Consider the following 205,773-nt stretch of genomic DNA (forward strand, 5'->3'; position numbering starts at 1 on the left):
TGGGGTTCTCAGGTCCTCAGATAGAGGCCTTCTCATGATCAGATTAAAAAGGGATTCTGCCTTCTAAGTATTAGCTCCAAAACAATGGAGTAGCTTACCACTCTGTATTTGCTCCCTTGACTCTTGGTATCTTTTAAAAAGCAGCTCAAAACTCATCTGTTCAAACAGGCATTTAAGTGTTTGTAATTTTGTACTACTATGTTTATGTTTGGCTTCTGTCCGACCCCTTTGCCTTTGGCATGGGCAGATTTGTATTTGTTTACCTATGAAAAGCACCTTAAATAAACTTTAAGTACTTATAATTTTGTTTCGTCGTAGTGCATTTTATTGAACTGTTTTGCTTTATTTCTATTTTCCTATAGATTGTGTTTAAACTTTTGCGATAAAGAAACTTTAAATGAACATTTACACATTGAACTACTGTCTGTAAGGCTGTGCTACATGCAGCATTTATTTGGTTCCTTTGCAAACATTAATCATTACTTTTCCATCTGCTTTCTGTGGCTCTGCTGCCCTCTTGTGCACAATATACTTAATACTGAATAAAATGAGTAAGTGTTGAAGCAGCTCAGTGTTTAATTTTTTTATTTTATTTGAGCCTTCAGTTGATTCAAAATGCTGCAGCAAGAGTACTGCCAGGGAGTAGAAAGAGAGACCATATTTCTCCCATACTGGCTTCTCTTCATTGACTCCTTACCCACAAGGTCTTAAATAATCAGGCCTCGCCTTATCTTAATGACCTCATAGTACTATATCACCTCAATAGAGCACTTCACTGTCAGACTGCTCATTTGCTTGTGGTTCCTAGAGTATTTAAAAGATGAATGGGAGGCAGAGCCCTCAGCTTTCAGGCCCCTTGTCTGTGGAACCAGCTCAAGAGACAGACACCATCTCTGCTTTTAAGATATAGCTTCAAATTTTCCTTTTTGATAAAGCATATATTTAGGATTGGATCAGTTCAGCCTGAATCCACCCTTAGTTACGCTGTAATAGGTGCAGACTGCTGGGTGCTTCCCATGATGCACTGTTTTGTTTTTGCTTGCTATGTGTTTATTCACAACTTCGCATTTAATAATTACTTATTAATAATCTCTGGCTCTCTTCCATAGCATGGCCCTCCTCCCTGACCCTGGTTCCGCTGGAGGTTTCTTCCTGTTAAAGGGGAGTTTTTCCTTGCCACTCTTGTCTGGTGCTTGCTCATAGGAGGTCTTTTGATTGTTAGGATTACAACAATCTCACAATATAAATATAATACAATACATTTACAATATAAAGTCCCTTGAGGCAACTGTTCTTGTGATTTGGTGCTATATAAATAAACTGAACTGAGACTCTTTATTTTTGCAGAAATTAAAGAAAAAAAGTAAAACACCACGAGCCGAGGTCTCAGTTTGATAGCTCATCGCACTGTTTTATTCAATTACTGACATCTCAGGAGAAGAGGAGAGCCTTGCAACTCTGCTGTTGGTAAACCACTGGTGTTTTTTTTTTTTTTTCATAGCGTTGATGCAACACTGAAAAAGCGCTATTTCCAAACAAACACAGGTCCCTCATTAGTGATATGTAAGAGGCAGAGAGAATCTCACCTGGACAGTTTTGCATGAAACATACAAATGAAACAGGTTCAACCTTTTTCTTTTGTCTTTTTGTAGTTTCACATATAATAATAAATATCCATACCTATAAACACTCCAAAAAATTAAGTCACAGGTACTGGAAAAAGCTCCACTTTTAAATCACAATGATAAATGTACAAAACAATAGACATCTCATATAAATGTTAATGGTTTTCGTTAAGAGATTTAAATCTCATTTCAGAGGAAATCAGCGGATAAAAACTAAACTTGGAGATTCAGTATTACCTGAGGTTTATGGGTTCCCCTTAAAAGGCCAGGAGAGGGGAATGGCTTTTATGTTACCGAGGAGATATTACAACAGGTCAAAGTGTACCTTTCAGGACACCTGTCGGGTTAAGGACAAGGAGTTTTCCCTGACAACGCGGCCGGGATATTAAAAGATTATGAGCACTTCATGTAGAAAATAAATGTACCTACACTCCATCGTTCTCCGTTTAGGCCACAATAGTCGTTTAAAACAGCTGATTAAAGTAATCAAAATCCTTAATTAATCTTTGCTGGTCCACTTTGAGAAGTTGCGAAGCTCCCGTTTTACTTAATATTAACTTTTATAATGCTGGAAGCCACCACAACGCCGAGCCGACCGCAGCCAGTTGTCACGGCACACTCTGACCATGTGACCAGGTAGTCAAAGAGGTCACGTCTGCACTTGATGCAATGAAACAACAAAAAGAAAATACCTGGGCAAATGTACACAGATTAGAAGGAGAGGAATAAGTGTGAGAGGCAAAAAATATGTCAGAATAAAACGCGAAAAACAAACAAAAGCAAAATATTCTGAAAAACTGTACATGTAAACATCACACTTTCACTGAGTCCAAAACCAGAGGGGAAAAATACAAAGCTTCACACAGGTTTACAGTACAACCTCCTGCACAGAGCTACAGTCACTTATCCGTGCAGAAGAGGCAACAATTGAAATAATATAAATAACAATAGAAGTAATACAGACCACCACCAAATGATAAGTTAAAACAGGCAAGGGCTAAACCACTTTGATTTTTTTTTTTAAACAGCGCTGTACCCACAGAAAAAAGAAAAGGTTTAAAACATCTTTTATCACTCTTTGTACAGCTATACAGTACATTTATCAGACCACTTTAGCAATCCACAAGCTACCAGGGCATTTTAATCAACACCAATAGATTACATTGTCCAGTCAATACAAAGAGAAAATCCATTGGGCATTATCAAAAGAAACCAAAACGGAACAAAACAAAAACAACAACATGACAACTAATGGTTGTCGTTGATCACAGTAACTCTAGCACAGCTAAAATGTTGCTCAGCGTAGACTTGAGACAAAATATCGATCTGCAAGCAAATGTTTGGTTGTGAAGATGGGACGAGGTTCAACAAGGTGTCACATGTGGAGGATCTGCTATGGCTACAGTAACAAACAAGCAGGTTGGAGGAGACGAGGAAGACGTGTGTGAGGACTCACGTCCCGTGTACATCTATGATTATGTCTGTGTGAGGCCAGAGGGGTGTTTCATAAAGTGAGATGACCAGTTAAACCAAGGCTGTTTCAGCAACATCACGAATTCACTCACCTTTAGGAGGCTTAAACCATAAATTCCATATAAAAGATGGCTCTCATATGATTAATTGGTTTGTGAAGCCTCAGTTTAAGCATTTTGACTGAGACATGTTGGGATTTTTGGAGCTAGAAGTGATCGTATGTGGATAAGAAGGCAGATTGCTGAGATATCAGCAAGCCTGGGACAAAAACTGCATCCAAATAAGTCCAAGCATAGACACTTTTCATCTAGTTAATAAAACACTAGAATTTAACGTGCCAATCACAAACTTTCTGGATATTTGCACTGCGCAGCAAAAAATAAAATGTCTCAGATTTTCCCATGAAAAATTCTACAAAAGGCACGAACAGCAAAAACATGGCGATAACACAAATTAGCCAGGGTGAGGCCTAGCAGACTCTGATTACATCCCCTAACTTTGAGCTTTACAGCCTCGAGTGGTCTCTAGAGGAACTGCAGTTTTTGGCACTTCTGCTATTTTTGCCACTTGGTTAAAATGTTTCCAGTTCTGCCCATTCTAGCCAATCATGACCATCTACTCTGTAAAAAGCAGGTTTATTAGGATGACTGGCACACCTGTAAGCTGTAGCCAAGTTTCAGTGCTGTATAACAAATTTCATTGCTATGGCCAGCTGTAGGTCTAACTAATTAAGTCTGAAAGCAATTTGGCTCCTTGGTTACATGTCAAGGAAATCATAACTAAAGTATATAAAAGTTGAAAAGATTTCAGACTAACTCGTACATTTCTCTGCTAATTTCAGGCCGCTGAGTGCGATTAGCTTTGATGTTTTTTCAGTCATTTTTTAAAGTGTTTGCTAATACCTTGGCCAAAAGACAGAACAGCTCTTGAACTGCGACTTCATTGTTCAGCCCCAGAGGCCACTGCTAACCTTTTTTTTTTTTAACTTTGCTTTTTTTAATTTTTCTTTTAAATCTCTTTATTATATCTTTCACGGTTATTCAGCCACGAACGTTACAGCTACTTTTCTGTTTTCTTATCTATGAACTAATCAAACTAAAGTTTGAAGTCAGACTTTACCAAAGCTAAGACAGCACAGTGGTTAGCACAGTATGACACTTCAAACAGGCTCCAGCCCCTTGGGGACCTTAACTGAATAAGTGAAAGAAATCTGATTGGTCATTATCAGCTTTAGGGATGGTCTCCAACAAGGCTTATTCAGGCCTTTCATAACAAGCATTGCTTCTTTCCTCTATTATGAAACACCGCTCAGATGGACCAAACACACTGATGAGTTTAAACTCCGATAAAGGAGCTGTCTGCTGTTTTGTTTTTTGTTTTTTTGTTTCTTGATGAAAACTACCTCTGATTGTGACTTATGTCAGATTATCCTTTGTTATAATCATTTGTCAGAACTGCAGCTAATTATTCAAATGAGGTAAAAACACACTCAAATCATTGTGTTACCTTAATCCTGAGCTATAAAGTGCTTCCAAACTTGCAATAGATAATAGAATTTAAATGTGAATGTAAATGTGAATGCAGCCCAATCATGACATGGTAATAAAACACAGGTCCCGACTCACTAGCCAGGCCTGCAGGTGGTGAGAAAGAGGTGAAGGACCCTGAAGAGACTGATTAATGATACATGTGATAGGATTTGTGATACATACAGAAATATAGCTCTCTAAACTTTGACAAATCAGTAAGGTGCGAGCTGCTTTCGGCTGCTCGAAGAGTCTTTGTCTGGAATGTTTCAGCCTACTGAATTAAATCGTCACAGATTGATGCTGTTTACAAACTGCGTCACTCCACTTATACACAAACAGGAAATCAACACACTGTCAACATCGACAGAAAGGATTAAAAGAACACACACATACAGAACTGTCTTTGTGCTGAGTGACTCACCATTAAAAGTTGTGAGGCTGTGCTCTTGATCGGCTTTGAGTACTCGTTTGTGTCCTCAGTCCACACACATGCACAAACATAAACACACACACACCATAGCAGAGAGCTGGGAGAGTAAACTGTGATGTGATTACATCTTTTTCAAAGATTGTCTCTTGCTTCTTTTCAAACTGTGTGTTTTCAGACGTGTTTTTAATGAGACTGTGATGCAGGGTCAGAGGGGACGATTCAGACGGACGCGCGCCCAGACGAAGGAGTTTCTTTTTGTCTGAACATCCCGCCCGCTCGCGCGCTCACACGGCCTCCGCCGCAGTCTCTAATGGATGCATGTGAGCTCTATGTACCTTTTCTAAACGTAAGAATAGTCACTAAACACTTCCTCCACGAAACAACCCGCCCTCCCCTGAAAAAGACGTGCAACATAAAGTCCCGTTTTTTTCTGCCAGGTCCCTTTTTTGTCACTGACTGATCCAAGTACACGAAAGTGCCTCAGTTATGAGGTTAGCGATAAAGATCAGTAATCACAACAAACAACAACATTGAAATTGGCTACAATGCTGCATGGGATATCATTACTTTTTACAACTTGACAGTTACAGCAAGAGGGGAGGGTAGTTAACCCTCTTAAAATGCCTCATTAAGTCATTTCAGCAACCATTACCGATTATCTTCAATATTGCACCTTTTTCCACTTTTCTGGTTATAAAACCAAGAGTCTAAACAATAAATTCATCTCCTTTCTCTCCCTGACAGGAGTCTGTGACCTCAATTTGCATACCCAGGCTTCCGAAAAAGCCTCCTTCCCTTTGAGTAATGAGAAACTGCCCGTGATAGAAATATTCATAGTAGGATAAGTGAAAACGAAAAGGTGCGCTGGGTAATGACTCTTTGTCTCGTAGTCTGGAAATCATTCCGACCGAGTAGAACAGAGGTATAATATTGACCACGCGTTGATGGATCTGCTTGTTTTGGTCAAACTTTACAGGTGAAAACTGTCAAACACTCTCACTGCTGATATTTTCGTGCTCTACTTTGTAATTTTTTAATCTTATTATTTTTTTGGAGTATATATATATATATTTATATATATATATGAAAGTCAGCATATCCGACAGTAGCTGTTGAGGTTAACAGGTCAAATGGCAGGTCGCCACATCTTTTAGCAGCAATTCATCTGTGGACTTTCAGTTATCCGGTTATCATTTAGAAACGACTTGATTCACATGACCCAATCAAATCATGCCACTGTACAGCATATTTTACACACAAATAGAAAGAAATAATGATGCTAATTCACTGCTAGGAAACTATTCATTTGTCCAAACGTCTGCACAAATGAGCTGACTTGGCGTTAGGGTGGTTAAGCTGATTCAACACCTCAGTCTGTGCACCAATTTTTCCTATTTTCCTTTTTTTTTTTTCACATAGATCATCGCTTCCTGAGACAAATGGAGGTTGAGGTGCTAAGATGAATTGAATGGGATGAATGGCTACAGATAACAGGGCACTATAAGGTCAAAGTGAACCAAATGCATAAATAAACATCTTTCAGCCTGTGATATGTTCTGGCCCGCCCAAAGACATAAACATGTGGGGATAAGTATCATACCTACAGGGCCCACTGTGCGCTGCAGTATCACTCGTGTACAACTGTGTCTTTGTATGTGAGAGTCTGCCCCGAGACGGACAGGCCGAGGAGGGGGCAGGGAGCTGGCACGGTGTGGCTCGGACTCAGTTCTGCTGCAGGATCAGGTTTTCCAGCTCGTCTGCTGAGCGGAGCAGGAAGGCCGCGGACTCCCGGTACCCCGCAATGAGCTGCCTCACCGCTGTCACCTCTGGAGGGCTGAGCTGAGCGGAAGCGCCGCCTCCGCCACCTCCCTGACCGTGACTGTTGGAGCTGGAGGAGGAGGAGTTTGGGCCGACAGATTTCATACTCAGATCTGTGGGACCTGCGGAGGCAAACAGAATATTTTAAGGAAGTCAGACGATACAGGAAATACATTTAAGTGGCTCTATGTTCATTTCTAGCCTCATCTTTGTATTTTTAGATCGTACTAAAGTGGCTTTGGATGGTTCACAGTCCAAAGAAATCTGTAATCCCTCAACTGTTCATGACAGACAGCTGCCCCTCCCTGAGCCTGGTTCTGCTGGAGGTTTCTTCTTGTTAAAATAAAGTTCTTCCTTCCCACTGTCACCAGTGCGAGGGTGGTCATCTGACTGTGGGGTTTTCTCTGTATTACTGCGGGGTCTTTACCTTAATATAAATCACTGAAAAAAATCAGTCTATTCTATTATATAAGCAAAAATGATGCTTTAAATGGGCTAACCACGGACACTGGTGAAGTGGCAGTTAAAGTGTAAAGACGTCGAAGTAAAGTACAGTGAGAGGTGGGGGCGTCAAGAAGCCTGTGATGATTTGGACACGTAAAGAAGCCGTCCTCCCCCAGATATAATTGTTTAGTCAGAGGGCTGGTTGAAAGTCACATGTAAGCAAGAAGAAGAAATCTCAATTAAGGAGATAAGAAGAAATTGATGAATGAAATGATGAAGGTGTGGCCTGAGAACTGCTGACAGTGACTCCTCAAATGGGAAATACTGCAGATTACAGCCTGCGTCATTTGGTGTAAATGTAAGTTTTGTGTTATGCTGACACATTATGCCCCAATATATACCTGTAGATCTAAGGCAGGGGTGTCAAAGATAAGGCTCAGGGGCCAGAATTGAACAGCCAAAGTCTCCAATATGGCCCACAGGATGACTTTGGAAATGTGAAGAAGAGCATGGATTTTGGACTTTTACATGTATTTTCATAAATTTTACAGCTTTTCCTACTGATGAAAACCTCCAGCGTCATTTATACTACATCAAAGTAATGAAGTAATACATGAACATTTAAATGACCGAGAAGTTTCATATTTTTCACTATCTACAATAGAAATTTCTATTTTGTGGCTCCACACAATTTAATAAGAAAAAGAAAAAACTGAGGGTAAAAAAAACAAGAAAAAACTTTGTTTCATTATCAGATCCGATCGGGCAGTTATTACTTACAATTTAGTCCCAAAAGTCAAGCTGCTAGATTTCATATTTACTATAAAAGTATTTCTCTATCATGTAGAAAAACTCAGACATGCTGTTGAAGTACTTTTTTCTTATTTGTCGATAACTGAGGGATTCAATGTATAGTTAAAGTTTCTTATACCGACAAAAACAGGAGCTTCAATGGTCCGGCCCACTTAAGGTTGAAGTGGGTTATATGTGGCCCACAATGTAAAATTAGTTTGACATCGTTGGTCTAAGGGAGGAAGAAGTGACCTTTAGAGTATCAGGGTGGAATCACTTCATTGTATTTAACAGAGAAGTTAAAGAGAAAATTGTGGGAGTATGTTATGTATCAATGCACATCAATGCACAGATTATTATTATAATCTGTGCATTATTAGCTTTTTTAAATGTATCTGAATCCATGAACGTTAACCAGTGACTGAAAGAGGAAGTCTTCATATGGATATCCTCAGGCTAACTGGAAGCTCCTGGTGAAAGGCATCATCACCAGAATAACTCACCAGGTCTCAGATTATCTATATGCTAATCTTACCAAGTCACACTGGTTTATTTCAGGCAGGGTGGTGACCATTAAAAGAAGTCACAAAGCAGGCTTCTGAGCTGCAGCTTATTTCACAAAGATACAGATGTACAAATGTTAGGTAGTTTTGGTAAATCTTAGCAAATGTGTAGAAGTCTTTTTGCCATTGATTACCACTGATTCCATTAATGACAGATAGCCATACAAAAATTCAGCCTCATTACCATGCACAAAGTCTACAAAATGTGGAATATGTGTTTTCAGTGTGAATGGACCAGCCATGGAGTATATATAAAAGGTTTTTTTATTTGTTTTTGGCTCTACCTATGTTTGTTTGTTTGTTTGTAACCTGGTGAGAGAAACCAAAGTCGATGAACTCTTATATGGCAACATTTGATTGTAAGAAGGCCACACCCAAAACACATCTATTGTCTATTTTACTATAAAGTAAACCCCAGTTTACAAAATGAAGATCAAGTTTCAGATCAAGGGGTCATAAATAAAGTGAGAAGTAGGGTAATTTTTCCCCAAAGGCCTCTTTAAAATGTGGCTTCCATTTCCTAACCAGAGGTGATGCCCCCTGCTGGCCATAACAAAGAATACATGTATTTTTACACTAGCTTTTATATCTGTTGTTTATTAAATACAGTCTCTTAAATACTGTGGGTTTCCTTTTGACCCTTTCTTTTACAAGCTATCAAGGCAGATGATACAATCTAATGAAAGCGACTCACCGTTGGTTTGCGCAACATCAGAGTTTTGCTGGGTGCTGCCAACCGTCCCATATCCCCGCAGGTTATAGTTGAGGCCTCCGTTGGTGTAGAGCTGGTCTTGGGCAAAAGCTGCACTGGAAATGGAAAATCCCGAAGGAGCCACGGGGGCTGGGTCCCTCAAGATGGGTTTGTCAATAGAGGCTGGCTCATCCTACAAGAAATTTAATATTTTCAGTTTAGGCAGAACATTGGATTTTGTGTTGTGCAGTCTGCTGTTAATGACGCATGGTCAGCCGAGCACATTCCCAAATCCCTGCTGGGCAGATTCACAAACACCAACTGCCAAGACATTTACCGTCGCTTGGTAGACATCGAGCCGCATCCTCTTGGCAGCATTTCGGGTTTCGCTCTCGCAGGCGGCAGCGAGGATGTTCTCGGCCATGGCAGAGGTGAGGTGGGGAGGTGTTGGTCGTATCTGGCAGTGAGGCGAGTGAGAGGTTTTCATTATGAATGTGAATAGTTATGAGCTGAGCAGAAAACACTTAATCTGGGGGCACTTTGTACCTCAAAACCGCCTTTTTTCATGCGGCGACAGGATTTGAGGTAGGTGCGGATGCGCTTGCGGGAGCGCTCCTGGAATTCTGGGAACTGGCGGCTACAGGACTCAATAATGGCCTGGATCTTCTCCTTGGGCTGTTTGGAGATGGGCACCATGCGGTCCAGATTCTCATCCACGAACAGACGCACAAACATCTGACAGAGAGAGAGAGAGAGAGAAGGGGGAGGGGAGAGAAGGGATGTAGAGCAGAAAAAATCGTGGGGGTGCAGGGTAGAGAGAGAGAGGGGTGTGAGAGTCAAACAAAAGAGGGAAAGAAAGGCAGGGGAGGAGGTTGGGGGGGGGGGGAGCAGTAGAGGTAGAGTGGAAGAAGAGAGGATAAAGAGGGAGGGGGAGGTGATGACAACAGGAGGGATGGAAATTGAGTCACTGCTCAAATCCAGGGCAATATTTCTGGTTGTGTTGGCATATTTGGAAGTCTACTTTTGCTATTCTACTGGTTTCTTTTCAAACCAGAAATGCACAGAAAATGGATTTCACAGAGTAAATAGGATAGTTTGGAACAAGCTTGTATATGCAAATTCTTCCCATCTAGAAAACTTGTAAATATCATGCCCTACACCCACCTCCACCGCACCAGTAGAAACTGTGGTGTAATGAGCTCCAAACCCTGCAGAGACCCCTCTGTGTCACATAAAACTACATTTCAAAATATCAATTGTCAGTCTGTTTCTTCTTTGATACCTTTATCAACCCTTCTTACTACCACCACATTATTATTTTCTTAACAAGCTACTTTTAGCTGCTCCCTTATTCACAAGGCATTACCACAGCAGGTAGCTCCACGTATTTGAGTTTTTAGGGATTTTTGTCTCCTCCCGAGATCAAACCAGGGGTCTTTTGCTTGTTAAGAGAATGTGAAAAACTACTACACCACGAAGCCACTTAATAAGAGTACTAATACAAATGTTTTGGGTCATGATTGTCATGATTCATCCTTTGTTATTTGTTTGTTTTCACAATAAAAAGAGCAAATGCAGAAGATATATTATAAATAAATTTATATTGCTGAAAACAAGGTTATTATTGGTAACTAAATCCTCTAAACTCTATCTCTGTCACAAATGAGATAACAATCTCAAGTGAAAGCTTTCAGCGTGTAGTAGAAGATAATCTACCCCCCCCCCCCCCCCCCCCCCCAAGTCCCGCACAAAGCCACCGTGTCCATAACACCACCAATCAGAAGACACACATCAGATCATGTGACATTTAAACAGGTCAAATTATCATTATGTTGTTTGTACATACCTGATATGACGAGTACAGTCAAATTATTTATTTCATATCTATTTTTTTAAGTACATCATTTCATATTTATCTTTATTTATTCTGAGAACAGTTTATGGTATAGTTATTGTGTAAGGTCTCCTGTTATTGTTAAGCAATAAGGTGTTCTGTTTTACTGCTGGTCAGTTTGTTCCAAGTGCATCTTTACTGATTTTTGTCCTCTGTCTTGTCCAAAGAGGCAGACTTTGAGGTTTAAAAAGTGCACATGGACGTAATGAATTTTTGTTGCAAAAGACAAATTTGCTACTAACCAGTGAAGTGACTTAAGTTCCATATCTGAAAAATTCATTTAATTACTAAAATTCTTGTAATTTAAATTGAAGAGAAGGTACCGAACCTGAATGTGGAAAATAAAATAAAAAATTATTCTTCTGATGTTCTTAAATCTCTGTCTGACAAATACCGCCCATATCGCAAAAACAAAAATTAAGAAAATGATTAAAACAAAACATTATTTACCTCACTTCAAACTACACTAAGCTGAAAGCAAAAAATATTAAACTGAATAAAAATAAAACCTACTGAAAAAATACAAAAACTAGACCCCGTTGAGCTGGAAACACATCATTAAACCATAGGCTGTCATCTTGTGAGACTGATTCAATATGTAGCAAAGCAATAAAGAATAGCATGTGCGCGGAGTAATAATACATATGATTTAACATCTGTGCTGACAGGCTGATGAACAGCTCTGCGCTGTATTTTCCATCCACATTAATTTAGGTCTGCTGCAAATATTACTTACATTGAAGGCTTTAAGTCTCTCAGGGTCCAGCCCCTCAGCGTCATTAATCTTGTCGCTGTCATCATGGTCATCATGATCGTCGTCATCGTCGTCAATTATCTGTGCTCGACCAGAGGTCAGGTCCTCTGCGCTCATGCTCAGCTCAGTTTTCACAGAGTCATAGCTTCCTGAGCTGTACGGAGGGGACTAAACACAGAGAAACACACAAAGAAATCCATTGTTGTGGATTACACAGACACACGGGAGTTTATCGTGATCAGTGCAGATCTTGTTTCTGCTGTTACCTTGTTGGTGTACTCGGTTTTTATGGGGTACTTCCTGTTGGGGTCTGCAGGGTAGGAGTTTGGTGGCGAGCTCCCCGCTGGCAGCAGTCTGTCGCTCAGATTCACCGGCTGCTGATCCTCCAAGGAGGATGAAGATGAAGTGGTGCTGAAGTCCAGGGGAGCGCTCACCCCGTTCTCTGCTACCTCCCCGTACGATGCCCCACCATCTGGGACGTTCCCACCCACGGCTAGCACCTCCGGGGAGGTCAGAGCCGGCAGCCCGTTGGCGCTGCCGCTCTCTGAGGAGTCGTCATCTGGCAGAGGGGAGGGAAAGAGACACAGACGCAGATACGAAGATGAGCTGTGCAGATGTTTTCATAATTTAGCATTAATGTGGGGCTGTTTACTGGAATAGATTTTAGAGTGGGAGTTGGAGTAGGAGAGGGGACTTCCTGCCTCGTGCTCTGCATAATGAAATTGTGAAGGAAGTGTGCAATGGGGTCAACTGTCACCACAAATGAAAGTTAGAGTAAAAATAGGGAATCTTAAGAGTTTTGCAGGGGAAAAAACAGAAAGAGATGAGGACGAGGGGAGAGGGCGAGCATTCTTTTCCTGCTGTGTGTGCAGCTTTTAAAGCCAGTTACTGCTAAGATCTCTGCACGTGTCACACCTAGGTTTGGCGAAACACAGAATCAATCCCTTTCAGTGACTTGCCCCAATTTTTTCTCTCTCCTAATCTGTGAAGGTTAACATCGGCCTTTGTCCTACTTCTCTAAGCTCTGAGGGAGAGGGGTGACGAGTGGATTGGGGCTGTGGTGGTGTCCCACCCTCTGTAAGACTGGATTTATGTGGATTAGTCCACTAAGAACAAGGCAAGCTGTTTCCTGCATAACACCAATCTGTAGCCTTCCAGATGTAAATAAAGATAAAAGGGAAAAAAAAAAATCACAGCGCGGAGTATGATGCTGAGATAAGAGAGGACTGTGCTGCGGCGGTTTGCAGCCACTTACCATCTTCTTCTTTAATGGTGGCTGCCGGGTTGCTGACCCTCTCTCCATTCGGTGGGCTCGACTCAGGCACTGGGGGCTGCTCAGCTGCGACCCATGTGGGCTCAGCGTTGTTCATGTCCTCGCTGCTCACCGAACTGTCATCCTGAAGGGAGGCGGCATGAAAGAAAGCGTGAAGAAGTGAACAGGAGGGAAGAGGGCGTGGAGTGGTCCCTCACAGTTCTGACAACTTTGATTACAGTTTTTGCTGCTAAGGGACAGGTTGACACCGACCGAGTTTATCACAAACCGATATGTGCTTCGCCCTGTGTTAGTCCTTCCTTCAGTTTCTATAAGAAGCTAATGTGAGGCTTTATATTGATGTTGGGGATTTTTTTCACAGATAATATCCTTGTTTTTGCAAAATGATGGCCATTTAAATTGCTTAAAGCTTCAAGCGCTGAAAATGACTGACTGGAGTAATTTATGACCCCATTATATTTTATACAGGAATACCTTTTAATGGCTTTATTTGTGTTTATCATACCTATACCATTTCCTTTATCCAGTACAGAGATTCAAAAATTATTCCAACGTCATTAGCAGAGATGGGCAGTAACGCGTTACTTGTAACGCATTACTGTAATCTGATTACTTTTTTCAATTAACTAGTAAAGTAAGGGATTACTATTGCAAAAACGGTAATTAGATTGCCGTTACTTTCCCGTAGGAACGCTGCGTTACTGCGTTACTAAAACCGTGATTTTTTGCGAGAATGTCTCATGACAATGACGTATGCGAGTGCGACGTTAGTGACAACAGCTATGTGCAGATCAACAATGGATCATATATCGAGTGCGGGAGAGAGTATGAGCGTGCAGCGTTTAAAGCGTGGAAGTACTGACCTTACTTTGAGTTTGATTCCATAAAAAGTGACAAAAACATTAGTGTCCGTTGTGCGTGGGAAGAAAACTTCTTTTTACAGCGAAAAAAAAAACCCTAAACAAGCACCGAGTGCGCAACGACGTAATGGGAAATTCACGGAGAAACTCGCGGATTCTTCAACTGACCGCGGCACACCTGCACCAGGGTAAACCTCCGCCTACCCCACTCCTGCTTTACAGGTGAAAATAGAGCCAAAGGACCGCTAGTCTTTGATTTTATTTATTTTCTGCTGTGTTTTACTTGCATTTATTTGAAAGAGTGAGTGTAAACACAAAAAATATTTTCTTTTATGTGCTGGAATGTGCAGAAAATAGGTTTAAATGTTAAACTAATTTATTCAAGTCAGAGAATGTTGCATATAATTTTATTTTTGCTTGATGCATAAAGTTAAAAGATTAAAACTGATAAAACAAGTTAAAAAAAAAAGAGACTTTTCCATTTGATTACATTTTGTATGATGGATTATGCAGAAAAAGTAGAATTGGGCTGAAAGAGCTATCGCTTTTTCACCTCTTCAGGTTGTAAATCGTGTTTTAAAAAAGTAACTAAGTAATTAATTACTTTTGAAAATAAGTAATCAGTAAAGTAACGGGATTACTTTTTTGGGGAAGTAATCAGTAATTAGTTACTGATTACTTTTTTCAAGTAACTTGACCAACACTGGTCATTAGTCATAGTTTGTAAACATGCTTGTGGAAAAGGGAACTGAATGCGGAAAATTATACAAGCAAATTATATCTAGTATGTTAAGAGCTTTTATTTAATATTATAAAAGCTGTACTTATAGTGTCTCCATAGTGCAGAGGTTAACACATTCAGTTGGGAATAAAAAAGTCTCGGGCTCATTTCCAGCTGGAGGAAAAAAAATTCCCATTAGGGTGGCGTTAGGAATTATTTTTTGTGAAATCTAACAGCTAAAAGTAGCTATCCTCTGAAAAAAAGATGCTTATAGTGTGAGTCTATCACAGTACAATTTAACGGGATAAATGGGTGTTATCACGTTACATCATACTGTTTTTGTCATTTGTTACTTCCGTGTTTCTGTTCCAAACTAAATCTAAACAAACATCTTATTATATTTAAAATATTTTTTGCAGAAAAATTCGAAATATTTTTTTGCAGAAATATATCAACACTGCTTAGGAAGTCTTATTATCAAATAATTACCAACATTTTACTAATTCCAATAACATTAGAGTCTATAATGTTAAAATAAAACATATGTACAACATGTATAAATGACCCCACACAACCTTTTATTATTACCTGCTGCACCAATTCCTGTAAACATTCCTGTAGGAAGCATTTTTATGATTACAAATACCAGAATTGCACATATAAATACATAAATTTGTTGGCTTGAAGGTTAAATTCTTTCAGCGAGGTCTCGCTGAGCCCAGAATGTTCAGAGGAAACATCACAGCCACCAACTTCCAGTTCATATGTTTTTGGTGGATATTTTTTGGCTAAAAAGTGATGACATCAAAGAGCAGAATAAAGCAGGAGACTCTCTCTTTTAACTAATATGTTTCTTGGAGCACTGCTATTTTTAACTGTGTTATGCAGAAATCCTGAAGAAGCTTGTTCTAGCGTAAGACAAACATGAGTAAGCCACGAGGGTGAGGATTAAGCGAAGGAGCGCTAAATAATCTCTCAAACTATTCACAGACTGTCCTGAATTTTGGCTTCAAACTAAATGCATGAATCCTATTTACATTTCATACCAAAGCTGAGCTTCAAAGTGCAACCCAGGCCGATTTAAGTCATGTTCGCATAAATGACCTGCATGCACGCTGTCATGTGTCTCACTCCGAGGGAGCACAACTACCAATGTGTGTCGTGAAAGAGCAGAAATGCATCTCGTCATCTCATTCCCCCCCACACGAGTACACAAATAGGCCTAAACTCCTGGGAATACGCAGCCTTCCCTCTGTTAGGGGGTTCGTGGAGGACCAAAATGCTCAGTGACAGCTCTATTAGGCACCAAGTGAGCCGTGGAGCATCAAAGAGAGAGAGGGGAGGGTTCCTAATTACATGTTTCTAAGTAGCTGAATGTGTAGCATCATTAATGTCTGTGCTTAGAAATAGATACATAATTTAAAGAGAGGCAAGGTTAACTTTTAAAACAGGCTCACTTCATGCGTTGTAGGTTAGATGCATCACTCTTTGAAGATAGTAAAGCTTACAGTACAGATGAAAGCTTGCAGATATGTTTGTCTTAAGATGGACAGAAATCTGCAGAGATCTGCAAAAAAATAATAAATTTGTCTTTGGTGCAAATATCTCAACCTCAACCCAAAATATCTTCTATTTTACCAACTTAACAGTTAAGAAACACACCTAGAATACTATTTAATGGCAGACCATTGACTTTCTGTTTATATTTGGAGGCCTGTGACAAACCAAAATGGCCTCTTTAAGAGCACAACAGTGAGATAAAAAGGGTGGAAAACAAATCAAAGACTTGGTTTTGCCGCATGTTCTTTCACTCATTACGTCTGCCATTTGTTTCTTTACCAGACAGAAAGTGAGAGATGAATGTTAGCAGCCAACAAAGTTCTGCAAAACAACATGCAGGCAGCTGAGAAGTGAAGCTCCAACAGACTAAACACACAGTCGTGAATTTACTTGTGATCTGCTGCATTATGAAACAGCTGCTGCTCTGAGCTCCAAAACCAGTGCTGCACAGATATGGAACAAATTACTACAACGCTGAAATAAACCTCTGTGATGGTTAATAATTAAATTATTGGCCTGCTCACACTCTTGTCTGCGCACAGATGCGACCAACAGTCTGAGCGTTTGTTAATTTGTACTCACCTGCGAATCACAGTCTGGGTCATTGTTCCGGATAATCCTAATTATGCGTGAGTGAGGTCTACATTATCAGCATCAAGTGCCGCTCCCTGCACTTTAGTGGCAGCAGTTCCCGAGTGTTTCTGTCACAGCTACACATGGGAGTGGTCTCTCACATGACGTCACCACAGATTTACTAATCCTCATTTCACACTGGGCTGCTCCCCCCTCTGATTGTTTCATATTACGTCCTATTTTCCCCGTACAGAGCATGTCTCCCTGCAGCCTCTAAAGAAAATAACGAGATGACTCGTGCAGTCGGTGCAATTATACCTGGGGTGGAAAAGCTTTTATCTCTGCCCACACCTCACAAAGATCCACTCAGAGAGAGAGGCACTTACCCTTTCAGTGGCAGTCATGCACTGCAGTTTCATTTGTTTCAGGTAGGTGGCAGTCAGAGGCATGTTGTAATCGATGAGGTCCGGGACCAGCGAGGTCGGTCTGTCGTTCTCTGGTGAAGGAAAGCATAACAAACATACAGTTTATTGTGTAATTACAGTACAAGCATGAATTAAGGTAACCTAGTCATTATTATAATTGTGTTGCTGCTGTAATTATAATATTGAGGTGCTTTAATATTTATACTATTTAATATTTATACACTAATTATTAGTTATTCCACTACATTTACTTACTTGCTACTTTGAAATATAATATATGTGATCACATTATAAAATATTCATTAATGAGTTACTACTGAGCCTATGTTAATACATCACTCTTGGGGTACTTGAAGTATATTGACTTTGCTATTTTAGTTCCCCACTCCTTTAACTAGCTTTCTTCTGATTGGTTGCCCCTCGCAGCAGTTTGTTTGGACACTGTGTGGGTGGAGCTTCTGCATTCACAGGCAGACCTGTTGTTGTGTTTCATTTCACTCAGAGGTTTAATTTCAGAGCTGGAAATGACGTTACTTCTAGTTGAGAGCATTCCAGTAGCAAATTTGAAAAAGCAAATGCTGCTTAGCAAGGTACAGCCATTCATTCATCACTAGCAAAACAGCACAATGTTTTTTTGTGCTTAAAAACACAGATGAAGTACGTTCATGGATAGAGCATTATCAGTGCTCTGTGTATGGCTTATTTAGCGAGTCACAAACACACATCAGTGGCTGTACAGATGACTTCTTTTAGAGTTTTACCGCCGTTTATGTAAATTGCTGCCATCTTACATTTTTAAGTTCAGGTTGGTGGGACTGCTCTGACTTTCTGAGTTGGAAGTCTGACTTAAGGGGTGTTTCAGTTCAAAGCTACAACTGGGAAGTCAGAAATTTGCACCGTGTGTCGCTGAGATGACCATATTAGGGATCTTCTCTCTTAATGACATCATAGAGAGCCAAGAGTAGAAAAAACTGAGTAACAGAGTGTTTAGAGGAGTCTGGAACGTTAGCTTCTGGCTCACAGAGATTACTTGTGCATATAGCATACTTAAGATTTAAAATTTCGGCCATATTTAATATGAACACCTACCATTCTAACAGTATCAGAGAAAAGTGCGATAGATCCATGTTTTTACACTGGGTCAGCTCAGATTCTGTGATTTTATATCTCTGTCTGTGATGCTCTAGAGTGGACGTCAAAGCAGAAAAACCTCACGGTGTAATGCAGTCAGCTGTAACGCTACCACATTATCAAAAACTACAACAGAAATAAGATCAGCACATAAACAACTGCAGTTTGCAGCACTAGCAATTAGTGTCTGTCTCTTGAAAGAGTATTTACTTAGCTAAACAACTATAAAACATGGGAAAGAAAAAGAAAACACAACAAAAGTGCACGGTTTCCAAAGAAACAACTCACCTGCTGGAATTTGGAATATTTTCAAACAGAAAAACTACTGTCTTTCTGTACACGAGTTAGTTTTAACATCATTTGTCATACTTAGTGAGTGACAGCTTTCTGGGATTAATATCCATTTTCATTACAATTATGCTATTCTGGCTAGAAACAGCCTCGGGTCTTGTTCAATTTCTTTTAATATAATTTGTCACCTTTCACTCTGACCCCTTCTTAATGTCTTTTCATTTTATACTTTGTCTAACACAGTGAACCCCCCTCTTTTATCTGTCTATCATCTCTTTTTCTTATAGTTTTGAAGAACTAGCACAAAGACTGGACTGGCTTTTCTCCCTTTGCTGAATCCCTCTGTGGAGAAGTTCTAAAAGCTCTCCGTTAATCGTGCAGACAAATGCTTTGTGTACAGCAGAGTTGCTTCAATACCCTGCAAAAGAAATCCAAGTCTCTGCTGTAGTTAACACCAGAAACCAAACAATGTGTCTGGCAAGCTGCCTGCAGTCTCCACACCGACCACTAGAGGAACTCTGTGATCATTTTAGAGGCTGTGTACGGTCCCAGAGAGCCGGCCCTCTTGAGTCTTTGTTACATCATGTCAGTGATGGATACACACATATGTTTTATTAATGAGGGTTTGATTCAAAACTCTTCAAAGTACAAATCCCTCAGATCATATCAGCTCATATTTAGTGTCTGACAGGACAATGTAGCATAATTTCTGTCATCCAGATGCCAACCCCCTCTATCTTATCTCTGTCCTATGTGATAAAACACAGTATATCTAAGAATATCATGATCACGTGATAGTAATTAGCTCTTTTCCATGTCAGCGTGTCAAAGCATCTCAGCATTAACAACTCTTAAAGGTTGATCTCAAAAATAGTGCATCAGTTAATGATGTCTCTGGGTTAGTGTGTGCCTTTACCTTTGAACTCAGCAGTGCTGGGGTTAATGTGCATCCTCTTCTGACACTCTCCACAGCTCATTAGGAACCGAGTCACCGCCTCTCTGGGCAGGAAGGCGTAGGTCTCTGCAATCTGTGCCGGGGTAGCAAGCGGAGGACACCGGGTTAGCAGATTTGGCTCAGGCTGTGGCTGAACTCAAACTGTGTGCAGGTGTTTTTTTTTTTTTGGTTTGTTTTTTAAATTCCTCCATGCATGTGTGAAAGCATGGGGTCAGTGATTATGTGTTATCTCGACATGGCATGAGGAGGAATCCTCCCTCTAGGCGATCGCTGGTGCTTTTGGATGGCCTAATTCCAGCTGCAGCCCCCCTCCGTACTCCTGCTTTGATACCGTAAAACACAAGTGGTGCTCATCTTTTCTGATTCCCTTTCTCTTCTTGTTCTCTGGGGAGCAGCTAACTCATATCTACACCTCTCCTCTCATGTTCAGCCTTCCTTCCCTGTTTGTCCCCACTGCCATGCCACCCTCCCCTCCTCACCCCCTCTGGCGTTTCCCTGTAAAATGCGACCTTCACGTGACCATGGAGAGGCAGTGGGGGTGCCCACCACCCCTCACGGCCCCTAGAGGCAGCTGAGAGGGAAAGGCCACCCAGAGGAGCGTGCACGTCCCAGAAGGCCACAGTGACAGTTCCATATTATGCCCGGCCCCAGTGATGCTGCCTGCTCAAAAGGGTACACTCTATGAGACATGACAGGACCTCTCTATGGGGCAAGAGGAACTGGCTTTATGACTTTTTTTTTATTCCTGGGGGGGATGGCAGAAGAGGAGGGGTACCAGCGTCCTGCTAACCCCCCCATCCACCCACCCAGCCACAAATGCTGCCGCTGCACCTCTATGGCTGCAGACAAAGCCCCTCATTTTGTCAGGACAGCTTACACGGCCCGAGACCACACCTCAGTCTGCAGCAGAAACTAACAGAAGCTCTTTGTTCTAAAAGGATGAATAATGTGGTAGAAAAAAACATTTGTGGTTTGATCCCCGCATCGACTTTGTTTACTTAAAGCTATATATATATATATATATATATATATATATTATGATTCCCAGACTCACAAAATTTGGCCTTCTTTGATTCTCCTGCCTTTAGCCATGTGGATGATCAGAGTCTGGGACCCCCTACAAAGACCTCACTTGTTGCCTCTTCTTTTCAAATCCACTAATCACATTGGGATTATTTTAAGCTCTCTGCAACTGTGGGCCACATTTCACACAAAGGAAAAGAGAGGTTGTCAACACGCTTTTTATAGTCTCCCAAAAAGATATGTTTTTAGTTATGCAATATTTCCAAGAGCTTCCACAGGCAAATATTCAGGTGAGAAACAGACAGATGATTCTTCACTTTGGATAAAAATTACAGCTGCTAGAGCTAGCCTAATGCACAATACTTCTGCATTAGGCACGGATTTATTTTTTCCTTTGAAGAAACTTTATTATGAATTGTGCATTTTCATACTTTTCACGCACAAATGAGTTCACATTACCCAGTACAGCTACATGAAGTGCTCTACATCTTCCCAAGTAGTTTAATCACAGTGGTGGAAAAGTTACACTTGCAGGCCTCACAGTTTTTCACCAGTGGAGGGAGATTATATCTAGATTTTAGATCTTTATTTGTATTGTTTTCTCACAACGAGTTTCAAATGTTAAAAAAACGCTGTGGCTAGGACACCAATCACAGTCAGATATTGCAAACTAAATGCAGGCAGGCTTGAGTGAAAATTTGTGCGTTTCCATTCAGAAATCATGGCTGTACAGTGGATTACTAGTACGTCGATGCATGCAGTACATCAGTCCCAGTAAATGTGTCAATCGTCAAACAAGTGTGCTGCACAATGATGCAGAAACAGGAGTATCTGAAGCTACAAATGCTTGTACAAAATTTCATGAATTAAAGTGACGTTGGATGGGAAGATGTTCAGGTATATATCATATAAGCTTCTTTATGTTTTATATGTTCATAAACAACAACATGAAAGGGTCGTTTTAACATGTCCACCCACGGAAACACAGACAATTTGTTAAGGTAATTATCTCTGACAGCGTTGTGAATAAATTCATGTAAAATGTGCAGTGTCGTCATCTCGCGATGGGTCGAAACCCTCAGAAAACTGAGCTGCTTAATGTGTGTTTAATTCTGCAGAAGAACTCTTTTTTTAAGTGAACAGATTCCTTTTAAACCCTAATCCTGATCGAACAATAAATAAAAACTGAAGTATATTAGAGAACCAGCTGCAATGAGACTCTGCTGTTTGTGTATTTGGTGCAAGGCTCGTTGACGTGGGATCTTTCAGCTCCAGGACATGTTGGAAGATGTAATCTATTACTCCTGTTACAGCTAGTGAAAGGAATGTTGCATGTCTCAGCATAATTTTTCCCCAGAGGATGAATTTTGTTGATGTTGGTGGTCAAAATTTGAATAATCCAAAACTCACTGACCAAATATTTAAAATAAAAACTAAACACACTTAAATTGGTCTCAGCTGCACTTTGTCTTTATAGCTTTTAAAATACTTCTAAAGATAAGCACGGTGAATCTGATAAACATATTTCTGTTAACAAAATTTTTGGGAGCTTGCAAACTTCAACATGTGAACAACCTCTCATTTTTCTGAGCTGAATATGCTCACTCTCCTGTTTCCCACCACAGGCAGCAGCACTACTGCTCGTCGTAAGGAAACGGAGGAGACAAGAGGAAATAAAATATGATGTTAATACTGCCGAGTTTATATTGACTTCATATAATATTTGGCTGCTGTTACTGTCAGCCCACACACTATCAGCAAGGAGCAGCATGATTACTTACACCTTGCAGGCACCTGGTTGTGTTTACTCACCGCTTTGTAGGTCTTCTTTTGGCCTGCATGTTTGGGTGCTCTGCCGGGATCGGCGCCCATCTCCACATGCATGGCGTAGATTATGTCAAAGAAGTCTTCAACCACGGCTACGCGCTTCAGGGAGGAGTTCTCCTGGGTTGAATTTCCATCAGAACACTAAAACACAGAGAGACAGGAGTTTATTATGTAGTCAAGCTTCAGGACTTCTTATTTTACATTTTACTGTCTTCACGGCACACAAGGAACTTAAATGAACGACAGAATGATTTGAGCATCGTCCAAGGGACAACTAGGGCTGCACTGCACCCTTGTGTTTAACGTCACAGAAAACGGTGTTTCAAGTCTTCAAAATCCACTTGACAGTTTAATAGCGGGACATGCCTGAGCCCTCGTGGATTTAGGAAGAATGCTGAAAGTCTGTGAGTATGGATATCAGCATTTGGCCCACCTACATCCTCAGATGAACCATCCACACTGTTGAAAACAGAGCACATGATGAGAATTGCTAGCCAAAGCATGTTTACCCCAAGAAATTTACATTTATGAACTGCAGCGCCATACAGCCCCATTCCTTCTGGAGAGTCTTCTACAAAGCTGTAAGTGTGCAGAGGTGTGGCTATGAACGGGGATACTTGGTTGGCTCTACACCGCCTGAAATTTGATAGGCCGACCTAGAGCCCACCATAAATTTGTGTTCTTGCATAAAAGCAACCAATTATGGATATTGTTGGAGAAAAGGCGGGTCTGACGCCTATACAGTAGATCCATAAAGTTTAAAGTTCAGTACATTCTCTACTTTCTAAGTCCTCGCAAAGCTGAACTTAGAACAAAGGAGGTGCGAGACACTGATTTTAAGTCACTGCCATCACCATCGCTACGGGGTTAAATCCTGTGCTTTAATTTAGCCAAGATATCGTTAACGAGGCAGCCACGTCTCCTAATAAACGGTTATGGAGGCAGGAGGTCTGCCCACAATTAAAACCATCAGAACAATTAAAATGTTTTTGAAGTGTCGTCGGGCTTTGGAAAAGAATATTCATAGGAATTTAATTTAATGAGCATGGGTGGGAAGCTTTGAGCAAAGGTGAAAAGTGGGATTAAAAGGATTTTTCCTTCTTGTCGTAGTTTGAATAAATAATAAATTAGGTAAATTGGCTATAAAATTGTGTGCATACATGGGTTTTTATGTTTTAATGCAATACATAGGCTGTTTGTAAAAAGATGGGCTTATGATATATGTGCAATAGCACTTAACCGATTTTCTTTTCAGATTTTACTTATTTTCCCACATAACTGTAAGTAAAGAAAAATCATTCAAATTTACAAATATTCCATTTTGTAAAACACGTTGGTTTGCTATTTATTTCAGATTTCTGATGGGCCCACTCTGACTTGCTTTCTGTCCCCAGTTTAAAAATTAAAAAAAAAACCCTGTCCAGCTCACCTCCTGCAGTCTTTAAATGTCTCCGTTAGGTGGAGAAGTTTGGGCCCCGGCTGGGTCTGCAACCATCACCTCATCTCTGCTATGTTTAAAAATAACACTGTACAAGACCAACAGTCCCTCCTACCACCACCTCTGGCAGCCATCCTGCCTCCCGTACTGCTGACCCTGTCGCCATAGAAACTGCCACTGATTTCTCTCGGGCAGGTGTGCTGGGCAAAGGGTCATGTGACACACCATAGAAGTAGGATCGCCAGGACAACGGCCTCCATCCGCAGCACCACATGGGGCTTTCCTCTCCTTCCCCCCCACCCACCCACCCCTTCCTCCTTATCTTCCCCTCTAAACAACACCTTCATACAGAACACTCAATACTTTGCATTTTCACCAGATTTTGTCGTTACAGCCGAGCACCTGCTGATATTTTTGAACGCAAAGTCCTCCAGCGAGCGTAAAATGGAACAAATGGATCTGGACGTTTAATTAGTTTTTTTTTTCTCCACCTCTTCCAGGCAAATACGAGACGGGCTCTCTGACATTTCCTGGAGATTGGGTTCTAGCTGGGGAGTGATCTTTTCGTGTTTGAGTGAGAGGAGGGTCCCGAGTTCAAAAAGTTGTCCCCCTGGCATCGAGGAATCACACTCCCCCGCACACCCCACCTCCTCCTCTCTCTCTCCTGTGACATTTCTGCACACTTCCTGATCTGACATTTCCTTTTTTTTTCTTCTTTTTTTTTGTTTTCCCCCAACTGCGTCCTCTCTCCTGCTTGCATCTCTTCATCCCATACCTCCGTCCCATCTCCCCTCCTCCTCATCCTCTCTCTCCTTGCTCCTGCTCTCCCAAGTGCGAGGTAATGATCGTTGCCATGGCAACTAAAACCAGCTCACAGAGCGGGTTTGTTTTAATCCGGCCCTCCTCTCCCTCTCTTTCTCTCTCCCTCCACTCTCCCCTGTCAGCATGGGCTAAATGTAATGATAATAAATGAAATAATAGCGATCCTCCGCCTCATCATCACAGCTGTAATCTATCGCACTTGGAGGTATCATCATCTTTCCCCTGGTGACATCACCACCACCACCGCCACCGCCACCACTGAAGCTGCTGCTGCTGCTGCTGTTTGGGACAATGGTGTCGGCCCATTCACGCTGGATTTGGATAATCTCACACAACTGTGGGGTGTGCAGTGCACCCACACCACTGCTGCATCCTGCACTGAATTCTGCTACTGCAAAATATCCACAGCACTCACCGGATATTCTGCTGGGAGCGTTTTCTCTGACCTGAAAGAATCACACGCAGAAAATATTGCAGATCATCACAGTCAGACCTGCTGCATGAGCCTGAACCATAACCAGCATTCGTTTGTTTGTTTGTTTGTTTTTTGCATCTATTATTTTCTCTCTTTCTGATCTGTTTGTTAAACTTTGCGCTCTAAAATAAATATGGAGACATTATTATTTGTTGTGTTTATTTTAAATTATATGTTGAGCTAGTTTTATTTGTTTCTTCACTTTTATTGAAATATTCTACTTTTTACTTTCCAAGCTTTTGTTGTTGTTATTGAAAGTGTGTCTATTTTAAAGCGGCTGTAATGTCGCAATTTACTTAATATTCCCATACATTAAGTCTATCTGTCTATGTATAAAAATAGATAAGTAAGAAACTGTACCCGGGGGTCTGTGCTGTCAGCCTCATCATGAAAAACTAGGCGACTGTATGTCAAAAATACATCGTCTGCAAAGTGAAACACATTCTTTCTAATGGCCACCAGGGGGCGACTCATGTAGTAAAAAATAAATAAATGACTCCTCACTTGATCTATGATCTCGGCTGTTGCTTAGTTTGAGTTTATTAATTCTTTCCCGTGTTTAAGTTTCTGTGAATGTTCATCTTGTAAAAAGTGGTGTCCATTAGAGTCCAAATGGGAAATAAAGCGGCTGTGCTAGATGGCAGGACTACGTCAGCCCTCGTCATCACCTTTGATTTCAAAGAACCAAAACGGTGACAGCCAAAACGCCAAAATTTAGGCAGAAGGAGGAAAAAGAGATTACTTGATAAAAAATCTGCTGGCTGAGACCTGCAGGGATATCCACTGTGATGAGCTGTTGCGAATAATAGAGCTGCTGAAAGTAACTTTAACTACTAAATGTTAAAAGGTAAAAAATAGATTAATGAATAAATGAAATCAACATAAAAACTGCAGTTCCTGTAGTGGCCACTTGAGGCTGGTTTCAACCTTCAAACAGACCCATGGTAAAACGAAATAAACCAGTTTACAGCCTGGTATCAAAGCGTCTACACAGCTCTATTACTGAGTTTATAACAAATAAAGTAAGGTAACTGTTTTTATATCTCCTGCATTTGACTTGCCTTAAACATAAAGTTTGCTTAGTGAGTGCTGCGGACAGTTTTATCAGCCTGCTCAGCGTCACCTCTACTAACCTAAATCCCTGAACTGGACTTGTTTACCATCTTTGTGGTGTTGATGCCTTTATATGTCAAATAATCTGGCCTCCTCTATGATTTATTTTCCCCAAAGCCATTCCAAGAAGTCTGTGCTCCAGTTTGGTGAGTTAAGCTGGATTTTTTTTCTTTTTTATGCTGTTTAGTGTTTATTAGCAGGCATCTGCGTCTCTGTTTTGCATCCCTACAGTTTATAGCTGTTTAATTACTAACCAAGCTGATAACGGCACACTCCACCTTCTTCCCCAAATGTGTCTCATTCGAGTTTTAAAAAAACAACATAACGTTGGCCGAAGTACTAAAACTGAGGCTTCAAAGCTGGGCTTCAGAAACCAGAGGATCCCACAGTGGCTGTAGCTCTCTTTTATATACAGTTTTTGGTGAGAGCACTGAGCTAAAAGTGCATTTCCTGCTTCATGAAGGCCCCTTCTCGGGGCTTCCCTGCGTCAATGAGTTGGGTTTTTCTTAGTCAACAGAGAGTTAAACATTCACCTCTAACCACAGCCTGCTCTGAGTGTGTGTTTAAGCGCAGTATATATGTCTACCGGGCAGAGCTGAAGCATCTCTGAGGAGAACAGCTGTTGAGCAGAGCTGTAGATATTTGGTCTCTTCAGCAACATGCCGCTCTAAAGCGCAAAGGAGACATGTCAGCATCCCTAATCGGCAACAACACAGCAAAACTCTCACCCTCCTTCTTCGCCTTTCCTCCTTCCCTCCATCTTTGTAATCCCATAGGACTTTGCTCTCCCCAGTCACTGTACAACCAGCCCCCATCCCCTGCGCCTCCTCCTGTCCCGCACCAAACCGCTCTGTTGCTAGGAGACTGGAGGGGTTGAGTCGACTGCCCCCACCCCCGCTGGCAGTCGCGCGCACACATACACACGCGCGCACACACACGCACACACACCAACTGTAGCCGAGAGTCGCCGAGGGGAGAGAGGAGCAGTCCTGCACACAGGCAGGTCAGGAGGAGGAGGAGGAGGAAGAGAGGAGGAGGTGGGGGGAGGTTCAGGGGAAGCAGCTGGGTCACAAAGACAGGCCGCCAAAGATAGAAGAGATGTATCACACAAGAAATTAGCTCCATGGCCGACCAGATAAACACGAGTGGGACAGGCCGAAATCTGAAAATCAGAAATCTAATTAAAGTGAACCTGCAGGTTTCCAGCTCTGTGCAGCTTTGCATGATTCACAGTTTAAAATAAGCCTTATTCTCAGTCCGGGTCCTGGTGTCGCTGGGTTTAACCACTGCCTGAGACAATAGACTGTATATAAAAGACAGATGTAGCTGCTGTGACGATCTCCACTGTTTTCTCTTCTCTTATGTTATCACTTTGGCAACCACCATGTTGTTTTTCTGAGCTAAAAGTGACCTTGCTTGGATAAAATGGTGGGGTGCTAATTTAACAGACTAATAAAATACAAAAAGAGATTTTGAGGATTGTATACACTGCACACTAAGTCATACTATTAGATTTATAATTTGATTAAAATGCTTCAAAAGGCGCCAAAGGTACAAAAAAAGGTTCAGAGGTCCTATTTGGTGATTAAACTTAGCTAAAACCTGTTAAAACAGCCAAACAGCCCCTATTTTTAAGGTTTACGACTCTCCAGCTGCCTGACTTTTTTCTTAAAAATAGGGATAACTATCCACAAAGTCCAAAATATTTTTCACCAGGCTGTAAACATGGTTTTAACATTGAAGTCTATGCATATTGACTCACTGTTGGAATTAAGCCTCAAGTGGCCACCAGAAGAATTGCAGCTTTTGCCTCCACTCCTTTTAAGTCATCTTTCTTCTAATTGGCTGCCCCTCTCAAGCAGAATATTACAGTGTAAACAGCAGGTGTGTTAAACCTGAGTGTTATAAGCTTTTAGGCTCACGGGATGGTTGCACATACGCTGACCTCCTTATTTAAAACTCATTATTTAAAAAAGAAATCCACTTTAGCGACAGGCAAAAAAGGGAACTGCATAATAGGTCCCATTTAAAGTGAAATGCAACTTCTATTTTGCAGGATTGTTGCACAATTAGTAGCGTAAATTGATGGTGCAGGGATATGTGCTCAGGTGCTTTTATGTGTGTGTCTGTTTACATATGTGTGTACACCCAGAACACAGGGAGATGGCTGTGTCAACAGTATTCATGACTCAGATGATCTCAAGGCAGATGTGACAACAGGTCATCTTTTAAAGTCCCATCTCCCCTCTGTAAATCTATCAGCTGGCTAATGGGTACATAAATGGGCCAATCCTTGTTCCTCCTGCGCCTGTATGTGTGTCATGGGGACAACACCGCAAGACAAAGGTTTGTCATGGAAAAAAACTGGGATAAAAGAAACTCTTACCTCAACACTGTCCCCATTTTTATAATATAAAACGCCCCCCCCTCCCCTTCTATTTCTTTTCTTTTCACTATCATCCTATCCTGTCTGCTTCATTTCATAAAGGCCCGTCATTAAATCCACATTAGGTGCACCGAGCTCAACCCCTCTGTCCGACGTCTCCGTGTGTGTGGGTGGGTGTGTGTCTCGGTGTGTGCTCGTCCCTCTCGGCTGCTCCCATGATGAACATTATTTGATAGAGTGTGTGACATCCCCAATATCCCACCGAGCCGGAGACACAGACGGTCCCTCTGGCCCACAGCAGACTGGCACTGTTGACGTTTCAGTCACTGACTTAAAATGGTATGTAAATGACTCGTACATACATCATCACATCCCAGAGTCCATTTCACCGTTTTCAGGCTATTATCATGCTGTCCCAGTTCGTTAAACGTTGGCCTTGCAAAGGTATTAAAAATGACAGCAACGGTGTGGTAGGGAGATTATTGCCGTCTTTAAGGCTGTGTGTGTGCGCGGAGCACAACTCAGACTATCTCCCACACAGGGGGGAGGCCCCTGGGCCAGTTAAAAATGGTGTTAATTTCTCCTCCTATGGGAAAGCAAAGAACGGTCTCTCCATGGCAACAGAGAGGGTGCTGAAGGGAGGAAACACAGAGCATGCGATCAGCGACCCCCTCTTTGTACGAGCACACACGCTCGCGCACAGTATGGATTTCGTCACTCGTTTACAGTAAGTCACGGTAACGCAGCAAAGTCTGAGATGACCACATGAACAAATGCTGACATAAATAAATTCTTTATGGATCTTTAATTGACTCCAGTTTAACAAAGAAGACCCCAATGAGACACATCTCCAGCTTTGAGGGCAGTTTTTTTTGTTCAGCCCCTCTTAGGAGCAACACATGGGCTCGGAAGTTCAAATGCTCAGCAGCTAAAAGAAGAATCACCTTAGCTCCTGTTGTGTTATTTTATGCATGCAGACGATCTGCGTTTCCTTGGCTATAATGGTACTAAATGGGAATCGAAACACTCAGCAGCAACGTCTCTTCCCAGAAATTATGACCCAGTGTGAAAGCCCTTTGACTATCTTGTACAACAGTTGACTTAAGCGGGTTTACAGCTGATGCATTCGTCATTTCTGGTTCACATTATGACACCATAACTATATTCTTCCTTTTTTTTCCTTGTTATCTTTTCTAAACGTTCAAGTAATTTCCCTCTCCGTCATCTGATTGATATATCATAGAAATGCCTCCAGCCTGGTGCACAACAATCAAAATGTCACTAAAGTGCACCATGCCAGCAGTTGTGACGTCTCGTTTGGCGCTCCAACAGGAAAGAACAGTGACGTGAAATGCTCGGAGGGTCGTCAGCTATTGCAGCTAATGCCTAGGCCTTCCTGGAGTGATAAAATCTGTCCCAGGATCTCTCTCCTGCTTCCACCTTCTACCAACCATCTTTGGTCTTTGTGTTTTGTTAGTTTATTCGCAATAAATCATTTTTTATTTACAAAAATCTCCTGTTCGGACTTCTTCCGAACTGCACCCACAAACAATAGGATGTTTGCAGCCAGCTAATGGGTGCAGGTCTAGCAAGGAGCAACCATGACATCTCGATCAATTCAATACACAGGGTGTCCTTGGACGTTTGTGTTCCGATTTAGTCATTTTTCAACATGCAGAGATGCATTTTACCCCAAACTTGGATCTTTTACTCAATGTAACCAAGTAGTTTCCAGTCTCTAAACATAACCTGTGAGTCAAAGTTAAAGTTAAAGGCTGTGAAAAACAGAACAACAATCACCAAGTGAAAAAAGGAAAAAGTGCAAAACAGAAAGGACCCAATAGGACAAGAAGCCCAGTCTCCTAATGACTTATGAGACTGCTCCCACCCTCCTATTGCAGACTGTGTGTCTCTGCTGCCAATATTTCCGTGGACACCTTGTTTTTAATAATAAGACCCAGGGTGACATGTGACAAAAATGCATTATATTACACCCAGGGATGAGAACATGTTGCACTTCCTGTCACAAGCAGGAGCCTGTTATCAGTGCGCAGTGATACGATTGGTGGGGATAGTTTAGTACAAAGAAAGTAGTCCCAAAATGAAACTGCCCACCTCACAAAGGTTTGTTGATATTTTTTTTTATTGTTTTTTTGATTTTTCTTAGTCACCAGGTTGTGATTTCTGAAAAGAGACATTGCTGTTAGGTTTTTTTTTTATGTATATATTCAAACTGTTTGAACACCACAGAGCCATTTCCTTTCATTATATTCAAGACAAGGCAGACATCTATACTGTTCGATATCTCCAATACTGGGTAGATGACTCTAAAATATTCTAGATGGATAAATAACAAAACAGGCCAGAGGACAAATAATGATATTTGATTTGGGGGTAAACAGCCACTTTAAAACCTTTAAAATAAATAAATAAATAAAAGGAACAGGTCAATCACTATTAGAGGTGCTCGGGTAATTTCTCTGCAGCTCTGATGAAGAATGAGACGTGAACAACTGCGTTGATTCTTGTTTGGGCTGCTGAGCCTTTTGCCATTTGAACCCACGAGCGTGAGCCCATGTGTTGCTCCTAATAGGCGCTGCCAGAGAAGGATGAAACAAAAAAGGCTGGACAAAAGCGCTGGAGACTCGCTAGGCAAAAAATAGCATTAATGCAAATGCTGCTGAATAATAGGGCCAGTATTCTTTTGACTCTGTGGCCCATCCACAAAAGACGGACTCTCAGGGGAAACGCGGACTAATTAATCAGATAATAATGATGATGTTCCTCATCCCATCTGACGTGGGCGAGGAGCAAACATTTAGTGCCCATTTTCCGAGACATGGATAAGGACTAACAATGTGGGGACGTCCCGAGACAAACCCTTATTTTAGGACATAAAGCTTCATTCAGTTCTTCAGTCTGAAAACCTCTTTCTGTGGCAATCATGTCTTCCTTTGATCGTGTGCTGTCACTTTGTGGCTGTAACTAATGTTTATTGTCATTGTCAGCTATTGATTGATGTGGGATTTTGTCAATAAAATGTCAGAAGATCTTGAAAGGGGCTGGAGGTTGTGTCCCTTTAAATTCTTTCTTTTATCAGCGCAAAGCCCAACATGAGTGGAATAAGAACAAAAGCAGGAAATTCTCACATTTAAGAAGCCCAAAGCAGAAAAACAAAGACAAGTATTCAATTCTTTAAAAGAAAAGGTGAAAAGGCTGATTGACAGACAATAATCTGTAGCTATATTGATCAGAAGTCAACTGCTTTGGACAAAAAAAAAAGAAAGAAAGAACAATCCTGACTATGATGACGTTTCACTGTTTGCTTGTTTAGATGCTGATTTCTGCTGATAGGCTCTTAGTTTTTACATCGTTTGTTTCTCTTTTGTCTAATAAACGGTTAAATGGGCTTAAATGAACACTTACACGAGCTTATTTTGTCTGGTTCACAGTCTGTGCCAGCATGTCCTGTGCGCACAGTTCGAGCCCCTTTCATGTGAAGTACTTCTGTGTGTCTCTGTGTGAGAGTATGTCCACCAAAGCCGTGAGACATGAACAGAGATATTTACAGCTTTCAGTAGGCATGGCAACAAAAAGCAACAGCTCGCAGTTTTTCAAAAATTTTCTTCAGTACAATGCTCATGTCAGCTGAAAGGAAATGCACAGGGCGATTAAGCCCCGTTTCTTCACTCGGGAAGAGGCTTGTGCTCATTTTGTGTAAAATTCTGTGGTGCATCTCTGTGTCTGTTTCTGGTCCTATCCCCCTCCTCCTCTGTAGCGTCCTCTAATCAGGACATAATGAGAGCTAAACGAGGTTGCATCTCCACACTGAGGGCTGCTGGATTCTCCGAGCAGTTGCAGGGCTCTGAGATGTGCAGAAAGAGGGCGAGACAACAGGAGCAGGAGGACAGAAAATAATTCTGTGTCCCGGCTTGAAAAGAGGCATCAGCGCTGAGTCTGTGCTACTGTGCCCTGTCTTTCTGTCCTGCCACACACTGAAGCCGCCTTGTATGCTTCGCTGACACACAGAAGAGACCTTCTCTGTCTGCACATCAGCCACCAACCATCCCTACCCCCACCCAGCCTCCCGTCATTTAGCCCCATGCCTGCTCCCACACAGAAACTTGGCACACCCTGGGAGCAGCTGCAGAGGGGCTTCCAGTGCTCGCGCTCCAGAGATACGTCCCCGGCCCTGCAGCCCTGCGAGCAGGCACTGACCATTGTGTGTGCGTGTTTGTACATGTGTGTGCGTGTTCCTTTTCCAGTGGCACCGGACAGCCTATTTATAAAGCCCACGAAGACCAGCTGAATCAAAAATCGGGCTTTCTATAGCAGTCACATGCACATGAATTGGTTGATTTGTGGCTTCTGACTCATCATCAGAAGCAGCTTTTGTTGGCTGATGTTTTGTTTGTTGTTTAAATTTCCCAAGTGCAGCTGAGTCAGGGGGAGGTTTCCCCCTGCCTTCTGATATTAGCTACAAAAGTGTGCACACTCCTCTCCAGTAAACATTAAGGTACCCTGTTTTTAAAAAGAACCACACTTTTAAGGCCTTGTTCAGGTTTTATTTCAGCTCATCTGATTTTCACATGGATTTTTTTTTAAAGCTGATCAGGTTATATTAATCAATATATTAAATTGGTATCAACTAGAAATGGCCAAGAAAAAAAACAGACAAAAGCTCATCAACATCACATTTCAGGCACCATCTGCACCTGCAGAGTCAGATCACACCTGCCCTCCTGCTCAGGGGGGAAACACAATATTGAGCCGAGATTAGAGGAGTTTTGTAGTCTAAATCGTCCATTCACACAGGTAAAACACCTGTAGAGGGATCAGTGCTATTCAGCTAAAAGTCAAAGGACTCTGTCTCTGACTGGAGCCAGAATCTTCTCCGGTTTGTTTGCAGGAAATGTGTTTCTGCTCTTTGAGGTCCGGAGAGACTCTGTCCCAGCAGGCCGGGTGGGGGAGATTATTCCTGAAGGCGCTTATTTAAAATGGTGGTTGTCTCCGTGCTGGCACAGCAGGCCCAAACACCATACATAGACATGGGCGCGCGCGCGTGAGCACAGCCAGCGTGTTTGTTTTCCGCGTGCAGGAAAAGCTTCTGGGGCACTGGCTGACAGTTCATCATGCACATGTTTATCTGGCCAGTCCGACAAATAGGCCTAATAAAACTTAACCCTTGAAGCACCTGCAGCTTCACTGACCTGACTTCCATTTTACAAGCGAAACATCGCCACACATCATCCAGGAGAACGGAGAAGTGAAGTCTGAGTACTAACTGTGGGCGTATGTCGCTATCAGCCCAGAGCAGACCCTTTTGTTTCCGCCACAGCCCCTCACGTGGTCACCAATTACGCACCGCTTATACTCTCCGCTAAAATGTGGAAATTACCTGCAGTGAGTTTCTCTTGAAGATAATCTTAGACGAGCTTACAGAGCTTAACGTCGGATCTTAGACTACAGAATAAAATGCGGCAGAGGCGGGCTGTCCTGGGCTGCACAGGTGTTGCCAGAGCAACGAATGCCTGTTAGCCGATCCGCATCCTGCCCAGGACAATGAAAAGTGGGGACTAAACACTCGGGCTGTTTGCCACGCCGTGCCATTTCATTACAATGCCCCCTCTTTCAGTACTTTAGAAGCCTATCTTTGCCCTCCCGAAGAAAGAAAAATCAGCCAGGTCGACGCACGGACACAGCGCGTGCTTCTTGGTTTAGATGGGACAGTGAGTGCGTGTGTCCTTTGATGAATCGCTGACAATGAAACCTGCTGAGCTTCTCGGCATGAAAAACGCTGAACGTGATCATCTTAAGTTTGGATTTAAAAAAAAAAGAAGAAGAAGCTTCTGCAGCTTCTCAGCTGGTAACACCAGAGCAACCTGACACAGACCCACCAACATGCCGCTGCATCCACGTGCGCGCGCACAGCATCACCATACCGGGCTACACGAGACCCGAACTGCAAGGTTCACGAAAAATGCTGTCAGTAAGTAAATTATCTCGTGCTTTGCACCCGGCAGCGCTGACAGGACTTAAACCTCGCTGGTGAGATGCTTTTGCTTGATAGCCTCGACTCCCTGTTTTTTTTTTTTTTTTTTTTTTTTGCAAATGCGATTGCCAGGAGGCACCGGCGTTGCTATGGCAGCAAGGGATGACAGTAGGGCTGTTCTGGTTGGGATGTGGACAAAGTGAAGCTTCATCGGCAGGGATGAGGGCGAGACGGGACGACAAAACATTTCAAGTTGGCGTTTTATCCGTGTGACAGGTGCATGTGTGCATCCTGATATAACGATAACTTATAGGCGGCGACGGGACACCTCATGCTCATGTACACGCACGTTCCCTCTCTGTGCCACACACACATATGCACAAGCATGCACACACACACACACACACACACACACACACACACACTTTACCGTTGACTTGACCGGGACGTATAAAACGGGCTTCCCTGGAGCTCCTTTCTTGTTGTGCTCTCCCAAAACGTTGGTCCCGACCTGAAATCCTTTAGACTTCACCCAGAATTTGAATTTGGCGTTGATGTGGCTGTTGTCGACATAAACGCCATCCGACTCGTCGTTCTGCAACAGTGTCTGCATGATTTTGTTGTATTTTCGCCGGGTGACGGTCTTTGTTTTACCGGAGTCTCCATAAGTCCGGAGACACCAGTCCTGAAATTCACTGAACATCTCCGCCTCCAAAACGACCGGACTCCGGCTCCTTTTGGGTGCCTCCACGCACGCCTTTTTCGTTGCCATTGCTCCCCCTCTCCCTCTCTCTCTCTGTCTGAAACCGTTCAAACAGCCCAGGCTAATAAAGAACAGACTTGAACGGATGGATGTCTTTCTCCTCTGATCCCCGCTGTCCCGCGTCCAGGAGGCTCGGTTCAGGTTTGGGGACGCTGCCTCTCTGTGGCTTCTCAGTCAAACTGACCCGGACAGCAGCACACCTGTTTGCAGAGGAGCAGTGCTGTCCCGAACCGCAGCGGTGAAAAATGTCACTTCCTCACATCATCCGCTGAGGAGCAGAAAGGGGGGCTGTCCTATGCTGAGCGGGTATCTCCCACCTGTGCGTAAAACGCTCCACACAAGGGTAGGCTATGAAAAAAAAGCCCACAGTCCTCGCTAAACAACAAAGAACACAGACAAAAGCGTGGAAACAAACGTCTCTCTCAGTTCCTATCGACCTACTTTCTAACAGACAACACTATTTTCGGATGCGGGTTGCTCAACCCCTCAAAAAAAGCGCAAAGATGCTCAGAGTGTACCCCTGTATGGCCATGCATCCGATCAACATGCGCCACCTGGGACTGTTTCTGCTCCTAACACCTGTTTGAATGGGATTAGCTTTTGCATTGTGGGCTTTTTCTACCACGTAAAGGGAAAAAAACAACACACACTCAAATCTGCATTACACTGGTAATTTGCTGCAAAGCCTGCGGTTTACAAGTAGCTTTATGTTGCCCAGGCGCAGAGAAAATGTCCGATTTGGAGACACGGAGGGTGGAAGAGGGTGGAGGTAGAAATCATTCTTTAAAAAAACACCGATGAAGGATTTTAAATAGGAAATACTTTACGCAGAGTGAGATTCCAATAATGTATAAAGTGCTTTTTTTTCGTTCTTTTTTTTTTAATGGGCGTTAAATCTGAATAAAATATCAATGTATGTCTTGGAAGTCAGCTTAAGAAGATTATTTATATTCACGATAACATCTTCAAAAACAATAAAAAGAAAGAAAAATGTGTTCCGAACAAAGAATAATGAGATTATTTGTGACTTTTATGTTTAGGGACAGTGTTTGAACAACCCAGCTTACGCGTGTCTACAGATGTTAGAGGAAAAACAGGCTCATTTAGGATCAGTGGTTTCCTCCTCGGTGCAGTTTTCTACCCTGTGTCGTGCTCTCTTTGTGTGTGTGTGTGTGCGCGCGCGCGCGCGCTTGTGTGTGACTCCTCCTGGCCTGTGCATTACAGGCCCATGCTGGCGGTGGTGACTGCTGCTGTTGCCATGACAGCAGCGCAGCAGTGTCTCCGGCCGTGCGGAGGGTGAGTGGGATGCCCCGTCCTCATCTTTCCATCCTGACTCAGACAACGGTGTGCTGCATGGACCGAGAAGCCACACCACGACTGAATGACGAGAAGCTCAGATTGTCAGATACAGGGAAAGAAAGAAAAACGAGCTCACTCACATGTTGTGTGTGTGTGTGGGGGGGGGGGGTGAATGCATGCGTGTTGAATGACCGAGGCTTTCGCCAGCTTTCATTTCGTTTCATCATGTGGTCTCGTGCTGTGTCTTCTATCAGGACTGGCCTGCATTCAGGATACGCTCTGGGAGCTGCCCATCCATCCCTCAGGGGAGACGCCACGTCTCAACACAGGCTTTTATTTTGAAAGGCTGAGTTTAGGACAGAAACATTCAGTTTGTTATTACTTAAAACTTGCACTCAGGGAGTAAATTAGTGTTCTCCGGGAGTGGAGGTACTTTCGGGGTTCTTCTGTGCAACTTTCTGAGAAATTCTGCAACACTTCTTCAGCACAGTTTTTTATGTATGTATATATATATATATATATATATATATATATATATATATATATATATATATATATATATATATATATATATATATATATATATATAGCACAGGTTCATAGCAACAGTGGATTGATTGTGCTTTATGTTGCAAAGGAAAGACTCATCAACATTAAAACATTAAAGGGTGTTGTGAGAGTGGACAAAGGAGTGAAGCCACTCTGTCCCCATCACAAGAGTGCGTTTTGAGAAACTCCAGCAAAAAGTGTAATTTTTACTTCATCCTAATCAGAACTGAGAGAGTAAAATCTTTATAAAGGATCTTATCAGCAGGCTGTGATGTTATTAAACCTGCTCGAAACAGACACAAAAGAAAAGAAGCATAGCAGAGGTATGCTTTTTTCAGTTACCAAGTCTTCGCTTCAATGAACACCTGGTATTGTACAGGTGAGTTTAATGTGGAAAACTATCTTACATCCCATTTTTATGCTGTTTCATGAGACTGCAGCAGTCACTTTAATCTGCCACAATCTGATTTTTTTTTTTTTTAATTAATCATTCTGTCTATAAAATAGTCATATTTTATAGAATAGTGAGACTTCTAGATTTTCACCGTTTAGGTGAACATCTTCAAATATATTTATTCTGGTGAATCAGAGGTCACAAAGGAAGTATTTTTTCCTATTATGTGAGACAAACAAGCACAGGTATTTTTTTATTTATCTGCTTAAAAATTACTAAAACAATTACTGAGTTATCAGATTATCTGCATTTATTTTCTTTTGATTCATTTAAACTTAATGTTTTTGCACCACTTTGAATATGGTAATGTTCTATATTTCACCCGAGGTGTTGAGATAAAACACTTTCAAAATGTTTCCCTTCATTTAATGTCAACAAGCAAAGACAAATTCTCACACTCTGCTGTCATCACAAAGAAAACTTTTATTTCTGTCTCACATGTCTGGCTTTAGGTAATGTCTGTAAAACTGACAATAATTCAAATCTCTGGCTTTTATGAAAAGAACAAACTAGAAGACAAACCGTCCTTAACTGCAAAATAGAGTGAAAGACAAAAAATTCTCCCCACTTTCCTTTCATCACACTTTACAAAACCATCAGTGGCACAATTTGTCCCTGCAGGCCATGTGTTTGTCTCTGTTTATGCTATCAAATGTGATGCTTTAGTGCATTAGTACATACATTAGTAAGAATCTGGGTCATCTTGATCCCAGTAATATAACTGGTTCCAACCCTTCATATTATCATGCATTAGACTAACCTGGGTCGAAAGGGGCTCAGGCAACAAGGCTGGTTCACCTGTGGATAAAAAACAGGGACATGTGGTTGCTTTGCCTGTGTGTTATTCTCTGCTTTATCTCTGAATGTTGTCTTATGTGTCATTCACAGGTTTTAGTTCCACACCTGCACATATTTGCAGAACTTTACCATAATTTTTTATTGTTTTGAGGTTAAACTCGAGCTTCTATTGTAGAAACAGCTGACCGGTTGTTAACCCATAAATCACATCGGTGTTGTGCTAAGCCACACAGGGCATGTTATTACCCTGTGATTTTACCATATTGGATTTTTCTTATCTGAAGGATGTTTTGAGCCCTGGAGAGCTGAAATCATCTAGTATGTAACATACTTTAAAGATTCTTGGAAACTGAAAGGGTGAAAGAGCAAACAGTGACACGTTCCTGTGATAAACACGTAGCTTTATCTCACAGGAAGTCCAAATGAGTGCTTCAGCTGTTTATATTTTGAGCTCTTTTGGTAAAACTGTTGGTAGATCTGTACTCATATGTAACATAATGAATGCACAGCTTGTAATTTTACAGCGTGACAAAAAGGACTGCAGAATTCGCACATATTAAAGGATTCAGGACTCAGATTGCCCTCGTAGCTTCCTGTGAGCCAAGAACATCTCTCAGCGCCACCATCCGTGCGCGTCAGCTGTTGGACCTCTGGGCAGGGTCACGCCTCCTCACTCCTAATGAGGCAAAACTGCTGTAATTATGCTCACAATCTCCCACTGAGCGCTTTCTGTTCACCATGAGGTGGACTGCTGCTGTCCTGGGGGGCCACAGCAAGGGCTGTCTCGCGCTGAGATACCTCACGTTCAAAAATAAAACCCAAGTTTTCGACACACAGGCAGGATGACAGCATTTTCACACCCTGGCTTGAACCTCAATAACTGCTGCTTCAACTCGACTCTTTTATCGACCTCACTGTCCACACGCAGCGCTGTCTCTATTAAATTAGTCTTTCCTGCTAATGCCCCTCGCGATGTTGTCAGCGTGCTATCCGCTGGTGGAGGCAGTATTCACAATCAGAGACATTATAATAGAAAGAAATGGCACTCAAAGGACCATGAATTGAAATCTATGTGAGAGGTATGTAACTGCTATAGCGGTGGTGGAATTCAAGTCCAAACATTTGGTGGCAGCAACACCAAATAAAATTCCCTCTTCTTTTAACAACAGTCCATAGACATCTGGGAACTGAGGAGAACAGCTGCTGGACATTTGGGAGAGGAATGTAGTCCCATTATTGTCTGATAGATAATTCCAGCCTCTCAACAGTCCTGGGTCTTCTTTGTCATGTTTTTGGTTTCCAAATGTTGGTAAGAGGACTAACTGCAGGCAGGCCAGTTCAGCAGCAGTCTTCTAATATGAAGCCATGCTGTAGTAACAGCAGCAGTATGTAGTTTAGCGTTGTTCTGCTCAAACATGGGACACCTTCCCTGAAAAAGACATTGTCTGGATGGGAGCATATGTTGCTCTGAAACCTGTTTATACGTTTTGGCACCTTGTCTGTGAAGGTTCTCAGTCATCCAGGTCATCGTAGTCAAAGGAGCTTGCAAAGAAAAGCGTCTGGACTTCTTTAAGTTACTTGAAGACGTTTCACCTCTCATCCGAGAAGCTTCTTCAGTTCTAAGGTCAAATGGTGGGGAGTCCCAGATTTAGTGAGTCCCAGAAAAGCAAGGTTTTGGCACCTTGCTTTTCTGGTGCAAGTCCAGATGTGCAAGCTAAAGATGTTTTTGGGCACTAATGCACCTCCATAGCATCAAAGATGCAGGCTTTTGAACTGAGTGCTGATAACAATCTGAATGGTTGCTGTCCTCTTTATTTGGATGCAGCATCCATGTTTTCCAAAAGAATGTCAGATTTTGAGTCATCGAACCCCAGAACAGTTTTCCACTTTGCTTTGGCCCAGAGTACTGCGGCATTTCTGGATCATATTCACATATGGATTTTTCTTTGCATCACAGAGCTTTAATCTGCATTTGTGGATGAATCATGTTCACAGACACTTTCTGGACGTGTTCCTGAGCCCATGCAGTGATTAAATTACGGTTTATCATGCAGGGCCACCTTAGGGCCCGAAGATCACAGGCATCCAGTACTAAATTTCACATTTGTCCCTCACACACAGAGATTTCTCCAGATTGTCTGAATCTTTTGATCATATCATGAACTGTAGGTGATGAAATATTCAGTCTTTGCATTCCAAAATTGTTCCACACTTTGCAGGTGCATTTTATTCCAGATTGGTGAACCTCTGCCCAACTTTACTTCTGAGAAAGTGTGCTTGTTTTTGTGTTGCAAATTAACCTGTTTAGTTGCAAAATGCTTCTCCCGCGGTTTCTCTTTAGTACCACTTACTTTTCCAGCCTTTTCTTGCCTCCTATCTTAACTTTCTTAAAAGATTTTGCTGGCATGAAATTCATAATGAGCTAACATTTTTCATTAAATAGTAAAATGTCTTGATTTAAACATTTGGCATGTCTTTTATCCTCTGTTGTGAATAAAATATAGGTTTATGAAATTTGAAATCCATTGCATCCATGTTTTTTACACACCTTTTTTTGATGGGGTCCTCTAATTTTCAAGGGGAAAAGCTTTTTAAAACCTTATTTTGGAGCAAGGTCAGCAAACTATCTAAAGCAGTTTTTATCTGATGTGACTGGTGATTCCGTAAATCCAGCTTTTATGTATCCAGCTGTGTGACCAAGATGGCTGTAAGTGGTAAGAACTCATCCTAGAAGACGATTGTCAGAATTTATTGGAGGGTCATTGTTCTAGTCATTTGTTTTTCATAAGAAAACATAACACTACAGATCCAGTCTATGTTGTAATCTTATCATGTCATGAACAGAGCTGCATGGCACTAGTCTGTGAGCACAGGTCCCACTAAAGTACGTCAGGCCCTTATTCCACCTTCATGGAGTCTGTTCCTGACAGTTTGACTAGAAACATGCACAAGTAGCCTGCTGGAGGTCATTTAGTATGCTCCTCCTCTTCCTTCTCACACAAAGGAGCAGATCCCGGTCCCGCTGCTGGGTTCATGACCTTTCCAGCTCTCCTCGTGTAATGGCCCCTCTCGTGATATCTCCTCCATACTCTCGAGACTGTGCTGGAAGACACAGCAAGACACATGTGGATGTGCCATCATGGAGGAGCTGGGATACCTGAAATAAGGACACTAGCAAAAAGTAAAACTAAAGGCAAATTGCTCAAGCGGGATAAGGAGAGAGCAGTTGTCCTTAGCCACCACCTTGTTGCCTCTCCAGTGCACCTGGTGTCACTTTCATTTGCACTAAAACACGTGAAGCTGATTCTGCTTCCTCAGATAGATAAAACCTAAAGTTTTACTGACTTTGTGTTATACTGTGAGAATTGAGTGTTCCCTTAATTTGTCTGTGCAGAAGAAGATTTTAAATAAAAAGGTTAAAAAAGTCTTAGTTAAGCTATTTCTGGTATGTCAGTCTTAAAAGAGCAGATATGCTTCAGGTGTAAGCACTTTTAGACTTTCAACAAACAGATCCTTATTTTAATAAAAGTGTGTTTACTGTATCCAGGGATTTCTTATCTTTTCTGTTGTTTTCATAAAACAAAATGCTTCATCTGGGTTTTTCTTGAGTAAAAACGGGGTATGTGACTGTTGAGGTGTTACAGCTTCTTCATATGTGCCACTAGATGTTCTTAAAAAAAGAAGGGAGCCCACTCAGGCAGCCCGGATTTTCACGCTACACCACTCATATAAATATTCAAGTTGAGAACACGAAAACTCTAATTCACTACAACATGTAAGCAGAGGTATCGCAAGCACTGATGGTATCTCTGAATGCTACATTCAAGGTTTTCTCCTCGGGGGTATTTGCACTGCTAACAAGATTTCTTGTGTAGTTGTAGCGTAAACAAACAAAATCTGTCTTGGATGAACCTGAGCAGAGCTTAAGGGAGGACATACAGGGGGCGGCCTCACAGTAAACAGAGACGGGGAGACAGACAGCGGCACAGAGCTGAGAGTGTGAGACTGAATAAGAGGATGAGAGGCAGGCGCACTGAGGGGGAGTGATGGTGAATCAGCCTCAGTTAGGATGACAAGTTTACCCTGCTCCGCCGGTGTTGATCTGCGAGCGTGATTAAGTCTGAGTGACAATTTGATGGCTAGTGCCTCCTGATGGAGGAGCTGAAAACTGCACCTTCTTTGTGTCGCCCATTCTGAAGCGGACCTGTCCTACATAAGATGTAAACATTAAAGAAAAAAATGCGCGCAAATGATCAACTGCTTCCTTTGTGTGTCTTGATCATCATATATTGTTTTTGTTTTGTATTGAATCACTCTTATGTTTTATGTTCCCTTTCAGAATAAATGGTTAGCGTTTCCACTCATACACAATAAACTGAAGGAAATAATTAATGTTATTTTGTTTTCGTCATTTTCAGTGGTTTAAGTACTGCAAATAGCTTAGTCAGTTTTACCAGGACTAGTTTATACTAGTTTATACTATACACCTACTTATTAGGCAAACCTTGCTAGTACTGGGTTGGACCCCTTGACCCTTCAGAGCTCGCTTTAGTTTTCATGGCGCAGATTCAACATTCTTCTAAGATTTTGATCATATTGACATGATTGCTTCACACAGTTGCTGGAGATTTGTCAGCTGCACATCCATGATGTGAATCTCCCGCTCCACCACATCCCAAAGGTGCTCTGTTGGACTCAGATCCGATGACTGTGAAGGCCATTTGAGTACAGTGGACTCATTTTCATGTCCGGGAAACCAGTTTGAGATGAACTGAGCTTTGTGATATGGTGTTATTCATCTGAATGTCGCAAAGTCATCAGTTTTTTCAGTCTTCTGTTGTCCAGTTTTGATGAGCTCCTGTGAATTGTAGCCTCACTTTCCTGTTTTCAGCTGATGGCACTCGGTGCAGTCTTCTGCTGCTGTAGGCTGTTTGCACACTCACAGAAACTCATCTGGTTGTTATGAGTTTTTAACCACACCTTGCAGACAGGTTAGTCTAATACAAAGCAAGATTGGTGGTTAACTAAAACTAAACTTCTTCTAACAATAAAAGCTAAAGTGATTAGAAACCCCACCCTAGAAAATAAAAAACTAAACCAGAAAGAAAACTTAACTGTAAAACAAAATAGAAAGAAATTTGATGAAAAATAGAAAATAACTCTGATTCAAAGTGCATTAAAAACTAAGAATACGCCAGCACGAGAAGAACAGTGAGATAAACGCACACGAGGAATCACAACGATGAAGCTGTAATAATAAAACCAATAAAATAGGCTAAAAATATCTATTGTAATGAGGTGGAACAATTAAACTGCACTTTTTACATTAGCAGCAAGTGAGAATGTCCCGAATTGTTGTGTGGATGATCAAATCAAATTGAATATTTCCTAAATTGTTTGAGATCCACGATACAACACATACCATGAACTTTACAATTATAGGACTCTAACTGCACAAATGTGATAATCAAATGTTTGGATCATTTATTCCTCTGGATTTAAACATTTGCACTATAATTGTTTTGTAATTGTATGTTATTGTAAAAATATTTTCTGTTAAATGTATTATGAATATCATGCATGGATATATTTTTAAAGCTCCACCAAAGATTTTTTAGTCTGAGCAAAAAGAAAATCACTGTCTTTCTTAATTAAAGTTTCCTTTACTCTAACATAAGATTGATTTCTGATAATCCAGCCAAAGCCTGGCACAAACTGAGCTTGTAAAACAGGACAACGATCCTAAGCACGGCAGCACATCTACAGCAGAATGTCTCATAAAGAAAATAATCAAGTCTCGCAGTGATCAAGTCAAAGTCTAGACCTCAACCTGACTGTTATTGCTGTGGTGGGACCTGAAGAGAACTGTACATAAACAAACGCCTACAAACCCCAATGAACTGAAGCAACATTGTAAAGAAGAGTGGGCCAAAACTCTGCCAAAATTATGTGAGAGAGCGATAAAAATCATACTGAAAACAATGACTTCAGATTTATTACTGCTGAAAATGGTTCCATAAGCTTTTGGATCGTGGTCTGTACACTTCTTCTAAAGTAAGTAGGCCCACTTACATGATGTACTTGGGGATTTATACTTCTGCATTAAACACCGTAGGGGAATCCTTACTTATAATTTCATAGTTTTTAAAATATAAAGTGAATTTGCTGGGACGTCCACTTCTGGGAAGATTGGCAACTGTCTTGAGTGTTTTCCACTTGTGAATAATTTCTCCCTTTAGAAAGATGAACTTCAAATTGTTTGGAAGTGACCTTATAACCCTTCCCAGACTGATGGACAGCAGCAGCTGCTTTAAGATGCTGTTGATGTCTTTACTCCACAGCGCTGTGTTAACACACACCTGAATGCTCCAGACCCGACTACCAGACTTTACTTTTATAGAGGTGCTCATGCTGGCTGATGATTAGTTAATCAATCATTAGCAGCGCCTGGCTGCTACTTACCTGCTTAATTCCTATGGTAGCAGTAAGAGTGTATGAAGATTTTCACACACTGCTTCTGAGTTATAATTTTTGTTAAATAACTAATGATATAATTTATTATACCCTTAAATGTAAAACCTTAGAAATGGAAAATGGTGCACTTTCTCTTTAGACGACTCAATATGACTCGGCATGTGTACTTTTACTGTAAAATAATTTTAATGTTAGCAAACATGGTTAAATCATCAATGTTGTTTCATAGTTCATCATTTTTTCCACATACCACGGAGATCAGGTCAGGCCCTCTTTACAAAGTAAGAAATATTATCACAATCAAGAAGGGAATTGCTCACATATTTTTAATGCATTTAATTGACACCTTATTTGATTACGCAATGCTTGTGACCACACAGCCACGTAATATCCTCTCCACATGTCATGGTTCAGTGAGAAACAGGACACAGATGGATTAATCAATGCAATGACAAAACGAAGTTAAACTAAACACAAGATTCAAGAAACAAATGATAAAATATAATAAAATAAAACACAAAGTAACTAAACAGGGAAACATCTAACGACTTGACATGGGAGGGTGAAAGGGAACAAAATCTCACAGATAACTAACTCAAATAAACACCAGGGAGTACAAAACCATAGAGAATAATGAATAAAGGAAAACTCAAAATAAGCCGATCATGACACCACATACACAGATCGTACCAGTCGCTTCCTAAATAAACAGCAAGTTTTTTACTTTACCTATTTTAACTTCAGTCTCATTGTGTGCTGCATGCTGAATGTAATTGTTTGAAATGTCACAGCCATCAGCGCTCTACCCCCCTGCAGTGTTAGCATCATAAACCTGTGGTGCAAACTGTTTATGGAGTAGATTTAAAAGTAAAAAGTAGGGTTGAAACTCTACTGTCATTTTTATTCTTCTCACCACAACTGAGGTAAAAGGGTAATATTAAAAAATCCCTGTGCTAGAAAGATGTCCTGGGCAAGACTGGTGATTTTGGCGTGTACCTGGTGTGGTCTTCTGCTGCTGTAGCGCATCTTTTTCAGTGTTGTGCAGAGATGCTCTTATGCATACCTTGTGTCTAATGAATGGTTATTTGAGTTACTGTTGCCTTAGTATGAGCCTGAAGCAGTCTGGCAATTCTCCTCTGCCTTTTTCAGACATGCTCATGGGCTTTTTCCAGTGAGTGGCAGTATTTACTGAAATACTCAGACCAGCCTGTGCATCACTAACAACCATCCCATGTTTAAAGTCACATAAATTACCTTTCTTTCCCATCCTGATGCTTGGTTTAAATATCAGAATGTTATCTTGACATGCATAAATAGACTGAGCTGCTTCCATGTGATTAGCTGATTGGATATTTCTGATGCTTTCTATTGGTTGTGTTTTTCAAAAAAAAAGAAAAGGAAAAAGGAAAAAAAAAAGCCTAGACTAAAAGAATGATCAAATGGAAATATTTTCTGGGTGTATTTATTTGAGGGATGGGGGAATCCAGGAAACCCACCTGCATGACAAAAATCACATAACCAAACAAAAAAACCTAATCCAAATTTCTCACAATATTTTACATTGAGATGGATTCCTGGGACAAGTAGTGCTACTATAAAAAGTATTATTCAAACCAAAAAATTAGGGATCTCAAAAGGGATTTTATTGAAAGCGGATAAGACTAAGATTTATTTATTCCTTCAGTCATTATACTTTTCGAGTGTTTTGTCTCTAATTCCTCTCATACGCTGCTGAGATGGGATGAGATTAAGCTGTGTAAAGGAGAGAGGGAGCCGGCTGTCTGCATGTACTCGCTATTATATCAATTCCCTCTTTGTCTGCTCAGTGTGCCGCCACATGGAGCAGAAGCCAGAAGTAGCATTACCAGCCTGGCGTGGTGACGGTCACACTGACAGTCCTTATGGGACCATGAGGCGGTGAGGCAGGGAGCAGTGGGTCGGGGGCCCGGGGTGGCGACAGGCCATCGGGACAACGCAGCCGCGAGGTAGCCAGGAGACGGCAGAACGGGCACCATGGAAACACAGGCGGCCCCGGCAAATCATGGCAACTGGTAACTAAGTAACAGGAAACGATGGGCCATGCAGGGTGGATGATTGTGGCTAATCATGAGGGGAGGAGGGAGGGACAATGACGGGCCCTGGCTCTCTGCAGACCTCTCTGCTCTGAAGTGCGAGCTCGCTCCCTCCCCACGTGCGCCGGGTTGACACGGAATTAGAGAGCTGGAGGGGAGCGGGGTGGGGGGTGTCCACACTTTCCTCACTGTCATTTTCTGTGCAAATCCATGAGGGGGTGTGGATGAGCACACTGCACGAGGAGAGGAGAAATGAGGCGAGCAGCAGCCATTAAACTTCCTTTTCTCTCTCTCTCTGTGTGTGTGTGTGTGTGTGTGTGTGGGTGGCGGTGTTCGTGTTTAAACAGCTATAATCAATAACAGGCTAACAGAGAATTGAAAACTTGTTCTGCGCCAAAACTTATTGTCTTTTCCAGATAGACCCATACGTTTTTGGACAATTACAGTGGACTTTTAATGTTTCTTTGTAATTTTGTCAGTAGATCAGTCAGGATTGGACTGAATGCAGGCTGTTATCATTAAACGAGTGTAAACAAAGCCACTGCATAAATAATGTTTAGGAAGAACATCCATTTTTACACACAGGCCACCACATTACAACATGCTACCACCCATCTACCAGCTAAAGAGCCAGATATTTCATCACGGGGTGGTTGTGACCAAAAACAGACTTTAAGAAGAGTTTGTTCTGGAGTTATTAATCTTTTTTTGTTTCTACTGCCCCCAAGTGGCCCCACCCAAAAAATTCTCACTGCAGGTTTAAATGTGGCAGTTAATAGGAAGTAAAAGTTAACTGTGTATTTATGACTTGCTCCCTTTTACACAACAGTCTTTAAGCTACGTACCCGCTGTCCCTCCCTTTCAGGCGACTTCCCTGTCTGCTGCGAGGGGCCCCAGAGGAAGCCTGTTATCACCTCACAAAGCCACATTGTGTGCATGACCTAACCACTGCTCATAAACTAAAGCTTTATCTGTGACACAACATCTGCTTACTAAATTGACAGGCACGGACAAAGTGGCTTCAAAGTCTGCAAGTCGAGCCATAAACAAGCACAGGGTGTCAAAAAGCCAACAGTCATCACAGCAAAGCCCCCAAAGCGTGATCTGAACAGTCAAAAACCTCGATTTTCATGTGGCCGAGGCACTCAACCACTGCCCTCTAACATGTGTGGGATCCATCAGCACCACCTGGATTTGGTTCCTTGATCACGCTGATACCTCTCAGCTGTAATAGGCTCAGTGTGGAGAGGCACAAACACTCCCTGTTGCCCAGACACTCCACAGCTCTTATTCAGCCCTCTTGATTGGCTGTGACATGCTTACGGCGGCCCCCTGTAGCTCCACTGACATCCACTTTACAACGGCTGTGTGGCAGATCTGATTGCACCTGTCAGGCTCTGTCCTTTTAAGCCTTATTCCCTAAATGCTCCCGCTGACCTTTGTCTCTGTTTTCTTCCCCTTTTCAGATTTTTCCTCCTCGTTCTCAGACCACTTGTTACTCCCTCTTCTCTGCCCACATTCTTCTGAGAGATCTTTTGAGCATCCCCCCTGAAACATGTTGATATTAAGTGATTATTATTGTAATGACTGTTGATTGCATGTAATAGTTCATGCGCTCTGTCGGTATTGTTATTTTATTCACGAAACAGCAGGAGTCCATTTCTGCGGAGCAAATCGTCACAGTATGGTGTCTGAAGTTCCTTCACCTACTGTGTTTTTCACATTGAAATTCAACTATTTAACTACAGATGCTAACAAACTGAAGTTTAAAAAAAACTATATAAATTAGCTTAAAGTCAACCAATAAGCTTGCTTGTTTTTTTCTGCATATGATTACGATGGTGGCTGTTCATGGACAAAATCTGAAATCATGTAGATGGCATAGTAGAGTCATGTGAAAAAGAAAGTGTACCGTTTTTTAATTCTGGGTTTCTTCATATCAGGACAAAATAAAAAAAAATATCTGGTCATCTGGAAGTCTTCAAATTGTTTAACCTACATTAGATACATTACACCATGCCGTTATTTTTCTAACAATAACTAAGGCACAAAAAAAAATGCTTGAGCTAATTGTTTTCTGTATGACTTTATCAGTCTCCCACTTTGTTACAGCTGTTTCAGTTCACTGAGGTTTGCAGGTATTGATCTTAAGGTCCCACCACTGCATTTCAGTCGGGTTAGGGTTTGGACTTTGACACCTTGACTCTTTTCCTTTTCAGCCATTGTGTTACAGATTTACCACCGAGCCCAGTTTGAGCCAAGCTTCAGGTGTCAGGCAGACAACCTTATATCTGACTCTACAATACTTCGGTCCACAGAGGTGTTCACGGGCAACTCAGTGCCTGCAAGGTGCCCAAAACAAGCCCGAATCACTGTGCTTCACAGTTTGTGCGAGGTGTTTGTACTCATATGATTTGTTGTTGCTTTGTGTTGTTTTACCAAATATGGTGCTGTATATTAATGGTCAAATTTCCACTTTTTTTTTCTTTTTGTTTTGTTTTGTAAAACCGGATCATTTAACAAGTGATAATTTTTTTTTTACTTCTAACTTTGCATGATGTCAGCGAGATCCCTAATATGCTCATCTCAGAGGGTTAGAGCAATGCTGGCTTAAGGGAGGAGCTAAAACTTTATGAATTTCCTTCTGGGATCATTAAAGTTATTCTTATTGATTTTAGTCTTAGCTCGTTTTGGCATTAACTCCAAGTAGGGCCTGCCCTTCCTCACATGTAGCATGCAGCAACACATAATCTACTTCAGATGTTTTTTCACTACATTAAATAGTCTGCTAGGGTACAGCCTGGGTTAAACAGAGAGCAGACCAGACAAGACACCCATTCGCTTGCTCTGAATTCTCCAAATAATGACCTGCACTCTTCTCATATGGGACAAATCTTACATTACAGATTTTGTATTAGTCAGGTTAAAGACCCTTTAATGCACTGGTAATGTCTGAAACTCATAGCTACAGTGAATAGGCTTTAGTAAGGTGCTGGGCTGCCATATGCCATAACAGCTCCAGTAATCTTTGGCACTGATTGGGCAGAAATGTTTTACTGTAGGATAAACCAAGAGATAAATTCACTTTGACCCACAGCTATTACTGACTGAATTTAGAATCTTTTTTTCAGGGTTCAAAGGCTTCAAATCATTCAGTCCAGCAGTTTAACTAGTTTGTCACAGATTTGAACATTACTATGACAGGATTATGGACATAATGATGTTTGTAAATGTAAAAGGTGTTTTAAAGCAATAAAATAAATATAAGATAATTATTTAACACCCTAAAATAATCTATATACATGATTAATGACATTAATATGATATGATGTTCCGTATATGTGTGAATATGGGTACAATGTATAGACTGAAGATAAACATTGGCTGTGTTTTCCAGTCAAAATTAAATGTGAATTTTAGAAATGTTAGAAATTGAAGTGTTTTAAAGTTTTGCTTCATACAGCAGCACTAAAATAAAAAACAACTAAACTTTGTGATTGCATTTACATGTCATATTAAAATGTTATTTTTTAGAGAAAACATTTTCTTAAATGCAAAAATATATGAACAATCTCAAGTACAGTCAAAGTTCAGTGTAAATTAAAATAAGATGTATATGCAATCTAATCAAAGGCGGTACAGTTGGTGTGTGTTCATGTTTTTGTGCATGTGTGTGTGTCTGCATGTGTAAGTGTACACATGAATGAGTGAGGTTGTGTCTATAAGCCTTTAAGGGAGTATGTGATGGCTGCAATGAAGAAAAGCGAACAGATCAGGATTCTGAAGTTTGCTCTTTTCATTTGGACAAAAAATAGAATAAGTCAGGGAACATGTCTCTGACCTCTGAGCATTTTCATGGGGTAAAAGATACTTTTCAAAAATTAAAGCCTATACTGAAAGCAATAACCAATCCCTCTCTTCTTCCGTTCCTACACCACTTCTTTTTTCCACATGTGCTGTTTTGCTTTTTTACAATTACTCTTGTCACGAAACAGTTGCAGCAGGGACATTTTTTCCTTTTGAGGGCCAAAATAAATTAGCTGGAACAGTGTGAAGAAACAGAAATGCTGGAATGTTATTCAGGTAAGAGCTGCTGTTAGCATGCTTCTGTTAGATCAGATTAGCAAATCTATCGCCTCTGATCATGCATCCCATGAAATATTCGAGTAGTTTTTGCTGGGTTTGTGGTACTTTTTGCTCCTTTTGTGGGAACGGTTATAATCAACACTCTTGAATTCCTTTGTTTTGACCCAGCAAACAGTGACTATACAAAGAAATCTCCAAATGAGCTCATCTTTAACTCACATTTTATCATTCTTCTCATTTAACATTAACCACATAAAGAAAAGTGAAAATGCCGTGATTTCCTTCTCTCCACTGCGACAACCCCCGACTTTGGGAGGATGGGCTAGCCGTGAGGTTGTAAGACAAACAAAGCCTACCCTGACCCCGTGACCCCACTGTGGGATACAGCTCACCACAGATGGTGCAACAAAGACCTTCATAAAAAGCCCTTCAGGGGTAATTTCTTGTTTTCACTTACTAAAACAATATTTCGCATTTTAAGAGCGTTTTACATAGATTTTATAGTAGAGAGCCATGGCACTCAAAGAATCATGAATTTAAATCTGTGGGAGAAATATGTAACTGCAAAGGTGGTGCTGGGAGTATTTTAAGGTGGAAAAAATGTGCTTTTTAGCAGACCTTTTTATGCCTTCTTTAAATCAAATTTGACAGGTGATCCTAGACATGGACTTTTTATGTCCCTGTGACCAATGAAATAAAAATTAATATAGAAAAAAGTCTCAAAATAACAACACGAGTAAGTATTAAGTTGCCTCTCAAGTGGCAAGACATGCTACTAGGAGCATTTTGTTGCTCCACGGAAAACACGGCATGGGCACACTGCCTTAGCTTTATGCCTTTTACTTGATTTATATTTATTGCAACAAAAAATCAGACACAGAAATTAACCTCTGGACAAAACTTCCACCTTAAACAACCTCCAAAAACTCAATCAGTTACAGTCTAAAAGTCTAAAAAGGCAATACCGAATAAACTATGATCATGGTAGCACCAGATCAACTTTTCATTGACTGAGCTATAATGGACATTTTAGAAAAACAATGCATCATGGTAATGATGTGAACGTCCTACTCTACCAGACACCAAGTGGTGTCACCTGACCATTTCACTGACAGCCTTTTTTCAGTCTTTAAGTAGTAAAAATTCTCATTAAATGCAGTTTTTAATCCTAATCCCTATTTTGTTTATTACCTTCTGTCACAATGTGGCTCATAAGGCTATAACAAAAGGGCAAGACAAATTGTTTTTCCTGTATTTTATCAATAATCAGTTAATACAAAAGCAAAAACAACTTACAGTTATGTGAAAAAGAAAAAGGGTTTTAAGGTTTTTTTCCCCCTGTTTTATCAGGATAAGGTAAAAAAAAAAAAAATCAGCTGGTCCTTAGCAAGTTCTAAAATGATTGGTCTCTCACATTGCTGTGGAGGAAGCCTGGCAGCATTGCTTCAGTTTATTGAGGTTTGCTGACATTTGTTTATGCACTGCTCTCTTGAGGTCCCACCATAGCATTTATGGACTTTGACTGGGGCATTGCAACACTTTGGTTCTTTTGTTTTTCAGCCATTCTGTTGTAGATTTACTCATCTGCCTGGGATGACCTGAAAACCCAAAGCGCTTTATACAACTTGCCTCATTCACCCATTCATACAAGCACTTTTTTTCTATTCACACGTGTAAGTGCTTTCTATCTAACATTCACACATACTCATACTCTGGTGGATGTATCAGAGAGCAACTTGGGGCTAGTATCTTGACAAAAGATATTTCACATGCAGCCTGGAGCAGCCGGGGATCAAACCACCAACCTTCCAGTTAGTAGATGACCTGCTCAGCCACCCCATATAGATACCCTCACATTTAAGTCTAGAATACTTAGATGTTCGAGAAGTCTTGTGGTTTGCTCAGATGCAATGTTGCTAATCTAAGACATGTTGCCATGTTCCCTTTCAGGTGAGGTGGCTTTTTCCTGGCAACCCTTGCAAACAAAGCCGCACTTGTTCTGAGTTTTTCTGATTTTACTGTCATGAATTTTAACATTTAACATGGTCACTGAGGCCTGTAGACTTTTCTCAGTTTCTCTGAGCATTGCGGTCTAACCTCGGGGTGGAGTTGTTGGGTCATCCACTCCTGGTAAGACTGGAAACTGTGGACTTGCAGTTGTTTGGAAATTACTTATACCTTCTCAGATTCATGAGCAGCAACATTTTCTTGTCTTTCATCCTTGTCAAGGTGTTAAGACTCACCTGACTGCTTCAGACCAGCAAACTGACAAAACGTCTTCTTCCTGTTGATCAGTTTATCAAGTGCAACATTGTCTGGCTGATGCTTACCGTCATTTGGTATAAGTACGGATGTACTTAGTTTTTCACACTCCTTTTGCACTTTGCCTCCATGTTTTTGTTAAATGAATAATGCCTCCTTGTAATATGTCATGTGTCATAAAACCTTTGTTTGAGGTTTTATTTACCTAATTTTAGAACCTGCTGAGTTCCAGATAATATTTTATTGTGTCCGGAGAGTGTGCTTTCTAGTTCACATTGTTGTAAATACATGACCAAAAACAAAACAAAAATAAAACTAATGGTGCAAGGAAACAACATGAAGGAACAAGAAACTAAGAGGTCATGTGACACAGCAGCAAAAGAGGAAGTGATGCCAACCGATTTCCCCGGTGGCGCCAATAATTCCTGTTTAACTCACCATGGACCACATGAAGCACACGCACTGGGGTAACTCTGAGATATTTCCTCCTGAGCATTGTTTTAAAATTGTTTGAAATCTATAAGAATCCAACAGGAACATAGTTAAATGAAGATTATTTCCTCAGATTCTCCATCTTTGTTTGGAAGTTGATTTAAATGTGTTAGTTTAGGTTAGACAGCTTGTTCATAAGAGGGATCTAAAACGCCTTAACCACACATCACAGAGTGGGTTAATACACTGTGGATGTGTATTTCTTTGTCATTTAATCACTGTTTATAAAACAAAGACAATATATTTGTTGACAATATATTTTGTGTAAGAAATAAAGAATGCCAATTGACCTATTTGATATCATTTAAATGCACGATGGTGCATCATGTAGTTAACATACTAGCAGATAATGAGACATTTGCACTATTACTTAGCATGAACACACTCATTAATCACCACAATATTGTATCCAAACAGTGCATAATAGTGTGAGTCTATTAAAATTGGGACTTTCATTTCAATTTTACAAAGTGCATTTGTAATATTTAAAGTTTTAAACTGTGAATATAAGAATAATATAAGAATATAAGAATAATGTAAGAATAAAAGAACTCTTTCACTCATTATTGTGTCATATTGATGCCTTTTATAGTACAATATTCAGTAACAGTGCATCAGTTTTTCATTTAAGCTCTGTTACAAAGCAGGGAAACAGGGTTGTTACATCAACTAGTTTGATTGTACTCATGTCCTTTTTTGCTAATTGCTGGGAGTAAAGTGTATTAACATTTTCTGCTTCACCAATATGCAAACTATCCTGGTGATAACAGCAGAATACAGTGGTTGCATGTGTTTATCCTGGATTTAGAACCCTTGCTTTGTTAGGTGGACATATTTTCTTCATGCTGTGCTTTAAATGTCAATTACATTTCATCTTAACATAGTGTTACAACATGTTGAATCTATATGTTTCCATGGTTTGTGTGCCCCAGTGGTGGGACATGGGATAAAAAAAAAAACAGAAAAGCTCCAACCAGGCTCTCTAAAGTCTCTTATAGTCATTTTAAAATGACAAGGATCACCCTGAGCAGTCTATATTTCTTTGCTCTACTCATGATGGGTCCTTTTGCTAACCTGTCTATAAATGCAGAAAAACACATATTGTTATTTTGGAAAGTCTGTTAGCTTTTAGTCTAGTTGTGGCAGACTACACTGTGGTATTACACAAGTATTACAAGTACCAGGACATTTGGGCTGTGAGAAGTAAAGAACTGTGCAACTTGATTTAAAAAACAAATAAAAAAGAGGGAGAGAAACTAATATGTAACAGAACAAAAGCCCAAATGTGAGCTTAATGCAGCAGAGGTCAGTGTTTCATTTTCTTATCTGAGGTCACAGATGACAAATGACAGACACTGCTTTTGTATCATTTTAATTTTTTTACTTGTTTATTTTCTGTAAAGATTTTGCCCATAATAATTATAAATAATGATGACTAAAAGATCTCAACATGTACATCAAGCATTGCTTTTGTTTTTAATTAATTATTTTTTACTTTTTGATGCTTTTGCCACTTTTGTCACTTTTGCCAGTAAGGACACAAGAGAGATTCTTGTTAGTATCAACCGTTATGTTTGACTGAACAAAATATGACTAAATATCAATATGTATCATTTAATACTGCCATCTGTAGCTTTAGCTGGCTATATTTGAATTTATTTTGCATTTGGCATGCTTAGCTTTAGAGTTTAGCATTTGCAGCTATGATGGGAATAAACTTGGATTAACAATTATCTGGAGCGCTAATGTTAGCTTCTGACACAATTAATCCCCAAATATGTTAACTAGTATTCTTTTATTTGAAGTTGGATAAAATTACAGGCAGGCTTTAGGACCACCTTCAGGCACAAAGGCTTTTTTTTTATACAAAAAAAATAGCACAAAGGCTTTTAATTGTAATCCCACAGTCTTCCCCTTTCTCAGATCCTAGGAGCTGCAGTCACCCTTGCTAGCCGCTCAGCCTGTGCCTGTTAGCCAGCCAGTTGGAGTCAGCTGTTACTGTTGACTGGTCAGCTAGTACTATCAGAGGGTTACTCACTGAAAGCTGGGCAGTCAGATGGTGCTGTTAGGACTGTATGCCTCTGCTCTACAGAAGGTTTATAAGATGTGCGAAACAGTTCAGCCACATTATTTATTTATTTTTACCAGGGAAATCATGAAATGACACACTGAATCTGATTCATGTGAAACACTTTATTTTTTAAAGGAATACAGAAAAACTTTTCCTCTTCAGACATCCTTTAATCAGCTATGAAACTTGCTGGTCTAGTTTATAGTCCCAAATTATTGAGACATGCAGATTTAATTAATTAATTTTATTTATCATGAAACTGCAACTTGTGTGATGTCATGGTCTGTGAATGTTGTTGTTTTTAGTCCTCATTTTTTCACGTTTGAGATTTTCTATAGTTTTTTTTTTTATTGCAGCTACAGTTAGCTCTTGATATTTTGGAATCCTAATTTCTGTGTAGCATCATTGCCTTTGGTAGAATTTGCATGTGTGCTTGTCATTCTGACTGTAGACAGGATAGTTTTAAAAGAATTCTAGTGAATTTTGAACAAACTGTAGAGTGGGGTCATGTTAGCAATCCATTAAAACGTCCACCAGTGTCTTCATGGTCAACTGGTTGAAATTTGAAAAAAGCCTTATTACTTAGAAACTATGATTATTACAAGTGCGGTGTGCATTGTCAACAAATAGTAGGTACCAAAAAATATTTAAACTATAGTTTTTATACTTGACCTCTGACCTCTTCTTCAAGGTCAATAGATTCATCTGAAGGCTAAAGTGGTAATAATGCTATAAAGGCCAATTAAAAACTATATTAATTAGAAATATCCTGTCTCAGAGTGATGCTGAAAAACTAGTTAATGTATTTATTACTTCTAGGCTGGACTTCTGTAATTCATTATTATTAGGATGTCCTAAAAACTCCCTGAAAAGCCTTCAGTTAATTCAAAATGCGGCAGCAAGAGTACTGACAGGGACTAGAAACAGAGAGCATATTTCTCCTGTATTGGCTTCCCTTCATTGGCTTCCTGTTAAATCCAGAATTGAATTCAAAATCCTGCTCCTCACATACAAGGTCTTATTTAATCAGGCCCCATCTTATCTTAATAGCAGTACCATATCACCCCATTAGAGCAATTTGCTCTCGCACTGCAGGCTTACTTGTTGTTCCTAGAGTATTTAAAAGTAGAATGGGAGGCAGAGCCTTCAGTTTTCAGGCCCTTCTTCTGTGGAACCAGCTTCCCATTTGGATTCAGGAGACAGACACTATCTCTACTTTTAAGATTAGGCTTAAAACTTTCCTTTTTGCTAAAGCATATAGTTAGGGCTGGACCAGGTGACCCTGAATCCTCCCTTAGTTATGCTGCAATAGACGTAGGCTGCCGGGGGATTCCCATGATGAGTTGAGTATTTCCTTTTCAGTCACCTTTCTCACTCATTATGTGTTAACAGACCTCTGCATTGAATCACATTTGTTATTAATCTCTGGCTCTCTTCCACAGCAAGTCTTTTATCCTGTCTTCCTTCTCTCACCCCAACCGGTCGCGGCACATGGCCACCCCACCCTAAGCCTGGTTCTGGAGGTTTCTTCCTGTTAAAAGGGAGTTTTTCCTTCCCAATGTTGCCAAAGTGCCTGCTCAAAGGGGGTCATATGATTGTTGGGTTTTTCTATGTATGTATTATTGTAGGGTATACCTTACAATATAAAGCGCCTTGAGGCAACTGTTGTTGTAATTTGGCGCTATATAAATAAAATTGAATTGAATTGAATATTTCTTTTTTTTTTAAATTTAGGATCAACAACTTTTTCTAATTAATATTTTCCAGTAAACATTTAAGCACATTTTACTAAATAATGGAATGAATGCTACACATGGACTATGTCCACATTTAAAAAAAATAATGGAAAATAGTTGTACTTAAAATTATGTCAAGTATAATAAAATGGGTTTCAACAGAGCAAAGAACCAAAGCTTTTACTGCACTATAAACTTTTTAATATACATTTAAAAAGAAAACACTGTAATAAACACTTCCATTAATAGTAGATAGAGATGTTCCAGGCCAGTAATTTCTTAGTCGACTAAACGAGGAAAAAAAATTAGACTTACCGACTAGTCTAAAACTATGAAACACTCAGATATCAAGTTTTACTTAAGAACCATATTGATGTCAAAAACTGATCATGTTGCCTATAATACCTCGCTAACATTGTTAATGTTGCATGTTATAATCCAAACAGACAATAAAGAAGGAAAACAATTAAAATAAACCAATGTTATATATGATATGAAAATATGCTACTAGAAAAAATGTTCACATATTATTAAATATGACAAATTAGAAAAACTAAACTAAAACTACAACTGAAGAGAGGCACATTGTGCCATGCATTACAAATGCTGCACACTGTTTGAACCACTTCAATAAAAGTTCAGTTAAAAAAATTACGCATCATCCAGCCTTTCCTTCCGTTTATCTGATGTTGGGTCACAGGGGCTGCAGTCTAAGCAGGGAAGTCCAGACTTCCCTCTCAGCACATTCCTTCCAGCATATTCTGGGATACATCAAGGTGTACCCAGGCCAGTTGAGAGATAGCATCTTTCCATCTTGTCTTGGTCTATCCTGGGTCCTCCTCCCAGTAGGATGTGCCCGGCCGGAACACCATCCCCAGCCACATCAGCTGGCTCCTTTCGATGTGGAAGAGCAGCGGCTCAACTCTGAGCCCCTTCCAAATGACTCAACTTTTCACCCTATGGGAAAGCCCATCCACCCCTCAGAGAAAGTTAATTTTCGCCACTTGTATCCACGATCTTTAAAAGAACTAATTATAATAGTGTTAACATTATATATAAATTAACAGATTTATGGTGTTTCTCAACATAGATGGTCGATCTGGTGGCGGTTGGCTGCATAGGATTTAGGACACAACAACTTAGCGGCATTGGATATCAATTAAAATGTAAAACAATCAGATTAAGCGAACTCTGGTACCGTCTATAGTGACAATTAGTTGTCTAGTTGTATGGTCATGCACATTCAAGTAAATATTGCCTAGAGTGGGCTCCCTTAGCAGAAGACTGCCCTCTCTGAGTGCTTCTTGTAATTTATATTCTATTCCCTCTGTTTCAGTTGACTCCTATCTTCCTAGTGTCCCCTTGTATTTTTTTTCACATTGTCTAGTGGTGATCTCTGTGTTAGGTGTTTCTGTTGTGTTCATTTCTTGTTTGACTTTGATAGTCCTTTACGGCCCCTGTCTCGACGGTTTCCACCTGTTTATTGTTACCCAGGTGTTTCCACTCCTCTCATTAGACCTCAACGTGTTTGAATTATAAGCAGTTTTACGTGCTGTTGTTCCCTGATTGTTTATGATATGTTGTAGTTAGTTGCATTTTTAATTTCTGGACTGTCTAATCAGCCTGAATAAAGGTTTGTTAATTTTGTTGTCTTGCCTGTGTCTGCATTTGGGTCCCTTTTGCCTGGAATTTCATAACATTTGACATTTATCGATGGTGGCTCAAAACTTCTGCACAGTACTGTAAGTACTGTCTGTCTTGACTTCCAGCCTCACTGGCTAAGACCAGAGTTTGCAGTCTTTGTTTGGGCTGCCATGTCAGACCCAGAATAGGGACTACATCACTAGTTCAGTTACAACCAGTGTTGGTCAAGTTACTTGAAAAAAGTAATCAGTAACTAATTACTGATTACTTCCCCAAAAAAGTAATCCCGTTACTTTACTGATTACTTATTTTCAAAAGTAATTAATTACTTAGTTACTTAGTTACTTTTTAAAAACACAATTTACAACCTGAATAGGTGATAAAGCGACAGATCTTTCAGCCCAATTCTACTTTTTCTGCATAATCCATCATACAAAATGTAATCAAATGGAAAAGTCTCTTTTTAAAACTTGTTTTATTAGTTTTAATCTTTTAACTTTATGCATCAAGCAAAAATTAAATTATATGCAACATTCTCTGACTGGAAGAAATTTGTTTAATATTTAAACCTATTTTCTGCACATTCCAGCACATAAAATATATATTTTTTGTGTTTACACTCAGTCTTTCAAATAGATGCAAGTAAAACACAGCAGAAAATAAATAAAGTCAAAGACTAGCGGTCCTTTTGCTCTATTTTCACCTGTAAAGCAGGAGTAGGGTAGGCGGAGGTTTATCCTGGTGCAGGTGTGCCGCAGCGGTCAGTGGAAGAATCCGCGAGTTTCTCTGTGAATTTCCCATTACGTCATAGCGCACTCGGTGCTTGCTTGGAAGTTTAGGGGTTTTTTTTCGCTGTAAAAAGAAGTTTTCTTCCCACGCACAATGCTAATGGACGCTAATGTTTTTGTCACTTTTTATGGAATCAAACTTAAAGTAAGGTCAGTACTTCCACGCTTTAAACGCTGCAGGCTCATACTCTCTCCTGCACTCGATATATGATCCATTGTTGATCTGCACACAGCTGTTGTCACAAACGTTGCACGTCATTGTCATGAGACATTCTCGCAAAAAATCACGGTTTTAGTAACGCAGTAACGCAGCGTTCCTACGGGAAAGTAACGGTAATCTAATTACCGTTTTTGCAATAGTAATCCCTTACTTTACTCGTTACTTGAAAAAAGTAATCTGATTACAAGTAACGGGTTACTGCCCATCTCTGGTTACAACCATGTAGAAAATGGCCCAATCTCTGGATACTATGGAAGTATGGATTTAAAGAGTGTTGGAAAGATCAAAAACTAAACTGAGCTATTCCCTAAACTTTTTTGTGTGGTGTTTGCACACATGAAGGGTTTGGGAACCACTGATGTAGAGTAGAGAGCATGCACAATAGTCATACTGTGAAAATAAGTATATTTATTTTTCATTAATGATGCTTTTTAGCTCTGTCCCATTAACACAAATATGACTTGATGGGGATGAAACAAAACGGCCACTACCATTTTTGTTTTTGGCGTATATACATCAAACTGGTAATTAGGACTAGCAGAGATGGTGTAATGACTTCACATCTGCCACCGGGAAGAAACAAAATGGCCACACATGTTGTTAGTGGAAGGCATTTTAAGTCTTCTATAGCTGTCAAACACAGATACGCCTGGTGATGTTAGACTGCTTTGTACAGGTAGATACTTGCAGATCACGTACCGCGTGTCTTATGGCTGATTGTCACATTCTCACTGTGGAGGTGAGGTGAGCCAAGCAGAGCCATATTTAATGTTCCTTCCTTTGTGAGTGCAGAAATGAAGCGCCTGTGCCATTATGGTGGGTTTATTAGTATGTCGGGCGGTTAAAATGCGCCTTCGGCTTTCCCCCCCTGAGTTGTTCAGGTTAAAAATATATATTTGGTACTTGATTTAAAAAAAAATGGCTTAACCACATCTCGCAGCGCTTATGCTCTTCCACCTGCTGGGCCGCCATTACGCCGTCATTCAACACGGTGAAAAGAGACAGGATAGGCAAACCGCGATTAAACATCCGCCATTGCTTTATGTTTAACAGTCATATTAGATTCGAACCAACTCGCTGTCGAGCTAGCTCTACCGGCCATGTAGAAGAAAGCACCTTTATCCCAAATTTAGTGTTATGTTTCAGATATTTTTTTAAACCTCTGTTACAGTTGTTAGTTATTTATTTTTAAAGAGAACACGTCGTCAAATAGGTACATGTAACAGTTCACAACATTTCCACTGTCACTGCAGTTATAAATAAACATAATGAAAACTTAATCGTTGATGTTTGCTAGCATACTCATTTTGTCGGTCACATCGGCTTTTTCGGACAGCTCGTTGGATTTTGACCTTGAGGACGGTTATTCCTAAATTGACCTAGAGTTGTATGAAAATTGTTCTACTTTTAAGTAGGTAGGGTTCAGTGATGTTGGCCTGAATGCCGGCTACAGTATGTTTGGTTACACTGGCCATCGGGTATAGCTAGCGAGCCTTAATTTGACGAAGCAACAAAGGAGATCGAAGATCCGAGACCAGCATTCTTGTTTTTTTTTTTAATCGTACTTTATTTTCCTGTGGGGAAGGCTAGGTCTAAGTTTTATTTTTATTTAAGTTTAACTTTAGGTGGGGATAGTTATTTTAGCGCACAGGGCGGTTTTCGCTACGTAGTGCTATGGCGTCCAATTTCGAACAATTATAATCCTCCGCGCTTTGCTCGGCCTGTGCTAGGCGCTAGTGTTGACGTTAAAGTCGAAAAAGACTATCCAGACCCGTTGATAGGGTCTAGCCGGGACTGCCTCCCTGTGGCTGGCCAATGGACGACCAACAGGGCAGGTCTACATATGGAGAATATGCTGAAGAAAGCGCTGTGAGTCTGTGCTTACTGGGAACGGTGGAGGTAAGTTACCCGTAATTTGTTTTATTTATACAAAAACACGCCGTTTCTGTTCTTTTCGGACCTTACCGAACAAAGAGGTTAGGGCTCTTAGTGTCTTTATTGTCTCGGTTTTTGGAAATCCAGCACTCTGGCTCCTCATAACACAAAGACCGGCTTGAACCATCCCAAGGAAACACCAGCTTGGAGGTTTTTGACTTCCTATCAGAGCTCAAATTTCCTCCGATTAGATTTTCTTAATTCCGGTTAATGTAGTCACACTCGGTTGTAATTGCATTTTCCTTACACCTGTGTGTGATTGTAACTTATTTCCTAACCATTTGCTACAATATAACAAAACAATGAGCCAGGCTTTAGGTGCAGTACGATGCATGCTTAGCCAAAATGTTAGAAAACAAATCCAGACTACTGAACCGAAAGCCGGTCAGCCTGTTAGTCACAACACGACTATATTTGCTTTCCGAGTGCATAAAGCGAAAGTAAGAGGATTGCACGTTAAAGCTCAAGTTTCTCAGACTGAAAGTTTTCTGCATTGGGTCGTTCGCGGGAAAAAAAAATGGACAACAACGCGAGACTTCTATACATTGAAGAAAAGGAGGGGTGGGGGGAGCATCAGCAGCAACATGGCTCAAATGTCCAGCAGCGCTCAGCTTGTACATCGTTTACCGTTTGAATGTATACACGACAAGATGAAAACAATTAAATGTAAATGTGAGGAAAGCCTCAGATTCTATCTTCCACAGACAGACAGACAGACAATAGGAAGATTAGTCAGCTAATCAAGTAGCTTGGTCTCACTCACTGCCCCCTCCTTCCCTGTCTGTCATCAAGGGTTCAACACCAGCTATGGCACTAACATGACATGATGAAAGTTTTCTTTTTTAAGAAGAACAAACCTGAGATCACTGCACAGACCATATGTTAGTAGTATATAAATAATTTAGCTGAAAAGGATACATGATGTACAAATACAAACAAAAACAGTGTTACAAATAATATATTACAAAGTATATACTACAAAGAATCAATGATAAAGAAAATAGGCTGTTGTTCTCTCTGTAGTGCTTTGTTGCATTTTTTTTTTATAAATGCATTAAAAAGCAGTGAATTAAAACAACAAAGGTGTTACTAGGTTCTGCACTTGTTTAGATATTAAATTTAGATATTAAACAAAGGGTGTGTATAACTTTCCAGGAATTTTTATTATGGTACGATAGTTTCAGGTAAAACTAAGCTGCGGCTTGTGAGTTAAGATCAGCGATGGATTTAAAGGGGCAAGCAGTAATTTCTTACGGTTATTAATTTGAAAAAGGGATTCTGTACTTATAAATATACATAGTGTGTAAATATATCTTCCAACATGCAGTCAAAACTTAATTAATCTGTTAGAAAGGCATGGTGTTTTACATATGTGGCTAGAGACTGGCCACATATTTAGTATATCAAAGGCAAAGAGAAGTCGTAGCTGTTCCTATGTCATGGAGGGTTATTAACATTTTTGTTGCACCATCAGACTCAAGGTAATGGAAAGATCATACCTGTTTTTCATTGGAGATGGGATCTCCTTAGAAAGTCTCATTGTCTTCCTCCTCACCTTAAACCTCACCTTCTTAACTGAAGTCACTGCTCAACACACAAAAACATGCTCATTTATTATCGATATTGTCACAGCTGCTTTTTATCAGGTAATCAGAATGTGTCCATACCGTCTTTGGATAGCTGACAAATCCTGCTAAAAAAACAAACAGATGGTTATAAGCTAACATTATGGTAGTTAATGTTTCATTACATGCTCATATCGCATGAAGTTTATTTTTTAATTAGTGTTAGAGTCCCGTAATGTTAGATCCACTTCAAGCATAGTTTAACTAACACTGACTAACAGCAGCTAATGACAGCAAAAAAGCAGCGTTTACCATCATTTCAGCAAATCGTCAACATCTCATGTCAGTATCACTGTCATTGGTCACTAGTGAGCTTCTGACTCACTGACCTGTGTCAGATTCCTTTCACCAAGTTTTATAGCCTCCTATTGAGTAAATAAGAGTGGAGACCTTTCACCCAATATTGTCCATACTTTAGTAGAAACAAGATGGGCATAGATACAGTCTAAAATCATTTAAAAAAAAATCTCTTGTCCTACAACAGCCACTGTAGCTAGGATTATGCACTTTAATTTGGAAGGGTAAGAAAAGAGAAATGTTGACTGCATTTTGCAATCTATTGACATCTAGCGGAGTGCTTTCGCTCCAGTGTTCCGACATCAGGCTTCCAATTTAACTAGAACCTAGCATGATCTTGGGCTCATGATGTCACCAATGCAGTCCATTATTCAACAAAGAAACTACTTATGCACCAGACAATGAAGTGTCATAGTAAAACAATATGGCATTAAAACTACTTAATGTCTGAATCGCTTTTATTTTTTAAGATTCACTGTGTAATTAAGTACAATTACCTGGTAGAGCATGCACGTATATTAAGTAAATATTAAATACTGTGTACAACTTTACGCTTTATAAATGTGTATGCAGTGTTATGTTATGAAATTATGAAATAAAAATGTAAACTGATTTACATAACTGAAAAACCAAAGTCTTCATAATCTGTTAGCATCTACCTTTGTTTTGGTTTTGCGTGAACAACATCATGGCGGCGGGCGACATCCCAGAATGCATTGCGATTTCCGATTTCCAGTAGTAGATTGAAGGATAATCACAAGATCATCGTCCTGTGTGCTCAAGTTGTAAAACCACTATCTTGGGCTCAACACATATGCGTTGTTCATTAATTTTAGTTGAGGTTAGGTTTCGTTCATAACACGTCTGTTCTCATGATGTGTTAAGTGGCTCTAGTTTTTGTTTTTCCCAAAAGTCTTAAGCCCATTAGCGTCAGCGGTCCGTCACAGTGGGAGTAGGTTATCACTTTTTAGCAATGATTGAAAGCCACCGTGGCACCGTCACCCTCTCACCCTTGTGTGTAGATAACGTTGTTGCACGCTGGCCCCGTGTTGTGTGTTGATTATATTGTAGGTAAGAAAACGAGTCAGTTGTATAAAATGTTACTGTGCATACCTACTGCTGTCAAAGCATGCGCAGTCTGTTTTACATGAATATTAAATATTGTGCGCCGTGTCTCTTGTTATGACCGGGTCATTCAGACTTTCGCCTTGTTGAAAGTGGAGGGTCGGACTTTGAGGGGAAAGTGAGCTCATTCAAACACGAAGCCGACATGTTCAGCTGCAGTCAGATTAAATGAAATGACTGCATCTTCGGATAGGCTTAAGATTGACTTAACAGTGTGCTCCAACAGACACGTCTCTACAATCGAGACGTCCTACTGACAAAAACATGGCGAGAAGCAAAGCATTCACGAAACATTTGTGCGGCTTCTGTCGCTGCGGCTACCCCCACTAACGGCTAATTTAGCTAGCGGCTAAGTTATCCGGTAGCCCTAAAGAGGTGTAGGAAAAAGTAACTTCTACTTTTTTTTAACGACTGCTCTTTAGAGGTAATAAAACTGCTTGAAACAACCAAAGATCAAGTAAACAAACAAAAATGGCAACAAGTATCTGAGCAGAGAAGAAACAACTGTAGAAAGTTTTCTGCAGTCACATGATCATCTTTTTAAAATGTATTGTAATCCAAAAGATCCTGTTACAGCTCCCCGGAATTGAGGCAAACAGCCTCTAACAAAATAGCTTAAGTAGGATAAAGTGCAGTCTGACAACACATATATTTTAAAAATTGAAGGTAAAATAAACACAAAGTGAAAGAATACATTTAAATAATTATAAAGTAATATAGTTATGATATAATGAAGCAAAATATCTCATAAAGCAATGGAAATTTAAAATAAATATTGTACTTTTAGAATCAACAGTAAAGTCAGAAGATTAAAAAGACACATCTGTATCACATTGTGCCTATTAATATGTTGTTGTTGTTTTTAAGAAATCTTATTCTCTGGAAGGAATACTTCTGCTAAACTCTCCTGAGATTCTTTGAGTTCCATGTCTCTGTCTTATTACGTCTCTGGTTTTACTTATGGTATATGGTAAATGTGTATATAGAAAGAATATAAGTATTATAGCCATGAAATACTATAACAGTTTTAGTTTAGGCGCGCTAATCTTTGTGTGTTAATATTCTCTCTGGCTTTATCCAAATGTATTTTGTGGTTTTTGTTTTGTTTTTCTAGAGAGCTGCAAGATGGAGAGCACAGTGGTCAGGACCTCAGACTCCTCAACTGATAAATATTTTTTTTTGAAATGGATCAACGGTCTCCTGAAGACAAACTTCAAAAATGTGGAGGAGATGGGTTCAGGTGATTCATCAGTATGAATAGTCCAATGCATTTCTATGCATTTGGCTTAACCCACTTTAATAACATTCAACACGATATCACAGCAAAATGTAATAGTAATAATTCACCGTGTCCATTCCACACTTTTCCTTTCCAAAAAACGTGAAATAGACGTGCATGCAGAAGTTCCATTACTGCATGCAGAAATTGCGTTACCAGCAGGTGGAGAGAAAAGCCTCGAAGTCGGAAATGAGCAAAAAATGTGTTAAGTACATTCCAATCACTGGAAACAAATAAGCTCGGCAGCTTATATGTATTTATGTGTAAGTGTGTTAATAATGGACTGGCATGACTCTTACACATTTTGCCGCGGTACTGGGTTGTAACATTAATCTTAGACTTTAGATTAAGTCTAAGTGCAAATGAGAGACTGAACAGCTCTGTAACCCCGCCAACCCAAGCTTTTACTGGCCTTAAAGTGTCTCTTAAGTTAAACTGCTTATGTCATATTTTGAAGCAACTCCAGAGAACACAGTGTACATGTATTGGTTACTGAGATGCTGATGATAAAGTGTTGTTCATTAAATAAAAATAGCCTGTTTCTGCTAGAATAACTGGTGTGGACCATGTAGTTTTTTAAAAAAAACAACAATGATTCTCCCTCTGTTAACATAACTTGTCTATGTGTGTGATCTGATAGGTGCGTGCCACTGTCAGATGATGGACTGTGTTTTTCCTGGATCTATTGACATGAGCAAGGTGAAGTTTGATGCACAAAGTGAGGACGACTGTAAGCACAATTTCAGACTACTCCATGAGGCCTTCAGCACAAATGGTATCACAAAGGTAGGTATGCATTAGTTCTCTACTAGAATAGCATTAAAGTGTCTTAGCTCATGCATTTGTTTTAATACATTTTGTTATTAATTTCTCATTGTCATTACCTATTAATGTCTTTACACTGTGTCTACAAATCAGCGAGTCATCACTACTTTCTTACCTAAATTTCTTTGCACTCTGCTCACAAATTTAAAATTTATATATGCAGAAATATTGAAGGTCTAGCTTTCCAAAAATGTCAAGATACACATTTACTAAATGCTTAGCATGTTATATCTGTAACATAAAATATTTTTTAAAACTGTTAATTTATTCATGCTTGTGCCACAAACATCAATAGTTTTAATAATAATAATAATTACTAGCTATGAAAGAAATGTGCAATTCCTTGTAAGTATAACAGTGGATATATATCTTTTGAAGAAAACTTTATTCAGTAATGAGTTTTACAATATAGTGTTTATAAATGTTATTTTGTCTTCTTTGTCCTGATACAGAAAATTCCAGTTGAGAAGCTCATAAAAGGGGATTTTAACAGCAACATTAAGTTCCTCAAGTGGTTCAAGAGCTTCTACGCAGAAAATGTGAAAAGTAATGATTATGACGCTGTGAAAGCTCGTGACAGCTGTGATATCAGCCCTATTTTGGTGTCTCCTAAGTCAGGTAATTGTCATGCAAGATTTTCTTTCACTTTGGTAAAGGAATAAGTCTCTGTAATGTGTTTTGAGGACCACAGTTATAGGACATCTGCTGTGATGTTTTTGTTTTCTCTGTTTTACCAGAGAGATCTAAAGAGTCTGACACGGAGGAAAACAGCAAAACGACTAAAAGGTTTCCTTACAGCGAGAAGTGGAAAGATGTTTTTGCTTGGGCTGAGCGCAGTTCTCGCGGAGACAACTATACCTACTGTTCCTCCTGTGGTACTGACCTTAGCACTATTAACAAAGGCTTTTTTGAACTTAAGCGCCATGTGGAAACAACCAAACACAGGAAAAGGGCTGCGAAGAAAAGATGTGGTGCAAGAACACAGGTCACTGAGTTGCTGCCTTGCAGTGATGAAGCTGTCCAGTTTATTTACAATCACTGTTACACTGGATCTGCTAAAGGTCAGCAGGGATATAGACATTTTGTGCGCTGTAAGCTGGGATCACAGTACCCCAAAGATATCATATCTGCCTGCGAAAACACTCCTTACTGTTTATACATTTATGGAGGGGTACCTGTAGGAAAAGATGAAGCAGTCTCTGTGTTGCTTGTTGGGTTTTTTGATGTTGAAGCCTCTAGTCGCTGCATCAGATTTCTGGATGCTCTTCAGGCAGGGGACGGTGCAGGAGATCAGTCTGCAGCAGCAGCAGTTGTGGATAGCTTGAAGAAATTTGGGCTATCCACAGATAATCTCGCTGCCGTTTATCTAACTGGCAATGGTTCAGCCACAGAGGAAATCTGTTCTAAACTCAGGGAACTCAACGCAAACATCGTAACCTTAGGAGGCCTGTACACCATCGCTGATGCTGCTTGTCGTGCTGCCATCAAGGAGCTCTCCAATCAGGCTCAAGAACTGATGGTAGACCTCCATGAACACTACTCCGCCTGCTCTACAAAGAATGAAAACCTCAAAGATCTTTTTGACTCAGATGTCAGCAATGACAGCGCATCGCTTCACACCAACACCAGCTGCTTTAGAGTTTGTCTGTTGGTCACAAAAATATTGGAAATGTGGACCGATCTCACACTGTACTTTAGTTCTTGCAATGAAGATGAGAAGACTAAGTCCATCTGTTCTCAGCTTAAGGATCCCAAAGTTAAGGCAATGTTTATGTTCCTGCAGCAGGCCTTAGAGCCTCTGCACAGTTTTCAAAGGAAAACACAGGAAGCTTCTGGTACTAATATTGAGCTTATTCTAGAAGAAGCCAATAGTCTGATTTCCATTTACACCTCCTACTTCCTCAGTCCACAGGCTGCTGATCGTTTCCTCATTGAACGTGATGTCCAAATTCTTAAGAACAAGAACTTCCACCTGCCAAGCTCTGAACTCTGTCTGGGTAAAAAAACTGTGGAAGACTTTCTGAAAACATCTGAAGCTGCTGAGGCACTGCCACTATTACAGGAGGATGTATTATCATTTTATATTGCACTCACTGGTTGTATCGCAGAGGAGCTGCCTTTAAATGACTCAGTGCTGAAGGGCATCGCTCAGCTGCTGAACTCACAGAGCAGGCTGAAAGTGACAGAGGAAACAGTCGGGGAGCTGGGTACCAAGCTGGGAATCTGCAACTTCCCTGAGGAAGTCAAACAGCTCACGAATGAATTCCTTGAGTATCAGAAGGCTCAGGAGGGAGAGGCCGAGGATGGAGGGAAGGACAGCGCAGCTGTGGTTTCACTGGAAAACATACTGAATGACACCAAGCCAGCCTCAATCTTCAGGAAGCTTCTTTTGATCCTTTTGTCTTTCCCATGTCCTCCGCTGGATGCGCAGCAGGTTTTTACTCAGGTATGTGAATGTTTAGTCAGTTAAGTTTGTTCATATAGACATTTACACACAACAAATGTTAACGAAGTTCTGCACAACAAGTAAACATTAATCAGTTGAAAAAGTATATGTGATTAAGAAAAAATGGTGGATTGCTTCCTGTGGGTTTAGGGTAAGAGTTGGTGTCTCAAGGGATGATTTTGAATATCTCAAGATCCTGTTTACAGTGATGTGAAAGCGACTGAATGGCACACTGGTGCTGCACCCACTTTACCTGTGCACCGCTGCAGTAATGCGGGTGTTGTACCTGTTGTTGTGGTGAAGGTAGAGCTGGCCTGTGATTATAAGCTCTGGGTTGTGACAGCATAAAGTAGCAAATAGAAATGGCTGAAATGAGTTTCACCTCAAACTATTTATAGGTACATTTAAAAACAGCAAACACTGACCAGAGATCAGAGTAAAAAATATCACATATAGCTGGACTCTCTGGAATTAGTGGGTGAGGGATTGATAATGGTATTACTGGTGTTAAATCAAACATGGGGTGTATGGCAGTTGTTAGAGATGATATTTAATCAAGTTTGATCTTTTTGTTAGAGCTTCCTTTAACATATCAAAGGAAATCTTAATTTCCTATCAGCTCTGCTACAAATCCTTCCAGTAGCCCGAGTGACAGGATATTTACTCAAGTAGAGTAGGAAAGTAAACAGATGAACAGAAGGCAACTGAGGGAGATACCTGTCCAAAGACAGGGCAAGATTAGTGTTCTGATACGCAATAAAAATGTCCAGCCGTAGCAGAAATAATCATGCGGGATCTACATGCAGGCAAAGAGGTTTGACAGGTTCTCTGGTTGCAGAAGTTTCAATTTTGAAAGGCACATGGTGAGAAGAGTTTAGAGAATAAATTTGAATATCACAGAGATGCAAATGAAACGATAAAACGTCAGTCCAATGTGTGGCCACATTCATGAGTGGGGCCTTTGACTAAAAAAAAAACCAGTTGAAATGGTAAAATCCCCAAGAATTAAAACAGTATCAAATCAAACTAGATTCAAAGGTTTGATTCAGAAGAGTAGAATCACTGCTCCTTTGAAACAAAAGGACTCAGCCATGCATCTGATTAGGAGGAAGCCTCCATTTGGAGGTTTCCAGACAAACTGGGAGGAGATCCCAGGGTAGAGCCAGAATTCTGAGGAGAGATTATAGCTTGTGTGGCTCAGGAATGCTTCTGGATAGCCCAGAAGGAACTGAAAAACATAGCGGTGGAAAAGATAAATTGATAAATTGAAGAGAAATAAATGAGTGCTGTAAGCATTAATCTTGTTAAAATGACATTAACGCCATAACTGCAATAACACAGCAAATCTCTGTTAACGAGTTACTGCGGATCGCCTCGTGGGTGGGGCTGGGCGGCATCAACGTGTTAGCGCGATGCGTTGACAGCTGATAACATCATTTTAACTAGATTAACGCTGACAGCATTAAAATAAATAAAAGTTAAGAATTAGGAGGGAAATATCTGGGTTAAAAGGGCCTATAAACAAAACCTTGATTATGCCAGCATAACAATGTCTCACTGGAATAATAAAGGTGCAAAATTTACTCGTTTCCTTTTCATTTTTTCCACTTGGTGCTGTCTTTATGTTGTTTTTAAGGCCTTGGAGAATGATCATGTTTGTGGAGTCTCTGACAGTGAAGCCTTAACAGAAAGTGAGTTGGATGTTACGTCTGACACTTTCTCTGACAGCAGCAAGAACTATCAAGTTCGCACACGAGGTAAGAGGAGCGTGTTAAATTTCCACCTAATTTGAGTTTTAAATGATAACCTCATAAACAAATAACCTTTCATGCATGAGATGATCATAATCATTTGCTTAATTTGTGGAGTTTAGCAGGAATGAAAGAGGTCTTAAAATACATCAAAACATACAGTGTGGAAAGTATGGAGAGTGCCTGCAGTGGATACTTTTTCCCCCACACTTGGTTTCACTTCAGTTCTTCGTACGTTTAACTTCCCTGTTCTCTCTGGTAGACTGGTGGACATACAAAGAACAAACAAGAGTAACCCACAAACCGGTTTTACAACATATTTCTGATATGGTCTCCAGGGAGCTGGGTGGAGATGTATTATAAGGAAAAAACAAATGAGCATTCCCCCTTATTTTGAATTCTTCTGATCTGGTATCAAAGCAGACTGGACCTTTCTAGCATTTACAAATACAGCTGGTGTCCAGACACGGTGCCTCACTAATAGTTGAAACAATCAAACAACATCAACAACACTAAAGTTTTGATGTAATTTTTTTCCCTCTGCAGCTTTGAGATGATCTGATTTAAATGTAAAAGAAGTTGAGTGGGGGTGATTGCATATTTAACTCTGCGCATTCATGTTCTAGGTCAGAATGGCCTTCCTTTGAAAGTGAAACCATGTGAAGTCCGCCTTACAAAAATAGGTAAAGGGAAAAAAACTTTACAGTTCTATCTGCCTGATGTACAACATTTTAAAATATCATGTTGTTTATTTTGTAGATTGAAAGATCATGCAGTGCACTAAAAAAAATCAATAATATAATACTGTTTCCAAAGAGCCAGGTGATGGATATGAAAATAAACTTGGAGTGAATGGTGCCTTATGGAAAGAGGTAAAAGATTTTTTTCTCTCTCTGTTAATCCTCTGCTTTCTGATCTACTGCTCTAAAACATTTTAGACTTATGGGCAGATGATGTGGCTATTCAGCCTTTGAATGGTAAATTATGTGAAGTTTAAAATGTGACGTAATAGCTAAACGTTTTATTTTTGCATTTCTCTCTTAAGTCCCTGTCATGTACTAACACCCTGTTGCCCTTCATAGTTTCCAAAATGAGGAAGATGAAGTGGAGTTTGCCTATATGAGGGCGTGTATGTGCGTGTGTTTTGGTTAACATTTGCATGTGCATGTTTTTTGTGTGTAATGAGTATGCTGTCTCTCAGGGGACCATTAGGGGAAATTTTGGCTGGGAGAGCAGCTTGCGCCAGAAGCCAAAGACCCGTACAGTGTTTCAGGCTGGTGATAACACCTGGTCCAAACCCGTAGGTCTTGATAAGGACAGCAAAAATGAACTGGGGTCCCAAGATGATGTGGTAGGTGTACTCGAGTATACTACCAAAATACCACTGGGCCATAAAATGCTAGAATTTAAAAATGAACAAAAACAAACTTTGAGCTTCCTGATTTTAAAATTTCAAAAGTAATAAAACATCAGACATTAGTTGACAAAAATATCTACTTGAGTAAGAGCGAAATTATCTGAATATTGATAATATTGAATAAAAAATGTTCCCGCTTGAACAAAGGAGTTGATCGTCTTCTAATCTGAAATGTGAGCGTCTTCCTTGTTAATGTGCTGAAGGAATGATACAAATCTGCTTCAAACTGCATCCTTAAGTTAATTTTGCTTGTTCGATTTCTGCTGGTGTCTTGTAGATGCTTAATTACCTTAGAGATCTGTGCGTTAGATACATGCGGTGTTACTATTGACAGAGCAGGGGAAGCTGAGCCGGTGGCAGTATGACTAGCACACTTGTCTCCCATTGATCCGCTGTAAAAGTTTACCTACGCTCTGCATGTCAGAACTTGCAAAAAATGCTGCTTTCCACTTTCAGCTTTCTGAGAATGGGCCTTTGACAAAAGGAAATGGGACATGACCACGAAAATGACAGAAACAACAAATTCATGGTAGCTTCCATCCAGAGACAATAGCCAAAAGATGGCAATAAACTACAGGATGAATGTAAACAGAGAGTATGAGATCCTTTATGGGAAAACCACTCCCGAGATTCTAGAAAATGGATCCCTTTTCTTATTAGTGCCAGCTAACTAGATGTCTTTTTTTTTTTTTTTAGATTTAACCTGTTATGGACCTCCTTACCTTGCTTATACTGATACACGCCCATGATTGGTCTCATTTTCCTGACTTTGTTCAAATTGCTTAATTCAAAGACATAGATAGGAATTCAGTATGCATGTTATTGTTAGGGGATTTTGGCCAGAAAAGTTGTTAGGCCTGGCTGCTTCAACTGTTCTGGTGCATAGTGGGGGCAGAAGTACAGGTGTGTAAATGCAGCTTTTATTACTTCTGTGCGGACACGGCTGATTGTGAGATTACGGTGGGGCACTTGGAAATTCATTTTCCACCTTCAGCATGAAGATATAATTTTCTTCTTTTTTCAGCTGCTCCTTTTAGGAGACACCACAGATCATCTGCTTCCATCTCACTTTATCCCTAGCTTCGTCTGTCATCTTGCTCTTTTCCTCCTGCCTGGCAGCTCCAGCTTCAACATCCTTTGTCCAACATATCCACTATCCCTCCTCTGCATGTGTCCAAACCATTTCAGCTGCCCTCACTAACATGATCTCTCCACTAAACATGCTTTTAGCCTCTTCTGCTTCTTTTTCTTTGCCCAACAGTTGCATATTTTCCACATATTTTCAGTTAAATGTAAAAATGTATCATTTTATAACATTTTTGATAAGTTTGATTTTTTTCACTCATATTTCATACATTTGATGCAATTCTTTGAAATCCTAAATTACCAAGGTTTTTAAAAGTCTTACTTTTACTTTGGTAAAGTAAAGGTCACATAGACTGAGAGATTTAGCAACGTCAGAGCAGAAGAGGAAGACAAAGAAACGTTTGAAAGCACAGAAGTCCATTATGACTAACTTCAGCACAAAGGAACACCAGCAGTTCCTGATAACTGACAGTGAAACTAGATGTCAGTCAGTAGCAGCTAATTTTGGAGAGGACTCTTAATTTGAAAAAAGAAAAAAAATCTGTGATTTGGAGTACTAAAAACAAAAACACAGCACTAACAAAGTTGAGGGAGAGAAATTGTTGAGAGGAAAAACTGATTAGAATCTAGTCCCACATCTAACTTCATTTCATTCAGTTTCATCATTCGCTTTGTTCACCTGAGGTCAGATTAGAGAAAAGGTTAAAGGGGGAATGAGGTTGTCCAGTTATTAAACCTTCCATAATATTGAAATTCAAATTACAGTAAAAGACTCTCAATTTAATTAATCATATTAGAGTATATTATGACGCATGAAACAAAACGAATGAATGAATCTTAACACTTGCTCCGTACCTTCATTTTAACACATTGTACCACAAATACAATTCTAGTATGATTACAGTCACAACCTTTGTTTTTCTTTTAAAGAAAGACGCTGTTCATCCTCTAAAAATATACATTACCTTTTACTTCTTTGACTTCTTTTTTTACCTAAATGTGGTTGACTTCCAGTCGGAAGACTCTTCAACGCCCAATAAACACACACCAACCAGAGCACGACGTAAACCGGCCTACCAGGTAATGTTACTGCTGCTTTATTTCAAAGAAACATAAAAAACCCAACAACAGATGCATACAGAGGCATTGACAGTTGAATCATATAAAGTGTCTGTTTATAAGAAAATGTGAATAATCTGCTTTTGTTTTTGTATTTTTGCTGCAGGATGGTAAAGGGTTTCTTACAGGAGCGCTGGTGTGGGGTAAGGTTAAGGGGTTTAACTGGTGGCCTGGGATGGTGGTGCCATGGAAAACCAAGTGTGCTCCTGTGGGTATGCGGAGGGTGGAGTGGTTTGGAGACGGGATGTTCTCAGAGGTTAGAATTACAATGCACAACTGTAAGCTGAGCATTATTTGCTCATGATGCAGAAACAATTATCAGATTTTGTTTACATCTGATTTTTTCTTTCTGTTGCAGGTATACACCGAGGGTCTTACGCCATTTGCTGCCTTCACTAGGTGCTTCTGCAAAAACTCCTTTGCCAGTTTGCCCATATACAAGAAAGCAATCTACCAAATCCTTGAGGTAGTCTTAAATGTTTTATACTACTTTATGTTTTGTGTTGTCTTTCATTTTCCATTTATCTTCATATTATATTCATATTAGTTTGTCTAAGGAGCTTGGAAAGAAAAGCATCTGGACTTCTTTAAGTTGCTTGAAGACGTTTCACCTCTCATCCGAGAAGCTTCTTCAGTTCTAGGGTCAAATGGTGGAGAGTCCCAGATTGACGCCCTGTGGGAGTGTCCACCCAAGAGGGACAATGGACCCCCTAATGATCCTCTACCTTATCACACGAGCCAAGGTGTGAAGACAGGTGTAGGTCACAATCAGCCAAGCTATCGGGTGAGCTCATTGTGAAACCTTGCCCCACCCTATGATGTGATTTCCTGAGGTCAACTGGCCCAGGATATGAGTGGGAATTAAGGCGTCTGGGAAGGAATCTCAAAACTGGATTATAGATGGCAGACACTTGGTGTCACAAGCCAACGCCTCTGTTCAAAGACCCTTTTCTTTCCAAGCTCCTTAGACTACGATGACCTGGATGACTGAGAACCTTCAGACATATTAGTTTGTGTTGCTAAACCAAACTAATGTAGTTCTAATGGGGAATAACTTATGGTAAAAAGTTTAAAACCTCAAGAAATAGTTCACAAATCTTAATTTCATTGTCCATCTGAGGCTGATATAACATTTCAGGTTTAGTTCATCAGATGCTCATGAGCTCCATGAAAGAGCAACCTGGCAACCTCCTGTTGCCATGGGTTCAACATTATTTATTCCCTAACCATTTGGTGAGTGATTGCTGGTGGTCACCTTTTGAAAGTGGAAGAGGGTGCTGCACCAAAAACAACTGTGTTTGCTTTGATCACTAGAAGATGGCCATAGTCACCTGTAGTTGCATGGAAGACACCAACTTCTCTTTAAGCACTCGTTAATTAACCACTAAGCTTGGAAAGGTGAAAGTTGTGCCTCCTGAAACCAACACGTTTCAAAAGACGCAGCTTTTACTTTGAAATCGAAATGTCACTATTTCTGGCTTGTCTTGTACTTGTCACAGTTCTGCTTCCACTTAGGGAGTAGTTGGAGTGTGTTTGCAGACAAGTCGAAATCTTCCACACATAATTATGAATCACTGCATCAACCTGCTAATGACCAAACCAATCAAAGTTGGTGTTTGGTGCAGCACTTTGTACTGACAACAGCATGCACCCCTTTGAAGCCGCTTGCCAACAGCTCATGGAGTGCAGATTTTTACGAAGTGACCACTGGGTCGCCAAACTGGTGTGACTGGACTCTTAGGAAAAGACTACATTGAGTCAAGTATAGGTATAAATGGTTATCTATTGAAGTTACTCTTTCAGTAGGTCTGTTAAAACCATGGCTTGATTTCAAAACATTTGCTAAAAGGAACAAACTGACTGAGCAACCTTTTATTACAAAAACACTAAAGGCTTGTGTTTGTTGGACTCAGATATGTGTCCTTGTAGATGTCGGTAAAAACAGTTGTGCTGTGTAATCAATCTTGGTACAAAGTGAGGAATTATCGCTGCTGTGAGCTCATGTTAAGTGTTTGAATCATTCGATGGTGCACTTTCAGATGATGTCTGTTTTCACTCTACTTACTGTATATTCAGGTCAGTGAATGTTATGAGGTTAAAAGCAGGAGGGCCTATTACAATGGAAATTAAATAACAGAGTGACCGTTTCATGTATCGTAGCATCAAGCTGCTGAACCTTGTTTAATGTACTTGTACCATACTCCAGATTTTGATGACATGTATAATCTGCAGTTGGCAGGTGAGAGGTGTGGAAAGTCTTTTCCTGAGGCTCAAGGCAACGAAGAAAAAGAGCTGAAGCTGATGTTGGACTGGGCTTTTGAAGGATTTCTGCCAACAGGACCTGATGGATTTATACCTGTTGGTATGTCTGTTTATTTTTAATTCTTTCTTACTTTCTTTATAAAGCACCATATTTTATTTTCCTTCTTCCCTCTTCTTGGTGCCAAAGATGCTTCTTAAAAACATCCAAGTTATTTAATGTTCTTTGTTTTCTGCCTCTTAAAGACTCTTCTCCACACGGTCAATCCTCTGACTCGACTCTGTCTGACGTCCCGCCTCCGGCGAAAAGAAAATATGTTTTAAAAAATAAGGGAAATGTCCCCGCCATCATCTATAACAAAGGTGAATGTTATTTTTTTATTTTGTACTACGAAACTACTAAATGAAGCAACTGATTTTATGTTGCCATCATTATTTTTATTTCATGTGAATATTTCATTACAGAATCAATAATAGAAGGCGTCAAAGAAAAGGGAAAAACAATTGAAGGTAAGTTCTTTAGCTGCTATGGAAGACACTTGATTTCAAACCACTGATATAAACACAACTTTCTTCTCTCTTTTTTCTTTAGATTTTTGTTTGTCTTGTGGATCAACTGATATTGACGTCCAGCACCCATTATTTAAAGGTGGCCTTTGTCTAAGATGCAAGGTAATGTAATAACACAAAGATTCTGTTTCTCCCACAGCCTGCTGTGTCAAAATTTAGCCATTATCTGAAGGATGTCCTCTATTAAAATCTGAAAACAACCTTATTTTTACAGGCAAACTTCACAGAAACATTGTATCGCTACGATGACGACGGCTACCAGTCGTACTGCACTGTATGCTGTGCAGGCTTAGAGGTCATTCTGTGTGGCAATCCCAGCTGCTGCAGGTAAAAACTCCACAGGTTTTCTTTTTCACATGCAAACATATTGATATTTATGGTTTCTCAATGTGACTTTCGCTTAGGTAAAAACATTTCAATAAGCAAAACAAAGTTCAGCAGTTAATATCAGACTGTTACAGAAATATCTGAGAGAACCTCTTGATGATGGATTCATGAACTTGCTCATGACAAACTGACTTTTTTTGGCCTGTTCCATGAGACAAATTTGAGATGACTGGATCAGGCTACAGTTTCCATAATCTTTTGAAACATGCAAGTAGTTTAAAGTCTTCCTCCTGGCATCATTAAACCACTAAAACTTCACATTTGCTCATCAAAATTATGTTGTTCTTGTTGTTTGATCCTGCTACAGAGACACTGCCGATGTGTTTTGTGGTCTCAGAATACACAAAAGGCATTGTTCCTGTAGGGCAGGGGAGACGAAAAAGAATTTCACAGAGGCCGAAGCACACTGGATAACCCCTTGTTGCTTCTTCTTAATCAGAAAACTATAATCAGAAGAGAGGTATTTGGACATTGGGAAGCTTTTATAATATTGGCAGTAAAGTCACTAAGTTCACCTCACCTGTAACACTGGCTTCACTAATGTTTCCTGTGGTCCACTCGGTGTACATCTGTTTACCTACTACAAACATTGCACACATTGTATTGTGCTGTCATCGCAAAAAGAGAGCTGAGCCAAAAGGCAAAGCTTTTGATGTGAATCCATGTCTATTAAAACCTTCATCTATGGTCACAAGATCCAAATGACTGAAAGAGTATATGGTGGCAATGGTCAGCATCAGGGTGAGCAGCTCAGTTATTTGATGGGAGCTTGGAGCAGAACTGCTCCTCTTGCTGGTCAAATGGATCCAGCTGAGGTGATTTGGGCATCTGGTTAGACTGGGTGGGTATATATCTATCTATATAGATAGATAGATAGATAGATAGATAAATGTTTTTTTACCAGGTACCTCATAACATGGTTCAAGTGTCTTAATCATAAAGCCGCTTTTCTCCACTGTAAGAAAAGGCACCACAAGTACACGGTAATGGCATTTGTGATATCCACCACTGATTTGTTTTCTCATATGGAGTGCATTTGGTAAAGGCTTGGAAAATATCAATGTCTGCTGGTGTGTAGGGCCACTTTTTTCTTTCCACTTGACTGACTGAGCGTTTGTGGAAGGCACGGTTTTTGGCTTTCCTCATATTCCAAAGCGTGCTTCGTTTTAAGGTGATAAAACAAATTACTTGTATATCCTCTCTTTGCTATTACTGTCACCCGGCATAATTTGCAGATGATATTTTTCTGCTCAACATCCGACTGCTTAAACCCAAACAAGGTGCATATGACCGACGTCGACCGACCTGTAAGCTCCATGCTTGCAGCCGCTGCCATGCTTTCGACCAAAACAGGCGCAGCTTGATGACATCATCAACACGCGCTATCGCAGTAAGATGGTATAGTCAAAATCTCTACCGTTGGCCAAATCCATATTGTTTCTACTGTATACTGTTTATACCGCCCACCCCTACTGGAGAAGTAATGTATCTCCATAATTGGACATTTGGCCTGGGAATCCTCCTTATTTCAGTCATTTATATTTTAATTGACCACATGATACTTTACCCAGTTATTCAGCTAAAACTCCATCATGAATAGTTCACTTTAGGTCCTGCTTTCAGTTTCCGTTTATTATATCCATTTATGAGAGACAGATATCACTAGATTATTTAATAATGGGAAAGAAATAAAAGTATCAATTTTAAGGCTTAACTTCTGTGGTTATAAGAAGGAGTTTGATGTCATTCGTTAGTCATTTTATCATATTGTCTGTGGCATAAAGAATGCCAAGTCGCTAAATCTAGGAGTATCATCATGTCAGTTTGTTTTATTTTTCTTTTGTGATGCACGATAACATCAGGATGGATTAGAAAAGTAATGTTTTTGTATGACAAACTAGTTTTCATGGAAACTGAGGATATTGGACATGTCTTTGGTGGCACTTGTCTGTTGAATATGCATGCCTATGCAGACTTTAAATAAAAACGGGGTGCTTTAAAAACAACTTACAACAGCTGGTCTGTTGTGTCCACTGCCTTTTAATATGGTGGATGTATATACTATTGAGTAAACCCTGTGAGTCCACCAAGAAGATGTACGTCAAAGTGTCATTCACCAACCTCTCCCTTTATCTCATGTCCTACCCCCTCACCTCTCTTAAGGTCTTTGTATCAGTTCACAAACCCCTGAGTTTCATTTTATGTTTCGTCAGCCTCTAAAAACTTCTTCAGTCTCTCTTCTGTCTTCATCACTTGGATGAGTGGCAAAAAGTTTCTCACACTGAAAACGCTACATCCAGTAACCAGAATCAACTTTCTGAGATTGATGTTCTTATTTTTATTGTCTCCCAGATGTTACTGTAAGGACTGTCTGAACATCCTGGTGGGCCCAGAAACCTTTGATAAGCTGAAAGATGTCGATCCGTGGAGCTGCTACATATGCAAGCCATCACAGTGTGAAGGAAACCTCAAACTCAGGGCAGACTGGAGTGTGAAGGTCCAAGACTTCTTTGCCAACAACAGCGCAATGGAGTTTGTACGTGCCGCTCTTATCTTTAATTAGAAATGCAGTTTTTGTTTTCATAAGCAAACGGTCTGATCTTATCCCAACATACAGAGATCTTTTTCTTCATTTGAGAGTCAGGTGATGTTAAATTAGTCAATGTAGCGTTTTTTTTATATATATATATTAAATATATATTAATATTTTTTTTTAATTTTTAATATTTTTAATGTATATTTTTATATTAACTGTAATTATAGCATGGTAACATGTGCTTTAATTAGAGCTAATTTAACATTTAACAGCACTGAGATTTTGTTCCAGATTAGAGGATGACTCATTTGAATGAAAATGACCTTGTGGTGTGTGTGTGCCTTCATGATATGATGATATTTGAGGGGAGTGGGGGTTGTTTTTTTTTATTATTATTATTATTATTTTTAATTTTAACATCCCGTCACATTCAACGAAATGCAAATTGTTAAAGTGTATTTCGGTTAAACTCAGGTTAAAACCTTTTAATCCTGACTTATGTGACTGATTATGAACCAGGCATTGCAGGCTGACGAGTGACTGCAGGTTTGTTTTTTTTAAGCTGGTAGTTAAAGGTCAGATGTGTCGACGCCTTTGAGGATTTTGCTGAAGGTTAAAATTAATGTTACGCATGACCCAGAAGTCCTAATCATCTTCACCTGTGGAGTTTCTTACTTCTGAGTACTTGGACATTACTGTATGCATGAAGTGGGGCTGGAAGAGGGGCAATTATTTGATGTTAGACAGTTGCCTTTGGCTGTGTGTAGGCATAGTTTATCAAATATTATCAAATATTTAATGAAATTATTTATTAAAAGCATCTTAGTTTTATTAATAATGGACCTGCTTTCACCTTTAATTACTGGAATGAGCAGTCTGTTCTTTGAGGGTTTTTAATCATCAGCTCCAGATCCTCAGTGTCAGATAATATTCAGATTTTGTTTTTCTCTGAGGGTGAGAAATTAGTTTTTCTTTAGCTCTGCCAATCAAAGAAGATTTAAGTTAAATCTGTGTGTTTATGCCATTTCGTTTTTTCTAAATGTTACTCGAATTCATTTTTTAACCACAGGAGCCTCACAGAGTTTACCCTTCAATTTCTGCTGATCAGCGCAGGCCAATGAAGGTGCTCTCGCTTTTTGATGGCATTGCAACAGGTGAGTTTATGACATTGTGTGGAAAACTCAGCCAATACCCATTACACTCTGTCTGTGCATACTAATGAAGAGCCTTGGAAGGTTCAGTTGGCATCTGTATTAATGTAATAGGCGATGGTTTATTTAACATGAATTAAAAATATAGTAGGTTGTCCACCAATCAGGTCAGTGGTTTGACCTGAATGAGCCAATAATGGTGCTGTCTGGGAGGTGAAAGACTCCTTAGTAGTCAGTTCGTCAAAGTCAACGCAAAGGTGAAAATAATTAGCTAACGGTAGTCATCCACCATTCTGTTGGTCGTTAATATTTGTTAGTTTCAGAGTCATTGTTTTCAGGTTCTGGGCTGAGGCATTGATCTTTTGGATAGCCTCGATTACCGTACATAAATGTGACCGATACCTGTATCCAGAGTGATCTTAGATAATCCAACTGAACAAAATGAGCAGCTCCTCAGCTATCCTCCTTTTTGGCTTAAAAACCAGCTGAAAATCTGTCAGGTAGCAGAGGAAAATGTTAAGTCCTCCAATTAGACATTCCCACAAGTATATGAATCATCTGAATACTGTAAGACTAGAAAAGTGTTGAACTGGCAAAATGTGTGCATTTCTAATTGTTCCCTTGGTTTCATTTACTTTAACATAATTTCAGGATATCTGGTGCTCAAAGACCTGGGCCTTAAGATCGAGCGGTACATTGCCTCAGAGATTTGTGACGATTCAATTGCTGTAGGGATGGTCAAGCACGAGGGAAAGATTGAATACGTCAATGACGTTCGCACCATTACAAGGAAACATGTGAGTACAAGCAAGACACACGTGAATGCTCAAAATGTATTTTAACTCCTTCCTGTTTTTTAAGTTCTGTGTATATGATGGCTTAATTTATCTCAGTGAGTTTGTCTCTTTGTGTGTGTTAAAGCTGGCCGAATGGGGTCCTTTCGATCTTCTGATTGGAGGCAGTCCATGTAACGACCTGTCCATGGTGAACCCTCTTCGAAAAGGATTATTTGGTATGCAACTTCTAAACTTCTATAAATAAATAAAGACTCACTAGAGGTTTATTTGTCATCTTTTTAAATAAAATTGTTTCCCTGTTGATCCTGCAGAGGGTACTGGAAGACTCTTTTTCGAGTTCTACCGCATACTGACCTTGTTGAGGCCGAAAGAGGACGACAACCGTCCGTTTTTCTGGTTGTTTGAAAACGTGGTTTTCATGAGTGCCAATGACAAATCGGATATCTGCAGATTCCTGGAGGTGATGTTTCTTTAAGTAAAGGTTGCTACCAGCCTGGTGGAGGGTCAGACTGCATTAAGTTTTAATGCTTAATGTATGCTTTCTGCCTTCTTTTGCAGTGTAATCCAATTCTTATCGATGCAATAAAAGTCAGTCCTGCTCACAGAGCACGCTACTTTTGGGGAAACCTGCCTGGCATGAACAGGTATGTACCAATACAGGCTAAAATATTTGTGTTGGCTCACTGCAGATCATAGCAAGGATTTTAATGTGCAACTAGAACCTCAACAGAACCACAATAATCAAATAATTTGTATGTCTTTTTAATTTATTTATTTTTCTTCGGTTTTGATTGTTTGGTTTTGAGTGGTACTAAAAAGTCCCGAAGCTATCTGGCCTCAAGTTTACACTCTTGTCTGGGATTTCTTATAGACCTCTCACTACATCTCTAGACGACAAGGTGACTCTGCAGGATTGTTTGGAATCCGGACGCCAGGCAAAGGTCAACATCATTTATTTTTTATTTTATTTTTTTATTGGTCATGTTTAGTTTGGATTTAGATAGTCAACAATTTAAAATATTAGTTTTTGTGTAATCGTGAGACTATTATTTTGTGTTCAACACTGTTAATTTGACATTTCTCCCTGCAGTTTGACAAAGTCCGTACTATCACAACAAAGTCTAACTCAATAAGGCAGGGGAAGATGGGACCGCTGCCCGTCGACATGAATGGCAAGGAAGACTACCTGTGGTGCACTGAAATGGAACAGTAAGCATAATAAATTATTTACCGATTTGTTCCCAGTGTGACATTATCGATGTCAGTGTATAATGACTTAATTCTTGTGTGTTTAATGTGTGTCATCTGATAGTATCTGACTGAGTACATGCCTGAATGGTTCCTAAAAGCAAAACAATATAAACCACCACAAAACGTTGATGTGCTGCACTAGTTTACACAGCTCTTCCCATTCAGCCTCACATGGGTGTAGCTGCTGCTGCTAGTACACGCTAGTTACATATAATGTTTATTAAGCTACATGCACTGCAGTTGAGTCGCATGTACACATCGCTTTACAGCTGACAGCTGGTCACTTGCAGACGACTGTAGTTGTGAAATAAAGGCCGCCAACGGGAAGTGAAATGAGCGCTGACTAAGTTTTCAGGGTTTGGGGTTTTGGTTTTTTGTAATGAAGTTTTGTTTTTTTTTTACTGATACTTTCTATGGTCAGGTCACCACATCACTGTAAATCACTTCTAGTTTGTACCTAACTTTAGACCAGATATGATATGCCAATTCTAATATACTCATATTAAAATCCTAAAGCATTAAACATGAAACTTGGGCTTAGTAGTTGGTCCTGAGACAAAACAGGTGAGCAATGATGTAAACTTCAAAGTAGGCAGCTTCTTTGATTCTGACCCTGAGCTGCAAAGTTGTCAAATTATGCTTTTTTAAAAGTCTGTGTTTCTTTAGTCCGTTCAAAGATAAATTAATTCTGGGAGTTTGTTGATGTGACATCAGCGATTGTAAGACCAGGGAGAATTTGATTGGATGAGAGAAACCTGGAAATTACAGCCCTGTTTCACTCTGCACCTTTTTACTGTTAACAGGAAGTGTGCACAGGTCGGCCCACATTAACTGGAAATGGATTCAGCTGTGTTTGCATAGGCCAACCTGTCATCGTGTGTGCAGTTGTTTGCATATGACGAGAATCAAACTAGGGTATCTTGTTATTGTGCAGAATGCGCAGGGAGTGTTTTCTTCTCTGTTAGTCTGTATTTGCTTTTACAGTCTCTAACAGCAGTGTGATAAAAACCAAATAAGAAAAAATTTGCACCAATCTGAGGATTTTTAACATTAAGGCTTTTCATTAACAGCGTTATGACATTTAAGAAAATACAGGCCAATGCCTTAACTTTTGAGTCATGCACACACACACACACATATATATGTGTGTGTGTGTATATATATATATATATATACATACACACACACACACACACACACACACACATATATATATATATATATATATATATATATATATATATATATATATATATATATATATATATATATATATATATATATATATATATATATATATATATATATATATGTGTGTGTGTGTGTGTAAAATATAACATCTTCCATGTGGTTTCCCTTTTTTAGGATTTTTGGTTTCCCCAAACACTACACTGACGTGAACAACATGGGCCGGATGCAAAGGCAGAAAGTCCTGGGTCGCTCCTGGAGTGTGCCTGTGATTCGTCACCTGTTTGCCCCCCTGAAGGATTATTTTGAATGTGAATAGCAACTGTGAAGCAAATCCTCGCATCAGAGCTGGAGCGGTAAACCTGATGCCTTATCCTGCCCCGCCTTGCTAGTTAGTTTAAACTCTCTGGTCTCTCTTTAGAGGACCGAATGTAGCTTTGACTTTTAGAAATAGTTTGTTCATGAATTCATTTCTTTTTTGTTTTATCCTGTCAGTCATCAGTGATCCTCCACCACCAGCAGGCACAGACACTTTTTGGTTTCTTTTAAGGTTGCTGTAATCAAACAATTATGTTGCTCAGAACACAGGCCTGCATCATGAAGTGAGCTGAAGTAGTTTGCGAGCCATCTTTGGGCTTTTATGGATCAGTGGAGTCTCCTTGCTTACCTTAATCATGAATGGAAAGATCATAGCCGCTTATCAAATCCACATATTGATTTTAATTAGGTTTTTAATTAAATATGACTGCAATGTTTTTGTCTGACAGGCTACAGTCAGGGTTTTTGGGTTGTTTTACTCTGTATGATGTGAAAAGATGCACGGGAAGTGTTCCTGTTATGGTTCAGTGTCAGCGATTTCAAACTGATAACATGCACGGTTAGTGGTAACTTCATGTCCACAGTGAAGTATACAAGAGCCAATTATATTTCCCTCTGGACCCACAGCAGAGCCAAAACACACTAAATCCTGCACAATATCATTCTATAGTTTTCTATATTATAGAATAAACTCTTCATTAACACTAATGGTGCTATGTAAGTGCTGAATCATGTTTTTAAGACTTCAAAGGCATCTTTTGCTTCAGCTTTTCTTCCTCTGGCCTTACCTGGCCTAAAATCAGTCACTATAGGATTATAGTGCCTGTTTTGCTTATAAAATGAGACACAAATATGTAGACCCTGAGCCCGGTCCAAGGTCCCAGAGAGCCGCTGAACTCCCTTCGTGGTGCAGGCCTCCTCACTACCTCAGCAATGGTTTCAAATCTGCAGCTACAGGTGAACACAAACCATTATTGCTTTGTTTCTACGTGATCCGTATTTTATCATGTTTTTATTGTTTAATCCTGCCAGGCAGGGATTTTAAGTCTGACCTAATTCTTACTGTGATGAATTTTATTGCGTTTTACTTACATTTTTTAATCTTTAAACACTTTTTTACTCAGTCTGAAGAATCCCACCATGGTGCTTCTAATAGTGGTGATTTTTACCCCACAAGTGGGCATTTGTGCTACAATTCTGTCTTTTTTAAGGAGTTTTACTTACACAAGATCAAAAATATTTTGAATCTACTTACTGACGACAAGTTGAGTATTTTAATAAGCCACACGAGTCAGACTTTGTCAGAACATGCAGTGTCTACTAAAGTGGGAAATACGGCTGAACGACTGTAACTATGGTTTAATTGCTGTAAAACAAAAAGGGTAGGTATATTTATAACATGAAAAAGGCATACAATGTAGAATACAAATTTTCAGTTTTCCCCCTCTAAATGGTTATTTTTTTATTTCCAGTGGTTTCTTTTCTGGCCAGTAAAAAAGTTAATTTCCTGTGTTTTAAAGAATAGTTTAATAGGTTCTGAAACTAACTAAAGCCCTTAACATCATTTGAAGGAACAACCTTTGACTTTATGTTCAAAATCTGTATTTTGTTAAAGGGATATCCACTGGAGTTGAAGTGGGGCTGGACTGGACTTTAATGTAATACCACATTGTACCACAGCATGGTAAACTGGGTCAGTGTAACCCTTATTTAACAACGTAGGCCATTCAAAGTTCGCTAATATTTACAGTCCTGGCCTGGTAATGTTTCTGGATGTGTACTTTGTACACATCCAGAAACATTTCAACACACCCACTGATAAATGCTGCCCCCTCATGGTGAAAGTTTCAATTCACAGAGGGGAAGTTCTAAAAGTACTTTGAGGCATCTGGCTGCCAAACATTGTTAACAAATTGCATAATTATTAATTTTTAATTTGAAAAATAAAATAAAAACTGTTAATTCATCTGCCGCGTTCATGTGTAAGACTGTAAAATAAGACTGTCATTGTAGAAAAAAATGGGGTACAGTAGTGCAACTTTTCATGTAACTTTTAACTGTTTCATAGTTAGATTCAATATTATGTGGCAATTTTTTAAATTTCATAGTGTTTATGTATGTATTTTGTAGTCCAGCATCCATATTTTCTGATTTTTATCAAGCAGTAAACATGAAACTGCACCAGGACATAAGTTTTACAAGTTTAATCAAAACTGCAGCCTCAAACAAGGACCTGAAACGTCTGCTAATCTGCTGATCTAATTACATGGCCTAACAGCTGCAGCTATTTGCTAGATAAAAATTACATGTTAATCTTTTTTAATTCTATTGTTCAGGTTATGTGTCAAGCAAAAAAAAAAAAAAAGAAATCACCAGTGATTGTTTCAGTTTCTCAAATGTGCTTTTCTATCCCTGAGGTCACAATAAATTCATAATAATTAACAATCAAATAATGACAGTTTAGAATTATTTTTTTATTTTCTTTTAGTTATGTTTTTTTTAAAGCCCATTCTCAGTTTCAAGGTCCTAAAATTGCTCTTTTTTTCCCCTTTTTTTTAACCAAATATAAGCTGAATAGCTTTTGTGGGAAAATTACTGGTCTGTGGTATTGATGCTCTGTAACATTTTTCTGTAATTCAAAAGCTACAGTTCATTGTTTTAAAAGTGTAATCAGTAGAATGATTAATTGTTACTTCCAGCACTAATTTTTTTGGGATTATGATGATGTTGCTGACTGAGGACGAGGGGGGGACAACACACTCGTCATGTCGTGCTGCAGAAAATCGTACTGTAATCATGTTTTTCAGTTCTCCAAACTGCTTGTTGATTAATCAGGTAAATGATGGAGAGACTAATAATAGAAATGCACTGTTTCAAAGCGACATCAGGTAACATCAGTGCTGATGCTTCACACAAACCACTGATGCAGATCTGAACATTTGGTGCTGTTTTTAAAATACTGTTCAGGTGTAAGGTTTAAGTTTGTAATGTTATGTTAGTTTTACTGAAGATTTAGGTAATGGTGGTACCCTTCATCCTGAGTCACTGTGTTTGATCACATAATTATTTCGTACTGTCAACGTATTCACACAACAGAGAGGCTGAAAGTTAGATGTTGATTTTTACCTCATTTCTTTTGGGATTTCTAATGGTGCTACTGCAACGGTGCTAACTTTGCATGTTTGTTACACTCTCTTTTTTTTTTTTCCCTCATCTTATGCTGACATTAGTTGAACGTGAACTGTGTAGGTTTTTGTTTTGCAGTGTGCTCGGATGTTCAAGTGTCTTTGTTTTAATCAAATGAGAAAGATGTAGAAAAATATTAGCATGATAGTTAATCATCTTTGTGAAGGGGGAAAAAACGTTGGGGCATAATGAAAAAGTGTTCATGGGATTTTACTCAGGCATTACAAAAAAAAGGTGCTGTTAAAGGAAAAAGTTTGTCTTTTATTTTCATTTATGTCTGAACTAATTTAGCCAAAAATGCCTTTCCTTGAGCCAAAATCTGTATTACTGATAACAAAATAAAGACCAACAAAACCAGGATATCCTGCTCCAGTCTTTGTTTTTTCTTCACACAGTGAAGTAAAGGAAAGCTGCAAAAGGGAATTCATAACATTTACAACGGGCTCTTTAATAACAACAGATGCTGTTAATGTAGGTCTGAAACAAATTAGTCCTCAAGATGGACTTCCAAAGCCACGTCTTGAAAACTTTGCCTCACACATTTTTGTGTTGTTTCATGCCCAATTAAACAACAACACCACCCAATTAAAATATAACTTTAATACCAAAAGATGAATTATTCCATTCATATTTTTTCTCAAATAGTCAGAATAATCCATGATAATCTGAAATGCTTGCAGTACACCAACTAATGCAAACTGAATTGCAGCAATCTTTAAATCCATCTTCATTTATCCAATTAAGCATTGCTGAACAGGTCATGAGACGAGAGGTGGGGTACACACTAGAAAGGTCACCAATCAATCACAGAGACAACCAGTCATGGTCACATTAGAGTCACCAGTTAACCCAATAAGCAGGTTCTTGGACTATGAGGGAGAACCTGCACAGGCAGATCAGCTGGTTCATTCAAACCCAAAACCACCCAACCAATCCACTTTTATTATTTTTGTGTTTTTAAAAATAGGAGCAAACTAGAAAATTGTCAAGTTGTGCTGTAAGAGTATTTTATCCACAGCTGCTGCAGTTACGTGTGCACCCAATCTTGTTTTGTTTTGTTTTGTTAAAGTAATTAAAGATGTTTGCTGTACAATCATTCAACTCTGGGAAAAGGACAGTTCAAATAAATCATTAAAAGCTCCAAATGAAACTTAACAACAACTGCATATGAAATTTGGCTCCTCTCAGACCATCATTCTGACACCTCAGACCACAGATTTCTAGTTACTTCCATTAAATGAAAGTTTAGCTTCTCCAAACAAAACACCAACAGACACAGATGTCATTTACTCCATCTGTTCTAGTGGTGACGGTGTAGGACATGTAGATCTGTTTTGTATGACAAGCTGTACATATGTTTATGTTGGACTGCTGTGGGGACATGACTGTTGCTCTGCAGTTGTAACAACAGCAGGCTGTTTGCAATGCAACCTTTCATACTTTTTATTATGAACACTGAGTTTTATCTACACAGTGCTGTAAAGAGTCAGAGGTCACTCCGGGGATGATGATGCAGTTTCCCAGGGTTTTAACATCCGCTCCATTCTAGAGGGAGTGGGATACTGGTTGCTCGGCTCTATGTCCACTTTTGTCACTCCGGGAACCTCCTTTCCCTCCTGAACCAGTCGCATCACCTCTGCAAAGGAGAGCTGCTTTGTCTCTGTGGGTTCAGAAGTTTCTGCTGTGAGTTCAGAGTCTGAATGTGACGACGCCGTCTGGTCTAGCTGCTCAACAGGGCAGCCGCTCACACAGGAAGAAGAGCTCCACTGTTTGTAGCCGGTTCGGTCGATGGGCTCGACAAACCTGTGAGGGGACAACGGGAAAAGAGGAATAGAGATTTGTGTTTGATATTTTGTTTCTTTGGAAGGGTGGCATAAAAAAAAAAAGTTTGGGCATGAAGGTAAATATCACAAAATGCTTTAACGCATTCACTGCTGATTATTGAACTTAACAAGGTACAATGGAAAAGCAGAGCCTTGTATTCACTCGATTACCATCTTTAACCTTGTAAGTGTATCGTAACTTCTAATAATCCTGACCTCAGAACTGCTTTGAATATTATTATTTATCTTAACCATGGAAATAATTCTGGTATCATTGTTGTCTCAGGTCTTTTGGTGATGCCGAGCTGGACAACGCATTTTTTCATTCCTTTTTAAAGAATGGCCCAGATTATTTGGTTTGACCACTTCTACAGTTTTAGCTCTCTCTGATAGGTTTATCTCGTCTTCCAGCCTAATGATGGCCTCTCTCACTTGGAAACTGACATCTCTTTGGGACTCTTATTTAAAAATGCAGCTATAAAAATACTAATTAAACACGTTGAATCAATATCAGATATTTTGTTCGCTTCATTTGTCATGAAATACGACAACAGGCCTCATCAGGGCGACAGACTGCTTCTTAGTCAGTTGTCCAATTACAAATTGAGCCTTGGAAAATGGGGACTTTGCATAATTCAATAACAGCTAAAACTACAAAAAACAAACAAATCTTGAATTAAAGCTGAAAGTCTGAGTCACATCTTGACTGACTGACTTGAAATCCAATGTGAGGCGTACAGAGATAAAGGTAAAGTGCTGTATGTGCTGGTTCAGCTGGTTTATTCTGCCATTGATGTAAAATCCTAACAGTAACCATGCAGAAGCTGGGATGGAGCGCAAAACACTTTTCATTCTGTAATGTAGTAAACCAGAAAACAACATTTTTAACGTGAATCTCAAACGCTTTTACTTTCTCGTTTTAATCAATCTAATCAGTGCACACTGGGGTGTAGATAAACACATAAATGATTAACCGGGTGATCCAGGTGTTTCCTACCTGTTGTAGAAGAACAGTTTCAGGTCCAGCAGGTCGGTTTCGGTTCTGTTTACGGACTTCAGACCGTCCACAAACCGCTGATCCGCCTCAAAGTCAAACGAGTCAAACCGTGTAAAAACGAGCTCCATATTCACTCAGCATAACCGACTCTTCATCCTCAGCTGATCTAAAGTAACACTAAACACCTGCAGCTGCAGACCTGTCCGCCTCCGGTAACAACAAGCGTCCGCAAAGAGAGAACACATCCCGGCCAAAACAACAGGGCTATGAGCTGCAGCGCCCCTGCAGGTGAGGCTCAGTACTGCACCACAAAGTCAAAATGAGGGCGAAGGAAAGCTGGGAGAGGCGTTCCCATCATTTATTCAGGTACAAATGGTAGCAGTTGCACAGTGCACATACAGAAGTGCTGTGAGATTAAAGCATTTTAACTCAACATGCAAATTTTTACCACTTTATTTGCCGTTAGGTTGTTAAATTAGGAATATGTGAACCAAATAGGAAGAAAAAAAAACCTTAATGCATATCTTTCACATTTAATCTAGGTAACTAAGAATAATCTGTAGTATAATATATGTAGACTATGATAAAAATGTAAAATGTACGTAAAATGTAAATGCAGAGATTGGACGTTGGGCTGGCTGTGGCTCAAAGGTAAAGCAAGTCATCTACTACTTACTCTGCATGCCAAAAGTAACCTTGGGCAAGACACTTACCCTCAAATTGCTCCAGATGCATTCACTGGAGTCAGAATGTTAGCTAGAAAGCACTAAAAACTGCTGCAGGAACATAATGTGTAGTGAAGCAATGTGAATTCCCAGAGGAAAAAGGCAAATAATCAAATTAGGTAAAACAAATTGACAGGATATGAAGAATTTCTGAGACAAATCGATTGGAGTTTAGCAGGGTTGTTTTTTTGCACAGCAGGAAATGCATTTTAAAAACTCAAATGCAGTTATTCTACCATTTGTTTTTTGCATTCTTTAAATCTTTCATGTGTGTTTTTGAGTATTTTGTGTCTGGTGGATTACGTGTGAACTCTTTTGGGACGTAGCCGACACTGCTGTGTATGTACTGTGGGTAACAGAGGATGAACACATGTTGTTAGCAGAAATGTGACCCCCGTGTGATTGCGCACCTCCTCCTCTGCCCTGTCCTTGACCACCACCATCATTGGCCGGCTGCCAGCTGAAGGAGGAAGTGCTGCAGCTGATCTGCTCCAGGAAAGCCAGACCTGCTGCTGCTAACACACATTTTTATTTTTAAGTTATCTTTGATGAGCTCAGTTCAGTTTTTTTTAATGTGTCAATTAAAGAGAGAGGAACCGAGGTTGGGTCATGGTCCTGACAGGCGAGGAAATCTTATTATCATCTTAGTGGTTTTCTTTTTTGAGCATGTGACGTAACAACCAGCAGCCCTGCCCTGAAGGAGCCGGTTACTGCAGAGGCAACCAGTTTCTGAAGCTCAAATGAAACCAGGGTGAAATCAACACACACACAAGATCACAATCAACTTGTTAGTTGTTTATTGAATATAACATAAAGTTATTATCTACAAAATACAGTAAAGATATTACAAAATTAATTATAAGCAAGTGAATTAAGGGTTAAGCCCATCTGTGAAAGAAGATGAGTGACTTTAATTGCACCAAAAGCTCTATGAGTTTTCTCAAAGCTCTCCTAAACATCCCACGAAAAGCTGAATTTACATTTTCGAGCCTACAGACTACATTTGTCTGTGGTGTCAGTGTGAAAGCTGCCGTTTCCCATCATGTTCAGCTGCAGGTGGAGTCTGCAGCTGCTCTGACCGGAGGCGAGTACCTGTGCCTTTGGAGTTTGGTCGGGTTTGATGTTTGTTTCTGCGTGGAGCGAGACGGACGGGCGAAGCAGAAGGTGAGCGTGTTACTGGAGCTACACTCGTAGCTCCTCTCCTGGTCAAACAGAGAGAAGAAACGTATTGACTTGGACCTGCCGGCCTTATGTTCTGTCATTAATATGTTGTTATGATGGGGCGGAGGATGCTAATATCAAGCATGGTCTGTGTTTTGTATAATGAGATGAATGTATGAGCAACTGGTGGGAGCCCTGTCTGTATTTATATAATATAATTTGTATAATTTCCACTCACCTCTGCTGTGACGGTGCTCAGGCCATTTTTGACACCCTGGTTCAGGCTGCTTCCCTTCTCCTCCTTCTGGACTTTGGTGGCCTCCTCTCTCTGCTTCATGAACCTCTGGTTAACGATCCTGGTCACGCTGTCGTTCCTGTTGAGCGGGGCGGCGGGAGGCCTCGTTGGAACGCGTTCCAGGTTCCTCGTGTTACTTTTAGCTTTCTGCCCTGACCCCGGCACTGGTTTGTCTGCCCGCCCGCTCACCCTACGCAGGAACTCTGTCACCAAGCCGTACCGGTTGGCTCCGGTGGACTTGGCGGGCAGCTTGGCGTTGCTCAGGGAGCCGTGGCTCTGCCCAGCACCTGCTCGGGAGCTGGTTTGTCGAGTCCACACGAGGCCGGACTGATTTTGATGTGCCAGGTTCCACAGAGATCGATCTCTAGAGGTAGATGCAGAGGAGGGGGAGCTCATATTGGAGGGAGAGGGGAGAGACTGTCTTCGGTACAGTTTAGGTGAGGAGGTGGAGTGTCTGGACCTCTCCCCTCGGCCTGTTATGCCCTCCAGTGAGGCAGAGATGTGGTGAGAGCGGACAGAGACCAGAGGGGAGTTCAGGGCCCGAGAAGGACTGCTTCTCGTGGTGCTCAACCCTTGAGTCGCATCTGTCTGCTGACCAACACTCACCATCTGTGGTTTCATATGGGTCTGAGTACCGGAGCAGGACACATCCACCCATCCCCGGCCTGCTAATTTTTCTCTCTTTTCCTGTGGGCTGTCTTGACGCTTCTGCCTCCAGCCGGCTGTCATTTCCTTCATGTCATCGCTCAGATTGGCAGATGAGCCCAGACAGAGCTGTGAGAAGGAGGTTGGCGGCGTGCACCAGGGAGAGGGCGTGTCCACGGATCCTCTGTCTGGGCTTTGCTTCAGCTGAGCCAGTTGGACTCTGCGGGCCGACGGGGGGCTGTAGTAGATGCGGACGGTAGACTTCTCTGGAGCAGTATGGCTTCTGTCCAAGGACATCTGCTCAAAGTCAAGATCAGGGAAGCTAAGCGGCATGATTAGATGGTCCCACGTCTTAACCGGGTCCTCTCGGTCAAGCTGGGCAGCCTCTTGGCTCAGATAGCACCAGTTCTTCCTCTGAGAGCTGCACGGAGGAAACTGCCGTCTGAGTCTTTTTCCTGTCGAGCTGCAGGTTCAGATTTTTTTGTAAAAAAAACACAAAGACACCAGGCGATGTATGAGTTACAACTTCAGTGAACTTATGAAAAACATATGACAGTTTGTGGAACAACACAGACCTGTCAGCTTCATGGTGTCGACCACATTGAAAAACACCACCAACACGACGCTGAGCCAAGAGAGAAAGAAAATGTCACCAAACATTATGTCAGATACTTCAGATTTAAACTTTCTCCACGCCGAAATCTGTCAATAACTATGTTGTGGACTGCACAACAATGTCGTTGTGCCCCACATTTAGTGTCAACATGAGCTTGATATTTGTTGTTTTTAATGGGCAGTTTACCAGGTAATATTTAAATGTAAATATATAATATAATAAAATGTGCTCAAAGTGCACAATTTATGCATCTCAGCAATTTGTCATCAGAAACTAAAACCCAAGAAAAAAATGCACAAACTTGTTGTAAGAAATTTTATGTAGGGACTATTTCTCTTTAGTGTGTTCATCCGCCACTGCGTCACTGTACAGAACAAACAGAGCATCTGACACGATGATTAAAAGAGACAGAAATGTAAAATGGTGAAAGTTGCAGTGGTCCTGATCCTTCTACAAAATAGCCAATCACCACTGGGAGACAAAAGAACCAATCATGTTGTTTCACAGATGCTTGCACAGTTGAGGTTTACACAGTTTTAACCTTGTGCTGTCAGTCAGATACACTTAATTACCCCAGTCTACTGTTCTATTGATGCTTGCATGGCTAACCGGATGTAAGGTGAACTTACCTTCACTTTTGTGGTTGGTGTTGATCATGTGGCCACTCTCATTATTAAAGCTATATTGTCGTCTAATTGCATGTGGTGTAAGAGTGAAACTTGCAAGAAAAAAAAAGCTTTTTAAACCTTATTTTAGGGGGAAAAAAAACAGCAAAACATTTAGTATTTTTGTGCTGATTCGTCACTTTTTAACATTCCACTGATGATTGTAATTAATGTACAGCTTTCTCCACATTTATTTAGATAACATCTAAAAACCACTGCTCACAACAAGGGTCCTGGATATTTATGAAAACCAGGCCATGATTTCTGCAAAGAAGTGTTGATGCTTTGTTTTGCTGCGATGTGAGCGTCAGTGCTCCAAAACTGGGCAGCTGACACAAAAAAATCTAAGCTGTCTCTTTTGGGTGAACTGTCGCTTTAAAGCCCGTTGTCTGCAAAATCAATAATGTTTCCGTCGCTTCCCCTTATTTGCTCTTGATAATTTAACACTAACAATTACGTTAGGGTTTAATAATTAATATCACGCATCTATAGTTGTTTGGTATTCTGGCACGTCTGTGTTATTAACTAACCAAACCTTCAGAAACATTTGAATTTGCTGTTCGTTATCAGGACAAAGCATCGTAAACTCATAACAGAGATAACCCCAGAGACATATAGGCTCCAATAAGTCTTCAATAAAGCCTAATAAAGCTGCTGGAGAGCCTGTAGAGTCTTTATTTTTTTCATCACTTCAAACTAAATGTTAAGTAAAAGGGTTAAGAGTAAAATAGGGATTACAGTCCAGTCAGTGGGTTAAGAAGGAAAAAAAGCTGTTGAAATAATAAATCTGATCCTAAATCATGCTGTGCATTGAAACTGCTTTTCTTTATTGAATAACAAAGGAGATGGAAATGATCATTCAGGAGAACTTGAAGGACTGCAGAGAATCATTTGAGCGTTTTCGTGCTGCATGTTTGAAAATGCCTGTCCTGTTTGGCTGCAGCCCCCTTCAAGAGATTAGCCTAAATACTCTGGCATGAGTGTTTTCATGATGCCCGCTGAACCGACTGTCAGGCGGACACAAGGCCAGGGAGACAGATCATCGGCAGGACTTCCCGTTGTATCACGCAACCTCACACACAGCCTCACGCACAGTGGGGCACACATGCCTGAGGCGTAAACACCATCCTTACCTCAGCTGGCTTGCCCGGCGTGGCCTTGGCCTTACTGTCACATTCAATCCGCTCATCCTGAAGCTCTGCAGCGAGGTCTTGCAACAATCCTTTCAGCACTGACATTGCTTTCTCTCTATCCTGAATAAAAAAGCCCAAATATATTTGAATATTCGACAGCTTTGCATGTTTTTTTAAGTGTCATAATGAGCATAAGCAGAGTTTATTTATGCCATCTTTCACTGTACCTGTTTTCCTTCCATGTCAGGTCCTTTGACTTGACACCACTGATGGAGGATCCAAAGAATCTGCAATGAAAGCTGCGTTCTTGGATCCCTGCACTTCTCACCGAGGCCCCATTGAACAGAAGGTGCTTTCCTCGTGTGTTTTTCTGTCTTCTTCGGCTCTCCACACTCCTGCTTACTCTCTGACTCCACGTCAGGATTTCCACAGAGGAAAGGGAAACTGTAGGAGTCCCAGACCTTCTTAACTGAGTTTAACTGTGTATCTTTGGCTGTTAGAAGCATCTCCACCCGCCCGATGAAAGCCAACAGCATCGCCTCTAAAAGCTCCAAAGCCTCATTCAGAGAAATCTTCTGTGCCTTTCCGTTACAGTCTATTGGCGAGGCGAACGTGCGCGAGGGAGACGAGCTGTGGCCATTTTTGGGTGATGTAATCAGGAGCTGTATGGCTGAACTCAAAATGCAGGCATGGTCTCTGAGAGCAAGCAGAGCTTCGTAGTCCTTCAAAGTCATCTCTTGGAGTTTTTTGTTGTCATCACTCTCTTGACTGTCTGAAGGATCCCACTCGCCTCCCACAGGACCTTCTCGAGTAATCATCCTTTCAGTCTCCTCATCGCCTTTTCTTTTCTCGGACCCTTCCTCCTGACCCAGCTCGTACATCACGGGTCCCATTTTTATGCTTTTCTCCTTTCCATCGGTGTCCTTCATCGCAACACTCGCTGTCATATTTCCCTCTGAAACATCCCGCTTCTCTTCATCCTGCTCTTCCCCTCCTCCTCCTCCTCCACCTCCAATTTTCTCCCTGAGGTCGCTCATTTCTGCTCGCAGACCACGGTTCTCCACCTCCAGTTCAACGATGCGCCGGCTCAGAAGTGTGGCCTCCTCTTCCACCAGTTTAAGATGAACTTTGACCTCTGCCTCCCTGGCGTGGGCGTAGCCTTGCTTGCCTTCAGGTGATTGGGCGGCGTCCACGTCACCGTAGGCTGAGCGGTATTTGGCCAGCTCCTCGCGCATCACCTCACTCTCTGATACCAATTTGGTGAGCTTCTTGCACATGAGAGCTAATTCCTCTTTGGCAAAGTGGAGTTGGCACTTGAGATCGGCGCTGTCATCCTTTTGGCAAATCAAACAGCAGTGACGACAGTCATGATGACATGAAATAACTCACGGATGCAGCCATGTTTAGAAACAAATATACAAACCTCAATCTGCTGAGAGAGCCTCTTCTCTGCCCTGCTGGCCGTCGATCTGATGCTTTTCTTCTTCAAAGAGCTCTAAGGAATAAAAATAAGAGTTTGATCACACACACAAGGCAAACAGTGAACGTTTACTAGGTTAAGATTTTCTGGAGCGAACTTCTTTGTATTTATCCCAAAAAGTCGATTCTGTTCATCTGGACGTAGCTTTTTAGTGGGAGAAATGTTTCGTCCCTCATCCAAGTGACTTCTTCAGTCTGCAAAACTAAATGTCCTCACCTTGATGATTAAGAATGCATCGAGACGTCTTTGTGTTTATGTTTGTTACTTTCTTTTGGTTTTTGGTTTTAACCACAACTGTGTGAAATTAAATAAAGATATTAAAGAAAAAAACTTTTTCTACATTACATTTTTATTCTAAATCTGTGATATAAATGATGAACATTTCCAGCTCCATATTTTTGTCCTTTGACTCAAAGAGTAGCTTTGCCTGATTTATAATTCATCTAACTGTATTAAATAAGAACTTAAACTACAGACTAAGACCATAAACTCATCAAGAAAGTTATCCAAAGAATCTTTTTTAATTTTTTTTTAGATATTTCTATACAAAATTTTTTTTTTTTATTAAAACCAGGGGAGTCACCTCCTGCTGGACATGAGAAAGAACGCAGGCCAACTTTCCTCTCATTGACTGACTTGAACAGCAGGTCAGTGGGGGTTGCAATAACTTCATTCAGTAACTTGAAGTAACAGTGTAACGGTGTTTCGCATGTCTTTCACATGATTTTTGGCCCCCTCTTCTTTACAAAGTCGCTTCAGTTCCTTGAGGTTTGCGGGGATTGACTTTTGCACAGCTCCGTTAACGTTCAACAGCATTTCAGTCATGTTGAGGTCTGGACTCTGACTCGGCCATTGTAACCTTGATTCTTTTCTTCTTCAGTCAGTGTGTTGTAGATGTGCTTCTGTGTTTTAGCTGTCGGACAGGTGGCCTCATGTTTGAGGAGTTCGTGGTCGACGCTGCACAGATCTAATGACTGCAGAACAAGTTCACGTCATCGCTCCTCACCACTGTGCTGACAGCTGGTACGAGGTGTTTGTGCTGATCTGCTGTGTTTGGCTGTGAATTATGACCAAACATCTCCAAACTGGTCTCATTTGTCCAAAGCACATTGTTCCAGAAGTCTAAGCCATGCTGCTGTGTCATTTTTACAAAGAAGGTGATTTTTCCCAGCAACTCTCGGTACTTGTTCAGCCTTTTTCTGATTTTACTGTTACAAACTTGAACATTTGACATACCAACTGAGGCCTGTAGAGTCTGTAGCTTCTAGGTTTTTTGTAGTTTCATGAGCGTTGCTCAGTCTGACCTTGGATGTCCCAATAAATTCCCTCCAACTGCACGGCAAATTGGCAGAAATTTGCCTACAATACTTTGGCATTTTGTTAACATACCTGAATGGTCCAGAACAGCAAACTATCAAAACCTCTGCTTTTATAGCGTGCTGATCATCAATCAATCACTTACATTTGATTAATAGCACCTGGCTGCTACTGTCCCTCTTAATTCCTATAGAACCAGTAAGGCTGTACTTAGTTTCTTGCTCTTTACATCACTGAAAACAAGGAAAAGACAAATCTGAAGTTTAATTTAAAAATATAAAGGCAGGTAAAGGAATAGTTCAACATTTGTTTCTGATGATTACATAAGAAAATTAATAACACACTAAAATTTGTTCAGTGAGAGGGTATAGCATGTTTAAAGATTTTAAATTTACATGATGTTTGTGTAACATCAGTTTATGAGTTGGACACCACGACTTCCTGGAGCCTTGCTAACCACAACAAGTTCATTCTTCTGTTATTTTCTGTGTAAATTAAACAAATTAGTTATAAAATGCTAATTAATAAGCTTTAAAAATGCTTGTAGAAGGATTTACAAACCTCTGCAGGCATGAAAGTCCTGCTGATCTTCTCGGCAAGAAAGCAATTAAGCACATTTCCCAAAATGTTTAGCTAATCCTTTAAGTAAATATTCATCATGCTCTTGCACTACTTCTCAGAGATGCCTAAAAGGCGCAAAATGTGACATTTTCTCTCCTCCGAGAGGAGTCAGTTTGTAGGTCTGAGTATGACAGGAATGTAAGCTTCTGTCAGGCAGCACTGTCTTCCTCTTAAACACTCGACAGGATTTCACTGTGTTAATAATAGTCAGGCTAGAAGGAGCAAACACAGAGAGGGAGTTACACTTTTTGAATTCAAGGCCGGTGGGCATGGAGGCTCAATAGATTTGGGTTACTGTGACCGGAAATTTGTCGTTCCTAATAAGTAAAGATGGAATTAAATGGTAATATTTCTTTAACTGTAAAATTATTGTCTTTGTTTCAGCTTTTGTCCTCTTACTACAAGTCTATGCTCAGCTTGTGCAGCTACACATTTACGTTTAACTCAAACAGCCTCAAAAACATCGAGCAGCAGCGGCAGCAGAGTGAATTTCTGGCATACTCACCCTCCTTCACAATATATCCATGCTGTGTTTTTTTGCTGGTTAGATTAGGTAATCTAAGTGGATTTCCCTGTTGGGATCAAAGGGACTAGCAGCTGTCTCAGATGAGTGGAGCAGACTGAGCTCGTGCCAAAGCACCGAATCCTGGATTAAACCGCACACGTGTCACTGGAGTGCACACTGGTGCTCAAAGGAGGCAGAAGAAAAGGTGGATGGGGTGTGGAGGCTGAAGTTTGATCAAAGCATGCTGAGTGATGGCTGTAGGTCAGTATGCCTGTGCACCAACCAACACCCTCCTTTCTAGATGCCCTAATACACACTCATCCAGATTTATCCAAGCTTAATAAGAGCAGTAAGAAAAAGAAAGTGAGTCTATTTTTGTAATCTCTCTACTTTTTTTTCCTGCCCTGTCAGCCGACGATGTCAGCTGTGCCTGGAGTTCAGCATACCAGGCTGCTTCGCCCATCCCCAGCACCAGGCAGCTGCCGGCCGAGCCCTCCGCTCATATAAGTGATCTGCACCGGGATCGTGTGTCACCTGACATCAGGGTGACAGAGGGATGAGGGGGACAGCTGTCTGGATGGGTGCAGCTGTGCAGGGTAATGGAAAGGAGGATGCCTGACCCAAGCGATGAAAGTTTATGTTTCTCTCAAGGTTGACCTAAATACACACATCCCTTAAAGACGCGCATTGAGGCGTATAAAGAACCCCCTTTTGAGATTATCAGCAGCTCTTGAGAGATTTTAAAGAAGTTTTTTTTTTTTAATTCAATTCGATTAGATTAGTCATGTCTGATTGACAGATCTGGGCACTCGTTTCAATCTCATTTTCAGCTCCAGGTCATAATAATTTAGTTAACAGTCAAGTCTGTCCCAAGGTCAGTAATGAGACCATAAACAAGAGCTGTTTGTTACTATGTACTAAGGCTTAAAATTCCCTCCACACCATCCATGAATTAAGGATCCAGTGTGAAAGTTCAAAGCTTTTAAAGAGGATCTAGTTTTCTTTTCTTTTTTCTGTCATACATGCTGTTACAGTGTAACAGTATGAAACCAAGCATTTGGTTTCAAGAGGTCTCTTTTTATTTTTAGCTCTGTATGATGTCACTCAGAATGGATATCCTTAATATGGTCTCATTCTCCCAGCCCCACAAAACAACTTTCTTCTGATTGGCTGCCCCTCAAAAACAGAAGGTTAGCCAATCAGAAGAAAGTTGTTTTATAAGGGGAGGAGCAGATAGCGTGCCTTCTATCATCAAATTCTGCACCGTGAACCTCAAACATCCGGTTGCAGTTGCAGCAGTCTAAGATGATTTCCTTCTCCCATCCACCTCCTCTACGGCTTCCTGGGGGACACCAAGGTGTTCCCAACCCAGCCGAGAGATGTAATGTCTGCAGCCTGATCCTTCGTCTACTCTGAGGCCTTCTTTCAGTACCACCTCACCAATGAGCCCTGGTTGGAGGTCCAAACCACCTCAACTGGCTCCTTTTGGTGCAGATCTACTCTGAGGCCTGAATGGCTGAGCTCCTCCCTCTAGATTGATACATTTATTTGTCCACGTAGGGAAACTGGATTGTAGCGGAAATCACGTGACATTTTCATGCACACAGACACTTTCACTGCACCTTAGGATGTTTTTGTCAGTCAAAAGGGGCATCCAATGTGTTGCCAATATTTAGAAATGTAATGCATTCAGGAATAAAACCCTTTAGAGCTATTTTCTGTGAACAGAGAAGGGCAATATCACCCTGCAGATATCAATAGTTTAAAAGAGGAGGTAAGTGGAAGGCTCTCGACATGTACAATAAGGCAGACTCAGCATTTCAGTTCCCAGCAGTTTACTGGTTGTTGTTACAGCCTTTCTACCAGAGTTTTTATCTCTTGGAAATATTTTTAAACCAACAAATTGTGTAAAGGAGTCTCTCTCTCTCTCCCCCCCCCCCCCCCCCCCAACCCTGAGGGAAGCTCGTGGTCTGCTCATTTTCTCTGAAAGTAAAGTTCCTACTCTGACCCGCAGTGTTCTGCTGCCAAGAAAATCAACAATCCAAAAAACCCAAACAAGACAGAAGGGAAAATTCTGCTTCCAGCAGTTTTTCTGCTGTCAAATGCTGTCAAACACAGACGAAAAGTCAATAAATAAATAAAAATTCGGCTTCAGTCTTTGGTTTTCCTAGAAGAGTATGTAATAAGTATGTCTTCTAACCCTCTAGAGAGTTGGTAGACAAAGTGCAGGGGGTCTGTAAGCGCTGTAATGCTACGTGGCTCTTCACCAGATGTCATTTCATGACCATGTAAGAGTGACTGGTCTAAAACCTCTGGGGCCTGAAGGTTTAGGGGACCAGGAACACTTATGAATGCTTTCCAAATATTTGGCATCATATGACTGTTAAAAGAAGATCTCAAAAGGTGAGTAAAAAGTGGTGCTAGCTGTTTCGAACACTTACACAGACATTGTCCAGGTCAGGACTTTTCCAAGGTGACAGTCTCTAAAAAAACTGCAGGACCTTTGTCTTTTGAGGTCTCCTTCAAACATTCTTTATTACATTTATTTATTTTTTACCAAAGGGTCTTTGATGTAAAATGCTCACCTCTCTGGTTTTATTCAGCTCAGTCTGTAAGACCTGCTTGGCCACTTCCAGTTCCTGAGTCTTTTCACGCAGCACCTCGTTTTCCCACTCCAAGTGGGAGTTCTTCTTCTGCACCGCCTCTAGCTCGTTGTACAGGCGGAGTGACACGCTCTTTGCAACCTGCAGGTGAAGCACAAAGTAGGTTAAGACAGTAAAAGTGCTGCGAATGAAGTTTTTTTTTTTGATTGTCTGTTTATTTGTTTTCTCGTGAGTGTTATTTTCTGAGTGAGTGAGTCTTTAGAGCAGTTGTTTTGGTTAAAGCCGAGAAACTTTTACAAGAAAATTCTTGTGACGGGAACTGAGCCATGAGTCGATGGAGGGGGCGAAGGAGGGTGAGGCTGTAAGGAATCCAATAGTGCGCACACACACACATTGGCCTGGTTGACAGAAACAGAATCTGGTTGCCTCAGTTCAACGACGGTGATTCTGCTTACGATCACTCTGCTTTTATCGTTCAGTCCTCACGCAGAACAGCCGACCACACGCAGTAATTATGCTACAGAAATATAAACAGGATGCATGATGAAAACTTTTCAGTCTAATGACATTCTTGTGGTGCAGATGAACAGCAGGGAGTACTTTACAGCCATGACTCAGAGTTAAAGCCTGTATGAACAAGACGATCAGCGTTTAGTGCGCCGCGATGAAAGTAGGTTTGTGGTTCTGCAGTAAAAGTTCACTTTGATGTTTTAGGTGAGTCGGTTTTCAGAGAAGGAGCTTAATTACGCTCTGTTGGTAGTGAGAGTTTGTGCAAAAAGACCACCCGACTTTCTGACCTTGATGTCGTGCTCCAGGCTCCGGACCAGCTCCCCGTCCACCTGTCCGGTCTGAGCCACTCGGATGCTGCGGCGCTCGGCCTTGCGGAGGCGGTACTGCAGGATGCGACACGTCTTGTTGGCCTGCTCCAGCTGCAGCCGCAGCTCCTGCAGCTGGTAAATCTCCTCCTCCTGGAACATGTCGCGCATTTCCAGCATCTCACAGCGCAGCTCCTCCACCTCGTCCTGGGACAGACGACACAGAAATAATTAAACCATGAGTCAAGGCATTTTCTCCTTTCTTTCTTCCCCTTTTCCCTTCTTATTTCATCCAGTCCTTTCCTTCTTCCTTGGCCCCTTCCTCCAAATTCTTCTCTTCCCTCCATCCTTCCTAACTCCCTTTGTTCCTTGTCTTTTGATTCTTCTTTCTTTCCTTACCCTTTTTTCTTTCCTTGTCCTTTTTGTGGTGCCCTTTTTCTTCCTTCCTGCCCTTCTTCCTTCTATCATTCCTTCCCTCCTTTCTTCCTTTGTTGATTTTTCCTTTCTTATCTATTCCATCCTTCCCTCTTCCATCACTTGTTCCTTCCTTCCCTCCTTTCCACTCTTTTCTTCCTTCCTTTCTTACTTTTTCCTTCCTCCCTCTTCTCTTGCTTAATCTTTCTCCCTTGAGTATTCCTTTCTTCCTTAACTCTTCCCTCATCCCGTCCCTCCTACAGTACACCATGCTGAGATAAGCCAAGTTTTAGTTGTTTGGAAATCACCTCGTTAGTGGAAAAATACTATTTTATGTCTGCCAAACTGTTTCATCTTTAGCACAGATTTTTCATAGAATCGGCTAAATAATTTGGGACAAATGATGTGCTTGAGTGACAGGCTGCTAGTAACAAAGTGCCTAAATATACAGTTTAAAACAGGTTCTTTGCTATGTGGTCTGTAGACACAATACCGTTTCATCTCTTGAGTTAGGCGTGTTTTTCTTGCTAGATTGATTCATAGGTTTGTGTTCTGTGGGTTAACATACAAAAATTAATTAATTAATTTTAAAAAAATCCTCTGAAAATGCTCAGGTACAAGAACTGGACTACAATTGAGAGAGAAAAGCAGCCAATGTCCAAAGAAAAACGTTACATGAATGTCTGGCTACTTAGAGGCAAAATATAAATAAATGAGGCTCCAGACTTTTGCACAACACTGTAAATATCAGAAAGTTATATTTTCCCATTTTTCCCGTTAACTTAAACAACTAAGTGAAACATGGATTCACTCTTTACTCAGCTGGGATGCTACTCTGCTACATGTGCTGCAAGCAATGCTTCGAGTGTTATAAACAATAAGATCTTATCTACTGGACAAACTACGGGTTGATGCCATGTATAAATTACTTAAAAAATATTTTTGTACACATATTCATTAAAAAAAACATATTGGCTAATATTAGCCTAACTAACTGATTTATGACTTAAGCTCTAACTGTTATATTTTCCAGTTTGATGCCTAAATGGCCATTTTGTGCTTTGTACAAACCCTTCAAAGTGTCTGATTACTTTAATGACCACAGTTTGAATCTGCACTTACAAGGTGAAGTTATGTCACAGAAGTGAGCATCTAGGGCAGAAAGAGGGATTTGGGGCTATTTTTTGTACATGTTGTTTCCAGCATATTCTAAGTCATGAAACGTTTTCTCAGAAAGCTTGACTCACACTCAGAAAGTCTGAATATCTGGACATCAGCAGCTTCGATTATGACCTTTCTTTATCAAGGTACAACTCTGAATAAGTGGATCATCCCTTTAAAGGTGAAAGTGGAAAAGCCATTGGGCTTGTAGATGGACTTGCTCAGCAGTACTCCACTAACAAAACTCTGCAACCACCAATTTATAATCAAACCCCAGTTTCCAGACATATTCCTGCAAACTGGTGATCTGCTGCATCAAGTTACAGAGTAATTTCCTCAGTTGGACCAATAAAATGCCCTTGCAGTCAGGAGTTACTCATCTAATCACCAGCTCAGTCAGCAGTTACTCAGCTACTGTAAAAATCTGAGTAACTGTGGGTTTGTTCCATAATTTATTTAGGTCAGTAGTGACTTTTGACTCTTGTATTAGAGCCACTTGCCCTGCGCTCACTAAAGAAGACTGGCCTGATCTAAACATTTGCAGAAAATCGGCTCTGGTGTTGAGCTGAGGGTCCTCCCACAGAAACTCACAGGCTCTCATAAACAAGCAAAACCTATATGCACGGAGTTTATACAGAAAGGTAGATGCTACATTTCGTGAAAACCAAATTGAATTCGCTAATTGCATTAAGCTAATTTAATTAATCAAATTAGATCAAACTTACTTTCAAATACTCGTTCTCTGATCTCAGATCTTCCAATTCCCTGACGAGGTCTTCGGTTGTTTCCCCCATCATAAGATTCATAAACGCCCCCGAGGAGTTGAACAAACTAAAGCCCCCTGCGGCAGCCTCCGCCTGGAGAGCGCAGATATCTCTCGCAGCTTTTGCGCACGGTTTGCCGTCGCCTGCGCCCTCGCTATCCGGGGTCACGTAAGCTTTGCCGTCTATCCAGCTTAAGTCAGAGTCGTGCTTGTTACCGTCCGACGGGCAGTCAGAGATTTCCGAGCTGCTGTCCGAGGAGGACAGTTTCCCCGACAGGCAGCCGGAGTCTTTGCTCAAATCCTCTGAAGTGTTGCTGGCGTCGGAGAGTTTCCTCTGTGCGCCGGGGCTCCTCTGGCACTCGGAGGTGACACCTGATGACACTTTCCCTGCTCTCTTTCCCTGCGGTCCCGCAGTTTTTACCTCCTTCACAGGGTCGCACTGACCCGTGAATTGTGCCTCCTTTGAAGAGGAGCCATCATTGGAGGATGGATCCTTCTTCTCCTGGTGCGCCCTGGCTTGTTTCTGGCTGCGGAGTGCAGTCTTCAGGCTTTTATCGCCGTCTTTGTTCGTCATTTTCTCTTTAGCTTTTAAACAGAAAATCTAAGATGATCATTACAGTTTTAAACTAGTGTTAAAATATCAAAATTCACAGCTCACAGACTCTGAAGACCCGACTAGCTGCTCTGCATCCTCAGCACTGAAACTTTGCCAAAGCGCACTCACAGAAGAAGTCACAGTGTCACGTTACCGCAGCTTAGAACGGACTTCCGGTCGTTTTCTCTGCTTTTTTCTTTTTTTCTCTATTTATCTTGGTCAGAGTACATATTATGTTTATTCTACACACACGCTCCCAGAACATTCAACTGTGGCTACAAACCAGCATGAATTTGAAAACAAATCCGATATTAAAAATATTGTGTAGGCCTAGGATTATAAATGATTAAGTTTATTTTGTAAATTTCCATACAAAAGATACAATTTTAAGTGTTTGTTACCTCGTGTTTTCATATTTCTATCATACTGTCATCATCCCATACGCCTGATGTAGAGAGGCAGTTTGGAGGCTCTTATTTTGACGGTTTTCCGGTCTCGCTTTGATTCTTAAGCTGTTTTCTTGCCCTTGGCTTCCACTTTCTCCTTCTGGAAATCTGACAAGCAATTAACCCAACTAACCGACTACTACTATGAATGAATGATCTTAATTCCCAGTTACATTTTTTATCCGCCTCTACCATACATTTGCATGTTTTAGCTCATAATAATCTTTTTTATATACACCAGGTCTTTTTGCAGCTCCTCACTGATGCTCTATTCGCATCAATTCAGTTCAGCTCATCTGCTTTTCAGCCAGCTTTCTTCTGATTGGCTGCACCTTGCATGCCATACACAGGGTTAAAACAGTAGGTGGTGCTGCTGTAATAAAAAAAAGAAAGAAAAGAAAAAGAAAACAGAGCAAGGAGTAGAAAAAAAATGCCTGAAATAGAGCATTTAGCTCAGAAGAAGCCTGAGTTTTGTGGCTCACAAGGATTGCTTGTACCTCATTATTTTAAACCTTGCTTAGCATTTCATCTTCCATTGTATATATTACAGAAAATAAGTTCAAACATAACAGGTCTCCCCTTTAAAAGGATGTTTGCACAATTCTCCTCTGTGTAGTGTTGCTCTAATTTAATACGTATTTAGTTTTAAACTGAAATTTATTTTTGAAATATTGGCCAGTGTCTGCAAAAAAAAAATAAAAAAAAATAGCAGAATAAATAAAGCAAGAGGAATGTTTGTGTAAAGCTGCCACCTTGTGGATAATGGAGCTGTGTTTGAAAGGACCACAGGCAGGTCTTTGTGGTTTGTAACGGACATGAGATGTTTCCTCTTCCAGCTAACAACAACCTAAATCTTCATCGGGCAGCTATTATACTATTAACCAGCTGTTATAATAACCAAACAGTCCGGTTCCTCCCCCATCATCCTTCCACACCTCTGTCACACTTTTGCTCTCTGGATACAGGAGTGGATGAGTGGAGATGCATAGGGTGGTGATGTCCATGAAGACACCCATCACAGAACAAAGCAAAGAACAGGCACAAAAAAAGAAATGGCTCTTAAGATAATGTTGATAATGCTTCCATCGAGTCAAGTGTCAAAACCACCTGCTTTTCAGCTGACTACATAAGCGGCTCCTTTTCTGCCACATTTTTCAGTGATAGCATTAATGGGTTATGAATCATTTACTAGTGCTTTATGAACCATTATAAGAACATCTGGGTTGTCAGGAAGAGCTGAGCTTACCTTCTAAGGAGCTTGTGAAGAAAGCAACCTGACTTCTTTAAATTACTTTTAGATGTTTCACTTCTTATCCAAGCATTCAAGAGGCTTCTTGGTGCACTGCAATCCATTTACAACAATTTTTATAATAATGACTTAACATGGAGAACCCTCTTGGATGAGAGGTGAAATTTCCTCAAGAATTCAGTCCAAGCTCCTTAGACTACAATGAACTGGATGGCTGAGAAGCTACACAGACATACTGATCTTACCTTCTGCACAAACGCTACAGTGCATCTGCACCACAATGCATTTACAACAATTTATTGTAATAATGACTTAACATTTATGTGCACTTAAAGGCTTATTAAAGAGAATGAACTCTTTGCCATTTATTGATGGGCTTCCGTACTGCCTCACTGCATTTTATCAACGTGAATCAATTAAATATCTTAGTGGGTGCTTTATAAGAAATTCAGTGGCATGTGGAAATGTAGGCTTTATATCACAGGGCTGACACAATGAAACCATATTCCTTAATGATTTGGTTGAATTAATATAGATTTATAGTCTAATTATTGGATAAAATGTAATATTTCAGCAGTTGAAAAAATGAAAACTAGCACTTAGTTTGTAGCACAAAATAACACTGATTTTCCTTTTTCCTGCTAAAAAAAATTCAGGCAAGGAAGCTTAAAAGAAAATTAAAAGAAAACCTAAAAGAAAATTCCACAATGTTAAAAACAAATAAAAACAAAAGAAACCTCTAAAAATTTTAAACAACCCATTGATATTTCATCTTTCGATATATTTTTTTACCTGCACTTCAATGTTACACTATAATAAACCACCCATCCATCATTCCAACCACACAAAATGTACATGAACTAAGATTGCCTCAGGATGTTACCACAAACTCATCAATCCATTATTTATCTCCATGTCAGGGGTGAATTTGCACCTGTATTAAAAGCTAAAGATCGTATAAAATGTACAAATTAAGGTACAGTTTAATAATGCAGCCTAATAATTTGCATGCATATAAACAACTGCAGATTTATTTAAATATTTAGTAAGTCTTGGTCATTTTAAACTCGCGATTACAAACCCTTTAGCTTCTATGTGCGCCTGTGTTACTGGTATAAATAAAATAAAATAAAATAATAAACTTATAATAATCACTTAACACATATTAATATTAATATTTAAAGAGTCTGGTCCATCCAGCCTGAGCCCAGCGTTGCCTTTTTTTAATGTCACATTATTGGTTATGTGCAAAAATAGCCTTTGGACCCCACGTCTGCTCTTTGCCCTTTATTTTCTGGACCTCTGCATCCTGCGCTCTGATTGGCTGACGAACCTGCCAATCGTGGTGTCCTTGCTGCCCACTTCCGCCTACTTCCAGAGGCACCACAGTCCTCGGTTGTTTATTTTACCGGAGCATTAATTTTACCTGAACTCACAGGTATATGTGACTGAGCTGTGTTTAAATATCCGTGTCAGTGTCGGTTGTGGTTTGTTGTTGACTGTGTTGATGTTGTTACATCATTTTTTGCCCAGCGGACATTTACACCATCTGCAGCAGCGATGCTAAGGGCTCGTTAGCTAGTCTTAAAGCTAACTAATGGGTTTTTTTAGAGGAGCACGGCGACTGACAGCCAGAGAGGAAGCTGTTTTTGTTTTGATTACATTACTCATGCGGTGAGTGATGTGTGACTGTCCCGCTTGGTGTTGACGCTGCCGGTGTCGTTGTAGGTGGTGGGTGCTGCTGTCTGTGATGCTCGGAGGGAGGCTGGGCTCCAGGGACAGGCCAAAGGTGGAAACATGACTTCTGAGTAACCTGCAGCTACTTTGTCTGCTCAGTATGAACAGCGAGGAGGAGTTTTTCGACGCTGAGACAGGTGAGACATGTCGACGAAGGCCCAAATTAGTTAATTATATATAGTTATTTCTTGTGCCTGTATACTTACTTTGTTTCCTCCTCCTACTCCCGCTCTTGCTCATCATCCCCAGGGTTGGAGTCAGATGATTCCTGTGAGGTCAGCTTTAAAGATGCCACACAGGAGAATGGAGTGTGGGAGCGCAGGTGAGGGGCCGTGCACACGCGGGGAGTAATTACGGAAAAACATAATCACTTCATTGACGCAGAGCTATTCTGAGTGATCACCTCGATCCTCTGAAAGGTTAAAGCAGGAGTGATGGAGAGATTGATAAAGGAGTCTCCCTGATGCTATGATGTTTGCAGATGATATTGTGATCTGTAGTGAGGGTGGGAGCAGGTGGAAAAGAACCTGGAGAGGTGGAGGTATGCTTTAGAGAAAAGAGTAGTGAAATTTAGTGAGGCTGCAAGGAGCAAACAGGGTGAAGGTGCACAAGTACCTGGGGTCAACCATTTAAAGCAATGGGCAGTGCATAAGAGAGGTGAAAAGGAGTTTGTAGGTAGTTAGGAGAGGAGACAAGTGTTGGGGTGATTTATGACAGAAGGATAGCAGCAAGAGTGAAAGGGTTGGTGTGTGAGAGGAGGGTGCTAGAGATAGAGTAAGATGGAGACAGATGATCTATCATGAGTTCTGAACTTAGAGATGTGTGGTGAAGAGTGTCCCGTGCTCCTGCATCACTGTGGGATGTCATGCTTTGTGGTAGAGAGGAAGGCTCTGCAGAGGGTGGTGAAAGCTCCACAGAGCATTGTTGGCAGCAGCCCCCAGACCACCGTCACCACAAACATCTACACTAGCAGGAAAAGGGCCTCTCTGTCTTGAAAGACCCTACTTACCCAGGAAACAGACTGTTTGTCCCACTCCCCTCAGGCTGGATGTTGCGGAGCATCAATTGCAGAACCACCAGACTGAGGAACAGCTTCTTCTTCAGGCTGCAAGACGGTTGAACTCTGGTGGTGCTCTGTAGTCTCTGCTGCTCCCAGCCAGAGGAAACAGACATGTGAAGCCACTTGTCTTTCCACTGCACACAATTTGATTATTTTTAGAAAATGGTCTTATTTGTACTGACACTGTATATACTTTTTCTTTTCCCTTTTTCCTGTATTGCTCTTTTGTGTTCTCTTGGCTTTTACACGGAACCTAGGTGCACAATTTTGTTTCACCTCATGTGAATACATGTGTTAGAATGACATTGAACACCTTGGAATCCTTGAATATATACACATTTAGTAATTTTCAAAAGGAAAAAAGAGAAAACCAAGATTCCAAGGTTTGCGTGTATTCACAGACTATAATGAGGTGAACTATAACGTGCATCCACCTCCTTATCAGACACTTTTTACACAGTCAAACAAATGTTATTGCTGCCTGTGGTTCAGATACTGTGCTCTTTCACAGTAGGCAAAGTCTCTCGCTGAATGGATGCTTGGTTTCCTCTTGCCTCTTTAAATTGCTTGCCACCATGTTAGCATTAGTTGTTCTCTATTAATGACACACTCGAGCTGAAGGCTGTTAACATCCTGAGTCCAGCTGAAGCCACGACATCGGTGGTTTAAATTGCCTGTTTTCCTTTTCTTTAGGTGGTAAAAGTGATCAGTTTCACTTCTTCCCAAATTCTCTTCCCCTCACTATTAGTTAGGGCTGTTGATATGTACTAATATAGTAAATTTAAATGTCATTCACTATTTTTTTTTTTTTGTGTATTTACAATATTAATGTTTGGGTGCACGATTTGGGAGCTACTTTGTATTAAAACACTCATTAAATCAGAAAACGAGGGGATATACCCATATATCACCTGACAGTTGTGTATTACATATTCCATGTAATGCATGTTAGTACCAATGTCCACTAATGTTATATTAACATAAAAAGCGTTGTACTGACAACTAATTTTACTAATAGATATTCAAACTGGAGAAAAGAATTTGGAGGACAGTTATAACCTCAGACGATAAAAGAAATTATGTGTGTATTTAAGAGTAATTTAAAACTGTGAATTACATTCTTCAAAAAATTAAGCATATTTTAAATTAACTGAAATTTGTGGCATTTTGCATCATGCAGAAGATTGGGCATCCTCTGTATCAGCTGACTGAGTGTGAATAATGTTGCCAGAGGTTCTTTATTTGAGTGTGACAGATTAGATTAAAATAGTTTAGAGAAGATCACATCAACCCCAGTGGCTGCAATTGGTTTTGTCTGCTCTACCAACTCTGCCATCGCTGTCCTCTGCCAGAAGGTCTATGGACACCTCTGCAGTAGATGTTCCAGAGGTGGATGGTCATGTGGAGTTAGCATGCTCCCATCTTATATTAAAGCTTCCTCCCAAAGACCTGAATGTTAGGTTTTGGTAATTAGTGATTAGAAATTATCTGTTGGTATGATTGTCTTTCTGACAATCTCTCTTCCACAGCATGTCTTTATCCTGTCTTCCTTCTCTCACCCCAACCGGTCGCAGCAGATGGCCCCGCCCCTCTCTGAGCCTGGTTCTGCTGGAGTTTTCTTCCTGTCAAAAGGGAGTTTTTCCTTCCCACTGTCGCCAAAGTGCTTGCTCATAGGGGAGTCACATGATTGTTGGGTTTTTCTCTGTATCTATTATTATAGGATATACTGTACAATATAAATCAGAATCAGAATAGAATTAATCCCGAAGGAAATTATAGGTTACAGCAGGCAGCACGCTAATGGCGCATGCGCACTTACAAAGGAACCCTCTGACTAATCTTTACACAGACATCACATTGGAAGACATGTCAGAGAGGTAGGCTGATAGGAAAAAACAATGAAAATACATAACACGAGGTGAGAGGAGGAGAAAAAAACTCCACTCAGACTGAGCTCCTAATGGGAGAACAGTTTGAGAGCAGAAAAAAAAACCCACCCCCAGCCCCAAAAGCACATGACTGTCAATACACCATAGAAACATATGACAAGCAACAGGGATGGGTAAAAGGTGAGAGACAGCCCGTGTAGACAGCGCATCTGGGCCTGCAGCATATGCGCTGGTCCCACTTTGATCCACCGTCTGCATCGGGAGGGAATAAGCGTTGAAGGCGTTTGGAAGGGGAGGGGGGATGAGTGTATACCTGCATGTGTATATGTATGTGTGTGTCCAGAGTTCAGCTGAGACAGTGTCCTTCGCCCTGCCAGGCTAAGTAAAGTCTTCCAGCCAACCCAGGTGGCCTTGCGTAGGATAGGAAGAAACAGTCTGTGCACAGTCAATTATCAGGGTGTTTTTGTTCAGATCCAGCCTTGAGACCACAGCTGGCGCCGAAGTGGTAGCCGCATGAAATGATGGTGGTTTTTACTTTAGTGCGAACAACTCATGTGAATTTCAAAGCTGTTCTAGCAGTCCGACACTGGTCTCTCAATCTCCTGTTGGAGAGCCGTGAGCTTCTCCACGATGTTATCCATCTTGCGCTCCATGATGTTATCAGTCTTGCGCTCAAAGAGCAGATTCTGAGAACTCAGACCGCCATGAGCTTCTCCAAGATGTTATCCAATTTTTGCTCAGCGGTCTTATTCTGAGTATTCACGGCAGCCTCAGACTTCTCCAAGATCTTATCCGTGCTGCATTCAATGAGCCCATTTTGAGAACTCACGACTCGTCCAATCGTTTCAATCACAGCGGGCAGCCTTGTGGGGTTTTGAACAGCCAATTCCGCTTTCTTTAATCTTCGATAAGCTAGGGCCAAGCCAGCTCCGATCAGCAAGAACCCTGTTATCATGGTTCCGAACAGGTAGATGTCTTCGATGTCTTCGATCGACAGTCTCGCCAGGCACACGATCCTCCACTTATGCCACCCGTCCATCGTGTATCCGGCAGGGAAAGTACCTCCAGGACACTCAGGCTCACCTGAGCCCAGGCTTCTCGTTGAGAAGAGGGTGTCAGTTGTGTTCAGGGACCAGTTGATCAAATCCATAATTCCTCTTTTAGGTTTTAGAGAACAGACTGTGAGAGAGTGTTCCAGGGAAAGAGTAAGAAAATAGATGAGACTAGCCAAGGACACAAGACGCTAAGCAGGGAAGATAAGGGAAGGGAGAGGAGAAAAGTGCGACCGCCTTCGCCAAGAGCCAAAGTTAAGTAAAGCGCCTTGAGGTGACTGTTGTTGTGATTTGGCGCTATATAAATAAAATTGAATTGAAATTGAACTGAGCTGTCCGCCCTGCATATATTTTGGAATAAGAGGTAATGTCAGCATGCTAGCACAACTTTTTATCAAAGGTCTAAGCAAAAGAGTTTCTCCAGTCCCCTCCTCTGTGAACTGCTGTAAATAGCCTGATATATAAAACAAGTATTTGACCAGTTCCTTTGCAGGGAGAGAACATCAAAAACATATTTGTCAGGCTGTGAGTCTGACTGGCACCTGAGCAATTGCTGTAATGGTAAACATGTTGGCTCAAGACACAGAGTTGTTTTTGTCGCCTGTGTGTGTGTGTGATACTATATGCTGGGTCATTTATTTTTCTGTCAGTCCCTTTGAAGGAACGTTCATGGTAGTGAGCAGAGAGCATTGCAACCACATTTTTAAACTGTCATCTTACAAACGCTTCCTCTGCAGAGCATTTGGAGTTGCTGCTGGTGCAGCGATGAAAAGCAGGTTGCAAGTTGCCTCTATTAATACCTGCACGCTTTAAGAAACAACAGTCAAACTCATTACATCAGAATATTTGCACTCCTCAGTCTTTATCTACTGTGTTCACACTCTGGCAATAAAAGACACGTCGATGCTGACAACATTTATAGCCTTATTTTGTCCAAACAGAAAATTGTTTAGGAATCAATAAGAGAGCTAATGAGAAATATGAGCTCTAAGCAGAATTGATAATGGCCTTGATATCTATTAAAACAGTTTTTGTTGCTTAATATCGTTTTTCTTATTCGATCCAGGAAAAAGCTGCCAGCTGAAATGATCTCCAGAAATAACTTCAGTGTTTGGAATATTCTGAAGAAATGCATCGGCATGGTGAGTCCTACCAAACTCATGTCTGTCTCCAGTAATATTTCTGGGTGCTGATTTTGAATCTATGATTTTCATTTCTGTGGTCACTGTGACATGAAATACTTATACACAAAGTTGCGTCATATTATAGCTTCATTAATGGTCTGTCCAGAGTGTCAGTACCTGTAGTTATAATTACTAATGACTACAGAAAGAAAAGAAAAAGTACTCGACCAACGGCTTTACTGCACTAACAAGTGGAAATATGTCCCATCACCATTGTGAACTTAAGCTGTGTGCATGCATCGGTGCAGCAACACAATGTGCTCATATAAATCCTGGTTCAGCTGTCTTTAGGGACAGGGGTGAGATATCTGATTTAGCCTAAAGGTTTCTACTAGTTTCTAGCTGTGTCCCTATTATGTCATCTCTGGTTTTCACAATCTCCAAATGAAACTGTGAGAAAAGAAAGCTACAGTCTAAAAATTGTACATAGCTGCTTCTGAGATTTTCTACAAACTTGGAGTTCAATTCAATTTTATTTATATAGCGCCAAATCACAACAACAGTCGCCTCAAGGTGCTTTATATTGTACAGTAGATTCTGCAATAACAAATACAGAGAAAAACCCAACAATCATATGACCCCCTATGAGCAAGCACTTTGGCAACAGTGGGAAGGAAAAACTCCCTTTTAACAGGAAGAAACCTCCAGAACCAGGCTCAGGGAGGGGCCGGGCCATCTGCTGCGACCGGTTGGGGTGAGAGAAGGAAGACAGGATAAAGACATGCTGTGGAAGAGAGACAGAGATTAATAACAAGTATGGTTCAATGCAGAGAGGTCTGTTAACACGCAATGAGTGAGAAAGGTGACTGAAAAGGAAATACTCAACTCATCATGGGAATCCCCCGGCAGCCTACGTCTATTGCAGCATAACTAAGGGAGGATTCAGGGTCACCTGGTCCAGCCCTAACTATATGCTTTTGCAAAAAGGAAAGTTTTAAGCCTAATCTTAAAAGTAGAGATAGTGTCTGTCTCCTGAATCCAAACTGGAAGCTGGTTCCACGGAAGAAGGGCCTGAAAACTGAAGGCTCTGCCTCCCATTCTACTTTTAAATACTCTAGGAACAACAAGTAGGCCTGCAGTGCGAGAGCAAATTGCTCTAATGGGGTGATATGGTACTGCTATTAGATAAGATGGGGCCTGATTAAATAAGACCTTCTATGTGAGGAGCAGGATTTTGAATTCAATTCTGGATTTAACAGGGAGCCAATGAAGGGAAGCCAATACAGGACAAATATGCTCTCTCTTTCTAGTCCCTGTCAGTACTCTTGCTGCCGCATTTTGAATTAACTGAAGGCTTTTCAGGGAGTTTTTAGGACATCCTGATAATAATGAATTACAGTAGTCCAGCCTAGAAGTAATAAGTGCATGAACTAGCTTTTCAGGAAGGACATATCCTGGTCAAAAATGACTCCAAGGTTCCTCACAGTGTTACTGGAGGCCAAGGTAATGCAATCCAGAGAAAGAATCTGGTTAGATACCATATTTCTAAGATTTTCAGGGCCGAAAACAATAACCTCAGTTTTATCTAAATTAAGAAGCAGAAAGTTAGCGGTCTTTATGTCTTTAAGACATTCCTGCAGTTTAACTAATTGGTGTGTGTTATCTGGTTTCATGGATAGATAAGAGTTGGGTCTCATCTCCATAGCAGTGAAAAGTATCTATGTCTTCTGGTGATATTGCCTAAGGGAAGCATGTATAATGTAAACAGAATTGGTCCTAGCACTGAACCCTGTGGAACTCCATAATTAACCTCAGCGTGTGAAGAAGACTCCATTTACATGAACAAATTGGAGTCTATTAGATAGATATGATACAAACCACTCTAATAGGATATTATGGTTGACAGTATCGAACGCTACACTGAGGTCTAGCAGGACAAGCACAGAGATGAGTCCACTGTCAGAGGCCATAAGAAGATCATTTGTAACCTTCACTAAAGCTGTTTCTGTGCTGTGATGAGCTCTGAAACTTGACTGAAACTCTTCAAATAAGCCAGTCCTCTGCAAATGATCTGTTAGCTGTTTGACAACTACCCTTTCAAGAATTTTTGATATGAAAGCAAGGTTAGAAATTGGCCTATTATTAGCTAAGACAGCTGGGTCTAGAGATGGCTTTTTAAGTAAAGGTTTAACTACTGCCAGCTTGAGGGCCTGCGGTACATAGCTGATTATTAGAGATAGGTTGGTCAGATTTAAGATTGGAGTGATTATATTTTCCTGTTCTGCTTATTTCCACTTTCACATTTTTATTCTTGGACTCTAGTAGAGCTGCTTTGAACAGTTAGGTTAGAAATAATCCATATTTGTCTTATCCCATCCCTCTAATCCATCGGTCTTCTGATTGGCTGCTCCTTGTAACCATGTGGGCAGAGCTTCTGTGGTCACACTCGAGCTGCGATGACCATATTAGGGAAATTTCCATATTTGCTGACAGCAAGGTGAAAGCATAACAGGTCAACTTTGAATAACTGAGTGCTTTTGCTTACTTAATCTCTCTGTTACAAAATCAGTCTTGACTGAACTCGTCTTTACATTTGCTTCTGGAAGTCATTTCAAAATAACCAAAATAATTAAATGAACATCTGAACTGTAAATGTGAATGTTGTGCTATTGTTACTCCTGCTTTTTAAAACCGGTGAATGTTTGTTGTAAGTTAAGTAATGTGTTGCATAAGTTGTTTGAAGTGAGGTAATTTCTGTCAGCCTTTGAGTTATTTTTCTGAATGAGAGTGATTGATTGTTTTTGTTGTGCTGCCACAGGAGCTGTCCAAAATAGCAATGCCGGTCGTGTTTAACGAGCCGCTCAGCTTTCTCCAGAGAATCTCAGAGTACATGGAGCACACTCACCTCATCCACAAAGCCTGCAGTTTATCAGACTCCATAGACCGCATGCAGGTAGAGGCAACACACACACGTGATGTTGTGATGTTTTAAAAATACTGTCAGTGTATTTAAATTTCTCCCAGAAATACATTTCCTCTGAACATTGCTAAGGAAAATAATGAACTGTTTAAAGCTCTTTTTCTTTTCTTTTTTTTAAGTGCATGAACCAAAAATAAACCCAAAATAAACACTAGAAAAGCAGGAATGAGGGATTGTTTTCTTATTTTTGCTTGAAAAATGACTTTTAACTTGCTGTCAGTGGCTGCAGCCCGGCTCTGATTCACGTTACATCTCTGTGACAGGTTGTTGCTGCATTTGCTGTTTCGGCTGTAGCATCTCAATGGGAGAGGACTGGAAAGCCTTTCAATCCTTTACTGGGGGAGACCTATGAACTCACAAGGTATTGGAGAGGACGGGTTGAAGCTTCATTATGCCTTTATGATGATACTTCAGGTCATCCAGTTATTTCAAATCATCTTTTTTAAGGGAGGACGAAGGCTACAGATTGATCTCGGAGCAGGTGAGCCACCACCCTCCCATCAGTGCCTTCCACGCCGAGTCGCTGAAGAAAGAATTTGAGTTTCATGGCTCTATCTACCCAAAGCTCAAGTTCTGGGGCAAAAGTGTGGAGGCTGAACCTAAAGGCACCATGACGCTGGAGTTACTAAAGTGAGATTTCCCTGCAGTTATTGATCTAGTGTTCTGCACACCCACTTTTCTGCTGGTGCTAGGCTTTTAGCTGCATTATTAAACTTTCATAACATGTTGAACTTTGGATGACCTCATGTTCATTCATGTTGAAGAAGCCGCAAGCAGCAGCTGGTTAGATTAGCGTAGTCATGGGAAAGGGTTAAACGACTAATCTGGGTCTGCTCAAAGCTCTCAAAATTCCTCATGACTTGGTCCTAATTAACTCTTTAAAACTATAAATAAAACCTCAAATGATCCGGATTTAACTTATGGACTGAACAAGCAAGAAATTATGTTAACTAGAGCGTTTTAGATGTGCTGATACATGGAATTTATCTACACACAGTATTATCACATTGAACATGAGTGCTGTAAACTGACTCTGTTGACGTTTGACACACTGAGCAATTTTCCTCTAACTTCAGTCCAATAAAAAATTAAAGCATCCAGTTAATTATTGGATGTTTGTGATGTTGAAGATGCTTTCTCTGTGAGGTTTTCAGATCATAGTTTCTTTATATTTTGCGTTTTACACCTTTTCCTACTGACAAAGACATTCCTTGTGGTTATTTGTACTACAACAGCATAATTAAGTAATAGATAAACCATTAAATGACAGAAAAGTTCCTGTCCTTAAAATGAACTAATATAGAAATTTCCCACTTTTTTTTAGAGTGGGTCCACGGGGAATTAATAAAAACTAGAATTGCAGGACAGTCTGGGTAATGACAGGCCAGAACTTTTCATGTAATTATTCTTTAATTTATTGCATCGGGATTTCTTTTTTCATGTACAGAAACTGAGACATATTGTTAAACTTGCGTTTTCTTTTTTTATGTTGACTTATCTCAGGGATAAAATATGTAGTTGAACTTTTGTACACTGACGAAAAGGGGATTTACAAAGAAGGTGGCGATCATATGAAACTGAGGTTTCAGTTTGTTAAGATTCATTTGGCATCTAATGGGTTAACAAAATCTTCAGAGTTATTGTTATGGATGAGCAGTAAGCGTTAGAGCAGGGCGATATGACCAAAGATATTTATCACGATATACATTTGAAAATTTGCGATAACGATATAACTGACGATATAATTGACACTAGACAAAATACTTTACAACTCCTCAACTTTATTAGTGCAAAAAAAATCAATGTATTTTCACTTAAACAAGCAGCTTTTTTAAGTGCATTAAAGTTATATAAAAAATTAACAGTGCAAATGCAAATTCCTTGCTGACAGTTTAACCAAAAGGCATTACCAGTGGAAATTGGCCGACATATCCTCAGCATAACCATGTATAATATCCACAAAACTTAGAAAGAGGTTATACACACACAATACTGTAATATTATGTTGAAGCACAGTACGTATCACTCCGCGAGGCTCCTGCCTACGACAGCCGTAATGCTCTGACAATCCATCAAGCGGTGCGACTTCGTAGCTTAGCAAAGTCGTACTAAAACATTTGACAGATTTTCGAGCGCCGTGTACCACATAAGATCGTTTCCAGGTCAGTAAACACAACCAGAATTCATAGATAAGGCACACGGGATTATAAGGGGCACTGTCGATTTTCAGAAAAATCAAAGGATTGATTTTAAGTGTGCCGTATTTTCCAAAAAACACGGTAATAACAACGGCCCGCTAGCATGCTCTAGCAAAAATAGTGCTTTGTTGTATATCTGACGGACCAAAGCTAAACCAGTTCCACACCACTGAAGTTGCAGCATTTTTACAAACCAATTCTGGTTCATCCGTTTCATTCAACGATCCACTTTCGCTCTTCTCATTCTGCGTCGCTGCCATGTGCGTATGTAAACAAAGGCACTGCGCATGCGCGTTTTACCCATATTCTATCGCGATATTTCATTTTCTTATCGTTGCCCAACATTACACCGGTATTACCGTGAACGGTATGATATAGCCCATCCCTACTAAGTGTATTTAATTACGTACAGTTGTATTTTGAGACTTTTAAATTATATTTAGATGTGAAATGATGAACCATTGATATAAAAATCTGTCTTCCTTAAGCTTGTATTCAGCAGAGTTATTAGCTCAATGAAATGTAATAAGCTGAGTGTTTGACAGATAAAATGAGGGCTTTATTAATATATTCCCTGCTGAAAAATAAGCATTATTGGTTATTTTCCACTTCTTTTGGGTTGTTGAGTAAAACGCTAACTTCACAAATTGTGTGAAAATCTTCTCACATGTATATATCATTTTAGAAAAAAACCCACAGCATGCTTAACTCTGGAACTTGTATTTTGTATTTCATGTATTTAATATAGCACAGCGGGGGAAAGCCACGGGCTGATTTACATCTTTTTTTTCCTCACTGCTTTGTTATATTAAATACATTATATATGTAATTGTGAGTGCTGAAGTTTTTATTATTATTTAGAAAATGTCGAACTGGTCCTTTAAGATGTTGTGATTTTGTGACAGACATAAAGAAGCTTACACGTGGACGAATCCAATGTGCTGTGTGCATAACATCATCCTGGGAAAACTCTGGATTGAACAGTATGGAACTGTAGAGATAGTCAACCACAGGTAATGGAAACTTGTATTGAAAACTTACAGCTTTTTGAATCACTGATATTTATTAAACAATAATTTTGCCTTTAATTTTTCAGGACGGGTGATAAGTGTGTCCTAAACTTCAAACCCTGTGGGATGTTTGGAAAGGAACTGCACAAAGTAGAAGGTCATATCCAAGATAAAAGGTAAGAACCTAAGCACGTCATCACTGTCTGTGAATTTTAGTCGTGTTGGTTTTCTCTAAATGGAGTTTGTTGTTGTTGAAACAGTAAGAAGAAGCGGCGAGTTATGTATGGGAAATGGACAGAGTGCATGTACAGCGTGGACCCCAAGGTTTACGAAGCGTACAAGAAGTCGGAGAAGAAGAGCGGGGGCGAGTCAAAGAAGCTGAGACAGGTGAAGATCGTTTCTGCTTTTACTGAAAGCTGAGATGAAATCCCTCTGAGTTTGCTCTCACGTTTCTCTTTAACATGTTTGATGTGTGACTTTTTCTCACAACTCTGAAATTCTTCTCTTAAACTGCATCTTTTCCTTTCACAATAACATGCGGTGGCTTTAGTAGAAGGTAAGGTGAAAGTGTATTGATATCTGTAGTGTGCTGCTGCTGTTGTCTAGTTATGTTGAGAGTGTAGTGTTGATTAGATCATTGCCAGCACTAATCCATGATGTCTTGCAATGACATGCATCGTTGCTTGAGAGACGTGTTGAATTTGTGGCGACCGTAGTTCTGTTAATCACCCGTTTGCACATGAACTGTTTGTAATGTAAACCCAAACTCGTTAGACGGAGTTGTTTAACTAGCTGTGTGTCTGTTTCTGTGTGTGTAGGAGCGTAGCTGTGAAGCAGAGGAGGCAGATGAGATGCCAGAAGTTCAAGAGACTGTGACTGTGATACCAGGAAGTGCCTTACTGTGGAGGATAACATCTCGGCCCGCTCACTCAGCACAGGTCGGTGATGAGGTTTGACATTTCCTGCAGAAATATTGTTCAGTTATCACTGGAAAGTATTTGACTGTATAAAATCAGGCACATATAATATAAAAAATCCCTGCTTCACACCCTCATAATGAGCTTGCTTTAGTATATTTAATGAGGCCATGCAAAATTATACGATCACATGGTGCTTTCTTTGAAATTTACTGCTCATCTTTTTGCACAAAGAGTGCCTAAAGTTTAACTTTACTAAGCTTTAAAGGGAAGCACTTAATTGATCTCATGATCATTTGCAACAGAGCTTAAATCTGCTTTTCAGTCCTGAAGATTTCATGCCTCTTTTGAGGGTTTAAAAATCCTGGAAAAAATGAGATGACTTGAGTCTTTTTCACCATCGAACCGACCGGAGGGCCCATTTTACAAGCACTCTTTAAATGGCCATAACTTTCTTACTGTTTGTGCTAGAGACAAAAATTCAAATGGTTTTGAAAAGAAGAGAAGACGAGCTTTATGGGGGTATTTGGTGTATCACAGTAGCAAAAAGCATTCAGGAAAAGTACTGCTGTCTGAACAGACAGAAAAATCAGTTCTGCTTATATATGCCCTACGATGTGCGCTTCACATTACCATGATTCCTCAACCATTTTTGCTCTAGAGAGAAAATGGTCGAGGTGGTTGTAAGTGGTAGTAGATGTAAATGGGTGCGAGGAAACGGGGAGCCTGTCACAGTAAATGGACTGGTTCAGATAAACAGCCTTTCCACTCAGTTGAGCACTCAAAGCTACATGTCTCATTCACCCACTTAAATTGATTCTACCCTTTTATCTAAGCCTAATTGCTTTTTAAAATTCACACACCTAGCCCAAGGACACTTCAGCATGTGAGAGGTGTCTGGGATCAATCCACCACTCCACCTCCTACACTGGTGACCTGTAGGGAAGCACATGTCAGGTTACTGTGCAAGTTACAATGTTGGGTTTCATAAGAGTTTGCCGTTATGATGTACCTGTGACGTCGAGGTTATGCTGAAGGTGTTGTACAGATGCACGGCTCATCCTGAGGGTCTTGGGTGTCAGGTGGGAGACATCGGTGATGTCTTTCCTATGGATTGACCACACAATCTGCTCTCACATATGTATAACTGTGGAAGATGTGTGACATGCTAGCTTTACCTCATGGAGTTTACACCAAATGTTATTTCACATTTTAGTTTCCATTTTTGTATAACTTTTGACACACATTGTGGCAATAGGACCACATAACATTCTGCTAGGTGCCATTATTAATAATAATAATAATAATAATAATAATAATATATACATTTTAGGACAAAAAATCGGCCCAATTACTAAAAGACTTTTTTTTAACTTCATTTTTCTTGAAATTTTGAAAATAGTTACCGCCCCTAGCTGGTATTTTATTCATGTAGATAATATAAAAGATGGACATCTGGAAAAGTGAGGTGATGTTGTTCAGTTGTCATTGGACCAGTTCATGTAAAGTATTGGATAAAAAAATATTTTAGGTATCTGTGAATGGCTCAGAGCTGCAGTTGAGGTTAAGAATAAAAATGTGCTCTTGAAGCAGAGTATTACTTTTACTTTTATTGTTAAATAATCGGATACAGCACTGTTTGAACAAAGCCCTTTCTCCCTTTTTATAGATGTATAACTTCACCAGCTTTGCCATAACACTAAACGAGCTGGAGCCCGGCATGGAGAGACTACTGTCGCCCACAGACTGCCGGCTGAGGCCTGACATCAGAGCGATGGAGAACGGAGACATGGGTAACGTCAACCTCACCTGAAAAGAGAACAGCTGAAACTGTACATGTGTACTTTTTGGTGACCAGGACACTATGAGCCTCTAAAACTGTGGAACAGGGGCCCGTCAGGAGCACCGGGATAATTCCTGGTGCCCTGAGGGTCATTTTGGTCTACATTGAGCTTAACAGGTGATAAAATGACAAGCAGGAATGAGTTAGCAAATTCTGAGAATCGTATTCACCTCACCCAAGTCACCCTCACCCAGTGTTTGTTATGACTGCCATGTCCTGTGTGACTTTATCCTGGTTACCCCTTAGCCATAACATACCTTAAAATTTGTTGGTCCTAAACATATGTTTTTGTGATCTGAGATGAGCGTAATGGATAAGTCTGGTAACCTCCATCAACACCACGGGTGAATTTATACATGTATTTCTAGTAAAAAATAGTGTTGAGCAGTAAACTTTTCATGATGTGTCAGACACCTCATCCATCCTTTTGAAGGAGGGACACTGAAGCATCCCCAACCCAACAGAGAGAGCCGGACTCTCCATCATGTCCTGGGTCTGCTGCAGGACCTCCTCCCAGTTGGACATGCCTGAAACACCTTAACAAGGAGGCATCCTAATCAGATGGCCAAACCACATCAACTGACTCCTTTAGATGTGGAGCAGCTTCACTCTGAGCTCTTGGCCCAATTTCTAAGGGAGAGCCCAGACATTCTACAGAGGAAGTTCTTTTCTAGTGCTTTTATCCACCATCTCATTATTTTGGTCACTTTGTGGCAATAAATGAACATGGATCAACTAGAAAATTCTACAGTTTTGCTTTCATGATCAGCTCTGCCATGAGACTCTGAAACAGAATGGAGTTTGTTTCAGGTTCACAGCTCCTCTGTGGAAACAGTAGAGCTTATTTTTCAACAAATAAGTGGCATGACATCTAACCAAAAAGCAGAAGAGGCAACCTGTTAAGGACTGACTTCTTTCTCCAAGTAGTTACTGTATTTGTTCTCTAAAAGAGCTTTTTTTTATTTAGGGTTTATTTCTTCTTTATGGTGACTTCAAAAATATGTTTTATCCTAAAGATGCCTGACAAAAGAATGGGTCAATATAAAGGCCCATTTACACAAAAGTAAACTAATAATAATATGATGGTATACTATAAAACTGCTAGAATCTTTGGTCATACCACCCAGGCCTAATATGTTAAAAAGACCATCTAGGGAAAGATTACAAAGTTATCAGCCTCCTAGTTTATACAAACACAGTGGCCAAAGGTGAAGTCGAGTTATCGTTTCAGTCTGACCTTCTCTAAAAGTTTCTTTTGTATTTGTGTGTTTATAGATTTGGCGAGTTCTGAGAAAGAGCGTTTAGAGGAGAAACAGAGAGCTGCACGCAGGGAACGATCCAAGGACGAGGAGGAGTGGTCAACCAGGTGAGAGGTTCTGAGGATTTAAAGAGATTTGGGGAGGTTTTTTTATAGACCGATTTTATGATTTCATACACTTGTAGGATGACAATCTCATGTTTGAGTACTCAATATGTCAGTATTATCAGACCAAATCAGATTTACTTTACCTCTAGCATGAAACACAGTGAGCAGAGGTTCAACATGAAGAGAGAGGCCGCTTGTATAATCACTCTGTTATTTTATAATGTCCAAACTCAGAATGTTTAAATTCGTCTACCTCCCAAAATTTCATTTTCTACAAGCAATGCTTGAGTGGTGCATTTTACAGATGGAAATAACTAGCTAGACGTTTTAACATAGACGTTAGTTTGAATTGGAACCCATTTGAACCATAGAGCTTTTATTTATTGGAGTCAGGACTTTATAATGCAGGAATTAATAAAGTGGGTGACATCCATTTACCAGATTGAAGCACATAGCTAACATTTGCAGTATCTTCAGTTTATTGTTCCAGTTAATGCTGGGATTGCATATAAAGTTCAATAAAATTATAAATCACTACAAAATAAACTTTTAAATACTGAAAAATTCTGTCAATCTGACAGATAGATTGACAAATCTAATTAAAATAAGCTAGCAGTTTGCAGATGACTCAGTGAATGACTGTCCTGGCCAAACAGTTAATCACTCCAGAAATGCGCCTCCCTTCTCTTTACTTAAGTTTGAAATATTTGCCCAAAATGCTCAGGAGTGAATTTAGCCAACATCATGGTGATTTGGGAAAATATTGGGTATTTCTTCAAAGAAACTGGGGCTTTTTGAAATGGAGCCAGTTGGAACAAGCAGAACTACCACAAAGATGATCATATGATTTCTTTCAGAGTGCATATTGTGCACTATGTAAAAGGAAAAGTATTATCTCTCCATATTTTAGCAGTTGATTGTGTTTGTATTGTTTGCTCCACAGCTTGTTTTTCTTTGTGTCTTAACATTTATTTCAGATTCACATTTGGTGTAGGAAACACCAAAGTCTGTTTATGCTGTAATTAGTTTTAGACCTGCAATGATCTGCTTTGTTGACATTTACTGGTTAAATAAAGACTGAAGAAAAATAAAACAATAATAAGCAAATGAAGATGACTTTAAAGGGGAGATTGACAAAAATTTGCATTCAAATTCTAATTTGTAATGTGTGGAAACTTCCTTTAATGTGTCCCCAACACACTAATTGCTCATGCTGTGCAGCATTTTTCATAACCATGTTATTAAAAACAGATATGGCTTGTTGTCTGCCTCCTCAGGTGGTTCCAGATGGGAACAAACCCTCACACAGGAGCCGAGGACTGGCTGTACACAGGTGGATACTTTGACAGGAACTTCACTGACTGTCCCAACATTTATTGACACAGGAGGTGTTTGGTGTTTAAAACAAAAAACAAACAAAAAAAATCTTCTCTTTGATAGGTTTCATTTTGTTTCTCTGTGAGTCGTGACAGCCAGACGCTCGCTGGTGCTGTGTCTTTGTTAGGATCGATGAAAGCTGATTTCAAACAGGTTATCAGATCATCTCCAGCTGACTGTGACATTTGTCTGCAGGAGATGTGTAACACTAATGAGAACTGTAGAGTTTACTTACTGTAAACATCAAACATCTTCTTTACATGCCCTAAACATGTATGTTACTCACCATTCACTCATCCAAGGGTTTAAAAGCAGCCACCAATATGATCTGTGCCGTGGTGAGCTACCTGGTGGAGGATGCAAAGGAAATATTTTCAGTTTTAGTTCGGGTACTCAGGTACCATAATCTCACCTGTAGATGTTCCACGCTCTTCTGTCAAGCTGCATTCAAATATCAGGGGTTATTTAATCGCATCTGCTACTTTTATATAACCTATTTGGAAATTAGATGTCTGTTTTAGTTAGCACTTAACATCAAAGAAAATGTCACAAAGTGTTTCTGTGAATAGAGACTTATAGTAGAAATGAAAGCTGCTTATAACCACGTTTACTGCCTCAGTAAACAGATATGTTGGTACATTATATTGTTCTCCGCTGTAACATAGGTAATGTGTATAATAACCAGTGCATGCATGCTCACCAACATCATAATTTCCACAAGTTAAAGCCATACAAAAACCTTTTTCTGCACTGAGAATAAAAGCCTCTATATAAACCTTTAAGGCAAAGGGATGCAGAAACGAGACGTTTTAAAAAGTCTGACACTGGCCGCCTCCCTGGCTCCTTCACCGCTCACACACTGTGAAAATGTTCACAATGCACAGTAAATATCTGTGGGTGAACGGACAGAGTGTCAGACCCCGTTTACACTTGGTTTTAAAATGTGTCAGGTCCAAATACACCGCATTAAATACGAGTATATAAGCCAGTGATATGGCTTATGGCCCATCTCTGTGTGGTCTGGGAGGCACTGTGAACAATAGAGTTGGAGCTAGCTACTGTGACACCACCCACTGGTTTCTGGACTTTTTCTGGGTGCACATTAAAGCCTCAACATTAGCGTGTTGCTCTGCTGGTCGTTATGACTCTTTATCCCTTGAAACCCTACTAGGAATAACCCTTGTCACTCTTTTGTGATCGAAGTGGTTTCTGTCATATTTCAGGCCTGTATATCTCACTAACTTCTGGGTGTGCATTAGAAGTTAATGAGGGTTTTCTCTGCCTTTGCTGCTACCCTACTTTTATCTGATAATTCTATCAAAATGTTCCAAAATAGCAGAAACACAGTGATAAGGTCCAGCTCAGTGACTTGGGTGAGGTGAGGCTGCTGCCTGTGTCTACACACCTGTCACGCCCCAGCCTTTAGTCTCACCTGCATCCAGTTGTTGTTATGAAGCACAAACTGTCCACATGTACTGACAGCACTTTTTCTATAACGAGCTGTAAACAAGTTGTCTCCATAGCTGAAGCTTTAATTCTACTTGAGGAATTAAGAGTTTTTTTGGCATCTCTGCATTGGCCTCATTTTCAGTCCCGGAGCGCAAAGTGCCAAAAACTGCAGCCCCTCTAATAACAACTTGAGACTGGCTCCAAAAGTCTCAGTCCCCACAGGCTCCCATGATAAAATGCCCAACTTTACATCATTAATAAGCGTGTTTACAGCTCCTTCTTCCTTTGATTCCCTCATATTTTATTTTTATCTTTTAAACTCAACCCTTTCAATGCTAGCGAGGCTAAGTTGGGGATAAATTCGATTGGCAGGTGTGTCACTACAGGCAGCTGCAAAGCCCTGAACTGGACTTATCCACTCTGTTTGTGCTGTTGGAGCATTTTTAGTTAGATTATCTGTCAGTCTGTGTTCCTTATTTTCTTTATTTTTATTTGTGTGTCATTCAGCTCTAGTTTGCAGATATGTGTCTCTTGCACTTAATATATGCAACTTTCTGACAAAGCTTGCTAGCCTTAACTGATCACTCATTGCTCCACCCTCTCATCCAGATATCGTGGTGGCTAAAACGCTGATGTTGAGGTTTCTATAACAGCTGCATGATGTCAGAGAGGCTACTTTATCTCTTACAAACCATCAAGCCAGGACGTGGTGGTTTTTCTTTTTGCTATTTTGTGCACCATTTTTAAAACTTTGCCTGCCAGTCTCTACATCTGGACTCTCCAGACTCTTGACTGATGACATACAGGTGAAAATTGGGGCACTTTGACACACAGATTGTAAGGAAGTCTGAGCACATGTGCTCCGATCCATGGAGGCAACACTGTGATGAGTCTTGACTGTTCACTTGTGATCCAATTTCCAGAGTGGCTTTTTAAAACCAAGTGTAAACACTGCATTAAATACATATTTTTAATAATGCTCTGAGCTTCGGTGCTGCCAAACAATATTAAACATCATAGGTAATACTTATAATAATGAACACACTGATTTTCTGCTCTAACTTCACTTTGGAGCTTATAGGACCGTAAACACGTATGATAATGTTTCCATGAAAATGGTTAATAAGCTTTCAACTACAGCTTGAGTCCAGTTTTCTTTTTTTTCTTTTTTTAATTTGTTTACATTTTTAGCAAATGCCTGCCATTAAAAACTACGCCAAATTAGTTATTCTGAGGTTTTTTTGGAGGGTTGTACCCGTGGACGTACAGGCCACTGCGACAGGGATACTTTAATACTGTAGATAATGTAAAAATTCTCAGGCAAGTTCTGCAGTGATAGAGGGCATCCTTTGTTCTGAGTGGATTGTTGGATATTTACATAATGATATCCTCTGGAAATATAAGTTAAACTAACACTAAAAATGTAAAAAGATTACAGCCATCTGTTCACATTGGCCTGAGAAAGAGTAGAGGCATCTATCTCACTGCTCCACCATTGAAGGTGCACTCCATAGTTTGAACACCTCGGCTTTAAAGTGACTGTGTTGTGCCCTTTGTTTGTACAATGATCCCTGTGAGCCAAAAGTTCAGACTGCTGTAAACACTCATTTTCAGACTTTTTTTTTTCCTACTCTTCACTCCATGTGATGCTAGTGAGAGTGGATATCCCTAATTTGGTCAACAGCTATGGCCCTAGGCACTAAGGCCCCACCCACCTGCAAGAAACAGCCAATCAGAAGAACAGTAGTTCTGAGATAAACACTTTGTTCAGAGGCAGAAAGTATAAAAGATAGCTGTAGCTTTGTATTTTAACCCTGTAGTCTTTTTAATGGCCACCAGAGGGCGACCTGAATCCTTGCTTACTCAGTAAACAGTTTGCTGGTGTGTTTATAGAGTCATGTACTAGATTCAGATCATGTTCAATAGAGCACTTTGGTAACTTATGGTCATGTGATTGATAGTAAGTCACAGCTGTGTCTCGCTCCTCACACCTGATTTCAAAACACCAAAGTAATGAAAATGTTCAACTGGAGGCTTCATAGCAGGACTTCATTCAACACTGGGTGACGTCCCTGTTGCTGTGTATGTCTTTTATGTTTTTTGTGATTTAGACACAGAGTGAACTGAATGAGCCATGTGTAAGATGGGATTATTTTGAACTGTGAGTCATGCAGAGCTACTCCAGTACAGTCCAAAAAAGAAAACATGAAGCTGGGAATGAGCATAATCTGTCCCCTTAAAGACTTGCTGCATCATTTTGACACCTTTTTCACACGTGGATGAGTAACACTTTTTTTCAACCAATCGGAGCCGTGCTTTCAGACACAGTTAAAAGCAAATAAGACGGGATGCTGTAGGCATCATGAACCTATGCAAACTGATCCTTCCAGTCTACCCTCCTGAAATGTGAAATAAAACACTCTTTAGCTAGCAGCCTGTGTGCTGGAGACACTACAGAGGCAGCAGGTAATGAATATTGTGTGCTGGTAGTAAAATGCTCACAGTAGTTTCTTTTTGTTTCTAAGCACTAGTGTTGCATTAAACTGCACATTTCAAATGCTCACTGTCCTGTGCACATATGTACGGTGAAATATCCCACATCATGTCTTCCCCTCTGCTGCTGTTTGTGTCTTTACTCTGAATTCAAAGCACTTTGTGACTCCTGCAGCCGCTCAGAGCTGCAGGATCAATCTGATCCGATCTTGTTTTATCCCCCGCTGTCTCTTTGTCGAGCCTCTTTTTGAAAACGTTTACATTGTATGTTTGTCGATCTGTTGTTTCCTTTCCTCTTCATACTGGTATCCACACAGCCGTATGCATACAAAGCATATTTAAGAAATAAATTATGGACTACAAAATCCTTGTGTTGGAAAATCTGGTTATTCTCTCCAGATGTTTTTCTCTCATAACCACCACATGACACTACTTCTCATTTTTGTCTTTTAATTAACAATTTTAAAAAGATTCAAGGCCATTTTTAGTTTTATATAATAGTGGAAAAGAAGTGTACTGGTATTGATTTTGGTATTGATGTTTGTAGATGATGCTGTGATCTGTAGTAAGAGTAGCAAGCAGGTGGGAGAGACCCTGGAGAGCTATGGATGCTTTATAGAGAAGAGGAATAAACATCAGCAGAGGCAAAACAGAATAATGCAAGGAGCAGAGGCAGGGAAGGTAGATGAGTTTAAATGCCTAGCTCAACCATCCAAAGTAACAGTACATGAACGGTGAAGAAATTAGTGCAGGGAGGGTGGAGCACATGGTTTGTGACAGAAGGATAGCATGAAAGGGAAGGTTTACAAGATGGTAGTGATGAAAGACAGGAGGCAGACCTGAAGAGATTAAGATTTGCACTGAGAGAGTGGACAGGATTAGAAATGAGAACATCAGAGGGACCGTTCAGGTCGAGCAGTTTGGAGACAAAGTTAGAGATGGTTTGGACATGTGCAGAGGAGGGACGGTGGGTATACTAAAGAAAGAATGCTGAATATGGAGCTGGTAGACAGGAAGACCTCAGAGAAGATTAATGGATGTAGTGAAGGAGGATTTCAGAGGGTTGATGCAACATGGGAGGACGCTACAAATAAGGTGAGATGGAGGCAGATGATCCGCTCTGGCGACCCGTAACGGGAGCAGCTGAAAGAAGAAGAAAACATTTAATTTCGAGCCTCTGAGACCTCTGGGCTGTGTTTAAAAATTTCAAATTCCTAGACAGATGAGTCAATACATTTGTTAAACCCACCATTTATAAAAAAAAATGTGAATCTTTAAGTATTTAGGGACAAAAAAACAGTTTTACACATTTATTGCATCATGAAAACAAATTTGTAGCACACCAGCTTTATTAAATAATAATGCACACGTGGGGCTGCTCACATGAGCCAGTGATACAGGCTCCTATGTGCTGTGTGTAATATTAAAGCAATGAAATGCAAAGGTGATTATTCTTAAGTGGTTCAAAACTTTGCAGCTAATTTCCGTTTTATCCTGGCCCATATTTACTTTTCTGGCTTCTGGCTTTTAGCCCATTAATGTGAAGAAAGTGGGCGAAGGTCCAAGTAAAGTGTGAGTTCACTTGCTTCTTAATCCTATGCCTAAAATAGAAAAATAAATAGCTTTCTATTTATTTCAGGCAAAGGCAAAGATGGTGTGTGTCAAAACCGAGCTGCAGCTGAACTTGTTGCCTTCATATTAACCATAATTACAGATGTGCAAGAAGACTATCACGTAAGACCATAATTACAGCCTTCAGCTTCCTTTCATCCTCTCAAGATTTACTCAGAGGCAGTTGGCAAAGTTGCATCCAATAATATTATTGTCCTCCACTTCCTAAATGCCAAACCTGAAGCCTGCATTTTATTTTAAAGCTGGATATATCAGAGTTTCTGACCTCCCAGCTCTAGTTTAATTAATGGGATCTGCGCACCTTGGGTTCACTATAGGCAGAAGTGGAAGTTATGGCATGGAGCCCTAATCACTCAAAATACTTTCCTTTAATACAGTTTTCCTGCTTTCAGAGTGACTTTATTCCACAAGATCTGTGTCGATTCATCAGACTGTAACTGGAAAATGTTTTGCTGAGCTCAGTAAACGTATGAAAATCTCCAAACCTGCAGGTTTGATACGTAAAACGAGTGGCTCGTGTTATCTCTACCAAACATGCGCAGCGGATTTAAAGTCCACCTTATTGACACATGATTCCACCAATCACAGCGAAGCACCGGCACCGCTCAGCCAATCAAAGTTGCCGACGCCGAGCCCGACCTTTCTGCGGCCGAACGATATTTCAGAGAGAAGCGTGAGTAAAAACATCTTATTTCTTTACATGTAAATGTTTGAATTTGGTAACGTGGACTACGGGAACAGGTTTATTTTCACTGTGTGTGAATTTAGAGCCACAGCCCGGGCTCGACCTCACGTAGCTTAGGACGGGCTGCGGGATGCAGAGTCATCTGTGAGGGGCTGGAGGCTGCTCCTGTCCCTGTTGTTGTTATGGAAGCAGTGGTTTAACTCCAGTTACATTATCAAATATGCATCTAAACCACAGTCTTAGTTAGATTTACAGTGATCACGATGATGTAGCAGAGCTGTGTTAATCCTTAATGCTTCTAACACAATGACAAGTTTACATTAAATTGGCTGTTAGGCTTCAAAAATCCAAATGCAGACCAGAATGAAGGTCTGCGATGATTGTAAATGCTGGGTAATGCTAGTCTCCATCGTGGTTACACAGCGTTTCATCCAATGCATGAGCAGGGTGTGTGTTATAAAGCTGCAATGATTATACTTCAGAACAAATCCCACAAATGGATTTAGCTTTCAGGTATTGTCTCAGTCAGAACTATCAAACATTTACCTGCTCTAAAATGTGAGAATTTATGCTGATAATATATTGCCAAGAATATTTTATAATTTCAAGGACTCTAGGTAAGGAGAAAAAATATCCTACCTGATGGAAATCAGAATAAGGACAGAAAATTGTCTGAAAAGGTTGCCAATCAAAAAAATGAGAGAGGTGTGTTTGTAGGAATAAAGGTGAAACTTTCAGACTATGTAAGCTGTCAAGCATGGTGGTGGTAGCATCGTGCTCTGCAGCTTTTTTGCAGTCAGTTCGCCACACAAAGTGGATGGAATAATGAAGAAGTAGGACTATCTCCAAACCTTGCTTTGGTGTAGACTGATCTGTAGCGCCTACCAGAGTGGGGAGGTTGGAAGACGTCATCAGACTCATGACCATCGTGTCATCGCAAACATCACACTCTCCAGACAGCCCTTCTGAGGTGCTGTCATTTGTGAACAGGGGGAAGAGTGCTTAGAGGGTTCAAAGTAAATAGAGCTGCTCCTTGCATATAAAAGCCTCTCATAAAAGGAACGAGTGTGAAGTTTGGTGTCATTTTCATTTTATGATGGACAGATCAGAACTCATATTTTTAGTGTGATGCTAGAAAACAGAGATTGAAGTTGCTTTCCCTTCTGCTGTGCTTGAATGTGAAGCTTCACTTAAAGTACAAACTAAGTTTCTAGAGACTTCTTGTTGTAGCGTGGGTAAGAAGATGGAGTTAGATGGTCAGTGACCAGACCTCGTCGATACAGAGAGGCTGGGTGTGCTGTGCAACGTGATGCATCACCTCAGTGTTCGTGATAAACAGAGAAGGTTGAGTTTAGTTTGAATGCAAAGTCACAAAATAGCTAATCAAAAGGATGAAATATAAAAAAAAAAAGAGAAAAAACAAATATATTATGTAATCTGTACTGATGTGATCATCTTATCTGCTGCAGACAAACAGATGTTACAAAGAAGGGATCATAGAATAATTATATGTTATTTTATTGTAATATTTAGGTCGCTAAAGCAGCTGTAAACCAGTCAGTGCTTATCATCGTCATCATCATGGCCTCTGGAGCGTTGTTCCCCAGCATGGTGTCTGGGTCCCGCGGCTCCTCCAGTAAGTACCTGGTGGAGTTTCGTGCCGGTAAGATGACCATGAAGGGCAGCACGGTGACGCCTGACAAGCGTAAAGGTCAGGTCTACATCCAACAGACGGACGACTCCCTCATCCATTTCTGCTGGAAGGATCGGACCACCGGGAACGTGGACGATGTAGGTAACGCCATCCGGATGAGGTTAACTGGTGTTTGAATTTCTTAATATCACAGCAGTCATTTCCATTTGCCAATTTAGGACCTGATCATCTTTCCTGATGACTGCGAATTCAAACGGGTGAATCAGTGCACTACCGGACGAGTCTATGTGCTGAAATTCAAAGCTGGCTCCAAAAGACTCTTCTTCTGGATGCAGGTATGCAGCTGCTCCAGACTCGTCTGTTTACTAATCCTTTGTTTCCCAGCATGTTGTCTCTTTTTATTCAAACTAAATATAAATTTTTCTTACCGGAAGGTTACTGACTTTTCTCCTGAATCTTTCACTAAATTGAAGAAGATTCAGGAGAATCATCTCATGACATCCCAGTTCACTTCAAACCAAGCAGACGAAAACTGGTTCATCTGTTGTGCTGTCCATATAACTGGCCCCTGGATCATTACATGGAAAATCAGTTCAATTGTCAATTTTTAAAATTCTGTTTTATTTATTTAGTGCCAAATCACAACAACAACCAACAATCAACAACAGTTGCCTCAACACCCTTTATATTGTATAGATCCTACAATAATACAGAGAAAACCCCAACAATCAGCCCTCTGCCATGACCGTTTGAGGGTGAGGGGAGGAAGGCAGGACAAAGACAGGCTGTGGAAGAGAGGCAGAGATTAATGATAACTAACGATTAAATGCAGAGAGGTGTAAAACGCACAGTGAGTGAAAAAGAAAGATTTGAAAATCAGATTTGACAGATTTTTACACATAAGAAGCCACCTCGTTTCTGTCACCTTCCTTTCACGTAAGCCGATAACAAATCTTCCTGCTTCTGGTTCAGATCCAGCACTCTTTGGTAGTAGACCAAGTTTCCCTCGGAAGGGAATTTCAGTTTCCAGCGTGAGCAATATTCCCATTCAAGCTGAAGTCATAGGACAGGTAGCTTTCTGTTAACTGCTTAAACAGACCCGGATGCCTTTGGCAGACGTTTAGAGGAAATGAGAGGATACAAAGGATAAAAACAAAGCAAAAAAACAACATTCATGATCTTTTGTTTTTGTGTATTGCAATAATAAGGCTTGTTCTGCTTTACACCTCAAAATGTTAATGTTCAGTAACCCTGGCATTTTGTTTTTCTGATCTCAGGAGCCAAAGACTGATAAGGATGACGAGTACTGCCGCAAAGTGAACGAGTATCTGAACAACCCGCCCATGCCCGGTGCTCTCGGCAGCGGCGGCAGCGGAGGACACGATCTGTCTGCGCTCGGAGGTAACAAACACGCTGTGTCGTAGTTTAAACCTGTCGTGGGTAAGAAGCTGAACTGTCTCACCTTCATGGGTGTCACCTGTCTTCTCTGCTTGCATGTAAAGGTGAGGGTGGCCTGCAGAGCCTTCTGGGTAACATGAGCCACAACCAGCTGATGCAGCTTATTGGACCAACTGGACTGGGAGGGATTGGTGAGTACCTTCATGACTGAGTCCACAAGCTAACAACGTGAAAACATCTCATTAAAAATATCAGTGAGATGCTGAGCTCTGTTTGTGTGATTGACAGGTGGTCTCGGGACACTGGCTGGTCCAGGCTTGGCCAACCTTCTTGGAAGTAGCAGCAGTAGCAGCAGCAGCAGCGTTCCTGCAGCCAGCAGCTCCTCCACGAGGTGTCTTATTTACATTTCTGTTAAATATATTGAAGGATTCCAGAATATTTTTGAGGTGGAAAACAAGATAAAATGAGAAATTCCAATAAAAGGGAAGCTATGAAAGAGAAAGTTTTAGCATCAGTACAGCAGAGCTCAAATGTTAACTATAACCTTAAAAATAACAGTTTAACCATGAACTGTATATAAAAGATGGATATAGATATAGAGCTGTCACCCAATGATTAGCAAGTTCCCCTTTTGAATCCTTAAGCTGAGCAATTTTGCCTTTTCTGACACTGAGATTAAAGTCACTAAGGTCAGAGGTAAAGTGAGGAGTCATTTTTTTTATATACTTCAACTGTAAGTCGCCACCTGCTGGTCATAAAAAAGAATGCATGTTTACTTTTGCTTTGCAACCTGAAAGCTAAATCCCACTTTGAGTTTAGTAGAATACTGAGTCAGTTTGTCATGAGTCATGAGTTTTCTTCCAGAGAAGCTCTGAGCTCCAACTGATATGATTATTTCCATAATCCCAAAAAGTTGATTCTGTTCATCTGGATGTAGCTTTTTCAATGGGAGAAATGTTTCATCACTCATCCAGTTGACTTCTTCAGTCTCTGCTGACTGCAGGTTTTCCCAACCTTATAAAACAGTACCTTTGCATAATGACTGAAACTAGCACCAGTGGCAAACAACAGGCTGTGAGGTCAGTTCCTTGATCATTAATATGCAAATTGTCATGACCATTGATCAACAACCACTGATAAGTAAGAAAGTAAGTAAGTAAAATGTATTTATATAGCACTTTTCAAAAATAAAAATCACAAAGTGTTTTACAATAAAAGACCATTGATCAAAATCAAATCCAAGGACGTACCACAATTCACGGATCACATTAGCTCAGTGGACCAACACATCAAGTTCACCAGGGAGGATATAAAAAATGGCAGGTTAGCCTTCTTATACTGAGATTTCCATCAGTAATCGGGGACATTTAAAACATCTGAACACAGATGGATCAGTATTTAAGGTTTGACTCTCATCAGCCACTGGAGCACAAACTGGGTGTCATCAGGATTCTTCAAAACAGAGCGAACACCATCCCCGCAGACACAGCGGCCAGGGAAGCAGAAGAACGTCACATCAAGAAGGCCCTGAGTACATGTGGTTATCCCAGCTGGACGTTTGTCAAAGCTGAGAAGGCGCATAAAGAAAGCTCCAGCCGATCCAGGAAAGAAGGAATGCTACCGAAGCGAAAACCCTTAGTGATCCCTTATGTATCAGGAGCATCGGAACATTTGAGACGCATTTTCTCTAAACATAGCATCTCTGTGGCTTTCAAACCCCAAAACACGCCCCAAAAATTGGTCCACCCCAAGGATCGGGTCCCCTGACACAAACAGAGTAATGTAGTGTACGCTGTTAAGGGCCAGGAGGATTGCCATGATTTATAAATCAGGGAAACCAAACAACCTCTGGTGAAGCGGATTGCGCAACACAGAGGAGCTAACTGTCCTGAGCAGAAGAGAATAGATGGAAAAGCTTAGCTACACTTCCACACCTCCTTACTCCTCTTCCTCTGTTGTCCCTGTAAAGTGTTCATCTGAACAGTTTCTCCAATTTTTTCTCCAAATTTTTTCTTTTGGCTCTATTCTCTAAAAATGCTTTATGAAACTCATAATTCATGATTTACACGTGTAAGATTAGGTGAGTTTTGACACTAAATGAATTATTCTGCATGTGATCAGGCAAGAAAGTGTATAACACCGATAACTGTTGAAGCTGAGCGGTCTTTCATCATGTGCCTTTAAACAAACACTAACAAAAAATGAGAAGTACTCTTTCTGTTGTGCAAAAATAGCAAAAAATTGTGATTTTACATAATGTTTTGCTAAACATTTCCATCCACAGTCCGTCCACAGCCGTCACCCCAACCTCTACCTCCACTGCTAGTCGGCTCGGCTCCTCCCAGGTTCCCACCACTCCCATCACTCCCTCTGCCACCTCAGCGGCCTCCCCAACGGCCACCACCCCCTCCACCCCTGCTGTGTCCTCCGTGGCGGCAGCAGCAGCCAACCCCACGCAGCCCATCCAGCTGAGAGACCTGCAGAGCATCCTGGCCACCATGAACGTACCTGCCAGCAGCCAGGGAGGTGAGGATTTGATGGAAGCTTCAGGCAAATTGAACTTTGTTCTCCTAAAAACTGAGATTTGTTCATTTGAAAGTAAATGAATAATTAGACCTAATTAGTCAAATCTTCACTAATTAAGCAGCAAATAATTAAGACTGATCACAACAGTGTCGCTAATTCTGCGTAATTTTTGCATTATAATTCAGTTTGCTGCAGGAGCACGAATCCCCTGAAAATTCTGCAGGCTGTCGCTGTTTTGATTAAATTTCATTGTGCTGTGCTACATTAGGCACAGCTTCCAGCTGATGTGCTGACAGATTAATATACAAAAAGTAAGATGGCAGAGGAAGAAAAGGGCCAAAGACAGTGTGTGATATTGAATTAAGTTTTATAAGAAAAATTGCACAATATGCCCTGATTAGACATTTTATTAGATACAAATTGCTAGCACCAGGTTGGGGCTGGAAACATTCCTTAGAGGTCTGGTCCATATTGACCTGATAGCATCACCTATTGGGCCTTTAGAAGCTGGGTGCACTGTGGTTCTGGTCAGTGCAATGATAGGCTGTGGGGGTTAAATGGTTATTAGTTGGTGAATGAACCAACGGAGGTTCTCTCATATGATGACTTCCTAACTTACTGTTTGATTCACTCCCAGCACATTGCTTCATATTTGTTTTTAACAAAAAGCTCAGAAAAACAGCAACACTCAGCATCCAGGCCTTAAACCTGTATTCTTATGGACTTCATAAGGACAGTAAAGCAGAATATACTTTAGGGATCAGTCAGATCCACCCTCAGAGATAACGTCAAAACCTGACTCGACATACAGGTGATCTCACAGCCACCACTAAACATCTCAGATTTTATCTGACTTTGTAACTGAGGAACACAAAGAAGTAAAAGTAGTCACGACCTGAAGCGCAGCCTGCTTTATCTTCCCTTTTAACTTTAATTTCAATCATAATTTTACTAAATTAACAATAGTGACTGAGATCATAAAGCCCTTTGAGAGCTCCATCGTTTGACCGTTTAAGCTCCATTAATAAAGATTTTCTATGGCGCTATGGCACAGATGACTGAATTATTACCCTTAAGGTAGAAAGAAACCTCATGATCTAAAGCAGCAATAATCTCACTGAGGCTCAGAATTACAGATTCACTTGCATCTGATTGTGCTTGAAAAAAGTGATTTTTGTGTCTCGTATGTTTGAAATATGAATGATAATGTTGTTATTTGCATTAACCAGTCAGTGTGGGTCTTTGTTGCCCACAGTGGACCTCGCGAGCGTCCTGACGCCTGAGATCATGGCTCCCATCCTGGCCAATCCTGAGGTTCAGCAGAGGTTGATGCCCTATCTGCCCTCCGGAGAGTCCCTGCCTCAGAGCTCAGAGGAGCTGCAAAACACGCTGAGCTCACCTCAGTTTCAGCAGGTGGACGTCCTGTATAGTTTTTTTTTTAAACAGAGAGGAACTGACTGTTCCCTTCAAAGTGATACAGTTTCCTCATTTGTCATTTAAAACTGCTGTAGCTTTGTTCTTCTTTTATTATAGTGTTTGGTTTATGCTGTGTCATATTATATGCACCTGTAGCAGTTTCAGGCTGATAAATGCACACATTTTCTTACTAAACCTAAATATTTTATTATCCTTGATTCCAGAAATTTCATCTGAACTGAGATACGGTGTGTTTGAGAGGATCCAGGTTGTTGGCATTTAGCATCTTGTAGTGGCATTTGTCCTTATTGTTGGTATTTATGGTCTCTCTGCAGGCTATGAGCATGTTCAGCAGCGCTCTGGCGTCCGGGCAGCTGGGGCCTCTAATGAACCAGTTTGGCTTGCCTGCAGAGGCCGTCGACGCTGCTAACAAAGGAGGTCAGTGTTGGCTCATGTCGCGCAGAGGCACTGTACCTGATTGTTTCAGCTCTGCAAAACTTAAAGGTCAACAGCAACATTACGTTTTGTCAGCCGTGAAATGTAAGAAACATTTAATAATGTGCAGCAAGTGAGACGATTTTTAAAGCGCACTAACACTGAAAAGTTTGAAGAACGGCATGCAGCTGTCCTAGCGGACGCTCCAAACCTGTTTCAGTCCACACAGACTCGCATGTTGCGATGTTAAAACTTGACAGCATAAAAATCATGCTTACTGCTGTTTGTGGCCTCGATTGTTTTCACATCGACAAATACTGACATCTACAGTGGTATGCAAAAGTTTGGGCACCCTTGATCATTTTCATGATTTTCCTTCATAAATCATTGGTTGTTTGGATCAGCAATTTCATTTAAATATATCATATAGCAGATGAACACAATGATATTTGAGAAGTGAAATGAAATTTATAGGATTTACAGAAAGTGTGCAATAGATACTTAAACTAAATTAGGCAGGTGCATAAATTTGGGCACCCCAACAGAAAAATTACATCAACATTTAGTTGACATTTAGCCTCCAAACACTTCTGATTGCTTCCAATGAGAGTCTGGATTCTGGGTGAAGGGATTTTGGACCTTTCGTCTTTACAAAACATCTCCAGTTCAGTCAGGTTTGATGGTTTCTGAGCATGGACAGCCTGCTTTAAGTTACACCATAGATTTTCAATAATATTCAGGTCTGAGGACTGAGATGGCCATTCCAGAACGTCGTACTTGTTCCTCTGCATGAATGCCTTAGTGGATTTTGAGCAGTGTTTAGGGTCATGTTGAAATATCCAGCCCTGGCACAACTTCAACTTTGTCACTGATTCTTGAACATTGTTCTCAAGAATCTGCTGATATTGACTGGAATCCATGCAACCCTCAACTTTACCAAGATTCCCAGTACCTGTACACAGCCCCACAGCATGATGGAACCGCCACCAAATTTTACTGTGGGTAGCAAGTCTTTCTCTTGGAATGCTGTGGTCTTTTTCTGCCATGCATACTGCCTCTTGTTATGCCCAAATAACTCAGTTTTAGTTTCATCAGTCCACAGCACCTTATTCCAAAATGAAGCTGGCTTGTCCAAATGTGCTTAATCATACCTGAAGCGACTCTGTTTGTGGCATGTGCGCAGAAAAGGCTTCCTCTGCATCACTCTCCCATACAGCATCTCCTTGTGCAAAGTGCGCTGAATAGTTGAACGATGCATAGTGACACCATCTGCAGCAAGATAATGTTGCAGGTCTTTGGAGCTGGTGTGTGTGTTGACTATGACTGTTCTCGCCATCCTTCACCTCTGCTTATGTAAGATTTTCCTTGACCTGTCACTTCCGGCCTTAACTAGAACTGTCCCTGTGGTCTTCCATTTCCTCACTATGTTCCTCACAATGGAAACTGACAGCTGAAATCTCCGATAGCTTTTTGTATACTTCCCCTAAACCATGATGTGGAACAATCTTTGTTTTCAGGTCATTTGAGAGTTGGTTTGAGGCTCCCATGTAGCCACTCTTGAGAGAAGATGCAGAGAGGAGAAAAACTTGCAATTGGCTGCCCTAAATACCCTTTGTCATGACTGGATTTACCTGTGTATGTAGGTCAAGGGTCAATGAGCTTACCAAACAAATTCTATGTTTCAATAATTAGTGCTAAAGGTATTCAAATCAATAAAAACAACAAGGGTGCCCAAATTTATGCACCTGCCTAATTTAGTTTAAGTAAATTGCACACTTTCTGTAAATCCTATAAACTTCATTTCACTTCTCAAATATCATTGTGTTCATCTGCTATATGATATATTTAAATGAAATTGCTGATCCAAACAACCAATGATTTATGAAGGAAAAACATGAAAATTATCAGGGGTGCCCAAACTCTTGCATACCACTGTATCTGTTGTGCGACAGAGCCCGTCCAATAAGCTTGTGCTTAGTTTTTTTATTTACAAGTCAGGTCAAAGTTTATTTCTACAGCACATCTAAAACAAGCTCAGCTCACCAACGTGCTACACAGACGTCAAAAAAGCCATTAGAAGCTATTCTATTGATATACTGAGATGTTCAAACTTGACATTAAGGGTACTGGGGAGCTTATCAAATGCTGTCTTTGTGGGAGGAAGACTGTGTTTTAAAGTGAATTAGTGACTGAGCAGGTTGTTCTGTTGCATCGATCGCTTTGGAGCTTGGATCTGTGAATGTCTAAGAGCAGTAGGTTTGTAATGTAGCATCAGGGCTCTGGAAGGATTTTAGGGCTGCTCAAGAGGGTGGCGCCAAACCAGTGAGACTCTTAAAACAAGTAATAAAAATTTAAACCAGCCTTGAGGCTTAGGAGACTACCTTCTCTACCAAATATGGTCACTTCTGACTGTGAGGAATCAACATTGAGTGGAGGGCGGCCAGAATACTAACACTCATGCTTCAAAAGTAGAGTCCAGAAGATTTCTTTATGGGTTTTAGTATATCGTTAAAAACATTTTTTTTCAGAGTTCCTTCTTCTTCTTAGGATGAGTTTCCTTTTCCATGCAGGTGGGCACACATGCAGAAGTATATATATATATATATATATATTTTAATCTGCCTGAATGGCAGACACATAGTTGGTCCATTTATGTGTCGCAACAAATCAGAGGGCACGCTGACGTCCGCGTGGGGCCTCCTGCTCGCCCTGTAATGATGAAATGTGCATCACTCAGCCTCAATAGAAACTGCCACATTCCTGCAAGGCCTAAATTGTAATACTGGAATGAAAGATGAAAGCCTTTCTGTGCAGGAGCGTGCCAGAAAAATCTCTCTCATGCATATGATTTAATGAAGCTGCCCGCTGAGCAGCATGTACTTCACTGTGCACCTCCAGCTTCTGTTCGTACACAGTGTCGTATGAAATCTGACGTTTCCTTTGTGTTGAGTCCCCACATGGAACAGTCGCAAATTGTTTGAACAAGAATGCTTCAATTCTGTTTTATTTAAGATTGTCATCGACATCACTAGTCTGATTTAATCCTGCTTTAATCAGTTCAGCAGCTGTGCTAATGTGATTGATCATTTGAAAAACTTTAACAATCAGCCTTTGATCAACAAAGAAACACAAAGGAGCTGAAACTGGGCCTTAGTACACCAAGGCAAATATTACATTAGCAATAATCCATGAATAGCTGTAGGTTTTATCTGTTTTAGATCAACTTCATGTGATTTTATTTTTAATAAAAAGTTTAGTTTTAAGTTTAGCCCAAACTTTGACAGCTTAATTTTTGCAAATTATGCTACTTTATAAATTCTTAACAACATTTCACCTGGGTTGATGTTAGTTGACAGACTTTGGAGTTTGTGATTTTTTTTACACTTAAATATTTGATTGAATAAAATCAGTTTAATTATATTTTAATAACACTGTACTTGTTTTAAATCCTTCTTAACGCCACAATATTAAAATGCTTCGACACTAACGTTGCAGTAGATAGATAGATTACAATTTTGTAGTAAACAAATAAAATTATGTTTGCATCTGTGTGAAGTTTTGAAACGAAACGTGTTAAATTCTAACAGAAATTATTTTCTGTCCAGGTAAAATTTGAAATGTAGTAGTTGTTTTAACTTTAGTGGAGAAAAGGTCTTTAAACTGTGGATGAGAAATTGCTTAAAGGTTAACCTGCTCAGCTAACTACATGATAACTTGAGCAGAATTCAAAGCTGGAGCTTCTTTATTCTTTCCAGATGTGGAGGCTTTTGCTAAAGCCATGGAGACGGAGACAAAGTCTGATCAGGACGGCGACTCCAAAGACAAGAAAGACGACGATGAAGACATGAGTCTGGACTGAGTGCTCTTTAAAGAAATATTATTATTTAATGTATTTATTTTGCTGCTTAGCTGCCGTTTTATTCCCGCCACACCTCAAGGGTAAAGATTGTGGTTGATGTAGTAGAAAGTGTGACTCCCAGCTGATAGTGCTGTGTTGAATTAATATCTACTGATGTAACTGGGTGAACATGTACTCCACCTGCATGTCAGCTACTAGCCTATCCTGTCCAAACATGAGGGAACAGTAAAAATAATACAAACACTTGTTGTTAGTGTCTGACTGTTTTTGTTTTAGTAGCCAAGAAGACAAGTCAAACTTAATTTTTCAGTGTCTTAAAATATATTTTAAAAACATTCATTTTACAGAACAGTGTAAACACACAATTATCATCCAACAATTCGACAACAACCGTACATTTTCTGCACATCGGTTATTTTGAACACTTTTTTTTTTTATTTAATCACATCAGGAAAACACAATAAACTGAATCACCATTAAGTAAGAAGACCGATTATCTTTCCCAGACAAGACCAACATTTAAAGATCAACCACAGAAAGACAAAGAAATGTCACTTCGATCATTAACAATTTCACTGCCGCTGTGATTTCAGGCACTTTTTGTCTGTACTTGTCCAAATTTGACGCGTTTCTACCGTCCGGTTCATCTATGCATGGAGTCACAATGAAAACACCAATCTTCCAGTGATGATCGCTACGGCGTCTTTGGGTTTGACTTTACAAAAGATTAACGGCTCAGTCGCACTAGAGTAAAATAGGTTGACAATCTCCGATGTTCAACTTTTGGAGAGAGGTTCGGCGCGCTACACCCTCAACATCTGGGCCACCGCTTTCAACTGCAGGTCACCTTTTCTAAAGAAGCAAGTCTCTAAATTTAGACTCGCTCGAGGTTTGCAAATAATTCCTGTCTCACTGGTAAACACACAGACTGATTGCAACATGTTGGCAGAGTCATTTTGCACCAGTGAGTGGAACAGGACACGCACATCACATCCTTTAAATCTACGCGATCCTGGCTGGACTCTGAATAAAAATAGTTCATGTGAATTTTTGTGTAGATCCAACAGATGGCATCAGATTTGTGCTTTTTGCCAATTTAATCACAGTTAATTCCCACATTATCACAAACTGATTGCATGTAATTGACATCATTCATTTGCTAACAGACTGCTTGCAACTCAAAGTTTCTTTGAAGACAGAAACTGAGTGGCTGCAAGCCTGAAAAATGTCTTTGACGTAACGTTCAAGGTCATTTTACATAGTTTGTTCCAACCCTTTTTCCATAGTGTGACTACACCAAAAAAGAAAAGAAAAAGTAAGAATTCCTGAGAATTAAAAGATAACTAACCAGTGCATTTTACAAAACATATCCCTGGGTAATGACACGAAACAAAAATACGAGAATACGTAAATACGAGAGTTTGGCTGGATAATTGTGAGACATACAGTACAAATATCGAATGGACGTAAACAAATTAAAGGCCACTTCTCCCCAAAAAGATGTTTCCCACTTACGATCTACAGTGTCATGTTTCAGGCTCATTGCTAAAAAATGCTTCAGCGTCACAGTGGGTTTACAAGGCATTTAAAAAAGAAAAGAAATCAGCGATATGTCTTTTACAATAAATACTATACAGGCTGTATAGTAACAAGAAAGGTGCACATGAGGAGTTTTTTTCTTTTTTACACACACACACACACACACACACACACACACACACACACACACACACACACACACACACACACACACACACACACACACACACACACACACACACACACACACACACACTACAGCGTACCTTTACATAGACGTTAAAACAGGGTGGCATCCTAAAAACCCACAAGAAACCAAAATAAAAGCACCATTAATGTGCTCAGTGAACATCTCTAACATAGAGCTCATGACTGGATCAACATGAGAACGTCACACCTACAAAAAGACATTCAGGGAGAGAAGCACATGCCATCAAGTCTGAGTGTAACCTAGTTAATGTACAGTGACAATAAATAGTACCACAAGTATTTATTTCAAACACCACAGCTTATAAACTGGTCGACACGCCACACGTGTGCACGTCCTACTCCGCCATGTCTGGTCTAACCTTGCTGTACCAGCCTTCGGTAGTGCGGCATGACCTTGCTCTCGGGGAGATATAGTCCCATCTCCAAGGCAACCAGTACCGGGAACTCCAGAGGAATCAGTTCGCGTCTGTTTATGCGGAAACGCTCCTCCAGCTTCTGCTCGTCCATGGAGAGAAAAAACAGAGGAAGAAACAGGTGGTGATGATGATGATTTGTCCTGTTGCTTTGTCCATGCCAACAGTTGACTTAAATGATCCGTGATATCTTTTTCTTTTTTTTTGTTATTAAATAGACCTGCACCATGAAGCAGGACTCCATGTTATTAAGTTAACTTCAGGTTCAACCCTGAGTTTTCTTTAGTGTTATGAAGGTGGTTCATTGTCATGGTAACTTATTTTTAAGCATATTTTGTTCAACATAAGAGTTCAGCATGTAAGAAACCACCAATTACTGACCAATCAGATCTCTAACAAACAGTTTGCGGACCTCAGTGCACAGCTTTAGATCTCTTTCTGTTGAGCATCAATCAAAAAACAGATTTATTCCTCGCCTTTCCTCCTGTTGGATGCATATTTTATAAGCATCGACACAGTGATGCGTTCCTAAAACAGTGACACTGAGACAGTTTCAGCACTGTTCTCTCAGATCAAATAGAAAGACAGGATTCAAACTAGCCTCCTTGAAAAATTCATATAAAAGGTCAGTAAGTGCAAGATTTAGTCGCCCTATTTCACAGTATTAAGGTTCACAGAAATATAAAAGTGTTTTAAAATGACCCTCTGCTAACAGGAAAAATTAGGAGCCTATGTTTGAACTGAGGTCTGATCTTCCATGAAAGGCGACACCATTTTCCAAAGAACTTTTTGGCTGGTAGGCGTAGATTTTGTACGTACTGATCTTGGGAGTAACAGTAAGACATGAGCCAAACATGTAACACTGAGAACAGGGTTAAACCTAATGTTACTTCAACAATTCTGCCTCCACAGTCGAGACTTAGTTTGAAAGCTGCCAGTATGCAGACCACGATTATTACAGTTGACTTAAAACTCGCTACTATAAAACATTTTCGTTAACTCAAATGAAAATTAAGAGTTTAGAAAAACTAAGTGAAAGAAAATCTACAGGTTTTAATCTTTTTTGAGACTGCAGATGTTCTGCAGAGCTGAGTTTATATTATTGTAAAAACTGTTCTGTTTCTCCCAACTGTTGGCCCTGAAGAATACACTGCATTATATGATTGTGGGTCAGTTAAAGTCTGGTTTTAGCACAACACTGCACACTAGTTACCGCTCTCGTATGAGCGCGAAGAGAAAGGTAGGTAGTTACATTTAAACACATCCTGTTTTGTTTTCTGAGTGGAAACTTTACTCACATCAATCAGCTGTTTAACTTCTGGCTTTCTCAGATCGCTGCTGATCTTTGCAGCCAGCAGCACGCACGCCGCCGCCACCAGCTTCCTGTTCTGCTTGTTGAGGCGTCCCTGCAGCACCAGCTTCTCAAAGTAAACAAAAGCCATTGCTATGGTCACCGGCTGGAGGCCGCACTCCTCGCTCACGGCCCTCATCTCTCTCTTCAGGCTAGAGGAGGTGAGAAGTCACAGTCATCAGTTTTCTAAGAAGGGGGTATTGTGTGTGTGTCGACCAAGGCCGAATCTTTAAAAGGCTCAAAATCAGAGAGGAATGTGAGAAATCTGCACCTTCTTATCTTGCTCAGTGTCAGTTTAATGTGGGGAAACTTCTCCTTGAAAGTCTCATTCATGTCCTTCTTCAGGTCAGATGGTTTCACGTATTCAATGACCGTCGTCTGCAGAGATGGAAAAACAAAAGCGCCGTGTCAATATGGAACAGCCAGGAATAACAGCCGCAGTAAAGCGTTTCAGCTTTGCTTGTGTTGATAAGGACTGCTTCACCAGCACACTCATGCTGGAGGTCAGAGACAAGTGACGCAGTCAGCTGAGGAACAATAAAATCATGTGAACTGGAGATAAAGGGTTTATTTACTCTTCAACATGACTGCAGAACTGCTTTACAACAATTTACAAGGCAAATGAAACTGGCCTGTCCTGATTTCTGAAACAAAGGAGGACAGATGGGGCGAGACAAAGAACCAGGGAAACTCAGAGAAACTCGGTCACAGAGGACACGGAGAAAAGTTCACACCTGCTGTAGAAAACATGGTTACTGTAAGCCTGAGGACACATAACAGAGCAGAGAGTGAGAGGACGGGAGCTTTTCCATCACAGTTGTCTACACTTTGAGCTTCTGTACGACTCAACAAGCTCATTTTAAGACTATCAAAGAAGCCCTGTTGTGCTTTTTTTGACTGTCATACATTTACAGTCATATTAAACTTCCAGCAGCCAAGCTACTTTAGAGACTAAAATGAAAGGGTGGGATTATTTATGACCTGTGAGTGTTTATCATCATGTCTCCAGTCACATGAAAAAAACCTTTAACATGAATCTGTGCAGTCTTGTCAGTATAACATCTGCCCTTATATATAAAATTAAATGTGGGTCATTCAATTAAAAAAAAACAGAATAAGATGAAAATCAGCTGACCCTCTCAGAATCACTCATCTGACTCCAAGTGGGGGTCATTTCATACATTCATTAATACTTTTTCCTGGAAACTACTGAAAATTACAATAAATAAATAATTCAAGGTGCATGGTATTTTAGCCAATGTGATTGTAAGTCTGGTGTTACTTTTGCTAATAGCAACTTAATATCTGTGATGCTGAAAACAGAAACAAGCATTGGTACCCTGGATGTTTGATCTGGTTTCTAATAATTTACTGAAGAACACTTTAAAAAGTGCATTTTGGGTAGACTTTCAGGGTCATCTCACGGTCATGTCATGGGATTGATAATTGGTCAATAATAGGTTATGTCACATGAAATGTCTTCTTTTTAACTGTCAGGTTGATCTCCAAGTCGTGATTGCCTCTGTGTTGGTATAATTAGACAACGTGATTGTTTTTTTTCTGCTTTGAAAATTTTCATGTAGATATCTACTGTACTTATGAAGTCATGGGGCTCAAATATACTTAAAAAAAAAAGGTAAATAAAAATAATAAAATGCCAAATCTCAACCACTCTGTGTCTAATCCGAGGGCCTGTAACTCTGTAACTATATTATGAAGGTAGCGTTTTGCATGCTTCAGTGAATATATTAACTCTATTAAAATATCAGAAATTTTTTCCAGACATGACATTTTTTTTTTATTATTATGTAACACTGTGTACAATCACGGCCCACAGCGTCATGGAAAACCAGAGGAACAGCCATGCCTTGAATCATTTCTCATTGTATATATTTTTCATTACTTTCCAGCAAAGATTAATAACAAATTCATCAACTGAGCCCCACCTGGATCCAAGTTTATTTATGTAGCTATTTGCAGAAGTCATCTCTTGTTAGAAACTAACAGGCGGGTTAGCTTCTATAGCTAGCAGCATGTACAGTGTTTGCTCTGGGTGTGGCGGTGCTGAATGAAACTGCACAAAAACATACTGAGCAGCCTCCTGCAAACACAATCCACTGCTGCAACAATCCCATTTCAAGTTTGTGGGTGTGAAATGACTTGTGGCAGACTGGAATCTGATACAAAAACACGAGGGAAACTATTTTGGGTTTTTTTATATCCTCTGATGCTTTTTGAAGTAAGAAATGCTTTGGGAGACTTCTGCAGACGTCTGGGAGTTTTGGATCGAGTTGTAAAAACAAACGTGCACACAAACATTTACTTTTCTGTGTTGTCATTCTGTGTTTGCTCCACTGTTACTTTCCATGTCTGCAGTCTTTTGTATTGCATTTGTGGAAAGGTTTATTAGTAACCTGGTTATCCATTCACATGGCAGAGAAAGCACCTCCTTCGAGGACAAACCTCACTGTAAAATCAGGTTTCTCTCATCCCCAGCAATACAGATACAGAGTTAAACATTTAACAGCCTCAGCTCCAGTCAGCATTTGCTCTCGTTTATAACTGCTATGAGGTTATCAGCTGAACATTTTTAGATTTTGGACCTTTTTGTTTCTGTCACATGCTGCAGATGATTTAATTGAACAAGGTGGCGTATGCTCAGAAGGTTTTTTATATGAAGTCCAAGGGAGAGAATATCTCTAGTTTGCTAAAACAGGCACTCAGCTCAGGCTGTGAGCACAGAAGCCTTGGAACTCCTCTGGGAGCTTACTTTTAAGCATTATCTAAAGTTCCTATAATTTCAGTGGGGATAGGGACATAAAAATGCAATTATAACTATCACAGGTCTAAGCTGATTAAAAAAAGAAACACTTAAAAAGTTTTTATGAGCGTTTTTTTCCTCCTGGGACTCCTACAGCCAAATTTGCAGAGAATTCTCCAAAGATTTCCAATATTAACATCTCTGGCCCACCCACCAGAGGAAGGACAGCCAATAAGAATGAAGATGGCTTAAAGGGAAGCAGGAGGGGTGGTAAATGCCTTATTTCAGAGTGGATGAACTGAGGTCTGGTATAAAACACAAAATGTGAATGAGACATGGATGCTATTTCCTCAGTTAAAATTAGTTGAGTTTTGATGGCAAAAACAACACCACAGACGAACCGATGATGAACGAACACCACCTCTATTATAAACCTGTTTCGGTGTTTATAAGTTAGCTTGTAAGATGAGGGAAAAAAAAACCCGAGTTTCTTTTTGTTTTGCTTGGTTTCATCTGCTGCGATCTGATAAATAACTCCCCGACTAGCTGATAATGAAAGTAAGAGCTGCAGCCTCGCTCACCACGTATGATGCAAATATGAGAACCCGCTTGTGTCTCCCGCAGGGCCACTGAGGGTCACTGAGCAGGTTTGGGTCATATTCCGCCACCTCCTCCACATCTGAAATCAAAACACACACACAAATGAGTGAATAATTACGGCTCCGGTCAGTTAGGATCAAGATGCAGGCACACATCTGTAAGCTTCATACATGGGTCCTGTGCCGCGCTGTTGTTCAGACGAGCAGGGGTGAAGCCCTTCTGCCCGTTGCCTCGGAAACGTGACTGAGGGGTCTGGGCTGTGCAGTTATCTGGTGGACCACTGCTGCTGCTGCCACCGCTCTTTTGTCTCACCAAGGCATTGGTTGGATAAAGAAACTGAGCGTAGGACACCGTCTGAGGAATAACGAGACAGTCAAGTATCTACCTTTTCATCAGTATATTTAGTTACAATAAAAACAAACAAACACAAAGAAACCAAACAACAATCTGCTCGTCTAATTCCCCCCAAAAAAGGGCAATCCAGTTTTGACAAACTCTGAATATACTGCACAGATGAGCAAAGTACAGCTCGAAGGATAGAAGCCGCCTGCAAATCATCACAGTTTGGTCCCCGACGTCCACTCCCAGTCCCAAAAATAAATAAATAAATGAAATAAATTAAAAATCAATACAAGGCAGCACTATGTTCATGAATCTCGAGGCAACTGACTGTAATGACTCTGACCTGATATTCATTCAGGTTTAACAGCTAGAGCGCTCATTTACTCAAGCATAAAACAGATTTTTATGTTTATCAAATATCCAGAATTAGCATTAACCTTCACTGTGCTTATATGCATGGTCACCCAATATAAGCTCATTTTGAGTCAGGCAAAATTCTTCAGATTAAAACACAAAGTTGCAGCCCTTTTTTCCATATGGAGGAAAGAAAATTCTTTATGTGCAGGAAACACTTTCACCCAGAAAAAAATAACCTGATATGTCTACCAGTTTCATGGAGTTTAACATAATTTAGTTGTCATCCTAATGACTTCATCGTAGTTAATAAAGTGTTCTGGAAAATAAAAATGTGTCCACCTCTGATCTAGTGATCTACTCAATGTCTGGTATGTTTTTAATATAGTGCACAAGTCTTCAGTGGCAAGTTACAGTGTGCTAGTCTCAGATGAGTATGAGTCACAGCACAAGCAGAGCTTCAATCGTGTGTATACTGTAGGTATCGCAGTACATCAGGCTGGCACTCACCTTTCCACAGGCACCCATCTCCACACCTTCCAGAGAAGGAAGCAGATCAGCAGCCACCACCGAGGAGAGTCTTTGCCTCTGAGCCTCCAGCTTAGGGTCACTGTTCACGAAAAGACACATTTATGTGACCGTTCCACCCACTCCTGCACACTCGCTGCCCTTTTGAGAATGATATGGATCAAACAGGAGGAGGATGGAAACACAAAAGTGAAGGATGGGTGCTCTCTGCTTGGGATGGTGCTTTCTTTGTACCTGATATTTGAACTCTCTCCATAGGGCAGCACTGAGAAAGCAGCGTAAAGCGACCGCTTGGCACAAATCAGCATGATCCTGCAGGACACAACAAGTACAGGCAGACAAAACAGATGGTGTGTCAGTCTACAAGCAACAGCTACAGTCACCACTACTCTGCAGCTACACGAACACTCATCAGCTGCAGCGACGGCAAAATCAGTCACACAGCCGCTTCTGTGCTTGTCAGTACTAAAGCTACACAGCTCTCGACAACAACCTAAAGCAGGAGGAGGGAACCATTACATTCGAGTCACAAAGGTATTCATAAAATCTGGATCACAATCCGTTTTTTCAGGGCATAAAAACCACAGGTATGCCAATACTGTGAGCGTTTTCTTTGCTTTAATAACATCAACTCTGCAAATATTCAATTAATATTTGAAAGAGGACGTGTTCTGCTCATTTCCAGCTCCATATTTTGTCCTTAGGCTCTACTAGAGCGCTTTGTGTGATTCACAGTTGAAAATAATCCCTATTTATCTTACTGAAACAAGCTGATTTAGCTCCCTGTGAGACAGCATTCTTCTGAATGGTTGCCCCTAGTAAATGAGAGTGTTTGAAAGGCAAGATCCATGTGAGTAGAGAGATATCTGCTCTCAGTGACATCTCATAGAGCCAGCGTTGGGAAAAAAATGACTGAAACATGTATTGGTAGTCTGAAGCCTAAGCCTTTGGCTAATAGACCCACACTTATATACTTTGCGAGTCCATAACTCTGAATATTGGTGATTTTCGTTCTATTTTACAGTTGGTTATGAGGGAGTCAGGTGGGAGCCACTGATTGATTTTCAGTGGAATGATTTTCAGCTGCCACCTTTCCCGCATGATGATTTGACCTTTGAGAGGTTCACCCTAAAAACAGTTTCTAAAGTTTTCTCCAGTGAAATATGAGAAAACAGATAAAACATCCAACGCACGGCTTGTTTCTATTATTCTACATTACACAAATCTTTATATTTATACATATACATATAACTAGAGCGGTTCTGCTCTTGACATTATAATATCCCAAGATATCGATGCTCAAACTTTAACAGACCTTAAATGTGTTTTTCAGCCATCTCTGGTACAACATGAGGGTTGCAGAAACATTAAGGCGACCTAAAAAGTGCCATTTTGACCAACTTCTATGTATTTTGGGGCTTGTAACTCAGATTAGCTGATTCTGTGTTTCTTCTTATATATAGTGCATAAACCTCTGTGCAACTCGAATGTATTGGTAATACACAAGAGGCTGAAACTACAGCTGGATTCATTCAAACCAGGAACAGGCAACCAGCAAACACAGTAAACACTCACGAGGACTCCTCTGTGCTGACAGAAATGCAGACAAACAGACTGATCTACTGAGCAGCACCACAACCAGTACGTACTAAAAACAGCTCCCCACAAAAAACATCAATAACATACAGTCAGCAGCCACTGCCAACACTCAGCTGTAAACACGCAGCCCGGCTGACCCTCGGAGAGATACCAAATCTCTTGTGGGGGGGGGACAGTATTACAACACTGACTTCTATTAGTGCTAATTACCTTATGGTATAAACTCTAAATGAGAGCTTCCCTTCAGCTCAGGAAGTAACACGCAATGTGTGTCTGCCTCAAACTGAAACAGAAAGCCAAACCTGTGGGACAGTTTGGGATTGTCATTGGTTTGCACGCACCAGCAGAAAACACTGAACACACATATATATGCATGTGGGGATGGATATGAAGTAGACAGTGGATGTTGGATGGCAAATGGGGAGTAAGATAATCGATTAAAAAAAATAATTATTTGACATGTTTGTGCCAAAGTTTACAGATAGAATATTTCTTTTTTCGCTGTTGTGGTCAACCAGCTGCCAGCAGTGTGGCATTTCATTTCCCTGGCCCCCTCTGGGTTACCTTACTGTTGGTGTAATGGGGTGTTAAATTTCCACACTGCGCCTCTTTTGGCTTTTGCTAAGCTTCCAGGGGTGATTAAATTCACTGTAGCAATCGCAACTCTGCAGCTGTATCCCTGTTATTCCTCTGCAGCTTGTGCACCAGATAAGCAGCTTATTACAGAGGAGTACAACGCTGCTATATTTGAGGCCTATTTAAAAATTAAACAGACAGATTTTTCTGTATTTTTTTACATTCCTCTGCTAAAATCTGGGTGGAAATATGTGTACAAACACTGCTCTGAGACTCACCTGGATCCTCGGGTATCGTACTGCCTCATACTCTTGATGAAGTGGACTTTCTTTGGCACTTTGGGTCCCGGTGAGCCAGAGACATTCCTCAGCCTGATTAAAACACCACTTTAATTAATAATGCTTTCACAACATAACCCAAACAAAGAGTGTGCAAGTGTTAGGACTTTCACTGTAATCACAAATCTCTTTGCCTTATAGGTTTGGAGGTAAAGCCGAATTATTTGGAGTATTTTCACCACAGAGTGATAACAAATGTGCTTTATTTCATGTACTGAGCTATTTCACGTTATTTGTTCTATTGAAATTAAAAAATTACCTTTAGACTTTTACTTATTCTGTTCCTCTTTCTATTACATATAGCTTTTAATGCAGACTTCTGTTGCGATTATGATTATATTATATTCACACTTTTATTATTATATTTTATATACATATACATTAAAAAAAATAATGGGTTCCTTTATTTTACTTCAGCTTCTGTTTTGTCATGTCATATGTTTTGTTGATTGTTTTTGTCTGGCGTAGCAAAGGAATTCCCCAACTTCTGACATGAATATAGAACATGTTACATTATCGTTTTAATTCAGGACACAAATGAACAGTTTTGACCAGATTATGGGGACATAACCCTGATTTAAGTGCTCGTGTTTAACATTTAGACCTACTGATAGCTAATAATACCGAAAATGCTGGAACCCATTAAAATCAAAGTGACTTCCCCTGAAGATACCAGCTGGTGCCGTCTCTTACGGAAGTCAGTAGCCCCGTTTAAAGGCCCAAAGTACCGTTTGTTGACACATAAATTACTAATGTGCTCACCTCTGCCGTGAATCCAGAGAATTACCGGCACCGACGGGACTGAGCGCGGCGGGCGTTGACTTGACACGGGAGCAGTGCGGGTGTCCGGTCGGGACGGGAGAAAGAGGAGTGTCTGGGGTTAGCGTCTCGGCCGCACTGGTACTATCCAAAAATACCTCGTTAGCTCCAACAGCACCTGGCCCGGACATTACCAAAGAAGGTCCACCCGGACCGACCACCCCTGGGAAACTGGAGGATGAGCCACTACCGCTTGCGGCGAGGTCTGTCACCTGGGCGACCGGTCCTTGACTATCCGACGGCTGGGGCACAACAGCGGCACCGCAGTCTCTGTCCCTGGGTCGGGGCTCCTCAGCGGCTTTCTGGTCGGCATTTCCATCGCTAGGTTGACACTGGGGTCGTCCGTCGAGTGAGATATTACTGAGAAACAGCAGAGCAGCCTGTCTTCGCCGGGAGTCCTTCGCTTTCCTGCGCTGGTCTTGGTGAGTCTTTGCCGATTTACTGCCAGTGGACTGTAGACCGCAAAGAGCGGTCGCCATTCTAGTTTGAAATGTGGCAGTTGGACGAAAAGGCAAAGCGAAACCGGTAAGAGCATATTTGCCCCACCTCTCTGTTTGCTGATTGGCTTTGAGGGTGATTATGCAAATTAAATCGTGTAAATACTGGTAGGGGATTGGATATAGTCACCAAAATATTCTAGTTTCTTGTACCTGGTTGGCTGTAATGTTATAGTGGGAAGGGCGCTAGTAACAAAGGAAATATTCAATGGCTTTTATATATGACAACTAATCAATTATATCAGTTATATCAATCAGAATATGCATAAATATTTTTTTCAGTCCGAGGGCATCAAGGTCTAAAAACTAATGAATTGAAAACTAATGAACAATCTTCTTTTTTTTTTTAAAAAAAATAAAAATGTGTTCAATGTAATCAAAGGTGGGTGAGTGTTTTTTCACATCAAAACAGGGTAACAAATTTTATTAATAATATTAAACGAAGGGCCTGAATAGAATTGCCAAATCCACCTAAAGGCTCCAGTTGCATTTAAATTAATTTCAATTTGGCTAGTTGTCTGATATGCAGCACTGCATAGGTCTCTGATGAAATACACTGCAGTTTAAATGAGTTAAAGAATTTTGCAGTCAGTTACCTCTGTATGTTTAGCATAGCGCTGCATCTTACTGATTTGGGAGTTTTATTTGATTTTTACTATGTTGTTGGCTGGATTGAGAGATTCTATAGGCCATTTATGGACATGCGATTCCTAAAACATTCAGTCAAGCTGGTGTAATCTACAAATGTTGATAATGTACTTATTGACATTTATTTAGCAATTTTCCACTCTTATTGAGCATTCAAGCTATATGAATGTTTTGGTGTTTTATCATAAAAGAAAGTCTGAAAATCAACAAGGAAGCAAACATTTTTTCTAAATGTGTTATGTCCAAGCAGCAGTCTCTGGAGCTGAAAGAAGCCAATGCAACAGTGTCAAAAAACTGCACTTCCTCTAGGGTTCAACTTGAGGCTGACTCCAAAAGTGAATCAGTCTCCAAAGACTGCCATCTTAAAATGTCCAACTTTATAGCATTAAAAAGCACGTTGACAGCCTTGCACAAAAACACTTTTGTTCTCTTTGGATCATTTTCCTATTGATAACAACCGCACACTTATTTATAAGTCATCCACTTGAATGCTAGTAAGGCCTAAAGTCCTGCTTTGATTGATAGGTGAACGAATGCCTCCCTTTGGGGGTTTTTTCAGGCACACCCAACTGGAAGGGATCTCAGGGTAAAGCCAGAACTCACTGGGGACATTACATATCTCATCTGGCCTGGGAATGACTCAAGATGTGTGGGTGAATGAATGATGACCCAGGTAACTGTAGCTGGGAGCTGTCTGCTAGGACTCACTTTTTAACTGGATCTCTCCTTTGTGTTTGAATTATTTAACAAACATTGTGACTTCCTGTGTAGGCCGGACCATCTAAGAAGTTTGTGTTTCACTTCTGGTGAATAAAATTCAAGTATTTCATTATTCTTTTACTTAATTATTGTGTCTGCATTAGAGCGTGACCCAATACAGGATTTTTAAAGACTGATACTGATACCAGTGCCGATATTTTCTGATTTAACATATCATATATCTGTCGATATTTTTCCATCTAGATTCACAAAAATAAACAGATTTTTCTAACACATGTTACGTGTAATTATTTATGAGTCCTTGCTAACCTAACCATTTTTTCATGCTTATCTAATTCAGGGTTGCAGGGGTGTCTATCCCAGCTGGATGACCCCTGGACAGGTTGACTGTCTGTTGCAGAGTTAATACAGAAAGACAATTCATCTAACCCCACTAACTGCAAGTTTTTTGGAGAAGGCTGGAGTACCCAGAGACAATGGGTGACATGGGGAAAACATGCAAAAGTCACAAAGAAAAGCCCCAGCCCAATAAGCCCCTTTTCCATTAGTACCTACTTGGATCGACTCGGCACAGATCGGTCATGTATCGCCACGGATCGCCACGACTCAACTTGGATCGACTGGTTTTTCATTACAATCCAGTACCACCTAGTGTGTGTGGTTGTCGTCATAGTAATGCTGCAGAGCATCCTGTGCCATAATTATTATGCGACATGAATGCTAGAACAAAGGTGGACGTTGATGCAAGAATATGCCTGCTGCTCGAGCTGTGGTTTTTGTTAGACTCGGGGGACCATGGCTTTGTTTTTTGTAGCCATTTCCCTTGTTCCCTCAAAAATGGCGGTTTTGAGTTTTTTGAGATCCTCTCAAGATTCATCGCTACTGATCAGCAAATCGGTGGCATGGAGTCTGATGATGTCACATTTTAGTACCTGCTCAGTATGCTTGGAACCCCAGCCAAGCAGGTACTAAACAGGCACCTGGTACCAGGTACTATGACTTAATTGAAAATCCTGAAAACTGTGGTGAACTGTGTCGAGCTGATCCGAGTAGGTACTAATAAAAAGGGGGGCTATAGTGGAGACAAACCCTGTTGCTGTGGGGAAATTGTCCATTTTAACACTTCATTTAAAACTGGTAACCATGTAATAATTTTGTTTTATTGTCACAAGTCGTGGATTACTCAGTTACACTCTGCCCAGATCAGCTGTTTCTTGTGTTTGTGGTGTTCTAAACATATGGCACCAAGTTGCACAGTGCCCTCTGGTGGACAAACTATTGAACATTAACGCTTGTAACATGGTTGAAGGGTGTTTCTGCCATTTCTTCTTTACTTTTTAAATTTAAATTTATGATAGATCAGATATCAGTTGATCTTGTCATCACTTTAGCACTCCTCCTCCTCATTTTGTTCCCTCCCCAGATAGCTTTCCTCAGGATGTCGTTGACAGCTGTGAAAAAAATTCCTCGTCTTTGTATGGTTGCCTGTGATTTTACAGTTGTGACTCATTAGAAGAAATAAATGTTGAAGTGATATTTTCACACCATTGTTTTGCTTTTGAGAAAATTACAGCAGCACCTATTTAGCATTTGTGAACAAGTCAGTGGGAGCGTGAGACTGTAATTGTGAGATCAAAGACAGCGCGGCTGCTTGTTATCTCATTGTACTGCAGCAATCACAGTTAATGGGACGGTTAGCACAATATTTGCATTTTGGTTCCACACTTATAGTCTCGTAGTGAGTGTTTCTCCGAGACAGAAACTGAAGTGTGAAAGCTTTTCCATCTCCTGAGTGGGAGCAATCAATAGGTCCTTTCCTTCCTTCACCATTTAAGGGAATTACACTGCAAGCAGCGTGCCAAAGAGGGGGCACATTGTGTTGTGCTGATGTTTGGAGATGTGGGTAGTACTGACAAGTTCAGTACTGATAATCCACTGATCCCCTGCAGAGATGGGATTAAGACTCAATCTAATCAGAACAATCTGTCGATCTGCCTCTGAAGTATCTATCTACAGCTGTGGTCAGAAGTTTGCATACACTTATCATAGGCATGAATTTTGTGGTAATTTGGGGCTTTTGCTGATTTTTTTTTTAAGTGATTTTTCTTCAGAGTGGAATAGCTTACATCTATAATGACTTAAAAAAAAACAAGAACTGGGTGCACAGGTTTTCTCTAATCCAAACAGGCTTAAAAGTAAACATACAGGTTCAATTTATGCACTCACCTACACTAACATTTGATCAAATATCTCTTAGAAAGTTGCAAATCGATCAATACTTTTTGTAACCTGCTTCTGCCTTAAGTCTGGCTGGATAATTGACCTTTTTTCTTAGTAGAGTTCATTCAAACTACCGTGACATCGATGCCCGTGACAAGTGTATGTAAACTTCTCACCACCAACTGTAAGACTGAAGTATGAAATCAATGTAAAAAAAAAAAAAAAAGTCTTGAGTCTTGATAATATCAACCTCTATCAACATGCTGCAGGTTGAAACATGCACATGGATAGAATTTTATCTGTCATCATGTTTTAGTTGACTAAATGTTTGTTTGCCTACATCTGGCCTGTTGTTCCGACTCATTACAGTCATTCACCATTTATCTATGCAAAAAGATAGTAACAGATAGTCAGGTAAACACACTGCTCTTTATTTTAGCAACAACAACATCATGAAATCATCTCCACCTTCTTGTTCCATCTTTTTTTTCTTGCTCTGAACAGCAACAGTCTGGCATGACCAGCTTAAGGCTTTTAGATTCTAGCTTTTGTGTTTGAGGTACAGCCCCACCCAGCTCCTGCCACAACAAACTCATTTTATGGTACATTGTGTGGTTGTTATTGATGGATTGAGTTAGCACCATAATCAAAGCCTCTCTGGCTTTTTTTTTCTTTGACTGCAGCAGGCGTGGTAAAGGTGCTCTGTGGGCTTTTTTTTTCTCTTTTGTTTCTGCCATCTGGGAAAAACCAGCTTAAAGGACGGTGTTTACAACAAAACTGTCATAGACACAGCTTCAAATTAATTTAAATGGACACGGCAGGACTCTCCCACATACACCCATACACATGCTGGTATGTGAGCTTGCACACACACACACACACACACACACACACACACACACACACACACACACACACACACACACACACACACACACTAGCACACACAAAAGTCAGAAAATCTCTCCTGTGTGACTATTCTATAGAAAAACAACCCTGATAAAAGAAAGGAAGGTAAAACTTTATTTTATGAGTCCATTAATTAAAAATAATTTCCTCAAAAGATTCATGTAAAATGACTTTAATTCAGTGTAATTTGTCACTAATTATAGTTAAAAATGGACTGTGCTGAACAGTCCATTTTTAACAATTATTTAAATTCGGGTGGTGCTACTTTCAGCAGCTCCCTAATTCACGGGGTCGTGACAGGAGGTAGTGCTGCATGTTTGATTTGGCAGATTTTATATGCTGGGTCCGAACTGGAAAGCTTTAATTTGTTAGGTGAATTTGTAAACTGCTATTACACTGGGGTAAATTGTAATAAAAAAGGGCTCACTCACATCTGATATCTGGGCCAAGAGTTCCAGTTACATGCACTGATCGCTGTTTTACGCAGGTGACTTTAAAATAAAAGCTTCTAAAAAGCTAAATCCTCTTCAGGTGATAGTTGACTGCAATCCCAGTCCTTCTTTCGGTCTCCACATGCACAGTTTACAAGAATGCATCCAAAACCTTCAGGAGGTCAACAAAACGTGTAAAACTGTTGGCAATTTGTCTACAAATACAAAAACACTGTTTACAATAATTAGCGTAGAATGAATGAATTATATATACTAAAAAAAACTGTAACGGGTGGACTGGAATTCACGTGGATGTAACTTTGGCTTTACTCAAAAGAATAAAGTCCCTTTTTCAAATATCTGCCCCTTACAGACAAAAGAAGAACGACTCTGGATTTAAGTAACAAGTACAATATTTCCACAATTTACAAGAGTCCTGTGATTTTGCTTAGTTTTCTCCAAGCGCTCTCTTTCTTTCCTCTTTATATAAAAGTGAAGCTGAAGATTCTCAGCTGCCCACGAATGGCACCAAAAAGCTTTGTCATCACTTTCTGATTGTCGTCAGCAGAATTAATTCTTTGGGAGACTCTCGGCCAATAGGCTTTCACAACACAGCGCAAAAGGAGTCTGTTTTGTGAACAGAGGCACATCTCTGCTACTGTAGCAGTGATTTCCTCAAACCAGACTATGCACCATGCACCAAACATGGCCTTTCTCATTTTCAAGGAACACAATAAACAGCCCTAGGAGGAGCACCAGCATCCAAATTTCCCAGATCCTAATAGGATTGTGCTCTAGAGTGATGTGTCAGCACACACCCAATTAACAGGGTGTATGTCCCAGACCCTATAAGACCCAAAAGATCTGCGAAGAGGAGTTAGACAAGTGATTTTAATGCTGTGCTTTAATATGTTCACTAAAATTTCTCTGGATGTTATTAATCTGCTTGTGCCAAACTACAAAACTAGTCCTAAAAAGCTTTTGAGGAAATTATTAGGAAATCACAGACTGGCAAAATAAAGGGCTACCAAAAGTACTACATGCCTGTACCATCAGTAATATCAAAGCTATTCTGTTAGGAGTCTGGAGTCTGCAGCTATTTTTTAAACACTGTTCAGACAACAAAATATGAATACAGTACAAATACAGACAGTGCTGTCCCTCTGCAACAACTTCTTCATTTTACAGTATTTTACATGTAAATTATCATCTGTCCTGTTTTGTTTTTGTTGTGGAAGATGGATGCAGTATGAAAATACAGCTGTTGAGTCCTGTAAAATGCAGTGTTCAGTACATACACATTCTGAGGAAGGTGCATCTTGTTATAATAGTGATGGCATGTCCCCAAAATAACAGATTGCTTGTAAACACGCACATAGCTTACCTTAAAAACAAAAAACAAATATAGTGTCACAGGAATGATGACAATCCCACTAACAGCATAAAAATGCTCAAAGCCTTGTCACAAATAATCACATTTTCAACTGTTTTTACATTCAACTCAAATGTTGCTTTTGATGTGCCCTTCGGATTAGAAACAGCATTTTCAGAGACTCCTTCAACATGAGTGAATAGCTATGGAAAATTGTGATTCGGGAGACCACTACCTGTGCTGCATGTACATAAGATGGTGTTTAAAAATGCAGTGCGAGTCTACCTACTCACTCGGTGATGTTTGAGTTTTAGCTGCCATAAATAATCATGCATGTTGAAGGCTTGTCTCTGTTGTCGACCACCTGACGAGGATTTGCTGAAGCACCTTCGCCGAGGAGGACTTTCTGCCTCTGACTGATAACAGCTCCACTTCTCTGCCTGCCTGTGATCCTCTCTACCTTCCATATCTTTCTGTAACACATCCTGACCTGAGAAATGATACAGAAACCAAAATATGCACCGTCACCAGACAATATCGCAGAATCTTGCCCCATGTAGAAAGTAAACACACAACACTCCATCCCCTGCTGTGGCTGTTTGTGGCCAGAACAGAGAGCCGTTAAGTAAGTGTGGAGCTAAAACTGACCACTCAGTGAGAGTCATCCTCCTGCCATTTTTATTTAAGGCAGGATGTCCACACAGGAACAAGCTGAGTCACAGCACCATCGGCGCATTACACGGTGGTTTCGTACTCCATCACTTCTTTGGGAGTGCCCAGGCAGCGGTACTGAATCCTCGGTGTAACGGGGGCAGCACTCTCGAGCACCAGGATGGTTTTACGCAGCCGACGGTCGATGAAGTGAGCGTCCCAGGCGGGGTACTTCTTCCTGGGCAGGTCTATCCGGATGACGGGGCCCTCTGTCCTGGGTGTGAGGTGAGGCACTGGGGTCTGAGCTCCCCGAGGTGGCCGCACCTTAAACACATCCCCATCTATCCCCGGCTCTCTGTCTGACCCTTTAGTTCTCTGAAGGGTCCTGGGAGGGCTGCTTACCAGGTCAGGAGGGAGGCTGGAGGCTGGCGAGGCCAGAGCCTCCACGGGCACCTCCTTCTCCACTATGTAACTCCACCCTGAAACTGCACCGTCAGGGTGCAGCAGGCAGTAATACACAAACATGAAGAAGGTGCCCAGAGCGTAGCTGCTGGCCACCACGCACACCATCACGACGGCGTAAAAGTCTGAGGTACTCTGGCGCTCGCCAGTGCTGCGGTACAGGTACCAGAAGGTGGTGAGCGCCACATTCTCAACAAACACAGTGAGACTGTAGATGAGCATCCTGCAGCAGGTGCGCCCCTCTCTGACGCTGAACCAGCAGAAGATATAGACAATACCCACCATCATGTTATAGATGATTTCCTCCCATTTGGACATGCAGAAGTCCGTTTCGCCTTGAATGATCCAAAACGTCATGATGCACCAGTGGGCCACGATGAAGATGCCAAAGTAAAGCTGGAACACGGAGGCAAAGAGGGCAAACGCCAGTGTGCGAGCTCCGATGGTAAATAAGTGCCACAGAATCTGAACTATCACTGCATTGTAGGTCATGGGTAGCTTATCGTCTCGGGAGTCCCTCAGGACTTTCTGGTAGGAGGAGATCATCCAGGCGAGGGATATCAGTGAGGCAGAAGCTGAAAGCCCTGGGGAGAGAGCGGAGAAGAGGGAGGAAGAGAGACAGAGATTTGGCAAGAGGAGTAAGATGGGATGGAAATGGCTGTGAGTTAACTGTCTCACCATGTAGCACAGAAAGAAAATGCACTTCCCTCATCTCAGTGGGAGCCTGATTGAGGCGAGCTCAAGTGACTCATCGCTCACAGCGTGCGTACAGTGTGGGCTGCAGACTCATGACTGACTGATGTGATCATGTGCATGATGGCTGTGGTGATTGGTCGTTTTGGGGGCACTTACCCTGAAGGGGCAGCACCTGATTGGCCCGGATCATGATGGTGAGCTGCAGCACGAGCTGAGGGGCGCTCTTCAGAAAGGACTCCAGAAGACGAAGCATGCTGATATCAGCGCTCTCAAACATCATGCGCCAATAGTAGTGACGCCGCTCTGGGTCTCCGTGCCAACGGCTCTGCACGCCCAAATACAAGGCGTGGACATACCTGAGTATCAGAGGCAGATATATTTCAGAAACTTTCAGCGGTGCATTCGTTTTTGTGAGATGGAAAAGGGAGATTAGGCTTTAATGCTGTGCTTCAAAAACTTTTGGACATCAAACACAGACTCTCAGAAGTCATAACTCATTATTCCAAACTCTGGGAGCCATCAGTACTTCTTGCCAGAAAGCTGGTTACTTGCCCCACTGGGATTTAGATTAAACTGAAACTGAACTAAGCAGCTCTGTGGTTATAATTTTAGTACAGACATCAGAGGGGGGAATGTGTGAAGCTTGTCTCCAGTCTCTCTTCAAATAAAATAAGTCCAAGGAATTCAGAAAAAAGTAAAATACAAGGAGCTGCGGAGAGAAAAGAAATCCAAATAAATGCTCTCAATGCAACCTTCAAGGCTGAAGGTTAGAAAGGAGAAAAGAGCTCGCTGCAAATCCTTTGTTGAACTCTTGAGCTTTTGCTGACATGTAGTTCCACCTCCATTCGTTCTGCAGTGACCTTGTATAGGTACCAAACAGGATGCTGCAGAAAAGCACACATATTTCTGCACAAATATGTTTGCACTATGCAAATATACAGAGTGTAAACGATTATCGCTACAGAGCATCTACATGTTGGAAAAACACCGGTGGTTGTCACGGAGGACTGACGCTATAATCGCCTCAGTAATTGCCTCGGGGAGAAGGGTCAGAGAAGCCCTATGTCAACAAGCCCACTGAACCACAGGGGAGATTGTGTAACCCTTTTTTTGTTCTGGCCCCTGCTACACAAAGTGTGCCTTGGGATGGAACAGACTGGGAAAATAGAGCATATGTGCAATAACGAGGGTCAAAGACTCAGCCACACAAGAGGACGCACACACACACACAAACAGTGTCATCGCACGCCCTGTGTGTGACACGAGCCCGTATCACATCTCAAGCGCACTGACATTCAATTCTGGTAGCCGGCCCAAATTGATCCCGGTTCACCTGACTAATTGTGTATCAGTGACGGCTCATTCCTGAGTTAACAGCTGAGGGTAAAACACACAGCGGTAATCCTCTTAATGTGCAGACACGCTGGTCTGAGAGCAGCAGCAGCAGAACGGCAATGAACGGGGCACGCACCACAGCTTTAATGGCATTACCGGTAATTCTGTGCCGCCACAATGTTTTAATGTGATCCAGGACACGCTCTCTCACACTAGTCTCCAGGAGGAAATAAGGAATCAATATATGTTATTACCCATAGGGCTGTCTAAAGAGGCAGGAAGAGCGAGAGCGAGAGAGGACAGAGATTATGCAGGCCTACGGATAAATCAAACAACTGATTTGCATCTTTCTTTCTACAACAGCCCGACATGTCTGCAAAACACAACTTGTCTTTGAATGTAATTTTGTCTAACCGTCCACCTACTACAGTTTAGATGAATGGCTCCTCCTGGCTGGCAGCAGTTCAAACCTGTCAAAGCCTATCAGGGCACTCCAAGCTTGAGCACTGACTCACCATCACTGCTTGAGTAGCTGACCTACAGACCTACTGCCATCCATTTGAGAGCGATGCCAAAGTGTACACCGGTTTGTTTTTAGCGCCCAGTAATTAAACATGTTTGGGTATGAACATGGCTCGAAGGAAAAAAACTGTTGGGAGGTTTGAGAATATGGATTTTGCAAACATAAGAGCCAGAGCCTCAAGGTAGGAACTAAAAATACACCAAACAGTGATAGAGAGGCAAGTATCACTGTAAATGTGAAGCAACTCTCCTGACATTTATGACTATTATCCTTCTTCTTGAGCAGTCAGGCTCCTTCCTCCTACTGAACAGACAAGAGGATTTTTCTTCCTTCTTGTTTTCCTCCCATTTTTACTTCATTTGAAGGCGATTGGTGTGGATGAGTTGGTGATTTTCAAACAGATGATTGACCTAGAAGCCAGCCAGGGGGTTGGGGGAGTGGAAGGGTGGAGTCTAATTCTGCCTTTCCATGCTCGTGAAAGACGTCAAACAATACAAAAAGATATTCTGGCATTTTGGGCGCAGTCCTCCCTGAATGATTAGGTTTCATAACTACAGGGAGTGATGCTGTGCTTTGAAAGACCCCCCCCCCCCCCCCCCCCACACACACACACACAGCCACAATGTGTAGTCCCCCCTCGGCTCAGATCACGCTTTGAGTATTCTGACTTACCTCCAGACCTGTGCCAGCTGAAAGATGTGAATGAGAGCCTGGAAGAGCCAGACGAAGACTCTGCAGCACCCCCGGGCTCCTCCCCCGGTGCCCGGCCCTGGCAGCACCCCGGCCGCGGCAGAGCGGCCAGCGCCCCGCTCGCCGCTGTCCTTGGTGCTGATGTCGCGCTCCGCAGCTCCCGACGCTGCCACCACGGCGGCCGCGGCAGTGCCGCTTTCCACGGTTTCCGAGAAATCGTAGGCGAACCATCGGAAGCTCAACACTTGCACGACCACGGACGGGACTATCACAAAGACCAGAGTCAGTACAAACTGCGGGTAGTACTTCCTTAGGTAGTAGTCCGCGGCCAGCCACAGGTCTGAGGCCCCGTCCGCGAAGAACACCAGAAGGGCGCACAGCGTCCAGCAGCAGTCCGAGAGGGTATAGCGCTGCTCGGCGGGACGGCGCTGGGGAGGCCGCGGGTCCGACCTGGAGGGGCACTCGGGTGGGATTGCGTTTCGGAGAGAGACGGGTGCACCGTCAGATTTCGCGGCCATATTTGTTGTAGGGAAGCGAGTAAGGGATGGGAAAATGATGGAAGGGGGGGAGGGGGGTCGCCCAGCCTGTCGGTCTGTAGACTATGAAAGCGTGTGGGAGAGAGGGAGGGAGGGGAAAGGAGGCAGGGAGGAGGGCCAGAGTAGGAGAGAGAGAGGGACAGAGGGGGGGAAATCATTGCCGCTCCTCAATCATCGGAGATCATATAGGAAAATGAGATTTTAAGCGGTCTGAGCGGAGATTTCTCTCCATCAAAGGGAGCTGAGCTGCTCGGTTACAGCGGGTACTTTGGGTTTGTCCGTCCACAAATCCAGGAATTTATTAAAAGACAGAAGTGGGAGAACTACTGAAATAGTTTACTCGACACAAAGTAAAAAATAATAAAGCTGAAGACTAAATATTACAAATAGAAGTTTCACATTTTAAAACTGTAAAACTGTAATCTGTAACATTATAAATTACTAACACATCATAGTAGCTTAATGATTCCTAACCAGGGTCCCCTAGAAGCTCAAAGAGGTCTCATAGCATTCACAAAAAGAATACAGAGTCTGCCTTAATTTTTTTAAACATTGCTTATATGTGTGTGTAAAGTGCATTAACTGTATACAAATGATGGTCCTGGGTCTAAGAAGCTAAGGGAGTGCAGAAGTGCCTTTAACCTGCATTCCTTTAAATGGCCAGCAGGGGGCTTCTGCTTCCAAAAAAAAAGTCCAGTTAAATAGAAGTCTGTGAGTTTTCTGTTGAGTTTATGTTCTCAATCGCTGCTTTCAAGTCATATTTAATGCAAAGTGAGGTTTATTTAGCAAACTATGGTTATTTTTAGAGTCAAAAAGGGTGATAAAGCAGAGAAGCTGGCAGAGTATCTTGTGCGGTGACCCTGGGGTTCTTAGATCCACTCTCAACATGTCTGCTTTCAGAACACCTAAATGGTGAGGACAAAAACACTTCACTGAAGGCTACATTCACCCTTTTATAAACAGGCTGAACTAAAAATGAATGGCTCAAACTTACCCAGTGTAAATGGTGCGGGAAAATAATTATTTGATCCCTTACTGAATTTGTACAGTAGTGGCCAAAGGTTTTGAGAATGACACAAATATTGGTTTTTCAAAAAGTTTGCTGCTTGAGTGTTTTTATATCTTTGTGTCAGTTGTTTCTGTGATGTTTTGAAGTAGAATTACAAGCACTATATAAGTTTTAAAGGCTTTCATCGATATGTTTATGCAAAGAGTCAATATTTGTAGTGTTGGCCCTTCTTTTCCAAGACCTCTGCAGTTTGCCCTGGCATGCTTTCAATCAACTTCTGGGCCAAATCCTGACCGATGGCAACCCATTCTTTCATAATCAATGCTTTGAGTTTGCCAGAATGTTTTGTTCCCCGAGCCACTTAATTATCACTTTGGTCTTATGGCACGGTGCTCCATTATGCTGGATAAGGCATTGTTCTTCACCAAATTGCTTTTGGATGGTTAGAAGATGTTGCTGTTAGAGGACAGATAATCCTTTTTCCAGATGCCCCCAAACAATCAGAAAGGGGCTTCATCAGATAAAATGACTTTACGCCAGTCCTCAGCAGTCCACTTCCTGCACTTTTTGCAGAATATCAATCTGTCCTGACATTTTATTTGGGAGGAGTGGCTTCTTTGCGGCCCTTCTTGATACCAGGCCATCTTCCAAAAGTCTTTGTCTCACTGTGCGTGCAGATGCACTCACACCTGCCTGCTACCTTTCCCGAGCAAGGTCTGCACTGGTGGCACTCCCGCAGCTGAATCATCTTTAGGAGACCATCCTGGTGCTTGTTGGACTTACTTGTTTGCCCTGAAACCTTCAATTTCAACTGAATTTCAATTTCGGTGCAGTCTTAGTAGCAAAACCATCCTTGCCTGTGAAGCCTTTTTATGCAATTCAATGATGGCTGTGTTTCTTTGCAGGTAACCAAGGTTAACAGGAAGAACAATGATTTCAAACATCAGCCTCCTTTCATCACCTCCACTCCGGTATTCTAAACCAGTCAGCAAGACATAATGATCTCCAGCCTTGTGCTCGTCAACACTCTCACCTGATTTAACGACAAGATTATTGAAATGATCTCAGCAGGTTTTTTTGGGATTTAGTTCACTGTCAAGGCAAAGACAGACTTCGCAATTCATCTGATCACTCTTTATAACACTCTGGAGTATTTGCAAATTGCTATCATGAAATTTGAAGCAGCAAACTTTGTGAAAACAAATATTTGTGTCATTCTTAAAACATTTGGCAACAACTGTAAGTTTGCTCACATACCAAGAAATGAACAGTCCCTAATTTTTATGGAAACAGAAAATCAACTGAAACTCCAGAAAAACGCATGACACAAAAAGTTATAAATGAATTTGCATGTCATTGAGTGAAATAAGCATGTGATCCCCTACAGCCCAGCCACAATTCTGGCTCCCACAGGTTGGCTGTATGCCCACACAGATTAATATCAATCAATCAATCAATTACAGATATTCCTGATCTTATCTTTTTATGTGTATAAAGCACACCTGTCCACAGAATACATTTCTTCCATTTCAACCTCTCCACCACCTCCAAGGCCAAAGAGCAAGTCTGTAGACCTACACGGGGCTGGAGTGGACTACAAGACTTTCAGCAAGAACCTTAGTAAGACAGTAAGAGTTGTTGGAGCAATTAGGAGCTTGTTTATGATCTGGAGGCAGTTGGGACCATAGTCACCAAGCACATCACTGGCAACTCTGTAATGGATTGAAATCTTGCAGTGCCCACACGGTCTCCCTGCACAAGAAACCATGTGTACAATGTTTAAGTTTTCCATTGAACATGTAAACGATTCAGAGGCTTGACCTTGGAGAACTGCTCACTGGATATATTGTTTTTCAGACCATCTCTTTAAACACTGGAGATGTTTGTGTGGGAAAGTACTGGATAAGCAGTTTTTGAAATACTCAGCCCAGCGCATCTGGCACCAACAATCATGCCGCATTCATTTAGGCATGTGGATGTGCTCACGTCTACCTAAGTGGATTGGGTTGCTGATTGGCTGATTAGATATTTGTTAACGAGCTGCTGCAAAGGGTACATAAGAACTGGCCTGTGAATGCACCACGGTGGTCATGTACTGTTTTTGTTACTTAATTATTAAAGCCACCACCCCAAGGTGGAGCAGCTGAGCTCTGTCTGCTCATCATCTTAATCAGTCTCGATTCTGCTTTTTGCTGCCTTCAATTCATACCCTATCTGTCTGTACGAGTTCCTCTTTCTCTGCAGCTTCCTCTCAGCTCAGACCTCCTCTGGTGACTCAGTCTGAGGCCGTCATTTCTGCTGACAGGAAACACTCAAGTTACTCTTTTAGCTCACTGGGAGATATCGATCTTCACACTGCTCTATTCGTGACCCAGAAAACCAGAACGAAACGCACTGTCAACTCATGCTGCTGTGGATAAAACATATTTGTTCATACAATGTGACTTTGATCAAATCAATTATTTTAAAAAGCGATTTCATAATCAATTTTCCACAGCTCATTTGGGTCCAGAGGGCAGCAGTATAAGCAGATGTGTCCAAACTTCACTCCCAATCTTTTTGTTAAACACCAAAAACATGCTAAAAGGACAAAAACCAAGACCAAAACTAATGAAAATGTACTAAAATTTAATCATTCATAAAAGCTGGAAAATCATCTGTGACAGGGTAACACAAGAAGCGATATTAGAGTTGGTTTAGTACAATATATTTTCAGCCTCAAGACACAAATCAGAACGCACCATTTCCCCCATCAGTCTATAAAATACTAATTTCCTTAGCTTTATTATGCAAAAATGGAAGTAGAATATATTATGGGAAATATGGAAGGCTTGCAGCTCTCGATATAAAACAAAGTCACTTAGGAAAGATGTTATTTCATCAATACACATCCTTGTAAGTAGGAGCGAGTAATTTATGGACAATGATGCATCTTCATTGACACTGTTAGTGCAGAAATGTACAAGAAGACCAACATTTCACATGGATACTTTTGCGAACGCATTGTCACAATGTGTCAAATATCTGATGTTACTTTTAATAAAACATTTTAGTTCCCATAGATGGATATAAATCCAAGGTCTCCTCTTTTATATTGATATTTCCAAAAAGAAAGACAACTTGGAGAAGAGGACAAAAACAAAACAGTTGTCATCAGGCTGACAGTAAAAAAAGAAGAGGTGGATATCTTTGCCATTAAAGAGCAGAAAGAAAGAGTTTCTTGAGAGTATGTGCCGTCTCCTGCCATTTTGCGAGTGGTGAAATTTCTGTCAGCCTTTTTCAAAATGCTTCGGAGAGGACTTGGAATGCTGGCACGATCCACTGGGAAACAGTTAATCATTACAAGTTTCTGAAAGCAAGAAAAAGAAAGAATAAAGTCAGAAGATTCAATGTAAACGATGTGGACACAACTTGTTCCTGAAACATTTTAAAAAGTCAAGACGGTGTCTCGACACTGCAGGACATTTGCCCACCTTCAGTAGTTCTGCTGAACCTCAACTGTGGCAGTTAACATGGATGTAAACACCTAAATATCTACTACATATAGACACACACACACACGTACATACATATAAGTGTGTTTCCTTTGCTTTTCTAAAATATAAACTATAAAATGAAAACCATCAGCGAATCCACAAGGGCACAAGATGTTCACTTGCTTAATTTTCGGCTGTTGCAGGATAGAGACCTCACATGGGGCCAACTGGATAGGCTGTTCAGTTTTTCCCCTTCTACCTTCTATCTTTTCAGAATCCAAAAACCGATGGGAAAATTAGGCTAGACTTTTCACCAAAGCGCTCTCACTGCTGCAGCTGTTCATGTTTCATTTGAACTGTAGCACGTTTCCTGTAGAAGGCCATCCCATCTGCACTCGGGTCAGCGATTCAAACTTTGGGAGCATCGGTTCTTCGGTACTCTGCCCGTTTTTTGACACCTGACATTGGCTGAGTGTAGTGCTGTCCCCCCCTCCCCTTTTGTACTTGGCCTTTTACTTAATTCTCTAACTCCTTGTGTATTTAACTCATGAAATTACTTTCCTATAAAAGCATAATTCAGCTGTCCAATAGTCACTGGCAGTTGGAGTCAGTCCATATAAGGGATGTTCTTGTTGCAGTGAAAACTTTTACTTTTCAGCTGCTCTGAATCAGTGAAGTGAAGCAGCTATATTGAAACCATTCAAAATATTGACTTTCTACTGCTGCTGAGGTGAGACGCTTTGAAACAACTCATAAATGTTTAGCCTCCACCTCTCTAGAAACCATCTGTCCTCTTGGTGAACCTTTGTTTCCAGTTTACAAAGAGATTTACTGTGGCACCAAAATGTCAGAGTGCTGCTTATCCCAGTTTATGTTTTTGTTGCAGCTTCCCAAAAATGTCACATGAAACATAAAAATGTCAACTTCGTTATGCTTCATATTTGCTGCTTTGTAAGACAAAACAATCACAGTATAAACTGTTTTTCTGCATTCACAAAGATCCATCAGGCAGGGAGGATTATGACATCATTTCCCTAGTTCATGAGTTTGTGAGCCACACTTCAGAGACTGTCTTTTGGGATTTTAGCCCAGTGAGGAAGCTGGGAATTAACAGCATGTAGTGGCTAAAGCATACCTTGATTTGACTCAGTGTCGCATGCTTAACTCACAAACATTTCCTGAACGGCAAGTACAAGTGTGGACAAGTCATAACTGCCTCAGAAGCAAATCATAGTAGTAGGGAAAAAGAAAGACTCAAACTTTTGAGTCACTATCTGAAACACTTCCCAGTGTGATAAGGAGAAAATCTACAATGATGAATGATATTGTGAATGTTTATTGTGCAATAAACATCATTCCCAATGTGTCTGTGAGGCCTTAGCTGCCTGAGTTGCGCCAGCTTGAGCATGTGTAACGTATGTCTATGATAAGATGATCGCTGTCAGGAAACTAGGAGGTAAACAACAATGGTGCTGCAAAAGATGCACAAAAACCTTAAAGAGGAAGAAAAACATTTGAAACGTCGAAGTGTTGCACCAAAAGGACAGTTTGGGTTCAGTTTGGGAGGAGTGCTTTTGGTGAATATCATCAGCACACTGTAGAAGCTGTTGCAGGACGGGAGAGAAAGTAGCAGAACTGGTGAGACTTCCAGGAGTCCAGTTTGCTCCCTATTCATTACAGTGGAAATGCCTTGTTTTGCTTGATGACCAGTGTTTGCAACACAGCAGGTGTCATTTAAGAAGCTAGAGCAAAACAATGTCCACAGCATCTCAACCAAACCTCAAGTCTCCACAGGCGGACTGTAAACCAAAGATTTATATTGACAAACAAACATGAGACAATAACACAGTGGTGTAATTAAGGAAAAAAACAGCTGGTAATTTCTGTGAATTTGTTGTAGGAACAAAAAGGCCAGAGAAGCTCCAACAGTGCTCTCTATAATTAGATTTCATTACAGTTGCACTGCTGCAGCAGCAGGTGGAGCCACCACATTCGCCAAAATTCATATAAGCACACTGTAAACCCTCTTTGATCCAATTAAAATGGAGGATGGTGTAACAGAAGACACAAAAAGAGGACTTGAGAGGCCTCTGGTTAATTAAAGTACACATGAAACATTCACTATTAAACCTACAGAGATCTTGTTATTTGCATCACACCAATCCCCCCCGTCCAAAAAAAAATCATCATAATAATTATTGCTGTAGGTTTCTAAATGTTCTGTGATAACCCAGAGCTCAGAGCACAGCTGGAGCCTTGCAAATGTCTGGAATAAATTTTGCTTTTACACCCACTCACCTGGCCTGGAGCTATCGTGGGATGGCAATTTAGAGCAGTGTGCAACTTGACTTCTTTTTTGTCTTCTTCTTTTCCATCGGCGTTTTTCTGTTGATCTGTCGCACCAGATCATAGAAAATCTACAACAGAGAAGATTTGATGTGTTTCAGCACTTTGCTTCAGTATATTATGGGATGTAAGGAGAGAGCTACAGCTCAGGAATGATGTTATCAGTACAAATTCCTGTTGACACACAACACTAAAATGCATGAAATGGTTGACAGCAAACACAGTTTCTCTTGTTTCATTTGCTGGTCTAGCGGTCAAGCAGCTTCTGTCTTTAAAATGAAAATCATACAATTAGAAATTTATTTTTAAACGATAACTAGAAACACAAAGTCACTAAGTTAACCCTGAATGCTTTTAAGAATATCATAAGGTTGTGTGCATTTATGGGAAACTCTCAGGTGTGTTAGTGTAAATCTGCAGCTGATCAACTAAAACTCAATATTTACATTTTTTAAGCCCAGTTTTACTCTATTGTTACAGCGAGGAGTGCAACTAGTCAACCAGACATTTAAACATGGATTCCCTCTCATGCTTCCAAAGAAGTAAGTCTGGTAAACATATTATTCATGTTTTATTCATGTAGAACTGCAGGTAAGTGTTGGGTTTAGGATGTGAAGACACCACCTGCAACTACACCCACAGCAGATTTGAGGCCCCCCACTGAGCTGACTGACACACTTAATGGCTGACTAAAGTAAGACGAGGATGACTATTACTCTGACTTGCTGAGTTTGTTGTGGGAAGTGAGAGAAGCAGCTGCAACAACAGAAAACAGTCACGCGGACAGGTGCAGGTTATGCTGGTATTGCACTGGTGAGCAAAGGATTGAAGACTGGTGAACTATCAATTTTAATTTCAGATTTGTTTTCCACTCTTCCTGCAGTTAATTTGCTCCTTTAGTTAACTGTTTAAAGCTAGCTACTCCACTAACCTGTGCCTCATCTGTCAGGTGTATGTACCCTTTTTGGCTGGCCTGGCTGAGTCACTGAGGTCTGGTGCTCCATTTTAACTTCTCTATAATTTGTCTCAGTATATCATTTATAATGCTGGTTTAGTCGAGTATATTCCCCCATTTGCATACTTAAATAAAATGAACTGTAAAGTCTTTCAGGATATTTTAATGTTGTGTTGTTGAATTTTGGTAATAGTGTTTACATTTATTGCAGTGTTTCCAAGACAGACTTTACTAGTGATGTCAAGAGTGGCCATCTGACTATGCAATCTGTCCCCACCAAGTTGCAACTGTTCAGCTGGCTCGCATATGTAATTATTTTACTGTAATACAGATATAAAACAGCTTGAAAAGCATGAAGATTTTTACCTTCAATTGGTAAATGTCTGCTTATTTTTCCTGTTTAAGGGCTAAACCTTCCTTGCTGCCTTTGCAGGTGAACAACAGAAATACTAGCCTGCTGAATCAACTATTCATATTTTATCAATGTTCAACATCGGGTAGCTTAAAATACCCCCTATCAATCTCCCTATTTGTGATGGGAAGTTGTAAACGAGCAAAGCAGAAAGTAAAGATAGCTGACAACCGTGTGAACCAGCACAGTTCTGCAGTGCTTTGGCTATGCCCGAGTAAACCTGCATGTAACCGCTTGACTGGAGCGATGTATCACCACATTCTGTCGACGTTAACCTGTGAGGAAGGAAAGCTGCTGGTGATGGCACTGTTAATGTTTACCTACTGGGCAAGGTAATTTGAGCTGTGCACAACACTGGGGCTGCCACAAACGATTATTTTGATAGTCGACTAGACACCGATTATTTTTGCGATTAGTCGACTAATCAGATCATGCATCCACTGGACGTAAAACGTACAGCTTATTGGCACTAGCATTCATCTGCTCTTATATAACTATCATTAGCTTACAGCTTTAAGTGTTTAAGGTATGTGCTAACTAAAAATAAAGACAAGCTGATAGTTTATTAAATTTTAATGAAATTTGCAGATTGTTTCGGTGAAGTTTAATAAACTCAGCCATCTGCTCCTTGCTATCTAAAATATAATAGGACACCGGAGTATATTCTCCAGCACCTCACACTTCTGATAATCAGTTATCTGCTTGACGTTTACTCAGCTGTGTAAAAACTATAACTTTAATCTCAGCCAAACCGATTTACTCAAGAACAAATAAAATACTGAAAAAAGCCAAACAATAACATTTTTAAGTTATCTAAGTGACTTATATATCATGTTTAACCTGAGTAGCGAAAGACAGCGGTGGGTTTGAAAACGATTTGCCGGGAGTCCGGTGTTCTCACCGGCTCTAGTGAGCCTTGAACCCCGGCTAGCTATCGAGATAGTGGGTAACAGACGTCTCCGAAAACGTCGGAGCGCTTTTGAAAATATGTGGTGTCTTGATAAACTGAGCAGATATTTGAGGTTTCCACAGCTACATTCTTGCCTGAAAATATGTTAAACGTTTATTTTGTGACCCAGAAAGAATAATAAGAGTAATTTTAAAACCAACTAGCTGCCGCCATTGTTGGAAACTGAGCAGGGCCGGGGAAATGAAGGGCGCATTTGTCGGAGTCTTCGAATTTGGACAGTCTTCGTTGTATCGCTGTAACGTAATCGGCCTACAAATGCGGGCACAGGAGGAGGACGTGGTTCCTGAATTTGGACACAGCTACGACACAGCTTCTTCTTCTTCGGGGTTTAACGGCAGCTGACATCCTTGCACATGCAGTGCTGCCATCTTCTGTTTCAGTCCGTTATTACACTCTTAAATCCTACTACTTATCCCTGCGTCTTTTGGGAACAACGCGTCGACTATTAAATTAGTTGTCGAAGATTTTTTGACAGTCGACGTAATCGTGACTAGTTGACTAACCGTGGCAGCCCTACACAACACAATGTCAAAGTGCCTCGAATTTCAAAGTCATATAAGATAAAATACGATTTAATGACTCAAGGCTGTCGACCAGTTTTGGACAGCTGTGGCTCAGGATACTAAATGCCAGATTTCCTCGTTCATCCACCTGACTGTGAGAGTGATAGATAAAAGGCATTTAATGGATGTTTAATTTGTGACAGTTCATTCACTGTTAGCCAGCTAGCTCCAGTACTGTTTTTTTTTTTTTTTTTTTTTTAACTGTTTCTTAATGGCAGGGTGATGAGGGTGCTGCTGTCCTGAATCCCTCATCTAGTGGCTGGACATTCTTCAAATCCATATTTTGGAATCCAAACTGAAACTTGTCAGTTGTCATCCTTCTGCACTGAAGATCTGCAAACTGCAAACTAAAGGGGTTGTTCTAAGCAGGAAGAAGAGAACAGGTGCTGCTACTCTAGACACAAAGAGGCATCCACACAGGAAGCAACTAGCAGCAATGTTGCAAACACTTAAAGAGCACTTAAAATCAGGGCGAAATAACCACTGAGTGATGACACTGAGTGATGACACTGAGTAAGCGGTCACGGAGCTCAACTTTATTAACTTAAAGGCACACGATTGATGCAACGACAAATTAGAGTGAAGGATACTTTTGACTGACAAATGAGAAGGTAAGACATACATCTGAGGGTTACCTAGGCAACCTGAGACTTGAATGTCCACAGTGACTGACTGTCAGCAACAAAGCGGTAAGTAACAAGCAAATCACTTCCCGTGGACACTCCTTTATAGAATGTTGTAGGGAAAAGTTCAAGATGGTGGAGCTCAAGTCCAGGATGAGAAACTTACTGGGAAGGCAGCTGATTACTGCTCAGTTATTTATTGTCAGAAAGTTTATATGTTATTATTTATGAATTCATTCAGTGAACCACCTCCTGCCTCTGTACTGTAATTTTGTATTTATCATTTATTTTGGCCATGATAATTATGTAGGGAATTTTTTTTTACAGTATTATAATCTCATGGTGAATTTTAAGATATGACATTTCATAAACGTCAACGGTCATCGCTACAGTCCTATCAGACAGTTGTGACATTTTGACATAATTGGCGCATGAAGGCATGCAGTCACTGGTGCAGAAGCATAATGAAGAGAGACCATACGTGCAGCGTGTGGTATTAGCACTTACCTCATTAACGTTGATCTTTGATTTAGCTGAAGTCTCTAAAAAGGCACAGTTGTTCCACTGACGGGCCAGGTTCTGACCCTGCTCCTTCCCGACCACACGCTCATCCTCCAGGTCACACTTGTTTCCCACCAGGATCATGGGAACCTGATGGATTAGTGGACATGTGACATGTTCAAAAAACAAAATAATGAGGAACTTTCGTTTTATTTTTGTGCAGATATTATTAATTACAATGGTGGCTCCCAATGATTATGGAAAACAAGACAACAAATATTTGAATATATTAGAAATGCTCAAAAATGTTGACCAAATTCATGTTTGAAAGATTTCATCACAAGACTAAACAGTGGTTAGAAAGCTTATGTGCATACTGAGGAGCAGAAGGTTTCAGCAAAAAGAGACCTTAACCAAGACACACAGACCAGCTGAGCAACCTGCTATGAATAAATAAAGAGCGCACACACTCAGCATGCTCCATCTCTCTTGATTTAGAGAGAGGAGAAGGCAGCAGATCGCAACCAACAGCAGCTCTGACATTTCCACCCCGTCACAAAGTTCCTGCCCCCCTGCGCTCTGCCCTCTTCTCCCACGGTGCTGACTTTAATGAAGGAGAGGTGACAAGGGCAGATTACACAGTGAGACGCTGCCAGTTTTCCCTCTGCAGACTGAGGAGGAGCCTCAGAGAATTACAGCATTCAGATGTTTATTATACTCTGCCAACATATCATTACTGGTTGGTGAAAACAAACATCAGGTGTTCCGTCCAAAAAACCAACCAACCAAACTAAAAAAAAGGATCTTTTACACTTGTTTCTATTTTTTGGTAAGACTTGTATTTATGTCCTAGATAGACACATATATGGATTTATTTTTGCTCTCTCTGCAGATGTGCACCAATGATGTCTGTAGAAAGGGCTGGTCAATGATCTATCCAGTTCTTGCTACTCGTTTGTTTGTTCAAGACAAACATAATAAAGGTTTATAATATAATAAATATATATAAATAAATAAACATGATAAAGTTGTTTCAAAAGGAGTCTGTCTGTGGGTCAAAGAAATGAACCAGCATTTTAAGCCAAATAAACTATCTCAAACCCCAAAGGATGCTACTGCTTGTTTTCAAAGCAGCATTTTTATGCGAATAATAGAAAAGGAATCAAGAGTAAATTTAGCTCCAATTGCTTTTGTTAAAGCATTATGACATTTTGGGCCAACAGTAATATCTGCAACAGTCTGGCTCATGGTCAGTGGTTATATTTTTTGTTTACTCAGTATTTAACTTCCATTTTCCACTTTAAAAAAACGTGATAAATATATACATATATATACATGTATATGATACAAACTTTAACTTCGTATCACTTTAGTGTTGAACATTTTAGGGATATGAATGAATACTGTAAATTTAATTACGCAATAGAATATTTCAAAGACATCTGAATGTGACATTTAGCTATCTATTGTGGGGGAAAGGAAAAAAACAACAACCCTAAACTACCAGTTTAGGGTTGGGGGAGTTTAACAGAGCAAACACACTCCTGCAATAGTGCATGCTGTATCTGCAAAAGCTATAAGAGCTTCTTAATGTATGCCTAGTTACAACTCTTGCTGCTATAGACTTCAGACACACTGCTGCCAGTGTGAGGAAAGAAAGAGAAAGTGAGGGCATTAATTACTGTAATTAGTGAACAGAGGTAAGTGGGCAGATATCAGGTGAGCAACTGACAGTAAATAGTGTTAACATTTTATAGGCTGGATTTTTTTTTTTAACCTGGCATCTTGTGCCGAAGGGTTGAAAACACCAGTGTATGATCATGTCACTTTTTACCACCATTTTAATGCTATACCAGTACAGAAGCTCAGAGATTCACATATTATACAGAGGAAAATGTCGCAACAGTTTGGAAAAACAGGACTTTGTAGAAAGTGTGTGTGTGTGTGTGTTTGGGGGGTGTCAATGCCAATTAACCATTAACAAGCACAAAAGAGGAAACCAGAGTATCCAAAGAGAGCTCACACGGGCACAGGGAGCAGTAAAAAACGTACGCTAAGCAAATTGATTGGACAGGTGTACTGATGGTGTTTCTACTAGCCAATTCAAATGTGTGAAACTCATTAACTCATTTCCAACACTGTGCTACTAGGCTGCACAGTGTTGGAGTGGTTAGTGCTGTCACTTCACAGTAAGAAAGTTCTTGGTTGAAATGAGGGTTAGAGTAAACAGCTGATAGTTGTGGTAACCGGTGCTGTTCTGCAGTGCGGTGACATAAAAAGAGGCAAGTGGCTGCATGTCGGCTGTCTCTGAATAAACTGGAATATAACCAAACAACCAAAATACAGGTGTAATCACATTCTGCATCGGTGTGGGGACGCCAGCATAGAAGAGAACGTAGCTCTGGCCGACCAAACTCTGCAAACCACAGTTTGTATGTCTGCCATGTTATATGCAGAATAAAGCGAATCAACATTCAGCAACATTTGAAACATGATTTGACTAATGAGCTCCAAAAATTCATGTTCAATATTTGTTTGGACAGTGTTTACTTTTATTAGTAATTATTTTTTTGCCTTGTCAGCTGTAAGCAAGTTTGACCAATTTATTGGTAGATCCCTTTCGTTTTCTGTTAATTAATCATTCGTGTCATTGCTGAAGTAGACATTAAAGGTTTGGTGCTTTTCTTGGCCTTCTATAAAAAAAAAACTTATTGGAAAGAAGAGATGCTTGGGTTCTAGAAAGTTATGAACCCTTAAAGTTAAAAACCTTTTTGCTTGTGATGTATCAAATAATTAAAGAAAAAAATTAGGAGGTTTTGTTTGGGAATTTTCATTGAACAATGAGGACAAACATTTTTAATGGGGACCTCTTACATGAGAGCGCTTTATAATCAAAACAAGTGTGAAAGTGTGTTAAACTCACATCCTCTGTGTCCTTTACTCGCAGGATCTGCTCCCGGAGGTCCTGCAGGTCGTTAAATGTTGACTGCGCTGTAATGGAGTACACCAAAGCAAAGCCCTGGCCATTCTTCATGTACAGGTCCCTCATGGCCGTGAACTGTTCCTAAAGAACGATAACAGACGGCATCAGCGGCCGGTCCACAATTTCCTCGAAACACCCCTGCATCCTGCTCATGTTTGACTTACAGTTCCAGCTGTGTCCAGGATTTCAAGCATACATTGCTGCCCATCGACCTCGACTTGCTGTTAAAAAAACAACAACAACAAAAAAAAAGGTGCATTTTTACAAGACTTGTTTTATTTGAAAATGTTTACAAAGTCATGCGAAGCAATGAATGTGTGTGCAGGTTAGGTCATACCTTTCTGTAGGAGTCTTCTATTGTGGGGTCATACTTCTCCACAAAAATGCCTTGCACAAATTGGACTGTCTGTAATGAAGAAAAGAAAAGGGAAATAACACAGGACATCATTACCAATCCGAAACTACTACACTCCTCTTTTTTTCCTTCTTCTCACCCCCTCCCTTATTTTCTAGGTGTGTTGGGCGGAGTGTTGATGAATTCTTCTGCTCTTATTTAAAGGAAGCTGGCCCAGAACAAGCCAGTCTTCAGCATTCCAAGATCCTTGCTTTAATTTGTCAGGGTTTACTTTATTTTTATTACTTTAGGGATGATGGTACAAGGTCCTCCCCCTCTTTTAGCCAGTACTTCAAGCCTTTATTTCATTTCTTGTTTAAATAAAAGAACTTAGTCTAATAAATCTCGGGCGTGGCACTCTCTTTGTATGCTTAGCCACAGCTGAGCCTTAATGTTTTATGGATGTGGCCATAACAAGCTTATTACAAAGACAATCTGACTAATCCAACTTCAAGTCCTTAAATAATAAGACATAATTGTAGCTCACGTTTTTTATTTTCTTAAAGTTTGAATTGATCTACAGTCCTATGTAGATATTTTCATTCAAAGCAGGATGCCAATTTGTTAAGAGGTGAGAGATTTTCTTGCACAGATGGACGTTTGATCGCTCCCGAAAGCAGTTTTAGGGAGCACCAAACGTAAAATTAACTCCCTGCTTTCAATTAATAACTCCTTTTATAACCATTTTCATAAAGGTATAACATACATTTTCAGGGTCTCTTGTGGCTTGAAATAAGCCTGTGTGAATGACACACCACTGGTCTGTTACCTTACTGCGATATCTTCGCATTTCCCTGTTATTTCTGGTCATCTGGCATGTCTGAGTAAATTAAGTCCTGCTTTAAAATCTGTTTAAAAACTGTTTCAAAATATTTGTTTAAACAATGGGCATTCTTGGGCGAAAAAATGTCAATGTGTGATTTTTTACTTTTTATAGTCTGAAATCATACAAGGAAAAGTTTAAGATTTCTGCTAAGTGATGTAACAGACCGACTGCTGTTCCCGTGTCAGACTTTCAATCTAACAACAGATGTACAGTAAATCCTACCTTATAAAGCTCTTAATGTTCAGGGTTTTTTTCTGCTTTACAGGATTTTATCTCAGGATGATTTTGAGTTTTTACAGGTGACCGGTTGTGCTTAATCCTTGGACTCTACAAAAAAGCTTTACAGGACTTCCAGTTCAAAGTAATTCTTATTTATATTTCCTCTGCCTCGGTGCGCAGAACCTTGTCATTTTAGCTCCTCTGGCTTTACCGTTATTGGCTGCCCCTCGTAAGACGGAAAGTCAGAACAGCAGGTGGCTGAAACTTCTGTGCTTTCATTGTTACGGATTCAAGAGTGGGAGGAAAAAGAGCTTTTGGATCACAGGGATTATGTCTATGCACACACACCTCACTACTTGAAACTTTGGACATGCTTAAAGCGATCATCCACTCCTGTAACAGTCTATGATAAAACACTGAGGAAAAAAACAGTAAGACCTGTTCAAGGAATTAGTTTTGCATTTAAGGATATATGCATGCTTGCTTTCTTTATAAGTTCTGTTGCTGGTGAATTTAAGGGGTAGTTAAATATGTAAAGTATCCTCATAATTATAAAATATGAAAAACACCTCTTGTTATTGAGATAAATAGCTCAACAGCTCTGTAAACCTCACTGAGAAAAGAAAACATTAATTTCAGCTATGTGTAAATAAAAACTTTGCAACTGTGTGTGTTGTAATATTATACACACACACACACACACACATATATATATTTATTTTGTTTGTTTGTTTTAATTAACAGCAAAATCATAATTATTTAGCAGTACTAGACTTTGAAAATATAGTGGATTTATAAAGTCTGTAAAAGAAGAATGAATGCCCTTTAACCTTAATTATAACTCAGCTCTATGCTTTAAAACTACTATATAACCCAACTATAATAAACTGTATAAATAAATATGAACCTTCCTCTGTCTAATGGGAAGTAATTTAGGACTTTAATGGCCCATTTTACACTTGTTGTTCTTGTGATGTCACTGCCACTGAATCGAGCCACGCTTTGGTGTCATTTTGGCCGTCTCTCAATTTTTCTAATCAAACATGGGTCCCGTGGCAAGTGATGTGTACGATTGTACACTCCCAGAGTACTGCAGCAATTACTCGTGGAGCTGTGGCGACGTCACTATTTGCACTCAACATGACCAATGTGACAAATATAATGGACCCATTACTCAGTGTCAAAAGTAAAGGAAAATGATGTGCTTAAAGGGAAACTGAGCACATAATAAATATTTTAGCGATTATTTATTAATGGAAGCTAAAACTGTAATTAAAATTAGGATTGGATTCATTTACAGTCTTGTATAAACTCATTAAAAAGTACCCTCGGCTTTCAAGCTTTAGTAGCAGCCATCACTCACCAGTGCAGACTTTCCCACGCCTCCCGACCCCAGCACCACAAGCTTATACTCGCGCATGGTGGGCAACTTCACTGGACAGCGCAAGAATCTGTGAAAATACAGAAGACAGATGCTAAATATCAGACAGACAATCAATGTGTTACTTTCACTGAACTGTGTGAGATTATTCTGAATAAGCAAAACATTTTCCGGCACTAGTTTTCTTTATGTTCTCATCTCCCCTGAAAGAAGCCTTTAAATAATTAAATGACAGCCAAACGGGTAAGGTTTTTAAAAGACTACAAGTAATAAGTAATGACCCTAACACTGGTGCTGGGAGCCAAACAACCTACTGTGGCAGAGCATTGGATCTAAACCAGAACCTGCTGTCATGAAAAGTGTCTGATGAAACAACAGATGCCAAAATGTGCTATCAGCAGTGCCTCTGCCTGACATACAAGCAAAAGAAGTCCTGACAACTGAGATTGACTGGAGTCTTCATTTTTAGTGTGCCTGGAGGGCAATAAGCTCTTAGGATAAGCCCTGATGCATTTCGAATAGTGAATCTACTGACTAGACACTGATGTCAGTGTGAACACCCCCGTCAGTATCCACAACAATGAGAAGTCACTGTTGACCTCAGAGGATTGAAACCTAATCATTCCTCTGCCAAAAAATTTTGCTCGACTTCCCACCCAATATCAAGAGACTTCATGATGATACGGGCGTCACCTCTTTACATAAAAAAAGAATTAGAAAAAAGTTTGAAAAAAGATGGGCTTACTCTCTCTAGGAATTCAAACCAGTATTTTTCCTGGAGGTAAAACTCAAGAAAGAACTACATCTGCAATACAAACATGCAAACTTTAATCTGAAGCACACTGTGAGGCAGATTCTGACAGTGACACTGCAGTCAGCAGGTAAGCCACAAATAACTTCATCTCATTATAATACAGAGGAGAAAGGCCACAGAGAATGACCCGTCATTAAACTCCATCAGCCTGACACATTTCTGTAAGCGTGACCTAGAAAATATTGGCAGAGGAGACAGGAGATGTCAAAGGGATGAAAATGTTTAGGATGAAGACAGGCATTTTAACTGAAATCTGCCCGTTATTCTCCAGAAACCCCTCACTGAATGTAAAGTGAGATTATACCAAGTTAAATTACTGCCTCTCATTTTATCATCACACTCGTCAATGCTGTGGGTTTTCATCTACTGCCTGTTTGATTATTTAAGAGGAAACTTCAGTAGATCTGACTAACTTCCTGTGTGCTTTCAGTGTTGACTGATTGAAGAATTTTCATTTTAACTTGAAAGTGCAGAAATAACAACCAGTAACAACAATGACAAAGTTTCAAAGTAGTATTAAAAGAGAGGCGTATTTTAAATGTTATTCTGAAATGCAAATGTAATGTTCATTTGATGTATAAATGTCAAAGAGGGGGTGATGCAGGCTAAAATCTCATTTGAGAGCCTCTTTGAATCTACTAATTATGCTAGGTCTGTGGGACCTTTGTCAAATGTTGAGCCAAACAATACAAAAACCACTCTGTCACACTCGAACAGCATTTGCAATTCTAATGACGACGTATGAAGCATCACCAGAAACCCACAGTGTGAGGCAGGCACACGAGGCCCTCTACAAAGCGCCATTGTAATGACCCTCATCTACTCGAGTACGCCATACAAACAGAAAACAGAGATCAGAGCGAGCATGACCACTGCACTGAAATCATTATTGTGGCGAGGAGGGTAGGTGTGCACGTTGAGACGCCAGCATGTGCCTGATGCATTGGTTGATGCATAAAAATGAAGGTTGCGGAAAATGAAACCGTGTTTAAAATGTAAATTTATGTAGGTGTCGCAAAACTTGCTTCAAAGCCTTGGTATCAGATAAGAAAACTAAGCCTTCCGGTGATTAGATATGAGCCTGGATTCAAACAGTGGCCCTATCGAGCATGCGAGCTGTGACCACCTTCGCTAATCCCACTCATTAATTTTTGCTGGCTTTGGTAATGAGAGTACGTGCCTGTGAATGCTAGCAGCACTGACAACTAAATATTCAACTCCATTTACAAATGAACAAAGACCCTTAAAATCCATTTTTAAAAATGACACATTAGCCATTTCCAGGTCCAAAGGCAAACACACACCGAGGCACTGAGAGTTAAAAAGGTCTAAATTATTCTTCAATAAAATGCTCAGTGTGGCTGTTTTCCCAGATGTTGTAAAAAAGGTTATTGTCCTGGCATCAATGAAAGAGAGAATTTCCAAAACTGAGCAAGAAGAAACTAACTACTTACAAGATAATATACCATGTCCAGACTTCAGTAGACACTAGGACATGGACATATTTTCATTCTGTGAATAAAACACAACAAACAAAACTGCTCAACTTACTGTGTACACGGCTGCTGAAGATTACAACTCCCTCTACATCTGGGGAGGAGGGGCTGGCAGATCCTCAGGTACAGGGATGTCAACAGGAAGGGTCCAAGGGTTGCTCAGGTGCCAGCAAGGCCACGCCAAACTGTTCAGACAGAAAAAAAGTTCTAAATTGAACAATTATCATCCAGCAGGAATGACAATTACAATTTGACATAACTGCACATCAACTTTGGGAGCAACTTTTGTTTTCTTTCAAACAAATTTTCTTGAATGCCAACTACAGATATAGAAGAAAACTAACCAAACATTGTCAAAAATGACACTAATGGAAAGTGTGGTGCTGAATTATGGTTGTATTGCTTAGTGTTTCTTGCACTGAAAGAAATTCAGCTTGAAAACTGCCAGCACAGGCATCAACTCATCAAATGCTCTGGCGCAACCTTTAGCCAATTAGATGACATTATACAAATATCCTGAGTGTCAGATGTGGCTGCCTGTGCAATCCAGCATCAAAATGTAGACAAAGCTGATCATTGCAGTGGATAATTAAACTGTTGTAAAGTCCTATATAAGAGTTACTAACAGGCAGCTAGCTTGACTTTTAACAAATGCCAATACGCAATAATAACCTATTACACCAGCAAAGATACAACCCACCAATGTGAGGAATCTCCTCCCATTAAGCACTGAAGCAGCGCATCTGTTAAGTTTGTGCTGAGGGACAATGATTTCAGGCACTGACAATGAACAAGTTGCACTTTACAACTTGTTCTCCAATTTGTCTTTCTCTTATTTTTGTATATTTCTCCTGTTTGCTATTTATTCCTGCTGTCTACTATTTACATTTTAATTTGACACAGTTAGTGTGGAGCACCCACAATTTCGTTGTACAAGTGCAATGACAATAAAGAGCTATTCTATTCTAGGTGACTGGCAATAGCTACCCACTCAAGGCAATTTTTTATCCAGTTTCCTCATTGATGCATTATATAAATAATTTCATTACTCTGAGATTAACTAATTCAATCTGTCACAGTTTCTAAGTGTGGATGGGCGCAGCACAAGCTCACGCCTGGACTTCCACATGCTTTGAAGTTAATGTGCGCATATGGCAGCTATACTGATGGATCATAATCATCATCAAATGAGAGAAAAAAGGAGGAGGATACTTCTAACAGGTCTGGAGCCAATTACAGTTGGCTAAATCATTCAGCGTATATCATAGCTTGTATATCAACCTGCAAAGATTTGACATGTTGAAACCAAGAAGTTATGGAAACGCAAACAGGCCAAATTCTACCGGCCAGCTGTTCCGCTACTACAAAACAACTTTTTTGGGGTGGGACAGTCATAAGTCAAAATTTAACTCACTAAACTCAAACATCTGAGACGTTAATTCAAAATTTCAACTTAACTCTGTCAGTCAGGAAGCTCCCCCCCGCCTTTCCAGTGGTGGACACAAGTTTCAATAAGAAATGCACTCCTGGAGCGTTATTCCCTTTCATCTGTGCATTCTATGCCACACATTGTACATTATGGAGGGTAGATGGCCTCTTCTGTCACCTGGCAGCTAATCTATCAGTCATTATAAATGAAATGCTGCTTCATTTGTTTTACACTGCGGAAACTTCAGCTAATAGAACTGAAAAATGATTGTTCCTATTAGAGCTCTTTAAAAATAACTAAAATAAATAAATAAATAAATCACAGAGAACATTAAATGAGTAGAAACCTTTCACTCAATTACGGTTAAAACAAACAAACAAAAAATAACTTAAATATGATTTATTACAAACTCTTAACACCTTATAGGGAAAAAAGCCATTTCATTCAGAGCAAACATTACACCAGTCACACAAAAGAAGGTGATCAGAAGCACTGTAAAACTCTACTATGGTGCGTTTGTGCAGTCACATGGAGAGCTTGATGGACGACTCTTTATGGCTATTTAAATAAGCTAAGGTCAGCTGTCATGTTACATAACAAACGCAAAGTTACTCACTGTTTACAGGACCTGTTGCTGATCAACAAACAGACAGTAAAATATGCTGTTCTGAACTATTTAATCACACAGAGTAATATTTTTTAGACCCCTGTTTCCAACCCTGAGAGATACTAGTATCATGTGTCAGAGCCAGAGGGAGGGGGGGATTTCAACTTAAAAGCACAAAAAAATACTTAAGTTAACTTCCCTAAATAAATAAAACATGTTTTTGAAGAAGTCTTTAAAGTAAAACTTTATACATTAAAACAGAAGGCTTCCATTCGACAATTAAATGACAACTTGTTTTCGGGATAACTTTTGTAACGTAGTTAGTTTCGAAAGGAAGGGTGTGGCTTTTAGTTTCTCAGCGCAGCAGACCTTCACTGTCAAGCGTATTAAAACAACCAGTCACAGAGAGAAGTATCACCAGTTAAACACGAAACAAATGTGAGCCGAATGCCAAGTCTGGGAGTCTAAGATGCCCCAAAAGTAGTCACACTTCGACAACTCAAATGTTAGCATTCTGCTAGCACATTCCGGTGAAAGCTAGCTAACGTCCTAGCCCGGAAAAGACATGGCGAAGCTGTGCGGGACAAACGCCGCGTTAAGTAATGTCGGTTCCGCGGAAGAAATTCCATCGAGTTCACGGTTTAATATTAGTTCCAGTTTGACAAACTCTATTTTAAGTTGCGCTACGGGTAAAAGAACTGTTTAGCAAACACCGGGGCTAATAAGTTAGCTAGACCGTTAGCACAAGAGTGAACTATTAAAAATAGCTTTTTCTGTTTCATCTGATGCTAACGACTCTGGTTTCGCACAAGTTAGCAAACAGACATGCCACTAAACATGTTAGGATAAATGTTTGAAAATATAATCGGATGTTAAAGGACTTGAACCGCAAACCACATTTGCACCGATAACTCGTTAGTTACTTGTTAGCACCTCAATCTAAGTTAGCTTCGAAGCTAAGCTATTTTACCACCACTATTATTTAATTACGGCAGAACTAGAAGTAACTCTGGTGTCTCATCAGAGACAAACAAATGCTTAGAGACTAATGATCAAAACAATGAAGACACGGCCCTAATAATTACTCACTAAAATAGCAGTTTTACTTTGAGATAGAGCTGCAGAGGGCACTTACCGTGTTCCGCTATGTGTGCGCTAACTGAAGCTGTGGATGTACGGAAGGGTCGGGGGAGGGGGGGCAGAGAGACCGTCGTGTTTTGATTGGACCAGGATCAGCCAATCACTGCCATCCAGGTTACGGTTCAATTACAACCTCTTCACTTTGAAAACAAGCTCCAGTTACATACTAGAAGTGAGATAAAGCTTAAGGTAAATAACATTACACAATTTGGCATTTATCATATAATCTTGCGTACAGACTTAAACTCTTCTGCTTCGGACTCGATTAAAACAACACTTTAAGTTGTTTTCCTCTTCATTTAACTCTAACAAACTATTCATATTCTATATGCCTTCACTTATGGTTTAGATCACATTTGACCCGGGCCATTGAATTCTTACATTACATGTCTGCAACAAAATTTGAACTACAGATCAATTTTGAATATATAAAAGCTTATCTGACATTAATAAATGGACGATTAATTCTTTTTTAATGTTTCACAGAGCAGGGAGAGTGTATTTTTATGGGTTTGACAAGAATCGTTTTTTAGAGAAAAAGAAATCTCCCATTTTACCAAAGAAATGAAAACAAAGCACTTATAAAGATATTTTATTGTAAGTTGGCAAGAACCTTTGGCGCTGATGGGATTTATTATATAACCACGTATAAACACTAAAACTGGTAAACACCGTCCTCCCTTCTTTGTCATAAAACAATACTCATAACTACCTTTATAATTATCAATATTAGTTAAACATTAATTAACACTTAATTAATGCTTATTGCAAATTTCTCTGTACATTTAAAGCAGTGGTAGGAAACGAGTGTGTGGGACTTCAGGTGCCATTATAATCCCCACTTTTGAGCTCTGTTTTAGTCACACTTCAGAGTAAATGGATTTGTTTGTTTTTGCATTATGTCTTACATTGTAGGTCCTTGTGCTCGCAAGTGTAAAGGACAGAAAGACTCACAGTTTACTTTTTTCGTCTTACTGATCATTCAAAGCACTTTTAACTACATCGCTTTGTTCTATACACTTCGAGCATTTTATCTACCTCACATCCCTGACCAATTTAGAATTACCAGGTAACATAATATTCATGACTTTGGACTGAGCAAGTACCTGAAAAAAAACCCCCACTCCACGTATTGTGAAGTGGCTCTCATGTCTGTTCCAAGGCACGACCTCTTAAGGCACCCTCTGACCTCTGTACGACCCATGTTCTGTATGTGCACCATATATGATCACTCCTATGCCTTTTTACTGTTACAATCTCCAATTTCCTGTTTTCTGTGTCTGTCTGCATGCCACCTCCTTCTTTAAGTCCTTTCATATTCAACACATGTATGTATTTCATATATATAAGCCTATCATTATGTTGTGATAAAAATATATACATCACTACATATCATTTTTGTGTTTCTCATGGCTGGACCCTCAGGCTTACCTCAGGGTCCCTGCCCGGGATGCACTCTTAGTGCAATAACTGTAAATTTGCCACCTTGTCACCTTGTACATTCATTCAGCTGCACTTTATACTCAGGCACTGTTGAATATATGCAGACTGTAATTAATTTACCATTTTATTTGCTTCCTACCTTCCCTGTACATTAAGGGCAGTATGTCTGGTTTACTTATTTGACATAAATCTGTGCATTTTTCTTTTATTTCTGGCTAAAGGTTATGTTAGGTTACAGGAAATGCCTGTAATTGTAGAGTTAATCCTAAACAACGAAAGTGTTTTCACCATTTCGGCTCTGGCGGGAAACCCCCTGATAATATAATATAAATAGCACTCACCGTGGCAGCTGTTCTGCTTTAAGTGCCTTCAATATATTTACACTATTATTAGCAGTAGTTTTACTTCTAATACATGATAATAACACTGCACTACGTATTTACGTCCATTCAGCATAACTAACTTTATGCTCATGCTGCTGGGAAACTGTAACAGACATACGAAAACTATATTTACAGTAACCAATAAGGAAATACATTTAATATTAAAAGATGATTAATTTAACGTATGATGACATCTTTGTTTTTTAAGAGTCTCTGTATGTATAGAAATGGCTGATAAGCATTTCTCATGCTTTCTAGAGCATACAAATAAACAGCAGAGGATGAACATCCACCGTTCTCTCCTTAAAGCATCAGATTTTCACGGTTAAGGCTGCAGACAGTGGTCTCTTATCTGTCTATATTCGCAGATCTTGAGCAGCTCATAACTTCTCAGAATATAGATTTGGCTCCCTGAAAGAGAAGAGAAAGCACAGCAGAGGGAAAGACTCCAGATTATAAAAAGTAGCACAGCTGCACTGAGGACGGATGTCTGGCAGGTGATTTTTGAAGTGACGTTTGAAGCTGAATCCAATAACGTGTTCTTTGATGTATATAATGCACAGTGATGTGATATAAAAAGCCATTCATGTTGCTGTGCTTCCTCATTTTGGAGTGCCAGATTTGAAGTGACAGGGACGGCATGTTTTCTGACAGCTATACAGTTTTTTTGTCAGATAAACGTTATGTAAAGTGTCACACTGGTTCTGTTCCGGTTTTTGTATTTTTGGCAGCCAATCACATGCTGTTATTTACCTGTTGCCTGAGGGATTCGACTATATAAAGTGGCTGCGTATATAACATGTTTAATGTGACCTTTTAGTGCAGACTCTCTCCTCAGCTAATATACATGTACTTGCAGTATGAACAGGCATCAGATAAGGCAGTGCATATTTAACTTTTGATCACAGCCTCTGATATGACTTTATTTTCTCCAGGAGAGCTGAGCTGGCGTCCACCATGCCTTTCTGTTTGCTTACCTGAGAGGTTTGGGTGCAAACAGTGCAGCCATTTTAGCAGGGCTGAGGCCAAAGTCACCACAGACTGAAGTCTGGCCACCTAAGTGGCTAACCAGTGGTGCAGGTGAGGGTGAGGGGGCACAAAAAACTGCAGTTACATCCAGGAAGCACAAGTATTTTTTCTAGCTGAACTTTTTTTATTGGCTGTTGTTCCCATATATAAAAAAATGCAGCGTTTTCAACAATTCCATTTTTTTATTGAAATTGGTTTTTATTTGATTTTTTTCCCAGTCAGACCTCATTAACTTTTATATGACTTCCTCATCGCAGCCTGCATAGACAAACAACCGAAAAACTGATTTTGGGTATACAGCTTTAGAGCACTGCAGGAATGAATCCAAAACCCCGGAAATGAGTTAGCACTTCTTCTACTTCTAGTTCCCTGTGGTAGGCCTGTGGTTTATACAGGCTTAAGACGTTTTCACATATTGTTCCACTGCAGCTATTCCTCAATTCAGACTGTTTAAAATGTGAAAATCTTCTGCAGCTCACACGGACCTTCAGTCACAGCTTCTGCTTTTGTGTGCTTTGGGTGCTCAGTTAGAGAAGAAAGCAATGTGTATGTATCTGTCCATTTACTACTGTCACAGATGGAAAATTAAATATTTCCTTTATGGTTTCACTGATTTATTTGAATCTTTTTAATCATTTATTTGGTGAACTTGATTCTCCATCAACAGCTTTAAGTCCTTTCTTAAGTTTAGCAATGACGATACATCAGAGTGAGACATTTTTAAACACCATTTCTTTGTTTCATTTGTTCTGTTTCTTTTTATAATGTAAAGATTTCATGAAAACAAACATATTTTATTTTGAAGCAAAGGTCTCATCACCAACTTGCAAACCAGGGGTGTCAAATGTAAGACTGTGGGCCAGAATCAGCCTGCCAAAGACTCCAATCCAGCCCTCTGGATGGCTTTGGAAAATGTAAAGAGGGGCATAGATTTTGTTTTAACTGCATTTTCCAAGTTGGGTTTTTTTTATAGCTTTTTTTTAAAGCACCAAAGTATCTAAGTAATAGATAAACAAAGAAATGATGGAAAAGTTCCTCTTTTTTCACTATCTGCAATAGATTTGTTTTATGAAGATATTTGAGGAATTCAATGGTTAAACTTCTTTATACTGACAGAAAGAGGAATTTCACTGGTCTGACCCACTTAAGGTCAAAGTGAGTTGCATGTGGCTAACAATGTAAAATTAGTTCTACATCCCTGTTATAAACCTTTCACTTCACTCTCCATTTGATTGACCCTAGTAGTGCATTCTATCCTGTCAGTTTATCCTATAAGATTGTAAAAGTTCAAAAGATGTGTCACTCAAAACACCTAAGATCTAAGACAAACCCAACCTCAGGGAGTCAAAAGCCTGGATAAAGTGCAGGGTTGTGCCGGGAAGGGCGTGCAGGCTAAAATCTGCGCCAAATCCACATGCTGTGGTGACATCTCGGGAAAAAAAGAAGTAGCAAGAATTTCACTTAACTAAAAAAAAAACCCCCAGTAAATTATAGTAAATGGCCTCTTACGGTCCACCAGGGGGCTGTGGACCATACATTGGGAATCACTGCTCTGCAACATAAGCATGTAAAATACTCCAGCTGTGAATTCTGATGCTAGAGGGTGTTTATCAAAAAGTGGCTAGACCTCAGGAGCTATCGGGGACCTTTAGTGCTGATGATGTTAAAGTCATTTCACCCCTGTGTATTTCATTTACAGCCTGACATTAGCATTTTGGTTCTTGCCATTGATTTACATTTCAATTTGGCGTCAGTTTGTGGAGATAACGTGTAAGCATCACAAACTCTTTGTTTTCTGCAATAATCCAGAAGTCTGTGGAAAAACCGGTTGCTTGTCGAGGGAATCAGGGTGATGTTAGCTTCCATGTTGGACTATAAAAAAAATAGTAATCCCTGCAGGATCCACCCAGGAAAACAAAAATTAGAAACATCAGTTTTTGTGCCACCCTGGTGCTCACACCCTGGCCACTCCTGCAAAATATTGTCTTGTCTTGCCACTTCATTTTAGAGCCTTATATCACTTAGGAAGTACCAACAGTTTGAATGTGTATTTTTAAACATTTCAAGCAGTTTATTAATGTATCTGCGGTATTTTTAGAATTTTAAGGGCTCCAAAAGTGATCTGAGTGACTGATCAGTTAGTCTAGACTCAAACAAACAGTTGGTACACTGAAAAAAAAGGATTGGCCAGCTCTTGGATTTATGTAAGCATCTTGCGTGTATTTAACACAATTGCCTCATGGTTTAAAGTTAAGTGTAACTATATAGTTTAGAAACTACATAATATGCAGAGCGGGTAGATTAAATTGTTCATATCATGTTCGAGTGAAGTAAGTCAATGATATAGCAATGTTAAATCTCGCGACACTGCACGGGATTTCAGTCTTGCACGCTTTGGATCGTGGTTTGAGGAAGACATCCATCTCAGTCAAGTCGAACAGCCACCTCTACTTTTTTTGGTAAACAGAAAAAAATTAATTGGGTGGTTGTTACATTAAAAAAAAGTCTACCTTGAAATTTGAACACAAAATTTTCATGTTTCTATCTTGGATGTAATTAAATCATGTAGGATCTGAACGAAATTCAACAACTTAATTTGTTCTTGTTGAGATGACATGATACAATCTAGTAAGAGTGGTTAGTTGCTGGACTCATGAAATTAACAAGATTACATGAGATTTCAAACTGCAGGAAAATCACTAGAGTTATAAGAGGCAGATAACTACACACACACAACGTGTATGCTATTGCTTTTTATTGTGGTTTAACCTGTCAAGGACAAAAACGTACAGAAAATTCTGCATCAAGCCTTGAAATCATAGCTTTCCTACTTTTGTCAACCCTGGATTGGTGACATGGTGGTTAGCGCTGTTGCCTCACAGTAAGAAGGTCCTAGGTTCAAATCCACAGTATGGCTAGTTTGCACTGGGTATTCTGGTGTCCTCCCACAGTGACAACGATGAGGCCGCCTACAGGGAGGAGGTGAATCGTCTGGCTGAGTGGTGCGACACAAACAACCTGCTGCTTAACACCGAGAAGACCAAGGAGCTCATCGTGGACTACAGGAGGAATGCTGACCCACATCCACCCATCCACATTAAGGGGACGGCTGTGGAGCGTGTGAGCAGCTTCAAGTTCCTGGGAGTCCACATCTCCGAGGATCTCACCTGGACGACCAACTGCTCAAAGCTGGTCAAGAAGGCTCACCAGCGCCTCTTCTTCTTGAGGACTCTGAGGAAGAACCACCTGTCCTCAGACATCCTGGTGAACTTCTATCGTTGCACCATCGAGAGCATCCTGACCAACTGTATAACAGTCTGGTACGGGAACTGCTGTGCCTCGGACCGGAAGGCGTTGCAGAGGGTCGTGAAAACTGCCCAGCGCATCGCCGGAGCACCACTTCCTGCCATAAAAGACATCTACAGGAAGCGGTGTCTGAAAAGGGCTGGGAAAATCATCAGAGACCCCAGTCACCCATCACATGGACTCTTCACCCTCCTGCCCTCTGGGAGGCGCTACAGGAGCCTCCGGACTAAGACCACCAGGTACCGGAACAGCTTCTTCCCCACAGCTGTCAGACTCCTGAACTCTGCCTCCTGACATCTGACCCACGTTAACACATGGACTGAACATACACACACCCACAATGGACAACTGTACCCTCAAACACACAATAATAACATGGACTGAACCACCACTCACAACCACTAGCACTTTATATAGATACTGTAGAAATTATCCACATATCTAATTTATCTTAACTGCACTACTGTATAGCTCTGTAAATAATCATTCTGTACATACGATAATTTTTAACCCTACAACTGTTTACAACTTGCATAGTTCCCATTTCTGTATAACTGTATATCTCAAGATTTCTGTAAAGTTATTTATTTCATATTCTGTATAGTGCAATGACAATAAAGTTGAATTCTATTCTATTCTATTCTATTAAAAGTCATGCAGTTATTAGAGTCAGCTTAGGTTGATTAGTAATTCTAAATTCACCATGAATGTGAATGCAAATGGTTGTTTGTCTCTATGTGATTGACTGGTGAGCTGTCCAGTGTGTACCCTGCCTCGTAACCTACCCCCCCCTGCAACCAGGATAAAGATAGGAGGATGTTAGTTGTTGTAGATCCATTAAACTTTTATGATAACCAGACTCTAGACTTTGTTGAACATTATGTAATATGAAGACAACATGTAGTATTTAAGTAATCAAGTAGTACTGTGGTAAAGGTTATTGAATAGTGTTGAAATAAAATGACAAAATTGTGAAGTATTAAAATATTCCAAGAGCTCAACTTACTTCATCTAAACATGTTTCAATCACGTTTTATGAACACAAAATGCACAGGTTTATTGACTATGAATAAGTTGTGTTGATTTAACTCAGTTGTTTAAGTTTCTGCCAAAGCAAAACGTTTGTGTGCAACCAATGTCCACTATTGAATCAAGTAAATCCAACATGGCCTTTTTTTCAGTGTATGATGAAGTTATTCGATCAATCACGGTCCCCAGAGGATGGAGCCTATCTATTTTCCTGAGCCCTGCCCTCTCCTCTCTCAGCTTCCCAAACATTTCAGACTTCTCCCACTTGTAGAGCCAAAAAATATCCATGTCACACAATTACTAGAATCAGGAAATCAGACTGGAGACAAAGAGACTGGACGTACAAAGAGATGAACAAATGAAAACAATTACCAAAACAAACCAGGAAGACAAAGGCACAAACACGGAGACAAGTTAGCGGGAGCTAGAACAATAATAAAAAAAAGCCAAACAATATCACAAAACTGAAGCTCATCAATAGAATAACCAAAAAAAATTAAAAGCTGGAACCAAAAATCTAATAAAATAATAAAACCTTGGTGGCACAGACACCTGATGTGTTTGTCAGTCTGTTTGTCCTTCACTCGAGTGGTTAGATGCTGCCTTTGTTTGTCACACACACGTAATTACTCTGGGTGTGTCGCATTATTGGGAGTACATATCTAGATATTTCCTTTATTTGATCATCGACAGCTATATTTGGACATGTCCTTGGTCGCTCGATGTGTTTCTCCCTATATGACGAAGAACCACATGAAAAAGCCAGAAGACGCCCGGCTGGTCATGATCCAGGGCCCGAATGGATCAGATGAGTTGCTCTTACTGCATATCTTCCTCATTACGCTGGCTAAATATGGATTTCATGACAGGCTCATCATCGGATGACTTATGGCTGCAAATATCATTTGATGGGCTGAATGCCGAGAACAGCGTTTCCATGTTGCTCAAGCAGAATGTGCCTTTATTCAAACAAACAAATTAAGGAGTTATTACCACGCTCACAGTCATAAACTGGAGTCGTGGAAGTTATAAAGGACAGGCCTAAAATTAGATTGCGACTAAAGTAAACAGAATTACCTTTAAACAACAGCCCCTGGGAGCACTGGCATATTGTCGTTTGAACTCATTAAACACAGACTTAACTGGGAATTACATGTATAATCAGCTTTGCTGCTTTGAGGTTGTACTTGTATGGACTTTGTTGATCACTGTACTCTGACTGATGCGGTGGCCCTGAGGTCCAAAAAAAACAGCAACAGTAAAAACGTTTCAATTTAAGGACAAGGTAGAGGCAACATTTCTTGTTTTTGGGTGGAGGTAACGTGGCGGCAGGTCAATTTCACTTCCTGTCTAGAAGGCGCAAGAGAGCAAGTATGTCACGAGTCTCCGCCTTCACTCTCTGAGGTGTCAAAAGAGAAGCGCAGGGGACTCCCTGATGCAGAAATATTATGCGGAGACTATAAATAAGCTGATGACTATCAGCTCATCTCTTATTACCACACAGAACAAATGCTTCTGTTTATTGCAGAGAAACCCGTTCTAGAGAAGATGAATAAACTTTTAGATAAATGAAGTATGAAAAAGTTGAAAGTTTAAATAAGTGTCAGGATTCAGGAGAAAGAAAGAGGCCTGTTACACAACAAAAAGCCAGTCTCTGATTGGCTCATTTAAAAAAAACACAAACATCTAAAACAGAAAGTGTGGGCCATACTGGAACATTTCTATGTGTATTTATATAAAGAGAAATTCACTTTCTAATAAAGTTTGAAAGAGATTTATGATTAAATATTAAGAAAGCAGAAGTCTTAAAACAAAAGCACACTCTTGGGTTACATGTTATTCTTATTATATTTGACCTTATGTGCAGTTTATATGGAAAATGGGTAAAATGGAGTAAAAAGTAGAAGTGGAACAGAAAACTCAAAAATGAACACAATGAAATCAGTGAAAACAAAAAGGAGGAAATGCTGAGTCGTGATCAGCATTTATGTGGCCCACATACACTTCGACGCCGCAGCAATTAAAACAACAAACGGCTGCGCGCGCTCGGAGTGCACCAGTGAAGAAAATGCATTCATCATCACAGAGCATGCCGTGAGGAACACCTTCAGGAGGGTGAACACCAGGAAGGCAGCAGGACCAGATGCAATCCCTGGCCGGGTCCTGAGAGCCTGCGCTGACCAGCTAGCACCGGTGTTCACGGAGATCTTCAACCTCTCCCTGGCCCAAGCTGTGGTTCCCACGTGCTTCAAACAGTCCATTATTGTTCCTGTTCCAAAGAAACAACAGCCCGCTTGCCACAATGACTACCGTCCAGTAGCACTGACTTCAATTGTGATGAAGTGTTTTGAAAGACTGATGAGAGATCACATCACTTCTTCACTTCCTGCCACAATCGACTCACTTCAGTTTGCTTACCGGACTAATCGTTCCACAGACGATGCCATATCTCACCTGCTCCACACATCCCTGAGTCACCTGGACACTGGCAGAGGGAATTATGTTAGGATGCTGTTCGTGGACTACAGTTCAGCATTCAACACAATAATTCCCTCTAAGCTTTTCACCAAGTTGACGGATCTAGGACTCAGCTCATCACTGTGTCAGTGGATCCTCAACTTCCTCACAGACAGACCCCAATCAGTGAGGGTGGGAAAACAAGTCTCCCCCTCCATCTCACTCAGCACTGGAGCGCCTCAGGGCTGTGTTTTAAGCCCCCTGCTGTACTCACTGTACACTTATGACTGTGTAGCCACATCAGACACCACCTCCATTGTCAAGTTTGCTGACGACGCTGCTGTTGTGGGCCTGATCTCCGACAACATCGAGACGGCCTACCTGGAGGAGATTAGGAACCTGGAGACCTGGTGCCAGGAGAATAACCTCCTCCTAAACATCAGCAAGACTAAGGAGCTGATCGTGGACTTCACTACAAAGCAGGCGAGGAATTACAAACCCCTCATCATCAGTGGCACGCCAGTGGAGACAGTGGACAGTTTCCGATACCTGGGTGTCCACATCACTCGGGACCTGTCATGGTCCTACCACATCAACACCCTGGTTAAGAAAGCCCGTCAGCGTCTCTTCTTCCTCAGAAGACTTAGAGACTTCCATCTGCCACTGAAGGTGCTCAAGAACTTCTACTCCTGCACCATCGAGAGCGTCCTGACGGCAAACATCTGCACCTGGTTTGGGAACAGCACCAAGCAGGACAGGCGAGATCTGCAAAGAGTGGTGCGCTCAGCCAAACACATCATTCAATCAGAGCTCCCTGACCTGCTGTCCATCTACACCAAGCAGTGCAAGTCCAAAGCTAGGAAGATTATGATGGACCTCTCCCATCCCAACAATGGACTCTTCTCGCTGTTGAGGTCTGGGAAGCGCTTCCGCTCCCTTAAGGCCAAAACAGAGAGAATGAGGAGGAGCTTCTTCCCCCAGGCTATTCGGGCCCTGAACCAGGTGTAGGACTGGACTCTCCCACACACGTCACTATAAGACTGGACTCTCACACATATCACATCACCACACGCACCACCACACATTTCCTATAATCCTATAATTCCTATAATTTATAATCTTTATAATCTTTATAATCTCTTCTGCTATTTGCACATTCTTTACTGTAAATTCTTAAGTTAATTTGTAAATTTTGTAGTAACCTGTAAATTGTAAAACTTTTTTTCTGTCATTTAATGGTCGGGCATTGTACAGCTACAAGCATTTCACCCCCATGTCATACTGTGTATGGTTGTGTGTGTGTGACAAATAAAATTTGAATTTGAATAAACTCTGACTTTCATTTCAAACTGTCTTTGGGAATATCTGATCCAAAGAAAACCGAATCCACTAAAGTTAAAGGGACCTTTATTGTCATTCAGGACGTACAACCCGGAGGCAGTCATTCTAGCTCATTGTGCAGTAAAGACAAAGGACAGACAATATGCAAATACTTAACTAGCATTAAAAAAGAAAAAGAATAAAAGTTATATAATAATCTAATCCGTAACCCTGAACTCCAGATTACTTACCTGTTCCTCTCTGCTTTGCAGAAAAACTGTCATTTCCCTGGTGGGAGAGTGAGAGAGAGGTCGAAGAGAGATTGGAGCTCATCGATAGACTTTTTTTCTCCAAAGGACCTTGTAAATAGAGATTGGAGATTTGTGGCTTCATCCGCATTTTGTAAATAGTTAACTTCCAGGAGCACTGTAAATAAACTCACTGAATCTGAGTACCACGTTTTGAATCTGGTCTGCTTCATTGGTTATGAGAGATGCTTTGAAAAAGGCAAAGATATGACCACACACACACTTGACTCCAGAATGAGAGGTGGGGAGAAAAAAAGAGTGCCTTCTTCATGTGGCCTCAGCTCAAAAACAGTGCATAGGGAGCTCCCTGGAACAAGTTTTCATGCCGAGCAGCTGCATCCAAGCCTTGCATGACTAAACGCAATGCAAAGCTCGCCGCTGCTGGACTATAGAGCTGTGGAGACATGTCTGCTTCTCTGTCTGTCAATCCAGTGGACGAGTCTGGGTTTGGTGGTTGCCATGAGAACGGTACTTGTTCGACTCCATTGTCCCAAGTGTAAAGTTTGGTGGAGGGGGGATTATGGTGTGAAAGGAATACCTCAACATGATATAACACCTTTGGGATGAATTTGAGAACACATTCCTAAACTTTGTCTGTGAAGGTTCTCGGTCATCCAGGTCATCGTTGTGGAAAGCCTTCACAGGAGATTTGAAGCTGTAATAGCTGCAAAGGGTGGGCCAACATCATATTAAACTCTATGGATTAAGAATGGGATGTTACTTTCACCTTCTGCATCCTTCAGCAGATTTCCAGATGACAACGAGGCACAAAGTAGAGAAATGAAAAGTGAAAAAGAATGAGACACAGGTGGGAACAATCAGAGAAACAGATGGTAGACACAGACAACGAGGCCAAAACACTGAAAGCAAAACACCAAATAACAGAAAGTCATCGCAGAGAGAGGAAGGAAAAAAAGAATATAGAAACACGAGAATGGATATCAAAACAGGAACCGAAACTACAACATAAAAAAATAAACTTAAAAAAAATCCCAGGACGTGACAACGAGAGAAAGCTTCTAAGATCTGTGTACAACACAGTGTGAAAAAGGAAGTGAAAATGGTACATTCTAGACTTGTGTTAATTCTTGTGGCTTGTGGGATGTGCTTGGCAGACACTTCAGACTGTTGTGATAAGCAGGTTACAGTTTCCCACAACTGAGCAACAGCAAGAACAAGCTATTGGTACTTGCAGACAAGTATGCAGCTTAAATGTTACGCAGATTTCTAGACACAAAACAGTAAAGCCCAGTAAGTGATAATGTGAAAATTAGTCAAAAATGATCTCAGATCTGCGCAAATCTAAATCAACATTTCACTTTGAGCAACAAAAACAAAATCAAGCATATAAAAAATAAGCCAAACATGTAGTTTATATCACAGCTTTATAACTTTTAACCCATTTGTTTCCGATCTACTTTAGTATCTAAAAATAGTTAAACACAAGTAAAAACTATTGTGGCTGGTGCCAGAGGGTAGAAGAGTTACAGGAGACGTGCACAGGATCAAGGGAAAAGACTTTCCAAACAGGCAAGTAGAATAACACAGAAACTACAGATAAGTAGGCAAGGACTTCTTAAACAGATTCTAGGCAATGTGGTCTGATTGTCACCATATCGATGGGGACAGTCTCACAGAGAACTGTGGCACCACTTGTCCTTGATATACTCACAGCCTGAGTCTGTGGCAAACAGGTGTGTGAAGAATGACTCACATTGAAGAACTCCGCCCCAGGTTGGAGATTACACAAAGTGCCAGCCCAGCAACTCCGCCTCAGAAATAATTATTAGGGAAGGGTAGAAAAGGGGAGAGAGAAAAGACAAACCAAACCAAACCAAACCAATCCTGCTGAACCACATCCATCCATCCATAGATCTGTCTCTCTATCTATCTTCCAACCAACCATTCATCAATATATCCAACCAAACCTCCAATCAACCAATCATCCAACCATCCATCCATTCACATTTCCCTTCCTGAGTAGAAGCTTAGAGGCTAGACTAGACACAACCTCACTAATAACCACCCTTTCTTTGCTCTACTAATGACATGTTTCTAGCTTTCAGCTCAATTCTTCTGACAGTTTTGTTGCTTTGGATCCGCCTGATGATGCTTTTTGGATAAATTTGATCTTGGTCCCTCGGAGTGCTGTCTCATTAGAAACTTTCAGTCTGTTTTCCACTATCACAGTGCTGCTTAATAAGCATTGTTCTGCTGGAAGAAGGCCCAGCCAGATCTATAGCAGCTAAACAATGGCTGCAAGCTGATTCAACTGAACAAACCTCTGATGGGCAGATCAAATATCTGAATCCCACTTCACTGGAAGGATACAACTCAGGGAAACCTGACCCCTTAAACAAAGGAGCTAATGTAGTTAGCACTACTAATCTGCTTCAGTTTGACAGTTGGTCTATAAATAGTGCACATCCTTCAATATTCATTCCTTATTTTACATGTCAGGATGTTACTAAATAACTTCCTCAGACTTTCTGGTTACTTCCTTTTCGTGCATTTTCAGACCTCTGAATCTCAATGTGTATTTTCTCTCCTCTTATCAATTTTTTTAAAATCTTTGTTAACACTTTCATTTGTGTCTTTTTTTGCGTGTGCATTTTGTCGCTTTATTATTTAGCTTCGTCATTTTTGTAAGACTACTTTGTTTCTCTTAGCTGGTTTTTGGCTCCCCCTTCAGGATAAACCAGTAAAGAGCTTAGAGAGGTCACTCTGCGAAAGACACTGATCAGGTGTACCTCGGGTTGGTGAACCTATTGTGTTTCCCTGTGGCTAAAGCTGCTGTCTTTGTCCCAGCTGCTTCCTGTTAATGAATTCAATTTACCTTCACATAAGGAGCTGCTTCTATCACCAAGCTTCTCCCCCTGCTGTGAGAGGAGGAAATGTCTCCCAAACACAAAGACTTCAGACAGGCGTCGATAGGAAATGCGTGCACAATTATAAAGCAGGGCTTAGGCACATTTCACGTCTTTGTTAAGTAGTCTGATAAAATACCTAAAAATAATCATCATGTCACTGTGCAGGTCCACGTGTTTGCTTTGTTCTTGGAGGTCTGGACAAGTATTTATCAGATTTAGAAAGATTACACATAATCTGAAGTATGGACTTTGGAGTATAAAAACAAGTATAAACAGATAGATACTTTTATCAAGGGAATTAATCAGGCTCAAGGACTCTGAAATGATCACATTCATGCCACTAGTTGGAAAGCTGCTGCCACAATGGTGGCATCTTATAGGGTTTTATAAATTCCTTGCAGCTTTTTCAGCAGTATGTAATTCTGCAAAGATATTTATTTGTGTGGAATCTTTAAATTTATTAATTATTGCTAATTTTAGCAAATGACAATAATAATAGATTTAGATATGCTGTTCCTGTATCAGACTAGAGGAAATTGGCTGAATGGTAAACACATTCTGAAAAAGGTCTGATGCTGTGTACCATTTAAGAAAAATATTAGCTCATTCTGAGTTTAATGGCAGCATCACATTTCAAAAAAGTTAGAACATGGCCATGTTTACCACTGTGTGGCATCCAGTCTTCTTTTAACAACACTCTGGAAACATCTGGGAACTGAGCTGCTGGACTTTTAAGGGAAAAATAGTCTCAGTCTTGTCTGATAGAGGATTCTAGCAGCTCATTCTACTCTTATACTAAAAAAACAAGCTGTTGTAATAACTAAAATATGAAATATGCAAGGCCTTCCCTGAAAAAGATGTCATCTGGATGTATGTTGCTCTGAAACCTTTCCAGATGTGCAAGCTGCTAATTGCATGGGCACTAATGCACCTCCATACCATCACAGATGCAGGCTTTTGAACTGAGCGCTGATATCAAGCTGGATGGTCCCTCTCCTCTTTAAGGACGTCAGATTTCAAGTTGTCTAACCCCTGAACAGATTTCCACGTTGCTCATTTTAAATGTGCTTTGGCCCAGAGAGAGTTTCTGGATCATATTCA

At 40.6% G+C, this 205,773-nt stretch overlaps 9 protein-coding genes across 12 annotated transcripts; 3 read left to right on the forward strand and 6 right to left on the reverse strand.

Annotated features, from left to right (window-relative positions):
* Nucleotides 1–1,386: 1,386 nt before the first annotated feature.
* nol4la (nucleolar protein 4-like a) lies at nucleotides 1,387–36,328 on the reverse strand. 2 transcript variants are annotated; one of them, XM_084917014.1, is made up of 11 exons: nucleotides 35,309–36,328; nucleotides 22,638–22,793; nucleotides 19,764–19,875; nucleotides 17,387–17,496; nucleotides 13,269–13,410; nucleotides 12,280–12,572; nucleotides 11,996–12,181; nucleotides 9,912–10,100; nucleotides 9,703–9,822; nucleotides 9,369–9,558; nucleotides 1,387–6,997 (listed from the first exon to the last, which is right to left on the reverse strand). In XM_084917014.1, the coding sequence occupies exons 1-11, from the start codon at nucleotides 35,648–35,650 to the stop codon at nucleotides 6,780–6,782; spliced, it is 2,058 nt and encodes a 685-aa protein (XP_084773140.1). In that variant the 5' UTR covers nucleotides 35,651–36,328; the 3' UTR covers nucleotides 1,387–6,779. The 2 variants fall into 2 exon arrangements, with proteins under 2 accessions (XP_084773140.1, XP_084773141.1); XM_084917015.1 differs by lacking the exon at nucleotides 35,309–36,328 and adding an exon at nucleotides 27,229–27,330.
* A 23,500-nt stretch (nucleotides 36,329–59,828) lies between these two features.
* Nucleotides 59,829–89,494, forward strand: dnmt3ba (DNA (cytosine-5-)-methyltransferase 3 beta, duplicate a). 2 transcript variants are annotated; one of them, XM_084916932.1, is made up of 26 exons: nucleotides 59,829–62,485; nucleotides 66,683–66,808; nucleotides 67,488–67,633; nucleotides 68,125–68,290; nucleotides 68,410–70,118; nucleotides 71,755–71,875; nucleotides 72,496–72,552; nucleotides 72,686–72,741; nucleotides 73,071–73,220; nucleotides 75,387–75,452; nucleotides 75,598–75,747; nucleotides 75,850–75,957; nucleotides 77,724–77,853; nucleotides 77,997–78,113; nucleotides 78,216–78,260; nucleotides 78,343–78,422; nucleotides 78,535–78,647; nucleotides 81,060–81,243; nucleotides 82,313–82,397; nucleotides 83,046–83,191; nucleotides 83,316–83,406; nucleotides 83,503–83,651; nucleotides 83,750–83,835; nucleotides 84,063–84,132; nucleotides 84,282–84,400; nucleotides 85,808–89,494. In XM_084916932.1, exons 2-26 carry the CDS (start codon nucleotides 66,694–66,696, stop codon nucleotides 85,947–85,949), a joined length of 4,401 nt encoding a protein of 1,466 aa, XP_084773058.1. In that variant the 5' UTR covers nucleotides 59,829–62,485; nucleotides 66,683–66,693; the 3' UTR covers nucleotides 85,950–89,494. The 2 variants fall into 2 exon arrangements, with proteins under 2 accessions (XP_084773058.1, XP_084773059.1); XM_084916933.1 differs by lacking the exon at nucleotides 73,071–73,220.
* Nucleotides 89,495–89,561: 67 nt separating this feature from the next.
* LOC146364731 (uncharacterized) lies at nucleotides 89,562–92,198 on the reverse strand. The gene is made up of 2 exons (XM_084916934.1): nucleotides 91,955–92,198; nucleotides 89,562–90,937 (listed from the first exon to the last, which is right to left on the reverse strand). Exons 1-2 carry the CDS (start codon nucleotides 92,080–92,082, stop codon nucleotides 90,628–90,630), a joined length of 438 nt encoding a protein of 145 aa, XP_084773060.1. The 5' UTR covers nucleotides 92,083–92,198; the 3' UTR covers nucleotides 89,562–90,627.
* A 1,261-nt stretch (nucleotides 92,199–93,459) lies between these two features.
* On the reverse strand, nucleotides 93,460–107,562 carry LOC146364732 (uncharacterized). The gene is made up of 9 exons (XM_084918180.1): nucleotides 106,836–107,562; nucleotides 104,518–104,742; nucleotides 103,703–103,861; nucleotides 98,618–98,689; nucleotides 97,422–98,528; nucleotides 97,195–97,314; nucleotides 95,356–95,405; nucleotides 94,079–95,243; nucleotides 93,460–93,881 (listed from the first exon to the last, which is right to left on the reverse strand). The coding sequence occupies exons 1-9, from the start codon at nucleotides 107,445–107,447 to the stop codon at nucleotides 93,726–93,728; spliced, it is 3,666 nt and encodes a 1,221-aa protein (XP_084774306.1). The 5' UTR covers nucleotides 107,448–107,562; the 3' UTR covers nucleotides 93,460–93,725.
* Nucleotides 107,563–110,509: 2,947 nt separating this feature from the next.
* On the forward strand, nucleotides 110,510–132,043 carry LOC146364733 (oxysterol-binding protein-related protein 2-like). The gene is made up of 14 exons (XM_084917407.1): nucleotides 110,510–110,601; nucleotides 110,892–111,037; nucleotides 111,150–111,222; nucleotides 115,968–116,043; nucleotides 118,844–118,978; nucleotides 119,269–119,366; nucleotides 119,453–119,635; nucleotides 122,109–122,216; nucleotides 122,300–122,389; nucleotides 122,474–122,600; nucleotides 123,032–123,151; nucleotides 124,800–124,923; nucleotides 126,249–126,339; nucleotides 127,617–132,043. The coding sequence occupies exons 2-14, from the start codon at nucleotides 111,001–111,003 to the stop codon at nucleotides 127,717–127,719; spliced, it is 1,365 nt and encodes a 454-aa protein (XP_084773533.1). The 5' UTR covers nucleotides 110,510–110,601; nucleotides 110,892–111,000; the 3' UTR covers nucleotides 127,720–132,043.
* A 1,701-nt stretch (nucleotides 132,044–133,744) lies between these two features.
* LOC146364734 (proteasomal ubiquitin receptor ADRM1-like) lies at nucleotides 133,745–145,509 on the forward strand. Its single transcript, XM_084917406.1, has 10 exons — nucleotides 133,745–133,963; nucleotides 135,509–135,766; nucleotides 135,848–135,964; nucleotides 136,907–137,030; nucleotides 137,132–137,218; nucleotides 137,316–137,418; nucleotides 139,312–139,553; nucleotides 140,809–140,966; nucleotides 141,305–141,407; nucleotides 145,160–145,509. Exons 1-10 carry the CDS (start codon nucleotides 133,760–133,762, stop codon nucleotides 145,261–145,263), a joined length of 1,500 nt encoding a protein of 499 aa, XP_084773532.1. The 5' UTR covers nucleotides 133,745–133,759; the 3' UTR covers nucleotides 145,264–145,509.
* A 1,473-nt stretch (nucleotides 145,510–146,982) lies between these two features.
* On the reverse strand, nucleotides 146,983–161,098 carry cables2a (Cdk5 and Abl enzyme substrate 2a). Of its 2 annotated transcripts, XM_084917404.1 has the most exons (9): nucleotides 156,637–161,098; nucleotides 155,815–155,907; nucleotides 153,596–153,673; nucleotides 153,344–153,443; nucleotides 152,308–152,491; nucleotides 152,119–152,216; nucleotides 149,048–149,154; nucleotides 148,724–148,928; nucleotides 146,983–147,507 (listed from the first exon to the last, which is right to left on the reverse strand). In XM_084917404.1, the coding sequence occupies exons 1-9, from the start codon at nucleotides 157,170–157,172 to the stop codon at nucleotides 147,367–147,369; spliced, it is 1,542 nt and encodes a 513-aa protein (XP_084773530.1). In that variant the 5' UTR covers nucleotides 157,173–161,098; the 3' UTR covers nucleotides 146,983–147,366. The 2 variants fall into 2 exon arrangements, with proteins under 2 accessions (XP_084773530.1, XP_084773531.1); XM_084917405.1 differs by lacking the exon at nucleotides 153,596–153,673.
* Nucleotides 161,099–161,188: 90 nt separating this feature from the next.
* xkr7a (XK related 7a) lies at nucleotides 161,189–168,470 on the reverse strand. The gene is made up of 3 exons (XM_084917402.1): nucleotides 167,830–168,470; nucleotides 165,456–165,655; nucleotides 161,189–165,187 (listed from the first exon to the last, which is right to left on the reverse strand). The coding sequence occupies exons 1-3, from the start codon at nucleotides 168,363–168,365 to the stop codon at nucleotides 164,226–164,228; spliced, it is 1,698 nt and encodes a 565-aa protein (XP_084773528.1). The 5' UTR covers nucleotides 168,366–168,470; the 3' UTR covers nucleotides 161,189–164,225.
* A 3,530-nt stretch (nucleotides 168,471–172,000) lies between these two features.
* rap1aa (RAP1A, member of RAS oncogene family a) lies at nucleotides 172,001–190,600 on the reverse strand. Its single transcript, XM_084917408.1, has 9 exons — nucleotides 190,523–190,600; nucleotides 187,407–187,536; nucleotides 185,024–185,111; nucleotides 182,559–182,627; nucleotides 182,386–182,442; nucleotides 182,162–182,302; nucleotides 179,245–179,388; nucleotides 175,167–175,285; nucleotides 172,001–172,741 (listed from the first exon to the last, which is right to left on the reverse strand). Exons 3-8 carry the CDS (start codon nucleotides 185,078–185,080, stop codon nucleotides 175,196–175,198), a joined length of 558 nt encoding a protein of 185 aa, XP_084773534.1. The 5' UTR covers nucleotides 185,081–185,111; nucleotides 187,407–187,536; nucleotides 190,523–190,600; the 3' UTR covers nucleotides 172,001–172,741; nucleotides 175,167–175,195.
* Nucleotides 190,601–205,773: the final 15,173 nt, after the last annotated feature.

The sequence above is a fragment of the Perissodus microlepis genome, chromosome 20 (assembly GCF_051167445.1).
Source record: "Perissodus microlepis isolate ML-2025 ecotype Zambia chromosome 20, ASM5116744v1, whole genome shotgun sequence".
NCBI lineage: Eukaryota > Metazoa > Chordata > Actinopteri > Cichliformes > Cichlidae > Perissodus > Perissodus microlepis.

Excerpts from the sequence above, each read along its gene's own strand:
- nol4la (XM_084917014.1), bottom strand. The coding sequence starts at position 35,650 with ATGGCAACGAAAAAGGCGTGCGTGGAGGCACCCAAAAGGAGCCGGAGT. Across the intron at positions 12,573-13,268 it reads CACCATTAAAGAAGAAGATG|ATGACGACTCCTCAGAGAGC; the intron begins GTAAGTGGCTGC and ends CCCCTCTGCCAG. Across the intron at positions 12,182-12,279 it reads AAACCGAGTACACCAACAAG|TCCCCTCCGTACAGCTCAGG; the intron begins GTAACAGCAGAA and ends CTCTGTGTTTAG.
- dnmt3ba (XM_084916932.1), top strand. The coding sequence starts at position 66,694 with ATGGAGAGCACAGTGGTCAGGACCTCAGACTCCTCAACTGATAAATAT. Across the intron at positions 78,423-78,534 it reads GCCTTTGTCTAAGATGCAAG|GCAAACTTCACAGAAACATT; the intron begins GTAATGTAATAA and ends TTATTTTTACAG. Across the intron at positions 84,133-84,281 it reads AATCCGGACGCCAGGCAAAG|TTTGACAAAGTCCGTACTAT; the intron begins GTCAACATCATT and ends TTCTCCCTGCAG.
- LOC146364731 (XM_084916934.1), bottom strand. The coding sequence starts at position 92,082 with ATGGAGCTCGTTTTTACACGGTTTGACTCGTTTGACTTTGAGGCGGAT. Across the intron at positions 90,938-91,954 it reads AAACTGTTCTTCTACAACAG|GTTTGTCGAGCCCATCGACC; the intron begins GTAGGAAACACC and ends GTCCCCTCACAG.
- LOC146364732 (XM_084918180.1), bottom strand. The coding sequence starts at position 107,447 with ATGACGAACAAAGACGGCGATAAAAGCCTGAAGACTGCACTCCGCAGC. Across the intron at positions 98,690-103,702 it reads AGCTGAATAAAACCAGAGAG|AGCTCTTTGAAGAAGAAAAG; the intron begins GTGAGCATTTTA and ends TTTATTCCTTAG. Across the intron at positions 98,529-98,617 it reads GGCTCTCTCAGCAGATTGAG|GATGACAGCGCCGATCTCAA; the intron begins GTTTGTATATTT and ends ATTTGCCAAAAG.
- LOC146364733 (XM_084917407.1), top strand. The coding sequence starts at position 111,001 with ATGAACAGCGAGGAGGAGTTTTTCGACGCTGAGACAG. Across the intron at positions 119,636-122,108 it reads ATGACGCTGGAGTTACTAAA|ACATAAAGAAGCTTACACGT; the intron begins GTGAGATTTCCC and ends ATTTTGTGACAG. Across the intron at positions 124,924-126,248 it reads GATGGAGAACGGAGACATGG|ATTTGGCGAGTTCTGAGAAA; the intron begins GTAACGTCAACC and ends GTGTGTTTATAG.
- LOC146364734 (XM_084917406.1), top strand. The coding sequence starts at position 133,760 with ATGAAAATCTCCAAACCTGCAGGTTTGATACGTAAAACGAGTGGCTCG. Across the intron at positions 135,965-136,906 it reads GACTCTTCTTCTGGATGCAG|GAGCCAAAGACTGATAAGGA; the intron begins GTATGCAGCTGC and ends TTCTGATCTCAG. Across the intron at positions 141,408-145,159 it reads CGACGCTGCTAACAAAGGAG|ATGTGGAGGCTTTTGCTAAA; the intron begins GTCAGTGTTGGC and ends TATTCTTTCCAG.
- cables2a (XM_084917404.1), bottom strand. The coding sequence starts at position 157,172 with ATGGCGACCGCTCTTTGCGGTCTACAGTCCACTGGCAGTAAATCGGCA. Across the intron at positions 153,444-153,595 it reads GGAGAGAGTTCAAATATCAG|TGACCCTAAGCTGGAGGCTC; the intron begins GTACAAAGAAAG and ends TTTCGTGAACAG. Across the intron at positions 147,508-148,723 it reads AAGTTAAACAGCTGATTGAT|AAGCTGGAGGAGCGTTTCCG; the intron begins GTGAGTAAAGTT and ends ATGGACGAGCAG.
- xkr7a (XM_084917402.1), bottom strand. The coding sequence starts at position 168,365 with ATGGCCGCGAAATCTGACGGTGCACCCGTCTCTCTCCGAAACGCAATC. Across the intron at positions 165,656-167,829 it reads CAGCTGGCACAGGTCTGGAG|GTATGTCCACGCCTTGTATT; the intron begins GTAAGTCAGAAT and ends TCTGATACTCAG. Across the intron at positions 165,188-165,455 it reads TCAGGTGCTGCCCCTTCAGG|GGCTTTCAGCTTCTGCCTCA; the intron begins GTAAGTGCCCCC and ends CTCTCTCCCCAG.
- rap1aa (XM_084917408.1), bottom strand. The coding sequence starts at position 185,080 with ATGCGCGAGTATAAGCTTGTGGTGCTGGGGTCGGGAGGCGTGGGAAAG. Across the intron at positions 182,443-182,558 it reads TAGAAGACTCCTACAGAAAG|CAAGTCGAGGTCGATGGGCA; the intron begins GTATGACCTAAC and ends TTTTTTTAACAG. Across the intron at positions 182,303-182,385 it reads TCCTGGACACAGCTGGAACT|GAACAGTTCACGGCCATGAG; the intron begins GTAAGTCAAACA and ends ATCGTTCTTTAG.